We start from the raw sequence: 252,372 nt of genomic DNA on the forward strand, positions 1-252,372 counted from the left end.
ACAAATTTTCTGAAGATATTTTACGTAGCCATCAATCATGTGTATTTTATGAAAATAAGTGTGTCAGATTTTCTATTCTATGGATGATCTAGCTCAGACGCTCAACATATTTTTTCCACGAGACGGAGCGATAATTTTATAAATTTCACGAGCCGGAACGGCGCTCCGGTGCGTTCCGTTCCATTTCGAGCCCTGAGCCAGGTACTTCAGCTAGTTGTTTATAAAAATGAAGATGTATCTTTAAACAATAATAAAACTATTTTAGAAATACCTTATCATAATAAGAAAACTGTTAATTATTACAATGATGATGTAAAATTATGTAAAGAATGTATTAATCAACATAATTATTAAAAGAAATTATGTTCATGCAAAAGAAATAAAATTTATTTAGAGAGACAAAATAAATTGCTGAAAGAAAGATAAAACGAAATCCTCATGTCAATCAAAGATAAGAGTTTAAGACACTTCAACTAATGTACTTAAAAAATATTAGCTTCAGTCTTAAAGGGGGAGGTGTTATGCATAAGATCAATAAGCAGATAACAGATTCTAATCAAAGAAACCGCAACTTCCCCTTATAACCACAGCATCCTCTTTGATATCAATAATATTGTCAATTAAAATATTGATCTAATTATTTCCAGAAAACCACAAACAATAATATAATATTATTTGTGTTGATAATTAGAAGTTTCTAGAATATTAAGTCATTCAATATAATATGTACCATTGCACACGTAATTAATTCGTTAGTTCTTTGTCAACCGTCATCAATATACCACTTGTATTGTAAATTGGCTCTCTGTCAGTCGTAATACCCGTATTACTGAAATTCTTCTACGCTCAATAAATGAAAACATCCATCAAAAGTTCTTCTCTTTTAATTTGATATCTCCTGTGAAGTTTCCGCTCTCTTTTCGCTATTCGTGATAAAACAAAAGAGACTTTAACAGAGTCCTATTCAACATAGTCATCTGTATAATAATATAATAGTAAATAATACGTTCACACGTATAAAGACTATTCAAAACGTATTTACAAAACGTAACAAAACGTAAATCGTAACAGTACGTACGCCCATTGTTAACTAGAGGTCAGATGACATGGTTACACCTAATAATTACGTAATATAGACTATCGGGAGAGACCCAATAATTATGGATGTAACAGTAGGTACAAATCAAAAAAATATTTCGATTTTTTTTAACCATTTATTTCTACTGTATGGGGACTCGAAATTAGACAACGCCTGTGACGTCCGCTTCAAGCCGCGACGTTGAATATAAACAATGTTTTGCGGCACAAATCTCAATCACCCACGACACACCGGTTGGGAAGCTCTGCACTTCACAATGTCAATGTCACAATCTCCATTAAATATTCTCACTCATACATAGATAGGTAATCAGCAGTCGTATTGCGTAACCGGTTGTTGTAGGTCGTCCGTGATCTCAAAATAGCCTAAGTGCACAATTAAGAGGTACATTCATCGGTTAACTTAATTCCATGGCCATAGTTCACTAAGTGAAAATCAATTAAGTTGGTAGGTTAACAATTAATATTGTGTATTATCTAATTTCTTTATTTAATTAAAATTATAAAAAATCACACTTTATTTTAAAAAAATGTTCGTAGTAGTTGCTATTATAAGTCTGTTGCTTTGAATACAACCCAAGCACATTAATATTAAGGCTATACCTCAGTTGAGGCAAGGTCTAAAAAGATCGAGGCTAGGCGATGCGTGGATTGTGCAAATGACGCGTGCCGAACGAAATATAATTTGTCATATAAATCCAACATGCGTCCATTTAATGTTCTGTTTATTGTTCTATTAGTAACAATAATAATATATTAATTGACATGTTTTCTTTTTCAAGTAAATGGGTAACGTTTTTTAGTCATCTTTACACGATTTAAGAATTATTAATACCCCCGTCGCCATCACGAAACAAATCGAAGTGTTCACAGCTCGACGTTCGCTCTCCGATTGCCAGCGAGTCCAAAATTTCGTCGCACCTATAAATTGAAAATTATTTGCATTTTCACTGACGTACCGTCTTAATCTGACGAAACTTTTAAAGTTGTCGGGTCATTTTAGATATATTTTTTTCCTAATACCAAAAATACCGGTATATTGAATTTATAGATTGCAATATCGGTATTTAAAAACCGGTATTTTTCGATACATACCGGTTTTAAAAATCAGACAATACTGATATATTCGGTATTGACAGTAAAACAAAATTTTGTAAAACATAACATTGTAAACATATAAGGACTGTAATTTTTTATCGGATTACTGAATGTCTGGTTCACTTCCGTGACTTGATGACTAACAATGACACATGCTAAAAAAATTAATATTTTAAAGAGATTTTTACATTTATTATATTATAGAAATTATTGGTAGATACCAGTGGCGAAGACTCCATACTAGGCGATTATTTGAGGCCTACCTTCTTAAGAAAAAAAAATTAATTGCATATTGACTTATTTATATAATCACTTGATTATATTATATTCTATAAAATAATTTATTTTGCCAACGAGAGATGCCGTATGTGTAGGAATGTATTACACAGATAATTACAAAACAATCTGCAAAGTTTTTAAAAATATACCACAGCGCGCCATCTGTCTTGACGTAAATAAAGGTCGGATTATGTTTCAAATAATTTAAATTTTTTTTCATATGGACTTTACGTCACGTAGCCCCGCTCAGTCTATCAAATTGTATGAACTAGGTAAGCTCCGATCGCAGAGCCTAAAACTAAATAACTAATAATCAGATAATTTAAAAAAATAATTTCTATGGTGTTTAATCGAATATTAATAAATTATATAGACTGTTTTTAAAAATAAAAAAAAACTTTTATCTAATGTTTTTTGATATTCTGTATAAATGTTTTGAAGAAATACGTAATTTAAACTGATCGCTTAATTATTTTAATATGTTGTCAGTGAGTTTTAGAAATTTCATTAAATTAGTGTGTCGTCATTCGTGTGTTACCTCTTTTCAACTTCCTTCATTCGTCACTGGTAGATACTTCTGTTTTTTTTCAATTATTTTACGAAGACCGGTATTCAATAGGAAAAACAAAAACCGGTATTGATATTTTGATTCGGTATTGCAATCCATAATTAAATTTTTAAAAAATCGGTACGTAGATATCGATGTATACCGGAATTTCGATATTGCAACCTCTAGGAAACGCTGCTGGGGGAGCATTTATTTTGGTAGCTCTTAGCAATTGGTAGGACACCTGCCAAAGATCCTAACCTAGGAGCTCGTGTCAGAATGTGGGGGCTATGACCTATAATAGAACATTACTTCATATATTTTATATTTTGATTTCATGTTGGCCCTAATGTTTTCAGTGAGACGGAATTAGTGTCGAAGATGGTGTCAATACAGGTTTTTTTGGTGCTGTTATCAACTATACTATGCAGTCAGGTTTCCAGTTATAAGATCCTTGTTTTAGCACCACCGCCAGCTAGAAGTCACTACAACTTGGGAAAAGCCGCTGCAGATATTCTCCATGAAAGAAAACATGAAGTAAGTCAACCATTATCCTGTCAAAAAACGGTATTGGGAACAAACTACAAGCCAAAAATACCCGTCATTCGAATAGTGTTACTTCAAAAGATAAAACATTTATTTTACTATATTTGACTGAACACCATGAGCCGATTTTACATAAAACATGTGAACAGGGGTCGAAATGGACGGGAGCGCACCGGAGCGCCGTTCCAGTTCGTTGAATCTGTAAAGTTATTGCTCCGTCTCGTGGTTAAAATATTTTGACCGTCTGAGCTAGATATGCCATATAACAAAAACTCTAGCACATTTATGTTTATAAAATACTCATAAAATTTGATAACCATGTTAATATCCTCAGAAAATTTTCGAGCGCTCCGGTTCGTAAACTTTTCCATTTCGAGCGCTGCATGTGAAGCACTTGCTTTTCCCTCCACCACCCGCCACGTCTCCACACCCGTTATGCAGGTGTATACCGTGGCGTAACGAACGATAGGCGCTGTTCAAATTTGTGCCGAAAGTGTCCCAGGAGCAACTTCGTCAAGACCTTCGTTGGCGTGCACTAGAGTGTGCGTGATCCCTACTTCCATATAATGTATTGTGAAGCACTAACTTTGTCATAAGTTCTCAAGGCGGCCTTTAAACTGTGTGAATTAGTATCTATTGTTCTTAGTGGCGGGATTAGGGACGTGGAAGCCGGGCGCACTTATTGATATGGAAGTCATCCACGATGATAAATAAAGTAATAATCATAAACACTAGTCACATATTGTATGAAGCATTTTTTTATTTGTATAAAATTTGGTCCGTTCAGTCTCAGTTGCGATGCGGCGATGTATAGATATTTACGTATTTTTTATCCACTAAAAATAAATATTGTTTTTATAATAACTTTATTTGACATATTGGTTGTTATACTGTAGTACCTATACTCTGAACACGTCCTCTGGGACTACCCACTGATGGGTTCCGACCAGGGGGATGAAAGTTCCATACAGCGAACGTGACCACCTAATACTCAGTTTTCAGAATAGATGGTAGCACGGTCACACACGAAGTCGCATGATACAAGGCCATTTCAATGACCAATCAGAGCTCACCCATGGTCCAGCCAATCAACATTCGAGCTTTCGATCAGTCTTTTCAAATTTCATGTCAATTCTACATGATATTTTCAAAACAAAAGCAGTCGTCCAAGTGTCAAGTGTCAGAATAATATTGCTGTTCGGCGTTTTTAAACCATATTGATAAAAGGTTTTGCAATCCGATATCTGATAAAATAAGTTAATGGGTAAGTCTACTTTTATTATATTATGTTTATAGGTATATACAATTGTATGCCCCTTGAAATTTCTTTGCAGTCGTGGTATCGAAATAATGATAGTACCTTCCTATTGTAATTTTCACGTTTGCAAATCTACCAAGGCAAACATAAAAAATAGGTAGGTATATAAAGAAGATTATGTTTGAGTAAATTACGTACCTACCTATATAAAATGTCTATATTATATTTGCGCATTCTTACAAAAGTGTAAATGGCGACCATTGTCATTTTATATTTTGAGATTAAGTAGATTTTAAAATTATTGTTTCAGAATCTACATCAATATGTTGTTGATCGTCAAGCGATGAAAATTTATAAAGAAATCTTCAAGCTACACAATATATGAAATAATTAATGAAGTCATCAATCTGACAGGAAGTGCTGACAAATAATTTCCATGATGGGAGTGCATTACTATTATTATTATTACATAATTATGTCCTCATAAATTTATATTGTTACTCATAATTTGTCAATATGATTATCATTGCAATAAAGTGTACCTATCTAAATTGAAATATTTTTATTAATTTTTGTCACAATTTCGTTTTTATAATTATAAATACTTTTTTGGGTTCGGATCTATGGTTCTGTCACAGTCAAAACTTCGAGTCACGCCAATAGATGGTACAAATTATAAGGGGCATCTTCTTGTATGGAACTTACGAATCTATATATATATATATACGTCTGTTATCTATGGTTCCGACCGAGCGGAGCTGTTTGCCAGGGTCCGTCCACACACGGGTCCGATTAGCCACGCCGACTTGGTATCGACCGAGTCCAACTTTGAGGCATTTGAAAAATTTGCTGCGTCATATGGAGGAAGGAATAATTCCGATCCCACCTTAGATTCATCACTTTCAACTCCTGACTCCTCTGTTTCGGCAGAGTTTCAGTACATGGGTACAGAGGACATTTCATGTCATTAAAAAATAAATGACGCCAGAGCAAGTCAAGATTCTTTTTATTTTGTAAAACTCTTTCTTTAAGCACTAATGTGCATGGTATGAATTAGTCAAAAATCTCTTTACGACATTATAGAAAACTTAATAAACTAAATTTTAATAATAAATATGACCATCAAATAATATGTAATAATAAGATATTTTCTTTTTAATGTTTTCAGATACATATTTATTAATTAATACACTTTAAATTATAAATTATTTAAAAAATGTCTCAAATTGAAAGCTTCGTATTTTTCCGCTAGGTGCCTCTGGTAGATATAGACTTTGCCTAAAACACCTCATACCTACCGAACTGGTCACTATTTTTACAACTTTAAATATAAATAGATTTTATAAATAAAATAATTTTTAAAAAATATATCGGAGTCCATATAAGTAATATCATAAAATCATAGCTACAAACTTAATAAAATGAAAATATCTACATAAAAAATGATTAAAAATGTTTGATTTTTACCATTTCCTGCATCCTACAACAGTGGCGCCAAATTAACGTCGATTGTCTCTACTTATATAAACATAAACCTAAAATAATATTTTATGACGTTTTTTGAATAATTGTAAGTTTATCTTTGACTTTATTTTAGATACCTACGTGTTGATTAATTATAATACTTTAAAATGTAAATTATCAATTAATCTCCAATTCGTATTTGTCCGCTAGGTGCCTCTGGTATGCTGAGCATTTGACTTAGGTACCGAAATTGGTACCTATTTTTTGAATAGCATACCTACTTATTTATTATTTATTAGCCATATAGTTACCATTTGTAACAAAGCGCTTAAAATGTTGGGCTTCGTCATGCGTACTTCCCGGGTCTTTTCGGATGTTACGGTATTAAAACTTTTATTTAATTCTTTAGTTCGAAGCAGACTTGAGAGTGGGTCTATTGTTTGGGCACCGCATCAGTTGAAGTATAGCCTTATGGTGGAGAGGGTTCAGAAGAAATTCTTGAGACTCCTTTATTTGAGGTTGTACGGATACTATCCGTGGCTTTATCCAACTGACTTTCTCTTAGGTATGCTTACATACTGCAGTTTGCAATTTAGAAGAAACCTTTATTTAGCTACATATTTTTTTCGACTTATACGAGGTATAAATGAGAACTCTGCCATTCTGGGCATTGTTGACCTGTGTTTCCCTGATAACTATCTTAGAAATAGAGAACATCAGTTGTTTATTCTCCCAAGGTGCAGAACCAACCTGCCACTGGTAATGCCAATTGGGAGGGCGATAACTATGTTCAACGAAATTGCTTCGGGTGTTGATATATTCCACCTACGTGAGGATGAGTATAGGTGGACGTTGTTTTATAAATTCTTAAAATAGGGTCTGCTTAACTCATCCGGTGTACTTCCTTGTACCTATCGAATTAATATTTTTGTATGTACATATTTCTACTGTTTAATAACATACTGTCTATCTCTTTTTTTATGTAACACATAGGCCTACCGCGCATGGACGATTACATAACCGGCCGGTAGCATTCGGACCATCGTTGGTTTGCTCGCGCATGATTCAAATTATTACCGGCCAGTATGTTTGAGCGCGTATGGCGTGATATAGATCGGAGGCAATGCGCGCGCACTGAAGATATGCGTCCGCACCGAAAAATGGCGGACGCAATATAAGAAACGTCAAAATGGATTTTGTAGAGCTTATGTTATATAATATATAGAGGTTTTGTATAGATTATCAAACTGTTTTAAAATGTGGGTGTATATATTATTAATTTATGAAGAAAGAAACTGAAAAAATGGGACTGGTACGCGCATGCAAAGCCAATAGGTACGCATCGATGAACTGTCAAGTCAAATGTGGATCTCATAACGGTTCGATGTATGCATGCGCTCCATACGACCGCGTCACTTGTGCATGCATGTATGAGTGCACTCTCGGCCGGCCATGACTTGTCATGTGCGGGCTCTCATTTAAAAGCATTGCCAATGGGACCCCGGCCGATTCGAATCGGTGTAATATTTTGTGTCTGAACACAGATTTTCAATTCAGCCGTTCGCTCGATCGTCCATGCGCGGGGTTGCATTGCAATACGATGGTTACAACTCCTCGATTGTTGACCGTACGATAGTAAATCGTTCATGCGCGGTAGGCCTTACTGTTTTAAGTATATTTCTTTGTTTCTATATGTCATGTTGTGAACGTCTTAAATTTATAATTTGTAATGTCCACAATATGTTAAAAATAAATAAATTGAATTGAATTGAAATAATATTCTTTTTTCTTCCAGGTTACTTTTGTGAGCGCGTTTAAAAATGAGAAGCCAGTGTACAGGGAAATTTTTCTAGAGGAAATGATGTCTATAAAAAGTATAAAAATATCATAACTTATATTGTAGGTATTTAATTTTAAAGTAACTAGGTATGTAAAAAAAATAAAATTACCGTTTATAGTAACATACATTGTAGAGCATTAGGTTACATGAGACCGATCAAAATAAAAAAATATATTACACGGAGCAAATGGATCTCCAATGAATGAAGGATAACTACATTTTTTTTTTTACAAAGAATAGCTGTATTGAGGTATTATAATTGTAACAATAAGTTAGCCATCTAACCGCCTATCTCGCTCAAAAAGTTAACACAGCCAAGAGAACATAGCACTTTTTGACAGTTTAGACCAGCGGTAGTCTACCTGGTCCTTACCACCCACTAGTGGGCGTTCCAGCTTTCATGATGTTTGTCATGTGTTTTCATGCCTGTCTTATATCCAAATATGTGGAAAACGATATTCAGTTTATTAATACCTTTTCCTACCTCATATCTTGTGGAATCAGGCTTTAGTGGTGCATATTACGACCAAAGAAAGAAACCGTCTGAATTTTTCCGAAAGAGGAGACCTTCGTTTGTTCCTCACAAAAATTGAGCCAGATATCCAGTATTTAGTTTCGCAGCATCAGCCTCAGGGATCTCATTAATAATTTAATTAAATAAATGTAATTTCATCAGACTTCATGCTTCAATGTATGCAAAGTATAAATAAAAAGATAGATTTAACTACAGTAAGTTGTTTTTATAAAGATTTATTCTGCCAAACTTAGCGAAGTCTGACATTAAGTATTTGGTAAGTAATTATTATCATATGCTTTAACTTGTTGTAACTCTATTTTATAAATTATATAAAGTAAAGATACTTCCATACTTTATAAATCACCATTAATGTGGAACCGGTGGGCGGTTAGAAAATTTTACATTTTTTACTACCCCTGGTTTAGACAGTTAACTTATTGTAACAATTAGCTTCTTCATACATAAATATGATAAACTACCATCGACAACCGCCTTGTGTGTAGAATAGACCCACAGTTGTTGCAAATTGGGTTATTAATTTTTTTGTTTCCTCCCCGATGTTAGAATAATAAGGTTAATCTGAACCTAACGGTGGTCATTTTTTTTAATTTACAGATGATTCTATCATGAATTTTGATATGGTTGGCTCAAAGTCACCTATGGCTGGTTTCACCTATATAAATAATCTCGTAATGGATATGACAAGAGTTATGATGAGGGATTCCGATATGAAGACATTGTACCATAATAAGGAGGAAAAATTTGATCTAGTGGTATTAGAACACTTCCTGAATGACCTGTTAATAGGGTTAGTAATGAACATAGATGTTGATAAAACCTTTCTTCTGCCAGACACTGTGGTTTCATTATAAATAATTACAAGATAAAAAGAACTTTTTAGATACAACATTTTTAAATTTTCTGTTGAATCATACAAACTTGACTTGACTAGCTTAAACGATCAAAAAAAATTGTACTTGATAGAAATAATACTGAAATGTTATATTGATTTCCATAGTAACGCACATTTATATATTAATAATTTAGTTGCTAGAAACCACTTATCAACCAATAATAGTTTTACTTTTTACGGATTTCTTCCGAAATAACTTTTCATACAAAACAGAATTAACTGAAAATGAAATCAATTCTACTTAAATATGGCTAAAAGTATTAAAAAAAATGCATTGGCATCGTGTTCTGATATATTCTAAAAGTTTCAAATGTCTAGCTAGTCGGGAAGTTAGTTAAAAATCGATTGCAAGATTTCTACCACCGGACAAATAAGAATACGAGCTAAGAAAAACGTTGTAATAAAATATCTGAAGCAAGTTTTAGTAAATCTATTTCTAAAACCCGATACCTAAGTCTTATACAGTCAAAATTTAACAAAAAATACACCTGTACCTACATATTATTTTTGCAATTTTAGACAGTGATATCTAATTACTAATAATACACTAATTACATACAAATCAGAGACACAAATTAAAAATGTTTTCCTCACTTTTACATTAATTTTGTTCAGTCTAAAAGTATTTTAGTCTATGGTGTCACCTCTGGAATTAGCATGAAAGTTTTATGTGAATGATTTTAATGTGCCATATTAAAAAAAAGAATAATGATTAGAATCTTCAATATTATAAAATAAGATTTACCTAACATAAATTGTATTTATGTAAGCTTTGTCATATTTTGCAGTTATGGAGTGAGGTTCAATTGCCCAGTTCTTTTGATATCTCCAATCGCATTGACCGGGTCTGTAGCAAAATTCACAGGAAATCCAGTTTCTTTGGCTACCGTTCCGAGCATCCTTTTGGCGCTGCCGACTAAAATGAATCTGTTGGACAGGGTAAAGAATCTTGGAATGGATTTAGCACTAGACTTTATTGGATGGTAAGAAAGTGAATTCAGCAATTTGCGAATGAAAATGATAACGATTATTCAGTGAACATATTCTGTTAAAACTTACTGTTAGGGCCTGATCCATAAAATGACGACATCGTATAAAACTAATTAATTGAGAATGCTATGCATAGGTCAGTGGTTTACAATTTTTTTTGATTGCGTACCGCTATGCTGGAAAAAAAACAACACGTACCGGTAGCAAAGAGTGACTGTTGGATGAAGAGAAGTCTGTGGCTAACAAGAAAAAAGTGCTATTGCTGCCATATTTATGTGACTTGAATTTGAATGTTTTTTCATATTTAGTATTTTTACATTTTACTGAACATAAAAATATTATATTTTACTTTTTTATAATAGATATTTCAATAAAAAAGACAACATGCACTAAGATAAATAGTTCACTTTGAAAAAGACCATGTCTTCGTTTAAGCCGCGTTGACACGGTCCAAGTACGATCCAAGTACACTTGGACTGAGTGCCATCCAAGCGACAGCTTCATACTAATTATTCCTATCCAAGCTACTCGGACCGCGTTCTACTCATCCAAGTTAGCTTGGATAGGAGTAATTTGTATGAAGCTGTCCCATATGAGTGCGCTTGGATGGCACTCGGTCCAAGTGTACTTGTATCGTACTTGGACCGTGACAACGCGGCTTTATCCAGTTTGCTAGCCTCTGGACGCTCTCGGACGCATGTAAAATAATGACTGTGGCAAAAACAGATACAATAATTATAGCAAAGCTGCTTCCCATGATTAAAAGTTTAATGGTTGCTTTATTAGGACATAGTTAGTTGAATAAATTATTTACACACCGCAGATAAAGTATTCCTAGCATATATTTTTTATTTATTATTGAAATGGCTACATGTTCTCTGTATTCATTATTATACACAAATCTCTTCATTGACTAATTCGTGAAATCTATAGAATTTACAAAGTTTGCAATAATTTCTAATGACAATGAAACAGGGATTTGAATACCATGTTTTTCTTTCTGATTTCAACCAATATTCATTATTCATGTCAATATCCAGCTATATTTGTTATATCGATGGTTTAATGCTCAGGTAGGTATTGTATGTCCAGTTTTTTCGAAATTGAGTTAACATACACAAAATGTTCGTCTGCATCATATCTTTATACTGTAAAAATATTGTAGGCCCAAATACGTTATTTTAGAAGATACTGTTCAAATACACAATATGTACATTTCTAATGCATCTCAAATTTTAAACTTCAATTTTCTCAAAACATACTAAAATGGACATACAATATCTGTGCACTAAACCGTCGATATATACTTTTGTCTATTAAAGGTGGATGTTAAAGCCAAATCAAAAGGCACTCTATGAGGAATTATTCAAGGCAGAATCACAGAAGGTTGCATTCGATGAACTTTCGTCAAAAATATCTGCAATATTGATCAACAGTCATCCGTCAATAAGTGTCGCAAGACCTCTTCTCCCGAATGCTATCGATATTGGAGGATATCATATTGGTGAATTCGCACCATTACCTCAGGTATAAAACATATTCTTTACTGCTGACAGTTATATTTTATCTGTCTTTCTTAAATAACTTAAATGCATAGAATGCTGATACTGTAAAACAAGTACAATCCTTATGCATAGATGACATTTTACCAAAGTAGTTAATAAATAGAATGGCAACACGGCTTTCCGCGATCAAAATTGTTACCAGTTTTTTAATTAGAAATTTTCCGTTAGATTATTAAAATATTTTTAATTGACATACAAAGGTATGAAAACTACTATAAATTAACAAAATTAATATAAATATTAATTAATCAATTGTTGATTATTTTATCAGTGTGTTAATTGAATGTAATATGTGCACACAACGCTGATAAATGATTTTTTTTTCATAAATTATCTGGGTTATCAAGGTTCTACTGTATCTGTGGGACCCGAACTCATTAATTTCAAAGCATCCCCTCCTACTATAAGGCTGCTATTAATATTGAAGCATAGCTAAGTAAATAAGAAAATTGACAAAATATTATAAAAACATTAAATTCTCTGTTCCAGGATTTGCAAAAGGTTTTAGACAATGCAAAAAACGGACTAATTTACTTCAGTATGGGAAGTAATCTGAAGAGTTCTCTGATGCCTAAAGAGACTCAGCAAGGGATTCTTAAGGCTCTTTCAAAACTTAAGCAAACCGTACTGTGGAAATTCGAAGAGGAATTGCCGGGAAGACCAGACAACGTTATCATCAGGAAATGGATGCCGCAAGATGCTGTATTAGGTAGCCAAAAAGCATAAGATTTTCTATTCAAATGTTATTTGTCATCCACAGAATTATTTTCCCCCCATCACAGTGGCGCACCCAGGGGGGGGGGGCAAGGGGCCCTGCCCCCCCCCAAAGATAAAAATTATCAGAATGATTTTAAACATTGAAATTGAAAGCCAATAAACTATACCTTAAGCTTAGACAATAAAAGCACAGCAAAAAAATGATTTGTAATTCTCCAGCACCCATTTTAGAAAAATTTCTTAGATTTTAATTTCTAACAAAAAAATTTCGAAACACTAATTAATATCGGGTTTTTTTAGAAACCGAATCCCTAATGGAACTGTCAAAAAATTCTCGGTGTCCATCCGAATTCCGGAGTGGTGTAGGTCATGTCTGGGGAGGGCTGACAGGGCTCTAGCCTGGGGGCCCGGGCAGTGGGGGGCCCGGCGTGTCGGGTTGACCAGATAAGTGAGGTAAACACACATCATAAATTTTCTTTAATAGTAAAAAAAAAGGCGCTATTATACTTCATGGCCATGAACATTTTAAATTATGTAATTGTACAATATATATTCTGATTATTAGGTATGTGTCGATACTCGACAGCTCCATTATTAAAGTAGATTTATTAAAAATCGCTAATAATTCACTGTATAAGTATCCTTAATTTGAACTAAAACACAATTTGAAAAACGTTAATGTAGTGTTTCACACTGCCTTGAATCTTGGCGGTAGGTAGGGGGCCAGCCAAATATCCTAGCCTGAGGGCCCGTTTCAGGATGTGGGGGCCATGGTGTAGGTACACCGAGTGCAATAGACAAATTACCGATAAACGAGAAATTAGGCTGTGTTGTGTTGAGTAGGTTTGTGTTAAATGCAATAATACTTTTTTTTGTCCATTTTCAATTAAAATTTTGGAACCTCAATATTAAAAAAACTAAATATTGACGATAAACATTCGGCGAAAAGAACGTCTACACCCACTATCTAGTCGGTGGTGGTGTAAATCAAAAGAACATTTTACAGTAGAAGTCGGCATAAATATTGTAGCTCTCTAGACCAAGCGGGTAGCACAGCCGATATTATTTGAGTAATGTTTTAGCATATTAGGGGCACATGTCCAGCATGGTCACTGTTAGTCACTACCAATCCGCGAGTCGCTGATGACACGCTCAACGGTTACCGCCACTATGCCTCCAATTTAGTAAAAACTAAGAGAAACTGTACAAATTCGTGTATTGTGAAAATATGTAAAAATAATTATATGAAGAAGAAAAAGACCCTATGTGACTAATTTACTTTCTGCTTCTTGGGCCCCCCCCCAAAATTAAATGCTGAGTGCGCCACTGCCCCATCCTATATCCTAATCACGCGGCTGAGTTGTGATGTTTTGAGTTTCATACAATATATCCTTGCGTTCTAACAAAAACTCACCAAATAGTTTAAATAACATTGTTTCGAGACATTTGCATTCAAAGATTGTGGTAAGTCTTCCGAGATTTTAGATCTTGGTGTAAAAATGTTTTCTTTTACTCATTCAAAATCGCACTGGATAACATATTATGGCTTCAGGACTAATTATTTACATTTGACATATCTCATAAATATTTTCATTGCGCATGCGCGACTTGTCAGATATTGACACTTCCACGCTAACCGTTGGATCACTTCTTTTAAGTTTATATAATAATTCAATAATTCAATTGTCATTTCTAGCCCATCCTAATGTGAAAGTATTCATATCACACGGAGGTCTCCTCAGTTGTATAGAAGCAGTGCACCATGGCGTTGCAATGATAGCCATTCCCATATTCGGAGACCAGAAAGCCAATGCAAGGGCAATCGAGGAAAGGGGGCAAGGACTTACCTTAGACTATGCTAACTTGACTGAGACTTCTCTGAGTTGGGTGCTTAATGAGATTATCAGTAACCCAAAGTAAGTAATATAACGTATTTGTTGATGCTTGATAAACATTACGACTGCGGGTTACCTTCCACTAGAGGGGCAAAAGGCCACAAGGCAGAATATCAGTTGGAGATTGGGTTATGGCAGTGGCGCATAACCTATTTGAAAGAAGGGCCAATTGATCTATTTTCTAATTTTTCACTGGCCGCAGTGGGTAAAAGTATTGAAAAATAATGATATAATAGTATAGATACTAGATGAGATATACATTTTATTATTTTAAATTTAATAGTTACATAATTATATGCTACTCCAATCACTCTCCAATCTGCATTACGTACATATGTTTTTGCATGATAGAACTTACTTAGTATAGAATTTTGTCATATTCAATGACAAATTTGGTTATGAAGTACATACTTGTTATTTTGGGCTGCATGCGGCCCACGGGTCGCGGTTTGTGCATCACTGGGTTAGGGTATTTACAGGGAATTTACATTTAAAACAAAACAATCAATATTATGATTTTAAATGATTGGTTCTAATACTTTGAAATACAGACTAAGGGGGTAGAGGAGTCAGTCTCGATCCCTCTGTCCTAGATAACGTTCTTAACAAAACGTTATACTCCTATAATACCATATGTTTGATCAGCCATTTTGTATGCAAACAGACCTCCACTATCTTGTTTTTATTGAAATGGTGCTACCAGCATCTGTGCGAATTGAAGTGAAGCTTTTTTACTGATAGTTTTCAGCGAAAACTTAAGTGTCTTATTATATGAAATTATCTATACATAAAATATCTACATATTACTATTATTTGTTAGATTTGGACCATATAATATATGGTTCATATTATGAAGTTATCAGTCTTTTAGAAATAGACACCACATAATATAGATATATATCTTTAGGGTAATACACGGTAATATAATCCAGCGATATCTTTAGAATGAAAAAATGTAGCAGATATGTCAACTCTCAGCTGTCAAGGGTCAGTTTAAAACAAATGTTCTACTGTTGCATTGATTGAGGGATATGTCATAACAATTATTAATCAAATTATATAATTACAAAACAAAAAATACCATTCCTTTAAGAATTAAAATCCATTTTTCTTTTAAAAAGGTATGAGCAAAACGCGAAGAGGATAAACAGGCTGTTCCACGACAGACCGATGAGACCGCGGGACGTGGTTGCATTCTACGCTGAGCACGTCATCAGGTCAGGCGGCGCACCGCATCTCGCTCCACCGAGGTTATCAAGGTGCTCGGAACTGCTACTGGATGTCATCGGCCTGATAGCAATTCCTCCGTTTTTAGTCCTCGTATTCGTGGTCATGGCCTGCAGAAAATGCTTTAAGGTGAAGGATAGTGACAAGAAAGATGGAGGAAAACAGAAGAAGAACTAGTTTGTGAGAGGACTGTAATAGAATAAATATATAAATTGTATAATAATATATCTTCTTCGACCATGTCCGATCCTAATAGGATCATATGGGCCTCCACAGAGTAGATGTTTATATTGACAGATTTTGTTTTTTACGAGAAATGGATGTCAGCCACTTGCTCAACCTATTAGGGCCATACCCTGACACCCACAAATTGAAAAACAATATGTATACTTGCCAGACCCAGGATTCGAACCTGGGGCGTTATAGTCCAACGCTTAAACCGCGCGGCCACCGTGGGTGGGGTTAATATAATATAATATATAATATTCAATTATTTTGTAATGATAAAAAATAAAGGTATGTGTCAAACTAACTTATTTTTCATTTATTCCTCTCCGATGCCATATTTTTTTTGGTATGTTACTGCGGAATTTCCAAATTATGTATGTTCAATGAAGAATGTTAAATTCACAAATCTCGCGATTCGTTGAATAAAAAAATAGTTTATTAAACATACCTCAGAGCAGGGGTAGTCAACCTTTTTATATCTAAATTCCGCCCACTTTTCTATCTCTGTTAGAAGTAAAATTTTCGAACCGCCCACCGGTTCCACAGTAATGGTGATTTATAAAGTAGGGAAGTAATCTTACTTTATAAAATTTATAAAGGTAGGTTTTCATATCCACTTGAACGTGAACTAAACTTATGCGAGGGCTATACAAATAGTATATTTTCTAATTAGAATTTTATGAAAACATAATGAAAATGTTTTTAAAACCCCTACCGCCCACCATGAAAGCTGGAACGCCCACTAGCAATTTTTTAAATATTCACGTTTTTCTGTATGTAATTATTGTGATTATATATTTTAAATTGTATCCTTTTCTTATAATCATGATGGCTGATAATCAAAGTCCTAATAACCGAGGTTCTACTGTACTTACTGTGGAATACAACCTACTCCATAATCTTGTTTAACCTTAAGCCCTCGGTGATTGAAGTAAACACGAAGAGACCCTTCACGTGGCTGAGACATGTGTTCCAGATGCCATCAGAGAGTGCGACACTCCATCCTATTCCTCACCCTGCAGCGGTGCTACAAAAGCGATCTATGCGCTGCAGGACTGGCATGACGGAAGGTGCGAGAGTTGGCAATGGATGCAGGAGAGCAGGATGACGGAGGACATCCCATTTGAATGGGTCCAAAAGTGTCAAAAAGACCTAAGCGCTTTTCACACGATTTTGTTTGTGAGCTTCCGTCAACATTTTGGGCACCCAATGAGCACACCTTTGCATACCCCATTTTTCCCGTGAAAATCGTTTGTATGGTAGACTTACTGACGTCTGGGATCAAAATTGTAAGCTCACGGACTGTCACACGGCGATCGTCACAAACTTTATCATTGATTTTCTTCAACAAAACATCACCAGTTGAGGACCTCCATCCTCTCCCCTCCTTATCATGGATACTCGTTCTACCACTCGAAAACTCAGTACATCACTTCCTGACATTCAGCTGGTTCATCACATTACCATCATTGGATGTAAGATGCCGATGGAATTCAACAGGGTGGTGAGATATCCAGGGTTCCAGTGGCTAGCTCAGGTGTCGATAGAACCCCGGATTCACAAAAAAAATATTTAAACGAAAGAAATTAAATAAAACAAGATCTTTCTTGTTTGTAACGTGGTCTTATATTTTTAATATTTAGTTTTACAAGTTTATTTTTTGGTTTTTACAGTTACTGTCATCAGGTCCGTATACTTTGGACAAAGGACGCTCAATAACTTTTTTTCTCAGGGTTCTCTTTTTTGAAATTCCTCCGAACCCACGCCGACTTACCAAAGAGCTTTCGTGATTGGCCAAATCTGATCGGATGATCGAAAGATTTTAGCGTTGCGCAATGAGTGGCAAAATTTACAACATTTGAATCCTTATTTATATATTTTATTTAGTCTTAAAATTATCTCTTTCATCCATCATCATTTATACTTTAAAATTTATCTTAATTACACCTCCGCCCAGTAAGTGATTTTCACGCACCGGACGAAGGCCTTTACCTATGAATAAAATATTGACGTAGTTGAGCAGGGAACCAGATCAGGCGTTTTATTCAATTATTTATAGAGATCAGGGTAGCGGTTCGGCCCGCTTTTATTTAATATTTATAAACCTCAAGAAAAGCCTGTTGATAACAGGTATGTGTCAGTGGACTCCCTCCTGATTGAGAAACCGAATGATTGAACGCACCTCGAATTCGGCAGGATTCGACAGTGGAGTGTCCAACTCAAGCGGACGCAAAGGAGCTACCGAGCCGGCTCATCACTCGTTCTGGATCTGTGGACGTCTGGACCTGTGATCACCCATGTGTCACATTATATTTATGTGATTTTCTCAAAGCCTGGGTGTTTTTGATTGATTCACTTTCATAACTAATTACACTACTGGTTCACTATACACTATACTACTATAATTGGGCCTCATGTCCTGTTGTAGTGTTAAAAAATAAATTCAAAGAAGATGCTGGATTCCCAGGGGAGAGACTGAGTCATCGCTGGGGATAGAATTTGGGGAGGGACGGTGAGATCTGGACTACTGGAGGAAAGCAGCATAGGATCTGACCAAGTGAAAGAACTTCTTGTGGGTAGCCTTCACTGTGCTCTGGGAGAGGCAGATAACCATGAGGGATGAAGAGTCTTGGTCACTCAGAAGATGACTGCATTTTAGAGTGGTCATGATCCTCAGCTATGAGGGAACGACCGAGAATACATGAAAATTTGTGGTAAAAGAAGTACTTTTTGGCCTTATTTTCAAATGTTTAGGCTTCATCTCTATCGAACAAGGTTTTCTTTAATATCTTTGACTTGACATAATTATAGAATTGTCAAGTAACCTCTATTATCACTACAATGATTTTTTTCACATAAAAAAATTACACTTATCCATGACAGTTACAAGATTTCAATGTCGTGCTTACTACAAAGATAAGAGGATACATAAATTTCCTTTTATCAGTTCAATGAATGATACAATCTATTAATTTACAGTTTGTATATTTTTTAGACATTTAAGCTTAACTGATAAACTGATTAAGTGACATTTTTATTACTTATAGAAATATTTACTTATATAAATAATATGGTAGGTACTGTTCGGTTATACGGAATACAGCGGAAAACACATTTTGAAAATAGCCGATAAACTTGATTATTTGTTAGTTTAACCTAACCAAACCTAACCTAACCTAACCCAATCTAACCTAACCTAAACTAACCCAAACTAACAAATAATCCAGTATATCGGGTATTTTTAAAATGTGTTTTCCGCTGTATTCCGTATAACCGAACAGTACCAATAATATTAATCCATGATATAATAATAAGAGATAATGGTGTGTAAATTGCAAAAACAAACAACAATTAATTTAAAGCCTACGAGCACATAACTGGATCTCAGAGGTAAAGTATCATACATGTAAACAGTTTTAAGTGAGGTTGAATAGTTAGTCATTGAAAAATGAGTAGGTATATAATCCTGTATGCTACATGTGAAAACCACTGAACCGATTTCGGTGGTTGAGCCATGGGTCCCAAGAAGAGTGAAAAATTTACTACAACAAAAATCGGATTGGCTTTCGGCTTTTCTATTTTAAGTTAAAGTAGGTATTACTTTAATTACCAGCCGATGTCATGGATCACTCCAAGATATTTTAGTGTTGTAGCTTCCTTGAACTTTCTTATTTTTAAATCTTGTGAATTATTCGTTGAATAAAAAAAAGTGATTAATTAATAATTATTAGCATTAATTACGAGAATTCATAAATATATAATTAGTGTTAGTGTACTACGTAAGGCGCTGGCCTTTCATCCGGGAGCTCCGGGTTCGATTCCCAGTGAGGACACAATATATTTATGTGATTTTTTCAAAGTCTGGGTGTTGCGATTGTTTCACATATATCGTGGGCTGCTGCCAAAAGTTGGTAAGTCGATAATTTATGTGTCTATATATAAAATATGTATGCTGGAAAGAAAATTCAAGGTTGTATTTTAGAACATGCACATAAAGCACAAAGAAATTAGCATTATGCCTGATTTTAGACTATTTTAGAGGGTGTGTTAAACTTCATATTGCAATTACTCCATAACATGCTTTCAAATTTAACAACTTTTGGCAGTAACCCCATGATTAAAAACAAATGTAATTAATTTCTCTGTATATTTAAATTAGGAAGTGATGTGTGAAAATAATCAATCACATTAGGCATAACAATATTATTAACAATCATTTATTTTCACACTCATTCTTTATAAACAAAAATGGTTTAGTTTGTACAATTTCAAGTAACTACTTAATAATTAATGTTATCTGAATGAGTATATTTCATTTATCGTAATATTTATATTCACTTATTTTTCTTTTTCTTTCCTTCTTTGGTTTTTGTATCTTTTATCTTTGTCTCCATCTTTCCGACACCTTTAAAACACTTTCTGCAAGCGAAAACGGCAACCAAAAACAACAACAATGGCGGCACCGATATAAGAACAAATACATCCATAAGTAATTCTGAGCAGCGAGATAGTCTGGGCGGCGACAGATGAGGTGCACCTCCTGTCCTGATGACATGTTCTGCGTAGAAATTTACCATGTTCTGAGGAGTCAGCGGTCTGTCATGGTACAGCTTGTGGAGTCGTTTAGCATTTTCAGTGTATCTATAAAAGAATGTTAGATTAGACAAACATTAACAATAATTACTGTGCCCAGTTGAGAGTCTATGATTGTCGAATTAGCAAACGACAGACTCAGATTCAAATCCTAAAAGATTTAACAAGTAAGTTTGGCGACATTGCAACAACAATGATGTTGGAAGAATTACCTTCTTCTTTGTAGATAGATATTTTATAATTTCTTCTATTTTGTTAACTGTTAATTCATGGTGGAACTGCATTGTATTGTTGTTTTTATTTAATAAAACGCAATTTTTTTATAGTACTTATTCCACTTTAATTAATATATTAGGACCGGTTTCGTCCGCCTCATTGAAAATGTCCCACTGAGGCGGACGAAACCGGTCCTAATATATTAAAGTAGAATAAGTACTATAAAAAAATTGCGTTTTATTAAATAAAAACAACAAAATATTTTATATATGAATGGCAACACTCATAGTCCAGCGCATATGTAAGTCACCAGCTTCTCATCTGGGCCTCAGAGTTCAGTTCCCAGTGGTCACAATACATGTGATTTTATCAAAATTTGTGTGTTTCTGTGATTATTTCACTAGTACTACTACACTACTGTCATTGGTCCTCATGGCCTGTTGCAGTGTTACAAAAATGTAATAGCGCCTGTACACGTGCATGGATTTACTGGCAGCAATAGTGAGTATTTTAAACTATCGTGACAATAACTGTTTACATATAAAAGTGCTGACTGTCTCTCCAATTCATTATTTAAAAGTGAGCGAGACGCGATGTTGTCTTTTTATAGTACTATTTCGTACCATTTGGTAGTGAAAATCGGTCAACCTGAAAATTCATTCATAGTTCGTTTTTTTGCCGGCAGGTTCGCCACTATCGTTCAACTGCGCAGGCGCAGATCGAAAAAATCCTACTGTCACATTCAAAATCAAAACAATCCACCTTATCCACCTCTTCTTCTTCTTATTTTTCGGCCATATTCGCCTCTTAGTTGGAGCATATGGACACCACGTGGCGCCTCCAAGAATCCCTGTTGCTAGACAGTCTTCTTGCATCATTCCACGTCATACGAGAATCCTATAGCTCCGCCGTATACACTCTATAGATATTTAGCGGCCTTCGAAGACGCCGGAATCCGGTTGGCTTGAAGAACAGGCAAGCTAGGTTGAACTTCTCTTCTGGCATCCACAGCACGTGGCCAAGCTAGGTCCAACGTTGCCTCGTCATTCTCAGCATGATGAGAGGCTGCTTGGTGTGTTCTGTTATTTTCTCGTTACTCTAAAAGTCATTCGCACACCCATATCCGTCGCAAACATCTGTTCTCGAAGTTTAGTATACGATTGCTCTGAGCCTTCGTAAGGTGCCATGATTTGCTACCATAAAAGAGTATCATCAGAATGTAAGCAATTACACATCAACTGGATACATTCTACCAGCAAAATTACTGCATGTAAAAAAGTTTTACTCAAAAAGTTTATTTACCTTGGATTAGTAAGCATTTCGTTCAATGCCCATGACAATGTAGTTTCGGTAAGATTTTTGTACTCGACTGTAATGCCATGTCCTCTTTCTACGACTCCTAAGGCATTATAATTCTGGTCCCCGAATATTGGTATCACCAGGAGTGGCACTCCGTGATGCACTGCTTCTGTGCAGCTAAGGAGACCGCCGTGTGTTATGAATACTTTTACATTAGGATGAGCTAGAATGGTAAATATTTATACAATTTTCAGTCTTAAATTTAAATAAATATCTTTTCTAATTAACTATTTTTTTTATTCAACGATAGATTTAACATTCTAATTATTGAACATACATGATTTTGAAAACACTTCTGAGAAAATAATATATAACCAATAGAAAAAATTTTTTTGAAAAAAATACAACACCCAGCAGGAATCAAACCTGCATCTCTCGGGTTTCGCGCCTATACACATAGACCACTATGCTATAGGTATTATACTTAATTTCGACAAATTTTAGCTAATGGCTTTTAATACTCTCTGAAGCGCTTTCCAAATTGAGTTACTATTGGCGATAGGATTTTGTATTTTTAAATCATAGTAGGTCCGTGACTTTGGTTAGTAATTAAAGTAATATCTACTTTGATTTAAAAATACAAAAGCCGATCGCCAATAGTATCTTAACTCATTCGCTGCTGAGTAGGTAATGATTTTTTAATTGCCCCGTTTAAAATGCACGTTAATTACATTGATCGGCCACCTGGTCATTACGCGCCGGGTGCGTCTTCCGCGTCCAAAGTATTAATTTAGAAAAACGCTTCAGAAAGTATTAAAAGTCATTAGTTATAATTTGTCGCAATTAAGTATGATGCCTATAAATACAATAGTGGTCTATGTGCATGGTCGCTAAACCTGAGAGATACAGGTTCCATTACTGCTGGGTGTCGTATTTTTTTCAAGAAAGATTTTTTCTATTAGTTATATATTTTCTCAGAAGCGTTTTCAAAATTATGTATGTTAAATATCTTTTCCTTTAGTGCTATTGTATTAAATTTGAATTGAAGGAGATAAGATCAACGTTCAGATTCAGGGAATGAAGGTGACGTATTCTAGAGGCGATCATAGTCCACGTCAGGTGGTAACATAATGATACCGGCTAAACCATGGCATCCTCAGAGGATCCAAGGCCATGAGGCCTGAATCATCATTGGGCTGATTCATGCAAACATGAACAGATCGACTGCGAGGCAAATTTCTAGCCCGTAAGCTTAGATGTATGAAAATTAATTTATAGTCGCCCTTTTGCAATTTCTACAAAATTTAATGAAATCATTCTAGCCCTTAATGTATGTAAAATCCTGCATTTTCTTTATACCTACATTAATTCTAGAAGCAAGCAAAGTAAAACCTAGCGTCATTATAAATTTTATACTTATTCAATTTTAAACATACAAGCAAGCTGTAATTTAGTGCAGTAATGATAATCCCAGCAAATGCAGTCCCTTTCAAAGCATGTACCTGGAAAAGGTCTGCTTGAATATTTTTGTGGTTAGCAAAAATTCTCAGAAATATGACACCCAATGTACCTACCAGCCAGGTACATAGGGTGTAAAGGCTGTCCTTTTGTCATTTTTCAGTGACAGAATTTGTAGGTAATATTTTTAATTCTTGCCTGAGTTAACCTACTCCAAAAAGGTTGATTCATTCGGTTTTCGGACTCTCGAGGAGCGTGACGTCGGCTGTGGCGCCGCGCTCGCCGGCATCACCGCCATTTTAAATTTTTTTTTTTTTTTTTAAATATTTTGTACGCTGTACTTTACTGTATTTATATTCCGAACAATAAACGCCCTGTTTTCGCCTGTACTTCCGCGTTGTCAATCAACATAAGCATGTCCCCGAAAGAAGAAGCAGACGATACCACCATGACTTGACGATGACATTACATCATCAGGGGGGGTCCAGCGCTAATACCTACCCCCCCCCCCCCATTCGGAGGTGACAATAATATATAGAACATATTATTTTTCTACGCTTCGAAAAGTCTCTTTTAAATTTTTACCTAATATCGACGCTTGCGGCATCCATTTCCTGATGATAACGTTCTTTGGTTTACCCGGAAGATCCTCTTCGAACTTCCACAAGACGGTTTGCTTTAATTTGGAAAGCGATGTAAGAATATTAAGTCGATTCTCTTCAGACATTTCGGAACTCTTCAGATTACTTCCCATGCTGAAATAGATTACTCCATTCTTTGCTGAGTCCAAGATTTCTTGTAAATCCTACAATAATATAAGATTATTATTTCAATAACAATAATTAGATATAATTACGGTTTACTAATTCAATTACATACCTACATAGTTTAAAATTATAAATGTATAAATGTCCTGTTATTATTAATTATTCACTTCATTCTTCAGAAAACAAACAGTGACATGACAGCGATTGTCCAATGCGCCATAATATAAAGAAAATGTACAGAGCATGCAATAATTATGAATGGTAAATAAAAGAACTTTCAGTAGAAGAAAAATTGATACTGTTCGGTTATACGGAATACTGAATACGGAATACTGAAACGGAATATTATTTTTTAGGTTAACCTAACCAAACCTAACCTAATCTAACCTAACCTAACCCAACCTAACCTAAACTAACCCAAACTAACAAATAATCCAGTTTATCGGCTATTTTCAAAATACGTTTTCCGCTGTATTCCGTATAACCGAACAGTACCAAAAAATTACATAATTACTAATAGTAGTAATAACAATAAATATGCAACAATACCTACAATAGAATAGCATACAGTGAAAATGAATGAGTAAGCAACAGAATGTAAAAATAAATAGAACTATAAATTTATAACCCGTTTACACATGCATGGATTTACTGCTGACAGTACTTATAAAAATAAATTAAATGGCCATAACAAAAATATGCACGTGTAAACATGTATTATAGTGCAAGTCGCAGTAGAACGATAATGGCGAACCTGCCGGAAAAAAGACGAACTACACAGCGCAGATTCTCATTTTGACTCAAGACCAGATCAAATAGCACTATACAATGACAATATCGCGTCTCGCTTCCGCTTGATAATGAAATTGGCGAGACGGTCAGCACTTTTGCGTGTAAACAGTTATATTTAAAATACACACAATTGGTGCCAGTAAATCCATGCACGTGTACAGGCGCTATTAATCTACTTAATACACCCATAAAAATTAAATAATTTAAGAAAAATATATCAACGTTCATGATGCTATCAAAAAGGTTAACCACACGATATACATATACGGCATCATGAAACGTCAATTGGTTTATTTTAGGCAGGTTTTAATTATTGAAATTAAAAAACTAACCAATGCCATCTGTAACTTTTATTCTTAGTTTAACAGCCAATAAGTATGTTTGACCGACAAAATTTAGTGTGCACTATTTATGACGGATCTCCGTAGTCTACCCACACCCTTTACCAGTGGTATGTAGTGGTATTAAAACTTCTCCTAACTCCTTATAAATGACTCGACAAAATTACCAGGTGTCAGTGCCACCTGTCAACATTATTGGATGTGACGGTACTTCACTCTAAGCATCTGTCAAACTATTATAAAAGTAACCCATCATCTGTTTTATTTCACAACCTGATTAAAATAAACGATTCCTTTATTTGTGTCAGTTTATTTTTCAAATTTTGAATTTCCGTTTATGTGTATATTTTCTCCCCCGTTACCCGTCGCTCTCTCCTACACATTTATATGTATACGTTTTCTCTCATGCGTTGCAGACAAATAAACAAATACATACACAGATAATATATAAATCAAGACAAATATAATTATATTGTAAAATTATATCACTTAGGCATTAGTACATTAGGGATGCCATAAGAGTATTGAAACTTTTTGACCAAAGCTTCGATACTTTGGTTTAAATTAAATTACCTTCGGCAGTGGTTCTGTTTTCCCAATATGATATCCTCCGATTTCCACAACGTTTGGCAACAAAGGCCTAGCGACGCCAATTGAAGGATGAGTGTTGCTCATTACAAGCGAAATCTTGGAACCTATATTCTCAAATGGAACCTTCTTTGCTTCTTCGGGGAACAGTTCTTCGTAATTGGCTTTCTGGGCGGGGTTCAATAGCAACCTTGCAACGAGAAAAAAATTTTATCTTGTAGTTTACGAACTTGAGGCACCTTCATATATGATGTCACGCTTGGGGGGGGGGGTTTTATATAATGAGATGATTTATAACGAAGGGAATAGGAAGAGTTGTATAAAACGGTTGTATCACAAAACCAACAAAATGTCAACTCATTTTTTTCTTAGAAAAAATATTGCATGAGAACATTATACAGTACACTCTCAGTAATCCGCCGCTCGATTATCCGACAACTACTATAATCCGCCGTTATTTTTACTACTTGAAAGCACCAAAGCAAGCTCTATAATTCTGCCGGTATTCGATTATCAAATTCAGTAGTCCACCGCGTACAAGTATACAATGCAGATGAGACGGGTTTATTTTGGAAACTTCTCCTTCGTAAAACGTACGTTCATAGCGAAGAAAGTAATGTACCAGGCAGTGACGTCCCAAGACAAAATGCCGCCCCTAGGCAGCGCCAAAATGCCACCCCATATTTTATACAATATTTTTTATCATCCTTCCATGACTCCAATATCTAAGAAATGTGTTGTATGTATACATTACTAGCAAAATGTATAGGTCTAATTTAAATGCCATCTCTGACACACAAACTGAAGCTTTTGGTCATAGGGAAAGCCAGGAATCCTAAGCCATTCAAGAATATCTGCCTCACTGAACATTGGTTGTGTCTAGTGATTTACTGTTTAATAAACTTAGTTTATTAATATGTATAAATTAGTAAATATTTGATTTTGATTATAAATAAAACCGTAATTTACTAGTACAAATTTCTCAAAAAAAACTATTTTTATGAAAGACCTGTTTTAATTATTACCATATTTTGTATGTATGCACTATAATCCGCCGCTGCTTTCATTAATTGGACACTTGTCTGGTTTTTGGGGTGACAGATTACTGAGAGAGTACTGTACTGAAATTGTTATTTTCATCTAATTTGGTTTATAATGAATGTGGGGATTTAAAAAATGTGACCTAATTTAGACAGGGGAGGGGAGAATTAAAAATTTATTGTAATAAAAATACATCAGTATATTGTGTATTACAACGTCAATCGGTAAAATCACTGAAAGGACACTGAGCGAGACAAGGCAGTACAACAAGCGATATCCAAACACTATCAATGTTATCGACCATAGACAATTATTTTTTATACAGACAAATAAATTTTTTCAACACAATTTTTTCAAATAATAAAAAATAGAATTTGACAGTTTCAACCTACTAGGATAATTCTGCATTCGTCTACTGTAATGTATCTCACCAGCCAATAAAATCCTGAAAGACGAGCATTCCAGTATTGAGTGTTCTCTGCCATAGGTTCATGTGACCTGTGAACGGTAAGAAGACGTTCGGCACCGTCGCTGGGGACAGAGGATTCCCTGTGAGAGTGGTTAACCAGCTCATCATCGATATTGGTGACAGCATTATTAAAGGAGTGTTGAATTTCACCGCAAATCTGGCAAACAAATCATAATTAAATATACGTATATTACATAAATATTGTTAAGTATTAAATTTTGTAATGTGTGTTTGTTGATAAATAAATGCCATAGTCCAATTTTATTTAGATTATATTTAAGTAATGCAGTTAAAGCCAGCCACAAACGTAACTGCATACTTGATTGGTTATACTTGCGCAATATTTTTGCACAAGACATGAATGTGTGTATGCAGTGACGTCCTGTGGGGGTAGACAGGTCACGCGTTGCATAGGGGCGGCACATAATAAAGGGCGGCGAATGGAAGAACGAATACAAATATTACAACTTTCGCGAGCAGTGATACTTTTCCACCAGCCAGTTACAAAAATATCGAATTGACTCAAAATATTTATACAGTGAAACCCCGATTCTACGGTTTTCAAGGGACCCTAAAAAACGATAAATGCGGGATATATAATTTTTTTTTTTTTAAAAATTCTTTTTTCTCCTAGATTTTTTTCGACATGTTGAATTATTTTTAGTTTCTCAGCTAGAGTGATACAAGATGCGAGGCAAGCCTGGGCGGCGACTGACCTGTGCAAACAAAGCGACGCGACTGAAAGGTATATAGACCTATATGTATCATAAATATATCATAAGGTCTATATGTATCATAAACAATTCTACAAAAGCGAAGTGAAAAATATTCAACAAAAACGATCAATCGGGATAGTATTTGTGATGTGATATTTAGATGATAGATCGAAGAAAACGATAAATCGGGGAACGGTTAATGCGGGATTATTTAACATTGATCTTCTGGAAGATCTGGAAAACGATTTATGCGAGGACGGTAGATCGGGGTTCCACTGTATTATACATGTAATGTAATTTTGATCTTATTAGAATCGGACATGGTCGAAGAAAAAAAAAAGTAATTTGACATTCTCACCCGACAAATATGTCATTGAAGAAATGTTCTACGATCACCAAATCAAACGTTTCATGTTTTTCAGTCATCAATTTTTTCATTTCACTATTCTCCAGAACCACTTTTGTCAACGGTCCAGTAAGGGTACTAAGTTTAAAAATCATGCCCATTTTCGATTGTGTTACGTTGAAGCCGACCATCGGGTTATTTTTACCTTAAAAAATTCTTAATTAGTCATAGTATCAAGATTTAGTTTCAAACAAACAATTTTATTGCATATTCACATGGTGACAAAATTTAAATATTATTATTTAGTATATTAATAACAGTAATAATGTAAATTTAGTTAAAATTATATTAACTAAAAACTAAAATTATGTATAAATTAGCATAATGAAATTTTTTTTTTTTGCCGTATGTTTATTAAAAACAGAAAATATTCCCGGGGCTCGCCAAAAATTATCCATTTGACGAAAAAGTTTGTGAACCCATGATCTAAATGAAGTGATCTTCACGTTTGAGACAGTTGTCTTTAAGTCTACTTTGTGACATTCATTTGCAAGCTCCTGTACAGTAGGTATCCTGAAGGCCTTGCTCAAAGATACAACGTCCATCTGAACGTTACTCTCATAAAAGAACCCAACTCGAACAGGTTAACAACTACATTTTATCCTTCAATTACATAACGTACAATAATTATGTAATATTAAAAATTTATTCAACGTTTATCTTGACTTGTAAAAATAATTTAAGCACTCATATACCTACTGTCTACAACTACAAGATCACTATTACATAATATAGCGTGAAATTATTATCTGATTATCAGATGCCAGAAATCATAATTCTGAAAAGGTTCCTACTGAAAATTAATGCCTTGTATTCGTGTTTCCAAAATCTGGCAACTCTGTATTTATAACACATACCATTAACATGGACAGATTAAAAAGGAATATAAAATAGACTGACACCTAGATTAAATTTACTAAAACTGCTAACTAATACTTATTTAATGTTTGTTTAATTTCAATATTTTTTCAAAATAGTTTAATTTACAATTGTCTTTTTAAATATGTAGGAACTTTTGTAGAGGTTTAAGAAATAAATCAAAATCAAAAAATATTCTTTTTAACAATGACAAGCGGCGCCAAATTGACAACGATTGTCTAAAATCACTTGGTCAACAGTGGGCCGTCAAATTGGCGCCGATTGTCTCCAATGGGGGATATTAATAGAAGAATTATGAGAAATAGTTATTAGTCATTCACTCAATCTAATAGGTCGTCTATGCTCCAGATTGAAGAAATACTAAACTATCTGTGTTTTTGTCAAGCATATGGTTTGAGCAACACTTCAAGTGTGGACATTTGGCCACTCGTCTACCATATGCGCTTCATGGCATGAAATATATAAATATAATAGTTTAATGCGGTTATTAGTATTCAATAAATATCTTTATACCTTTTTTCATTTCTAATAATTCATGGATATGAATTTCACGATAAGCAGGTTTTTCAGATTTATATGCAGCCACCAAAGTAACCTAAAATTGATAAAAATCTATTAATAACGGATAAATTCCAAAAACTCCAAAAAAAATGCTTTAGTTCGGAGTAGATTGAGATCTAACAAAAATACTAACAGACAATACCTTTAAAATATCTCCCAATGAGCATTAATATAATAAAACAATATATAAAAACTAGTTTAATAATTTTATTTAATTTCACTTTCATGTACTGAACGTATGCCATAACTGTAAAGCATCTAAAAATCCGTACATGCAAGGACGGCCATATAAAATGAGCGTGTATTATACACTCTGTACTCACTACATTAGCCTCATAATAATATCGACCGTGTTTAGGAAAAAGGACGTAACCCACATAGAACAAATTTTACAGGAGAGGCAAAAAACTGTTTTTGAATGATTTTGGTTGGATAGGCACAGACATTGGGTGCATGATAATTAATGATTTGGTGTAATATCTTTTCGATCTACTAATAATAAAAGAAGTTATTACAGAAAATCATTAAAATTGAGGGTAAATGCTTTTTTCCTTAAACTAAAATTTAATTAAAGCTCAATTAAAACCTGAATTTAGATAATAAATCGGCATTTGCGGCTTACTTCCTTTTTACAGAATGTGTATTTAGTTGTATACATTGTCAAAATCTAATAAAAGCACTTTTCGAAAAATCAAGGGTTATGCCCTTTTTCCTAAACACAGTTGATATACTCCTATCTCTAGTGACCATGGTGTCATTCTTAACCGATATACAAGTCTTTATGATATACTTTTAATATATTTCTAAATAATGATGTTTCTAAGGTTTTATTTTTTTATTCATTTAAAGGGTTAAGGCTTCTTCAGATTGTGACAGACAGATGGTATGATTTTATTAATAAATTACTACAAACATTGATCATTTTAAATACGAAGAATGTGTGACTTGTACCAGAATTAAAGCATTCATATTATAATACAAATTAAGTTTATAAGTGCCAGTGAAAGCACATACCGAGTAAATTAATGTACTTACATACGGCAGTCAAATAAATCATCATTATTTAGAATATTTAAATCGGAAAAATAAAGCTATGGCAAACAATTTACCCAATGATCGAATAAAATCGGTGGATAAATACGACTTGAACTTCGCAAACCGCCCAACACCCACACTCTTAAAATAAAAAAAATATAAGAATTCATCAAGGGAAGAGACAAAATTTTATAAATAATAAATAATTTTACACCGACGTAGAGAATATTTATTTTAAAACAGTGCCAATTCAACGACAATAAAAATGTTGAGAAGTCGCCATCATGTATAGCAATAGACAAAAGGCCCCCAGTAATCCAAACTCTTTGTATAACGTTGATCATGTTCAAATATACCAACCTCATGTTTATTGTCGTGTAATATGTCTGCGATCGCTTTTCCCAAATTATAATGGCTTCTGGCAGGAAGAGGATTCAAGATGAGGATTTTGTAACTTGAAACACCAGAACAGCACAGAACTGACAGCACCAGCAATGATGATTGGAGCCACATCATAAACGATTTTTGATGACTGGAAATTTAAAATATAATATGTTAATAAAGGTACAATACAAAATGATTACTTCTTTAAAGATTGCGCTACAACTAGTAACATCCTGCACAGCTATTCTTAGCAGTTAACACTTTAGCACGTTTCCGTTATTCTCATTGGTTTAAATTTATAGAGATATAGAATTACAAATTAAATATCTATTTTCCGTAGTGTCAAATTATAGCAAACTCGGTAAGGAGCTGACCGCAATAATAAAATTCCACATATCCGTTTTTCACTTAGTCAGGTCATCCATTGACACAAACGCCAGATAATAGCTGACTCGATTATTTCAATAAAACGAATATTATTTTGTTTGTATAAATAGCGAATAATAATTCATCAAAAATGTCAGTCGAATATACGTTTCCGGTCGGTTACTATCTCAATCTCCGTATCGTCCCGCACAACATCTCATTGTACCGAGATGCAGACCTCGGATCCGTATCATAAGTTTAGTATTGTAACATACTATTGTACCGACCGTTACGCCGCAAATAAAACTCATTCCTGCATTCATTTTCGACTTATTCATCATCATCCTCAACACCATCGACCCTCACATCGACGACTCCTAGATTGGTGACCCCGACGTGGAACACAAATTAAGACGGAAGCTATTCCATACACAAGGCTGTTATCAGTGGTTATCGGCGGTTATCTACAATAATTGGGTAAAATTGTAATACGACGAAAATTTAAGTTGGTAGACATGCGTGGGAAATACGTCTCTTATTCGGTCAAATTCGGATAACTTTGTGCTGGCGTAGATATGTTTTTTTCCACCCGAACCTGGAAATGCTCATAATTTTGTTCTGGAACGTCAAACATAATATAACCTACAATTTTATTAGTCATATTACAGCATGTAGTAAAACAAATATTATGTTACTACTAGCCCCTCGTTATTTGACAGTTCGCGGGTAATAATAAATTGAGGCAGCTGATGTGACCCATGACTAAGTGCGCGCCTGCACAACGATAGTGACGAACCTGCCGGCAAAAAAACAAACTACTTACCATAAAATAGTAGGTACCAAATGACAACAACGCGTCTCGCTGTCTCTGAGGCATGGTCTAATAAGATCGTGAAAACGACGCGTGACGAACAAAACATAATTTGTCATAAAATTCAACATGCATCCATTTAATGTTATGTTTATTGTAATATATTAGTAATAATAATAATATATTTATTGACATGTTTTCTTTTTCGAGAAAATGCGTAAAGTTTTTTAGTCATCTGTACACGATTTAAGAATTTATTCCTCCGACGCCATCACTAAACAAATTGATGTGCTCACAGCTTGACTATCGCTCTCCGATCGGGAACGAGTGCGAATTTTCATCCCACCTATTGTTGAAAATTATTTGCCGTTTCACTGCTGTATGCTCTTAAAGAATGAGATTGGAGAGGCAGTCATACTATTACTTTATTACAGTTAACTATCAGTAGGGATGTCACATATAAAGAAAAAGTATCTATATCTAGTATCGGTATCGTATTGGAAGAAGAATATCAATATTTGCGCTTGCAATCATCAGTATCGAACAGTCCCTGTATAAAGTTCTGTTTATTCATGGAACCTTTTTTGACATCCCTAATTATTGCGGATTGTGACTGGACAATAATAAACAAGATATATTATGCTATTATTTATTTATTATTTCAACTATGATATTTGTACTTTGTATTATTATTGTCCAAAATGCATAATGTCTAGTGTCAATTATTATTAAAGCAAGCATCAACATGATAACATTGACATTGGGTCTTCAAGTTTCTATAGTTTGTATCTAATATAATATGCTATTCAAAACTATTATCACAAAGAATTGTATAATACAGTCGAACTTGGTTATTATGAGAAAGATGGGACCGTCTGAATTTTCTCGTTATATCGTTATATAACATTTTTCGCGCCACATTCTATTTAAGCATAGAACATAAAAAATCTGAAAACCATCGTAAAAATCCCCAAAACAAGCATGGCATCCATAACCTACAAAAGAAGTTGTTTATTGTAATGAAGTGCTGAGCCGCAGGCGCTGGTAGGTACCTACTGACTTCACAAAGCTTGGATTTTTTACATGCAATTTCAACCATATGCGTGGAGACTTTTTCAATGTTGTCGGCGAAAACACCAATTAGGTAACTACTTAGACACTTAACTAGTGTCATAAACAAAATCCGATCCCGGCGGCATCGGTCAAGTTAACTGCCCGGTCGGATTACATTGACTAGGGTCGAAAATGTCATTTTTAAACGATCGACACATTAACAGTTTTGCTCGGTATACCCGAGAAGTAGCTCGTTATAAAAGTGAATAAATGTGTGGAGAAAATCATAAACTAAAATGTCAACGAATGTTTTCTCATTACATCCGAGATCTCACTATTTCCGTGATCGTAATAACCAAATTTGACTGTATGTAAATTTAAAAGTTTGCAAACAGCGTTCTTCAGTGTGTAATTTAAATGTGTCACGGTGTGAAGAGTTGAGAACCACCGCTCTGCTAGTTTTATCATAGATGGTAGTATATATATTACAATTCCAAGAGTAAATAAAACTAAATTACCATGTTTACTCCATATGGGCAAAGGTTATATTATTAGATTTTTCATGGCTGTTCACCTATTCAATTGGGTCCTTGCTCTGGATCGAAAACATATTGAAAAACAACATGTATTTTTTTTCAGAAACGGGATCGAACTCTTTACTAACTACGTTAATGCCAATAGATATTATCATCTCTAATGTTTACAAATTTAATTGTTTTTAAGGCGTATCTCGTATTTGCCCTTAAATTATATAAAATTTTCTACAAACACGTATCTCAATTTTTGTCAGTTTTGAGTTGTTTGATGTAATAAATTCAGAATTTGAATACGCCACTAACACGTATCTCAAAACATACTTTATAACAATAATAGAATTAAGTAATGACTAAAAACTCGTATCACAATAAAAGACTTTTCTAAATATTATAAACTCGTATCTTGAGTTACGTGTTTGTAAGTGTACAGAATACTGAACTCCGACAGATGATTATACTGCAGTTCTTTCTCGTAAGTCAAGATTGTTTACTGCAGTAATATTGTGGAATGATTCACAGTAAAGTTGCAATGCATTCTCGTATCTTCGACAAAATGACTGATCGGTCGAAAGTATAGTGCGATAACTTGAAGAAACATAACATTTTTTTCATGAAAATATGTGTAACTATACTAAATGGATATTTTTCATAGAAGAAAATTTATTTCTGAATTAAAAACTGAGAAAATAAAGTAGTTATTTGCCTCTCCTGAAAAGTTGTGTTTTTTGAGATACGTGTTTGTAGAAAATTACCGACGAATTGGCCATACTTAAAAAATTTACATAAACCACGTCTCGTATGAAGGTCCAGATTTACACATTTAATTTTATATAATTTTATCGTAATTTTGTCAATTAGTTACATGTTGTCGGTCTATCTTGAATATATAATAATATGAATTCTCGTGCACATAACATGTCTAATCATTTCAAAAATCAATTCATGAAAACGTCGTACTTCAAGTTCATACAATGTAAAAATTTACAAACAAAATGATTTAGAACGAGTATTAAGACTGTTTTTACAGTCTCCTGACAAGAATTGTCTTGTTTTCATAAGGTTTACGAAATAGAAAGTCGATAAATAATTACGTAATTAATATAAGCAAAAAATATAATTTTGAGGTTACCTTTAGTTAGTCATTAGAGAATCCAAACTTATCGGTAGCTGTTACACTGTTGGAATGAATAGGAGGTACCTACAAAATAGATAAGGTCCTAAACAAATATTATATTATCATGTATCGTTTGATCAAATCTATAATTTAAGTCACAAATATAAATTATTTGATTGATTATTCATACGTGGAATACAGCATAGACCAGTGGTGGCGAACCTATGGCATGCGTGCCATCAGTGGCACGTGAGATGATTTTGCATTACACGCTTTTGAAGAGAAAAAATACCTAATAATAACGGCGACAGAGGATGCCGCACCGCGAACCTCTAATTTTGATTACAATGCTTGAGACCACTGTAGTGAGAGAATGCCTCATCTGATCGGAGCAATTCTGGGGTCAATTTGTGCGTAAAGAAGCAAACTAATCAATAATTAACAAACAATCTCATTTCTACTCACAAAAAATGACTGCACCAAATAAGAAACAAAAACTTGGTGAAGTGTAGTAATTCTGGCAGACAGTTTCAAAATTGGTGGACCGAAATGTATGGCATAATTGAAAAAAGTGATAAATCTATATGTGCGCTATGGTCAGTGAGTGTTATCTCGAACAATCATTCTTTAATAGAAATTTTACATTTATTGTATTTAACTATTTTACATTTATTATAATAAACTATTTTTCCTAATATCTTCGCCGTAGATGTCAAGGAAGCCAAGCCACAAATTTGGCGAAAATGAGTAAAGTACACAAAAGCATTTTAAAATCATCAAAGATGCAGTGGTCAATGGATTTAAGCCACAAAACTCTTTTGTCTACATTTTTTGTACTTTTCAATATTCAGTGGTCAAGAGATATAACACACATAACTTCTAAGATACTTTTAGTTATTTGTACAAAATAATAAAAAGATAACACCAAAATGTATATTCTATGTTGAAAGTTTCACCGTTATATCTTAAAAATAAAAAAGTTCAATAAAAAAATGTTACTTTTACTGTCACACAAAATCTTTGAGTGCCTGTTTCTCAGCATTATGATTTTGTGGACTGGCTCCCTTGACATCTACAGCGACGATATATGGAATACAGCTATATAATATTCTGTTGATATCTAATATTTACAATCTAATCAATTCCAGACTGCCAGCCGACAAGGCAGTTGTAATCTCCCTCGGTAATTAATTACTTACATAATCTCAACACTCATTTAACTGATGTCCACAATACATATTATTATCGCTTAAACCAGTGTTACTCAAATGCTGAGCCGCAGGTTTTTAAGACGTTAAAAACTTGCTCAAACTAGAAGTTCTTGTAAGGATAAATTGTTATGACATGTTTCACTATTTGGTTGATCACCATTTACGATGCATTATATATAACTGCGCCATCGATTTCGGCACTGGGACAACTGGACACCAGGACAAGTGGGTGCCGTACTGTCGTAAAATAAATAATGTTCCTTAATGAAATAAATAAACATTCGTTATGTTTTTATAGAGAAAGTAGACGAGGAAGTTTAATAAGTTTCTATCTACTACTTAGTAGTTTTAATTGATATTGCCCTTAACATAATGTTCTTTATTGAGGATTGAGAATTATTATGTCTGACGCTTCATATAAAAATAAAAGAACTCTCTTCTCGTTGAAACTTAAACATATACAAAATTAAATCATTATCAACATTATCGTGCATATTTAAATTCTCACCAACTATTAAATAATATATATTTTCATAATACCTATAATTCACAAACGTCTATTTATTTTCGAATTTCATTCGATAGCGTAATGTCCAGTTGTCCCGCCGATTGTAATGAGCAGTTTTTATTCGACGTATGACATAAGAACAGACCAAAACTAACACTACCTACAAGTACTTATTTCTTGATTACAGTAGATTATATAAGTTTTTATGTCACACGTCGAATTAAACATGGCGCAAAACCTGCACATCCATAATGCACCCAAATTATAAAAATCGGTAACGATTTGATCACTATTTCCAGAGAAAGAATCCATTTATATCATAGACTGATGAAATATCAGTTACCTTGTAAAATAAACTGATCTGCTAATCAAGAATTGAAAAGGCATCGCTTGCTTTCTTATGAATCAAATTGAAAATCGAATTCTTATATCTCTATGGCAGTGGTGCACAAACGCGGCCCGAAATGGCATTTGTTGCAGCCCAAAATAACAAGTATGTACTTCATCACCAAATTTTTCATTGAATATGATAAAAATCAGTAGCAACCAATCTGTAATCCAGTAGCAACTGTATATAATGTAAATCGTCACTGATAGAAAACTTAATGCTATTTTTTATTATTTAATATGATTATATTTTCACATATATTTATATATATATACGGTATATATTTGCGACCGAAATTCATCTTTTTACAATGAGTCACACCGTCTGTGGTGCAGGTGCAGTATATTTTTAGATTATTGTTTTCACAACGCGCATTTTAGTGTTAGTTCTCCAGGAATTTTGTCAGTGCACGACGTTTGCGAATCGATATTAAAAAATAGCTTGACTTAACAGAAAAAATACAGTTCGATTATGAAACATTTGTTTGTGTACATATGTACCTATGTGTAGTGCGTGTATAAAGTTCTTTATGTACTTTTATTGTTTTCTAACAAATTAATCGTGTCTGAACTAATTTTCTTCGTGCACATATTATACACGTAAAGCGGAGTGGAGAGTGATTGAAGTTGCTGATAAAATTATGTAACTATTAAATTAAAAATAAAATATCATTATTTTTCAATACTGTTACCCTTTGCAGCCCGTGAAAAATTAAAAAATGGATAAAATGAAATCAAAAAGCTTGTGCACTTTTTTTTTCATCAAATCCAAATTTTTGTATTTTTCCAATAATCTTCAGGGTATACGCTGTATATGTCTGAAATTAACTACCAAATTAAATAATCATCTCCTTCTTGGTTGTTCCCTCTTTTAAAAATTAGAATAGAAAATCTTTCATCTTTTGAGCGAACAAGACTTTCCACCCCTCTCGATCCTCTGTTTCGCCTTCCCTGGACCTAGTCTGAATGTAGCACTAGCATTTGTAACGCTGGCCGCTAATTCACACAGCTGCACAACAGTTTAATTGGTTTACTATTGCTAAACATCTTAAAAACGGACCTGCGCGGAAGCACGCTTACTTTCATGCGCATAATAGTAGGTGTTTAAACTGTCTAACTAGTCTGTGAGCGTAAACGTTGCGTCTATGTGAGGAAAGTCTGTTTTACAAGATACAATAGTATATTTACAGTTTTACAATGATCTAGATCGGGGTATTACAAAAAACTTTTACAAAGACAAGCACGAAAAATTATTGTTTTTAATGTGGTCGAATATTTAAAAGTGATGAAAAAACAGTACAATTATGATAGGTATATTATATTTTTATAGAAATGATTTTCACAGTATGCGTTTTTATAACAACTTTAATAAAAATATCAATTAAAAGACATTATTTGAATATTATAAAAAAATGTGATTGGGTCGTCGATATATTTAATATGTATACTGTTCACTTCTACTTATTAAGTCATAATTTGTGTTCTCCTAATTATTTAATTAATAAATACCTGCAGCAATATAACCAGTTAATGTGGGTTTAATAATTTATTTCCTTCCAAACTCAATAATCACCCAGTTTTAATTAACATAACTATCATAATACTAATAATAGGTGAAATTATTTTAATTTATTTTTCTATTGTTAATTATCGAATAATAATTGGGCTTCCAGTGAATAGGCGCGTACTGACTGAGCGAGCAGCCTCAGGCATTTCCTTGGCGAAAATCGCTGCGGCAGCTCGCGGGCCAGCTCGCAACAAAATTAACGTCACCGTGGATCGGTTGTGGCAATGCTCGGGCGAGGCGGCACGTGCGTTTGCCTCCGGCGAGTTGCGTACTGACTGAGCATTTTGCCTCACGAGACTTTTACGTATATTTTCTATGGCGAAGCTGCCTCGCGACCACGCGAGGCTGCTCGCTCAGTCAGTACGCACCTAATTAGGTACTGCGATTAGAATTGTTATAAATTAAAAACCTAATTTAGCCGGATTGGTTTTCTCAAAAAATGACAACATAAAAAATCTTCTACACGCGACTAAAGTGAGTTTCTGTTACCGCCGAGATCTTGTTGTGAACAGTAGTTTAATAATTTATTCATATTGAAAGTATCTTTGATGATTTTCTACACGTAATACAGAATGTTTCCTTCTTAGACACTCGTGTACTGGCTGAAAACAGCAGAACACAACCAAACATCAAATGAATACGGGTATTAATTAAGGCGCTAAGTACCAAAAAAATAAAAACTGACATTTTTATAGAAAAATGTTCTACATACCAACGCCAATAACTTAGTCTAAGTGCCTCAAGCAAGTCAAAAAAATACAGCAAAATAATTAAACCTGTCGAAGTTGTAAGTCCGTTGGCGTGTTTTATTTATAATGGTGTAAGTAGCACTGCAGTGGTCAACGGCATTCAATATAAAATAGCTGACGATGGTGTGTTGACACTTGCGAGTTCTTAATACCTAAAATTATAGAAGCTGCCGTGATTGCTTCACACTGTAAAATTATATTTTTCAAAAGGTCTGCTTCATGAAATTTTACTGTAATGACTCGGTATTTTGTAACTAAAGGCAATACTACTTTTTGGTACTTAGAGCCTTATTTAACTCTTTTACTCCCAGCTGATTTAGCCTAGCATATGCGAAAACTCCCAAGCGTTTTTTGACAACAAATCGTCGATTTAGTTTTTTTTAAATAACTAATTCTACACATGTTTTAAAAATTTGAAACTTTTTTTGTGTGTTCTCAATGGTGTATAAAGCAATAATAAGTAATAATATTGATAGTTTACATCAATAAAACAAAAGAAAAAAATAATGTATCAATATTTATTTAGAAATGAACGGATAAAACTATGTTTGAACAACAAAACAAGTGTGACAACATTTTTTTATTTATAATTGATATATCAAATTTTATAATATAATCTATCCTTATGTAGTAACAGAAAAAAAAATAAACATATTATTATTTCTCTATGAAATAGAATTTTTATAAAGTAATCAAAAAAAATCGTATAGTGTCAAGGTATTCAAGAATATTATTCAATTCACGAAATCGCAAGAGAATTCGATACAGTATCGACGACTAACTGATATGGAATGAAGTAATTTCAAAAAATAAGTCTCAAAGCACTAAATCATTTATAATAATATTTATATTCATGTATTTTTTCACCATCTTACCAAAAATACAGTGGCATCCATTGTTAGTTCAAAAATTACAAATTTCATTTTGTAATGTGATATATGAATCATAAAACAACTAAAAATATCAGAATTTAAAATGTGTCATAAAAATAATGTTTTATTATTTTTATGACCCTCTTTGGTCTCAAGTTCGACAGCAGAGCAATTATGACTTGTGAGTTATTAGGGTATGGCATAATTATAAACAATGCCAACACTAAAATAAATGTTACTCACAATCAACACACAGTGAATATAATGCTTCGTCTACATGAACGAAATATGACGGGAAAAAATTTGGAATAAATCGTAAATTTGGTTCCAAACTTTCGGCCGATGGATCGGCCCAGATGGAGTTTTCGCATAGGTATGGTGGGCCGAAATATCGGCCCCGTGGGAGTAAAAGGGTTAATACACGTATTCAAATAGTTTACTTTTACGTTGTTGGACTATAAAAGTGAATGGATGCATTTATTACTGCATTCAATATGTTTACAATGGATAGAGGTCGATGAAGGTGTCCCTGGGTATCATATCATGACTGATTTTCGTAATTTTAGAGTTGATTATAAAAAAACAGCAGACTTCAAAAGTGCAAACAAACCTTGATTCTTTTTTCAAAGCAGGATTACCAAATGCAAGCGTGTTGACATCGAACATAAATCTCACTTCAGTATATATCATCTTAAGACGAATAAACAGGATTTTGTTTGTTTTTATATAACGTACTTTCAGCTTTAACGGACACCCTCTCACCCAAATTAGTCCGTTAATAGTCCCCAACTTTCATTCTACTACTATCTTTCGTACAATTTGCTATTTCATACATTTCTTAAAATTTGGATTTTTAATAATGCAAAAACTGTACGCTTCCATGCAGTCATGCAGTGTAGTTCGCCACTATTGTTCTACTGCGCAGGCGTAGGTCGAAAAAAACTGTCGTATGAAAATTCAGAAGCTTCCAAACTTTTTTGATTCATGCAAGCAATCGTGCAACTTGCATGACAATACGTGTTTACATGTGCATTTTCTTGTTATGGCCGCAATAATACGTATCGTCAGCAGTAAATCCATGCACGTGTAAACGGGGTATTACTGTACTGCATAATTGCATGCTTGACTAAAACTGCAATGGGTGAATTTTATTGGGAAGGGGCAATGTAGGATTAGAATTAAGGAATATAATAATACGAAAATTTATATTCTATTAGATATATTTCATTTTAATATCTTCTAACATTAATATAACAACGTTTCACATTCATAATATCATCTCTTTGATTTAAAATAAGATATGGAAAAATCACAATATCAATTGATTATTGCTTTGAAGTAGAAATTTATACAAAAATAAACACACGAAGAGATATAATTGCTTTACAAACTAAGGCACTTCCAATATATTTGAAAAAAAAAAAGCACAGCAATTTTGGTATGACTTGATTATATACTTTGTGGAATTATGGAGTTATCCCAACAGACATTACGTCATGTTAACTACTGGAATGTGATTAGTCGATTCATGAGAACCATAGATATCAAAAAAAAATAATACTGCAAGGGCAATAGACAAATAATTAATCAAAACTGTCATGCTTTTGTTATTGTGTGTCCACTGGGCGTCTCGATTGTAGATTCTGTTATGATGTTTAATTATGTTTCTGGTTGTTCTTATAGAAGTAATTTAAGCCTTGCCTTCAGCTTCGAGCCTCTTCCTCATAGACTCGGGCATTTCTGGTGGAGGTGGTCTGGGCATGCGGAGATATACCTGAATAGATAAAATTTAATTAGTATTTCACACATTTATAAATTACCTGTAAATTAATCGATACTAGCCTATTTGTAGTAAAAATAAACATAGTGGATGTTCATAACCGGAATGTAAATCTGCATTATTATGGGGCTACATGGAATCTGGCCGCTAGCACTCCGTCCTCCCGGTGCAATGTGTGTCTATCCTTTCTATGTCCCACCCAGTTTTTAGATACCTTTGTCACAAAATCTTCAAATGTGTGCAGTTGCGATTTCTTAGCTAAAAGTAAGTAGGGTTAATAAGATGATTGTCGATTGTATTTAGATCGTGCTTGTTATTTCAGCTTCTCTTGGTCAATGCCTTCCATTTTTTCTTGTTTCCCACCCGAACCATAAAACCTTATGGTAATGCGTTTTGTTTATAAAAACAGTCACTGGTGGTTATGCTTTCACAAGTGATTATAACTGCACTAGACCTTACCTGTCACGCACCTGCATAAAGACTGCTTAGGGGCTTGTTGTACACAGGCTTAGCACTAATTATTTGTACTTGCTACTCGCACTAATACCGATACGTGGTAACAGGCCGAATACTAATGCTTATGACTTATGCGGCTTGCGTATGTGAGGCGGTATCAGTGCAAGTAGTGATTATTCATGATGAGCAGTAAGCCTGTGTAAACAAGCCTTTTTTTTTTTTTAAATAATTTTGGTATATTTCGGTATACACTTTTTCATTCATACTTATTTGTTTTCGTATTTTAAATTCATTAACCCCGGCCTAAACCATACTATAATAATAAATAAAGTATTATTCTATCTATAAAATATTCAAAGTTACGTATGATTTAATTGCATAATTTTAGATATTTTATAGATAGATGAGTATTTTTTTACTATTATCTATTATGGCTTGTCTTTCGCAGGGTTTAATTGAATTTTAAAAACTAACCAATACCATCTGTAAATTGTGGTCTTATTTCAATGAAAACAAATACGTATGACTGACAAAGTTTAGTGTGCATTATTTATGGCAGATATTAACAGCCTACCTACACCCTTCGCCACTATTATACACATTTACCATTATTTTCAATGCGTATGTGACTCTCATAGTCTTATTTATAAAAATTAATTTCAATTTGACACAAATTCATATAAATGAGCTGGAGAACAGTACCGATTATAAAACCTCAAGAGATACACTACAACAGTTCAGTCTACGAGAACAATGTTCAATCAGAAACATGTGTCTACACACACAAGTTGTGAATAGTGCAGGGTTGGCGAACCTTTTTACTAAATCTTAAATTAAAAATTTTCGGTACTGTTCGGTTATACGGAATACAGCGGAAAACACATTTTGAAAATAGCCGATAAACTGGATTATTAGTTAGGTTAACCTAACCAAACCTAACCTAACCTAAACTAACCCAAACTAACAAATAATCCAGTTTATCGGCTATTTTCAAAATGCGTTTTCCGCTGTATTCCGTATAACCGAACAGTACCAAATTTTCTTCTAAATCAAGCTACTTTGGCAATCGGTTTTGTTTTATTAAATCAATGTAGATACCTATTACTTTAATTACTAACCGACGTCGTGGATTTCTCCAATATTTTTTATGATGTAACTTACTTGAACTTGCTAATAATTCATAATTAACCATTTCTTTTATTCAACGAATAATTCACAAGATTTAAGAATGTACCAAAAACGCTGATGAGTGGGTATTAAAAAGACTAATAGTTAAAGTTTGTCGCAACTAGTACGTCGCCCTGTAGCATAGAGGTAAATGCAACGGACGGGGCGTAAACCCAGGAGAATGCAGGGTTCGATTCCCTGCCGGGGGCTTACTTTTTTCAAAAAGATTTTTTCTATTGGTCAGAAAGAAAAAATATATTTTTTAAATTCTATTAAAATAGTTTGAAAATTATAATTATTAGTTATTGAGATTCTATCTTTTGCCGTGTTTCTAGCCTTTCTATATCTTTTATTCTTTGAATAATTTTTTTCATCTTCAAAGAGATCGTGGAAGCATTTTAACCACACCTCCTTCATATTTTTTGTTTTTTCTTTCATTTTTAGCGATTATGTTTGAGGCAAAATAATAAGCAGTTGTTTATATTTGAATGACTGCCGATAAATTTCATCAGGTTTGTTGAATGAATATTTTTATTTTTAAATGCCTGATTTTCTCAAGCACTGTAAATCGATCAAAATCAGTGGTTGACTACGCGGCTTCTTCCGCCGCCTAGTGAGGTAATTACGATCATATCATGTGTGACGCACAAAGCTTAAGGACCGGCCTATCAAATTATATTTTTACATTAATTTATGAATTTCGTCGTTGCAGTTTCACAGCATCGATTGGTAAATGTTATTCGTAAAAATAATATTAAAAACCGAAGAAAATATGCTTGGCTATGTCGTCATTATTTTTTTAATATTATGGAGGTATTATATTTCAGTGGTTGACTTTCAAAACTGGACATGTCCCATATATGCCGATAATGTGTTATTATCATTCTATAACCTCATACACACTTTGTTGACTTTCAAAAATAGCCACAAAACATCAATTTCATATTGAAAAGAGGTTTCAAAAAGTAGGTTGACATTCAAATAGGGACACGTCCAACATTGTTGACATTCGAAATGAGACATGTCACTTTCAGCTAATGGCGGGACTGTATTGAGTCACGTGACCAAGTATGTTGTCATATTATGATCCGACAGTTTAGTTTTTGTCGCGTGCGTGTTTTCGTTCTGCATTTTTATTTGAAAAGTTCATTTATCTCTGAGGAGTAAATGGTGGACATGTCCAGTTTTGAAAAATAACTACTGATTTATTTGTAAAACTCTTTTGTATTTTTTTTAATATGTAATTTTTTTCTCTTCAAAATAAAACATTCGCGTGAAATGCAAAATCTCCCGTGCCATAGGTTCGCCATCCCTGGAATAGTGTATGTACGACTTCAACATCTACAGCATGAATAAAATCAACCAAATATTACCTTAACGCCATCATAGATGAACCACTGCAGGGCGGTCAATGTACCGATCATGACGATCCTAGCACCGAGTCCCTTCCATACTCCTGCCCATCCGAGTTTTCCCACGATACCTCCAACGGTGGCCGTACCATCCTATAAAAACAAAAGAAGAGTGTTACCAACATTGACTCTTTTTAATTGTTTTCCATTTCTTAATAATGGCAAGAAAATTTTTGGTACTTTAATAGTTTATTGACTTCAAACTGAAACTATAACTTAATCATGTTTTGGGGCATCCCTGTGGTTGTTTAGTGCCTCTTTAGTACCCCTGTATGACTGTATTTATCAAGTGGTTATCCATTCGCTAAATGAGTGGCGAAGGGTGGAGGTAGGCTGTTAAGATCCGCCATAAATAGTGCACACTAAACTTTGTCAGTCATACGTATTTGTTTTCATTGAAATAAGACTACAATTTACAGATGATGTTGGTTACTTCTTAAAATTCAATTAAACCCTGTGAAAACCAAGCCATAATAAATAATAGTCAAAAAATACTTGTCTATCTATAAAACATCGAAAATTATGAATTTAAATCAAACATTACTTTGGATATTTTATAGATAGAATAATATTATTTATCTATTATAGTTTGGTTCAGGCAGGGCTTAATGAATTTAACAACATTAACCTACAATATGTGTAATATGTATTTTTAATCCAACGAAAACAAATAAGTATGAATGAAAAAGTGTGCACAATGTTGTCGTGTCGCCCAAAGTATACTAAAACTATATGGTTTGGTTTCGGCAGGGTTTATTGATTTTAAACTAACTAACATCTGTAAATTATTGTAGTCTCAGTTCAATAAAAACAAATACGTATGACTAACAAAGTTTAAGGCTATACCTCAGTTGAGGCATGGTCTAAAAAGATCGTGGCTAGGCGATGCGCGGATTGTGCAAATGACGTGTGCCGAATGAAATATAATTTGTCATATAAATCCAACATGCGTCCATTTAATGTTCTATTAGTAACAATAATATATTCATTGACATGTTTTCTTTTTCAAGTAAATGGGTAACGTTTTTTTAGACATCTTTACACGATTTAAGAATTAATACCCCCATCGCCATCACGAAACAAATTGACGTGTTCACAGCTCGACGTTCACTCTCCGATTGCCAGCGAGTCCAAAATTTCGTTGCACCTATACTTGAAAATTATTTGCCGTTTCACTGAAGTACTGTCTTAATGTGCACTATTTATGGCGGATCTTAACAGCCTACCTCCACCCTTCGCCACTGCTATTTAATCAGTTCAGTGACGACTATAACATTGCATAATCTGCTTCTTTATCCATTGGTTTTGTTTTGTGATTTTTTCGAGTTATGCCCAATATTTACTTTTCTGTGACATGTTGCGCTACTCCCTTTTGGGTCAATAATTTATACTTTACAGCGCCTGTACACGTCAATGGATTTACTTGCAGCAATAGTGTGTATTTTAAACTAACGTGATAATAACTGTTTACACATAAAAGTGCTGGCTGTCTCGCCAATCTCATTCTTCAAGAGTAAGCGAGACGCGATGTTGTCATTTTATAGTATATAGATATAGTCTGCGTGGTGTAGTTCGTTTTTTACCGGCAGGTTCGCCACCATCGTTCTACTGCGCAGGCGCAGATATCGAACAATCCCAACTGTCACGTGAAAATTCAGATGCTTCTGAACTGTTTTGATTCATGAATGCAGTCTTGCAACTTGCATGATAATACATGTTTACACGTGCATGTTGTTATGGCCGCGATAATACGTACTGTCAGCAGTAAATCCATGCATGTGTGAATTAAGCGTGGGTATTAAGCCGGGTACTTATCAGTGAGCCGTAACTGTGACCGTTGCAGATACAGAAACTAGTATGGATGCCAAATAATTAGTTCGCATTTAGAGTAAAGTTGGTTACAGTTAGCATCAATCGCTAATGAGCACCCGGCTTAAGACTTAATGGGGTCATTTTTTTAAAATACGCTTCATGCAAGGAAAAAATCTTCCATCTGGACACATTCATCCGACAACATTTCGGAATAACATGAGACTAATTTGTCAAGATTGTAATGAATAGATAAGAGCATACCTGGTTTAGCTTGGACACAACAGTATCAGCAGGATGTGAGACGATGGCGCAGAAGACACCGGCAATGTAACCGGCGGCGAATGTCACCACCAGCTGCTCGCCTTTGGAGCAGTCGTCACGGGGCTTCGGAACCACAAACCTGCGATAATACACTCAATCATCAGGTATAGAAATCGAATAGTCTGACTTAAAATAAGTATCCCACCGACAATAATTACTATAGGAATATTAAATTGGTTTTTGATGATTTTTAATTGGCTGAGAGGGTATTGTGAAGGAAGGAAGTAACTATGTAGTTTTTTTAAACTAGAGAAGAGAGGAGTAGTCTTTGAGATTTCGAAATGAAGGGATAAAAACACCTTGCATTGGTGTTACAAAAATAAAATAAACAGATACAATTCAATCATTACATTTAGACGAACAATCACACAAATTATACATAATAGAATGTAGGTAACCGAAGCAAAAAGGACTGTGTGCAATGTTGCCAATGCAGATAATATTAATTTTTATAGTTACCAATTCTATCATATAGTAAAACCTCAGATACAAGAGACTAAATTTCCAGTTCATATTCTGCTCATAAACAAAATTCAGCGCATGATTAGCATGTGATCACACGGGATTATGCATGGTAATTGATTCTGTTGTCGCGTGACTTTCTGAAGCATTTATAACATGTATAGAAGAGTTTTTTTTGTGTTTTCATAAAATTTTAACTGTGGTTTATTTTGTTAAGTTAAATACTAATACTTGATTAAAAACAGGTAAACCAACTAATATTTTTAACATATTATATGTATTAGGAAAAGCTACTTTATTATAAATGGAAAGCATCAAAGTTTTACTTTACTACATATAAACGCTCTGTGAATCGCTTTAAAATGTTTTAATACAAAAAATTCAAATTAACATCAAGGATTAATATTCTCTTTGTTTGACATCTATGAAATAAAAAATATCTCATTTTCTCCGATTATGCTGACATGAGGAATACAAATCATTTTATTTATGCGTGATATTCTTACTTGTAGAGGAGCTCTACGGTCTTTTCAAAGCAGGCGAACTTCATCATGGTGTAAGGGATCTGCCTGAGCCAAAGGGGAACCAATCCTTTGTAGAAGGTCATCACGCCTTCTTGCTTTATCATCTTGGGAAGGGCCTCCCTCAGGTTGTTGGCAAAGCCAGGCATGGTTTGGATACGCACCTAGACAGAATACAATACAGTATAACAATGATAATCTAGTCTAAATACAAAATATATTGATAAACTTTTGCATGTTTAAAGCAAACACTTTGTCAAGTCTGTGTCTAGGCTACCCAAAATCAATCATTCTTGTTTAAAATTCTGTTACGGAAACGTTATATATTCATAGGCTCTATCTACAATCTGATGTAGATCTTTGTCACCTCACGAAGATGTTTTTTACAGATTATTTTCTTACGAAAAATGTCTGTCGGTCACTTGCTCAACCTCTAATGTAGTTTCATGATCTGGGTCCAAACACAAAATTATAAAATCATCTTTGCCCATATCCACCCCTTAGTTGGAGCATATGGACACCACGCGGCGCCTCCAAGAATCCCTGTCGCTCGCCAGTCTTCTTGCTTCGTTCCGGGTGAAACCAGCATCCCGTAGCTCCTCCGTATACACTCTATAGATAGTATTTAGCGGCCTTCCAGGACGCCGGAATCCGCCTCTTCACTCTCAGTGTAATGAGAGGCTGCTTGGTGTGTTCTTTTATCTCCTCGTTGCTCCTAAAGTCATACCCACCGCACGCCTAGTATCTGTCGCAAACATCTGTTTTCGAAACTCAGTATACGGTTGCTCTGAGCCTTCATAAGGTGCCATGATTCGCTACCGTAAAGCAGCACAATCAGAATGCAAGCGTCGAATAGGCGGCATTTGGTTTTGGCTAATTACAATCGTGAGTCCCAGACACTCCACATCAAGTTGAATGTTGCTCCAGCCATTCCCATTCCGATAGCGAGCTCTCTCTGCAACATGCCATCTCCCGTGATGTATACCACCAGGTATTTGAAGCTGTCGACGCTCTCGATGTTTTGCACGTCGAATATTACGCTCATTATGAAGTACAATATGTGAATTTACAAAACCCAAGATTCCATTCTGAGACCCACGACTTATTAAACGAACACGTTACCAATCCTTTGTATAAGCTTGTCTCACTCGTACAATAGCGTACATTTTATAGTGACAGAACCGAGTAAGATTTGATGATATCTTGACAATTGGCATGTATGCAGGATGGCTATTTAAAACATTAGTTACCTTGACGGCTTCCATGGGTGACAGAGCGATGTCGGCGAAGAACTCAGCTGATGCTGAAGCGGCCAAGTAGAGAAGCGTGCGGTTGGTGTATGCTGCCTCTTCCGAAATCATGCTGGCGTATTGTACTTTGAACAATTCGTACAGGCCAAATTTGCACATACCCTTAAAGAAAATTCAACATATTAATTTAATAGCAGGCTTCCGTTAAATGAATCATCTTTCCCATATCAAGTAATTACAAACAGGTAACCGTAATTAATAATCTTGCCTTTATCGATATATTACATATCGGCAACAACGGTTATAACAAGAGCAAATATCAACACCACTTTTGGGTCCACATTCCGTGAAGCAGTGTTTTTCAATTTGCAAACTACATACCGGGGTCTCCAAATTTTCCTAAGTTTTACCTATAAATAGCATAATCACATAAAATACTTTATTTTGTTTCAGCGCCATGTCAAAGTCTGTTTTCAAAATGGCAAATTATAATTCCATACAAATTTTACTTCTGCCAACTAATATATTTTTTGAGATACGGGACTCTTAAGGCGAAGTCTTCACTGAGCCTTTTTTAAAGAGGCACCTAGCGGAAAAATACGAAGCTTGCAATTTGAGACATTTTTTTGATAATTTACAATTTCAACTGTATTAATAAATAAAAAATTAAATAAATAAAGAGGATTTCAAGTTATACACATTTATATTTTTTATAAAAATCGATGTTTTTTAAAATAGATATAAAAAATATTAAAACTATGAATTAGTCAAAAATCTCTTAGGTGATGCTTAGAAAACTTAATAAACTAAATTTTAATAATAAATATGACTATAAAATATATGTAATAAATAGGGTGCGGTCCGATTCAACAAATTCACATTTTATTACATTTTTTACAATTGTAAGTTTATCTTTGACTTAAAATAAAAAATATTTTTCTTTTTAATGTTTTCAGACACATATTTATTCAATAATACAGTTGAAATCGTAAATTATCAAAAAAATATCTCAAATTGCAAGCTTCATATTATTCCGCTAGGTGCCTCTTTAAAAAAGGCTCAGTGAAGACTTCGCCTTAAGTACATGATATTAACTCTCTTTTTTATTTGGTTTATACGAAATGTGCATACAAATTGACTTATGGGTGTACGTTGCACTTTTTTTATGGAGTGTCATATTTAACTATTATTATTATGTCGACGCGCGGTGTGACAAGGGAATTTGGCATAGAAAAAGCCACAAGTGATTCAAAAGAGACTGTTACATGCTGCAAAAGTTACTGTTTGCGGTTTTTGGGCTGGAGGTGTCATCGAACCGTACTATTTCTTCGAAAATGATGAAAGAGCAACCATTACGGTCAATGGCGTCCGCGATAGGCAAATGATAATTGACTTTTTGTGGCCGGAACTGGAAGATTTGACAACAGGATGGGACCACATGCTTGGATAATCCCTTTACTATAACAACAGATGGTTTATACGCAAAACCATACTATCGGATGCACAATCCTAAGATGGTGTTTAATAACAACTAAAATTTACCAATTTCCAATGACGTTTCTCCAATAAGCATAGAAGAATTATCAATCAAGTGAATTAACAAAACATTTCTGTGCTTAGTAAACACATACCTGGGCAGAGTATCCAAACAAGGTCGGGGCCCATCCTTTGGCAAGACCTCGGACGCCTTCTTCCTTGACGGAAACCGAAAAGCCTTTGAGGACATTTTTGTACTTGTCAGGGTCCACTTGGAGACGGCACTTCACCAGATCCAGTGGTACCATAGCAGTGTGAGTGAGTCCTGCAAAACACATAACATTAAGCAAATATAATATACATTGGTTACAAATATTAGAATGGAACAGGCAAAATATCTTATGATCTTAAAACTCTCATAACAAAACCAAATATTTTGCTAGCTCTAGTACTGATGTTAAGAATATGCTGAATGATAGTGAGCTTTGCAATTTGCTCATACAATACACCTAAATTCTTTACCTCAGTATTATACCAGACAATGTGTACGCCCTAGATACTATTTCGCAATAGTCTATCTATTTTGAATAAAATTATTTCATTCATTCTTTCAAGGCACTCCTTATTGTTCCCATGCAGTCTAGATCAGGGATAGCCAACCTTTTTATACCTACCGCCCACTTTTGTATCTCTGTTAGTAGTAAAATTTTCTAGTTGCCCACCGGTTCCACAGTAATGGTGATTTATAAAGTAGAGAAGTAACTTTACTTTATAAAATTTATAAAGCAGAGTTACAGCTAGTTAAAGCATTTAATAATAATTACTTACCAAATACTTTCGGCTAAGTTTGGCAGAATAAATCTTTTTTAAAATTTAAATTGTCACAGGGAATTTTATGAAAACATAATGAAAATGTTTTTAAAACCCCTACCGCCCACCATGAAAGCTGGAACGCCCACTAGTGGGCGGTAGGGACCAGGTTGACTACCCCTGGTCAAGATCAACTACATCATGGCACTGCATGATGTGATTCAAAAGTTCTAAAAAGTTTAATAATATTAACATCAATTACTTTAAAGAAGTTTTACTTTAACCGTGCATGCCCCAGCACACGAACATTTTTTTACATTTCTATTTGTTTTATGATTTCTAATTGGTAATCAATTTGGCCATGAAAGAAGAGAACAAAATACCTAATTATCATTCACTACAGAACACATAATGATTTTAGTAATTGGCTCAATTTTGTAAAGAATTGAAAAATGTCATTTGAATTCAATATTGTTATCTGACCCACATCCTACACAATCAATCAACCATGAAATGCTTAATATCAAAAAAATGTTTTCTGACTGTCTTGCAAAATACACCTCACATATTATTTACTAGTAACAGCTTTCTCAAAACTTCAAGATCGGCAAAAATTGATTTGATATTAATTGATAAACAAAAGACCTACAGTAATCCTTACCAATTTTTTAATAGTTGCAAGAAATACATACTGCCTAAACTAAAATTTGATGCCTCTATTAAAATAAAAACTGTTTATTTGTCATATATCATAAAAAGGCCCTCCGTGAAGTAGATTGAGCGAAAGATGGAGCATTAGTATAAATCAGTTGTGTTACCACAAGAAAGAATTCCTCCGAGGCCGCAGAGAAGGAAATATTGGTTGGAGCCAAACTCACAGGAGTCACCCTGTGGTCCCGGTGGGGTAGAAGCCGCTGCAATGTGTCGAGCCTGTTACCAAATAAATATTATTAAAAAACGTAATCAATTATAGTGGCAACATGGTAAGAGAATTATTACCGTGCACAAGAAATGGGCGGGGCTAATTTGTATATACGACTATGGTCATTATCGGTGATAGTGTTTATTCTGTCGCACAAGTTCGTCTTGCTCTCGGCCCCTTTCCTGTTCTGATTCGTTATCCACCTGAATTATCAGACCTCACTTAGTATGATAAATTGCACAAATTTATCGGTCATACATTCATTTTGATTTCTACTTTTAAAATGTGACTTTAAACTGTTTTACAAGTTTTGTTTTTAACAATATCGAATACCGTATCTTTAGCACAGTGATGGCAGACCTTTTGAGTTCGGTGTGTAAAGATTCTAAAAAAATCTAGAACTCAGGTATCGTGTCACATCTTGAAATATCCATAATTTTGTGATATTTGCAGCCCTAGTAAAAAAAAATATTCTTTTTTGTTGCTGAATTGCATTTGGTAAATCTTCAATTAATGGTTGGTAATTCGTGCTAAGCCGCCAGGTGCGTCCGTCTGCTATGAACACACCCGATCTCTTCATTTGAGCTCTACACTTACGAGCTTACTATACGACTACACTTAGTACACCAGGAAAAATAATTCATAAACGATGCTTGTCACCTTTAACATGCATGTCATAGGTTCGCCATCACTGCTTTAGCATAAATTGTTATTACTTAATTTCATTTAGGATTGATACCCATGTATATTTTTTGAAATCTCATGACTATGTTTTCAAGTAAAATAAGCTAGCTATTATAGATTAGTCAAGTGTAATTTGATCAACCCCATCTATGAAAATTAAACAGATATATACTTACAGGAACTAAAGCCTTGGCAAGAGTATCCCTGTTGCTTTCCTGCTGCTGACAGTGTGCCGTGGAGAGAGGCCCCTTGAAGGGGGAGCCCCGAGCCAAATCGACAAATGATGAGAACATTGCTGCAGCTAATTGCTGCAAAATATGAGAGAATTAGAAACTACAGCCTGAGCAATGTCAAACTACAATTCCCTCACTCTTTTAAGTACAAATCTATGCCTTTGGCTTCAAGTTTCGTTCATTATATTTATTAAGATTCGATATAAATAGTGCACACTTAACTTTGTCAGTCATACGTATTTATTTTTATTGTTAACTTAACAGCCTACTTCCACCCTTCGCCGCTGATGTGGGGTTACATGCTATTCACTGAATTTCATTAAAAAGCAGATGGACAATCAAGTGAATGACATTACAAACACCCAAATTCAAACACGTCGAGGAAAATGTCTGAATTTCGCCATAAATAAAAAGCAGCACTATGATTTGAAATGAATGCAGTCAACGATTTCTTTTTTAATAATTTCCACAAATTTGAGCATTTACGCAGTATAAAGTTTTCAAACATCCATTTCATGATTCGTATTGTGGAAAATTGTGATCAATCATCGCAATATCAAGAGATCAAAGTGTGCAACAGACTTTTCATATGGAGTGTTTTAGGTTATATTTCGTCCATGTTCAAATAAATAGTGGTCCATGTGCACACATAATAGGTATATGTTTAAATAAAATAATAGCAAACGTTTAAATCGTGCAACTTATAACTTACATGTCCAATGCTGAGAAAACGAGATCTCAAAAGAAGGGCGCCCTCGCTATCTTTCCCTGAGTGCTAAAGTGACAGGTGTCACCAATGCTGCCAGATGAAATTGAAAAAATTCGGATTAATAATTTTTTCAATACTGTGGATTCAAAAAACGTATCAAATTTAACTATTTTTCAAGAAATACAAGCTAAGTAGTCTCTATTAAAAATTAGTATTCTAATGTTCTTATAAATAATGTAAGAAAACTACACAAAGGCATTTCTGCAATAAAAATAAATGTAAATAATTACTTCGAGTCAAATTATGGTAAAATTACGAAATTTTAAATATACATAGCAACACTATGTGTCACACGCTTGGCGTATGAGATTTCATGGTTACCACATTAACGGACATAAATATTAATAGCGCTAATTTTTACTGGTTTAAATAATATGTAATGTTATTAACACAATTAATTGTACAACTGACCAGGGCCGCCGCGAGAAGATAGCAAGCAGCCTGTGCGCTAAAAAAAATTGACTGAATTGAATATTTTTTTACCTATTTTTCACTGACACATTTTATCATGTTTCTCATAGTTAATGCTATTCTCCGTATTTTTTAAAAGCCATGTCCTAAGATCATAATTTATGGGCCTCCACAGAGTGGAGATTATTAAAACAGATTTTTGTTTTTGACAAAAAATGGATGTTATCCACTTGCTCAACCTATTAAGTCCATACTCTGGGTCAAGTACACATTGAAAAACCACATGTGAATTTACCAGACCTGAGGTGTGGAGATAGGCTCGATTCGACATAAATGTGCCCACTAAACTTTATCAGTCTAACATATTTGTTTTTATTGAATTAAGAATACAGTTTGCATATGTTGCTGGTAAGTTTTTAAATTCAATTAAACCCTGCCTAAACCAAATCATAATAATTTTGGTATGCTATGGGCGATCCGACAAAAAAGTCCACACTTTTTCAGTCATACTTATTTATTTTCATTGAATTAGGAATACATATTATTAGACTGTGTTGGTTAGTTTTTTTAAATTCATTAAACCCTGAACTAAACCATAATCAATAAAAAATATTTTATAGATAAACGAATATTTTTTGAATACTATTATCTACTATGACTTGGATTAGGCAGGGCTAAATTGAATTTTAAAAACTAACAAATACTATCTACACATTCTAGTCTTAGTTCAATGAAAACAAATACTTTTGACTGACAAAGTTTAGTGTGCACTGTGTATGTCAGATCATAAAAGCCTACCTCCATCCTTCGCCACTGTGGCAGACCCGGAACTCGCGATATTATAGGCCAGATGCGTAATCGTTAATTACTGATCACTAATATCGCATAGATGTCACTGCCTGCGTCTATTTGTTGCTAAAGTTACACAGTCATCATGATTTTTTGTTGAGTACAGGCCTGGAGTATGATACAAAGGGCATACAAACTATTTTTGATCGTATATTATGTTTCATGTGCTGACACAGTTGCCACTTTTGACACTTCTAACATCTATAACATTCAGAAATTGCAACATTCACACTGAGACACACAGACACCTCACTTGTATAGCTCTGATGTGAAGTTTGTACATTATGAAGTAGACAGGCTGACACAATTCGGTCTTATCTTATGCCTTCCTCCCCACATTTCGTGGAGTTGCTAGACCTTTAACTTTCCAACAGCATATTACTTGAATACGTGTATTAATTAAGGCGCTAAGTACCAAAAAAATAAAAACTGACATTTTTATAGAAAAATGTTCAACATACTAACGCCAATAACGTCAACTATGGTCTAAGTGCCTCAAGCAAGTCAAAAAAATACAGCAAAATATTTAAATCTAGCGACGTTGTAATTCCATTGGCGTGTTTTATTTATAATGGTGTAAGTACCACTGCAGTGATCAACGGCATTCTTAATTCCTAAAATTATGGAAGCTGCCGAGATTGCTTCACACTGTGAAAACACATTTTTCAAAATGTCTGCTTCATGCAATTTTACTGCAATGACTCAGTATTTTGTTACCACAGGCAATACTACTTTTTGGTACTTAGCGCCTTAATTAATACACGTATTCACTTGTATTACCCACTGACCAGTTGCTAAGTTAAATATTGTTGCCTACTAATTTCGTACCATTATGTATTAAGTGGACAAGGCAACTATACCTAAATCGATTAGGCGATACAATGCACTAATACCCAAATGTATTTTCAAATGACCTGAAATAATTGAAATAGTATTATTTTTTCTTTTCGTGCCGTCTTCTATCGAAGGTTTTTCACATAATATTGACATATTATGTTAAAAAAATATTATACGCGGGTCCACCATAAAATGAATTTAGTTCACATATATTTAAGTCTTATACTGGCAATTCCCTGTTATCCGTCGTATCCAGAAATTTGTACGTATGCAGTTCGCCGTATCACACTTCACCGTGAAATGTATCAGAAATATATGGTCGTATATTAAAGACTGTCCAACATCTTTGGGTCGTATAGTACTGAGATAAAATTCATGTATAAATAAAACACGGTTCTTGTCGGTTTACAGGAAGCCAGCGGCAAACAAATTTTGAAAATAGCCGATATACTGGATTATTTGTTAGGTTAGGTTAAGTTAGGTTTTTGTTCTTGAATTCATGAATTTTGCCAAAATCAGCTATGAAAATTGAATTATTGTTCATATTGAATCTAATAAAATTGGTGACCGTATAGTATACAGTCATCTCTTTCAGATAAGAAAGCTTACGGCTAACTGTGTCACGGTGAAATGTTTTATGTACAATTTACATGTAACCGTCAACAAAATCAAAAAACACTGTGCTGAGGGCAGTAAAAAAAACGTATTTTAAAACAAGCTACAGTAGAACCTCGATTATCTGGAACAGGGATGACGGTAGATCCGGATAATGAAAAATCCAGGTAATTGAGAAGAAAAAAAAATCTTATATGAATATTGACACATCTACAGAATTCCAACTCTTCGAATTCGAACAACGCGTAATTTTTTCATCTCTTTCCGATAAGAAAGCTCATAGCAAACTGTGTTACGGTGAAATGTAATACGTACAATTTACATGTAACCCAAATAAACATGCCTAAGTGTACATAGGAATAATATAGAAATAGAAAATGAACCAATATGTTTAAGGTATGTATTTTATTTTTAATACTTTCTAAAAATAATAGTTTATAACAACAGTTCCACATCAATAATATCATCTCTTTGGAATCAAATAAATAAATATGACTAAAATAAATTTAAATTGTACAGAATTCAGACACAAAAACATAAATAAATAGTAAAATTTCAACAGAAAAAAATCGCATATTGTGATACGATTATTGCATTGTAGAAGAAATTTATACAAAATAAAATGGAGAAAAATAAACAAGTCAGCCGCCGGCTGGTAAAATAAATAAAAAAATAGCCATATAAATTACAAAAAAAATATAGATACATCATGTAATAGGCCGGCGGCCACTTAATCGAATATGGCGACGCTCTCGACAGTTTTAAGCTATCAAAGAAGCGTTTCAATCTATAATTTCATAATATGGCGGGTTTACTGGAACGTGATTGGTTGATCCGTTCGGACCGTATACTTTACAAAATAATAATACCGTAAGCACAATAGACAATTTATCGAAAATCGCCACGCTTTAATGTTATTTTTCAATTTTTTTTTGGTTAATAATGGTAATTGAACTAGATTTGGTAATTTTTTTTTAAGGTGGGATCCACCGCGCATTTTGATTATCGATTTTGTTCTTATTGGCAATGATGTTAAATTATGTTTCTAATTGTTTTGGTTGGGTGACTTAGGCGGTCTTGCCTTCGGCTTCGAGCCTCTTCCTCATGGACTCGGGCATTTCTGGTGGGGGTGGTCTGGGCATGCGGAGCCATACCTGAAACAAAAAACAATCCAATAATAATAACAATTTCATAAGTATGTATTCCTAGTCTAAACTGAAGTATATTTTATACCCGGTTACACTTTTACGGTTATATATTTTATATCCGGTTACGGTTTACACTGGATTACTGTCCAACAAGAACTTCTTGTTCACATGTTAAAACTGTGAACTAACAATCCCCTCCAGTGCAGCTAATCACACGTCCGTTTTCAAATGAGGAACACCTCCAAATCTACCATTTCAATTTACGCTTCCATGATGTACGGAGGTGTCAATTTACGTAATTTAAAGTATTTTATAATAAAAATTTGTCTACAACGATCAGGAGTGATGTTAGAATTATTATTAGTAAACTTTTGGTTTATTGCGAAGAAGAAAAGGAGTAGCATCTAAAAGGAGAGACGATACATTATTTAAACAAGCCTTATGATAAGACTATTCACAGTGAGTTAATGTAAATTAAAGACTAGCCTGGATAAGACTATACTTTTTAATACAGAATTAAAGAATAATGAAAGGTCACCTTGACGGCATCATAGATGAACCACTGCAGGGCAGTCAATGTACCGATCATCACGATCCTAGGGCCAAGACCCTTCCATACTCCACCCCATCCAAGTTTGCCAACGATACCTCCAACGGTGGCTGAACTGTCCTGTAATAACATTAAAAAGTTGCATTAGCTCAATGAGAATATTATTTATGGTTGAATTGATAGCCATAGAAAAAGTGATATTCTGTAAGTTGGCACATTGAAAAATGGTAACCTTATATTTTATAACTGTCATGTCTGTGCGACCTTTTGACACTTTGTTATCACATATATTATGTAGTGATTGTTTATTTATATATTGTGGATATGAAGGTTTACAATAATTGACATAATCTGTCATTTCAGACAGTGGTTATAACCTTTGTTTGTTTTATAATGCTTTAGTTCTGGTATTCCGGTAGTGGTCAATGAATATAGTGATTAATAAAACAATACATAACAAAATGAAGTTTCAGGGTTTCGATTGGTAATATTTGCACAGTTTTTAATTTAAGGAACTGACATATCGATACTTCTTCTATTGGCAGCTCCGAAAACTGAATGGCAGCTCGTGTTCTGGTTAGCAAAGCAACATTGTTAACATAACCTACGTAAGCATTTCTTGGTGTTTTACGTGATTATTTATTTTATATATAATGGTCGATGTATTGTATATTCAACTGTCTACATACTTTGATATGACAATAATATGTGAGATGTCAAATATAATATTATACACTATCCAAATATGTACATAGTATGCAAGGCTTATTTTGACATTATCTCAACATATAATGATGTATGCAATGAACTAATCGGGTGAACCTGAAATTATAGCGGAACATCATAGAAGTGTAAAGTTCTCTTCAAATGAATCTGCAATGCAAAGTCACCTGTAGCTTACTTAATCAGTAGACCAGAGGTCCTTTTTTCACTTCAATTTCATACATTTAGGCTCCATCTCTATAAAGTTTTTTTGGCTAAAATACTAACAATTTTTGACAGAGTGGTTGATAGTAGATTGAAGTTTTCTATAAAGGAAACAGCAATGTGACAACTAATTCAATTACTAGTCTTTTTTCCACTTTACTTTGTATATATTTAGGTTCTGTCTTCTACGGTATTCTTCAACATTGTTTGTTGAGTAGTCTAATTTCATAGGGTTTCTTCGGTTTTATATTGGTGAATAGCAAGAAGCTGTAAGCGGTACTGCGTCACTTATGTTATGAATGAATGAAAGCATACCTGGTTAAGCTTGGAGACGACAGTATCAGCAGGATGTGAGACGATAGCGCAGAAGACACCGGCAATGTAACCGGCGGCGAATGTCACCACCAACTGTTCTCCTTTTGTGCACTGGTCACGTGGCTTGGGGACAACAAACCTAACAAACAGAACCAATCATTAGTCGAGGACATTGCAAAATATTTGCGTTCGTGAAATATGTGAGGGTTTTGCAAGGCATCAAAATCAATTATCATTAACCCCAATGTCCCAATGACACTGAGCCCCAATATGAGCCAAACGAATTATTAAATAAACAATGACATTTTGAATCAGTCGATTCGATTGTGAATGAATATGGAAAATGGAACATCTTTTATGAATTGTTCTGTATCTTACAGAAATGCAGAAGTTTCTAAGAAATACATATACCTACAGCGGTTTATCACTTCTCATAAGATAACACGTGTCACTACTTTGCATCGCGCTACTGAGGCAAACAAAGACACCGCATATTTATTTTGTATCTAACAATTCCCAACACATGTTGCCGGACACGGTTTATTTAATTTTTACAGTTCTGCACAATGTGGTCATACTATAAATCTGGTATTAAAATTATATGGGTGTTCTCACTTGTAGAGGAGCTCGACGGTCTTTTCAAAGCAGGCAAACTTCATCATGGTGTACGGGATCTGCCTGAGCCAGAGGGGAACCAATCCTTTGTAGAAGGTCATCACACCGTCTTGCTGCATCATCTTAGGGAGGGCCTCCCTAAGGTTGCTGGCAAAACCGGGCATGGTTTGGATACGGACCTATAACATACATTAGAATTTTATATTAATATTTCTTTGTTCTAACCAAGTTTTTCATACAAATAACACAAAACCTATCTCAAATTAATGGAATTACAAATAGTACTCATTTTTTCTGGGTATAAATAGCATATTTATCGCAATTTTTCATGATTTCAGAGTTAAGTGTTACGTTGACTTGTTTTCCAAATGTGTCTTCCATTCCAAATTATGTATTTACTATGAATAATGTCACATTCTTAAATGTTGTCTTTAGTTTTAAATGTAGGTAACTATATTTATTATTTTGTGTGCCGTTTTCATTTACTTCATTTGAGTAACAAAACGACAATCACCACAAATATATCAACAAAAAATATAATTTCAAGATGAATTTACCTTGGCAGCCTCCATGGGAGACAGGGCAATGTCGGCGAAGAACTCAGCTGACGCTGAAGCAGCCAAGTAAAGGAGTGTGCGGTAGGTGTATGCTGTTTCCTCGGAGATCATGCTACCATACTGTACTTTGAACACTTCATACAGACCGAATTTGCACATACCCTAAAAAGAGAAAAATACAATATTACTACAAAATTCAAACTATGCCAGGTATCTAATCTTATAATGGTACTTACAATTTAAAATTATGATATATGGATCCAACTTCTTCCTGTTCATTATATCGCACCGTGAGTGTAAAACCAACGTATCTGCAAATTTTTCAATTTCGAGATTAAATGCAAAACAACTGCAGAAGTCGTGAACCTGATCATGTAAAAGTGAAGTAACTGAAAGAACATGCAATATAATGTAGGTATAAACCAAATATTATGTTTTTTTTTTAGAAAATCTATTTCTCCTAACAAAACGAAGACTTCAAACCCTAATATATCCAAAATATGTCTTTTGCAGATGCGTTGGTTTTACACTCACGGTGCGATATATGGTCTCTTGTTATCAACACTGTTTAGATAACGCTTGTTGTCTCGCATGTTCCACGCGCTTTCTTGTTTCCCGTCCAAACTATAGAACCTTACTTAAAATGTAGTATGTAGATTAATAATTATAGATGCCCATTAGATTTGATCTTGAAAACCTCAATATTGTTGGTAACATATGAAATAACCAACCACAATACATAGTAGAGCCCTTGATTATCCGGATTGTACTGAACAAATAATTTCAACAGACAAAAATAGCCAGAAACAAACAAATAAATCAAAATTTTATAGATAAAAGGGGTACAGCATTGTTATTATTTACATAGCCACCCATCAATAGGATGTTTAAACCAGATTGATGAAATGTTTACGCGTATAATACAATCAATAGATCAGCGCATCTATTCTATACACAAGACTGCTATCGGTAGCTATTGAGGGTAGTTTTTCATATTGTTTGTATCGAAGTATTATAATTGTTACAATAAGTTAGCCGTGTAAACAGTCAAAACTGTCTATCTCGCTCTAAAATTTAGCACACCCAAGAGAGGTGGTGTTAAAACATAGCACTTATTGTAACATTACAACTAACTTATTGTAATTGTTACAATAAGTGCTGATACCTCGATACAAAACTCCTCAAATTCTCACATCAATATAACTTGCGAAGATTACATACCTGGGCAGAGTATCCAAAGAAGGTGGGGGCCCATCCTTTAGCGAGGCCTCGCATGCCCTCTTCCTTGACGGACACCTTGAATCCATTAACGACATTCTTGTACTTGTCAGGGTCTACTTGGAGACGGCACTTCACCAGATCGAGCGGTACCACGGCAGTGTGGGTGATTCCTGCAGTCATCAAGGAAATAGTAATTTAATGAATTCTGTTTACTTTCAAACCAAATTTGGAGTATATCTTTTACAAAGATGTTGAAGAAGCCCTTCAAGTTATGCTATTTATCTATGTAACATAAATTAACTGCTCCTCTATCTCTTCACAGTTTGTATGAAAACTGGTAAACCAAGGGTCGTAATTTTTATTTCACTTTCCAAAGGAGAAGGTTATCTTAAACATCTTGGATCCTGTATTATTAAATTATCTATAGTTTCATAGCTTTCATTTAATCGGAGATTCGACAAAGTGGATATAATATAATGAGATTTTACATAGGATTATAGTGCCTGTACACGTGCATGGATTTACTGGCACCAATAATGTGTATTTTAAATTATCACGATAACAACTATTTACACGTTAAAGTGCTGACTGTCCCGCAAATCTCATTATTCAACATGATGTTGTCATTTTATGGTTCCATAATATGATAGGTCGTGAAAATCGGTTAACCCGTCTACGCGGTGTAGTTCCATTTTTTTACAGCAGGTTCGCCACTATTGTTCTATTGCGCAGGCGCAGATATCGCACAGTCCAATTGTCACGTGAACATTCAAAAGCTTCTGAACTATTTTAATCCATTTATGAAATCTTGCAGCGTGCAATTTTGTTATGGCCGTGATAATAGGTACTGTCAGCAGTGAATCCATGCACGTGTAAACGAGGTATTACAGTATTTTATGCATCTTTAATAACATCTCGCAAACCAAATTCATGTGTTAAAACAACCTTCATAGAATGGTCTATCGATATGAAAGGTCATCTCTTATTGTAATGGAAAGCAAATACAAATAGAATGCAAGTGATTTACACCTACCAAAATTGAAAAGGTCAACTACATACATAGATAATAGAGAGAGTTGTAAGTAGTTTTTTTTTTGTATCAATACTGATTCCAGAAATTTTTTAATACCTAGGTATGGTTGAATTGGTAATTTAAAAAAATCTAATTTACCTACTAGCTTCAGAGTCGTAAAGAGCTAATTTCAAAAAAATATTCAGTTTCCATCTTTATGGAAGAAATCTTAATAATTATATATAATTATGATTATTAATTAATGAAAGTGACAAATTTTAATGTTACAAGTTGTATGTACATATTGACCATTTATGAAATTGGACAAGATCCAATGCCTTTATGTTATTACACAATACATCAAATGATCCACAACACGTTACGTGTCAGACATCATTCACACATAGTGACGACCGTCACGCGTTTTGGCAAAGTCATGTGCTGTATCTTGACCTCCGCGAATAATTCTATTTCCATCCCGGCTACAACTAGTTTACCATGTGAATTATTTGCTCTTGGTACAGTTGGCCGAGTGCCAAACAATCCGCAATGCACCCGTTTAAGAATGAACATTGGGTTCAGGGCGTGACATTGTACATACCATTACAACACATCTGACTCTGATATAAATAAATAGATCACATATGAATTCATTATTTTAATAAGTCCGTTTGACCTTTTCTATATAGATTATGATGCGATTTTAAAAGATTGAATACTATATGTCTTTAGAATTAATATAGGGTGATATTTTAATTAATATACAATATCTGTAATAAATTAATAATATAGTATTTTGCCACAGTTTTTAGATTGATACGATTAGGTATGTTTGCCTACATCAGATAATTCTAATAAGGTGTGTATATAATATGTACTAATATTATTAATATTTACAATATGAAAGTAATCTTTCCAAATATTGAATTGATAAGATAATAATGTATACATTGCGTATTATTGTCCTCGTTCAATCTGAAATGTGTAATCCAAACATTTGAATGACAGACCAGAAGTTGTCCACGGGCCAAACTCAGAACTATAATCACCACGTGATATTAAAGTAAAAATTAGAAAATTAAATTGATTTTGCGTAAAATGCACATTTTGTTTTGAAGTTTGTGAAAATATTAGAAATCATCTTGTAATGTTTTATAATTATAAGTGAAGATTACACCACATGCTCTAGAAAAATATAAATAACCAATGATCGCCCACGCCTTAAATGCGGGAAAGAAAAATAGACAGATATACACAGTGATTTTATTATTAGTCACCAATAAACGATAAACCCACAATTATTCTTGAAACTGACGATATTATGATAAAATAAATTCTATAATTAGACTTGTAAAGACTGATATGACTTAGATCGTATTAATTAAGATAATTATGCTATCGTAGTAGATTTTTGGGTTTCCACCGTGTGTCTTTTTTCCTTCTTTACTCGACGTTCCCTTTACACACGGTGAAAACCCAAAAATCTACCACGATAAAAAACAACCGTGAAAGCCTCAAACATTATATAATTATGCTTACCGCAAGACAGGATTCCTCCGAGGCCGCAGAGGAGGAAATATTTGTTTGAGCCAAACTCACAGGAGTCGCCCTGAGCTCCCGGTGGGGTGGCAGCCGCGGCAATGTGTCTGCCCTGTTGACAAATTACGACCATGAAATAACAATGTTAATGTATCTTTCTGTTAACACTGATAACTGCACATGATGAGCAAACAAGACAATAATTGTGGTAAGCATCGTTCAGATAGTAGATTACATTAATAATTGTTTTGTGAGAGTATTAGTTAAATAAATTAACCCTTCCATAAAGCTGTCAAACTATCGAATTGGCTTACACCATTCCGATGAGACCTGCTTATGTTTAAAATGAGATCCAATCAGTTGTTCTCATATCTTTTAAAGCTTACTCAATTAGCCCAAACACCTTCGATATTATACAAATTTTTAATTGGAAGCGTACAAACATAATATCTTCGTTTATCACTGTTATTTTAAACAATAATCAGGGGAGATATTGATTTGTCTTGGAAAATATGACAACTAAAACATTTATCATAACAATGTTAGATCTTCTTCCAAAAATTAAATAACCTAAATCAATTTAATTGTATTAATTATTTTTACAGCGCTTGTCTTTTGATGTGATTGGTTTGGTCAAGGTTTGTGTCTTGTATGTTGATATAATTGTTATTTGTCTAATAATTTAATAAATAAATTGTTCTGCATATTTTTGTTACCAATTGACAATGTCTGTCTGGACGAAACTGGTCTAGGCGTAAACTTATAATAATTTAGAAGTTGTTTGTTATTTCTAATAATTAAATCAATTTAATACAATATGAGTCGATTCTTAAATAATAATACCAAAAATGCAATTGGCCATCCATATTATATGTCTATTGGCAATGTATTTTTTAAATCCCATTCTAAATATTCAGGAATACATAGTAAATATTCTTGGCAACAGCATTATACTAGTGATCCAACAATGGGGATTGAATCGATCTGTGCAAAAATGAAAACAAGAGTTCTTGTTATCTCATTGACATATTATTTTAGGATCCAATTCAAGTGTATCCTTGAAATGTTATCATACAATATTAAGCCATGAATATTTTTATCAATCCATCAATATTGTAGATATTGATTGACAGCTAATGGATGTCGTAAAAGCTTTAATGAAAATTCCCATACAAATATTGGCAGTCGAAAGGTACTAAAAACAGAATCATAATTCTGTCACAATGAGTCACTGCAATTTTATGAACCTTGATTTAACGGTCTTCAGATTTAACGGTGTTAATTTCCGATCCGCACTCAGCTCGTAAACAATGTTCAACACAATGTGATCACACAGCATTGCGTACGGTGATTGGTTCTGTTGTTGTGTTGTGTTGTGTTGTTACTGCATGCTGGCCGACGTTTTAATATGCAATTAGTAATTTTATTTTTATAAAATTTAAACATTATTTATTTGTTTAGTAAAATACATATAAAGTCGATTTTCTAACGCAGTCGGAAAACAAACCTTATTATTAACGCACACCGTCTCGCCTGAATTTGTCTGTTACATTGATATGTTAATGTATTATGGATTGCTAATACATTTAGATTTGATATTATGACAGTAATGAAAATGGTCTTCATACAGAATTCAACCACCATCGATAAATAATTTCTTTTTTTATTTAAAGTATTACTATAAGCTAGCCATTCGAGCTTTGTGATCCCAATGATACGCGACAGAGATATGAAACAGAGTAATAGTCTCATAAGCACCGATCAAATGGAATTGAAATGAGACATTGGTTCTGTGAATCTGTTTTGCAATGTGTGAAGCAGTAATTTTGTCTTCGTATAATATTAGATGCCTGATGGTTGATTAGTTTTTTCAACTGAAAAGAGGATTGGACTACTCCTAATTTGATAACAGCGTTCGATAGATGAATACTTACAGGAACCAAAGCCCTGGAGAGGCTGTCCCTGTTGGCCTCCTGCTGCTGCTGGCATTGGGCAGCTGACAGAGGTCCCTTAAAGGGGGAGCCTCGGGCCAAATCCACAAATGATGAGAACATTGCCGCTCTCAAATTCTGTAAAAAGAAAAAAAATGATAAAGACAGTTGAATATAATATAATTCCCTTCAAAATCTTGCATACGAAACCACCTTTATATTTTAACACTTGGAAAAACAGGAAACACACCAATGTGAGATCATACTATCTTATTTCTTATATATCCATGGTTAAATCAGTTTTTATAAACGTGATGTAATAATTTAACAGATGTTTAGATGATGCTTCTTAATAAGTTCAATTCATTCAAAGTGGTAATGAAATATTCAAGTTGCGTAAGTAATCTCAACAAACATTTTTCTGAATATTGTTTACACTTTATTTCATCAAGAGGATTCACGAGTGAAATATAAAAAAATCCCAAGTTTTCGAGACACGTCTCGTCTTCACAACAAACATCTTATGAATAAAACAAATAATATTAGTCTTACATAAAATGGATAAAAATATATTTGTTTATTTATCCAATCTTCAGATCGCAAATACAACATCGAAAATTAATGTCAATATAAAAAAAACCAGGTACTGATATAGCTATCATAATTATTTAATCTACATCAATTATTGCATTATAGCGTCTGTACACGTCCATGGATTTACTGGCAGCAATGTTGTGTATTTTAAACTAGCATGACAATAACTCTTTACACGTAAAAGTTCTGACCGTCTCTCCAATCTCATTCTTCAAGAGTTTGTGTCAACGAGACACGATGTTGTCATCGTATGGTGCTATTTAACAGATTCCGACAGGTTCGGACACGTTCTTACATAATCGGCAGACGATAAGTTATTATACCCCGTTTACACTCGCATGGATTTACCGCTGACAGTACGTATTATCGCGGCTATAACAAAAAAAAACACGTGTAAACACGTATTATCGTGCAAATTGCAAGATTGCATGCATGGTGATATACTCCTGGACTTCCTGTCTTCAATGGGGAGCCGGAATAAAGTTTTGTAGGCCTAAGCGTGCAGCTTGGTCACATAGTCAATTAACAGAATATGAAAGACTTATGACGTATCACTTGGCTATCTGGATAAGAAGAAATGTGATAGATTTAAAATGCTAATTATAGTATGTATCTAGATATAAAATTTCAAAGTAATAGCTTTAAGTGTAATATTAAGATTTATACCATTAAAATTGTAATTAATTTAGTAATAGGAATAGTTTGTAAATCTATGTAAGATCTTGTTTTATGAGTTTGAAAGAAATACGTGTAAAAGATGTAAGAGTGGAAGAGAGTTAGCATGAAAGTTCTTTTTGTAGTGACTGGCACTCTCACGCGAGAATTTTTAAAAACATTTAATGAGGCAGTCAGAAGAAACACGTGTTGCGAGCGAACGCAAGTTGAATTCGTGCACTCCGCGCCAAAAATAAACTATTGTTTTAATTATTAGCATATAAGTGTGTAGCAAAGAAAATCACTGAAAATATAAAGCCACGTGCTTATAACCAAAAAAAAGACAAAGACTTTTCATTTAACCCAAATTTTTTTGTGAATCCTGAGTTCGACACAGTTCTGAGCTAGCCCAGAACTCGGGATATCTCAATGGATTAAATAAAATGTTTAGAAGCTTCTGAATTTTTACGCGACAATTGGACTGTATGATATCTGCACCTGCACAGTAGGACGATAGTGGCGAACCTACCAGTAAAAATACAAACTACACCGCGCAGAGCATTTTTGACAAATACTAATTTTCACAACCTGTCAAATAGTACTATAAAATGACAACATCGCGTCTCGTTTACTCTTGAAGAATGAGATCGGCAAGACAGTCAGCACTTTTACATGTAAACAGTTATTATTGTGATAGTTTGAAAATACACACTATTGGCGCAAGTAAATCCATGCACGTATACAGGCGTTATTATATCGTGCATTTGATAGCTGTTGATTTAGATGATTGTTGTTATTGACATAATAGCTATGTTATAATAGAGAAATATGAAGTCATGTAATGGCACATCTGCCTTGCTAATTTCAGAAATACCAAAGTGGAATTCCACTTATTATTTTAAATACCTAAGTATCAAGAAGACTAGCGAGAGACAGGGATACTTGGAGGCGCCGCGTGGTGTCCATATGCTCCGACTAAGGGGCGGATATGGCCGAAGAAGAAGAAGATAAGTACTGTCTTCAAAGTCAACTTTCTAGAAAATCTATTCGAAATCTATATGATTCTATGTTAGTTGGTATGTAGTGTTGACAGATAAATTCGAGTGAAAACCTTCAGAACAATCCAATCTATCACGAGTCACACATCACCAGTGCAATCAATATTATTATATAATAAACACTATATTTCAAAACATAGAATTTAATTTCATTGATTGATACAGAAGCATATTCTGCTCTATATATCAGAAATAATCACAAACATAAAATTTAAGCAAATGTCTGCCAGTAGCGAAGAGTGGAGGAAGGCTGTTAAGATCCGCCATAAATAGTGCACATTAAACTTCGTTAATCATACGTATTTGTTTTTATTGAACTAAGAATACAATATACAGATGGTGTTGGTTAGTCTTTAAAAATCAATTAAACGCTGCCTAAACCATACCATAATAGTTTTGGTATACTTTGAGCGATACGACAAAATTGTGCACACTTTTTCAATCATGCTTATTTGTTTTCGTTGGATTAAGAACACATATTACACAGATTGTTGGTTTATTTTTTTTAATTCATTAAAACCTGCCTAAACCAAACATAATGGATAAAAATATTATTCTATCTATAAAATATCTAAAGTTTAATTGAATTTTAAAAACTAACCAACACCATCTGTAAATAATTGTAGTCTTATTTCAATGAAAAAAAATATGTATGACTGACAAATTTTATGTGCATTCTTTATGGCGGATCTTAACAGCCTACCTCCACCCTTCGTCAGTGATATCTGCTGAAGGGAAAGTTATCAGGGTGAGGTTAGATTGGTTTTGTTGTTAAATCTGGGTCAATACCTGACAATAAAAAGCCAATACCAATGTAAAGCATTATAATATAAACTTGCTGTGGCTAATGTAGTGTAGATAAATCCATTCAAGGACAGTATTTTTTGCATTGATTGTTTTGCCATTTGCAAATGAGTAAGTTGCATTATAAGAAAAAATGTTTAACCAGAACTAATATTGACAACACATAAAGCAAATCTAATGTTCTCATTCAAATGTAGTTATAGACAAAACAAATTGATCGCCAGGTAATTGTACATAAGGACGAATCGCATTTCGTAAAAAACTGATCAGGTAAATGAAGAGCTGTATGACCAATTATTTGGTCAAGAATTGTGTAGTTGAAGGATTTTCAAAGACCAAAATTGAATGTCTGACTTTCAACAGATCTGGATGAATTCCAGACCATTGTTCACAGGATTGTAAAGCCAATGAGAAAATGAAGAAGAAATATAATAATAATAATAAAAATTGTGAACTATTTCACATTAATTCACTAATTCAATAGTTAGAGTGTTGTCATTATTCATTTATAGTGATATATATTATTCCCCCAATTCATTAGCATAAATCTCATAAGTTATTTTCGATCAATTTGAAGTCTTTCAACAGAATGGAGGTTATATTCAAAGGTTTTCTATACGAGGAATGATTTTCAGTGATTTGCCCAACCCATTGGATCTTTACTCTCGATCACACATGCATTGGAAAATGAAACACGTGTATGTAACGCCGGCCATAACATCTTTCAGATAGTGAGGTCAAGCATGATTTTATTATTGAGAAGATACCTACCTATAGAATATGTGAGATAAGTTAGCATAAATCTTAATTGGATAAAACAGTAATTATGTATACATACTAAACAAAATATAAAATGATTATTTTTCATATATTATAGTAGTGGCAAAGGGTGAAGGTAGGCTGTTATACTAAACTATGTCAGTCATAGTTTTTGTTTTTATTGAACTAAGACTATAACTTTACAGATGTTGTTAGTTAGTTTTTAAAAATCAATTAAATCCTTCCTAACCAAATCGTAGTAGTTTTGGTATCCTATGGGCGATCTGACATAATAGTGCACACTTTTTCATTTATACTTATTTCATTTCGTTGCATTAAGTATACATATTTACACATAATGTTGGTTGGTTTTATAAAATTAATTAAGCCCTGCCCAAACCAAACCATAATAGATAAAATATATTATTCTATCTACAAAATATTCAAAAAGATGTACGATTTAATGGCATAATTTTAGATATTTTATAGATAGACGAGCATTTTTTGACCATTCGTCGCTGTAGGATTGGTTTGTCGAATAGACCAAATGTCAAATGTTCATTCAAGTCACTTATGGGTAATGTAATCAGTAAACCAAAGATCATTCTTGCTTCAATATCATAGATTTAGGCACCACATCTATAAAAGGTTTATATATTAAATTAAAAGGTAAAAGGTTTATTTCAACATCTTTGCTAAATACACATATCACAAGAAAAACATACGCATCAGAGCATTAGTTTCTGCTCCATGGTGGCTAACTACGCTCAACATAATGATATTCACTATCAGTTACATGGATACGATGATCAGAACTCAACAAAATTAGTCTTATCAATAATTGCATTATATTGTTCAACAAAAGTTATAAATACAGTCATAAATATGTCGCTGCTAAAATGCTTCCTTGGAAATAATTTATTAGTTCACAAAAATTGATTTAATAATGAAGTTATTATTAGAGTATGTCATGTCCCTAAAGTTTGCAGATGCGTAAAAGTAGACAGTATTGAAAGGTTTCAGATTGTTTTTCATGCTACCTATATCTGTTATCAAACATGGCTTTATGACTTTGCTAATAGTGCCGCAGATGCCCGCATGAGCTTTTATAACTTTCTTTTTAGACCAAACCCAACCTAACCTAATCTTAAGCGCCGGCTAGACACTCATGCTTTATGACAATCTCACCTGCGCAAACCGGTTTGTATCAGGAAGCCCTTGCATATGGACGGGAAAACGGAAAACGTAAAGCGCTGTAAGTCTATATCACGCAGGCAAGTCGTGATATCATGAAGGCAAGTCGCTGCCGTCTTGCTGTCTTTTTAGTGTGTGATAATGATGCATCGAAATGTATGAAAATATCAAATTTTAAATTAACAACTATTGGATCGAAAATCATCTGCGCCGACATAAAAGGGTATTAAGCTCATGCTGGCATCTGTGGCACTATAACCATCATTTTTAATACGCATCATAACCTAGAAGGTAGGCATATTAAAAATTGAGTCAACGTTTGACACTTAATGCCTTCTTTCATTCAAGGATTGTCATTAAAAAAAAAATTAAAACTTACTCGACTCGACTCAGATTTAACTAAAATGTCACTACTGCAGTTTACAATGTTGACATAAATTAAATAAATTGAAAAATAATAAAGGTAGTAAGGTATAGGTAAAAGAAATAGCAGTAATAGCAAATTGAGTAATTGTTATTAGTCTATGATCTGCATTATGCATCTGTCAAAACATAATATTTGAAAATGGAATGTAGTTTAGAAGAAAATAGTAAACATTCATCGTACGCTTTGTCAGTTTCTAATCAAATAATTTACCAAAATTGTACAATCATTCTAATTTAGAGAAGTTTTGTACTTTTCTATGAGGCTCGGTTTTCCCAGCTCGGGTTTTACCTTTCGGCATCTAATAGGGTTTATGGCATGTAGGTATACAACTACAATTTAATTGATGTACTAATAGGTACTATTAGAAGGTTTAAACAAATTGACAATGGTTAGTTAAATGTGAAATCATACGGCAGGTACCTTCATACCTGTATTTTCTCAGCGAAATAATGACGTTGTTCGCTTATTATTGAGAACTAGAAATTTAAAATACTAACTGCAGTTTTGACATGGATGTCAATTTTTTTTTGTAAATCGTACTTTACGAAGATTCGTATTGATTCCTTGGTATGTCTTTAAAATTATTATTCAAACTAGAACTACCGAGAGAAAAAGAGATTAAAGTTTCGATTGACGTATGTAAAATATATCGATTTTTACTGCTTGAAGTACCTATGGCCTGTTACATGGTCACTTTACAACAAATACTACATTATATTAACGAATAATTAAGGAATAAAATACATATTTGCTGTCTTACGTATAATTAAGTCAATTGTATTGATCTTGGCAATTGCAAAAGACTGTAATAGATGATCGATCGTGACATTGGCTCATGTCACACTGTCAATCGAATAACTCAATGCAGATTTACATGATAATTATATCATTAAAATAACTGAAACCATTACAGGTTTTCTCGGCATAAGTATAACTGCATCTAATAACCCTGAATAACTATTATCATAGAAAATTACGTAATTTTACCGCACATAGAATTGTGTCAAGATTACTTAACTGGGGCACATATTACATCGTGGGAAAAACGGCGATTTCTCACACACTGATGGGAATATTAATGAAATATAAAAAAGGAAAGATTGTCGTGATTATTGAGCACATTATTAATATATTAGGATTGTACTTACTTAATTCTAAATGGGTAAAAGAAGGAGAACCCTAACGAGGGTTTGAGCCGCGGATTGGAAACTGAAATCAAAGGGAGCTTACGGCCAATCGAATCGACCGTCGGCGGAAGTTATATAACACAATGTTGCGATCCCGATTATTTAATTCCAATCTTCAAAAATAGTGGTAGAGTTTAAATTACTCAAAACTATCAATCAAGCACATAACAAAAATATCAAAAACTGGAAATCATTCATAATTTACTCTCAATTTTAATTAGGCCTTAATAAAGCGGACCAATAGTCTTTATTTATTCCATTCTTCACGACACCAAGTATATTTAAAACATTAGATTTTTTATCTTATTACGGTAAATTTATTTAACTATTTGAATATTTCCATTTTGTTACGTAAATAAACAAGATTTTTATCATTCAAAATTTTTGACATTTGAAACCTGTGAGGGGAAACTATACTTCAACTAGCAACTTTTCGTGTATGTCACGTGCTATGCAGGTTAACCAACAGATTTTTGTTTGTAACGGCGATTGCTGTCGTGCTTTATTTTATCAGCTGGTAAAAATGATAAAAAATTAATAACGCAAATGAAAAAAATATTAATGAAATCAATAAGGTTTGAGTAAAATACTATTGTACGCTAATCTAATAATTATTATTAAGTGGTTAAGGTTATTATGAGGTTGAGGCGTCGTATATTACTAGACCAACGTCATCATCATCAGCCTGAATCTATCCACTGCTGGATGAAGGCCTCTTCAAGCTGCTTCCACTTCTCTCGGTCCTTTGCGTTGCGTTGCCACGTACTTCCGCAGAAACTTATCATTTTATCGATCCAGCGGCCTCTAGATCTACCTTGCGGACGTTTCGTACTTCTTGGATACCACTGGATGACTAAATTTGTCAAACGATTGTCTCTTCTTCGAGCTATGTGTCCAGCCCATCTCTATTTGAGGCTTTTAATGAACTTATGCCCAGCATGCACCTCTCTATACCACGTTGTGCTACTCTAAGTTTCAGGATCTCTCTTTTGTATCGTTAGTGAATTGAAATACAGACCTACAAACTTATATGAAGACTTGATGGGGGAGTCACTCGCAAACTACCCAATCAAGATTCGCAACTAGACAAAATCTGACATTAGAATGTGGTATTGTATCTGACATTAGAATGTGCTATAATGGTAGTTTGTAGTTCCATTTTTCACCGTTCTTTAGATAAGTTTGTAGGACTGTATGCAGTTTTGCAACTTGTTCATTTTGATGAGTAGCATTCATGAAGTGTCGTCATTTGGAGCATAAAAACAAATCAAACCCCAATATAACCTATGAATAGGTATTCGTAAGTATATAGGTTTCTACTTAAAAGGTTATATCGACACCCACAATGAATAAATCGAACAAAGCAGTAACTCACTTGTGGTCATTTTCCAGGAAAGCGAAATGGAAGTTTGAAAATTTCTCACATCGAAATGCAATACTTTTCTAGTAACAGGGGTGTCGATATTAGGTGTTAATTTGTTTTTAGATTTCAATTAAAATGATCTTACATAATAGATCCTTAATTCAGACAATTCAAGTAACAATAATGTATATAATTCACCTTACTGTTGAGTCCGTTACATGTATTTTTACACCACGTCGCAATAGGATTGGTTTGTCGAAATCGACCATTGAATGCAGAATGATTTTTTGTATCTAAATGGACCAGAACCATCCTTTTCTTTAAATTGCTTTGTAATGAAAACAGCATTCATATGCTGTAAAACAACAATTTAAATGCCTTCATGTATTTAAATATAGGATTATCAAATTTGTTTTTCGTCTCCTGAACATTTGACATTTGGTCTATTCGACAAACCAATGCTACAGCGACGACCAGTCAAAATGTGTCAAGCTGTACCTAACTACACATCATAATGTAGTATTTGATTTGTAAAAAAACATTAATTATCATTTTTGGGAAGGGTAAATTTAAACTCATTTCTATAAAAAAATATATTTTATTCAAAAATTAATATTTTTAGTTTACAATAAATAATTTACTAACAAAATTATACAGAAAACTGTAGAATTAACTAAAACGTTTCGTTTTATAATCCAAAAAACTATTAAATTACATCATTCATATTATGAGATCCACTGCTATTGTAAAAATAACATAATGAAAAATAAGTTTGCTTTGTGAGCTGTGAATACAGCCGATAATATACAATAGGGTACATTACATACAAGTCAGTACAGTTTAAACTTTTAATAATATTGACTGTTTAATAAAACTGACTTGTGTATTCATCAGCCCCGACACAAGAATATTGTTAACATATCCTGGGGCTGGATCACATTTACATAGTATTTTTTCAGTGATCAATGGTGTTTGAATTCTGCGCATCCATTCTATATTGCCCCCATAAGCAAAAAGGCAGCTATTTGCCAAAGTCACATTTTGAGATGAGACTTTAACGGTTTTTCAACTTTTCTTAATAAATTTTTAAATAATGTGGATGAATCATAATATGGAATAAGCAAAAACCAGTATATTTTCAATCGATGCTGTGTTTTTGCTTATGAAACTCGTTATAATGTCTTTTTGTTTAGAATAACTACCGTTTTTGTGAAAAAAAAACGAAAAACAATATGTCGATTATTATGCTGAAATTAATTTTATACCGCTTTTGACTTTATGTCAAATGGTTCAATCAACTCAATTTGTGATTTTTGCCGAAAAGCTGCCTTTTTCCTTATGAGGACAGTATACACAAGACTGCTTTCGACCCGCTACGTCAGCTATCTAGGGTAGGAAAGTATCGAAATATTAACACATCGTAATAATTAGACTAAGTTAGCCGTCTAAACAGTCAAAACTGACTATCTCGCTCTGAAATTTATCATAGCCAAGAGAGGTGCTGTTAAAACATATCACTCATTGTAACAATTATTACAACTAACGTATTGTAATTGTTGCAATAAGTGCTAATATTTTGATACTTTCCTACCCTAGATAGCTGTTTTAGCGGCCGAAATCAGTCTTGTGTATAGAATAGATGCGCATAGCAAAATCCTAATGTATTAAGCAGATGGTTGATGACCATCATTTTGGGTAATTAATCTATTATTTCACTCAATTAATATTAAACATACTTATATAATTTGAAAACAGCTCTGAAACATACCTACTAGAAAAAATCGTTGAAAAAAATACGACACCGGATGGGACACAAACTCGCATTCATCAGATTCCGGTCAATATATTATATGTTTTACCAATTGAGCCACCTGCTCCTACCTAATTATCATACAAGTGATGCACTTCATAAATTGCATTAATATTGGCAATCGCCAACGTCAGGATCTCTCAAACTTTAGTCTCAACATACCAGTGGCGGAGGGTGGAGGCAGGCTCTTAAGATCCGACATAAATAGTGCACACTAAGTTTTATCAGTTACACATATTTGTTTTCATTGAGCTAACTACAAATTGCAGAGTGTTGGTCAGTTTTTAAAATTCAATTAAACCCTGCGTAAACCAAGCCATAGTAGATAATATTTCACCCTCCATCTTTAATATAATTATATTTTTAATTAAACGAAAACAAAAAAGTGTAACTGAACCAGTTTGCACTATTTTTGTCGGATCGCCGACAGCATACCCAAACTACTATGGTTTGGTTAAGACAGGATTTAATTGAATTTTAAAAATGAACCAGCACCATCTGCAATTTGTATTATTAGTTCAATGAAAACAAATAAATATGACTGACAAAGTTTAGTGTGCACTATTTGTGTCGCCTCTTGACAGCCTACCTTCATACCGGTGTCAATACTTACACTTGCTAATAATTTCATAAACTATGTTACTTTCTCAATGTTATATTCTCAAATCTTGTGAATTATTTATTGAATAAAAAAAATTGTTTACCAATTAATATTAATAGAGCTGTACCTTGGAAAATGTTCTGATAGTACAATTAAAAATATGATAATAAATATATACTCATTTATCAAGATCACATTTTATCACAGAATAATATTATTACAAAAAAATAATAAAATTACAAGATAAAAAGAACTGTTTATATACAACGTTTTTAAATTTTCTGTTGAATTATTATGCTCAATATGCTCAAACTTGTACTTGATATGAAGTAAATAAAAAACAAACAAACAAACAAATATAGAATACTGAAATGTCATTTTGACATTTCATTTTGATTTCCATAGCAACGCACGTATATATTAATAATTTAGTTGCTAGGACCACCTCCTTAGCAACCAATAATAGTCTTACTTTTCACGGATTTTTCTGAAATAACTTTCCATACGAACCAGAATTAACTGAAAATGAATTCAATTCTGCTTAAAGATGGCTAAAAGCTAATAATGCATTGTAATCGTGTTCTGATATATTCTAAAAGTTTCAAATGTCGGGAAGTTAGTTAAAAATCGATTGCAAGATTTGTACTGGACATACAACCACCGGACAAACAAGAATACAAGCTAATAAAAACGTTGTAAATGAGACTGAGCGCAGATAAATTAAAAATGTGATCTTGGCTGAACATCAACATAACTTACTCTATGTGAAAGTAGTCACTAATGATTGCAATCCCGGACAGAAATTTTGTATGCTACCGGCGAGAGGTATGGTCAATCCAAATTTAGACAAATTTAATTTTACGTCCTAGATAATGTGATAAAATCCAGCAGTAACTCCTACTGTCTTTAGTAACAAAGAAAAATCCTAAAATATCTTTATAGACAAACAAACGTAAGTGTATTGATCATAAAAAATTAAAACTAAGAAAATATTAGAAAGAATTAAAAATAAAAAAAATATAGATACTTTAAATCTTCCCATTAACAAATGAGGCGTCTAATTCCAAAAAGCGATAAGTCCACATTTGGTCAAAATCGAGAAAAAATACGCACGTATTCTTTGTATAATTTTACACAACATGTAGTGATCTATAAATTCCAAAACGCGACATAACCCTACGAAAAAAAATATTTTAAGTCTCGATTTATTACAAAAAGTGCCAAGTCCGTGTTTCATATAATTTTAAAGCTTGGTTGATTTCGCGCGTGTTTAAGTCAACCAATAAGGGAACGTTAAATATTGAAAAGGGCGTCTCCCATGCTGTAGCATCTGGTAAACTTATGACAGTGCCACAGAAATATGTGCCTTATGCGGGATAAATTAAAAAGTGAAGTACAAGTAGCGCTAAGTCCAATTTTATTTTGCCTATATTTATTACATTTAAGAGTTTATCGGCTGAAACAAATTGCCATTTGGTTCTAATTTCGACATAGAATACAACGGGAAAAAAAATCTCACGTTAAAACAAATAATTGAATCTAGAAACATAAAAACGTTGTTTCCCGATAATATTGAATTGTGGACTTGTCGCTTTTTGTAATTAGACGCCTCAAATACCAAATGTTTAAAGTATCAATTCTTCACACCTGTATAGTTGTTAAAATAGAACTATCATAGTTTACCTCTCGAATATAGATTGTAAATCCAGGGATTAATATATTTTCAATCCCGAGATCCTGGGATTAGACAAAAAAAAAGTGAACTTTAGCCAAAAAGTTTTCATAGTGTATGGTACCGACATACTTTATACTATGACGAAGAGCTTAACCAGTTCAATTTCAGTCATCGCATCCGACCAATGTGCTATAAATGAAGAGTAGCTACATTTAGTTCTGGTGTCCAGGAATTTTCGGAAATAGATGAATGTTCGGCAATCGTAGGCTTTGGTAGGTAAGCGGCCCATGAAACAATTACCCAAATCAGTTTGACTCTCCTACCCACACTATAATGTATCTTAAATTCTGATATAATCGATGATTGGTTGATGAAAGTTCCGCTGTTTCCATAATCACCAGAACGCCACCACTAATCATCCAAGCTCTTCAAATTAATATAATAATTTCCAACCTTCTTCAGAGTTCAAAGAGAAAAAGCGAATTTTATTAATAGTATTGCAAAACCTATTAAATACTTAAGGTGATTCATCAGTGAAACGGCAAATAATTTTCAACCATAGGCGCGACGAAATTTTGCACTCGCTCCCATTCGGGGAGAGAATGTAGAGCTGGAAACACGTCATTTTGCTTCGTGATGACGACGGCCGTAATAATTCTTAAATCGTGTAAAGATGACTTAAAACGTTACCCATTTACTTTAAAAAGAAAACATGTCAATGAATATATTATTATTGTTACTGATAAAACAATAAACAGAACATTAAATGGACACATGTTGGATTTATAAGACAAATTATATTTGGTTTGACATGCCTCATTTGCACCCGCGACCCGCAATCCGCGCATCGCCTAGCGACGATCCTTTTAGACCGTGGCTCAACTAAGGTATGGCCTTAACTACTGATGTATTTGACAAAATACATAGTTACTACAGTGTCCGGAAATTTGTACGTATGCAGTTCGCCGTATCACACTTCACCGTGAAATGTTGTATCGGAAATATAATATGGTCGTATATTAAAGACCGTCCACCTATTTGGGTCGTATAGTACTGAGTTAAAATTCATGTTTAAATAAAACAAGGTTCTTGTCGGTTCACAGGAAGCCAGCGGCAAACATATTTTGAAAATAGCCGAAATACTGGATTATTTGTTAGGTTAGGTTTTCATTCATCAATTCACGAATTTTGCCAAAATCGGCTATGAAAATTGAATTAATGTTGAATCTAATAAAATTGGTTTGAAATTTCTGTCTAGGGACGGCAGTTACCATAATATGGTTTGGGTGGTGCTAATTGGAGTTGTCAAAAAAAACTAAGACTTACCTCACCACTCCTGATGATGATAATGTATGATAGTTTTACCATCTAAGGCCGAGATGCATGGAATATCAACAATCACTGAATAGTCATTATTCAGGCATATAGTGTTTAATGGAGAACAAATGAGGGCATGCAAGACAACCTGCAGACTGCCAGTCTACCAGGAATTAAATAAATACCACCCTCCATCCTTCGCCATTCATGTATGCACAGCTTTGATGATTATTTATTTCGATTTAACATAACGTCGACAATCTATAGATCTCAGCCCAAATATATATATCAAAATCAATATAACTACATCCTGTATAATATTTATATTGTACTATTTATTCTCCAGTCCAACACCGGAAGAATTAATTTCAGTATAGTAAACTATACTATTCTTCTATTGGTCAAACAATTTCCACTTGGTCTCTGTGCGCACTAATCATGTGGCGTGTCAGCGTACTTTGAAAGTGATACGCGCACGGACATTTATCACATGCAAACATGGCTGAGCCCGAAGGTGCGGACGTGGTTTTCTTCCGGTTCGAAATGACATTTACAGCGCTACTTATAGCGTGTATTGTCATGTGACGGGCCAGGTTCGAAGCACGACCAAAAGTTTTCTAGAATGGAAAAAAAGATTAATTTTATATCTGTCGCAATGTTTTATAAAGAAAATAAGAAAACATGTAAAAACAGTATTTTACTTCTGTCATTTAGTCAGAGTTTTTATTATACCCTTCCTATGTATAAAGCATTGCAGTTACGGCTGGTAATGTTAATGGTGGTTAATGGTACTTCTCAGTAGTACGATTTTAATACTATTTTTCAACTATCATTTTATAAACAAAAAGTATACAGTAATCAGTACAACCCCTTTTCTAGCAACTAGTAAACAAATAAATAGGAGGGGAAAAAATTTTCTGTGAAGTGATCATTGCTAAATAAAGCAGATTAGTACGGAAGGTGTCGTGTTTTCTATCCAAACCATTATAACATGGTTAGTCTTAGCAGCGATTGTCAGAACTACATACAAACCCTTCCTACTTTTTCAGGTAGATACCTATCCCCGGCCCCGCTGTCTACATTCAACACTATGAAACCGCAGCCATGACATGCTAGCATTAGAATATTTCCCCAACAGGTCGAAGTATAACATAGTACAAATAAGATCTTTACCTTGCAGGAGGGGCATTCCAATGAATTGTTTTGCTTCCAATGATTTTTCATCGTTTCTGGCGGAATCCTTAGTGGGTCTTGTTCTCCTCCGAAAACTTTACCTATCCTGGATGACCCAGTGCTGACACTTTCAAGTTGTCTCCATTGATTTTTAGTGAGTGGTAAAATCTTCACTTCTCCAGTCTATGACAATCAATACACAGATAGATTAACACAACATACGCAGGAATGATGATGCATTCAATAATAATTTGATTGCAAGCCGTTTATAATTAATATTAATAATCAATATTATTTCAATCCTTTATGAAAAGTAATTCTTTCCAGGCAACCTTTCCATTCACTGCTAGACAGTGGCGAAGGGTGTAGGTAGGCTGTTAAGATCCGACATAAATAGTGCACATTACACTTTGTCAGTCAAACGTATTTGTTATCATTGAACTAAGATTATAACTTACGGATGGTGTTGATTAGTTTTTAAAAATCAATTAAACCTTGTCTAAACCAAACCATAGTAGTTTTGGCATGTTATGGGCAAAAAAGTATGAATGAAAATGTGTGTACTATTTTGTCGAATCTTAACAGCCTACCTCCACCCTACGCCACTGCTGCTAAACTTCGGTAACAATTTTAATAAGCAAATTTTAAATTAAACAAAAAAGAAAAAACCCAGACATTTTTACATATTTAAAAAACTCATCAGGAAAAACTTTAGGGCAACAAAAAGACGACATATTCTGGAGAAAGTGAATGTATGATTACCCTATTTTACCTAATGTTCTTTGGTTGTAACAAGGTGCAGTGTTTTTATTGCCGTAAACACTTATTGTTGTGCAAGTTGCAACACTAGTCACTCATATAATCATCAGCATTTGATGAGGCAATTGTATGGCGCCTCGTATGAGGCAATGAAACCCATCATCGTATTTTCAGCTATCAACTAACCAATAAATAAACTTACTGTTTCATCCAGTTCAACAGGTTGCCAGTCGATATTGCTTGATGAGGAAGTACTCTGGCCGGATTTTTCTGCAAAATCAAAACAAAAAAAAACCATGTAAATTATGACATGATTTGCCTGTAATTCTCATTTAATCTTAGACTTGTATCTAATCAATTACGTCTTGTACATCTCGTAAACCCAAAACAACTTTTTTTCACAAGACAGTATGACGTAAAAACTAAATAGAATTTTAAAAAATTTACAAAATTCGAGGAAGTAATTTAAAATGTTCATCATTTTAAATTGCTTAAACATCCATTAATAGTTACATAAATCAATAAAGATGGTTTTATTAATTAAATTATATAAAATTACAGGTTACCTTTTTTCTCCATAATGACAATACGCGTGGATGGCTGTGGTCCGTCTGTCGTTATAGTGAATTTAATTATCAGGAAATTCTCATCGCAAGGTAGAGACCACTTGTTCCCCAGATTCACCGGCAAATAGCCCTCCACTAAAATAAATAACCACATTACTTGATGTAACATTTCTGTAAACAATGTTTATATTATTATAGCGCCTGTACACGTGCATTGATTTACTGGCGGCAATAGTGCTTATTTTAAACTATCATGACAATAACTGTTTACACGTAAAAGTGCTGACTGCTCTCTCTCTCCAATCTTCTCCAATTCATTCTTTAAGAGTGAGCGAGACGCGATGTTGTCATTTTATGGTACTATTTCGTACTATTTGACAGCAGTTAAAATCGGTAAAACACTCTCAGTAATCCGCCGCTCGATTATCCGACAACTACTATAATACGCCGTTATTTTTACTAGTTGAAAGCACAAAATCAAGCTCTATAATTCACCGGTATTCGATTGTCAAATTCAGTAGTTCGCCGCATACAAGTATACAACGCAGATGACACGGGTTTATTTGGGAAAGTTTTCCTTTGTAAAACGTACGTTCATCGCGAAGAAGGTAATTTACCAGGGAGGAAAGTGCCCAAGGACCGCATCACAATTATGCCGTGCTCCAATGCAACCGGGATACAAAAACTGAAGCTTTTGGTAATAGGGAAAGCCAGGAATCCAAAGCCATTCAAGAATATCTGCCTCACTAAACAACTGGTTTTGTCAAGTGATTTACTGTTTAATATTAAGTTAATAAACTTAGCTTATAAATATGTATAATTTAGTAAATACTTGATTTTGATTACAAATAAAACCGTAATTTGCCAGTAGAAATTTCTCAAAAAGCTATTTTTACGAAATACCTGTTTTAATTTTGCCATATTTTGTATGTATGCAATCTAATCCGCCTCTTTCACTAATTGGACATTTGTCTGGTTTTTGAGGTGGCGGATTACTGAGAGAGTACTGTAATTGTTAAAGACATCATCTGACGTTTAGTAACGGCCAGTGTTACCGTATCGGGAAAAAACACGGAGCTCTAAAAATCACTTATATTCACTAATTGCAGAGACATGAAATTATTTTAATTTAATATTAATTGTGTGTTTATAGTTATTAAATTTATTTTGTATGGTTTTCATATTTTTGTCATCGTTTTACAATTATTACAAAATAATTTACCTAAACTATGGAAAAGAAATTTTTTAAATATTGTATTATTTTCAATTGAAAAAGCGAACTTAGCCATTTAATCATAGACAACACGTTCCTAACTAAATCGGGCTACGTTAGTGATTCTGCATAGTGTTTTGAGCTAAGGAAGTTTTAGTTATGATGGATGGTTCTGCATTGCGCTCTATGATATTATGTAGATTCTAGTTTTGAATTATTTAATTTCACTAATTAGACATTTTCAAGAAATTGGCTTACATAATGTATTACATAGATACCTGGAAAGCCTCCCTTGAGATGGGGCATGTGTTTGAACTCATAATTGTCCGCCAATACATCATCGTTTGTTATGATGACCTTGTCGTTGACCATCCGACCTGGGAAATAAGACTCTCTCCGACACGCGGGCTGCGTTGAGGTCTTTTTGTCTACTACCTGGAACATAATTACAAATTATTGTACAAGGAAATATCGGAATGATCCAACACATCACGTTTTGAAAAGTTTTCAGAATTCTACAGTGTCAACTATTGTTTTTAAAATTTCATGGTAACCACACCACATCAAAGAAAATCAGTCATAATATTGTAACGTAAAACAAACTTGCAATATCTTTGATTAGGTAGAGAAAATATCTCATGCAATAGTAAACAAATATTTTATTATATTCTAACATTATAGATCCACCAGTACACTGCCCTTCTAAGAAAGAAGGCAGTATCTTGCAAAATTTGTGAAATTCAGTGATGAATGCCAATGCAATTTTGAAAGCTATATATTCCGTTCACTTTAAAATCAGTAGGTATTATCACTAAAATACCAAACTAATAATAAAAAATGGACATCTGCTAAAATAATACACATTTCTTAGCAAAAAGGCAGTCATTGCACCTATTTATTGCAGTTACCTGCAAATTAGTTAAGTACAAGTTAGTTCCAACAAATAAAAAATATCACCGTTTTTTATTAATTCACAGTAGGTACTAAACTTTGAAAAAAAAACACATTATGTCATTTATCTCGAAAGTGTGTGAGAGTCAGTTACTGCCTTTTTCCTTGGAAGGGCAGTATAAGTTGTCTGCTAAGTGAGGGCACCACATGCTAACATTTGACATACCATACTTTTTATAGTGTGATGAGCTTAGTTCTAAATTCGAACATCGGACGATTTATGATGGTATGTCTATGATCACTATTTTAATACAGAAATAACTTTACTAGCAAATTCAAGAGAGTGTTTCAAAAGTTACCCTTTTCTTTATATAAGAATCATGTTTTACATATTATTTAATTAGGTCATATCTTGGCAATAGTAATAAATAATAATTATGAAATGATTTTAATAAGATATTTTTACGTTTTTATTAGGTCGTATTCTTATTTGTCCGGTACAAATCTTGCAATTGATTTTTAATTAACTTCCCGACTAGCTAGACATTTGAAACTTTTAGAATATATCAGAACGCGATGCCAATGCATTTTTTAAATACTTTTAGCCATCTTTAAGTAGAATTAAATTCATTTTCAGTTAATTCTGTTTTGTATGAAAAGTTATTTCGGAAGAAATCCGTAATCCAATCCACTATTATTGGTTGCTAGGAAATTATTAATATATACGTGCGTTACTAAGGAAATCAATATGAGCGTCAAAATGACATTTCAGTATTATTTCTATCAAATACAATTTTTTTTGATCGTTTAAGCTAGTCACGTCAAGTTTATATGATTCAACAGAAAATTTAAAAACGTTGTATATAAAAAGTTCTTTTTATCTCGTAATTATTTTATTTTAACACACAAAGATAATATTATATCTCTCACCTTTATTTAAACAAACATCTCAAATATCGTCGCCGTAGATGTCAAGGGAGCCAAGCCACAAATTTGGCGAAAATGAGTAAAGTACACAAAAGCACTTTAAAGTCATCAAAGATGCAGTGGTCAATGGATTTAAGCAACAAAACTCTTTTGACTACATTTTTTGTACTTTTCAATATTCAGTGGTCAAGAGATATAACACATAACTTCTAAGATACTATTTTTTTTAGTCATTTGTACAAAACAATAAAAAAATAACACCACAAAGTATATTCTATGTTCAAAGTTTCACCGTTATATCTTTAAAAACAAAAATGTTACTTTTTTTGTCACGCAAAATCTTTGCGCACTTTTCTCAGCATTATGATTTTGTGGACTGGCTCCTTTGACATCTACGGCGATGATATTTTAGTCATGATAAAACTTATAAAATCCCAACATACGCCGTACAATTCTAGAGTGCACAGAAATATGAGATAAACTTAAACATGTCATGTTATAAAATATGTTACTTTCAATATTCACTTCCATATCAGATGTGCATTAAAATTTGTCTAGTAAACGCACCACGCATTCAACATTGGTAATATCTCAGGACATTCATAGGATAAAATGGCTTTTCCCTCATTAGGTTACAAACCAAAACCGCCGTTAAAGTCTTGTCTATGGTGACTGGCTTTCACGTGTCATATTAATCTATTCTGTGACTCACCCTAATAATCATCAGGTTTCGGGTGATGAGAAGCGTTCTCAGAGATGGCATTTTTACCAGAGTTGATAGGACTTTTTTCACAGATGCCAGTTGAAATTGGATGTCGTCAGAATCTGAAGAGGAAAATAATATAAATAGTCATTCAGTGGCCGCATTGCTTCATGTGTTTTTTTGTTTATGGAATAAATAATTGTTTATGCCGCCAATAGTGTAGGTGTCATCTACATACAGGTGTCAATAGTGTACGTAAATCATGGAAGAGTGTGATTCCAATGTAGAGCGTATATCTCAAGTATGTAGACCAATTGATACAGACACAGCATGTTATAAAACTCTTTATCAAGAAAAGAAAAATAAGGGTAGTATTCAACTATCTCTTGACAAGTTTATAAAGAAAACACCTGACATTGATAAATAAATATTTTAAAGTACACTTTTTGATGTTTTTTGAAGTTATACTTCTTTTGGCGCGTTTGGGAAATCAGATCAGAGTGTATTTTTGGCGTGTGACATGTAACACATAATTTATTTTTTGACACGAATAAAAATGCACTCGAATGGATTCGAACCACCGATTGTTCGGTTATCATCTGAACGCACTACCTTTACGCCACAGTATGATACTGCAATCGTGACGATTATACAGTATAATATTATAGTTTAGAATTGTTCCGTTGCCTAGGCAGCAAATTTATTATTGTCGGCCATTTGCAATTCCTCAGGTAAACAAACGATTAAACGTCAGTTAGTAATATAAGTTAAAGTGTATAGAAATAAACCAACGGCGTTCCAATAAGCGGTCCTTTTTCTTGAGTATGTAATTTACCAAGATAATTAAGAGCTAGTCAAAGAATCTAGTTTATCACAAGTTTTGTTTTTGTTTTGTTACGCCAAAGAAGTATAACTTCTAACGCCCGTACATAAGTACACACACCGATTTTTTTTTCCATTGCTCTACTTTTGCACACATTTTCAGGAACCAATTATGTATGAAAGTCAAGGGCCGCCTGTAAATGAGATTTAAAAAGGTGTTTGGTATTTAATTGAGCTCTCGTGAAAAGTGTAGAGGTTTCGTATAACTCTACAAACTGTCATGTTGCTGTCTGTGGTCATTGATAGACTACAGATAATAATGCAACAATAATCAAACAGTTGTCTTCCTTCTGGGTTACGCCCCGCTCGTCAGCGTATCCTTCTAAATTCAAAATTCAATCCACAGTACACTCTCAGTAATTTGCCGCTCAATTATCCGACAGCTACTATAATCCGTCGTTATTTTTACTAGTTGAAAGCACAAAATCAAGCTCTATAATTCGCCGGTATTCGATTGTCAAATTCAGTAGTCCACCGCGTACAAGTATACCTACAACGCAGACGAGACAGGTTTAGTTTGGAAACTTCTCCTTCGTAAAACGTACGTTCATCGTGAAGAAAGTAATGTACCAGAGAGGAAAGTGCCCAAGGACCGCATCACAATTAAGCCATGCTACAATGCAACCGGGACACACAAAATGAAGCTTTTGGTCATAGGGAAAACCAGAAATCCTAAGCCATTCAAGAATATCTGCCTCACTGAACAACTGGTTGTGTCAAGTAATTTACTGTTTAATATTTAGTTTATAAAAATGTATAATTTAGTAAATTTAATACTTGATTTTGATTATAAATAAAACCGTAATTTGCTAGTACAAATTTCTCAAAAAGCTATTTTTACGAAATACCTGTTTTAATTTTTACCATATTTTGTATATATGCACTATAATCTGCCGCTTTCACTAATTGGACACTTGTTTGGTTTTTGGGGTGGCGGATTACTGAAAGAATACTGTACTTAAATCAACCAATATAAATGTGACAGCTATTTACTCTGTGCCGTGTTTATACTAAACTACAATATAAAACCATGAAAATACCATCTCTGTGTATTTTCATCACGTCCCGAAACACTCGCACACATCCGCAACCTTCAGAACAGATATTCATAACATCGGGAACTACCAAGCATCTTCCTATTACCCACGATAAAAGTAAGGTTGCTTATCACTGCACTAAACTTTCATCAAGAGACAATAATTATATATAACTTACCATCTAATTTATCCTTGTTCTGAACATCGTTATTTAACAATGTCTGTAGTTTTACATCGGACGACTGAAGTATAAAAGTCATATTATTTGATTTGGAATTTTCCGGCGGCGGCTGATTGATGATAGTTTTCCGACTCGATACGACGGTCTCCACAATGTCCATCTGGCGCAAAACTTCCTTTTCGTTTAATGATTTCCCCTGTTTAGTGACTCCTCCAATATCAGCTATAACTGAAGAAACAAAAACACCAACCATAATGTAATGTCTTAAATATTCAAAGTATAGATGTGTTAAAAACAGCTGAGGTTCTTACCAGTTTTTTTACTTGGCGGGTCATCTAAGTCTGCAGGGCTAGCTGTTTCTAACATTGACATGTCTTCGCTGAGGACTGTCTCATTTAGGCTTCCACTGTCAGATGCTGTCTCCGAGACTGTGGGCTGATTCATAATCTCAACCACTCTGCCATAAATCCTCCGCCCATCGGGTGTATTACCTATATACATTTTACCGTTGCGTTTAACTTGCTCCAAGCCTAAAAGATGTCAAAAATAAACAGGTTATAGTGGAACTGTTTAACAATTTTATTATTAAGGTGTGCAAGTATGATTTCTTCACTTGGATTCAGACAGGTGGCAATAGCCCCATTCTGATAAATAAATACTAAAATGACTCCACCCTGTCATTCTGTGTTTCATAGAATTATAACCAAATGTGTAAAATCGTAATTTTGATTGTTTTGTTTTAAATGTAATTTCCCATGCAAATAAACTACGTCTTCTTCTTAAGCCATATTCGTCACTTAGTTGGAGCATATGGACACTACGCGGCGCCTCCAAGAATCCCTGTCGCTCGCCAGTCTCCTTGCTTCGTTCCAGATCAAACCACCATACCGTAGCTCCGCCATATACACTCTTATGTCCTTGCTCCGTTTCTCTTCATCATCCTCTTTGACTTCATACTACGGAAGTCAATACCACCTGACCGAGGCACACCTGTTACCCCCCACGGTGAAGCTATGCGTCCTGGAATACGTCGATGACGCTGTTCTATTCGACAACTCAATCGAGGGCATTCAAGAAATTGCACGACAATTCATTTTCAAACCAACGTGAAGAAAATAAATAAACTACGTACCGCATGGTTACTTTGTGTTTTAAGCTTACAATGAGATTTTGCAATGCGGCCCTCTGCTGGTCTAGAGGAAGGTAACCAGAGGTCTGAAGCTTGCAGTGAGAATATATATATGTATGGCGTGAATATGCTGATAAGTCTAAAAACATCAATTCTCAGGGCAGCTATTTGTACGTTTGGCTTTCTGTGTTGAATCAGGAATGTTTTTAAATTTTAGTTTGTTGAGAATTTATAAACATTTCACTAAAATTTAAAAACATAGTATAATCTGATTTACCACAGAAAGCCAAGTGTACAAATAGCTGCCCTGAGAATTAATGTTTTTAGACTTATCAACGTATTCACACCATACACGAATATATTATGTTGGTTTAATAAACTATTTATTTTTTATTCAACGAATAAGACACAAGATTTGAGAATCTAACATTATATATATTGAATATACATAATTTGAAAACATCTCATGCATATACACTAGAAAAAATCATTTTGTAGAAAAAAAATTAGACACCCGACGGGACTTGAACTTGTATAACGCAATTCGATAAGCATTTCATGTAACAACTACTAGTTAAAATCGTTGTAATTAACTAAGATGCCCGTGGCTTAATTGGAAAAGCATACCGGCGTGAATCCAGCAGATACAGGTTACGAAATGATTTTTTCTTGTGTGTATATACGCACGAGATGTTTTCAAATTATGAATGTTCAATATTATGTTGGAACGGCAGAATATGAAAAGCTATTTGATAATATTCATATTTATATAACATACCGTTTCTATTGAGTTTGTTTGACTTCAGAAGATTGACAATATCCTCGCTGGTGATAGGAGTTACATTGTCTACCACCTGTAAATTTAATAACACTACATTGAATATGACATTATTTTTATGTATTTAAATATAAAAGGGTGGTCCATATCGTCGGTATAGTGGCAAAAGGCGTTAAGTCAAAAAACCTTGTTTTGAGATAATCGCCTTTTTCTAAATTCAAGAAATTGAAACCTCTCTATTTAAATAGTTTAAACATTTTTACCTAAGCTTGTTACTTTATGATATTCGGTAATCATTTACGAATTGGATTTGAGTATTGTTAAGTCTTTTTTATAGTAATAATAATTAGTTTTTTGAGTTTATTTACAAAAAGGTGAATTAACGTTTTTTGCCACAACGATTTTTGAGTTAATAGATTAGTCAAACATAAAATGTTGTAGTTGAGTAGTAATACATTGGACTCTAATAATAATAGAAACTGGCCAATTTAAAATAAAATTAAAATAAAAACAGAAATAATAATAGGTAGGTGGATACTATTAGGTAATAATATTAGGTAGGTATATAAGTAATTTAATATTTTTGTATGTAAGATTAGTAATAATCTTGTTTCAAATTATGATACTTTTCATCTTTATTAAATTATTAAACATAAATTTGTGTAGCTAAGTACTAGGTAAAAATAATAAAAAAAATACATTGTTATATAATTTATTTATCAGAACATTGGATTAAAGGTGGATAAACGGTATGGGGATGATGGTTACACAAAAATAATTTATGAAAACAATTAAAATTAACAATTACCCTATAAAATTAATTAAAAAAACTTAAAATATAATTAAGAGATCATTTCCGCTTCGAAGGGTTCGAGAACAGTATTTAATTTATTTACTAGAAACATCGGATAACAGGTGGATAAACGGTATGGAGATTAAAGAAAGAAATTGGCAAATACTTTCTTTTAAATCATTTTGATAAAATTATTATGCATATGGACACCACGCGGCGCTTCCAAGAATCCTTGTCGCTCGCCAGTCTTTTTGCTCCGTTCCAGGTTAAACCAGCATTCAGTAGCTCCGCTGTAAACACTCTATAGATAGTATTTAGCGGCCTTCCAGGACGCCGGAGTCAGGTCGGCTTGAAGAACAGGCAAGCCAAGTTGAGGTTCTCTTCTGGCATCCACAGTACGTGGCCGAGCCAGGTCCAACGTCGCCTCTTCACTCTCAGCGAGATGAGAAGCTGTTTGGTGCATTCTCTTATCTCCTCGATCCTAAAGTCATACAACCGCACACCCAGTATTCATCGCAAACATATGTTTTCGAAGCTCAGTATACGGTTGCTCTGAGCCTTCGTAAGGTGCCATGATTCGCTACCGTAAAGCAGCACCGTCAGAATGCAAGCGTCAAATAGGCGGCATTTGGTTTTGACCAAGTACAATTGTGAGTCCCAGACATTAGTAATATTGTCTCCATCCACAACATCACTTTGGTGCGCATCATCTAAAATATAAATAAAACATATGCGTTAGTAAGGATGTCTTTCCGATTACATAAAAATACGCCATAGAAACGTGATATCAGTACACAAATAATCAATAATTGTAGAGCAAACTTCATTTTGAGGTTATGTTGAATTAAGTTGCTTACCTTTTACATGCTCCCTTATTTTATTCTGTTGCCCATACAGAAACATAATATTTTCCAATCTTAAATTATACACGTCGATAAAAACGATTATACAATAGATTACAAGCACTATTGTAGAAAATATGAGATATATAAATACGCGCGAAACGTCAACATTCAGAACCAACTGTCAAATAGTTGCAAGCTGTATGTGGCATAGACAATAAGTCAATATAAATAACGGACAAGTGACTAGAAGCTTGAAGCCAAATAACGTTAAGTCATCTTATTGTTATTTGCCACTATGAAGTATGAAAGAAAGTGACTTATTACGTATTGAATTCTTTAAATTATGCCACAACTACATGGACTTTGGCGGAGCTTGTTTTTTTAGACGATAGAGCGTGTTAAACTTTATCATTCTGCATTCATAACTCAAATCAGCCAATTTTTGACTTATCGTCTTCTGCCACTATACCGACGATATAATCAATATAATACAGTAAAACCCCGATTTTATGTTTTTGAAGGGACTGACATAAAAAATATTAATGAAGACATATAAATGAGGGGGATTGAAAAATTTTTATTAAAAAATCATAGAAATTTGTGGTACCGCCATTCTAATACCTCCTAGCATTTAAAGCCATAACAGTTAACATGCTTCCGTTATTTAAATTGGTCCAAATTATCATGGAAGCAATTCCATACACAAGGCTGTTATCAGCATATCTACAATAATCGGTAAATCCGTAATACGGCAAAAATTTAAATTGGTAGACATGTCGTGTGAGATACCTCTCTTACTTGCGGACCTCGGTCAAATTCAGGTATGAACCTCGAAATGTTTGAAATTTTATATTGGAATGTTAAACAAAAATTGAACATTCGTCAACATAACCTACAATTTTATTGGTCATGTTATTGCAGTATGTATTAAAAAAAATGTGTCACTACTCGCCACTGGTTATTTGACAGCTCGCGGGGAACTATACATTGACGCCTTTACCTGTGATGTAGATTATAGAATACATAAAGTGATATGTTAGGATAGTCTCACAAACAGGAAATAAATACGTAAAACAGGGTATTACGTGTACTAAAATGAAACGGGACTGCATAAACTGGAAATTTTACGAGCACAAGAATCTCACACAGAGATAAATCTTCGACAAATTCGCAATCAACAACAATCTCAGTACTGACCATAATGGGAATTACAAGTTTTGCACTATCAACAGTTCAACACTATCATTGCCAAACACTTCATAATGCAGTAAACTATTAATGTAATTAAAAGACAAGTACAAACCTTCCGACGTTTCCTGCTTTTCTGCATTGGATATTTTAATAAAGCTTCGTGTTTTTCAATCATCTGATATTTGTTAGCGTGTTGCCGTCTTTTGCCGCCGATTCTCTTATCTGCAATGATAATTAAAGAAGGAATTCATTTTAATTAAAGGTTTACTAAAATAATACCACATAAATAATAATATCAATCAATCAATAGATCACAAAAGAAACCAATGGATAAGGAAGCAGACAAGAGTATGCGATGTGATAGAGGTCGCTATATGTCACTCGGCGAATAGACAACCGCTGGATAAATGCTGTCATACAGTGGTACCCAAGGGGCACTAAACACCCACAGGGATGCCCTAAAACTCCATGGATAGACGAGCTCATAAAGTTCGGTGGATGTACATAGCAGCCTTTATCCGGCAGTGGATCGACCCCGACTGATGATGAAATAATAATATCTGCCTTCAAGCTGGCTGCTTCTTAGACGAGGAAAAATTACCATTACTCCTCAAAAACAAAGTATATTTGGAACTCCACAATGCAGAAGTGTTTACCTTCTTTTTCTTTAATTTTTGTTAATATAGCATCCACCCTGTAGAGAGCCAGATACTTCCGATTTTCAAATGATACTTGCTTTTTATCACAGCATATGTACGAGAAAGCATCTGATTTTGTGTTTGGGTCAGCAACTGGACCAGTGATGCAAAAATATGGGCATTCAAACTAGTTATGGAAAATGAGTCACATGTCTAACTCTGATCGACTAGGTCATTTGAGTCACAAAGAACAAAATTTCTTATCTAATGCATTAATGAAGAATGCTGTGTTTTGCTCTTGCCTTCACAGCGTTCACGAAGAACCTTCTAACTCTATTACCTTCAGAGTGTTCAGATGCATGCACAGATGGTGTACGACTGATTTATGGGCAGCCACTGACTCATATGTCTCAAGTCAGTCTTACATGAATGACACATGTCTGATTTCAGTGAAAATATTGGAATATTTTGCACATTTAATGATTGTTACAACTTACCTGCACTTTCTTGAATGATTTTTCGATCCAGCAAATTAGACGTTCTAGACGTTGTTGTCTGGGAGGGAAACATTGAGTAAGTCGTGCGCTTTTCTGTTGCACTGTCGACATCTGCGAAAGTTTTAGACATATTATATTGGCGGCAATAATAAATGAGTGATGAACTATTGACGGTTAGGTTTAATGAATAGAAAACTTGTTTTAAGTTTGCAACATGAGACATTTTTATCTCAGTACAACTCTGGCAAATAAACTTCACAACACAAGACAAGACATAAAGTTAGCTCCGAATAAATCTACAATGCAGAATCCTGTAGCTAAATTATTAATCATTGACTTTAAACTTTTTGATGTATGCCAATTTTTTTTTCGGTTAATTGACAGGAGCACAATTTAATTTGAATTAATTTTGGGCTTGTTTAATTGCATCATGTCTGAATGCAATGTCTGGGTTATTTCTTCAACATCTCCGAGTCACACAGTTTAAAGCTTTTCACTCTTCTCACCTGCATGTTCGAGTTTGATGTTAGAAAGTACAGCATCTGCATTGTCTTCCTCGGCGATTACATCACAATCCATTGACACCTGATGATAAGCGAACTGTTCTAACATATGTTCGCCCTTTACATTCCGTTCTTCATCATTCAATTCTTCTTGACATTCTTGTATCTCATCCTGATCTTCTCCAGGTATCCCTTCAGGATCATCGACATTGTCTTGACTGGAAAATGATAATTTTTTTAGATCCCCTTCATAATATGAATACGTGTATTAATTAAGGCGCTAAGTACAAAAACATAAAAACTGACATTTTTATAGAAAAATGTTCTACATACCAACGCCTATAACTTCAACTATAGTCTAAGTGCCTCAAGCAAGTCAAAAAAATACAGCAAAATAATTAAACCTGTAGACGTTGTAAGTCCGTTCGCGTGTTTTATTTATAATGGTGTAAGTAGCACTGCAGTGGTCAACGGCATTCAATATAAAATAGCTGACGATGGTGTGTTGACACTTGCGAGTTCTTAATACTTAAAATTATAGAAGCTGCCGTGATTGCTTCACACTGTAAAACTACATTTTTCAAAAGGTCTGCTTCATGAAATTTTACTGCAATGACTCGGTATTTTGTAACTACAGGCAATACTACTTTTTGGTACTTAGAGCCTTATTTAATACACATATTCATATTGGTTGACCTTTAAACAGAATTTCAAAAAAAATCAAAAAAAAATTTGATCATACAACATACCCTTCAGTTGGCACTACGTATTCCACGTTTGCAATTTCGCTCTCATCTAAAAAAAACGAAAATGTGTTTTATTCCCTCAGAAATTTAACTCCGGTATTAAGAGACTGAGGTGGCATGGAAAACCATAGCTAATCAGCTAATTATTGCTAATTGAAGATATTCAGACTTATTACAGACCAGACGTGCAGACTGTCTGGACAACCTCAATAGCAGTAAAATATTTGGAGTATAATGGCACCCTAAGCCATCATTCATTACTTGGGTCAATACATATTACATTATCGTAAAACATTTGGCCTAAACAGCTCATCAACATATACAGTGGAACCTATCATAACGAGCAAAACAAATTGTAAATAATTAAATAATATATAAAATAATAAATATATACTCATTTATCAATATCACATTTTATCACAGAATTATAATATTATTACAAAAAAATAATTACAGATAAAAAGAACGTTTATAAATTTTCTGTTGAATTATTATGCTCTACCCACTTAGCAACCAATAATAGTGGATTGGATTACGGATTTCTTATGAAATAACATTTTATACAGAACAGAATTAACTGAAAATTTAAAGATGGCTAAAAGTATTAAAAGAATACATTGGCATCGTGTTCTGATATATTCTAAAAGTTTCAAATGTCTAGCTAGTCGGGAAGTAAGTTAAAAATCGATTGCAAGATTTGTACTGGATAAACAACCACCAGACAAATAAGAATACGAGCTAATAAAAACGTTGTAAAAAATGGCTCCCTTAACGAGCGACATTTCGCATAATGAGTGACGCGGAGAGGGGAAGTCCCCTTTTCACGTCACTGACTTGTGCGCCGGGATATTGCGCACAGTCCATCAGTCTGTGTTTAGCACTCGTAGCAACTGTTGTATATTGAGAAGCATCACCCTAATAAGGTGGTGGCTATGCACACTACAAATTTATGCAATGATAATGCTGTATCACATTTTCACGAAATTTTTGAAGCGTCGGCAAAAACAAATGTCTCTAGACAGCTTTTTAGTAAAACAGAATTAGTTATTGTCATAAATTCATGAATAATAATAAGTTATTTTCTTTGAATAAACGTTACAAATAAAAAAAATTGAGTGTTTTTTTCGGCATGGAATACATTTTCGTATTTTACATTAATTTATTTATATGGGAAAAATTGTTTCGCTTAACGAGTGTTTCACATTACGAGTAAGATTCTGGAATGAATTATGCTCGTTATGAGAGGTTCTACTGTACTTGGGTCGCAAAAACCAGAACTATTACCCTAATCTGATTCTCGGATTAAAAAAGTTCAAAAATACTGCCATAGTACTGCAACACAGCTGATAATGACGTTATGAATTACAACGTAGCACAACTTTGTATAATGTGTAATTGTCTGTGTTGACTATACCGAGGCCGTCTGTGGACTGCCTAAGTCAGCGTCGTCACATATTCAAGATTTCAAAATATAATATTGCTTCATCCACACTAATACACTGATGATGTCCCCGGTAACCTTTACAGACGATGGTTTACATTAAATTAACCTGTAAACTACTCCATTCTTTTTAATTGATTCTCTGTTCGTTATTTCATAATAAATTGGTGGTTACAAAGACTAGTAGAAACAAAGCCAGAAGCACCAACACAAAATAACATTGTCGAAACAGTTCACACTGTTGCTAGAGAAGCTCCAGAGGGACCTCTATACAAATATACTGATGGAAGTGGTTTTAAATATGTTGAACTGGCGTTAATTTTGACTAGTGGTTTAAGAAATGTTACATACCAAACTGACAATCAATTTCTCGCAGTCCTTCTCCATCAAGAAGATACCTTTGAGATCCCTGTTGAAAGAACACATGTCCACATCCTTGAAGCATGCGACACTGTTCTTCATTTAATACAACCTAGAAGATGCAAAGTAGATATATTAAGTCCAGTGAAATAGCAAATTAAAGGGCTATTCTTTAGCCGGCTCTAGAAAATGCATTCATTGAATATCAGAGAAAAGGGGTTTCGACAAATAAAATATGTATAAAGTGTATAGCAATGGTAAAAACTGCCTGTTGGACAGAGATAAACATTTATAACAAACGAAATGTCATATCTTCACCTCTTTAGTCAAACTGCGGCACAAAACTGTGAATTTCGATCGCAGTGCTGATAACTTATACTTCAAAATGCAATATAGTAAATGATGATTTTTCGTATTGAAAAAATTTGTTAATGAAATTTAATATGCTATCGAAAATCTTCATTTACTGCAAACGGGTTACGCATTGCACTCAGGGCTCGAAATGGACAGGAACACATTGGAGCACCGTTCTAATCTAAAAAATCCAACACTTTTTTTGGAAAATACACAATTAGATAACGATGTTAATATTTTTGTAAGACTATCGAGTGCTCCGTTACGTAAAATTTTCCATATCGAGCGCTGATTTCACTCGAAGTTAAAAAATAATTAACACTACCATCGAAACTCGCAATTTAGTGTTGTGGTCTACATAATAATAAATATAAACATAAACAACCTTGAGTAACGCTACATAATATGTGGCAATTCGACTATCGTACATGTAGGCTTAACTCAAAAATTTCAGAATTACCTGAATACATTCGGTAATATTATTTTTGTATAGAAACTGAATCTTTGTTATTTCTCCAAAGTGTGGCGCTATTATCACAGAACCACTTAAGAATCAATTTGCGTAGATACAATTTCATCCCCTATGCAGTAGGTAAGCAGGGCTGGTCTGTTTATTGTATATAATTGAACCTTACGGTAATCCGGTACATTTATATCCATGTTCATAATAATATGAGTTACAATTACAAACCCAATAATTTGATACTTAAAGCGTCACTAGTTTCTCATGTTATAAAGTCATAATATACGGATGGAATGGTAAATCAATTCATGCTATTCGTAACAAGTACTCCATATTATATTATAGCAATTGAACCAAAATAAAAATGAGAAGCATAGTCTTGCTCACCTCAGTGATGACTTCGCTGTCATCATTGGTGATGGTGAAGACTTGGTGTCCGTCCGAAGCAACCTCCTAAAAAATATGATAATAAATCAACTGCAGTAAAATTAAGACTTCAGATGTCTGCAGTAGCGGTGTAGCCAGTAGCAGCTCGTGGATATTATATCTGGGGGTGCTGCGGTTGATTAAAAAAATATTTATTTGGATTATATTTTACTATTAACATCAAAATTATTGAAATTAAAGATTATAAATGTATTTTTATTTCATTATAAAATTGATTCTTCTGTCTTTTTTCCTTGAAAAAACGTCCATCACCATTTCATTGCTCCGCTGCACCCGCACGTAACAGGAATTACTGCCGGATAGGCTGTACCAGACCAAGCTCCTAGCTACGAGCCCCCTCCCCGCGCCCCACCTTCGCCTACTTGAGCATATTCCATCGAAAATGGTACTGCACAAAATCACGCGATGCGTCACATTCTGATATTAGTACTGCAGTGTATGATAATTATTGGATGTATCAGTGAGCGGGCGAGCTTAATACACGCTTAAACAATATTGATATTTTCATATAATATACATAAATTTTTGTATATTATATTACATTTTTTCTCAATTTGCTTGGGGGTGCTGCAGTTCCGCAATGCTTATGGACGAGCCGTCACTGGGTGTGGTCTTCTTTCTGAATTTTAGGTTTTAAAACTTAGTTATCTTATTATTATTGTTCTGCCATATTGTATCTATCGTTAACAATCAGTAACAAGTTAGCTACAGGTATACTTAAACATACTGGGTCATTGCTATATCAATGCTGTCATAATATAAAGCACTAACTAACATTAAATGAGATGAATTATTTAAGGTAATACATCAGTGAAACGGCAAATAATTTTCAACTATAGGCGCGATGAAATTTTGGACTCGCTGCCAGTCGGAGAGAGAACGTCGAGCTGGAAACACGTCAATTTGTTTCGTGATGGCGACGGGCATATTAATTCTTAAATCGTGTAAAGAAGACTAAAAACGTTACCCATTTACTTTAAAAAGAAAACATATCAATGAATATATTATTATTGTTACTGATAGAACAATAAACAGAACATTAAATGGACACATGTTGGATTTATATGACAAATTATATTTGGTTTGACATGCCTCATTTGCACCCGCGACCCGCAATCCGCGCATCGCCTAGCCACGATCTTTTTAGACCGTGCCTCAACTGAAGTATAACCTTAAGTGTGTATTTCTTTCAAATAATAATTTTAGATGACATGTTTTTTGTTATACTCACATCAGCGTTATCTGCTTCTTCTGTTTCCTGTTGTATTTCAGTTTGATCAGATTCTGCAATCATTATCACCGAATATAATATTATTTGATAGTAATTTTTAATCCAGAGCTAAAGTCAGATAAAAAGAAACGAATATCACTGACCAAGAAAAATGATTGTTATGTTAAAAATAGAACTGATTATTGAGCGAATGATAATATCTATCCACACAGCCATTTAAAAAATACACAATTAATAATAGAATCATTATTTTTTTTAATCTTTCTGTGGCTATTGATTCATTTTAAATGCATCGTATTATTGTATGGGAGTAGAACGTATTTACCTTCTAACTGCTCTATTTCACTCCCTTCCATGAGATAATGTCCATCGCCCTCTTCCTGAACAAGAACACTCTCACCTTCTCCCATCTCAGAGGGTATGACATACTGGACTTCATCATTTTCGGCTAAAAGTAAATAATCATAATCATTATTCTTTTATTCAAATGAATGATTCACAAGATTTTGAGAATGTAACATTCCATATTATATTGAACATACATAACTTGAAAACACCTCAGATATATACCCACTAGAAAAAATCATAATATTCGGAAAAAAAAAATATGAAACTTTACGGCATTTGAACCCGTATAACCATTGGTGTCGTGCAAATCTGTGCATTATACAATTATGCTATGAGCCCCCTATCTAATTACGACAATTTAAACTATTAGGTCATACAATGCTTATCAAATTGCATTATTATTGACTATCGGTCAATAGATATAAATACAATAGATCAATAATCAATAATTATACGGTTCAAATCCCGTCGAGTTTCGTATTTTTTTTCAAATATGATTTTTTATAGTGGGTTCATTATTTTTACAACATTTTTCTTAGCTCGTATTCTTATTTGTCCGGTGGTTCTTTGTCCGGTACAAATCTCGCAATCGATTTTTAACTAACTTTCCGACTAGCTAGACATTTGAAACTTTTAGAATATATCAGAACACGATGCCAATACATTTTTTTAATACTTTTAGCCATCTTTAAATAGAATTGAATTCATTTTAAGTTAATTCTGTTTTGTATGAAAAGTTATTTCGACACCATTATTGGTTGCTAGGGGTCTGGGGTACTAGCAACTAAATTATTAATATATACGTGCGTTACTATGGAAATCAATGTGACATGTCAAAATGACATTTCAGTATTATTTCTATCAAGTACAAATTTTTTTGACCGCTTAAGCTAGTCAAGTCAAGTTTATATGTATCAATAGAAAATTTAAAAACTTTGTATATAAAAAGTTCTTTTTATCTTGTAATTATTTAATCTTCAATAATACAGTCACTATAATGCAGTGGCGAGTGGTGGAGGTAGGCTGTTAAGATTCTACATAAATAGCGCACATTAAACTTTGTCAGTCATACTTATTTGTTTCCATTGATCTAAGAATAGGATTTGCAAATGGTGCTGGTTAGTTTTTAAAATTCGATTAAACCCTGCCTAAACCAAACCATAATAATTAATACATAATTTGAAAATATCTCATGCGTATAAAGAAGAAGAAAAAAATAAGACACCCGACGGGACTTGAACCTGTATCCTCTGGATTCATTCTTAAATCTTTTTCGAATTAATCGTTAAAAGAAGTAGTTTATTAAAATTATCAGCAAGTTCATGTACGTTATATATAAATAAATAATTTGATTACTCCGTGACGTCGGTTAGTAATTACGGCATTTAATTGATACCTACATTGATTTAATATACAAAAACCAATAGCCAACATTATAACGCATTTCGATAAGTATTTACCGTTAGTCTTTTAAGAACGAAAACCGGAACTGAACCGATATATATTTTGAACGGGAACGAAAACCAAAACAAAAAAAATAACGGTTCAAAGCCTTGGTTGTTATTAATAATTAAGTCATTTGTAATTATTACATATTATGGCGCATTGACTAATCGCTGCAATGCCATACTACTCTTTTTTCTAAATAAATAAATAAAATAATTTGTTTAATAATATCTGAAAATTATGGTTGGATGCTCTATGATATTACGAAGGTCTGGTTCCCAGTTTACTTCATTTTGATATTTAGTTTCAATACCAGGTATCGCAGAAAATAATAACTCACACAGGTAAGTACAACTAAACGGTAAGACTGCAACGGTTGGTGTGTTTACCAAATTAACATCATAATGTGCGGAGAGTCTCGGACGATTAGACGTCCAAGGTCAATAATACGTGAAATACTTATAGACTTTTTTTTAATACTGTCAATAAAAAACTTTTAGCGTATTCCCATATATGACTTGTATACCCCACTTTGGAGACCACCGCCATAGAAACAGCTACGGCTATGTGAACTTGCAGCCCGCTTGAGTAATTTAATGATCATAGTGTGCCTTTGCATGTGATCTCAACCCAAAATTGATGAAAACAATAATCGAGTATTTACCAAGTATGACTGTGTTGTCATGAATGTAGATAACTTGATGTTCACCGATTTGTTGCATAGACAGCTCGCTTACTTCCATTTTGTGAAATTATTAGGTAGATACAGCAACAGTATTGAATTCGTTGACACCGTCCAGTGAGTGACTAAAATAAAACAGTGTAAAAAATTTAATTTCAAGTGTTTTTTATGGTAGGTAAGACAGCCCGCAAGAGCTTTGATTAATTTTTTTTTTTTTTTACAAAAACAGTTTATTCCATGTAGACAATTATATTAAATACCTTTTTCTGTCGGCGCCAATGACATATTAAATGGACAACTCACTTCATATCGGCGCGCACGAGAAATTGTACACGAAAGTCATTCACAGATGCATAGGTAGATGTCACGTGACCATATGATGTATCCATTTCCATTATGCGATACAAGCTTAGAGAATTTATAGTAATATAACCTTTATTGTAATGGCGTATTAGTGTCATTACTCATAACGTTAGAAACGGATTCTAGGTTACTTACGACTTCTCGGAGATTAGACGCATGTGAGCCCAGCGCATCACAGGCGTCTGTCCAATGGTTTCTGTCATTCAATTGCAATGAATAAACATTCATCAATATCTTAAAATGGCATTTTATCAATAATAAATAATACTAACACATGAAAAGTGATATCCCATCTTTCTTGGAGTGCTTAGTAGATTTTTTTTTACAATTTTTAACTAGGCACATTGGCATTTTGTAACACAACAATAATGGCGGAGTCGAAACCTGACAGTCAGAAATTATGTATGGGCAGACCCAGAGGTATCGCCAGACCGCTTGCAAGCAGAATGTTCATTTGAGCGTAGGATACCGATATTAAAATATGAATTTCGCCATCCGGCAGACCCGACACAAAGTGAGTGTCATTTTATTTTCCAGATGCTTCATCCATATTAATGTCATTGGTCGGCGCAGATGCTTTTCGATCCAATAATGTTAATTTAGAATTTAAAATTTTCATACATTTCGATGCATCACACACTAAGATTATATTAGGTTGCAGTAGGTTAGGTTGCGGTAGGTTAGGTTGGGTTTGGTCTAAAATGAAAGTTATAAAAACTCATGCGGGCATCTATGGCACATTTACCTTTTATGACTGATAATATTATGAATATTATATATTTAAAGTAAAGTTGAATTTACTATTTTATGATATATTTCCAATTGCTACAACTACAACTGATTAATATAACATAGCAATTCTGCCGTTGGCTTTACTCAAACTGTGTTCTGAGCCGTAACTAGTAAATGATAATATAAGTAAATAATATAATCATAGCAAACCTCACTCATATTTTAAAGTATAGGGGGACAAAAAGTTTATTAATTTTATTAGTAGATAAGTAGTTAGGTACTTAGTAATAAAATTGTCGTATAACTCGAAAAAACAGTGTTAGTTAGGTCATGATATACCTAGTATTTAAAAAAATATAATAGGTAAGTACATACCTTATTATAGTTCTGAAAAATAATAAAATCGTCTTCGCCTTCTCAAATGGTAAAAGATAATATTTTGTTGTGTAGGTACCTATTTGATTTTTTAACAACAAGACAAATATAGCGAGTGTCAATAAAATAAAATATGAAACGATTTAGCTAGAATTTTATATGCTATTGAGAAATCACAAAATAGTGCACGGCATTTAATAAAGTATTCATAATCTTTATATTTCACCAAAATTACATTCAAATATAGAACGCGTCGGTAATATAGATTTTCCAAATCATTTGACACTGACACTAACGATTTTACCATCGGCGCAAGGCAGCCATTTGGTACGTATATTATCTATGTTTGGGATCGAGGGAAAGGAAAAATGGTGCTGCCATCTCGTATTTATTTTTCCCCATTTTTCATACGTGGTATTTCATGAAGTCACCTATTCGCCTGAAAGCGCGTTGACACGGTCCAAGTAGGATCCAAGTACACTTGGACCGAGTGTCATCTAAGTGCTCGGCCGTAGTCATTTGGCGGGCGCGGCGCGGCGGCGTCTTGAGAAACTCAAACGTATAACCGTGTGTATTATGCCCCAAAAAGACACTGTCTACGAACATTTTACACACGGTTATACGTTTGAGTTACGTAAGACGTCGCCGCGCCACCCCCGCGCGATCACTACGTTCTTGCACCAAGCGACAGCTTCATTTCATACTAACTATTCCTATCCAAGCTACTCGGACCGCGTCCTACTCATCCAAGTTAGCTTGGATAGGATGACGTCTCATACGAGTGCGCTTGGATGGCACTCGGCCCAAGTGTACTTGGATCGTACTTGGACCGTGTCAACGCGGCTTTATTATTATTATTCAGAAATCCTGTTTCATTTCTGTTTATTCTGCCATACTGTTTATTTGATTTAACACCGTCAAGTATTCACCATTTTTTTTTTAAATTATTGTATTTTTAAAGCGTAGGTAGGTACTTATGTGGATATAATTATTGTAGGTATTCATACTATGTACTGCCGATACGATCATCACATTTGAGAAAAAAATAGTGAATGGATCTGAAACAGTAAAGTAGGTAGGTAGGTACCTACCCATCTACAATACGTCTTGCTTGCGGACGTAAGTAGGTACCTACTCTTAATTTTTTTCTCTGAATTGTTATGAGTATTTTTTTGAAGTCCTGATCAATTAAAAAAATATCTTTGAGAGCAAGTCAATTCAGTTGCTATCGAAGTAGGTACGGATTTGCAAATATATTTTGAAATGGTACCTACCTACCTATCTAACGAACATTGCCTGAAATAAAAAGAACCTGACCTATACAGTAAAATAACGTGTTGTCACCGTACCTACTGAGCATAGACGTGGAATCATTCGCGGGACACATTGAAATACTTAGTATATTTTTATAATACAATACTATTTTTATAGTATGTAGGTCAATCTATATATATTATAGTAATCATAGATAGCTAGTATTGGCTATACTACTACTTGCTATCGGTAATGTTATTTTATTATTATGTTTTTAGAATTTTCTATTTCGACGTCAGCGGTTTCTATTGTACCTAATTTAATCAGTGCACAAAGAGATTGGACTCTCTTTTCGTCAGTGCATCATTTTTATTGAGACTAATTTTAATGTTCATGCAATAATAAATATGTACCTACAATCTTAATATATTATAATAAAATATATTATATTTTATTTGATAACACAACCGATTGTCGGAATGATCATCAAAACAATCTGATTTTGTCGTTTTGTTTGTCCCGTCTTGCCTAGTGTCTATCTGTTCATAGACAAAAATGGCATAGAGCTTTCGGTTTGATGAAAACGAAAAGTGCAGTAGTTTTTCAACGAACTTCTAGCTCTTGTTCTATGGTGGACATCCGAAAAAAGCTGCTGGGCCTGCTGTCAAATGAAATTCACGCCATTTATGCTTAACAATTAATTATTATATTGAGCTACACGAAACATTGCCATATTTATTTTACAAGTTGATTTCTTCGACCATCAGCAAATGGAGTTGAGCACTCCCAATTAATTACATTTCGTCACAAATGTAAAGGAATAACAAGAAAAATGGCAGAACAGGTGAGTTTGAATTTGACAATTTACCGGATTTCAAACAAACATACTACAAAACTATATCATATTCATAGACCTGTCTATCGATAAAATCTTTATTGGACTACATACGAATCCCTTGAACACACCACCATTTATATTTCATTTATAATATCGAAACATGACGTTATGTTCGTGTCGACTTCATAACACCGCACAAATAACTTAATTTGATGATTTTTGTTTATGAACTCTCTGACTGTTGCTGATTATGTTAATTATAAGAATCAATGCCGGTTGGTGGTCGTAGTATTCAATTTATGCGGAGTTTTTAGCATTTACCTGGGGTCTTTTGAAATTATCGAATATTTACAATCACACTCAGGTTTGGTTAGTCTGCCGGAAATTTACTATATACTGAATAAAAATTAAATAACTAATACTACAGTCATTTGTTTAGTTTTAATTGTAGACAATTAAAACTTTTTCACATATTTTATATTATGAAATTGCCACAGTTATTAGGCTGTGATGGGACATATCAAAGCATTCATTTACTTTACCTTTTCATATAATAGGTGACGTCATAGTGTCATAGAAACTACATAATGGCTAATATATTTGAATTATGACTTGTATTTACCAAAAGAAATAAGCAAGTGTTTTTTTTTTGTTGTTGCTACATGGATTCATTTAAGTGTGAAATAGTTATGGATATAATATGTTGAAAAACATCCTCTCTATAGATGGGTATTAAATGTATGACATTGAAGCAGAAAAGGACCTCTGGTCTACTGATTCGTATTGCTGGTCCATTTGAAGAGAACTTCACATTTCTACTATTACACTCCATTATAATTTGATTTTATATACTGCTATTGCCAAATAAGCCTTGAATACTTAAAGTCATTAAATTGGAAACTCAACTTTAATTTGACATTTCACGCATCTCACATATTGCCATATCAAAACAATCATAAGTATACAGTGTATCTATGGAACGATACTCCTTTGTCAATTTTACATAGGAAACCAAAAGCAATACATCATTATTTTTAAGATGAATAATCGTACATAGGTTGTGTAAATAAAGCAACTGAATTCAAACCAGAATGCGAGCTGAAATTTTGTTTTTGGTGTTGCCAATAGAAGAAGACAATAATGAAGTTATTACCAATACAAACTACACATACAATCGTTGGATTCGAAAAAGGAACTGCTTTCAAAATTCCTAATACAGAATCCGTCTAAAACTATCTAGAGTACAAATTCTTTGTTATGTACAAAAAGTATTTTGAAGAATTAGGTACTGTGTTCAAAGGTTATAGATGTAGTGTTTTTTATAATAGCCCTAGAGCACATTTTAAAGTATTGGTAGGGCGGTGGGCACCACCTTTTTTTTCTAAGCAAATATAAAAATTATTTTTTATATTCTGTAACATGAATACACGTCGTGGTTGCCTTACACATACAAAGTAAACGTTATATAAAAATTATAATATTAATCTCAAAGTCAGTGTGATCTTGGGCATTGCATTTCATTGGTCAGTGCCCCATAATTGTAGAGAAATGAGTTTGAATTACATATTATTTATTAAATAAGTATTTATGAAACCCTTCAAAATAAAATTGAAATTTAAAAAATTCTGCTGCGGTCGAATAGCGGCGGGCGTACACAAATAGGAATCCCTGGTCTATAATCATTGTCTATGTATGCATCCCCCGGACAGCCGTGAGATGGTTGGATAGCATTATGGGGGATATAAAGATGCACAGCATTCGAAAGTGGTGGCACTACATTGTTCGGGATGGAGAAAGTTTTAGGAAGAGGCCAATGGTTGTAGTTTCAAAATTGATGATTAATAAACATGTGATTGTTTCTTTTTTAGGAGGTGCGGCAGATAGAATTGCTCTGTAAACAGCTGTACGAAGCGCAGGACGCTACGTTGAGACAGGAAGCGGAGAAGGCTTTGGTTGGATTTCAGGTAATAGCTCGTATGACGTATACCCACCCTTCACATCTTAATCGGAAGCCCTAGAAAGAGTCCTGCATTTTAGACATCCAATTTATGTGGTCATTTAATACTTTGGACGCGGAAGACGCACACGGTGCGTAATGACCAGGCGGCCGATCGATGTAATTAACGTGCATTTTAAAGGGGGCAATTAAAATCTCATTATCTATTCAGCAGCGAAAGCGTTAAAATTCAGTTCTCTTAAAACGTTTTCTATGTCACTTTAGTCATTTTGTTTTACGGTAGAAACTCGATTACCTCATCTATGACAAAATACGCCTGTTATAGTACACGTGCATGGATTTACTACAAGCATAGCTTGTAAATTAAAAATGCTAATTGTTACGCCAATTTTCATTTTTCAAGTGTCAGCAAGAGACATCGCGATAAATACATACTGCCAGCAGTAAATCCATGCACGTGTAAACGGGCTATAAAAGTAAGGTCTGATAGTTTACGCAGGAAACAAGAATGAGCAATATAGGTGAGACAAGATGATACGACAGGTGTAATCTAAAAACTGCCGACTTTGGTGACAGTAGACGATAAACACCCGCCTTCGCGGACAATAAACAGTATGATGATAATTGGGGATGATTTCTTGTGCCATTCTTTGAAAACATCACCAATATTGCGTCTCTTTCTTAAATGCTCATGCTAAGCTGATGACTATGATGAAATCTTGATAATAGGAGTTCTAGTCAAGTTTGGGATATCATTATGACCTTTTATTTATTTTCAGGAATCTTCGGATACATTGGGTCGATGTCAGGCTCTTCTGGAACGAGCTGATTCTAGTTATGCACAATTATTAGCTGCCACTACTTTAGCAAGATTGGTATCTAGGTAAGGAATTCTTCAATCGTTTTTTTTATGGGCTTTATTGATTGTCTACTGGTTAACTTCGCTATGACTTCCGACTGGTATCTTTTTGACGTTTTCAATTTTTGTCTGAGACTACACGGATACTACAGATTCTACACATTTTCAGTATTGTAAAAGATGAAAGAAAAAATGAATACTTCATTATAGATGTACATACTATCATAAATCGTCTGATGTTTGAATTTAGAACTAAGCTCATCACAGTATAAAAAGTATTGAATGATATGTCAAATATTAGCATGTGGCGCCCTCATTCAGTGGGTATGGTGAATCTACATCAATTTATATAAACGTCCTGAATAACAAAATTCCACGATACAATAGCTGGCGTAAAACTTAATAAGCTCGTAAAGTTTCGTGGATGTATATGGCAGAGTAGAACTAGGTACCGAGAAGAATGAATGGAGCTGGAGAGACCTTTATACAGCAGTATAATTTGTTAGTACAAACCTCCACTCTGTGGAGACCCATATGATCTTATTAGATCGGGCATGGTCAAAAAAATTATTTGTCATTTTATCTATAGCAGCAGTATATTTTTCAATATTCATGAACTACTACAGGTTTCATAATATCATGTATGTAGTTTAGTATTTATTCACTGCATGTATAGGTAATAACATTGTTTTATTATTGTTTCAATAGGTCCACACAAGTGCTTTCGCTACAGCAGCGGCTAGATATAAGGAACTATATTCTAAATTATTTGGCCACAACGCAAAAACTAGCTGTTTTTGTTGTACAGGTAATTGCAAAATGACATATTTTATTAGTAACCCGCAGCCATGACGTAATTATTTTTCAAAACAGTCAGGTCTTGCATCTCAATTCTCAATATGTAAAATTGACTTACTCTATCTCGCTCTAAAATTTAACAATTTTAAAAATTTAGCACTTTTGCCAGTTCAGACGGTTAACTTATTGTAATAATTAACTGCCTGAATACATGAAGTGATAAATGTGATATATTTATCACATGCAGCTCTTTTTGGATGATAAGTGATATGTTAGAATAGCCTTACAGGACGAAGCATCTATTTATTCATTATTTGTAATTGTTTGTAGGCTCTAGTATCATTATATGCAAGGATAACAAAACTAGGATGGTTCGATTCACTCAAAGACGAACATGTATTCAGAAACGTCATGGCGGATGTTACAAACTTTTTGCAGGTAAGCGGCATTTTAATTTTCCATGTTGATTGCTGCAAGTAATAAATTGAAGTTTAATTAACGAGTGTTTTAAGTGTTAGTGGCCTATGACCACTATTCAACAAGATTATTATCTGGATAAAAAGGCAGACAAGAGTACGCCATCTGATAAAGGTCGCCTAGCTGATGAAATGAGCCGGCATGTCGATCAGAGAATGGAAAAACACAGTAAATACCCTAAAAATCTCTGGATCTCAATGTTCCGGCGGATGTATGTGGCAGCATCGAAATAGGGACTGAGAAGAATGGCCTTGAAAGAAAGGGGATGCCTTGATGCAGTAGCGGATTGACCCCGGCTGATAATGATGACTATGTAGCATTCTTATTAATCACTATATGCTAATATGAATAGTTCTTTAACTAATGTTGATTTCCATACTCCGGACAACATCTTTACCATTCTTCATATCCAGTTGTACACTTAGAACCAACTGTGTAGAATTAATACGGTTATTTATTCCTTTTCTTCCTTAAGTAATAATGGCTGACGGCCGTAACTCTAATCTGTCAATCTTGTCAGTCGGATATTTTAACGTTATTTGATTTTATAGGGTCCAGTAGAACATTGTACGATTGGGGTACAGCTACTATCGCAGCTCACCCTGGAGGTGAACCAGATTTCTGACGCAGATGCCAATAGGTCAATAACTAAACACAGGAAGATTGCATCCTCATTTCGGTAAGACAGTGCTTCTCTATTGTTAGTTGTTAGTTGAAAAATAATACACCAATATGTAGTGAAGTTTTTTTATGATTTTTGTTTTAAGGCGAAGTCTTCACTGAGCCTTTTTTAAAGAGGCACCTAGCGGAAAAATACGAAGCTTGCAATTTGAGATATTTTTTTGATAATTTACAATTTCAACTGTATTAATCAATAAATATGTATCTGAAAACATTAAAAATAAAAATATTTTTTATTTTAAGTCAAAGACAAACTTACAATTGTAAAAAATGTAATAAAATGTGAATTTGTTCTATCGATCCGCACCCTATTATTACATATATTTTATGGTCATATTTATTATTAAAATTTAGTTTATTAAGTTTTCTAAGCATCACCTAAGCGATTTTTGACAAATTCATAGTTTTAATATTTTTTATGTCTATTTTAAAAAACATCGATTTTTATAAAAAATATAAATGTGTATAACTTGAAATCCTTTTTATTTATATCAAATCAATTATTTTTATAAATATACTTAAATAAAATATTTATATTAATATAAATAAAAAGGATTTCAAGTTATACACATTTATATTTTTTATAAAAATCGATGTTTTTTAAAATAGATATAAAAAATATTAAAACTATGAATTTGTCAAAAATCGCTTAGGTGATGCTTAGAAAACTTAATAAACTAAATTTTAATAATAAATATGACCATAAAATATATGTAATAATAGGGTGCGGATCGATAGAACAAATTCACATTTTATTACATTTTTTACAATTGTAAGTTTGTCTTTGACTTAAAATAAAAAATATTTTTATTTTTAATGTTTTCAGATACATATTTATTCATTAATATAGTTGAAATTGTAAATTATCAAAAAAATGTCTCAAATTGCAAGCTTCGTATTTTTCCGCTAGGTGCCTCTTTAAAAAAGGCTCAGTGAAGACTTCGCCTTAACCATGGATTGTTATAATTGTTATAATATTATATAGATTTATGGAATCATTGATTGATTCTGTAAATTTAAAATTGTGCCGCAGAAATATTTAAAGTTAGTGAATTCATAATTGGTATGATTACAGGGACACGCAGCTGTTTGAACTGTTCCGCTTGGCATGCTCTCTGCTGGGATCGGCGCGGGACGAAGCCCTCGACCTGGCGGACGAGAGACAGCGGGCCCTCGTCACACAGCTTCTTCGTTTGGCCATCAACTGCCTCACTTTTGATTTCATCGGCACCAGCTCTGATGAAAGCTCTGACGATCTTTACACAGTGCAGGTTATTACTAATTTATTTCTATGCTGTCTTATAAATCGTCACCGTCGAGTCAAGCTACAAATTTGGTGAAAATGAGTTAAGTACAGAAAAGCATTTTAAAACCATCAAAGATGCCAAAGTCAATGGATTTGGGCCACAAAACTCTTTTGACTACCACACAAGTGTGCCAACTGTACATCAATATTCAGTGGTTAAGAGATATAACACACACAACTTCTAAAATACTATTTATTTTAGTTATCCATTCAAAATAATAAAAAGATAACATCACAAAATATATGGTATGTTCAAAGTTTCACCGTTCTATCTTTGAAAACAAAAAAAGTCAATCAAGAAATGTTTTGTCACACAAAATCTTTGCGCACCGATTTCTCAGCTTTATGATTTTGTGGACTGACTCGTTTGACATTTACGGCGATGAAATTATAGTCCACATATTCCAGAGCCAACTCGGTACCAGTGTAGTTATGTGCTTATCGGCTTCATGGTGCAAGTTGAGATAAATAAATTCCTTGCATAAGTCCAGAGGTGACTTAATGAATGTAGATGTCATCCTGTTTAAGTCTGTAGAAAAAAACCCTTTTATTACCCCGAATTGATTTCACTTCACCTTTCTCTCTTTCTTGATAAATACTAAAAATAAATAAACAATATAAAACTCTCGATACGCCACTGTCATGTATAATGAGACGAAATAAATAGGTGCTGAGAACACCCCCTTCACTGTGGCACAATATTCAAACAGAGTATCAACATTCGCTTTTCAGATATTTAACTTAGGCTATAATTAGATTGTTCTGAAGATTGGGTTATAGCCCGAAACAACGGGTAATATCAATAACTCAAAAATTGTAGAATTAATAAAAACCATTGGTTTAAGAATTACTACTATGCCACTTCAATAATCTATAATTGATAATTTCAATATCCTATTACATATCTGCACTCTCATGATGGTTGAGCGACTTACGCGTCAACTTACAATGTTGTGGGTCCCAGATTCAAATCCTGGGTCTGGCAAATAGACATATTGTTTTTCAATTTGTGTTCGAGTCACGAGTACATATGGACTTAATAGGTTGAGCAATTGGCTAACATCCATTTCTCGTAAAAACAAAAAATCTGTTAATACCAACCTCCACTCCGTGGAGGCCCATATGATCTTTTTAGTGTAATTATTATCTGTATGGAAGTATATTAGAAAAGATGATCGATTGGTGTATTAACACAGTCTATAATCACTGTCCGTCCACAGATTCCTACAAGCTGGCGACCCGCCTTCCTAGATTCCACCACCCTGAAATTGTTCTTTGAGTTATATCACTCGCTACCGCCGTCTTTATCGTCACTGGCGCTGGCCTGCTTAGTCCAGGTGGCTTCGGTGAGGCGCTCACTCTTCAGCAATGCAGAGAGAGCTAAGTTTCTGACGCACCTCGTGTCGGGAGTCAAGAATATACTGGAGAACCCGCAGGTGAGATTTAACTACAGACAATAATTGCGACATCTGTGATTTCTTTAAGTGATGTTTGTTAATGATATTTTATGAATACAATGGCAAAGTGATTACTTAATTCAATTTGCCGATAATTGACGAACCTACAACAATGTATTTTTCTTTATTCCATAAGTATCAATAAAATTCTGTAAGTTAACGGAAAGGTGCGATAAGTCTTAAAAAGCGAAAAATGAGTTCAACATGCTAAATGAACCATAATATATATAATTTATACCATAATATACATATTATGCACAAATGAGCAAAAGGATGTGTTAAATCAATGCCTCTGAATTACTAAATTTCACACAGAAACATTCAAATACAGTATAACCTCGATAATTCGAAGGGAATGTTAAAGGTACATTATAACTTCTAGGCCACATAAAACCTACGATTCATCTAACACTGTTATCCAAGCTATGTGGATAACAGGCACCGCTAGCTCAGGGTACTGGGTTTTCGCACTATCTCTCTGACGAATTCCAATCCTGTTACGGAAAGGATCATCGGAATCAATTGGTATCCGATGGACATTTCTACCATACCGTTGCAGCGGTTAATTGCGAGCATTGAAAACTAAACTCGAATTGGACGCCAAAGCCTTTTCTGTGAAAGAAAAGAACATAATATTATAGGATACAATTAAATTAAATGAAACACCGTGATAATTTAACCTCACTGTATTTAATGACATTGTAATTAAAAGTCAATGGTACTAAATCGTAATAACAATTAATTATGAAGGTATAAAAATGGCGACATAACGTCAAAGTCAAACCACCATCGTTTATAAACAACGGTAATATTATACATAAACGAATATTTACGTTACACAAAAGAAATATTATCGTCTGCAAACTAAAATATTAATACAATAAGTTCTCAGCAACTTAACCTAGCTTAAACCAAAATATCCACATGTGAGTGAGGTTATAATTAAAACAAATACTTAAAATTAATTAACAATAAAAAATGAAATTGAAATGTATTTACAGCCGCTTGGCGATCCCGCCAAGCGGGACTCGCTCCTCCCCCGTCCTCTCGTACCCAAGGGTCAACCAGAAAAGGAATGGATCCGAACAAAATTCGATCGCCTGACATCGATTCCCCCCACCACTTATCAAACCCGGAAGCTTGAAGTGCCAACCGCAGGATTTTTGTATTGCCCGCGAGAGAAAAACCTCTCCACTAATTACAATTGTTAATTAGCCCGTTGGTGACGTCTGCAACGTTACAGGACCCTGAAAATTTGATTTCGAATTAGCGAAAACCGCTATAAATCGAATTTTCCGGAAAAAAAATTTTTCGTCAATTTGAATGGAGACGATGCAGTATTGAAAAATAGTGTTACGTGGTATTTACCAGTGAAAAAAGTAATTCAATGGTGAACTAGTTCGAAATATGTGTTTTTTACATATGTAATTAGGCACTAATTACTGAGTATTCAGACATCCAGTTAGATAGGTACCTACCAAGAATACAAATTCTTAAATAAGAATGTTGTTCCTTTCGAAAATCTAATCTAGATTCATACAAATTCACAGTAAAAACGGGTACTTATGTAGGTGTGTATTGTATTTAAAATAAAACTCTTTAATATTCTATAAACAATAATAAAAATGTCATGTGAATTCATTAAGGCGAATTCTTTGCCTCAATTTACGATCAAATGTGACTTCAACGCCATCTAAAGGCATCTACAGGCATCTACCATGAATTTCTAAAAATGTATTACTAAAAACTTTCGTCGATCGCAACCAGATGGCAATAAAATATAAAATAAAATATTGTGTGTCGCCACATATTAAAAATCATAAGTTTGATAAAAATGCATTTAAATTTATTATATATTTACTTACCTATGTAAAAATATTTACAATTAATATTTCCCCATAAAATATTTACAATTCTAACATGTCGATTTGATTTAAAGTGTTTATGATTTTTACATTTTGTTTACCGTAGTTATTTTTACAGTGGCAATACAAGGTATCCTGTCCAGCCAATGAACCAGATTTTTTTACGTTGTCAATACGAATTAATATAAATATTTTTCTACAGTAAAATTCATTTATAGTAGTAAATGAACATTTAAGTACAAATGTTTATAAGATTGAGTTTAATCTTGTACAATTGACAATTACATCGAATTTCTAGTATAGGTGGAATAAAAGAATGATATGAAATGAATAGCAAAACAAATGCCATTCGAATTATTATTAAACAAAATAAGGAATATACAGTTGTACTTGGTTATTACTAGGAAGGTTGGACCGGCTGAATTTGCTCGTTATAAGCGGTACTCGTTATATCAGAGAATAGGTATTTTTATTGTCGGCGAAAACAACAATTAGACACTTAACTAGTGTCATAAACGTAATCTGTCCCCGGCGGCATCCTGTCCGATCGGATTTTATTGCTTAGGGTCGAAATGTCTTTAAACGATCAACACATTACCAGTATTTTAGCTCGGTATATCCGATAAGTATCTCGTTATAACAGTGAATAAAAATGTATGGAGAAAATCATATACAAAATGTCAACGACTGTTTCCTCATTACATCCGAGATCTCGCTATGTCCGAGATTGTAATAACCGAGTTCGACTGTAGTTATAATTATGACAATGTCGATATTATATAGACATCCCAATTCATTTCGTTTCAACCATGTCCGATCCTAATGTACTATATATGCTACCAGGTCACACTGCAGATGAATATTACCTACTCTATAAACTTAGGGAAGGTAAAGAAAACAACTTGTCATAGGAATGGTCAATTTTAATAGAACATTACACAATAAAAACAATACAAAAACATTATAAATAGGATAATTAAATATATTTACACTTAAAATTAGTTAAAATTATGAAATAAAACCCTAAATATCTACTTTAAAATTGCTTTGAACTGCATCCTATACTGTGTGATACAGCTCAAAGCAAAATTTTGTGCACACGTATATATTGCATTTTATGCAAATATACCTGGTGCGGGACTTGCATCCAGGGTATCTGCACACGGATGCTGAATGGTGGCCAACGCTGTCCAAACGTACCTCAGCGATCGGTTGGGGGAAAACCGTTCTCCTGCGAGCTGGTGGCTCTGTGTCTACCTGCGATGTCGACATGTTTCTTGGCCGACCTCGTGCTGGCAGTGTTAAAATGTTGGCTACCCGATCTTCATACCGAATCATAGCTTTCGCTAATCTGATTCAGTACGACAACAGTCCCATAATATCCTTTCGGGGTACATTTTCTAGTTTACAATTCCGCATATACATTAGCCAACAGTTTACTACCGCCAAGTCCACAAAGTGGTTAAAAACCCTCACAGGCCATTTGCATGTCTTCATCGCAGTCCTGTAATAAGCAATTACCCGATCGCAAAGATCAATGCCACCCATCGACATATTGTAGTGCTTTACAATGGCCGGCTGAGTGGCACTGATCTTCCTCATTACTTCCTTCGATCATCGCATGCAGGTACCAACAGGAGTACTGCCGACAGCAGTGTAAAATAATAACACGGATTTATTATCTTTCCACTTGACTACACAGACTTTGTCATCCTACCGAACCTTCTCATCCCAATCTCCCCTCTGCATTGCCTTATCGTTTTTTTAATTTCTTAATCACATCGCCGATTCTATTACTTCTGACAGTTCCAGTTAAGAATATTTTGTCTTGAAGTAACGAATCGGCGAGCTTCAAACTAGTGAAAAACGATCAGTATAGACAATGCAGGAGGATTGGGGAGAGTCCGGCAGAGTAACTTGACCACACTTGCGCCCAGACCGAACTGCTTCATATCTCCATCTGATACCGTTCCCTTCCCTACATATATGTGAAAATCTATCACTAATCCATCTCTGGCCGCGAGAACAAAATTTTTAAGGCCTACAGGATTTGGCTTGTTAAGTACAAATTGCCTGTGTCTACAGCGGCCAGTGAACGGCATCATTTGCTCGTCGATGGAGTTATGAGCAGGTCTGGGCAAAGTATGGCATTTTTTTAGAACCTCACTTAAAAAGGGACTAATCTTCCAAAGTTTATCTGTGCAGCCCATGCGGTCAGCAGTGTTATCTGCAAAATGAAAGTGATTCCGCAGTTCGAAGTACCCGTCTCTGGGCATTGCTTGATTAATGATTGGAATGCTTAGATCATAAACACCAGTACATTCGAGTCTGCGGAAACCTTAATGTACCCATCATAATTTGGATGACGGTGAATACGAATTTCGAATTCGTATTCACCGACCACAAGTCCCTTTTTTGTGCTGAATATAAATTTGTCTGCTCAGCTATTTTTTCGAAGAGAGCGAGGTTGAAGTATTCGAAAAAGGAGCTGCGTACATTGTCAGCAACATGCCCTCTCGCCAACAAATCTTCCTCCAATTCCGGACCAGCATTCGGCATACTGAAACAATAGGAAAAAATATTATTACATAATCCATATTTCCTCATTAATTCAAGTATTTAGCAGTAAAAATACAAATAATGATGGGCAATAATATGTTTTGATTGAAGTTTACTATTCAAACCATCAACTCCTCATTCGAGACAATCGCTACATCATGTGTACAAGATGTAATGAATTCTTGTTTTTATGCCAAAGCATGAATGAATCTAATGTATGACTGGATGGTATATAAAACCAATAAATATATTATTAAGAAAATTGTAAACCTACCATTTTGTGAGCCAGGGAAGAACCCTGGATTGTGATGTCGAAGGTTGTAAATGTCGAATGTAAATGTCGTCGCTGTTGTCGGACTCGTAACCGTCGCCGACTTCGCAGTCACTGTCGTCCAATATTTCGTCGAGTTCATCAGTATTAAAAGATTTATCTATATGTAAACAAAAAAACATATCCTCATTATATTCATATACTCGTGTTAAACTTATCACTGTAGATAACGTTTTCAATTTACGATTATGTTGTATTAAAAACACGGACACGTGTTTGAAAGCACATAAAATATTTGATTTTCTACAATCATATTATGCGAATGAAAGAAATTCACTATCTATTAGATAATTTACAAAACGTACAAGATAGGCTCGATGACATTTGTCATAAACATAACCTCAAACTGACGTAAAGTATTTATAATTTTACGAAAACGATGAGTATACGCCTAAAATAATATATATTGATGATAAATGCATGATGGTGATTGAAAATACAGTATATGTAACTCTTTTAAATAATTTTTGAATGTTTGTTTGACAATCAAAACTGCGTGACATAGTTTGTCATTTTGATGTACGATAATAATATTATTTATTATACACTGAAAAGTTTACTTACTTGACAAAAATGTTACTGATGAGAAGTATCTTATCTATGCTGATGAGTCGATTCCTTCCTGTTTTCAAACAATATAATAATGGCAAAAAAATAAAGAAGAATTGTTATAAACCCGATATTCGATGTCTGTGTATTCGATCGAGAGCACGAATGCTACCATATGTTAAAATGCGAGATTTGTTTATTTTGTTGATTATTTTTATCATAAATAATGATAAAAAACAGTTTTAATTTAAGCAAATACTAATTGCAAATAATTCGCAGTTTCAAATTTTGAATATAGGCAGGTTCCTACGTATATTAAGTAAATATTGTAATTTTAATTATTAAGTTATTTTTATTCATATGGCAATTTCGCGTCGAAGTTTTACCACAAACTGATCCTAGCGAAAATGAAGCAGAAAAATGTTATTTTGTCTTGTCTATGTGTGAGTTTCATTTTCAATGTCATGTTGTTGCATGTGTGTGTATTTTGTATATGTGTATTGTTTCGAAATAGTTCCACGGTGGCAGCACCGGACAGCTAAACATCGGTTGAATTTGGGCAATTATTATTGTTTCGATTTCTATCGATTCGTTAATATACAAAAATACAAGATTAAATTCAAATTACTGCCGTAAAAATTAATAAATAGTATTTTTAATAGAAACGCTAAGCGTTTTTCGCGATAAAATGCGTCTAAGCCGAGGTTTTTCGATTTTAATTGCGTGCTTTCTAACCTCTAAATCGATGTTTTTTAAATTTGAAAAACAAGATATAAGGATATAATAAATTCCAATTTTCGTTTAGCGTTTCCCTGGGTAATAGATTTACGTACATTTTTATCGTAATTTTGATAATAAATCTTATGTCATTCATTCTTACCACCCAATAGAAATGTACCGAATTTGACACGTATTTTTGGTATATAGAACTCCATGATACTTCTTAATTTTTTATTTTATTTTTCTCATTACTTTTGAATATATATTTACCGATTAATAAACTTTTCTAGCTATTTTTCGATAACAACTTTACCTAGAGACATCACCTTAAGTCAATTAGTGAATTAGTCCTATCAAACAATGGGTCACTGTGTAATTATTATTGCCAGTTTAATCTAAACATTCAGTTGTTATCAACTTACATTTTAAAAGATAAGAAACCCATTGTTTATTAAAATACATATTAAAAACGTAATTGTGTCAGTTATAAAAAAAATGACAAGTTAGTTACTTAATAATTACGAAATTTCGTAAATAAATGTTTTTTTTCACTGAAAACCATTTAGTGGCTATGTGCTAAGATTACCTTGTAAAACAACATTTTTTTCACATTAATAAAATAATGGATTCTGAATTTACATGAATGACAAGTAAATGTACCTTGATTGACATCCCCTGCAATAATAATATTGATGCTTGGATAAGTCATTTGTGTCATAGTACATTAGGAGTTTTTGGGTTTTTCCACAACTTAAACTTTGGGATTTGCCTCCCATCAGTAAATTTGCAGGTGTTTGCCTACTTAATTGCAGTTTAAATTTATTACTTTCCAAGAAAATAAGTATTTTACTATTATTTATTTCGTTTTATATGGATAAAAATGGCCTTTGGGACCAAATTCCATTTCGAATTACGAAATAACGAAAATTTCGGTTTATAACGAACTTTTTGTATGAAAAATGATTCTTGGGGTTAAAATTTACGAAAAATTCGAAAAACGGCGAAATTCGAATTATCGTTTTTCGAATTATCGTTTTTCGAATTATCGAGGTTCTACACAGTATCCATACAAAATGCTTCAAAAATCAACCTTCTTTTGTCTCTCCCGAAAAGTAGCAATTTTAGACATAATGCCTTCTTCCTTTCGCACACAGATAACCGAAGACCAAATCTATCCCGAAAATACGTACGGTTACTGCTGCTATGTAGCGCAGATAAGGGAATAATCTCTCTAAAATGATGGTTGTTGGCACTTTATTTGCTGAGAAGTAAAATAAAGAGCTCTCTATTCAAGCATTCCTATATTACTAACACTGAATGGGAATATATTTTTTTACAGGGGTTATCAGATCCAGCAAATTACCATGAGTTCTGTAGGCTATTGGCTAGACTCAAGTCCAACTATCAGCTGGGAGAACTGGTGATGGTGGACAATTACCAGCAGGCCATTCAGCTCATCGCCAAATTCACTGTGCAGAGTTTGCAGGTGAGCTCTATTAATTGTACCTTCGTTTTCATTTATAAAAAGTAAATTACCATGTTTGCTAGTTCAGCGTGGATGTTGTATCAACAAATATTTTTTACAAGGAATGCGTAACCAATTGCCCACCCCACATTGAAAAAACAACATGTTATATCACAATTGCTTGATTCGAATTTGCGAGCCACGGTTTTAATGACAGACGCTCTGCCACTACTCCAAAGTGGGTGCATTGTTAAACAATTGTTTTTTATCAAAATAATAAAAGTATACTTTTATACGAGGAATGGTTATTACACCCTATTCATTCACCCTACTCATTGCTTCCCTGCACTTGGATTAAACAACATCCATTTTTGCGTGTCGTGGGATGATCCATAGCAACAGAGACGGTGCGGAACTGTTTGCATAATAAAGCTTCAACATAAAGACAAGAAAGAAATGTGTGTAAAATTGAATAGATACGAGTTCATATTGATGCAAAGTATGTTTACTTAATCTTTTCAACGCGTAATGGTTGCCCCAGCTTATGACATTTATCAGCATCATAAATCTTTCCAAAACTCCTTAAAAATGGTGTAAAAATCTAGACATGGCCCAAAGGATCACTATTCCTCATAGTTCTACGATATGTAAAAATAAACAAATACAACTAAAATGAGGGGACAGAGCTTGAACAACTTGTCCCATACTAAATAAACCATGCGTACATACTTACCGGGCAGCCATAGTACTACTTCATGTGGTTAGGACACTTGCACCGATGATAGTTATATGGCACTATGTAGTGATACAATTACCTACACGAACTTAGCGTCAGTATGTATTACAAATATGAAGAATCTGTTGAAATTTAAAATTCTTCTTAATTACATTTTACCTTAAGTTTTATGGGTACAATGGGCACAATATGAATAAAATCTCAAATATTATTGATATACTAAAATAATTACACTTTATCATGGAATCGCGTATTCAAAGTAATTTTATAAAAGCCAAATGATAACTGAATGGTATCGATAACCGTACGAAACCAGACACTCTTGAAATATTATCACTGTACTATTCCAGACTGACTTGAAATCATTTATGACATGGTGCGCATGTTGCGCAAACAACTGGTGGGAAATTTGAGTTGAAAAACTTACTGTCACCTCTGCATGACGCTCGCGAGCTACGTACATGCCCATCACTGTTGTCTCTAGATGGCGCTCGCGTGGAAGAGGTTAAATGATGAAAGTAATTGTGTCTTGTTTTCAGATGTGGCAATTTGCACCAAACTCTGTCCACTACCTCCTGTCGCTATGGCAGCGGATGGTGGCTTCTGTTCCTTACGTGAAGGCGACAGAGCCCCATCTATTGGAGACTTACACTCCTGAGGTGACCAGCACTTACGTCACCTCCAGACTGGATTCAGTCACTGTTGTTATTAGGTACGTAACACATTGTTTTTAATAATTTTTACTTCATTAAAATGTATCTTTGGAACAAAGTGAGTGACAATCAAAAATCTTTGTATAACAACACTTGATAGTGATTCCAGAAGATTTTTAGTATAGTTGAATATGTCTGAATACATTGTTTGAATACAATGGAAAAACGGCTACCCGCTATTGATTCTTTTGCATTGGTTACGTACATACTGTTATTTGTGATTGTTCACCTAATAATGATAGGGTCATTGTGTAAAAAAAAATTAGGCTTATAATCTCGAGTGTATATGGAGCTGGCAAATAACCTTCATAGTACACGTGTGAATTTTGCTACAAATGAACCTGCAATGTGACATGACTCGCAGCTAATCATTATGCCTTATAGTGGAAAGTTTTTACTTTGAACATGCACAGATGAGCGTGACAGATATGATTATTGTGACAATTGTTACTCTTGACTAGCATTTACATCTAGCCTATTGCATCGCTTTCTCTCACTCAGCGCCATTCTGGGTATGTCTTGTTTACTGTCAAAACTATCAAACCTCATGCTAATGCCTTATTGCCAGCATCACTTTCATATATAAAGGCTTCATCACTGTATGAAAATGGTTTACATGAGGGAGTCAAACCAGCCTCTCGGCTAACATAAAAGGAGTCTGTTGGAATTGACAATAAGTATTTATGTTAATCTATTGTGTGGTTGGATACAAAGCTTACTTTATAAAAGTCAGATTTCAAAATCAAAGGACGTTGCATTACAGAATATGGGATAAATAATAATAATTCAAAACGAAAAACAGTCAAAACCACATGTTTCTGGAGAAAATATCCACAAGAGATTACAATGATGTTCGCTGATGGCGTTTATTGATATCGATGAATAGTTAAAATGTTATGATTTGTGCAGAGAAGGCTTGGAGGATCCACTGGACGAGACGGGAATGGTGGCGCAGCAGCTGGAGCAGGTGTCAGTGATAGCGCGCTGCGAATACGCCAAGACATGCTCCCTCCTCGTGGCACTCTTTGACTCGGCCGCCGGCGGCTACCAGGACCTACCCCCCAATAGTCCTGACCCCCAGCGCTTCATCTATCAAGGTTACACATACTACTACACTTTCTTCAAATCTTTTTTATAATATGTAATGCCTGTCTTTCCGCTTATGAAATATCTGTTCTGACAAATTTTCAGTATTTATTAGTCTAAAAGAATACCTAACACCTTTTTACCCACCTCTCATTACTAATATGGGTCGATTATCTGGTGTCCTTATGAGGTTTCCTATAAGCTTATTTTAGAATGCGTCCAGAAGAAATTTTTTCAGTGTCTTTATTTTAAGACATAATTATTTTCCTTTCGATAATTTGTCAAATGATTATTATCCGACTGCCTTTCTGCAAGGAATGCTTACTTTTCACTCTCTTGAATCTCGTAGGTTACTTCTTCTCTTGAGACTTTTTGCCTATTATCGCGAGGGATGGTTTCGAACCGTGGTGTCCTAAAGAATTTGGATTTACATGCGCCTGTCAATTACCTACGTGGTCGCAGCCTTGATCTATTCTGGGTCGGAACTGTTTCCCCGTGTCAAGGCACCATTAGCGAGGGGTGTTTGTGTTTTCGAAATTTTATTTTTCTGTATAAAATTGTACTTATGTTTTTTTTTATTATATATATTTTCTTTTGTCTTGTGAGGGTAATATTTAATGTTACATTGTAAATCTCATGTTGTGAACGTCTTGAACTTAAATTTGTTATGTCCACAATGTTTTGTTCTCTTAAAATTTAAGACTTCTGTTGTACAGTAAAACCTCGTTAATATGAATCCCATGGGACCGAAAATCGAAAAAAAATTCGAATTACGAATTACGAAATGTATGGGGGAAAAATATAAAAATTTTGAAAAAAAAAATTTTTGATTTTCATTAATTTCGTTTCTGAACTTAGATGTGCCTACCGATTTGGGTCATAAAATGTCAGAATTATTTTTATTACCATCATAAAATAAGTATTTTTTGATGTTTTAAGGAAAGTCTGTCACAATTTTCAATGACTGGCCCATGAAATAGTGTACTTTATTATGATTTATTGAATATTTTTATATGCCAGGGACTCTGAATTCATTTCGAATTAAAGGTATGGTTTTATATGAAAATAATGTTCAAGGGACTTTTTTTTCAGGAAAATTTCGAATTACGGCGAATTTCGAATTATCAGTGTTCTTACTAACGAGGTTTTACTGTATTCTCCTATGTAATGCATTTGTCCATTAAATGCACTTAACCCATTAGGTCCATGAGACTACACAAGTAATGCAGGTATGACTAGGCAGGCTCAAGGAATACAATGAATTTAGGAAACTAAAATTAAATGTAGTCTAATTCCAAGTTTGTCTGTTGACAGGTCAACTGACGTGGCTAGTGTATATAATAGGCGCAGCGATAGGAGGCCGGATTTCCTTTAATGCCAATGAAGACCACGACGCCATGGATGGAGAGCTGGTCTGCCGAGTTCTTCAGCTCATGAACATCACCGACTCCAGACTGGCCAGGGTAAGTGGACTGTGTGGACGGACTCATTCTTTTAAGTCATTATTCAAATGTCCATATTACCTGTGAACATGTAACAAGTTTTATAAATTTTATCAGATGCCTGCTATTAGTGTAAATACATATGGAATCCAGTGGCGGCTGCTCTAATACAAAGCAAGTGCACTGCACTCCGTATAATTTTCTAAAGCATAACTTGCTCACTATCACAACATAAAATAAATGTGCAATTCTATCTATTTTTTCATTGACATCATAGAAATGTCTGGCTTCAAATAACATTTGGCTCAGAGTGCCCTTACACATAATAATAATGTATAATTTACATTATTAATTTCATTTATAAGACAAAAATGTATTTTACCTTTACTTACCTCCTTTTTTCAAATAATATATTTTTATACCGATGGACATTGCTCTTCCATCAGCTTGCTCACCATTAGAGAGATTGTCATCCCTGTTAATTTCGTTCCGTTGCCGTGCTTTTGATTTATGGTGTTGTTGGTGGTCACTTTGTGTGTGGTGTTCGATGCGTAGGTAGAGGATGATGATAATGACAAAGTCTATGATGTAGCAGGGTGAGATTTATTAGCAGCGTATCGGTACAATAGTATATTATATATGATAGTTACTAGCTAAGTCCTCTGATTCGAGTGACATTGAGATAAATTGCTCTTCGTTATTTATACAATAAAAGTTAGTACATTAGCATTAAATTCTGTTACATAATCATATTAAACTAAATATAAAATCAGCGTTTTAAATTGAATAGCGAAAAGAAATATTATTTATTATTATAGTCATACAAAAATATAATACATGAAAAGTGATTAATCAGCTCATACCCGTAATACTAATAAAGTATTGTTATATGTAATACTACACCGTCTCTGATTTCGCCGACCGATTTGCTCAGTTGTTTACTAGAAAATGGATTCGCTTGGGAATGTATACAGTGTTATTATTATTTGAATTAGATAACCACATAGTTGACTTGTTTGTTTTTCTATCATTGTTTCGAGGAAAGACTATAATATTTTATACTCTATATATTCTATACATATTTTCATTTATTATCCTTTCAGCAACAAGGTGGCTGTGAAAAACTGGAATTAGCTATGATGTCGTTCTTTGAGCAGTTCCGAAAGATCTATGTGAGCGATCAGGTGCAGAAGAACTCGAAACTCTATCGGAGACTCAGCGAAGTTCTAGGGATCAACGACGAACCCATGCTGCTGAGTGTCTTCATTAGGAAAATGTGAGTAACAACTAATGCTCTTGTAGTTGTAATTAGTCATTATTATGCCGAACTTTTTTGAACAATCTTGATTACCTGTCATAAAATAGATTATGTTTTAAAAGCTGACTGTCACAATGGCTATCGCTTGTGTGAGATAATGTGAATTATTTCAATTTAATGAATATTTTTAGTATGACGAATTTATTGAATATTTTAGCAGTTTATTTCCATGATACCGCCAATAACTGGTGTGGCCCAATTTCATTAGGTAATGAAGATTTCTTATACTGGTGCTCCATTAGTTGCTTTGACATGGAAAACATACTGTCGTTAATGATATTTAAACCTTACAAACCTTGAAAATATGTCGCAAACGTGTATTGGAAACATGGGAACCCAATTGAATTTTTTATGAATTTTATTTGAACTAATGACATTTGATATTGTCAAAATTAGTTACATTAAGGCCTGAACCAAAACTAACCATAAGTGTGAATGACAAAGTATTTGGCATGCGTATAATCACCGCAATGACTTATATATTATGGGGAAAATTTGGAGTATGCGTTGCTGAGTATAAGTATGTGCTGAAATATATAGTATTTTTATGCGAAATATGAAGTTACTGGTCAATATTTTTTAGTTAATTTAGTAGAAAACATACCGATGGCTCAGTTTCATAGTGCTACAACTAGGAATTAGTAGTTAATGGCTAATCAAAGTTTTGACCCAACTATACTGACTTGTAGAAAAGTGACAAAAACATCGGCCCTACGAGGACAACTAGTAATTTTTTCGAGTTGTAATTTTGTGGAACTGAAGAGGAGCTATGGAATATATGAATATAATAGCCAACATAACTCAAAATTTTTGACTTATCGTGCTATGGAACTAAGCCATCGATACTTAACTGTGTTGTGTTCAAATTTAGTAGCCGTACTGAGAAGCATAATGATCGTATAACATTTCATAGGTAAGTTAATATTAATAAAATCGAGATTCTATTGTGCATCATATATATGCAAAGAAAATGCCTTCATATAACCGGACAATACCCTCCCCCTTCTTTAATATTATTTCTCTACATAAATGCATTTTGTTTCTGCCTTTCCAGAATCACAAACCTGAAATATTGGGGCCGTTCAGAAGCTATCACGGGGAAGACGCTGGGCTTGCTGAGTGACCTCAGTGTCGGTTACTCGTGCGTCAGGAAACTCGTCAAATTGGATGAAGTCCAGTTTATGTTAACGCATCACACGGTAAGTTTTATATTATACTTCAATGACTTGTTCTTATTTTTTTGAATTTCCTGCTCTTCCAAGAATTATCCAGCTATACTCACTATTATATTACACTATTTCACATACATAGATATTATCTAAGGTCCTGATCACCACTTCAGTACTTTACATTCAACTATGAAATCGCACCCACGTCATTTTGGTTGTAGAAATAATATTGAATATCTTGATGAAATTATTTGTTTATTTTCAGTCGGAGCATTTTCCATTCCTTGGGTGCGGAGCCAGTGTTGGTGAAATGAGGTGTCGGAGTATGCTTTATACGGCACTCGGCAGACTGTTGATGGTGGACCTGGGAGAAGATGAAGACCGATTTCACACCTTCATGATGCCCCTCACAGGTCAGTCGATAACTTAATGATGCATCTGTATATTTCATTATCACCAAGAGCATGAAAACCCGGGATGGGTCCTGGATTCACCCTGCAACTCTCCATCTGTCAGTGTATTTGGCCACTTTTCAATTCGATACCCGAATATGGAAAACATCGGTAGTTTCATCGAATTTTTGGCTTGTCTTCTGCGTCCTATTAGATTTCTCTACATTTATCTCTTTGTCAGTTAATAATTATCGGGTTACATGTAAATTGTACGGAAAACATTTCACTGTAGCACAGTTCGCCGTGAGCTTTCTATCGGAAAGAGATGACCGTATACTATACGGTCTCCAATTTTATTAGATTCAATATAGACATTAATTCTAAACCTAGATAATCCAGTATATCGGCTATTTTCATAATTTGTTTACCGCTGGGTTCCTGTAAACCGACAAGAACCGTGTTTTATTTAGACATGAATTTTATGTCAGTACTATACGACCCAAAGAAGTTGGACGGTCTTTAATATATGACCATATATTTTACAGCACACGTCACCTAGTATTTCAATTGCCACAGAGCTCGTTGAATCATTGAAAATAATAGTGTAGTAAATTATAATTTTTTTTTAAATCAGGCTTTATTTTTTACAGCTGCTTTTGAAAGTATATCGGGTCTACTGAACCCAGCCGAGTCATCGCTATTCAACTCGGAAGATGCCAAGAAAGTTCTCATCGGTCTGGCGAGAGACTTACGAGGTCTGGCCTTCGCGTTCAATACCAAAACCACTTACATGATGCTCTTCGATTGGATGTAAGTATATTCATAATGACATTGCTAAATTATTTAAAAGTAATGATAAAATTTGATCTTATTGAGGCGTTAAAGTAGTACATCTGTGCATAAAAAGATAATATTAATTGCCTCCTAAGATAACTCTAAGAAAGAATAACTAACAAAAGAGCTGTTCGCCCTTGTAACATGATTGGAAGGTGTGATTGTTGCTTTTAGTTATACATAGTTAAAATGGTTACTGCCGAAGATCCATTTAAACGCTTCTTCGGCTGTAGTTCAGACATTGTCCGTCGCTGCATCGATAAATGTCACATAAATGATAATGGCCGGTAAGCGTAATAACATTTTCTTCCATACAATAGGTTGAGAAATATTCTTCCAACAATTAAAACACTTGATTTAATTAATGGATTGCGGATGGACCCAGTCTTTTATGGAGATTAATAGATATCGTAATCTAATATAATGTAAAATATATTATACAATAACTCATTTTAATTCGCAGCTATCCATCGTACCTGAGCATACTTGTCCGAGGGTTGGAAGCATGGTGCACGGAGCCATCAGTGTCGACGCCCATCCTGAAGCTAGCCGCAGAACTGCTGCAGAACAGGAGTCAGCGACTTCAGTTTGATGTCTCATCCCCAAGTGGGATTTTACTGTTTAGGGAAGCCAGTAATATTGTATGCGCGTACGGTGAGCTAATATTTCAGTAACCTTTATAATATTATTTTGCTTATTATGGTACATAATGGTGACTGATTCCTTCATTACCAGTGAAACAAGCGTATTTTATAGGTGAAGGTAAAACTAGTATTATTCTATGGATAAAATTTGTGTTGCATAGGTATAATTCTGGAGTGTGGAGAAATATGGGATAAATTTAAACATGTGTTATAGAATAATGGTAATTTCTATATTTACATCTGTATCACGTAAACAAAACGCACATTCAATATTGGTAATTTTTGAGGACCTTTGTATTTCTTGTGTCTTATGACCTGACCGTCATTACCACACCAAATCTGGCTTTAAAGTCTTGGTGTATGGCGACTGGGTTTCGCAGTTGCAATAGCGTGGTGTGGTTATGTCAGTGAATTGAAATAAACACTTTCAAGTTTTGAACTGTTAAGAAACATTGCCATATAGACTTTATTGCTGTCTTGTAGTGTTCTCTAATACATGTTCTCGTCTTATTCATTTCAGGTAGCAGAATATTAACATTAGAAGTGACTAAGGATTTAATTTACCCAATGAAATTGAAAGGTATATCGATATGCTTCTCGATGCTCAGGGCCGCGCTGTGTGGAAACTATGTCAATTTTGGAGTATTCAGGTATGCATTGATATCATAAAACACATATATAATGCATTATATAAAAAATAGAGACCGTGGCGGCATGATTATTTACATTGTGTGCCGCCGCAGGGTGCCTCTTGAGTTTGTCTCTGCGCTGGCTGCCCCTTGTTTTAGCAGCATTCATAAATTATACATACGTTAACATTAATTTCAGATAAGTTCACAATCTAGAAGTATCGATACAAAAGTAAACGCAGTCTTAAAATATATTTTTATTTAAAGATAAGCTTTATCTAGCGTATTATACAGAGGTGATTTAGGCATGTTTAAATTTAATAAACCATTTTTTTATTCAACGAATATGGCAAGATTTGAGAATGTAACATTCTTTTTATATTGAATATACATAATTTGAAAACATTTCATGCATATACACACTAGAAAAAATCATTTTGTAGAAAAAATATGACACCCGACGAGACTCTCCTGGCTTTGCGCCAGTATGCTTTTCCAATTAAACTACGGGCATCATAGTTAATTATGACAAATGTAACTAGTAGTTGTTAAATGAAACGCTATGAAATATGGTTATACATTCATAAATTGTGATACATAACACTAGTTTGTATACAGACAAAATTTCAATTATTGAAGTATGAGACGATAACGATTGGTAATTTACGATTGTTACTTTGCTATCTGCTTAATGATAAATGGCTGATGTGGCTGTCCCCTAGAGATGGCCGTGTGTATAACGGTGGCAGATTTATAATCTTACTTTGATATGTTTGCAGGTTATACGGTGACGAAGCCCTGGAAGGTGCCTTGAATATGTTTGTTAAACTCTTGCTCAGCATTCCGCAGACTGATCTATTGGTAAACATCTTCAATTTGACAACTTTGTACTCAATTATGTACACACAATTTTAATGCAAGATGAATAGAGGCATCGTCTTAACTCATTTTATGTTTATTGTTATCCTTCAGGACTACCCGAAGCTGTCACAAACGTATTACCTTTTACTAGAATGCCTAGCGCAGGACCATATGACCTTCCTCGCGTCACTTGAGCCAGCGGCTTTCCTCTATATCCTGGCCACCATTTCGGAAGGCCTCACCGCCATAGGTAAAAGCAATCTTTAATCAAATTATTAGAATGATAAAAAAATTGTTAAGATGAATTATTGGGGTGTCGATTTCCAATTGTGTATCTGTATGCACTATTTTTGTTGAATCTGCATAGCCTACATCCTCCCTTTGCGACTGCCTAACAATAGACTTTATTTCATCGCCTATTCACCTCGAAATGTCAAGAAAGGACGGGGAAAGAACACATGTGATTTGTTTGAATGATATTGATTAATTGACATTTTTTCTCGTATACTTTTGACATGTTATAGTAGTATCGATCATAGCATACTGTGTAAAATGATGTACAGAATATGTATGTAGGTAATTTTTTGTTTTATTTTAAACACGCATGGTCATATCGGTTTTTAGAAATAGGCACCTAATATCTTTTCAAAATTGGTACTAAATTCAATTAAATCACATTGTATGGTGTAGATACTAAGTTATGATTAGTACATTGTCAATTTGTTTTTCAGACACAATGGTATGCACGGGTTGCTGTGCGACGTTGGACCACATTGTCACTTATCTTTTTAAGCAGCTATCACAGAAATGTAAGTATTCTTTAAGATAACATTGCAGATATTTTAGTACCGACATTAAGAGGGAATATGCCATTCTTTAACTTGAAATTTAAACTAAACAAAGTGCAGGTACAAGGTGAACCTGGTACCATAATATGAAGATAGCTTAATGTCAAAACATTGTGAATTGATTACAATTATTGGTCTAGTGGAGAATATTTATTATGTAATAAATACATTGATTGCGTTGATGGTATGTTTGCAGCTAGCGCATTCCCCGTTAAGAAATCCCTTGCTCGGGTGGGGCAGGGAAGGTCGGAGCACAACGCTATGTTCTTAGAAGTGATGCAGCGACGGCCTGAGATTATGCAACAGCTCCTAGCGACGGTGAGACCTTTTCCAATTCGATCAACTTAAAACCATGCACCTATTTTTTTTGTACACTGTAAAAGCTTATTGACATCGATATAGAAATGGGTCCTGCAGGGCTATTCTAACATATCACTTAATACCAAAATCAATAAAAGAAGTGATAAATACTGTCCTGCGTCATACTATGGAAGTTTTGGACATATTTGCCATGGCCAAAAAAAAGCACAAAGCCTCAGTGGCAGCGTTTTGTAGTGAGGAGCGTGAAGCGTGCATATTTTGGCCCCTTGTTTAACATGCATGCCCCGCTCCGCAAAATGCTGCCACTGAGGTCTTCACTCAGTGATCACTTATTATGAGTAGAAACCCAATAGCATCTACCATAAGGCTTATAGAGGATAGAATGAATTGAAGAAGACTTATCCAGAGATCCTGAATGATCGCGCTCCTCAGTCGTGAGGATACGACGATGGAGAAGATTAAAATATATTTATTTAATTATCTCGGAATAGGGATGTATGAAAAAGTATCAATACTGGTATCGATATTTACAAGTACATATCGGTATCAAATGATTGATGCTGCAAGAGCTTTTTCTTTGAAGATTAGATAAATAATGAAAATATTTACTTATTATTCATATTTTTTTTTAATCATGCGATGTTTGTTATAAAAAATAGTGTCGAAACCCTGCAATTTTTTGTGTCTCACTCATGATCCCTCTTACAATAAAAGGAGTTAGGTAATTTTCTCCTATAAACAAATATATATCTTTATGATAAAATGATTTCAATTTATCAAAAATTTTCCACTGTGCTGAGCTAGGTGCTATGCTTGTCTACTAAAAACACTACTGCCACATGCCACGCTACGTGCTTAGGTACAAATTCATTTGAGATTTGGGAGCGCTCAAGTCAACAACGATATGTCACTCTCAAAACTAACCAGAAAGCTACTTCTCACAGATAATTTAAGTTTAAAACTTCGGAAGTCTCAAATTCGAACTTGTTGGGTGCATAATGTCAATTCATCCCATGCGTCATTATTCATAACCTCAAAATATAGGTACGGTGTTTGGTGTTTGATGTTTGTCATACTTATGAAACATCCGCCATCTTGCAAAATCCATAGATACTGGCAAAATCACTAGGTGACACAATAAAAATAACCAACACGTTTGTTCGCCAGGAGACTCACGAGGTGACTCATAATCACATAGCGAGGCGTGCAGTGTGGCCATTGCGTTAGTATAGTGTGCGTCCGTTCGCTAGGATATGTCACCTAGCACGTAGCCACCAAGCAAGACACCTGCCTATGTGGCCTTAGCCTTAACGATTGAGATTGTTGTGATTTTGCACGATGGTGGCTGAGTCTTGGTCGACGGATCTACATCCCATTACCAGTGGCTTATTTATTACGCCCATAGAAATTGTGGAGTGATAATAAAACAGAATACAATTGAAAAATTCTATATTGCAATAATGATATTAATTTTAATCAACGTTTTCAGGTATTGAACGTGATAATGTTTGAAGACTGTCGCAACCAATGGTCCATGTCGAGGCCTCTATTGGGCCTTATCCTGCTGAATGAGGAACACTTCCGAAGGTTGCGTAGCGGTGTGGTGGGTGCGCAGCCCCGGGAGCGACAAGACGCGATGGCACAGTGGTTCCACTCGCTCATGGACGGAGTCGAGAGAAATCTGCTTACCAAAAATAGAGACAAGTGAGTGTAGATTTATTTATATCCTCATAGCGAACTGTGTTTATAAATCGATCATTAAATAATATATTTTTATTTCTATTTGTATGATCACCATTAGATAAATCAAACATTGATAAAGTGCTAGTAAAACTTATGCTTTTACGTTCCAGTTTATTCTTTCTCACTCTAACTCACTATGTGCTTCCGAGAACTTTCTCTGTCAAACTCACGTACTAGGTTTAACCAAGTCTTGATCGGAACTATTATTCAAAGCTGCAGGGCAGGTACTGCCAATTTTTTATAAGTGTTGACTTATCACAATCAAAATGAATGCGTACATTCAAATGGCATACTCGTTACATATTGTCCATTTTACTATTTGGCTGGATTATCGCAGTGGTCGATTTTGCTTTGTTTATGTGATGATATACATGCATTGTAATTCTCATCGAGTAATTTCGATTTTGTAACAATTATTTTTCTATCATTATTATACATTTATTTTAATTCAAATACATAATCGCATTGAACAAAATTCGATACCCAATTTCTTCTATAGAGAAGCAGCTCAAAATACCTTGTTCCAAGATAATGAATAGTGTTATAAAATTTTGCACAAATTCTCATTTCCTTGATTTTTGAAGTAAATATGTATAACAAATAATCAACCCAGACATTTTCCCGTTCATACTTATAGAATTAATAATTATTAATCCCAGAAAGGCTTATTCAATTTTATGACCAGTTGGAGAAATTATAAATTTTTTTTGTTGAATTATAAAGAAAAGACATTTCTACATCGAACGGCATTCATTATTAACTCAAAACCTTAAAATTTTGAGTTTCCCTATTGAAATTGGGTATCGAAATAACAAAACACAAAAATGGTAGTTTCCAATCTCGTAAAATATTGGCAATAAAAATCTCTTATTTCTTATAGGCGTAACTTCTGTAAAAAAAATTCAAAATTTTTAATTTTTGTTGGTACATGCGGCCCGGCCCTTAACTTTTGCACGCAATTGGTTCCTGAAAATGTGTTCAAATGTTCAATGTTCGAAGTTAGAGGGATGTAAAAAAAACATCAAAAAGTCTACTTTAAAATATTTATTTATCAAGCATAATTATATTGGCATATTAGCTATCAGGTGTTTTCTTTATAAACTTGTCAAGAGATAGTCGAATATCACCCTTTTACGTATTTGAGAAGGTGGCAGAGAGAGGAACGACTGAATGGAACCGCACAGTATTTGCATTATCAACAAAAATTTAAATTTTAAGAAATGTACGAAATAGCGAAAGTTGAAGGCCGCCTGTATACATAAAACACTTATGTGATGTGAGTTCAGAAGGACGTTGATTTATAAGCTTTTAAGATAGAGTAGTCACTCGTTGTGGTTTTCCATGTACTTCATATTAACCTGTATTTTTAATTAATTATAATAATGTAATTTGTAATGTTCATTATAATATGTGAAATAAATATCATTGCATCAGCGAAAACACCATTGCGAATCATAAGTAAAATCACAGTGTTTAGTTGTGAGACTGGATGTGAAAATATCTCAATTTATTACATGTGTCCAATTCGCTATTTTATTGACTTTATTGATTATGTTGTTTTTAACTTTTCCACAGATTCACACAGAACCTTTCAACGTTCAGACGAGACATAAATGACTCACTCCGCGGGCCAAATACGACGGCCTCCTCCGTCAACGACATGATGACCTCATAACCCTCCTCCAGGCACACCCATCGCTCCATCTTCTTTCATCACACTGTCTATGACTCTGCAGCATTCGGATTGAGATGTTACTCGTGACGGACTCTCGGTTATCACTTCACTTCATGGCTCATCTTCATTGCGAATTGAATTTGAACTGTGACAATGTGCAACTCGGCACCAATATGTTATTACACGATGATAGCTTTTTTGTGCGAACATTCTTCAGTCCAGCGCTACATCCCGTGCCTCTTGCCATGTTAGTTCTGCAGCGCTTAGATTCTCGAGTAGTATCTCTGCAGCATGAGGGAAGGTCGGCTACTACAACAGATTCCGTGCGCCAAGTATTGCACTCTCGGATAGCATCTGAAACACCAGCCATGGGAAGTGCCTCTTCTGATCACATTCGTTACCAAGAACTGACACGTCTACATATAATTTCTGGATAATTTACTAAGACGTTAATAATGCGTATTACGATGAATATAACTGAAGTGATAAGGATTCAAGGAGTACAAGTGTATGTAAAAAAAGACCAATTTTCGCTGTGACTAACCAATTTGTTTTGTATGAAAAGTTATAAGCATTGTATTGCTAACTTTGGATTATATCATGTGGATGTCATGTACAATGTTATTATTTGAATGTTTTGGCCTGACTTGCCCCCGTTCCCCCCCAACCGCGTACGATGGCTAACCTTTAATGTGTGTGCTTATAAAGTCATAGGTCTTGTTTTTGCGAACTCCGTGTCTGGCAAATTCACATGTTTTTTTCATGTGTGTTTTTTGCCCAGAGTATGGATCTGATAGGTTGAGCAAGTGGCTAACATCCATTCCTCGTAAAAACAAAAATCTGTCAGGACAATTTCCACTCTGTGAAGGCACAAACATGGATCAAAGTAATTTACTTTAGTTTTTATCCCTATTCAATAAATATAAATCAATTTCAAGGTTTGTTGTGGCATGGTAATGATGGATAATTTTAGAACAATGTTAAAAAAACGGTAATGTTGAATGTACAGTCACATATTTAAACTTTTGATTTGATTTACTCAATTTGGTCACTGGTGCACTTGTACTTGTTCAATCCTCACCATCTCAAAAATTCCTATAATAGATTTGTAGCACTATTGATACATATAAATGAAACGACAATTTTGTACAGTAATTTGAGCGTGGATGACATGACATGTAAACATTCATTCCCTTCTCGTGCTGTATTAAAATCCACAGCTGAAAGCGCTGGCTTCTGATGAAACGTTGCATTTCGAGTTAGCTCCTCACCATTAAAACATTACGCTTATTTGCAGTGACAGCATAAGAGGTTGTTTCGCCGAAAGTCAGAAATCAAGATTTGTTAGAATCATAGAGTATTATTATAATTAGATGTGATTACTTTTTGTATGATGCTATAGTTTCTATCGTCAGTGCATATTCTCGGAGCAGATCAAGGTTAGATGACAAGCTATATGGGCATTATCTTGCTTGCTGCGTAAAACAATCCAACCAACACGTTTGCAAATAGGAGAGCATTATCAGTAGCGCAATAATCTAGTATGGGACTTGACTATCACCAACAAGTCTCTGTTGATATCCATAGTGACCGATTTACTAGCCTAAGTATATGACAGTCATTGATACCTCTGTCTAGCCTCTTCTGTGCCGAAATGGATTGCTCGACAATACTCTCTTTCAAAGTTCATTATCGTTCATACTGTGTACATGACCCAACCAATGCAGCTCCCCAATTTTGTTTAATTGAACTGCGCTGAACAATGTATCTTCTCCTTCAAATGGTGCCGTCCCAGAAAATACGAAGGAGACTGGTTTCTGAGGTATGGGTGAGCACAGGCTTTATAACTGTCTTGTAAAGCATGCTTTTAGTTTGGTGAAATAGTACGGCGCGAATTGTCTGTAAATAGGAAAACTTTAGCAAAAAATTACTGTCTTGTGTTTTTATGAAATTGAAGGAAGCCGACCGCTGTTGTGATCGATCGATCGGTGAAAAAAACAATTGTGAAACATATGCGTCCCTACAATAATGCAATACATCTAAGTTGGAGACTCAATAATAAATTGTTTGTCGGCTGTGCATAAAATATAATACTATGTGTCTACTTGAGTGAATTTGAATGTTCGTGTAACAATATCTGCGTAGAGATGATCGTCCAACTTCAGTGAAGTTGACGCCGGAAGAAGAAGGAATGCCTTTAGAATATTATTTTTAACAATTTCGCAATATACCTATATTTTGTACAGTACATTTAGTGAATTAAACAGATGATAGACTTCATCAGTAGATTAGTAAATTGATCTAGATTTCACGAATCGGCGGATTGACTCGGTTCAGTGTAGAGATGATAATTTTATTAGTGACTTTTTCAGGATAAACTATAAGTTTTTCAGTTTTATAATTGATCTCAATTATTGTACGTGTCCTTGAAACCAATATGTATGGCTTGAAACATGCTTTATTCTGCATCTCTTTAAAATAATTTCTTTTAAATTTCTCGGTTCCTCCTTGTTATTATAATTATAACCTTTTGGGTAATGAATATTTCCAAAAATACGAATTCTGTGGTTTCAGGGTAAAAGTGTTTAGTCAGTTTGGTTGCAGTTGAGATAATCGGTTTTGAAATCACAGTTTTCAAAATTCTCTTGCTTAGAAGTTAATTGATATATCTTTTTTTATTTCTTTTACATTATATAATTAAGTTTTTGGTATTGTATTATGTTCAATATTTTGAATAAGTAATTTTACTAATCACTTAGATTACGGTGAGTGGCTTAAGCGTCGGTCTATAACGTCGTGGGTCCCAGATTCGAATTCTGGGTCTGGAAAATACACTTATCGTTTTTCAATTTGTGTCTGAGTTAGGGGGTATGGACCTAATAGGTTGGGCAAGTGGCTAATGTCCATTTCTTGTAAAAGTGAGCCTCTGTCGTGGCATATATTATCTTATTTTTACTAAAGTGATTTTCTTAATTTATTTCTACAAATTAAAATATCAATTTATATTGCTTACACACAATGGCATTAAAATTTTTATTTTGTAAAAACGCGACTTAAGAACTTTTACCCTGCGACCACAGAATTTATTTATATAACTTTCCAGATAGTTTGACCATAATAATAAAATGACTAATTAAGTTAATTGACTAGTACAGTTTGAAATAATTAAGATTTGTTGCTGTATAATGAATGACTTTTTTCATGTGAAAATAATGAATTGTCTCATTTTATATTTACATACCGTGTTTATTTGATTTCAATACTCAATTCCATACTTACCATATTACATACTAACAAATGATTATTCAACATGAAAACAAATTATTTTAGATATAACAGAACTGAATGTACCGGCAGAAAGCGCGATGTTACATCTGTGAGGAATGGAATGGGCATTTAAATTGAACCGTTCCCGCCACGCGGATACTCTTGATGATATTGACACATCATTTTGCTCATATCCATCCACGCCATGTATAATTAATTGTAAAAAAGAGAAAGTAATTAATATTTTCAAATTTGATCGTTCTTGTTATTATTTTAGAAATTACAGTTGATTATTTACTGACAAATTTTGATTTCAAAACATTAAAATGTGTGTAAGACAGGCAATATTTAAGGAGAAATAGGAATAGAATCTATTTCCTGCATACTGACACGACACAATGATTTCTACACAATTTCCACCGTCTTGTCTTGGAGGCAGTCTAGGAAACATTACATTTTTTAATATCAATACTATCGGAATTTGAATTTAAATTCTAAAGAATTTAAGTTTTGTACTATTCCATTTGAGTTGTTTTTTTGCAACTCGGGTTTCATCTTTCGGGATCTTCAGGCACTATGCGCACTCACCAATGGTAAACGCACACTGACAACAAAAAAATACAGTTAATTCTTGTTTATATGGCTATTTACTTAGGTAAAAAGGCTTCTCATTTTATTGTATTATTTTATTATATAAGCGAGAATTAACCGTATTCATTGTCAGTCTGTATTTACCGTTGGTGAGTGCATATAGTGTCTGACGATGCTGAAAGTCAAAACCCGGGGGACGCAAAAAATTACACAAATGGAATAATACACAACTTAAATCCATTTGAAACACATTTTTTTTTTGTAATTTCCTATTGACTAGGTGTTCACTGTTCCATTGTCTAAGATCGTCATATTTAACGTGTTTAGCTTTCCATAACAAAAGCAATTTTATAACGGATGGTCAACCTCTATTCGCTGCAGTTTTAGAATAAAATACAATCTACCCTCGCTACTCTTGGTTTCTGAAAATGGGCTCGGTTAAACTGAATAATCTCACCCTTTGGCCGCCGAGAAATTCTTTTATCCAGTAAATGCAAACACGCATTTTTAATAAATCGCATATAAGAGAAAACACAAAACCGACATTGCCAAAAAATATCTCTAAATTAACTGAAAATATTTATTATATTGTTAAATGTAAATCTTAGAGCTTGTTTTGAACTCAGTATACTAGCGTCCATGGTCGTAGTAGTGAAGAAAGTGAAAAGATTGCCAAAGTCATCACCATGACATCTCTCAGGAGAATACATGCTGAGAATAGCGAGGGTCTACTTTTTGATGAATTAGTCTTAGGTTAGGAAGCATCCAAAGTTTTTATATGGTGAAAGAACTATATTCGAATGCTTATATTGATAGTGTTTCGTGCTTTAATTGAAGACTTGTAAATATAAACACGACGGCCAGAATTTCAGTACGAGGAAGACGGAAGTCTTGTAAAAATTGTTTTTTTATATGCTTGTAAAATAATAATTGAAAACGTAACGTTGATATAAAATAACGCATGCAGCATGTATAAAGAACATAATGAATGTTAGGAAATGGGAGTTTTTCGTATTGTAACTATATTTTTATCGTTAACAGCATCGGGGAGAGCCGGATATATCGAGCGATGCGTCATGCCATCTTGGATATTGATTGTCCGGCGCTCTCTGCTCTTGTTGCCTCTTTATTTTCTGTTGTGTTTGTTTAGATCGATTTCAATTTGTAATGTTTTTTTTTGTTGTTGGATGACGATATGATGATAAATAAATTTTATTGTTGTAAGAAGTTTTTTTTACAAAATATAATGTCAAGACAGCTGTAAGATCCTATGGTGAAATTTTTAGTTTTTGTAAAATATATGAATAAAAAATCAATAAAAAAGCAATTCTTAAATAAAGATGAAAAATATTGTATAATCTTGTTACTTTTATTTTACACATTTACATCCGGATACAGTGAACACCCGATTTTACTCTTGAAGGGAAAACACAAAATTAGGTTATTAAAAAGTCGTGCACATATCAACATGTTCTTTCACCTTTTTAAGAATTTTCCTTTTATTTTATCAGTCAAGACATAATTTGAATGCTTGTAAACGTACAAATCGACCGTATTTAGGAAAAAGGGCGTAATCCTCAGAACAAATTTTACAGGGGGGGCAAAAAATGTTTTTTTGAATGATTTTAGTTTAATATTTTTTTTTTAAATAGGCACAGACATTGGGTACATGATGATTGATGATTTGGTGTAATATCTTTTCGATCTAATAATAATTAAAGAAGTTATTACAGAAAAATCATTAAAATTGAGCGTAAATGCTTTTTTCCTTAAATTAAAACTTAATTAATCTCAATTAAAACCTGAATTAATTATAATAATTCGGCATTTGCGACTTACTTCCTTTTTATAGAACTTGTATTTAGTTGAATACATTTTTAATATCTAATAAAAGCACTTTTCGAAAAATCAAGGGTTACACCCTTTTTCCTAAACACAGTCAAAATTATTTAGCTAAAATACAAAGCGATACACAATAAAACCACCCCTGAATGGCTAAAATTAAAAATTGCTCACCAATCGGATTGTGTAACCTTAGCCTTGACACCACAAATGTCTATATAAACAGAAACACACATTGTGCATCTGCAGTAACTCATTTCATTGCATTGAATTAAATGTGTTAAAATGGTTTGGATTAGGCAGGGTTTCACTGGATTTTAAAAACGAACCAACACTGAAGTTAGGCTGTGGAGATCCGACATAAATAGTGCAAACTAAACGTCAGTCATACTTATCCATTTTCATTGGATTAAGAATACAAATTGCAAATGGTGTTGACCAAAATGGATTAGTTAAAAAATATTCTTGTCTACAATTTTGCCATTAAAACATACATAGTTTTAGATATATTATAGACAGAAGAATATCTATTATGGTTAGGCACGGTTAAATCAAATTTTAAAAACCATCTGCAATTTATATTCTTAGTTCAATAAAATAATGACAGAAATTTTATCGTTCACTATTACCTAGCCTACCTCCACCCTTCGCACATTGCTCCGCAATGTGGGTGCTTTTTGTCATCAGGAAATAAAACCATTTTGCAGAACAAAGATGTTTCAATTCGCAATCATTGGTTTGATAAGGCAAATTTCATTTAGTCAACTATGAAATACGTGAACAATCAAAGCACGTACTTCGAAACAAATGAAAAAAAATCACTACCGAAAAACTGATTGGTAAGCAGTTTCTGGGAACAATGATATTCAATGACACGGTAAATGAATTTGAGAACATTGCACGGTATCATGTACTCAGCAGAGGCGGGTGTGGATTATTTACTAACCGCAGACCCAAATGTAGGAGTGATATTATTTTTTTATCTGTCAATGCTGCCAATCAATGACAATAATTACTAAACTTTTTCTAATGTCTCGCTGAGGGTGAAGATCTCTCTTACCTTAGTAGCAATTAACCTCCAGAGAGTGAGCGGTATACCCCATTTACACGTGCATGGATTTACTGCTGACAGTACATATCGCAGCAATAACAAGAAAATGCACGTGTAAACATGTATTATCGTGCAAGATTGCATGTATGAATCAAAAAAGTTCGGAAGCTTCTGAATTTTCAGGCGACAGTTTTGATTCGTAAGATATTTGCGCCTGCGCAGTAGAACGATAGTGGCGAACCTGCTGGAAAAAAACCAACCACACCGCGCCGAGACTCACTTTGAGGTTAACCGATTTTCACAACCTGTCAAATAGTACCATAAAATGACAACATCACGTCTTGCTTACTCTTGAAAAATGAGATTGGCGAGACAGTCAGCACTTTTACATTATCGTGATAGTTTAAATTACACACTATTGGTGCAAGTAAATCCATGCACATGTAAAGGCGCTAGTATACCCAGTGCCTTTTTATGAGAAATGATTGTTAGCCATTCGCCTAAATCATTTGGTGATTGCTCTGAATCATTGCATTCCAGAATTCTGGTGTGAAGATTTTGCTCTACTAAGGGCTAAGACGCCATTGCATCAACGCATGTCTTACTTGAATCGAAATGTATTCAATTGGAATCAAGCAACACCTGTTTTGACACAATGGCGTCTCCGTTGTCGTGTATCTTAGCCCTAAGCCGACTCGCACATCTAAACTCGTCTCATCTACGACACACCCATAAATCAAACTTTGTAAGAATGTGGCATTCATGTTGCATAGCTGGCTGCGCACATACGACCCGAGCGAAAGTGACAATCCCAACCTATCGGAACATCAGTCGTCAAAAAAAATGCAATCAGATGCCAAAACAGCGATGGTCTTTCCTTGCATAATTATATGTACGGATGTTTTTCAATCTTCCGGACAAAGTAAATATTAGTGCGCATTTTGTAGGAGATACGGCGACCGGTGATTTGGCTTGATGTTTGAATTAAAATGGCTGACTCGTATCGGTTTGCACATGCGTAATTCCAACTCGGACGGCGAGCGACATGCAGCGCGAGTTGCGTGAAATTTGTTGCTAATGACTACGTCACATCGATGTATTCGACATGTTGCAGACAAGACGAGTTTAGATGTGCGAGCCGGCTTAGGAGCAGTAATGGAACGAGAAGAATAAGATAATCGGGTAAAAGTAAAGCAGGGGAGTATTATCCACTCCATCACACCATCTTAGCCACTTTAGAAGACACATATCGACTGCTTAATCTACAAACTAGCCATCTGCACTTTTGACCAAAAATGAGATTTTGATGGCATTTTGTTATAAAGCATTTTTTCTATGCTCACAAAATTTCAAACTCCTAAATAAATAAATATGTTATGGTTCTTCAGACAAAACAGCCAACTGCAGGTGCCAAATTTCCAATATAGTAAATGGAACAACTCCGTCCTTTATAAAAGGGAAGCTAAAATAGCATATTAATTTTATTCATAGTGCAGCTTGTATTTATAAAAAAAAAAATACCAAGTGTATTTTTGCAATTGTTTTGCAACAAGTTTTTTCTCCTTTCTGAACAATTTGCCCACATAAGAGTTAGCCAGTTTGCAGATTAAACAGTCGATATATATTATATTTTTGTAAATCGAGAGTAGGATTATCAGAATTTTCAGAAGTCAAAAATGAAATGTGAAACAGTGTTTTGTGATTTTGTTGCTTTATCTAAATAAATTTAAATTCTGAAAAACATTTTATATCTCCACCACTGGTTTTCCGTAGACGTCATTAAATTTTCTTTATAAATATGCCGTGGAAAATCAGCCTATATTAGTTATTTTTTTATATTTGTTGCACAAGCGCATTTTTCAGTATCGAATTTCTTTCAAACGATCGTCGATTTAAAACATTGTGAGTAATTTTTTTTTAATCAATGATATTATCAAACAAAAAATTGTAATTATTGATTATTATATTTCTATATGCCCACGGTGGCCGCGCGGCTTAAGCGTTGGACTATAACGCCGTGGGTCCCAGGTTCGAATCCTGGGTCTGGCAACACATATCTGGTGTCAGGGTATGGACCTAATAGGTTGAGCAAGTAGCTGACATCCATTTCTCGTAAAAAACAAAATCTGTCAATACAAACCTCTACTCTGTGGAGGCCCATATGGTCCTATTAGGATCGGACATGGTCGAAAGAAAAAAAGAAGAATATTTTACAAAGTTGTGCTGATTTTCGTAATAGATTTTTGGTTTGTTACTGCGTGTTCTTCCTCCTTTCCTCGACGTTTCAAGCTCGTTGCATAGGCCGTTCGCAAAAGATAATGTATTGAAGTGTATGAATGCAAACGCCGCTCTAAGTGTCTCGAAAATGGATCCATCTAGCTGGGAGCAAAAAAGGGTGATAGTGTACTGTCAGTGTAACCAGAGAGCACATGGTGATATCCCGAAAATCTATTATGATAATAAACAAGCGTGAAAGTCTCAAACATTATATTGTGCTGATTTTAATCATGTTTATTTACTTATATCCATATAGCCATTGCATGAGGGTTCTGAAAGAATGCCACTTGCTAGTCAACTTACGTCTGCCACGGTCTTGCTGTCATTGTGCAACTCTGTCGTCCACGGTGTCAAATGGTGTTTAGCAGTGGTGCATAGTTTACATATGAGACATGCAAAGTTCAGATTCACCTGAAATATCCGCAACATATTGTCTGTTGAAGAAAAAAGGGCTTAACCCTAAGTTTTTTCAAAATAGATTTTATTGCATAATAACGTTGTACACAACTAAATACATGTTGTGCCCAAAGGATATAAGTTGCAAATGCCGATTTATTATCTAAATTTAGCTAGCAATTAAAAAAAAGAAGGGAGTGACCTGGAAAAATGTCATTTTTGTTGGTTTTTTTTAATTAACTCAATAATTAATATCAGTTAGGGATATAAAAACAAAATCAGGTTGAGGTTAAGCCTATTTTGTAAACTTTGACCGAAAACTATAGCAAAAACAATTTTGTGCCTCCTGTAAAATTTGATTTGTGTGGATTGCGCCCTTTTTCGTCTCCACAGTCGAATTATGATTTGAATTGTCATCTTCAGTGACTTAACAATGCAGGATGCGTCTTAACCTCCTCCAAGAAATTCACCAAAGGTCGGGCATGCCAGTCAATCTCCGACTGTCCAGTCAGCTATTCAGGATGCCCCCCGCAATGCACAGATATATTCTTCTCGGAAGAGGCTCTATAGCTCCAGATTGTCGAGGCTATGATTATGAGGATACTAGACTTTGGACGATTTCGTAAACCAAAATAGTATTTGTTAATATTATTGACCATATACATACTATATCAGGAATGGTAAACCTACGATATGCGTGTCACTAAATGACACGTGAATAATTTATGCATGACACGCAGTCAAAGTTAAAATTTTGTATGCAATCGTTTGGTAGTATTTTACCACGTTTTTATTAGCTCGTTTTCTTGTTTGTCCAGTATAAATCTTGCAAACGATTTTTAACTAACTTCCCGACTAGCTAGACATTTGAAACTTTTAGAATATATCAGAACACTATGACAATGCATTCTTTTAATACTTTAAGCAGAATTGAATTCATTTTCAGTTAATTCTGTTTTGTATGGAAAGTTAGTTCGGAAAAAAACCCGCAAGGTGGCGCTTCGATCGAATTCAATGCTTGCACTTTTGCCTAACGACGTTCGACGATTTTGAAAAAAGAATTAACTCGCTTTCTTGTTTTTTGTTTGTTTTTTACTTCATATCAAGTACAAGTTTTAAAAATCTCATATATATGTTATTCAATTAATAAATATTTGAAAAATTCTTATAATTGCTCTCTTTATTACGCATTTGATCATTTTCTTTCAAATTGATGGGATAATTCATCAAAAAAAATTTTTAAAAGTATTTATTAATACATAGAATTGTCAAGTTTATATGATTCAACAGAATTTAAAAACGTGGTACCTATATAAAAAGTTCTTTTTATCTTGTAATTATTTATATTGAAGCTATATAAAATCTGATTTAAAAAAATACTTCATTTGACTATATCGGCTTATTTTATCTATATTCAAATAGATTTGACAATTTGAATACATAATGTTTTTATTGTTATACTTTTACCAATATGTTTATGAATAAAATAGTAATAGTATGTATTGCAAAATTTCAATGGAACTCATTAACCGATATGTTTAATTCAATAAAAAGAGTAGCTATTTAGGTATAATACTACGGACATCTATTTTCGTTGATGAATTATTTGAAATCGAAATTAAAAAGTCACCCTGGTAATGGTTAGACTGAAACATATGTAGCATTCTCTTTTAAGCCGCATTCTCAATTATAAACTCAAATACACAAATCACATCACACAAATAATAAATATCTCACTAAATTGTAAAAAAAATATTTTTTGTAATAAGTGTGTATGTATTTAGAAAATATATTATGGTAGATACTTACTTAACTTTGTGTAAAAACAATTTATTTTGGTATTTCGGTTTCCAAAACATAAAATTTGACCCTCTTATAGAAAAAGGTTGACCATCCCTATACTGTATAATACTTCCATGCTTCTACTGAAAATTATTTAATATTTTTCTTTATTTTAGTAAATCAACTGCTGAGGCCAAGTCGAAATTAAATGAGGAATGTAAACTGGAAGAGGATATCAAACATGTAAAATAAAAATGATAATAAAGATATTTTCATCATACTGTTATTTGAGGTAAACCATTTATAATATACTAGCTGACCCGGCAAACGTTGTTCTGCCATATAAATTATTTCTAGTGAATATTTTGGTTGTTAAATAAAAAAATAATGAATGTATCGTAAGTGTGTGAGGATGGGATCTATGACAGAAAGAGGAATGGAGCGCTGTAGACGATGACCGCCGATAAAAACAAAAAAACACCAACCATTCATTTTCTCAATTCAAAATGAGTAATGATGTTGATCTCGTTGTTTGATGTTTATGCAATATCCGTCTTGTCCCTTCCAGAAAATTAGCGGATATTGAAGAGCGTCGTATGAACGGTGTGTGTCAGCGATGAACTCCAGATTATTGTTTCTTCTTCGAATCACGATTTCTCGCATCGATGTGTGGTCGCCAACCATGATTCCAGCAAAGTCGTCAACCACAGGTGCATTGAATCGATGCACGTGCTCTCCAGCTGGTGTTTTATCGGGATTAATGACAATAACGTGATTGTCACTTTGCAATTCGTGCTTTGAAGAATTTCAAAAATTTATTGTGCTCATTCAATAGGGCGTCCAGTTCGCCGACGATGCGCCTGGCATTAGGCGAATTGAGGTTATTGTAGCCGCAACGTGCATCTACACGATTGATGTCCTCACCGCTCTTGAAGTAGATTTGTAAAAATGTATGTGGTTCGTTTGGCATTGGCAGCAATAAGCCTACTTTGTGGTCTGGCCTTTGGCCTTTGATTTTGAAAGTAGAATGGAATTGTTGACCATTTGCCGCAGTATTGTAAACTATTTCTATTGCTCCAAACTAAGTCATTTGGAAGCATGAATTGAATGTGCGAATGGACTTCAGGAACAGGTTTGAATCTGGAACCGTGCCGATGAGCAAGCCATTCAATGGTTCTGGTGGTATCTCAATTTCTGGTAGTTGCACTTTTTCTGATGCGCAACACATCCCGGCTGACTCATGTTTGAATTTGAGCGAATGACAATGGGGACATTCTTTGTCCATAGCACTAATCAGCACTTTCGGATGAGTGGAATATTCAATATCTGGCTCGTACTCGAATGCGAGACGAAGGAACGAAGCGGATGTAAATGTTCGATGTGCTTGTTGGTGTTGTCGGGCATTTGCTCTGCGTGTGTTAATTACGAATCGGCGCGCTTGACTCCGTTCCAATTTTCGTTGTTGATTTCGTTCAGCTCGTGCCTCTTGTGATTGAGATGCACGCAATTGCGACATGCTCACACGCACGTTTTTGTTAACTTGTTGGATTTGTTTGTCTGTTCTTTCTGCTCTACTATTTCGCATGTTTGTTACTTTTTCGACGGCCCAAATGGCCCCCCTTGCGTCTTGCTGGCATTGTGCACTGTAATACACGCACACAAAAATAGATAAATTAAAATAAATCGTACAAAATTTTGCACGCACTGCGTTATGATATGCCGAATGAAATGTCAAAATGTCAAAATGAGCGATGCTTCTCTTGAATTCTTCTTGGACGTAGCGCCATCTGTCATTCAACAACATAAGTAATTTAGTTTTGTTTGAAATACGAACGACGGTTAAATTTGTTCATACAAAAATAATAAAATCGCGATTAAAAAAATGGGAGGGTGGGGGTAGGAGAGTGAAAATTTGGGATTATAGGTATTTTTTGATGCCAAATAATAAAAAAAATATAAAAAAAAATAGTTAAAAAAATAAAAGAAAATTTTTTCTGGATAGAGATACCTTAATCACCTAGCGGTATGAAATATACTTGTTGACCTATTCTCATACCTAACAAATATACATAAAGAAATTCATAAAAATCGGTCGAGTCATTTCGGAGGAGTGCGACCACAAACATCGTGACACGAGATTTTTATATATATAGAGATATACTTATAATTTTGACTATTGGTTTAACTTTGGCTCATATTTATTTTTATTTAAAAACGTAAAGTATAATATTTATTTTCACTGTCGCATGTAGCATATAAACCCCACGACGCAGACCTAGCAATATTAAGTGGTCGGTTGTTGGGTATTCATGCAACTCTTATTCAGAAAAAGGAAAGCCGACAGCCGACTAATAAATATGTTTTTAATTCCAGCCAATCTTAGTGAGCTGTCACAAAGTTCCAGACCTCATTTATTCAAGGCACGCAAGAGAAATACAAAATGGAGACAATACTAAAACAAGCCATGGCTTGGTGGAGTCTGGCAATTTTACAAGAAAATCAAATAACGACACTACAAAACTGCCAGATGAAAAAGAAGGAGCAACAGTAGCCGTACTTTATCCAGTGTTCAATAGTACAGAAAATAACACGAATGGTGTAGGACGAAATACTAAGTCTGAAGACGAATATTTCATTGAAAATGAGCATACAATAGCCACAAGTGATGGGAAAGAAGACAGTATCGATTTGGAAACAGAAAATAATGACAGCTATTATACACCAAATAATGAAAAAAAAAATTATAATCCATATGATAATGATGATGACGCTGTTGATGATGATGCTGATGATAATAGAACAGAGAGTGATGATGATGATAAAATAGGAAGTGATGATGATGTAGCTGAATATACTGATGAAACAGATGATGAATACCCAAGTAATGAACAGCCAACAGTTTCTAATAATTACGGTGAGGAAACCAACACAAACAGTACAGATGGTGAATATTTGAAAGAAAATCAGCCAATTATTAAAACAATTGACAGTGATGGAGCTGTGTTCTATCCAAAACTCAATGATACTGATAATACAACAGGTATTTACGATGTAGATGAGGAAACAGAAAATGACGACGGCTATACTAAATATCATATTGATGATAATGATGATGATGTTGATGGTGATGAAACAGGGAACGATGATGATGTAGCTGAATATAATGATGAATACCCAAGTAATGAACAGCCAACAGTTTATAATTATTATGGTGAGGAAACCAACACAAACAGTACAGATGGTGAATATTTGTATGAAAATCAGCCGACAAATAAAACAACTGACAGTGAAGGAACTGCGTTTTATCCAAAATTCAATGACACTGATGACACAACAGATATTGACGATGAAGATGATGAACATCCAACAAATGTGAAGGAATCCGATACGGACAAACCAGATGATGGACATTTAAATGAGAATCAGCCGACGAATAAAACAACTGACAGTGAAGGAACTGTGTTTTATCCAAAATTCAATGACACTGATGACACAACAGATATTGACGATGAAGATGTTGAACATCCAACAAATGTGAAGGAATCCGATACGGACAAACCAGATGATGGACATTTAAATGAGAAACAGCCGACAAATAAAACAACTGACATTGAAGGAACTGTGTTTTATCCAAAATTCAATGACACCGATGACACAACAGATATTGACGATGAAGATGATGAACATCCAATAAATGTGAAGGAATCCGATACGGACAAACCAGATGATGGACATTTAAATGAGAATCAGCCGACAAATAAAACAACTGACAGTGAAGGAACTGTGTTTTATCCAAAATTCAATGACACCGATGACACAACAGATATTGACGATGAAGATGATGAACATCCAATAAATGTGAAGGAATCCGATACGGACAAACCAGATGATGGACATTTAAATGAGAATCAGCCGACGAATAAAACAACTGACAGTGATGGAGGTGTGTTTTATCCAAAATTCAATGACACTGATGATACAACAGATATTGACGATGAAGATGATGAACATCCAACGAATGTGAAGGAATCCAATACGGACAAACCAGATGATGGACATTTAAATGAGAATCAGCCGAAAAATAAAACAACTGACAGTGAAGGAACTGTGTTTTATCCAAAATTCAATGACACCGATGACACAACAGATATTGACGATGAAGATGATGAACATCCAACGAATGTGAAGGAATCCGATACGGACAAACCAGATGATGGACATTTAAATGAGAATCAGCCGACAAATAAAACAACTGACAGTGAAGGAACTGTGTTTTATCCAAAATTCAATGACACCGATGACACAACAGATATTGACGATAAAGATGATGAACATCCAATAAATGTGAAGGAATCCGATACGGACAAACCAGATGATGGACATTTAAATGAGAATCAGCCGAAAAATAAAACAACTGACAGTGAAGGAACTGTGTTTTATCCAAAATTCAATGACACCGATGACACAACAGATATTGACGATGAAGATGATGAACATCCAACGAATGTGAAGGAATCCGATACGGGCAAACCAGATGATGGACATTTAAATGAGAATCAGCCGACAAATAAAACAACTGACAGTGATGGAGGTGTGTTTTATCCAAAATTCAATGACACCGATGACACAACAGATATTGACGATGAAGATGATGAACATCCAATAAATGTGAAGGAATCCGATACAGACAAACCAGATGATGGATATTTAAATGAGAATCAGCCGAAAAATAAAACAACTGACAGTGAAGGAACTGTGTTTTATCCAAAATTCAATGACACAATAGATATTGACGATGTAGATGATGAACAACAGTTTCATTTGGAAGAAACAACTTCGACCACTGAAGCAACAGAATGTGTCGAGAGCGTCACAGAATATAATTCATGTCCTGGAATGGTACTGACCACAACTCCGCCTTCTGTGGAATGCCATACCCAAGTGAACAATTACAATTATTATTGGTATCCATTCTATTATTATGCACCGACAGATTGTTACAGCTGGTGGCCGTATTATGGATAAAATTGGTTAAATAATGTTTTGAAACAACGTGAAGGTGGAGTCGTACTGTTAACACGCCATGCCACACCACACGTTGTGAACTGTACACATCATACACAAAACAGAAAACAAAACATTAGCAGGTAATCATATATTTAAACAATAATTATGGACATACTCTTCCATAACGAATCAGACGACAATTTACAAGAAGATTTGATGCAAATGTTTTGTTTTTATCTTGTACAAAAAAGCGTAGAACGAACCAAGAAAAACAAAGAATCTATGATATTGTATTCTTAAAATAGATCATCAAAGTTATAATATGTTCTAAATTTCATGTTCTTTTTAAAGATTTACCAAAGAGCATTTTCAGATGTATTTTCGAATTAATAAATAGATCACAGTTTGTGGATATACATGAATATATTATTAAAGATGACATTGACAACTGATGCGTGGGATCGCAAGTTGAAGGGAAACACATTGCCCACGAGCCATCGGGTAGAGTGTTTTCCACACCACCGTCAATACTCAAAACTGGATTTATCGAATCACGTGGAGTGTGAGCGGATTGTATCGCGTCAGGTGTTGATAATGTTTCTGTATGTTCCCACCTTAACCGTTTAGTTGCTTTACAAGTGTTTTGAGTTTAAACTTATCAATTTGCCACTAACAAGGTTGTCAAATGATAAATTCTGTGTGCGGAAAGAAAAAGGTGGTAAGCACTACTTTTCAGGAGAGCCAAAAGAAAATTGATTTTTGGACACTTTGTATAGGCACTCCAATTTTTCTGTGTAGGATTTAGTAATTCAGAGACGGTGATTCGATTCATCCTTTTTCTTGTTTATGCATATTATATTATAATATCTATGTATTCTGGTTCATTTTTCAAGTTTTAAGACTTATCTCCCTTTTCCTTACGCACACAGAATTATTCTGATATTTGGTGTGTAGCACAACCTGGGAGGTACATTCATATACGATAAATAAAATTATAGCGTACAACTATAGTACATATTGATATATTGTATAATTTAAAAAAATATACAAATAAAACATTAAAAATATTTTTTTATGATATAATATTGTTTTCTTAATTTAAACATAGAGGAGATTTGGTTTTATTCATCTTACAAAATATTTCCTCGGGACATCTTCAAAGAGGATGGATTACGGAAATGTTACGTAATGTATATATTGTTGTACTATTAATTATTATCTGTCAGGTGACACCATTTTGTATTTTGTACATTTGAAGTATCTATGTTGAGTCGCTTCCATTCCAAGGTCCAGCGATAAGACAGTACTACATAACCCAAATGCAGTCTCTGCTTAAGTCAATGTTTTTCAACCTTAGACATAATGCTCCCTACAAACAAAGTGCTACACACACCAAGTTAATTTGATCGCACGTTTCGTGTAGGCCAAACAAAAAAGTGAGCTGATATCAAGTCCCTAATTAAATTATTCATTTTTAGAGTTCCATATCTCAAAAAATAGAATTTGCAGAAAGTAAAATTAAACAATAAATACTTGAATTAAAAAACCAGATAAATAAATATAATTATGTACACAATGTTTTAATGTTGTTTATTTAATAAGTTGTGGGTTTTTAGAAGATTTGATGTGGTTATTACTTAATGTTCTTTATAGTTAAAACTTGGAGGCACAGCGGTTGAAAAACACTGCTCTAAGTAAACAGCTAAATGGTGTATACATAAATAATTGAGTAAATAGATAGAGGGCATATGGCAATGTTTTAGAATCCTTAATTTCTTCTTTACCATGTTACACAAATCTGCTAACTGCATTTTTCGCAAAACTATTACTATGCACTTACGCTCCTCTACTACTCAGTTCCTCAATTATTTTCCAGAGATGTCCTTTTTTCACGCTTGCAATGTTGTAAATTTCTTCTTGTTCAAAGCGTCAGTCAGAAGTTTCAATCCGGACGATTTTGCTCCAAGATCTTCCAAAATGGATGTCAGGTATGCTAGGGTACCATAGAATTAAAAAAAAAAATACAAATTAGTTTTTAAATAATAGTTCATGTATGTCAATAATACAAGAGTTATGTTCTCAGCTTGCCGCAGTTTGAAACGGACCGATGCAACATTTTCCATGATAGCGGCTAACATTGCAAAAATACCGTTATAAACGCAGAAAAAAAATTTATCCAAAGAATTTCAAAATAATTGCCACCAAAATTGTTTCGATTGACGATTTTCAAAACACGAAGCATCAATAAAGAGACAGTACCACAAACTCAAAACAAAGCAACAGCTTTCGACATTAAAATTATTTCTAAGATGCATTCTGCAAGACAATGTTGAAAAATTAAGAATACGTTCTATAATTTTCCAAAACAGCATTTTAATCCTACGACAATGAAAAGACAAACAATTAAAAATAAAACTTCATGGATCCACGCTTAAAAAAACCCAGAAGGTGCTGTTCGTATAGTTAAATGCTTATTATTATGTAAACTGGTACTGTACTGGTCATAGAACTTTGGAAAAGAGGTGGAGCGATATCACTCGGGGACACGAACACATCTCTCTTGGTTTTAACCGCATTATACTAGCCACAGTCAGTGTTATCATAACACTTGAGTTTGCCTGCCTCAATACTGAAGCACGTGGCAATATCGCCTCGCGACTAAACTGGGAAACACCGTATTTCGCACTTCCATTAGGTATGTTAATACAGTCCAAAATATTAAAAAATCGGTGTGTGTACTTATGTACGCGCATTAGAAGTTATATTTCTTTGGTGTAACAAAACAAAAACAAAACTTGTGATAACATAGATTCTTCGACTAGCTCTTAATTATCTTGTTAAATTACACTCAAGAAAAAGGACCGCTTATTGGAACGCCGTTGGTTTATTTCTATACACTTAAACTTATATTACTAAATTATATAATTATTTATTGTTGTTTTTATTTTTAAAGTAACAACTACCACTATGACGTTTAATCGTTTGTTTACGTAAGGAATTGCAAATGGCCGACAATAATAAATTCGCTGCCTAGGCAAGGGAACAATTCTAAACTATAATATTATATATCGAGGGTTTACTGACAGAAAGCATTAATTCATTAAAACAAGTTCTGAGATAATCGCAAAAAGGACTTTAATTTTTTTTTCAAAGCGTTCTCCCACATAGATTTTTTTAAGATTTAAAAACATTTTTTCTACATTATAAAGACTAACCTTTATGGTAAACACAATATACGACATGGTACAAGTCCTGTATTTTGTATACGCAGAACGCATTAGGTCATTATCATGCTTTCTATCAGAATAAAATAATAACAATATGATTTAATAATGTTTCTATTTTCTCACCATTATATCCTATGCCTTTGTGCGTTTTACCAGGACGTAGAGCGTAAAATTGTATACATTTTAGCATTTAAAACAGAAAAACAGCAAAAACTGAAATAATGCGTTCTGTCAGTATACCCTCGATATACTGTATAATCGTCACGATTACTGTGGCGTAAAGGTAGTGCGTTCGGCTGATAACCGAACATTCGGTGGTTCGAATCCAATCGAGTGCGTTTTTTTTCATGTGAAAAAATAAATTATGTGTTACATGTCACACGCCAAAAATACACTCTGATCTGATTTCCTAAACGCGCCAAAAGAAGTATAACTTCAAAAAAAATTGGGAATTTGCATTAAATATAAGCCGCATAATTTCAAAACCATATAAAAAGAGACCTGAGAGTATTACTCATTGTGAACTTTGGGAAACTGGAGGATTTGGGACAATGGAATTGCAGATGACAGATGATTTACTATGGTGATATTATGGGTTAAATGTAAATTGTACGTAAATCATTTCACCGTAGAACTGTTCGCCGTGATCTTTCTATCGGAAAGAGATGACTGTAAACTATATGGTCTCCAATGTTATTAGATTCAATATGAACATTAATTCAATTTTCATAACCGATTTTGGCAAAATTCATGAATTCAAGAATGAAAACCTAACATAACCTAACCTAACAAATAATCCAGTAAATTTGTTATTTTCAAAATTTGTTTGCCGCTGGCTTACAGTAAACCGACAAGAACCGTGTTTTATTTAGACATGAATTTTATCTCAGTACTATATGACCCAAAGAGGATGGACGGTCTTTAATATACGAAAATATGAGGCGTCTAATTACAAAAAGCGACAAGTCCACAATTCAATATTTTCGGGAAACAAAATGTGGACTTTTGGAATTAGACGCCTCATATTTCTGATACAACATTTCAGGGTGAAGTGCAGTCTTGCCATGTCCACTGAAATTTCAGTAGATCTACTGATATTTTTTGCCAATATACTGAATTTTTTATTTTTTTTCGAAATTCAAGAAATCTACTGATATTTGTGTTTCTCCATAATTGCAAATTAACTGATGATTCTTTTAATAATAAACTTGAAATGATTTACGCACAACCTTTTTTGATATGTTCTAAATTGACGTAAGAAGCATTGTAACTCTACCCAAGAGCGCCATTTTATACATGAATATCATCATTGTTTACAATATATTAATATTATTAATTATTGTTATTCTTATTAGTTTTAAATCATATTATCTAATATACTACATTTTCTAAAATCTACCGATAGTTTATGAAATCTACTGAATTTTTTGTCAAAATCTACTGAAATTTTAAATTTTGACTTGGCAACACTGGTGAAGTGTGATATGGCGAACTGCTTTAGTACAAATTTCCGGACACGGATATTATGTTCACGGTCCTAGGGATATGAACAGCAAGTATGTAGCAAAACAGATGCTTCACCTGTACATCATAATGCCTTACAATTATTTTAATATGTACATTATCATATTAGGAAAACACATCAACTAACCGATATCAACTGTGCACTTCCTAATACCCAGTCTGTCCAATTTTTTGATGGAGACAATCTTCGCGGCAAACATTTCACACGCAGAGTCGCAAACCTGCGAACAAAATAAATGAAAACTTTTAGTATTTGACATGATCAGTAATTGACTGCTAGATATTTCACGGTGGTTCCAGATGGTTATACCATAAATTGCCTTTCTTGGTCTGCGGATAGCTGCACATTTCGTCATTGAAACTAGAAAAATCTGTAACTCCGTTTTAATCGAAAATTGACTTTGAATGCAATCTAGTGGCCGTTGTTAATATCTACCCGTCTTGCAAACGATGTAATTCCAAAGAAAATTGTAACATTGTTAAATGATGGATGATTTAACTCCAAAACCATATAATTGTATATGTTACTCCGAATGTGCGAAATTGACTATTACATGAAATGGGCAAAATTTTGCCTAAATCATGAAAAATGCAAGCCCGTTGCCTTATTCATGAATTAGACAAAATATCTGCCAAGTGCGTGCATTCGGCAGTAATTTTTCTGCCTAGTTCATGCATTGGACAAATTAGATAGTAGCGCTACGGTGGTGTTTTTTGCAACTAAACTAAATGTGTCAAATGCTCATGCATTGGTCAAAATTTACGTATAATATTATCTATTGTCAAAATAGATGGTCGCGCTCTGGTGGTGTTTTTTGCAACTAATCAAACTAACTAAATGTGTCAAATGTCATTGATTATAATATAAAAATATACCAATCAATAACTACAATGACGTTCATATCCATTTACTATGCCCAAAAAAAATCTAGAACTATAATATGATAACGGAAGAATTTTATTATAAGGTATTTTCGCGATTTGATTTGTGCTTGGGTATCAATCGTGCAATGGTCGATTGTATGTTTGTGATAGTTTGTTGACACTTGTTAGCTAACCTCAAAATGGACATTCCGTTGAATTCAGAATTACAAAACCTAACCAAACCTAACCTAATAATAATAATATTATATTATGTCCAATTATAACTAATAAAACTATCCGTATTAAATTTACTTTTTCTACTGTCATGTTGACAGTTTAAGAATTCCATACCCTGGCGAATTCACGTACTCGGCAGATAATTTACCTAATTCATGAATAAGGCAACGGGCTTAACTATTACATGAATTAGCCAAAATTTTGCCCATTTCATGTAATAGTCAATTTCGCACATTCGGCGTAACATATACGAAACCATAATGTTTTTTGTCTCTCCTGCAAAGTAGTGTTTTTGGAGTTACACAATTTTCTAGTTTCAATGACGGTATGTGGTATATTTTACATTATCTTCATTAGTTTGGCTATTGTGCATCTTAAAGTACACTAGCATGGATTTACTGGCACCATTGTAAATTAAACTATCGCAATAATAACTATCTACACGTAACAGTACTGACTGTCTTACCAATCTCATTGATTGGCAGACGCGTCGTTGAAATTTTATAGTGCTATTTAACTGGTTGTGAAAAATTGTAAACGTCAAAATGGAACTTTTTACTTTTCTTTTACCATATAGAATTAATACATGTGCGCCTGGGCCTGTATCGATATAATTATGCAATGAAAATTCTATCTGTACAAAAAATTTGTTGTGTTTACTAGCCTCATTAAGAAAATGATAAGCAGGGTCGTCGTCAGTGGGCGAAAGCTCTCCCCGGTCCAACAGCGGCTCCAGGTGCTGCGGCAGAGTGAGCAGGTACTGCCCCACCTGGGTTACGTACTCCTGCGGTGACAGACTGAAATCAGGGAGATCAACCGCGTACTGTTCATTGCCTGACCAGCTGCGCAAATCCTCCACTCCGTCTAAACAAAAAACACACTATTATTGTCAACAAACATTAAAAAACACTTTAAAATCACATCCACTAGTAATAAATAAAGAGCTTGGACTGATACAAGACCCAATCGGATTCTATGTATTAAAATAATATGTTTTAGTAGGGTTGAATTGGTAACTATAGAAAATTAATATTAGCAGTATTATTTTGTATTATTATATAGACTATTGACATTAAATGCGTGCGAGTGAGATAGAATAATACACGTATGTCGAGCCGTGATATACTCAACTCTCATTGGCGTCATTGCTCTCCCTTTCTCCCCAGTTGTAAAGTTAGTATAGTGAAGGACAGATATGGTGACAAGTTCGTTTTATAGTAATAATATGGAGTTAGTTTTAGTTCCAGTTGAGTATGAGACTGATAAGTATTTACGCGTCTATCTGGTTTCGTCATGGCGAGTTTCTTGATTTTTTAGTGTTATAATTGGAACTTGTAAACTGAAATTGAATGAAACTGAATTCAAATTTTATGCGTGACTGTGTAAATGGATAATAATTATATAAACAATTTGTGTAAAAATGGCTTCTAAAAAGCACTGACACAGCTTTGCACGCAAAATGCTCTATATAATATCCCAAATAAGTATTGTAAGTATTTTGGAACAAGTTTCGATACTAAATATTTTTTTATACTGGTAGTCTTCAAAATTGAGCAGTTTTCCCAACTCTAGTTTGAACCTAATAGGTTGAGTAAGTGGCTACCATCTATATGTTCTTACCTAGATGCGTGGCGATGGGTGATAACACCAATTTGAGTGCCGTGTTTCTAAGTTTGGAAGCCAATTTCTCCGGAGCCGCTGCCAAACTTTCCGCCACTTGATCCGTGACAATACTCCCAGGCATCGGCTGCTCGGCGGAGAGTAAACTTTGCCAATCTTTCAAGGGGGCCGGAATGGCCGCCCATTTTTGGACGGTCGCTTCATCTTCTGTAATGAAAAAATACATAACGGTGTTGAGGGCTGCTGACAAAGGGAGACTGGTATAAATTGAGAGTTAATCGTAACACAAATAAACCTACCTTCAATTTTAGATTCCAGAATTTGTGTAGCGCTAGTGGCAAGCGATTGTAATTGGCCGACCACTTTCAACAATGACAAACATGACGGCAGATCGGATACACTGCCCCACCCACTGCACAATTCTTCAATGAGCCACTACAAAAGAAAACAATTCATAATGTTATCATTTCAATTCAGAAGGAAATAATAATAGAGGACCATAAAAATAAACAACTGACATTCAACCTTGCAATTAACGTAACCGATATCTGGGTGGAACTAACCTGTGCAGCGTAAACAAGATGCTGCTGTGAAGATCCCCTGAGGAGTGCTTTACCCTGTGTCAGTCTCACTGTCAGAGCACGAGCACCACGGGCGGTCCTCAGTAGAAGCGTTGTGCCAGCCTCGGTGGTGCCACTCTAAAAAATAATATATCCTATAGAGAGTGTTGTACCTCTTATATAGGCATGTAAGATATGTCTACTCGCTGCTTTAAGGGAAAAGACAGCGTGTAAAGTCATGTATACAATCAGGTACATAAAACACTCCATCACACACTGATTCAAATATACCTGTATCACATATAAACACCGGACATATTATTTTAACTTATTAATGAGGTGCTGACAATTAAATGAATACAACTGACATATAATTGAAAAATTAGTTAGAAGCAGTTTTCACAATACATAATTATTATACACATTTATGGGTGAATCAGGACTCTATAAATGAACATATTGTAACTGTTTTGTATGAAATGATTATATACCTAATATTAGTATATCCCATGGATATAGTGTATAAAAATGCATGGATTTACTGCCAGCAATAGCGTGTAAATGTTTTTTCTCGTTGCATGCAAAATTTTGCGTAGTGCGTGTTATATTTCATATATTTTCCGTCACGTTTACCACCATCGTTCTAATACGCATGCGGATGCACGTATGTCGTGTGACAATTAAAAACCACTAAACTTTTTTGATCGATGGATGCAGTGTTACAATTTTGCACAAGAAAACCTGTCATATTAAATTTGTCTTTTAATTTTATGGTCGCGACAATACGTACTGCCAGCAATAAATCTACGTATGTATGAATGGGCTAATATTTTCATCGAAAACAGATATAATTAGAATATTTTGGCTTGACTTATCTATCTTTAAACACTAAAAACATCCATAATAGCGCAATGTAATAACTATTTACACGTAAAAGTGCCGACAGTCTCTCCAATCTCATTCTTCATGCATAAGCGAGACCCGATGTTGTCATTGTATGGTGCTATTTAACAAGTTCAGACGGGTTCGGATAGGTTCGTAGATAATCGGTAAACGTCAAAGTATTCTGTGCGGTGTAGTTCGTATTTCTTATGGCAGGTTCGCCACTATCGTTCTTCTACGCATGCGCACCGTCATGCAAGTACCAATTATTGTGAGAAAATTCAGAAGCTTCCGAACTTTTTTCATCCATGCATGCAATCCTGCAACTTGCACGATAATACATGTTTACACATTCATTTTCTTGTTATGGTCACGATAATGCGTACTATTAGCAGTAAATCCATGCATGTGTAAACGGGATATAAACACAAATAAACAACAACATATTTTCTTGGAATTATAATAAAGGATTATTTATGTATTTGAGAACAAAACCGACAAGAGACAAGATTTACAGAATTCTGTGAACAGTCTGATAGAACTTATAATCAGATACCTATTTAACTTTGAAGTCGATTTACTCAACATAGTCAACAATGCATTTGCATTCATTCAATCCCCAACATATCAAATAATCATTGCATGAAATGTGGATTTATCCAGTTACCAAGAGACATGCTTGTATGACAACTGTCAAATATTTTTATCGTCTTTTACTCACTGAAAAATGTTAATCGCCTGATGACGGTATAAATATTGTAGTAGACTAACCTCAATTGCAGGTACGGGTCCGATGTCTTCCGCCATGGCCTCTGCCAAAGTTCGTCCGAGTGTCGCAAAGTCTTCTCTGACAGGAGAGTAAATCGCGCGGCCTAATTCTTTCAACTCATCATCGCTTACAGTACCTAATTACGAAATAATACGATTAATAATTATTTATATGGCTCTGGATTAGATGAACTATATTAAAAAACTAACCAACATTATCTACACATTGTAGTCGTAGTTCAATGAAAACAAATACGATTGACAAAGTTTAGTGTGCACAATTTATGTTAGATCTTAGCAGCCTACCTCCATCTTCGCCACTGATTTTTATAGTACGAATTCCTAACCTGTTTCGAGATCGCTACCTCCCTATAAAATATTCATTAATCATGTTTGTATAAAACAGTATTTTAACACCATCTGTAATATGTATTTTTAATTCAACGAAAATAAATAAATATGACTGAAAAGGTGTGCACTATTCAGTCAGATTGCCCATGTTTAGGCATGGTTTAATTGAATTTTAAAAACTAACCAGCGCCACCTGCAAATTGTGTTCTTAGTTCATTGAAAACAAATAAGTATGACTGACAAAGTTTGTTTGCACTATTTATATCAAATCTTAACAGCCTACGTTTACCACTCACAACTGATAAGAAAATAGATTTTCTGGAACGTCTTTATAAAAAAAATTTCCTACTACATAATTATATTATCTGACCACAGAAGACTGTTAATAATTTGAAGTTTTGTTTGAATTTGAATCCATTCTTCCTTGAATTTACTTTACAGTAAAATGGATGAATAATAAACCGTGTCACCTCTCTTGCCCTGTTCCCGTTGCACGATTGTGGACATGGTGGCTGAGAAATGGTCACACGCTGCAAGCAGATCAGCCAAGCCATCCAAATCACTCGACGGACTGTCAGCAGATATCCTCTGGTCGGTTTGCAAGGCGCCGTTTAGTACGGAAGCCTGCAGTCTCAGAAGCCAAGGCATTGTCTCTTCTCCAGGGCATGCCAAAGGAGACCATTCCAGCTGTAAAAGATCAGTAAATGAGAGAGAGACGAGTGATGGAAATGATGTAAACACTATCGACAATTGTGACTAAAAACAATGTAAAAATGAATCCCATCAATTGAATTAAAAAATCGATAAAGCAAAATCTCTAATTCACCAGAATGTTAGAATAATACCTGCTGTTCAGCGTGTCTCAGTAGCAGTGCATGCAGATCTCTGGCGACAGATGCTTTCGTTCCTTGCGCACCCAGAGCATTGATGTTGGGCATGGCGCTTCGAAGAGATTGAGCTTCACAACGCAGACGGTAAGCCACCAGAGCACTGGTGCGGCCCATAGCTGAGAATGCCGACCATAGAAGACGACATTTATCTGCAAATTCAAAGGTTATTGAAACAAAAAAATGGTAGGAAGACAGTGACGTTGTCAACTCCGAAAGGAGTGGGGGGGGGCGTAAGACACGCTGGACCCCCCTGAGATGATGTAATGTCTAGGTTATGTCTGCTGGCTTCTCCTTTCGGGGACATGCGGGTTTAATTGACAACACGGATTTTCGGCGGAAACAGGGCTTTTTATTTATGAAATATATTTACAGTAACCAATACAGCGTCTAAAACATGATATTTAAAAAAAAAAAATTCACGGAGGTGCGTCGGTTCCGAACGGCCGACGCGAGGCGAGAGGAAACAACAAAACAATCTTCCTCGCAATCTCGCTCGAAGCGACCCGGCGGTCTCTTGCGCATGCGGCGGCGCGTGCTGGCCGAAACATCTGTCATTGCGCACTCCAGAATTAGATTCGACTGCGCAGGTGACGCCATATTGAGTCGATGCCTGATTTGAGATATTTTTTTACAAATAACGATATTGCTTACGGGCTAGAATTTCTGTATCGTAGTCGATCTGATCATGTCTGCATGAATCCGCCCAATGACGATTCAGGCCTCTTGGCCTTGGATCCTCTGAGGATGCCATGGTTTAGGCGGTATCAACGTGACGCATGGGAGAGGTAAAAGTGTCACAGATAGTTATTCTTTATAACTGGTACAATTTCAACCCATTTCACGATGTATAAAAAGCATATTACGCATAATGGGTAGATACTTAATATAACATTTTAGCTTCAACCATGTGGTATTATTATTCAAACTTGATGTTACATTCTCTCAGAAACATTTGGATACAAAAAAACGCTTTGATGTTTGGCTGAGCTATAAACATCTCAAGATTAAGTGATAATTGTAATTTTGACTTCATAAATTTTCATGAACCTACGTCTTGGATCAGAATAAAGCAGACATTGCCAAATAACTTAATTTGTATTTTTTTTAAATATATTCTAATGCATGGTAATCCCAATCAGCATTTTAATATCATGGAAATACATCTAGGAGAAAAGTATCGAATGATCCGATATTAATAAAATGTATTGACACCGGACCGGTATCATATCGGATGGAAAGTATCAATGCCAAAGTATAAAAGTATTAGTAAAAAAGCATTGATACTTTTTTGACGATTTTGTGAGAAGGAATTTAATTTACCTGTATGATGTCCGGTGAATGCTTCCACAACTGCTGGACTCAAGACGGCCTCGAGTCGATTTTTCAAGCCTTCCAATTGCATTCTCTTGTCTTCGTGGTCTGATGAACCGGACAATACCTACAGAGCCGAATAATAGATATACTGATAAGACCATGGCCCCTACAAAGGGGGGGCTGACAGAGCTGTAGCCTGGGGGCCCGGGCTCAGGAGAGGTCCGGCGAGGCCAGTCGACCAGATAAGTGAGATAAACACACATCACAAATTTGCCTTAATAAAAAAAAAATCAAACACAAATTTGCTTTAATAGTAAAAAAGGCGCAGCGCTATTTTCCTTCAATAATGTTATTACATAAAATTATATGGTTGTATGATAAAATTTTTAATTGTGTATCGACACTCGACAACTCCTTAATTCAAATGGATGTATTAAAATATACAACAAAAAACACTAAATATACACATTAATTTTACCGCGTTCACCTTTTGGAAAACGCTACTGTAGAGCATCACACTGCCTTTATCCGTAGAGATAGGTAGGGGGGCCCGCCAAAGATCCTAGCATGGGGGCCCGGTTCAGAATGTGGGGGCCATGGTTAAGACACAACACTTCTTGCAGTTAAGTCTAGGTCACACGTTTTAATTTCAATTATTGTGCTTGAATCCAAAGCATGGTTGGCCAACAAATGGGTTCCAAATAATTATGTAATTAAAAAAGTTATAGAAAGAAACAGCATTCTTACCTCCAAGCACTCATTCATATCTTCAATGAGTTTCGTCAGATTCGGAAGGTCGATAGGCTCTGTCGACTCCAGGGCTGCCTCCAGTTTACCGGCCAAAGCCGCCCATTTGTCTGCTTCTCGTAGACCCTGTCTTGCATACTGGTAAACAGAAATGACAATATTTCAGATAATGCATATTATAACGGGTGAGGCAAGACAAGTCTCACACTACCATTCTTTAATAATGACGTTTCCATCAGTTTGATTTTGACTGTTAAAATTCGGAAAGGAAAAACACATGCCAAAAGAACACGCTAAAATCATTATAATTTTTATTAAAGCTGACCGGGAATTCATAGAAAAATATCATAATCGTCCAGCACCAGTTCAATAGCAATGGTTCAAACCAGTCGTGTTTGGGTAAGGGAGAATCCTCGACATATTCACCAAAAATTGATACACATGTATGGTGTGGTTTTCACGGTGAAATCATTGGACCCTTTTTTTGAGAACAAGACATGTGAAGCGGTTGATGTAAATGCGTAAGCGCAATAGAAAGGTTAATTCAAAACTTCCTGGTGATAAAAATTAAAGAACAAGGACTGGAAAAGTATATGGATTTAGCACAACGGTGCTACACCATACTATGAAACAAAATTTTGAAAGAATCCACACATATTTATGTAAAATAAAATCAGTGAAAATATTGAAACCGGTCCTCAAAAATTTTTATGACAAATTATGTTTTGTTCGGCACGCGTCATTTGCACAATCCGCATGTCGCATGATCACGATCTTTTTAGACCATGCCTCAGCTGAAGTATAGCCTTAAATCAATGTTATTAGTTTTACTTCACATCTGAATAAGCAACATAAATAATGGAATAATAATACTACTAATACCCCATTTACATGTGCATGAATTTACTGCTGACAGTAAGTATGATTGTGGCCATAACAAAAAACACGTATTATCGTGCAAATTGCAAATTTGCACGCATGAATCAAAAAAGTTCAGAACCTCTTTTATTTTCACGCGACAATTGAACCGTGCAATATCTGCACCTGTGCAGTAGAACAATAGTGGCGAACCTGGCAAAAAATCGAACTACACCGCGCATAGACTCATTTTGAGGTTAACCGATTTTCATGACTTGTCAAATATTACCATACAATGACAATATCGCGTCTCGTTTATTCTTGAAGAATGAGATTGGCGAGACAGTCGGCACTTTTACGTGTAAACAGTTATTATCGCGATAGTTTAAAATACACACAAGTGGTGGAAGTAAATCCATGCACGTGTACAGATGCTAGAATGCTACACATATTTCAATCAAATCATTACTAACGTGACGTTTTAATTTCAATTTGAAATAATTCATCGACGAAAATAGATGCCCATAGTCATCATCATCATCAGGGGCGCGACAACCCGGTGTGGGTCCTGGCCTCTTCCAACAGTTCCCTCCACCTGTCCTTATCCAGTGTGGCTGCTTTCCAATTTGGTACCCCCAGAATCAGCAGTCACTGGCAGCTCCATCCAACCAGCGAATCTTTGGCCTCCCTCTTCTTCTACGTCCTATTGGATTGCTGGACATCACTCTCTTTGCCGGTTCATTGTCAATCATACGGTGCACATGACCTAGCCATCGCAGTCTCCCAATCTTAATTGATTGAACTGCGCTGCAATCTTCGTACAGCCCGTAGAGCTCAGCATTATATCTTCTCCTCCAATTGGTGCCATCCCTGATCGGTCCATATATATACGGCGGAGAATTTTTCTTTCAAAGATGTTCAGGGCTCGTTCATTTCGCAGAGTTAATGTCCAGGTTTCCGATGCGTAGGTGAGCACTGGCTTTACAAGTAATACAATAACACTTTGCCCATAGTTATGGGTTACCTAAATAGCGGTGTGTTACTTTTTTCATTGAATTGAACATATTGGTAAATAAGTTTTATTCAAATTCTGCAATATACACTATTACTATTTTATTCATAAACATATTTGTAAAAGTATAACGATAAAACAATTATGTATTCAAATTGTCAAATCTGTTTGAATATCGATAAAATAAGCCGGTGTCGTCAAATGAAGAATTTTTTTTTAAATCAGTAGATTTTAGATAAATTAAATATAAATAATTACAAGATAAAAAGAACGTTTTATATACTACGTTTTTCAATTTCCTGTTGAATCATGTAAACTTGATAACTCTATGTATTAATAAAAGCTTTTTATTGTACTTGATAGAAATAACGAATAAATATAGAATACTGAAATGTCATTTGACATTTCATATTGATTTCCATAGAAACGCACGTATATATTAATAATTTGGTTGCTAGGACCCCCTTAGCAACCAACAATAATAACTTTCCATACAAAACAGAATTAACTGAAAATGAATTCAAAATGGCTAAAAGTATTAAAAGAATGCATTGTTGTCGTGTTCTGATATATTCTAAAAGTGTCAAATGTCTAGCTAGTCGGGAAGTTAAAAATCTTCAATCGTCTAATACAAATCTTGGACAAACAAGAAAAATACTGGACACACAAGAAAAAATCTGTAGCGGACAAACAAGAATACGAGCTAATAAAATCGTGGTTTTTAAATTTTAACTTTGCCTGCGTATCACACATAAATTATTCACGTGTCATTTAGTGACACGCACGCCATATGTAAATCCATGCACGTATACAGGCGTTATAAGTAGGTACATGGCAAATCTATTGAAAAGAATTTTAGATAATATGTTTTGAGAAATTTATTATTTTTAATTCTTTTATCAATAATTAACTGACCTCTAGCCTGCTTTTGAGTCTATCGGTTCTTTGAAGGGCTAACAACGGATGGCCTGCAGCCTGATGCGCTGCCCCCAGAGCCGTTTGAAGGGCCTCTGCTCTCGCCCGAAGGCCTCGTGCTCCGGCTTCCGTTGAACTAGCTTCTCGGCATAATCTCGGCAGTCCAGATACAACCTGAGCATGGAAATAAATATTCAATTTATGGCAATTTGAAAGGTTCGAATTCTGCAAAATTTTATATTGAAATGGCACGTTCACCAATGTTACTGCAACGTGATGGCCATGCAGAAAGTAAACTACATACTCATTATACCTTAACTATCATCACATTTTTGATTTGTCGGTTACGTATGATGAAACTCCATTCTGACAAATGCTTTCATTACAAACGAGACAGTGTCAAAGGGTGGAGGTAGGCTGTGGAGTTCTGACAAAAATGGTGCCCACTAAATTTAATTAAACCCTGCCAAAACTAAATCATAATAGATAATTCAATGAAAACAATTAAGCATGACTGACAAAGTTTAGTGTGCACTATTTATGTCGGTGACACCATGGTGATTATTAAATTTTTGGACAAGAAGGGCATGGACCCTCCAAACTAACCCGCCCCGCACCACACTTGGTCTGAAACGAGCGTATTACGAGGCCCTCCGGTTGGATGTGAAGCATCAGCAGTTGTGTACGCCTGGGAAATTCTCAGGAGCCACGCTCTCAAATGAGCTTTGACTGAGTTTACTGAAAGTCATAATTTAAGAAAAAGTGCCATGGGAGAGAAAGGCACGGAGACTTAACAAAAATAAATGAATTTAATGTTATATCAAATAAAAAGAAACTATGAGAAGTCACGTCCGCAATAAGACGCCGCCATTTTTTGAAATGCAATATAATTGGCCTTTGTGGCGACCAGGTCGGATGGGCCCAACAGCTGGTTAGACGGACTTAGGCATCTATTTCCTCTGGGAGAACATTCTTGGACATTCCTCGAGGACGTGGTTAGCATCCTGTAGTTCTCCGCCACATGAACACGTTGGCCGGGTATAGGGGCTCATAGAGCTTGGCAGCGAATCTACCATGGCTAATTTTTGGACAATAGCAACGGTATTCTTAATTACAATCTAGCGTCATGTTTATCAATTTAGTTTTTGAATAGCGGTGATTTTAGTTTCAAATTTCGCCAGTTATAATTTTTATACGTATATATAATTAAAGTCATCTATATACATGCGTAGTAAAAATGAAAGGCTAAAAAATTTTAATAACCAACAATTTGATATCATGTTTATTTTCTCGAAGAAATGCTTGCATGCATGATCTCACCTGAGCCGTGGTCTCCTCTAGAGCATGGTTTAACTGCTGCATATATAACTGCAGTGTTGAAAGCGTGTTGTTAACAAAAACCTGTTTAAAACAAAAACAGTTTAGCTTAAAATAAATTACTATAGTATAGGACAGGGATTGCGAACCTTTTTACGTACGCGTGCCAAAATTTCCCAAATAATATTTTTCGACTGTTTGACGTGCTAAGCAGTTTTTTATGATGAAAAAAAAGTTGTTTTTTTTTAAGTTTTCTAAAAAAATAGTTTTTAAGTAAGAATTCTATTAAAATGGTATCAAAATTACAATACAGTTATTGATATTCTATCTTTCGTATTTCTAGCCGAAGGCATATCTTTTATTCTTTGAATATTTTTTTCCTTGTTTTCAAATTACTCAAGAGATCATGGAATCATTTAAACCTTTCTTTCATATTATATTCTCCATCACTGAGCGGTTTTCCATTTTCAGAGATTATGTTTGAGGTAAAAATAACAAGCAGTTAATATATTTGAATGACGGCCGATAATAATTACTTTCATAAGGTTTGTTGATTGAATATTTTTCTCTAGATCCTAAGGACCGACCTATGCAATCGTATATTTACATTAAACGTAATGATTATTCTTGAAAATGATTTGCCTGCAATTTTTCATACAATGTGATTTTTCATTATATTTATGCATGCATTTCGTCATTTCCGTGTGCGCATCGATTGGTACCTAAACATAATATGAAAAACCGAAAAAAATATGCAAGGCTGTCGTCATTATTTTATAATATTACTTATATATAAGTGTATATATATGTATATAAGTAGGTAAGTATATATTTATTTGTAAAACTCTTTTACAAAAAAAACATTTTTTAAATATATTAAAACAGTAATTTCTTTTCGCTTCAAAATGAAACATTCGCGTGCCATAGGTTCGCATCCCTGGTATAGGACTACATGTATCTATAGTACGGCCAATTCTGATATGTGACCAAATATCATATGAATATTTTTTTTAAAACTTACTTCTTTAGGATCACTTTTATTCGAAATTTTGTAAGCATTATTGATCCACTCCTTGGCATTGAAGCCATCTTCGGCAAATGATTTCAAATCCTGAAATATAATGAAAAACAATGGTAAATACACAATGTACCATATTATCGTTTTTGTGGCCGTTTGAGATCTAAAAACAAAACCTATTACAACCATCCTTATTTTGAATTTGAAAAAACATAACGGTACGCTACATATTTCCGAAAATATTAAATGTATAACATACGTATTACATTCTTGCTAGTTATATCATTAGTTTGTGTTAATAAACTTGTGCAAATAATTTCATTCGATCTGTCAGTGATGTTTTCACCATTATAACATTGTGATTGGCATATAACCAAAATGCAACAGAATCTTATAAGAATAAATTGGTCAAAAACATCAAATAATTAAAAATAAAATAGATATAATATACCATTTCAGATTTCTTAATAAACCTCGTCTTAAACCAACATTATATTTTGACACATCAACCGACCGTGTTGTTTTGACAGTTCTCTTTGAAGTTACCATACGAAATACAATAATTTTCCCAGTAAATTCTTTAAATTTAATAAAGGAAAAATATGTGAATGAATTACATTTTTCATGTCACCAAAAATTTTAAAAATATATGATTACTGTGTACCGTATTACTTTTCCACTCTATTCTACATAATATTCCAGTAAATATATTTTTATGCCTGCGTTTACACAATTCTTCCTTTTATGAAACGTGCTTGAACTTCCGGATCCGTTTAAATTTTGGCGGGAAAATATCAAGGATTGACCGCTCGGACGAGATAATAATATTTTAATTGTTTTTTTTTACTATTTATTTGTTTAATTTACAGTTGTTGCAATATTCTAAAATGGATATTCGAAAATACAAAAATTATGAAGCAGCGACTGCATTCGTATTAATAAACAATATTGTGTGGTAACGCATCGTGTGAATGCACCATTCATTATATTTGCCGTAGTGATCATTTCTAATATTCTTCAATACGACAGTGAGAAGCAATAGTTTTCTTCAATAAGCTTGTCAATCTATCCGCGCTTCAATTATCTCGTCTTATTCATTACGGAACGTAATATGTATAGAAAATTGAACATGCATTACGATTACATTATTACACATTAGGTACCTACATCCAATGACATTAATAATAAGTAAATGGAAAATAATATATATAGTATTCCAGAATAAATCCCACAAGCTTTATATACCTAAAACAATATACAAATACAAATACAAATACAGTCGAACTTGGTTATTACGAGTAAGATGGAACCGACTGAATTTGCTCGTTATAAGCATTACTCGTTATACCTATCTATGTTTATATATTTTTCGCGCCACGTTCTATTTAAGCATAGAACATAAAAAAATTGAAAACCATCGTAAAAATTTCCGAAACATGCATGGCATTCATAACTACAAAAGAAGTTGTTTATTGTAAAGAACGCTGGTAGGTACCTACTGACTTGACAAAGCTTCGATTTTTTACATAGGTACAATTTCAACCATATGCGTGGATACTTTTTCAATGTTGTCGGCGAAACCATCAATTAGGTACCTACTTAGACACTTAACTAGTGTCATAAACATAATCCGATCCCGGCGGCATCCTTCCCAGTCGGATTTTATTGGTTATGGTCGAAAATATTCTTAAACGAACGACACATTTACATACAACAGTTTTACGAAAAATTTTGACGATATTTTTGCTCGGTATATCCGATAAGTAGCTCGTTATAAAAGTGAATAAATGTATGAAGAAAATCATAAACTAAAATGTTAAAGAATGTTTCCTCATTACATCCGAGATCTCGCTATTTCCGTGATCATAATAACCGAGTTCAACTGTATTTAAGTAGTTAAGTAATAAAATAATGTAAGTAAAATGTGAGACACGTATTTGACATATTATTATAGAACACTTCTCCTAGCCCTCTTGCGACATCTAGTATAACCAAGACAGAAGCTGCCATAGACTAATATACTTTTAAGCTGCATTACCCATTCAATCCCTATGCTAGTCCGCTACCTCAAATACTCACCCGAACAACACTCCCCAGTTCCTCCACCCCTGCCCCGCTAAGTGGTGCCCAATTTCCGTTACTATTTTTAGTGAATTATGTTGATTTTGAATATAATTTCAATAATATAATAGTACCTATTGCTTATTATTTACCTACCTATATTTTATTGAATAGTTAGGTACACAATTTGTGTAGATAGCTGTAGAGTGTAGGCCCTTGTATGAAAAATGCATTTTTTTCAACCATGTCCGATCCTTATGGGCCTCCACAGAGTGGAAGTTTGTATTAGGTAACAGATTTTGTTTTTACGAGCCATCGATGTCAGTCACTTGCTCAACCTATTAGGTCCATACTCTGGACTCATACACAAATTGAAAAACAATAGGTATGTGTACTTGCCAGACCGAGGATTCGAACCTGGGACCCACGACGTCATAGGCCGACGCAGTGACGTCCCGTGGGGGTAGGCAGATTTACCGTCGCTTGGGGGCGGCAGTTTCTCAAAGGGCGGCAAATCGAAGAGAATCATTTAGAATATACTCGTATAGAAATAGCTACATAAACTTAGTAGGTACCTAATAACGAAAATATATTTCCATTAAAAAAATCAGCTCACTGGTTTTGTCGGGTTCGCGATATCTAGTTTACTTTGGTTGCCCTTCGACTTCCTTGGTGACTAGAAACGACACGTGCAGATTTGCGAATAATTAGTCTGATATTTTGTTAGTAATGTATCCATAATAAGACATATCTTAGATATTGTACCCATGAAAGGATGATATAAAAATACTAATAAAAATAATGGGGCGGCATTTTATATAGGGACGTCACTGGGCCGACGGTAAAGCCGCATGGCCATCGTGGGTGTATTAAAATGCATTATTTACGTATTTACGATTATCGAATTAATTTATATTTAAATTCGGATCTGTCTGTACAAAAAAAAATATTATAGTGTACCTACACGTAGGTACATAATCACACCGCTAAGCTAATGCTGACAGACTGCCACTAAGTAGAAGTTTTGCAAAAAAAAACTAAAATAATATTAATTAATGCGAGTTTTATTTCGCACGGTACCTATTCACAATAATTAATATTCGCCGTTACTTTCTGACGAACGCATTTTTTTGTAATTTTATTATTTGTAATTCTATCTCTGGTTAAGCGTGCAGTAACCGACATACTTATATCTTTCTGTATAAAACCGTTTGTATATTTTTTCCGCTAGACAAATGCACGTGCACAAACATTTGTTTGAAACTCAACGCATGTCCACACCTGCAAACATTCTAATGAATTAAAATCCAGTTTGTGTAAGTCCACGTGGTAAAATTTTCAGGGAATTCCACGAGAAATTAGTGTCGCTACCTCCGATGAAAGAGTACTTACCAAAACAATTTCCACCAAACACAGTCACACATGCTTGTTTGGCAATCCATCTTCACTTGTTTTCCATCGGCGACAACAAAGTACAAACACAAAAAACATGGACATGCAAAATGTTTATAATTTTTATATACTTACAGTTTTTTATTCAGTGTTTATTATTTGTTTGTGGGAAGATGTAGGTATGTTGATCTATATGAGGCTTCAGATAGTAAGGGGTGTGTTTCTAAACTAAATTGTTTTTATCAAGGTGACCGCTGGGAGTATAGGTATACAGCTCCAAAATTTATGTTATAAAAATTAAATTACCTTTAAATACGTAGTGCACTCACCACATTAGCACATGAAAGAATGAAAACATGTCTAGCAAAAATAATAGGTACCGCAGGCGAAAATTCTCAATTTACCTTTGTAGGTCTCAATTCCTCTGAAATAGCCTGACGTGCTGTGGAAAATCAAAACTCAACTCAAATCTACAAACTTCAGTGAAACAAAATTTTCTTTTTCACTCGCCAGGCTCTCGAGGACGCGCTTGTTGCGCCTCAAGGAGCTTGTGATGTCGACCACGTTTTTTCTGCACATTCAAAAATGAATTACCTACGTTACCTAGCTTGTACACTGACAGGAATATACCCTTCCAGTATATCGCGACCTATTAAATCTCAAAGGACCCGAATGTCATGATTGAGTTGTCAGTATTTCAACTCGCACTCTGGCTTTATGATTCACAGCATATGGGTACAGCACATAAATTGGTATTTGCGCGTACAGCGCGGTGAGACACGCCGCGAGTGCATGTGGACAGCTCAATAAGGTCACCTGTACCTCGACCGCGCGCGAGAGGTGACACGCGGCGAATACAGTCATGTGGACGGCTCAATTCAAATTCAAATTTATTTAATTTTACATACAGTGAACATTCCAAATTATAAATCGCCTGGCTTCCAATAAACAGATCTGAACCTTTTTTCTTCAAGTCAAATTATTTTTTTAAATTTGAATGGAGGGATATGTTATTGTGATGTTCTTTCTTTACTCATCTCTCTTCCCGCTACTTAAATAGGTACTGACTCAAAAGGTAGGTAAATAGCGAATAAAGACATACCTAGTACCTAGATGAGTAGATTACCTACTTTATCTAGGTATATTGGAGCTCTTTGTTAGAACACAATAAGATCATAATACCATCGGAATTAAGTTGATAATTATAATAATATAGTGATTCTAATAAGTTTGTGTGTATCAGTTTATCAAAATTATTAAAAATAAGTTGATCCGGAAATAGGTATGTATGTTTGTAAGTATTAATTTAAATATGTACGTACTCATAGATATGTGTATTTTCTAAGTAATGATAATTTAAAATGACAATCTAACAATTCACTCATTTTTAATATTTACTCAAAGAATGACATATTGTAGGTAGGTACCTACATTGGTGATTCATAGCCTCATAGGAAAGCATAATATTATCGACGGAATATTATCAATGTACCGATTTTAATATTGGACTGTTCCACTTTTCAAAAAATTCGGACTGTTCCATTTGAGTAAGCCCGAGGGAGGTCATCCATCCATTTGGAAAATTCCAAATACAAAAAATATGACAGGCATTCCCTTCGACCAATAGCGCAGCTCGAAATTTCATAAGCGACGACTTTACACTGCCGTAAGTATGACGTTTTTTGAAATATCCCTCCCTTACGCCGTCAGCATATTATAAAACAAAGCGCAGTCCAAACTCTGCCACATCGGTGCAATATGTTGCTCTGCGTCAATAGTTTATTATTTACTTAACAAATATTCAAATATATAACAAAAATAGGTACTGTTCGGTTATACCGGAGGCAGCGGAAAACGCATTTTGAAAATAGTCGATAAACTGGATTATTTGTTAGTTTGGGTTAGTTTAGGTTCGGTTAGGTTGGGTTAGGTTAGGTTAGGTTAGGTTAGGTTTGGTTAGGTTAACCTAACAAATAATCCAGTTTATCGGCTATTTTCAAAATGCGTTTTCCGCTGCCTCCGGTATAACCGAACAGTACCCAAAAATATTGTATTTATTTGAAAAATATAAAAGTTAACATTGCATATTATTATTATAAAACAATAATACTTTGAATATATATATATATATATATATATATATATATATATATATATATATAATGAATACAATAATAATTGTAAATATATACTTACTTAACTTATTACTTTTAATGTAACCTCACATTATGCCTAAAGCCCAAAGTAATCAAGCAATGTGAGCTGTATGCGTGTAAAACATTAAGACCAAAAATACCGTTGAATGAACGAACTATTGATATAAGTATCACAGTCTCTATTAGACATGTCTATTCATTATTTCGATAAGTTAGTTTGATCATTGTTGGACCAGAGTAACCATATTATATACACGAGATGTCTATCTTTATCTATTTCACCAGTAGACTGGGGTGCGATATAGTAGTATCTATTAAGATTTCTGAACATTAGGTTTAACTAACCGCTCTAATATTGAAATAAATGTTAGCTTTGCCATGCAGTTGCTTTGCAATGACAGCGTGGCGCGGATGATGCAAACATAGATTACGGTCCTAACTATTGGGCCACGGGCACACGATAACCATTTCTGAATATGACAGGTCGGAGCGTCTTTGTTTTATAAATAAATTCTTAAAATAGGGCCCACTTAGCTCATTCGGTGTGCTTCCATGCTTTATAATATTGTTGTACCTATTTACTTTTTATACTGTTTTTGTGATACTGCATATTGTATTCTTTCTTCTTTACACTTTTTAATACCATTTCTACCTTTTAAATGTCATGTTGTGAACTCGAATTTGTAGCATTCATTGAATGTAAAAATAAATAAATTTGAAAATTGACATGCTGGGTTTTCATTTGTTTAGACACTATTTCAAATATTTTATTTATATTACATATTGTTATATTTATATTACACATATATTTATAAATTAAATAGTTGTCAATTAATAACAAATAGTATTTCTTAATAATATAAAAAATGTATATAATTTTAAAATATTTTTAAAAATAGGTGGGTACACAGAAAAATAATGTTTCATGCAATCGTGTATCCTAACCATTATAAAATTACGCTCGTTGCAAGTTGCCGCGTATCGTTTCAAAGTTTTTTGCTTGCGATCTGGCAACGTTGTTTTTTGACTCGCACACCAAAATCAATAATCCAAAAATTTTAGTTTATTTTAATTCTTGCATCGTCATCGCTGTAGCTTTTTATTTCAGCTAGATAAGAATAGAAATATTATATTTTGAGGAAGGGACGTTTGCACACTTTTATGACAATGCTTCAGCTAATACAAAGAAACTTTTTCAGCTATTTAGACATTTTATTGTTTTAATTTCGAATATGAATAATAATTAATTAATTGATTTACAGTTCATTAAATAAAGAGGCACATTGTTATTATAACTTTAATCTTATGCGATCCCATAAATAGTAAATATAAAAGTAATAAAGTTTTAAGTAAGTAGGTAGGTATAATCATTTTCGTTAGGTAATGATTAGTAGGTAGGTACCTACATGTTTTCGATATTCTTATGAGAATCCAATTAGATACCCATAGGTATCTCTTAGCTAGGTAGTTACATAATAATATGTTCAATTTTAATATAAGTATAGATAACAATATAAATAGTATTTCTAAGGATACCTACTTAATAGGTCCTTCCCACAGAACAGATGAGTTCCCTGGTCCTTCCAAATAATGAATGGTAGGTACATGGTCTCTTGTTTGTTTTTAGATTTCTTATGAGGTAGGTACTTAGGCATTTATAGTAGGAAGCCAAAGTAAATATGTAAGTTGGTGTACATACCTATTATACCTAGGTAGGTATATGACAATTTCTTGGCCGATATTTTGGGAGAATGGGTGCCCATTCTCTTCAACCATAAAATTTTTATAGGTGCCTAAGTATATAATTATATTCACTGGTGATTGATATTCTCCCATAGAATATTTAGGAGATAACTACACCACGCTGCCCATGCAAGTTACGGTGACCATCCGTCCACTGTTTATCTTAAAACAGTTTTTTTTTAATTCTTTTTACCTAGTGTGTCATTTACAATTATTTTTCTTTTAAAACCGTAGGTACCTTACCCACTTTTGTTACCTATTTAATATTTCGAATAATTTAAAGTACCTACCCAATTTATTTGTACGAACTACAGTACAGGCGCATACACCGCGTACAGGTGGCATCGATAAATTGGTGCAACTACCTATATGGGGAATCCAATGTTTGCTTTAATATTCAAGACACAAACTAATCACCTGTGCACCCTTTGTTATACATGCAGGCCAGGTGTTTATAGCTAGAATCAAAGTGCGGACGGAGTGTCTCGGTATGGGGAAAGTGTCTGGAAAGTGCGCTGTTGAAGCGACGAGAGGCTATAAGTAGGTATTAGACGAAGTAAATGTAGAAGTCAGTGGCACCTGCTAGATTTTATTAAGCCCACCTCCTCCCGCTACCTTAAAAATTATTTCAAAATGGACCCTCCCCCAAAGCATTTTTCTATGTGCGCACCTGTAGGAGAGAGTGTAATAACGCATGTTGATTAACGGTTTACGCGAAGAAAAAACCTCGTACATCTGATCTGTTAGATAGAACCTGTTACGCAGGATAGAAATTTAAAAAAAAAGCGTTTACTAACGCACACAGATGAACCTGAAAGGGAAAACCTCAATTGACAGATCTGGTAAAGCTAAACAACACAATATCATTTACGATTGACTTGTTCAATACATTAAACAAACACACAGGGAAAACTAGAGAAAAATATGGTCACAAGTAGGGGTAGTGTTTTTTTTATGATTATGACTGACGATAAGGTTAATATTTTTTTTGTAAATACCAATTGAAAACAAGTCAACGCACTAAATAAAACACAACGTGAGAAATTCAGAGAACTAGGTACGCAACGGTCTCAAACGGGTAAATTGAAAAAAGTACCCTCATTTCTTATCGATCGTTTATGCATATTATAGCTATTTATAGCAAAAACATTATGATTTAAACCGGTAATTCCCAAAGTGCAGGCAATAGAAGCAGTGTTGCCAACCGTACTATAATTATAGTACTTGTACTATAACTTTGGTCCGCGTACTATACACGATATAAAACAGGTATAGTACGCCCAAAATACTATAATTTTGAATATCGGAAAAAATATGTAAAAAGTACTTACTAAAATTTCGATATTTTCGTTCGATAAATTGGTGCAAAGTATTATAATTTCGCAATATAAGAAGATTTGGAGAACTTGGAAAAAATCAATGACATTAATATATGGCGCCATTAATATACCGCCCACGGTGGCCGCGCGGCATAAGCGTTGGACTATAAAGCCGTGGGTCCCAGGTTCGAATCCTGGGTCTGGCAAGTACACATATTGTTTTTCAATTTGTGTGTCAGGGTATGGACCTAATAGGTTGAGCAAGTGGCTGACATCCATTTCTCGTAAAAAACAAAATCTGTCAATACAAACCTCCACTCTGTGGAGGCCCATATGATCCTATCAGGATCGGACATGGTCAAAAAAATATATGGACGAAGCATTTGGAAAAAAAATGACACTCACTTTTTTGTCTGGTCTGCCGAATGGCATAATCTGTTCTAACGCCATTACAATAAAGGTGATATTGCTATAAATTCCCGTTGCTTTTTGTCGGTCTGCCGAGTGGTTCGGTTCGAACGGGTTCGCTCAAATGAACATTGACACTAGAAACACTGTTCTAACGCCATTACAATAAAGGTCATATTGCTATAATTTCTTTTATTTTGTTAACTGTCAATTCATGATGGAACTGCATTGTATTGTTGTTTTTATTTAATAAAACGCATTTTTTTTGTAGTACTTACTTTTAATCAATAGATTAGGACCGGTTTCGTCCGCCTCAGAGGGACATTTTCAGTTGAAGGACATTTTTAGTTGAAAATGTCCCTCTGAGGCGGACGAAACCGGTCCTAATCTATTGATTAAAAGTGGAATAAGTACTACAAAAAAAAATTGCGTTTTATTAAATAAAAACAACAATATCGCTATAAATTCCCGATGCGTGATATCACATCGCAATTGCGTGACGTCTACATGTGCGAATGTCGCTATGCGCGAATTTACTTGCTAGATACTGTATTGAGTGCGCTGTGCATTAATTAATGTCATTGGAAAAAATACTCGAAAAACGTAAAAAAAATCCGTTGACATTGGGATTTTTTCTACGTTTTTCGAGCAATTTTTTTCCAAGTTCTCCAAATCTTCTCATTTCTTGAATTCTTCGGTACGTATTTCTGGTCGGAAGAGGTACCTAAATAAAAAGGGGTCTCGGATAAAAATTTTACTCAAATTCTCCGTTATTTTTTTTTTCTGAGAAACAAAAAACCTATATATTTTCAACAGAAAGTGTCGCACCATTTCAAAATCAGCCAAGTCCACCTTTAGGTATTTTTAACTTTTTTGTGAATTGCTGAAGAACTAGTGCTTTCTAACATTTCTGCATTATCAAAATGTGGAATTTATTAATTTAAATGTTCTATACTCGAAATAATAATATAAACTTTCGCCCTTGTGACTGTGTTTTTGAGAAAACAAAAGCTGTTTTTTCTCCTATTCATCTATTATTTATGGACTTGGCTGATTTTGAAATTTAGCGACCATAGAGGTCAGTGGCGCACCCAGGAATTATTATTGGGGGGGGCCAAGAAGGAGAATGTAAATTAGTCCCATAGGCTCTTTTTCTTCTTCATATAAATATTTTTACATATTTTCACAATACATGGCGATATACATAGGGACATTTTCAACTAGTTGAAAATGTCCCTCTGAGGTGGACGAAACCGGTCCTAATCTATTTAATAAAAGTGGAATAAGTACTAAAAAAAAATTACGTTTTATTAAATTAAAACAACAATACAATATTTATTCCGAATTCCACCGAAAAAAATGTTCTTTTGGTTTACACCACCACCGTAGTGGGTGTAGTCGTTCTTTTCGCAGAATGTTGCAGATTTTTGGTATTTTAATATTTAGGTTCCAACATATTATTGTTGTTTTTATTTAATAAAACGCAATTTTTTATAGTACTTATTCCACTTTTAATTAATATATTAGGACCGGTTTCGTCCGCCTCAGTGGGACATTTTCAACTGAATACATTTTTTTTTTATTTTAAAACAATATTTATCAAACAAAATTCAAAGCGGTAGAAATAATATAACAATAGGTACATAATAATTATCCGTCCAATAATACCTTCCCAATAACAGACTAATTTAAAACTAATGAGGTTGGACATTAATATTTCATACTACGTCAGAGTCATTAAACAAATTATTTAAAATATTAACAAACCACAAAATATGAAACAATCTACACTTACAATAACATTAATATCAACAAATAATTCTAATTAGTCAAAATTAACAATAATTTTTTATTTTTTTTATAAAAAATAAAATAAAATTATCAATTGAAGTGAGATGAAATAAAAAACAAATACAACCAAAATATGAGTCAGAATTCAATAAAAATAATAAATAATGTACAATATATAAAGTTATCTTATGACAATCCCAAATATTAAATAGGGTACAATAATGGAGAAGACACAAAATATAATTGATCATTTAACAAATTAGAATTTGGCAAAAATTTATACCTATTAATTTCTAGGATTTCCTGTTTATCCAATTTTATAGATTTCTCATTCAAATGCAGGATTTTAAAATTTTTACTGATATTAAAAGAGTGATTATTTAAACTTAAATGATTTCCAAAAGCTGAAGATTCATTACCATTTTTGGCACAGGCTAAATGTTCTTTGATCCTAGTATTAAAGGATCGTCCCGTTTGTCCAACATATTTGGCATCACAAGAGTCACAACTTAATAGATAAATTCCACTTTGGTTAAGTTTATCTAATCTATCTTTAGTATTCACCAGTATATCCAACATATTAATTGAAAATGGACAAAAAAAGTATTATTGCCTTTAAATTATACACAACCTACTCAATACAACACAGCCTTATATCTCGTTTATCGGTCTTTTGTCTATTGCACTCGGTGTACCTACACCATGGCCCCCACATCCTGAAACGGGCCCTCAGGCTAGGGCAGTGGTCGGCAAACTGCGGCTCTTTGGCCCTTTGAGTGCGGCTCTGCCACAGATGCTCTCTGTCATATTTGACATGACTACAAAGAAGAAGCAAAGAAAATGGAAGAGGATAACCGTAAATGTAATGTTGAGTAGACCGAGACTTCGCGTTTATTCAAAACTTAAATGGCTTCCCGACCTGTATTTATGTGTCGGGAAAAATTGACGCATTCAAATTTAGAGAGATACTACAACTAAAAACTAGTAATTTTGCGCTAAATATTCTGTCGATGATGCAAGGAAGAAAGCAGCTGAGGAGAAGAGTCAAGAAAAATAAAGTTCTGTATTTAATTAGGTACTGAATAAAATCTTTCAACAATGTTAATATTGCAAGTTTTGTGGTTAGTAAAAAGATTTCCAAGAGAGGAAATCAAGAGTTGAGAAATCGATTTATTGATGAGAACCTGGAATCGTGCTTAAAATTAAATCAACAACATACGAACCTGACTTACCCAAACTTTACAAGGAGATGCAAGGCCATTATTCACATTGAAATTGTCAGTCATTGTCATGATCAATTGTATGGATACCTTACTTACAATTTAATTTTTATTAATAAATAAGATCATTATTACGTATGATATTCAGTTTTATTCAGTGTACCTACCTATAATTTAATTAGGACTTTAACTAAACTACCTACGTATATAATTTAAGTTTAAGAAATTTGGCTCTCAAAAGAAATCTCAATCGTTGTACTGTTGATATTTGGCTCTATTGACTAATGAGTTTGCCGACCACTGGGCTAGGGTATTTGACGGGCCCCCTATCCACCGCTTGGATTAAAGGCAGTGTGAAACACTACATTAACGTTTTTCAAATTGTGTTTTAGTTCAAATTGAGGGTACTTATACAGTGAATTATTGGCAATTTTCAGTACGTCATATACTTTAATAATGGAGCTATCGACACATAATAATCAGAAAATATATTGGACATTTATATAAATTAAAATGTTGATAGTCATGAAGTATAATAGCGCCGCAGGCGACTTTTTTTACTATTAAAGCTAATTTATGATATGTGTTTATCTCACTTATCTGGTCAACCCTACACGCCGGGCCCCCCACAGCCCGGGCACCCAGGCTAGACCTGTCAACCCTCCCCAGTCATGACCTATACCACTCCGGAATTCGGGTGGACACCGAGAATTTCATTAGGGAACGGGTTTCTAAAAAAACCTGACATTAGTGTTTCGAAATTTTTGTATTAGAAATTAAAATCTAAGAAATATTACTAAAAAGGGTACTGGAGAATTACAAATCATTTTTTGCCGTGTTGTTTGTCTAAGCCCAAGGTATAGTTTATTGGTTTTCGATTTCAATATGTAAAATCATTTTGATGATTTTCATATTTTGGGGGGGGCCAAAGCCCCCTGCCCCCCCCCCCCTGGGTGCGCTACTGATAGAGGTATTAAATAAAAAGAGGGGAAAGTAATCGGTTTTCTCATACAACTGAATGAAGCAGGCCAACAATAGCTGACAACTTACGAGAAATAGCGACGCGATAAAAAAAAAACAGGGTATCGCGGAGGATTTACTTTGGTCATTATAACGTACCCATATAATATAATGTTAACGTGGAAATTTTGCCACAAATTGATTACCAGCCCGCCTCACCATACTTTTTCACCATACTAGCCTGCTTCACCATACTTTCATATAACCTGCCGCCCCTAGGTAGCGACACAATTTATTGATGACAACGCGTACTATATTTTCCCCCCAAATACTATAATTTTGGAGGCTCTGTACTATAATTCCACTTTGAAAAGATGGCAACACTGACACAAAGTGAGCTTAGTCTTCTATTGCTCGGGCATGAGCTGGGTCCTGGGTCAAGGAGCGCTGAGAAAACAATGCTAATATTATATCTACCTATATGGGTAGGTATTCTAAACGAGGCGGTAAGTTGAAAAGGTGAAAGCCTGATTTAAACCAAGTATCATAAATCATGATTTTATAGTAAATAATACATTTATGTAATAACATTAAAACCATGGAACTGAAATACCTAACGGGTAAGGAGTGGCAGGTAACCGATCTCGAGTAAGGAAGAACCCGGGATAAACTTAAACACGTGTCAAGAATACGTCATAATATGTCGAATACTAACAACTCTGCTCTCGGTTTATGCATTGACGCTCATTTAATGTTGGTGTATTACACATACTATTGCACGTGTATAGTGTGTGTTTCATTTGCGTAGGACACTCACACATTTAAAACCCTGCATCAAAATGTAGCGTATTGAATACCCATAGCCTATCGCAATTCTATTTATTTTATTATATTATTTTCTGTGATTTAAGCTAATGCAATCGGTACCTAACACAATATAAACTATTTCCTAAGCATAAGTTAGCACGCTGCGCGCTCGATTGATGGCTCATGGGTTCGAATTCCACGGTTTCGGTTGGTTAAAATAAATGACACATCGCTCTCATTCGATGAAGGCACATGTATGTTATAGCTATATTTGGATATAGGGCATGTTTCCATGAAGCTTAACGAATGCTCAAATGGAGAACTACAAGGTTCTAAGACATCTAAGTGTTTGTCCTTGACGAAATAAAAGTAAGGATGAGGCAGCTTAGGAGACTACTTTATTTTTGGGTTTGTTTTTTTCAAGGATGAACACTTTGAACCTTGTAGTATTATGCTCGCGAATGGTTAACAACAAACTCTCGTGTCTGCATACACGGCATCCATCAACACCCGCACTGCGTATATCCATAAATAATGGTCTTCGGACGTGATCATTAATTAAGTTAAAGATGTTTTAAGAAACCTTTTTAGTTAACATTCTTTGAATTACTTAGGTGTCGCTATTTCATACGTAAGTTAGTGTTTTGGTAACATTGTAATGAATAATGTTTGATGGTTTCGCATAATTTATAGGAAATGTTATAAAAATAATAATTTACCTACTAGGTACTCCTTTGCTCATGCATTTCTGGAAAAATATACTACGCCACTGGACATTTCCGAACTTTCTTTTGAAGTTCATTCGAAGCTATAAATGCCTTAAAAAATAAAAATATTTTTTTTCAAATTCATTGTTTTTACTTGTACGTAGATACGAAATAGATGTGTATTTTAAATGAACACTGACAACAATATCTACATTTACATATTTACCTACTTAGCATGAGTTTTACTATGTACTACAATTTTAAATCGGTATATACTAATATGTATATTAGGTACCTAGGTATACCTATATTTAATTAAAATTTACTTGTCTTAATTGAATTACTTTATATAAAGAACTGCCAGGTTGTACATGGTATCCATCTACGTGTCCGGAAACTTGTACGTATGCAGTTCGCCGTAACACACTGCACCGTGAAATGTTTATCGGAAAATATATGACCGTATATTAAAGACCGTCGATCTCCTGTGGGTCATAATATAGTACTGACATAAAATTCACGTCAAACAAATAAAACACGGTTCTTGTCGGTTTACACTTCACACTTACAGGAAGCCAGCAGCAAACAAATTTTGAAAATAGCCGATATACTGGATTATTTTTGTTAGGTTAGGTCTGGTTATGTCAGGTGAGGTTAGGTTAGGTTATGTTTTTATTCTTGAATTCATGAATTTTGCCAAAAACAATTTAATTAATGTTATATTGAATCTAATGAAATTGGAGACCGATTAGTATACGGTCATCTCTTTCCGATAGAAAGCTCACGGCAAACTGTGCCACGGTGAAATGTTTTACGTACAATTTACATGTAACCATCCATCTAAGATTCTAAGGTATCTTAAGTTATCTTAATAAAAAATATGACAAACTTAATTTTAATTTTATGATAGGTAGGTAGGTAGTAAGGTCATAAAGGCTTTCATTAAATTTAATACCTATACCTACCTACCTACTGACAATACAGATTTCCAGAAAAGTGTTTAAAATTCATGAAAGTTGTATTAGGCTTTTCTTGAAAAATCTATTCCTTTTATTAGTGAAAATGTTAAATAACTAATTTAATTACAAATCGAATTACGGCGATGTTTAGAGCGAGAATTAAAAATAATTGAACGGCAAACTACAGCGAAGTAGTGATGGGCAAGCGTTTACATAATAATTTACTTTTAATATCAATACTGGATGAGTATTAAGTAAACACGATAAGTACATCCAATATTATAAAACGTTTATGTAATATTTTCTGTACGTAAAATAAAACGTCAACTCAATGGATTTTCACACAAAGAAACGAATAATCGAGAACACGTCTCGAAAAGCGTCCCCATCAGAAACAAAAGATATTTTGGTTGTATTTTAATTGTTTTCAGTCAGTTTTTTAAACCATTCATATACCAAAATAGTTACTATATTTATGTGAATCGTCCATCTAACCCACAGATTCTCAAACCTATTTCGCCCACCGCCCACTTTGAGATTTTAAAAAAATCTAGTGTCCCATATTTTTTAACTTACCTTTTTACATTACTATCTGTTGCGTATCTTAAAAAAAGTTATTGCAAATATAATTTTTAAACATGCATTATTATATGGATAGGATAAATAGGGTGTGACCCATATCCTATTCATGAGATCAAAGAATGTTTCAACGAGAAGAAATAAAACTCATACATAATCATATTTAGAAGTATTTTTATTACCATTAATAGAAGGCGTGAGTAAAATGTTTTACAGCCTCTTGTTAAACCGCGTTGACACGGTCCAAGTACGATCCAAGTACACTTGGACCGAGTGCCATCCAAGTGCACTCGTATGAGACATCTTCATACTAAGTATTCCTATCCAAGCTACTCGGACCGCGTCCTACTCATCCAAGTTAACTTGGATAGGAATAAATAGTATGAAGCAGTCACTTGGATGGCACTCGATCCAAGTGTACTTGGATCGTACTTGGACCGTGTCAACGCGGCTTTAGCTGGAAAAACAATTAAATAATATTAATCTAAAATAGCGCACTGCTTGCCGCCCATACACATATTTCACGTAATTCACGACATCGAGTTTGACAGATCGAAACGCCATTTTGGTCAACTTCCGGAGATGTCAGATTTATGAAATAAAAAGCGGGATCGAGACTAGTGCATGCCCTTATAGATTTCCTTAACGCCCCCTAATTTTCTTTGGGCTTCCTTCTGCCCCCCTGAAAGCATTCAGCGCCCACAAGGGGGCGTTATCGTCCACTTTGAGAAAGACTTCTTCTTGTTGCGCCATCCCCTAGCGGAGGTCAGCCACCATCAAGGCGATACTAGCTTTGTCGCTGTTCCGGGTAGCAGACGACAAAGCTGAGAAAGACTGATCTAACCCTAACTGAACGATTATATAGATATATTTATTAGTATAGTGTATTTATCTCACAAAGATTTTCGTCGCTGGGGAATGTTTAACTAAGAAAGTACCTAGTCTACGTACACTCTTCATGTGGTAGATACGTGACGGCGCAATACATTCACTTTATTTGGATATTATATTAAATGCTACAGGAATGTTTTTATATGTTTACGAGAAGTGACATTGGATAATAAGATGTGTTGAGAAGTCGAAACTTTTGTTTTAAGGCCGAAGACACGTCACGACGCTGCAGTTGGCGTGCGTCAATGCAGGTTTCACTTGATTACAAATGCATCCGATTAGAATTCAGTTGCCGACAAATGCAGTGTCATGTGTTTGCGTTCTAAGGCGGAAATTTCTTGATTATATGGAATATAAAACTATAGATTTCCAATAGAAATGCTTATAATATAGATATATTATGCATATTATAAGTTTTACGTACGTATATGCCCGAGGCGTTGACTAGTTTGGGGGACCTCCTTATGAAAATTATACTTACCTATGCGATAAACCGCCAATGAGTGTAACAAATACAGAGGTATTAAGTAATACAAAATGCTTTTACGCGTTAATGAAAAATTAGTATTTTTATAAGATTTCTATATTTTCTGACGAAGCGCCTCATTTGCTTCACGGAAAACCACTACTGTAAACAAGTAGTGTCTATGATGGTCATGTTTTTTTTTTAATTGATGTTTTATTGTAAAAAAAAATATACTTAATGACATTACCGATGAATGTGTACTTTTATTATAGGTACCTTTTGTCTTTGTTAATCTCAAAGACAAAAGTGATGAGGAACTGTTTTTCGGACCCTGCGATTATCTGTATTTCTGGCACCCAACTCGAGCAAGTCAGCAGCTACGTCTATCTCGGACAGCAGGTGTCCATAGACGGAAGCATGCACGATGAAATTGCTCGAAGAACACAGCTGGGATGGAGTGCTTTCGGACGTCTGAATATTATCTTCAAGAGTGACCTACCATTATGTCTTAAGCGTAGGGTGTTCAACCAATGTGTGCTACCCGTGCTCACGAAACGGCCACAGGGTCACCCTAAAAGCCGCTGGATTGACGAACTGGTAAAGTTCGGCGGAAATACGTGGCAGCGAACGACACAGGACCGAGAGAGTTGGAGAAAGCTTGGGGAGGCCTTCATCCAGCAGTGGATTGACCCCGGCTGATGATGATGATTGTAGGTACCAACTATAGTTTTGGTTCGTATATACAGGCTTTAAAAATTCAGATACCATTTTGGAAATTAATGCGCAGTTGACCCACAATAATTATTGTGGGTGGTGTCGTTGATGATGATGAATATTGTCAGTAAAAAAATATTGACGTTTATTATAAGCACATCACTAATACGTTCCGTTAGTAGCTTTAGCTTTGAGTCTTTTGACATTTCATAGCGAGAGCGCGCGCGGCTCCGTATTCTGTACTACAAAAATTTATGTCTTGTTTTTATTACATTTTTTTATGAAAAAAATAATAAAAAAAACACCAATTTACAATTACGGCTCTCGCTCGAAACCTGCCTATCGATTTTTGGTGAATATTAAACAAATCAAGGCGATTTAAAGTTCTTTTCCCACTGTTTATGTGTTGTTTAGTGTCATAATTACAAAAATTATTTACAAAACGGTCTTTTGAGTAGACATTTGAGTTAATTTTAATAGCAGTTTTCTTAATTGACGGGCAGTGTCTAGCTTTGTTAGTCTGTGACGACTTTTTGTTATTTCAAACAGGAAATGTAAAATGTTGAGTAAAATACAGTGATACGGCGATGTTTCAAATAAAATTATACCATTTCCTGGATTACAGAATGTAGAAGTGTCAGATTTTTGAAAATGTCTACATTGTCATTTCATATGCATTTTGAGTTTTAAAGGTGAGTCACATTTGGATAATTCTCTCATGACACCTTTCTTTTGATAAACTCGGTCCAAATTATTACTCACAATGATGTTTGTTTATTTTTTATGTTGACATTTCACGATTTTTTTGAAATATTTGTTTAAAGTAGGCACAGCAACCATCTGGATTTAGTTTCTATACTTCCTGCTTTTGTGAGAAATCGTTTCTCATGGCTCATTTTGAAAATACTACAAAAAGTTAACAAGGAAGTTTTTTTTCCAACTTTGTGTCAAATTTGTTAACACGATGTCTTTTGATAGGATGACCATAAAGAATGAAACAGGATTCATGGAATATTATGAATAAAATAAATCAAAAAATCCTGACTGCACAAAATCAAGACATACCTATCTATGATCAACCCTCGAAATTTCCACTTTCCACTTGCTGTTTGTGAGTATCAAAAGTTCCTTGGCGAGTGAATTACACCACAATTAAAGCCGCGTTGACATGGTCCAAGTACCATCCAAGTACACTTGGATCGAGTGCCATCCAAGTGACAGCTTCATACTATTTATTCCTATCCAAGTGTACTCGTATGAGACATCTTCATACTAATCATTCCTATCCAAGCTACTTGGACCGCGTCCTACTCATCCAAGTTAACTTGGATATGAATAAATAGTATGAACCTGTCACTTGGATGAGACATCTTCATACTAATTATTCCTGTCTAAGATACTTGGACCGCGTCCTACGCATCCAAGTTAACTTGGATAGGCATAAATAGTATGGAGCTGTCACTTGGATGAGACATCTTCATACTAATTATTCCTATCCATGTCTACTTGGATCGTACTTGGACCGTGTCAACGCGGCTTAAATCATTGGTACATGTGTACATTAAAACAGTGTATGCCTCAAAGAATTTTGAATAGAAGAAGGTTTGGTACAAGTTGGTCATCCTGGATACAGCGGCAAACACATTTTGAAAATAGCCGATATACTAGATTATTTGTTAGGATAACCTAACCTAAACTAACAAATAATCCAGTATACTTATCGGCTATTTTCAAAATGTGTTTGCCGCTGTATTCAGGATAGACGTATAGAATCGAAGGTTTTTCTTCTTCTTCTTCTTTGGTAGGTATGTCTCATATTTTGGTTGGTGTATTGGCCTGCCCGCTAACCGACAAAGAAAATACGCCGTATCTTTGCTGCTATGGAGACTATAGTTCCATAATTGGTTCCTCATAATTGACTTCTAGAAAATAGTGAGTTTACATTGGTTAATTTCACCCTTTCGAGAGATTCACATTGAATTACATTTTAGGCCATTAACCTTAATATGCTTAAAATGTTGCTTCCTCGTTGAAATAACCTCCCGCAAGTGGAAATTTACCCCAAACTCATCCTATGCCTGTAATTGTAGTGATGAGTGCAAAATCAATATGGCTAGTGTATGGGTTAATATAGTAATGGTTTTTCCAAAGATATTGTAGGTTATTATAAACAAAACGCCCATATGCATTGTACCTTAATAGCGCCTGTACATGTGCCTGAATTTACTGGCACCAATAGTGTGTGAATTAAACTATCGCGATTATAACTGTTACGCAAAAGTGCTGACTGTCTCGTCAATCTCATTCTTGAGGTGTAAGCGAGACCCGTTGTTGTGATTGTATGGTGATATTTGATAGGTTGTGAAAATTGGTAAATGTCAAAATGCATTGCGCGGTGTAGTTCGTATTTTGGTTATAGTGCCGCAGATGACCGCATGACTATTTATCATTTTTTTTGGCGGAAACAGTTTATCCCATGTAGTCAATTATATTGAATACCCTTTTCTGTCTGGGGAGATGCTTTCCAGTTCAATAATTTAATGTTTGATATTTTCACACATTTCGATTGGTTAGGTTAGGTTATAAAAAGTGATGCGGTCATCTGCGGCACCATTACCCGTATTTTTTCCGACAAGTTTGTCACTATCGTTATACTGCGTAGGCGCAGATATCGCTATAATGTTAATAATTAAGAAAAAAACAAAGTTATTAAGTTTAGTGGATTTATTCACAGTTAATCTGTGTGATTAACTTGCAAGCGAGAAGATTGCTCTGCCCGCTATCCAAATCATACATAGGTACGCAAGATGAACAATGTTACATACGTCAAAAGACAGAGACAACATGTCCGGTTTATCTAACTAACTTCCTATAGCAGATTGTTATGTTATCTATCTATAGACATCTACTACTCATTTTTTTGCGAGGTATAGAGGCACATAATGGAAGTTACAAGCGCTGAGTGTTGATTAATTTCAGAGTAGCCGGGTCAGACAGCGAGTCTGGCCCCGTTGAGTCACGGAGATGTGGATAGCAGCAGCAGCGTGACCCGCGAGCCCGTGAGATGGGGGACAACGACAACATGCTGCCGCACCAGTACTGCCTGCGCTGGAAGTTCCATAACGCCAACATACAGAGCACCTTCTCCAAGTTGCTCGAAAAAGGTAAATAGTCTAGAAAATTCATTACATCTTTCCTGAAGAGTTTGTAACAAGAGGGAGCGGAGTGCTTTATGAAATTTTTGTATTAAAACACTTGATGGAATTAAGAAGATTGATTTATTGGCCAGAGCGAGATTTATATTTTGTAAATTCGTGGATTGGCGTTAAAAAATAGTGTCATATTTATGTTCGCCGTCTTTGTTTTCACCTTTCTTTACAAATCGCATACACGTTTAACATGGTTGTGATTGTTTCATGTAAATATTAAATAATTACGATTTAATTCTGTATGATGAGTGAAAATGCAACACAGACTGTTCTGAAATGAAATGATAGGTAATAGATGTACATATTATCAAATGGCTTCCTAATTTGGAATTGAATCCTAATTATTCATAGGTTCGGCAGAATGAACAGATATTCACACGATATGTATTTAGGTGAACAATCAGAAAGTCACAACATCTGACAAAGAAAAGATGACAGCTATGAATAAGTCTCCATGATTTAAAGTTGGCTCATATTATTTACACGCGAACAAGCTACACAGAGCTTTCTACTGTTTCTAAAGTGTCTATAGTTCGACCCATCTGCAGGAGCTAGAACCAATGTTGAATAATTGCTTGGTATTGAGTCATCACCACCGGTTAATAATAATTCTTGTTGTTAAATTTTCAGACAGCTTCTGCGATGTGACACTGTGGTGTTGCGGGTCGGCGATCCGCGCCCACCGTGCCGTCCTTGCCTCCTGCTCCGCCCTCCTCTGCGGTCTGTTGGCCAGCCACGATGCTTCTCTAGGTGAACCGGCTTTCCTGCTCGACGGCGTGGAGCTGAAGCATCTCAAGTATCTCCTGGCATTTATGTACACCGGGGAAGTTAGCGTACATCACGTGAGTAAATGAGTTTTTTTTTATACCAGTCGGGGCCAATCGCAAGACTATCTTATTTCCCCATGAAGCTTTATCTACTGGATAAAAAACGAGCTTTGTAGGACTTACAACATCATATCTTAACGAAAGTCTTTTATACTACGTAGCAGTCTGTCTCCTTCATAATTACAATGTGGACATTGTTAATTATTAGTTCTTCAAATTACATACATGGCATGCAGATACGTATCTTATACGTGCATTTCCATGCGAAGACACAGTAAACTCAAACGTATACAATTACGTATTCAACAACGTATTCGTATACAACTATATGGTTATGAAGTTAAATCATCCATGATTTAACAATGTTATAATATTTTTGGAATTACATCATTTACAAGACGGGTAGATATTAACAACGGCTACTCAAAGTCGATTTTTAATTAAAATGGATTTTTCTAGTTTCAACGACGATATGTGAATCCTCCGCGTGAAACCTCTTTTAGTATCTTTGTTTTCATATATTTAGGCTTCATTACGATATAAGTTTTTCTAACACTTTTGGTACTTATCTTATAATCTTTTAGGTATAAACGCTAATCATATTTTGTTCCTTTATCAGACTGAGCTTGCGGTGCTGCTGAAGACAGCGGAAGATCTTAGGGTGAAGGGTCTGGCGGACATATCATGGAGAGACAAGACGGCTAGTGCGGAAGGCGGAGTGGGGGCGGCGGCTCAGGTCGCCCCATGTTCGCAGATTGCCCCTCTCAATAACAATTGGACAAATAGTGCCAGGACCGCTGTCACAGATACGGTCGGGACACATCATGGAATGGTTAACGGTGAATAATTTGATACATTACAGAAAAAGAAGAATAGTAACATCATTATTTGTGGTTGTATCGTGTACACCACACTACATCTTAATTTTTGGCTCCAAATATTAGCACACAGTAATTGTTTGATTTTTTCTTATGACCGAACATTCGCATTTATGTGTGAAGATTAACTTCGGTCACTGATGTATTAAAATTAAATGGTCGAATTGTTCATTTTTATTCTACTTTAATTCGCTCGTATAATATTTTTTTTTGTAAGCAGATAAATATGGACGAAAGTGATTGTAAAATGTACTATACCTGCATTGTAATATGGATCAATTTGCAAACTGCGTTAAATTGTGTTGTTATTGTTTAATTCTGCTAATACATCTAACGGGGCTATACTGCCAAGTTGTTTATTATAAAAATTAAAAATGAACTTTACCTACGGTTCAATAACCAGTGGCGAAGGGTGGAGGTAGGCTGTTAAGATCCGCCATAAATAGTGCACATTAAACTTTTTCAGACATACATATTTGTTTTCATTGAAATAAGACTACAATTTACAGATAGTGTAGGTTAGATTTTAAAATTCAATTAAACCCTGAGAAACCAAGCCATAATAGATATTAGTCAAAAAATACATGTCTATCTATAAAATATCTAAAATTATGCAATTAAATCATACATAACTTTGAGTATTTTATAGATAGAATAATATTTATTAATAAATAAATTTATTTATTATAGTTTGGTTTACGCAGGGCTTAATGAATCAAAAAAATGAACCAAAAATATGTGTAATATGTAGTTTTAATCCAACGAAAACAAATAACTATGAATGAAAAATTGTACACAATTTTGTCGTATTGCCCAAATTAGACCAAATCTATTATGGTTTCGTTTAGGCAGGGTTTAATTGATTTTTAAAAACTAACTAATACCATCTGTAAATTGAAGTCTTAGTTCAATAAAAACAAATACATATGACTAACAAAGTTTAGTGTGCACTATTTATAGCGAATCTTAACAGCCTACCTCCACCCTTCGCCACTGTCAATAACAGTGATTTCTATGCAGGCGCATTAGCGAGCAAGTCATACGACTTAGAGCCAATACCGATCTAAGTAAAAGGCCTTCACGGCAAAACAACATGGCAGCCAGATAGAAACCTTTTCCACACAGAGATCACACAATACAACCTCTGCTCTGCAGTATGATTACATGATTGTCTAGTTTGATATCTGTGTCGTTTTTTTTGCCGTGAAGTTTTATTTTGATTTCCTCAATGGAATACCAGTAGTACCTACCACAATTTTTTGTCAAATTATTCTGGAAAATGACGTGTTCACTTTGGTACTGAGATATTGTATGGAATGGTTTATCCTGTATGTCAATTGCCTCAGCGGCGCTTTGTATATCTGTATTTCCATTTTCCGAGATAGCAATTTGGATATCAGATAGTAATATAAAAGTAGAGTAATAAATTTGCGGTGACAATTAAAAAAAGTTTTATCCTTAATTGTGTATCATTGCAGGATCTGCTGACTTTTCATCGATGACCCCTCGTCCTCTACCCACATTGCAAATTGAACCAATCAAAAGAAAGAGAGGACGACCGCCATTGGAACCGAGGTTGCCTCAGCACGAAAAGTAAGCACTGTTAAGTTTCCCCAGAATTATTCGTTGTCAAATAGGCATTATCATAATATGACAATGAAATGTGATATTGCAGGTGTCTGGTGGTCACAAAATGATCCATAAAACTGTTTTCTACCTATATTTTCATGCAGGGATAAAAATTTTCATTGGAATGTTTACTTTTTCAAATGCAGACATGAAGTTTTTAAGGTGATACATCAGTGAAACGGCAAATAATTTTCAACTATATGCGTGACGAAATTTCGGACTCGCTGCCATTCGGAGAGAGAACATCGAGCTGGAAACACGTCAATTTGTTTCGTGATGGCGACGGGCGTATTAATTCTTAAATCGTGTAAAGATGACTAAAAACGTTACCCATTTACTTTAAAAAGAAAACATGTCAATGAATATATTATTATTGTTACTGATAGAACAATAAACAGAACATTAAATGGACACATGTTGGATTTATATGACAAATTATATTTCGTTTGACATGCGTCATTTGCACCCGCGACCCGCAATCCGCGGATCGCCTAGCCACGATCTTTTTAGACCGTGCCTCAACTGAGGTATAGCCTTAGGTCATGTTTTAGTAATTTTGTAGTTTCCTGTTGAATGTGAAATAATTTAAAAACATATTTTAGTAGCCTCGCTGTAATGCAGTATATTAAATCAAAAAATTATATAGGTAGGTAGGTAATAGTTATATTTTATTATGATATATTGCACCATCGCAACTAAACTGCCACAATCCAAAAAACGTCAAACAGAAAATCAGTTTTGAAGTTTTTACCTTTCGCATTTTTGTACTGTGTTTTTGAAATATGTTTAGATATTGAATGAAGTTTTGACTTGAATTTGATGACTTAGAGATATGAAATTTTCGGTACATATACTATGAACAATAGACAATAAAATGTAGTAATTAACTCAAAACACGTAAATTTGAACTTATGGCGGTTTAGTTGCGAGGGTGCGATATATACAGTCGAGCTCGGTTATTACGATCATGGATATAACGAGATCTCGGATGTAACGAGGAAACATTTGTTCACATTTTAGTTTATGATTTTCTCCATACATTTATTCACTTTTATAACGAGCTCCTTATCGGATATACCGAGCTAAAATATCGTCAAAAATTTTCTTTAAACTGTTAATGTGTCAATTGTTTAAAAACATTTTGACCCTAAGCAATAAAATCCGACTGGACAGGATGCCGCCAGGGTCGGATTACGTTTATGACACTAGTTAAGTGTCTTAAGTACCTACCTAATTGTTTGTTTCACCGACAATATTGAAAAAGTATCCACGCATATGGTTGAAATTCCATGTAAAAAATCCAAGGTTTGTGAAGTCAGTAGGTACCTACCAGCGTTCATTACAATAAACAACTTCTTTTGTAGTTTATGAATGCCATGCTTGTTTCGGGGAAAAATTCTAAATGTGTATTTTTGTTTGAATTGCGATTTTTTGTGCTATGTGACCGCTCATTTAAAAATACCTATTCTCTGATATAACGAGTAACGCTTATAACGAGCAAATTCAGTCGGTTCCATTTTCCTCGTAATATAATCAAGTTCAACTGTATATATATTTACTAGTATGAAAAAAATATGATTACCACTCTTATTGTGTCAATATTGAGATGCAAACTTTTGATATTTCGTTTAACATGGTTTTTAAATAACCTCTGAATATTTGGTAACTATACGAATCTCGCCTGCTGGTTCGTAGACAATGAAAAGACATTTGACAGCACTCACCGTGACACTCTATGGCAAATTCTGCTGGGCTATGGTGTCCCACGGAAATTGATCGCCGTGATAAGTGCTCTCTACACCAATACCTAGTGTCGCGTGAGAGTAGCTGGAACATCAGCAGTGGTGGATTCAGCCAGTTTCTTAATAAAATTGTCGGAATTCTGAGGAAATCAAAAAAAGTAAATGGCAATTAATGGGAGAATCCCACCACTGATTTTAAGTTAGACGTTATTTGAATTGTGATGGCAGTTACATGAGTGACATGGCATAATTTGTTTTTTTTTTATTTGCAGTGAACCGATTTTAGGAAGATTGAGTCCGAAGCGCGTGAAGATGATATCTTCCATACCAAATATTCTAAGAAAGCATACAATTAGCGACGCCATAAATGAAGACAGGTAAACGACTTTGGACTATCATAATTGACACTGTCTTGCCGAATTGCATACTCATTAAACATAATTAACTATTACGCATAACGATTCAGGTACCAATCGGATAAGTTATGTTGCTAGCAACCTTTCCTCTAATTTTTCTATTGTGTGTGCGTAACTAGGGTTGGTGTCACCCGCCAGTGACCGGATATTACCCGGTGCGGTAAATTTAACCCCCCCCCCCCTCCCCACAAACACAAACACACACATACAATTTTTCATTAAAACTTATATTTTTAAAGTATTTATTAATTTCAGTGATTTTATGTAATAACAACACTAACAATGATAATTTTTGCTGTAAATATTGTAAGAACTGTGATGTTTTCACAATAAGTACTACTATGAGACTGTACTGACAATGTTTCTTGCATGTTGAAACATGTCAAAGACTAAGAAATGTAGAGGACCCGGCACATAGGTGGTCATTGATAAACACTAAAATACGTATCTTCTTTTCGTATACTTTGGCACGCGATAGAACAGGACGGATATAGTGATCCCGCTCGATATAAAATTTCACTTGCGTGCTCTGACCTTCGCCTTCCGAGAAATGAGTCGAAGAATTGTGCATGTGATGGTTTCATGCATTTAAGCAAAACTAAAGTCTGGCAAAGGACTTTCTTTTACAATATTTTTGTGTGAGGACTGTGCGGGGGGTGAAAACATGTGTGCGGACACATTTTGGTCGCGTTTGCGCGCGCACACCTTACATGGAACATTGGTTGCTAGTGTTAAAAATTACAAGTATCCCAAAAAATATTAATTCGGTGCCTATACACTGAATGGTCTCCCCCTGTATTTTTATACTTCAAATATTTAGGGTTGATATTACTATATTTGAATGATTGGAACCCACTTTTACACAAATCACCGTTGTTCTGATGCAAGTCCGTATACCTTTTGTCACTTATGTGTGATTATTTATTTTTCAGCACGGTTGCAGAGTCAAACAACTGTGCCCGGACATTGGAGACTCCTGTGAAAAATGAGCAGGTAAATAAAAGTTTATTATATAACCTTCACTATGTGTTATACTCAAGTCTTTGCAAAGTTCATTCATTACCGTAAAGCAGCACCGTCAGAAGCGTTAAACAGGACAATAATTGGTACTGACCGACATTGGAAGTCTGAATCATACAGATAGCGAGAGCTCTTTTTCCGAAGTGCCGTTTCTCGTGATGTACACCTAAATGTACTAGATGCTGTCAACACTCGATGTTTTGTCCGTCGCTGATCAATTGTTATGCAGTTTGTCAATAGTCTCTTAATGTCTCTGAATCGTTGAATAAAACAGTGGATTTCGGCATATTCCAGATCGTACTCTCACAATGGGGGATGAATGCTATGTTATTCAGTGAACTATTATGAATTATGATGCTGTATTCCAACTGTCTGGAATGTTTTAAACCGTCATATCGAACCATATGTTTGAGCCAGGTCCAACATCGTAACTTATCTTGCAATTGTATTGATGATAAAGTCAACCCATTGAACCTCCCCCACAGGTGTACAGATTTTGAGTCTTCGTTAAGCGATAACGAAAATATATGATTTTGTTTTTAGACTATAGTGGCCGAAGAACTGTCATCGGAATATTCTGAGGGTTCTCTGGACGGACGAGACATTTCTCAATTCCTCGATACCACCATGGAGGAGGAGGAAACGGAGGCGGTCGCTCCGGAGGTCACCTCTCACACGATTGATCCAGCAAATGATACGGCCGTTGAAGAGGACAAAGGTCTGATTCATACTAAGTGTTTCCATTTTGTAAATGTTCATTGGGATTGATTTGTTAGCCTGATCACTGCCAGTGCCGAGTTATCTCATCAAAGCATGTATGCAGCGTCACGCCATGGACGAGTTAACTCGTGCGTTCTTGAAACGTCATAACTTCTGAATGAACTGTTTGTTTATATTTTCTAAACAATATTTATCATTTTAGTGTAAAAATATTCACGATAAACTCAAGAAACATTTTCAGAAGTTTTCACAAATATTTATCATTTAGGGATTGCAATACTGAATGAATATATCAATACCAGTATTTCGGTATTTCTTATTGAATACCGGTATTAATACTGGTATTAGTCAAAAAAAATATAGAAACAAAGAAGTACACTTATCAATAAATATAAGTATTAATATCTATTTAAAACACCATTATATAGCAACTGGAATTACCCTACCTACATTTATTTTATTAACCTTTGTAAATATGTATAAATCATAATATTTTAGAACTGCTAAATTTTACAAAAGTCCGCTTACAGAAACATCTCTCTGAAATTCAACGTCTGTTGGTTGTACTATCAACGTTGGATCAATGGTTATAGAATAATTGAAAATATTTGCCATGAATGTTTTTTTTTTCGAAATATGTTAATTCTATAAGTATATTTGAGGGATTTTGTTTTAATGTTATTTAACTTTTGTTGGTTTCAGTCAATATATGTATTTGCAATTTGGCAGCATAAAACTTATACACTAAATTTAATATACAATTTAAATTCATTTTTGAAAAAAATACATGTAAATATGCTTTGTTAATACCGAAAATACCGGTATTTTGGATTTTTGAAACCGGTATTTCGGTATCAATAGATAATTGAATACCGGTATTGCAATCCCTATTATCATTCTGTGCCTATTTCATATTTTTAAGGGATTTATTTTATTCCAAAAATAGCTGGCCTACAAGTGTCCACCTAGTAAAAATTGGCTAGCAGTGATAAGGTACATATAGACTTGAGGTGTATAAAAAAAAATCCCCAAATCACTGCTGCAATCGGCTATTCGAAAATTTTAATAATTGGACAACTATAATTTTATAAATTCATATTTTAATTATATCATAATGGTAAATTGTTATATTTTGTCATTTTAATAAAGAGCTTTTGTTTTCGCGGACATTACACAGATAAAATCGGATGACTTCACTTCTTTTCTATTTGTCTGCCTAATGGCCAATCACCCATCAACACTTTTAACCATGCCAACTGAGAAAACAATGAACTTTTTAAATAGTACATACTACTGTGTCACGTGCATCATGTCACCATCGCACATCATTTATTTTATCTTTGCTTATCGTTCTTAGACTATCCCTAATGGTGTCTATATTAGGGTAACTGTTTGGTAAACGCCAGGTTCGCCCATCCCACTACATAATTGGTATTTTTATAGTACCTACATACTACACTGAAAAAATCTTTATAAACCTTTTTTGGAATGTTCATTCTATTGAATATAAATGTTTCAATATTGTATTTTACTTCTTCATTTTCGTATCTCTCACTATTGATATTCTCCTATCTAAACTCCTTTCAAATATCTTAATTATATCTCTTCAGCGATCCCTGTATTCTGCAGAAGATATTGTGAAACCTGTAGCATCCTTCGTTTGATTGGGGGCCATCGTGTAGACGACTTTTCTCTTCCGCATCGAAAAATCCCGCTGTCCGCTGTGTCCGCTATTATTTATTTTTATTTGGTGTATTAACTATGTTATTTGATGGCAGATCCTATAGACTCGGAGGACACGCCTCGCAGCGAGAGTCCGGAATCGGCGGCAGTGAATCCGTTGACTGCTAAGGCGGCCGTGTCGAAGCAGTTTGCGGCGGACTTGGAGCAGATGCACAAGGCGCAGTTGCTGCCTAACCGTCAGCAAACTCAGCAGCAGGTCTTGCAGCAGTTCAGCGACGTGGTGAAGCTCAACGACTACCTAGTCCGGGGGCGGCGGCCGCAGTTCTGGGCGGAGGACTATGTCAAAAGGGTGAGTTTGCATTTGCATTGTCAAATTAATTTTGGCCAGTAAGCTACGTAAACTCAGTCAAAGCACACTTGAGTGCGTGATAACTTCAATCTTGACTAACTGCTCCTGAGACATTCTCAGTCCTAAAAAATTGTTGATGCGTCATCAAACGTAGTGTCTCGTGTTATGCCCCATTAAAACCAGGTGTGGTGCTGGGTGGTAGATTTGGTGATGTCATTAACTTTAATAATAGAGAGGGTCATAGTCAAAACAGAGAATACGAATTTTTATATAGTGACCAATTCAACCATTTGATGGGTTTGGTGGGTTTTATTAGGCCATTAGAAATAATTTCGATACATACAAGATGTCGTTAATGTTTTATGATATTTTTATTCACAAAAGGTTATTTCAGTTTTTTATCGTTAATTAACTCATTTAGTGCTAACACCATGGCTGGCGCGTTTGGAGTCGTTCGCCATTAGATATAATTAACGTGTTATTTAAATGTGGTAATTAAAAAGGTAATTAAAAGGTTAGCAGTGATTGTGTTAAATGACTGAATTTAAAATTATACATATACACTTATGTCATATGTTTATTCTTTATATTATCTTTATGTCATAGAGAATATTTGTTGTCCGGCAGGTGATGGAAGCGGTGTTTTGCAAGGAGTTAGAAATGAAGCAGGCCGCAGAGATGCTGGGAGTGTCTTATGGCACCCTCTACGGAAGGTACCGAGACTGCTTTGGATGCATCAACAGGCCTCACAGGTAATACAGAATTTACATTATACGATATGTCAGCACATACTCATACGCCCGACTCCCGATTATCCGGGCTAATGGTGGGGAGAGGCGACACGGATTAACGGAAAACACGGATAATCCGAACTGTGGTTTTTTCTTTTTAGAATACTAGATAATATACATTTGTAAAGCAGACAATTATTTTAACACGTTTAATACTCATTATTTAGAAAATCTGTGATTTTGGTTTGTTTGCAGGAATCTTTTAATGATCGTCTAATATCAGTTGGAATTTTCCTAAGAGCTATTATATCGTTGTATACACCGTATCGTGCATGGATAATTGGGAGTTTACTGTGTTTGTGTCAGATTTGCTTGATTTTCAGTTTAGACTTGTATTTTACGGCGCTGAATATAAATTCGTTGAACTTAATATTTTGTAATTGGATGTTTAAAATACCAAGATAGCTGGCAATATGCGAATGTTCTATAAAAGATGCCTGATTTATTTTCCAAACAGGCCTTCCAATTTTATTGTTAGTATAGATTACTTGTACATCTCCTTGGATAGGTTTTCCACCTAGTACAATATATTACCAGAGATCAAGAGATGTGATACCTTTTTATGAACTTAATGACTGCTTTAAATAAAAATATTTAATCTCAGTAGTGTCCTACCAAAATCTTATCCTAGTGTCTCAAGAGTGTTTACTGTTCACGCAAAATATAGCTCATGCACTCTCACTCAAAAAGTGCAAGGCCATTGTTTATTAGTATGGTAATATTATATGCCGAATTTGCTAGATTATGATCACTGGAATGGTATGTCGGTTAATCGAATATCACTTGGTTCATTTGATGTTTTTCTGTTCACTCAAGCAGGGTCCGGGACTTTTGGAACGAACAAGGACCTTCAGAAATCCTGATGCGCTTGCGCCGCAAGGACATATCGCTCTTCAAAGCAGCGGAGATACTCAACGTGACCCCGCAGACGTTGAGTGTCCACCTCGCCTCTGTCGGAGACCAGATCTCTCTGCCGTTTGGATCTATTAAACTTGACCACGATGAAGAAGAAGATCTAGACCTTGACAATGAAGATTATGATGATAATGGTGGCCAAGACGCTTTAGATTATGCGGAGATGGATGAAAATGACACTATCGATGTGCGAGGGCAAAACGTTAATGAGGGTTCCGAAGAGCGTTCTCGAAATATTAGTGGTGATTGTGAGGTATTAAGTGATGGGAATAAAGATGATGATGGCAGTGTCGGTATAGCTGATACAAGTGAAGTAGCAATAGAACAGTCAGCCGACAATGAAACTGATGAAGAATTGAACGTAGAAGATAAATTAGAAACTCATAAAGTTGTCATAACGAAAGATCGCATTTTGAATGAAATAACTGGTAAATTAGACATTGATACTGAAGTATCCAAAGATACACCGATTAAACCTGTTACGGCGGTACCAAAGGAATTGCCAAGAATACGTGTCGCCAATTTGCGTTTTTTGCGCGGCGATTTTCCATTAGGAGGTGCTACGCCTGACTTGATATCGAATAGAAGTAATGTGACCGCTCTGTCGCTGAAAAAGAAGGTCACGTTTGAAGACGTCACCACGACAATGAGCAAAAATGACAGCGGTGATAATGATGTCGCCGACGATAGTGAAGCAAATGTCTCCGATCCGTTGGCAGGGTCTGACTGCGTGAGTAAAGGCGGCTCGATTGCGTGACCTTTGTCTCGCTTCGATTTTGGTGACACTGCATTATTTTGATACAGATTGTAGAGGATCGTTGCATCGTACGATCCTGACTAACCATAAACATTCAAAGGCAGCTCATTGTATTCGTTTCGTGATCGACAGCTTTCAGGGTCTTTTGCAGACCTCAACAGCAGCCTCATATTTTATGGTCTTCGTTGCTTTTGACGTTAATTTACTCACTTTTTACAAGGTTGCCGAATATGTCGCAATGACCAACAGGTAATTAATTGCTTGTATTTCTATTATCAAATTTGTTGGTCAATTCAACAATTTCATTGGCAGTTACCATTCATTGATAACTCCACCATCATTATCATTATCCACCGGTCTTACGTTGTATTATAAATCCGTTTTCAATGAAAGCCATTCTTGCTAAATCAATTCAAACATCTTTTATACCATATAATCCTATGAATTTTTGTTGTCAGATTTCCGTAGATAGTACACGATCCATTATTTACATTTATATATAGTTCAATAAACATTTATTTATTAATCCGATGATTTTTTTCCCCACTAGTAATGTGAAAGTTTTGATACATTACTTATTTTGTAGAGATCATTGTGGTTTTTCAAGAAAGAAATTAATTGTGTTTTTAGTTTGAGTTACTTATTACTTCAGATGTGACAAAATTTTTCTTAAATTCTCGACCCCAAAAACTTTAAGTGATACTGGGTCGTTTAACTCTTATTGCAGCGGCTATCAAAATAAACTGTGGTGCAATGCAACCTAGACGGATCCCAAAGTTTTCAACCACAAATTAAATCTGTACGAGTTACCTATAATATGAATCTTTTAATCATTTTTTTCGAGTATGCTTTCTTCAAACTATAATTAATACTAATTAAATTATTTTTTATTTATTCAAGACTCAAGATTTAAGAATGTAACATTCTTCATTGGAAATACATAATAATGCAGCTTAAAACAGCATCAGAAATAAAGTTATTAGAAAAATCTTCGACCTAGTGATATTCGAATCCATATCTATCACATGTTGTGCAAATGCTCTACTAATTAAGCTACTGACTCAAGTACAATAATTATTCATGCTGATATTTTCTAACATCTACGTATCTGAGGTGAAAATTTCGTCACTAATGACACGCATATTCTCTAATTTTAGATCAAAGTAAAACACATTATTTCAATTCATCAGATGGCACTAGGATTTCTCCAAATCTTAGTTTTGACGTCCTCCGATGCGTTCTACCACTCCACCTGATATGTGATAGATGTGGGTTCAAATCATTTTTTCTCGGATTTCTATAAGTATATTTTTGAGGCTGTTCGAAGTAACACAAACATAAATCGTGGGGTTGCTAACAAAAGTTGGTAAGACTTTGTCCACATGGTGCGTGTCCTTTCGCGAGTGAATGTGGACACCTCGATGAGGTCACCTGTATCTCGACCGCGCGCGACATTTGTTACGGCGCGAGTGCTTGTGGACGGTTCAATGAGGTCACATATACCTGGAATGTGCGCGAGTCAAAACATGCCATGTGGGCAAGGCCTAAGTCGATAATTTAAGTACATATTTAGAGTTGACAATGGTAAATGTTTATGTAATATAAATATGTATACTTACTAGAAAAAAAATCAAGGTCGTCCGATATAGAACATGCACATAAAGTACAAAGAAATTAGCACTATACCTGATTTTGGCATGTCAAACTTCAAATTGCAATTACTCCATAACAATGATTTCGAGACTTACCAACTTTTGGCAGTAACCCCACAATATATATCGTGGGTATTCTGCGAAAAAGCACTAAGTCAAAATTTTGCTGTTTTGACTTAATGATGAGGTAATCTTATTAAGAGTACGTTCTATAGTATACAAAAACACACACAGTCATATCTATAAAACTGGCGAAGATAATTTATGTTATAAGTCAAAAAGACATACATCTATTCAGAGAAAAAGCACTAAATGGACTTAGTGCATTTGCTTCTCCCATTCTCAGGCTATATTCACAAAATTCTGCGTGCGAAACTGCACTAAGTCATACTCAAAGCAATATCGCAGAAAGGAATTTGCCTTTTATATATATAAAAAAAGTTTAAGACCTTCCAAACTTTCAAACTCGATTATCTCAAAACTAGTATTTTTGAGTTAATGCTTATTCGCAGAATACCCACGATATATAACTACAATATTGTGGTAGTATTTTGGCTCTAATCATTCAGCTATAAGAATTATTTGAGGCAAGAAGAAGAAGAAAGAGTATCATTAACAGTTGAATTTGTTCCATTAAGAATTTCAACTGTTATGCCGGGTCCAGATGCGTGTAATGTAACGCAAATTTGTATGGACGGCACACGATCCCCATGCGAATCCTGTTGTTCGAGTTTTCGAGCACCGCTAGCGCCTTTGTGTTTGTGTTAAAAACCGATAGTCGATGGATCATCGCGAACATCGCTATGAGCATTACATGTAAGAATCGTAGCTACGTCCATACGACAAATTCACGTTTCATTACACGCATCTCATTACGCGACTTTATACTACCTTCAGACCTATATAAGTATGTATATAGGACAATTTTAGTGATATATTGCTTATTCAATATTACAAGGATGTATTTAACGTTTTTCAAATTATTATTGACATATTATGTACTGTAGTGTTATAAAAAAAATGATTGGAAGTCTGCAGTACTAGAGTCTTGTTGATAATTTCGAAAGTCACTTTTTCGGTGAAACACAGCCTTGTAATTTGAAGCGGCTGAATTTTGTACGACATCCCTATGAGTGACGTAGGTCACCGTTGATTTGAATCCAAAGAAATTTAAGACATATTATTATAATATAATATACGTATGTACTTACACGATGGACAAAAATAATAATATTTAAAATTTATTATAGTGAGCAAAGAGACAGTATTTGATTGGAACTGGTAACCCAAAGAAATTTCAAAAGAATTATATTTTTATTATTTAGGAACTTTTTTCTTTCCGTTTTCGAATGGCGGCCAAAGTTGTAAAGAGGCAAATTGATGACTTTATCGTTTAGGTATTTTGACTGGATTTATTTTAATAATATGTAATATAATTAAATTGTAGTTTTTTTATTCAAAGTATTAATATTATATTTTTTATTTACATTGGTGATGAATTTCAATAGTTTTAATGACATATTATAATGTATTTAGTTAAATCCGTAAATGTACTAATAAAAATACTTATATCCTTATACATTAGATGTAAATTCACATGTTTATTTTTTACAAAATACAAAATCGTAAAATTCACAGTAATTAAGTACTTAATAATATCAGAAGTTGTATAATTCGAATTTTTCATGTTGGAAGGTTGTAACTAGCGCCGGCATATCCAAAGAAAATGTATCCCCGCTATCGGTGTCGTGTTGGTACTAAAGTATCCTAGCATCAATAATTTTTTGACAGCCCTAGTTGTAACTATAAAAAAATCAATTTTGATTACGTTGTAATTAAAATTTGTAATTCCGTATTGCACACTACTGATTGCTATCCTCATTACATTAATTACTATGCAATTCGTAAGAAGGCGAACTGTAACAATAATTGCTCTTTATGACAAAATAACAATCGAATATCCTAGCTCTATACCGAATCAACTCAAAAAATCTTGCTAAAATTTTCAGGTCAATTTAAAACCGTTGATTTTGTTGAAATGAAAATATTTTTTTTTGTGATAGCCCGCCCGCCCTATAGAATTTAGCAATGTATTATGAATAAGAAATCAACTCAGACATTTCTGTATAGCAGTAGCGAAGGAGGTAGGCTGTTGTAATCAGACATAAATAGTCCACGCTAAACTTTGTCAGTCGTATGTATTTTTTTATATTGAACTTATAGCGCCTGTATGCATGGTTTTTTTTTTTTTTTAAATTCTACTGCGCAGGTGCAGATCAAAAAAATCCCAACTTTCGCATGAAAATTCAGAAGCTTCCGAAATTTTTTGATTCATGCATGCAATCTTGCAACGTGCATGCCATTATACACGGTAATACGTACTGTCAGCAGTAAATCCATGTGTAAACGGGGTATAAGACTACAAATTGTAGATAGTGTTGGTTAGTTTTTAAAATTCAATTGAACCTTGCGTAAACTAAAGTTTAGTGTGCACTATTTATGTCAGATCTTAAAAGCTCACCTTCACCCTTCGCCACTGCTGTTTTGAATATAAATCTGTATTGCAGAGACAGTGTGCCTCTAGTCCAATTTTGCCAAAAATAAGTTGAATACTAATTCATACCTTAAATATCATATCTTTCAGGGCTTATTTACCTTTTGAGTATTCATTGCAGAAACCTGATATTCTTAAAACTAAAAATCTTTAATTGCATTTACCCGAAAGTGTGTTCTTTTTGGACTCAGGAACAGACCAAATTATTATTACCACCGAAAATATTTATTTGATTTTATGACACTCGTCATTATGTCAAAACCTTGAAATTTTGAGTTGTTTCCGTATAACTTTGGAGGTAGTTCGGATCAATGAAATATTTATATTTTTGCAAGTTAAAATAGGGGTGCACATGCAGATTCTTGTTTAACGATTTTACCATTATCAGTGATATTTTTTAGCTCAACACTTCTTTAACGTCAGCCTGCATACAGTACTAATGGGGCATGGATTTACTGTCAACAAAACAAATTTTCACAACAGTAAAATGGCCATGCGGTAACTTGGCTTATAATTTCGTAGGTCCCAGGTTCGGCAAATTCACATGGCTGTTGTTTTTTCAATCTTAGGATCGAACATGGTAAAAAGAACAAGTGTTTACTTTTTTATTTTTTACTTACACGCTAGTGAATTGTGATACAACTTCATGATGGTTCCGGATGGTCTTTTTTAGTCACGAATTAAAATACTTAGTTACTGTGAGATTACGATCAATTTAATAATATCTGTTTATTACTGAAATTAAATAAATCTAATAATACTATCTATAGCTTTATAGATTGCATGACAAACCCAAGTGTTTTTTTTTTTTAATTAGTGACAAACATGAAATAATATGTGTACATAAAAGAAATACTTCAAAACATACAATAGTGTCTGACAATAATATTCAGAATAAGAAGAAAATGTGCCCCAGTGGTTTATAAATTGATGCCTTACCCCCAAAACAATGCGTGGATATGTATCCCGGTTTTTTATAATACATAATATTCCATACATGAAAATATCTAGTACCTAATGGCGAATGTGAATTTCCTTTTTGTGTCTAACATACTTTATTGTGTAATGTATATAATATATTATGAAATATATTCAATGTTTCATTCATTAATGTATAGAAGTTATTTGTACTATAATTATATACATAATCAGTTGTTTTATTGTATCTAAGTATGTTACTTCAAAGGTTTTATTATTGCATTGTTATAAATATAATTAATTATATTATTTTTGAAGAAGGTGAATAATGTTGTATGACTACGTATAATTATTTTACTGTACTTGAAAGAAGTTTTGATATTTTGAAGATGAGTCATTTGAGGCTTTTTAAATAAACATACTATTAGATTGTTTAATTTCAATTGTAAGATATTTTAACAATTCTGCACTGCAATTGTTAATTTCTGTCTACGCAGAAAGTTTTTTTTTTAATGAAGACACGAATTTTGAGTGATATCGAAATATACGTCATGGTAAAGTTTTCTTGTATGAGATTCAGGATTATTTTTGTATATCAATTGACTCATGTGAAACACTTTGTGATGTAATACTTTTGTTTCTCTATATATATATATATATGAGTTGCCTTGAATCATTACTCACATTCTCTAAAAATCAAGTTTTTAGAAATTCACAAAAAATCACAAGAGTACTATTTTTTGTAAATGTAATAGTAATGAACTATCATGCATATTTAATGAGTTACATTGTCGATTTGCATTATTTTTAAATATATATATATAATCCATTTTGTCTCCTTCCTGCGAAATTCGCCATGACAGTATAAGAATTACGGTTTCCTGATTGGTTAGAAAGGCCAAAAGTGATCTTTTGAAATGAATTTTTACATGGATAAAAGTGATTTTTGATACCCAACTATTTTTATTTATATAGTCACTTGGCATTATTAACTCAAAAATGACAAAATTATAAAGTGTGAGTTTTGACTCCAGGCAACTTATATTAGCAGTGGCGAAGACTTTTTACTAGGCGATTATTTAGTACTTACTTTAAAAAATACCAGAGACTCAATATAAAATGATTATTTCACATTTAACGTCCACCTTGACTTACAGAAATGTGCGATTATTAATATGATAACACAAAAATTACATTATTTTTTTTCATTGTAATTTTTAATTATGGACAGTGAGTGACATCTGTCTATCTCCACTGAATCAATTATTGCATCCTATAGACATAATATAAGCGCACATAGACATCATAGAAGGCATAAAAAGCTCCATAGAAGAAAAATTGCGACCATATCGGTACCTAGTTTAATTTGGTTGTGTTTATCTTATCGTCAGCTGAATGCCTATTCTAACTCACATTTGAAGTATTTATTACAGAAGCTTACTTTGAAACATCCTATTTAAGTTACTTATTATTTATATAAACACATTTATGCATCATTTTTTTCATCAATATTCCTAATAAATAATTTAAATAGGTTGTTTCAAAGAACTCCCTACTAAAATATTTAAAATTTGAGTTAAAATAGTTTTGCATTCAGCCTTTTGTATTATGTACTTTTTATGGTACTCTTAGGGGCAAGTTGGTACTGCAGTCGTCTATGAAACGGTGGCTCACGGGACTGATCCCACGGCTACGTAAACATAAGTACATCCTGTCACTATATTGAAGATAAAACAAAATTCATCTAGTACTTTTTTTTAGCCATCGTCTACCTCCTTCAAATAGAAAGTCTTCGCCACTGATGTATAGTAATTATGATTTGTCCCAAAAACAGGCTCATCGACAAAATGATAATTGTGCAGGAGAGCAAAAAGAAGAATAAAATCATTATTGGTTGGAAAATGGTTTTATATATTGATTGCTAATTTTTTTTGAATTACTACGGTGGCCGCGCGGCATAAGCGTTGGACTATAAAGCCGTGGGTCCCAGGTTCGAATCCTGGGTCTGGCAAGTACACATATTGTTTTTCAATTTGTGTGTGTCAGGGTATGGACCTAATAGGTTGAGCAAGTGGCTGACATCCATTTCTCGTAAAAAAAACAAAATCTGTCAATACAAACCTCCACTCTGTGGAGGCCCATATGATCCTATCAGGATCGGACATGGTCGAAAAAAAAAATAAAAAAAATAAAATATGGCTGATTTTTGCCTAGACTGCACTTTCTTCTCCCTTCATTTATGAAGCAATGATATAGATTTTGGTAGTTTTAATGATACCATTTAGAGCACTTCTTTTGTTGAACAAATTGGCATTTAAATCTCAAAAATGGAAAAAATGCGATAAGCCTGTTTTTGCCGTGTAGCCTACATATATGAGAGGAAATTCAAAAGATCAATAAATATGATTGATCTGAATTGCATGATTAATTTCAATTTAAAGAAACGTAAAACTATTGGGTACTTAACAGTTATATAATATTAACATTATCGACGGATCACTATGATTATTTTAGATGTATTTTTTTATATATGAATTTCGTAATTTAGTTTTTATTAATATTGGCTATTTTTTTTTTTTGAATAACTGTCCCAAAGAAATTTTTTTTACGTACTATTTATGATAAATTAATATCCTAAGAATGTTAAATTATTATTTATATGAGAGACCAAAAGGCTATTTGAAGAAAGAAATATAAGAGAAGGAAAAGATAATATGATTTTTCAATGTCAGTATTCTTTAGTATTGTATTATCCAAAGAGAAACAGCATATTTTTTTTAACCTAACATCGAATACTGATTTAACTTTTTTAAATAAATAATTTATTATTGTTATATATTATTGTTTAATGTTGTAATTTGTCAGCTAGACCAATGTTTTTCATAAATAATTATTATTGAACGCTGTTCGGTTGAAATAGGAGCTGAGGATTAAAGGGATCCAACTGGATAAGTAACCGAGTTGAGTAAATCGACTAGTCGCGGGTCAATTTCATTATCAAGTTGTCTACACAGAGTTGAGAGAGTCCTTCGCTCTTTTTCTAGTATTGGGCAGTTGTTGATGACATGCCACACATTTAGCCATATATTGAACTATTAAAAATGAATTGATTAGTAACAGGAATGAGAAATTTTACTAGGTAAAGTAAAATCAACAATCAAATTCTATAGTACAATTTTCATATCAAATCTTCTAAGTCACCACGGTCGTCGCTTCGACTAAAACCCACACCCCGCTGTTTCTTGCACCCATAATTCAGTGTGTGTTCGATATCGTGTGAAGTTTTATTAACCATTTCTATGCCTCACAATATTATTACTATGACAATATCTGACAGGCCGTAGATTTTTAACGACATACGTTGAATGTAGAGCGAAGCTCTTACTAAAATCACTGTAATACCGATAATTTGTGACTTAGTATTTTATAATTATTCAAAAAGATGTTACTGTGTGTTTAATTTTTTAGATTATGCAAATCAATCGACAGCGGGTAGTAATTTGAGTTTACAGTCGGACGAGATAACTCGCGAAATTTGTATGTGCGGCCTGGCCTCTTGATCATGCCCTCATAGAGCGAGAATAATCGCTGAAGGCATAGAACCGGTTAACCGGTTAACCTTTGCGGAAGCAGACAAAGAGTGTTATTTCAAATGTAGAAGTATTGTGAGGAGGAGAAACAGAAAAGAAATCTTTTAATTCTAGTATCTAGTACTATCGAGTATCTGCTGACAAGTCGACAGATAAAGAGCATGTGACGTATTAGTATCAGTGCATAGCAACTGTGACATAGAAGATTTGATATAAAAGTCGCACTTTACATAACAGTTCTTTTCTGTTAATGATATCTGGTTCGAAAATGATACATTATTGCTATACCATAAATGAATATTGATATTTCTTTTTGCTTTTCCGTCTTTGAAGGTGATCCGTGCAAAACATTCAAATTTAATACATTGCTATGCAAATAATGACATGTTGATGGAATAAAATGTGTATAACTTGTCATGCAAAGCAGTTACACAGTTAAATAATTTTTCACCCATAAATATATGTGGTGATACGAAAACTATTCTTAATTCATTTTATTAATTGCTGTTGTATCACTTTAATCCTCGGCCCCTCAACTATACTTTTATTGCAACCTCCTACTAATTTAAAAAAAAATGACAAAACCAATTATTGAAAAATCGAATTGACCAGAAAATAAATTTTAATTTCATATTTTATTTTGATTTCTACTATTGTTTTAAAAAAAATATGCATTAATTTATTAAATATTTTTCTAAAATACTTAGCTATAGTTTGTAACAATTAGCGAATAGTAAATATTGTATATTGCTAATATATTTATATCTAATAAAAAACGTTTAGTATTTTATGTTAAAATTTAAAAATATTTTCATTGAATTTTTAAGAATTTCATTTTAATTTACGAAATCAAATTTATGTCTACCGATTTCACAGTGAATTAATTTTTATTTTTGCAAAGATTTAGACAGACGATATTTGTTGATTTATTTTGAATAATCCAAAAAAAAAGTTGTATAATATGACATAATGCTGGACATTTTCATTATGAATTTGAGTACCTATCTATAAGTACCTATTTGAAAATATTTTTGAATTTTTTCGATACGTCTGTTTTAATCCTGATAGTTATAATAAATGATCATAATATAATAATTGATTTCGAATATTTTCATTTATTTTCGTCTATGGATTGTTTAATTTTTAATTTATAAAGTTTTATTGGAAAATGTGTGAATATGTTTGTTTCCCATTTTGTAACAATGATCTTACATAGATGAATAATATATTGCATTACAAATAAATACAATTGATGTTTTATTACCAAGATGTTTAGAGGCAGATTTTACAAGAACTACTCGTAGCACCAATTACCCCCCCCAAATAACAAACAACATACATAAATTAAACAAAATTTTACCAAAGTGCCTAATGACATGAAAAAATGCACTTCATATAGAAAATTATGAGTCAATTGCCAACTTCAATGGAAAGTTTACCGAATATGTAACAGAACACAGAACAGATAACAAATAGAATTCCGATAGGCTATATTCAATACACTACATTTTGATGCAGGGTTTTGAATGTGAGTGTCTTACGAAAATGAAACACGCATTATGCACGTGCAATAGTGTGTGTAATACACCAATATTAAATGAGCGTCAATGTATTAACCGAAAGCAGTTGTCAGTATTCGACGTATGACATTCTGGACACTTGTTTAAGTTTATTCCGGATTCTTCCTTACTCGAGATCGGTTACCTGCTACTTACTCCTTACCCGTTAGGTATTTCAGTTCCCTGGTTTTAATGTTGTTACAATACATGTCTATTTAGTGCATAAACCGAAAGCAGTTGTCAGTATTTGACGTATGACGTATTCTTTACATATGTTTAAGTTTTTTTTTTTTTTTTTTTTTTGTGATTTTACCGAGGCTTTGACTGCGACTCGCTGTCATATCGCCTCTTCTCTTCTAGAAGGGGATCTTTCGATCAGGTCCTCACTCCTATTCTGTTAAATGGCTTTATAATTATTTTGTCTAGCTCTTCCGTCTTTCTTTCTTTCTTCTTTAGACGCCAGTGTTTTATGCACCAGAATCGCTCTCCTCCGTATCCATCCCTTCTGTATTTTCGATACATCGTGTAATCATTGAATTTCAGATAGTCTAATTCAGACCTCAGCCAAGTCTCTGAGATTAATGCTATTGAAATTTTTTGTCTTATTAAGTAGAGTTCTATATCATCCTTTTTTTGCTTCATACTTCTGGCATTCCATTGTAAAATCCTAATTTGTTTTTTATTATCCATTTTGCTCCAGAACCTCCCCTAGAATTTCCTTTAAGTGTCCTTCTTTGAATTGTTTGCATACCCAGTCCACTGCTTTAATTATTAGTTGTTTAATGATCTGCTGCCAGTCTCCCCCTTTCAGCAAGACTTTCATAATTTCTCCCATCGCGTTAACCTCTGTCTTCCCCTTTGAATTTTTCTTATTTTTTGTAGGCTTTACGCTACTACCTGTAGATATTATTGTTGAGCCTGAAGCTTCTACCACCGCTTCTTCTTTCTTTTTGTTTTCCTTAGTTTTTTGAATTGTTTCGCTTTCATCTCTTCCTACGATTTTTTTTTGTTTTAATATGTCAGCATAGCTATTATTTAACATATTTTTTTTTGCTTCCTTGAAAGGTATGTTCATTTTTTTCATTGCTTCTTTGCAATTCTTTTCCTCTTGCCACTTTGGGCATTTTTGGCTGTTTGCCGCGTGGTTACCTTTGCAATTGATGCACGTAATTTCCTCATTTTTTTCGCAGGTTTTGTGGTTTTCACCACACTTAGGGCACGTTTCTACTGTACGTCCGCAATTGTTCGCGATATGCCCATATCGCCAGCATTTGTAGCATTGCATAACCCTGAATACATACGGTTCTACAGCAAAAGAGACTCCATATATGTAAATTGTTCTCGGCAATATTTTCTCCCCAAATTTAATACTGACTGACGAGGTCTTTGTCAGCTCTCCTGTATCACCTTTTCTTGTCAACCTCTTAAGGTTGATTACTTTTGCATCACTTTTGATTTCCATTTGCAGTTCTTGGAGGTCCATATCAATATCGACTTTTCTTATTACTCCATAAGAGCAGGAGTCATTCTCTTTGGTCACAAAACCGAGATCTTTGAGTTCTCCAGCTTGTTTCACTTTATCTGCTTCTTTTTCGTCTTCTACTTGGATGTACGTCTTTAAATTTTTATTGTAAATTTTCTGTACTTTTACTCCTGCCTTATGCAGCATCTGCGCTATTTTCAATTTTAATGGAATTTTACTTCCCGTCGCTATCATGACGATGTTTTGGTTTCCCTTTGGAGTGACCCCAGAGTCTCTTCTGGGTTTTTTTCCAGAGGTCACCGTCTGCCATTCTTCTTCTTTTTCTCCAACAACCACTTCCTCTTCATCATCGTTTCTTTTCTTCTTCGTTTTTTTGGTTTCATTCACTTCCATCGTGGTGTTTTCCATTTTATTGCTTTTGCCGTTCACGCGGTCTTGGAATTCGCGCAACAGTGTGAACAAAAAACAGTGTGGACAACCCCTCGCTTCACAGCGTTTGACGCACTCCCCGCACAAAGTGCACTATCCGTGCAACAATAAATATTTTTCACTTTTTCTCAAGCACTGGCACTGATTGTCAAAATCACATGGGACCACACATGTTGAGTTTATTGTCAAATTCATTTACAAACAATATTATTTTTGTTGTAACCCGTATTTATAACCGTTCGCGAGTCCCGGCGAATAGCGTCCCGAATACGTAAGCGAAGTTGTACAACCTCACTCCACCGCTGTTGGCTTCCGACTGTCTATATGTTTAAGTTTATTCTGGATTCTTCCATACTCGAGATTGGTTACCTGCTATTCCTTACCCGGTAGGTATTTTATTTCCCATTATTTCTGAGATCCCTGAGTGTAGGTATTGCCAAAAAAAATATTTGAAGAAATGCTTATAAGCAAAAATATGGCTTTTTTCTCAATTTTTAAATGACTACAATAATATTCTTATAATTATGTAGTACCTATTCATATATTTTATACAATCATGAAATGTTGATTTTTAGGATGATAAGTAACATGCCATTACAATGACAATTATACTTTTTTTTCTACGTAGCACCTTGAGTTCTCAATATTTGAATATGGCACGTATATTTTGAAATTGGGATTCCCTTATCAGTGTAGGACTTTGATGTTATAATATGCACTCAGAGAACTGGTGAATCCACCTCTGCAGGGCTATACCAAGTCGTTTCCGTTATTTTTAGTGCTCCAAAATAACACAGATATCACTCGGAGCAATTCCATAAACAAGGCGCACTGCGTCTTACTTGATTTCAAATGCATCCAATTAGAATCAAGTAAGACGTGTTAACTGTGTTACTCAATGACATTCGACAGCTCGCAGTTAACGAGGTCATGGGCGGCCTTGTTAAAAAATATCATGACCGACAGTTAACTTCCCCGGATAATAAATTGCCTGAATATAACATATCATATTTATCACTTTATTTATTGATTTTGGAGTTGAGTGATGTTAGAATACTGCTATGTTTTGTTCAAAGAATCATAGATGTCGTTTATTTATGGATCAATCATTATTTTTGCCAAACTAATATTATGAGCTTTCAATCTAATCATTTCTCATAAGATAATATCGCACGCTCAATAATAAAGTGACCTAACTCAAAATTAACTCAAAACACCTATTGGGCTAAAATGTTAAAACATGTATCAATAAATAGTATGGCAGTGGACCACTTGTTGCTTGCGCAAATAGTTATGCTCAGGCTTTACTAATCTAAAGATGGCGGTGGCTGTCCTGAATCGCAAAAAAATCGCATTTTTTGGATTAGGTCGCTTTATTATTAAGCGTGCGATATGTATGCAACCAAGCGCATTGGGGCTCAATTGAAAACTCTCTGAAGGTAACATGGTTTACCATTTTTGCCTTTTTATGTTTATCATGTATTATTAGTAGACTTGTTAATGCATCTCTATGAATCTGTATTTTAAATAGCCTTTATCAGTGATTCCCAACCGGTATACAGCGAGTGAAAACAAATTACAGAAATTTTTCAATCTTGGTATATATTTATATTAAATTCTGAATGTTTCATAAGTAGGTAGGCAAGTAGAAAATCGTAAGTATCAAGTCTTACCTATCAAATTAATGTTCTCATTGAATCTAATAAGAATAAATGTTATACAAACAATTTACATATAACTCTACCAACTAGGCTACCGTGGGTTATGTGCATGGGATCGTCGAAAACATATTTGACCATCTGAGCTAAATAAGCCATATTACAAAAAATCTACCTAACACACTTATTTTTATAAAATACATGTAACATTATTTTAATATTTTCGTAAAATTATCAAGCGCTCCGGTTCGTAAAATTTTCCATTTCGAGCGCTGCTGCTCTCATATATTTTTTATCTTCTACTAACCCATATAGAGCTTGTGATTCCTCTACCTTTTTCATATCTCGAGAATCCGAGATTAGTTTGTTATTTCTCGAGAAAGCAACATTATAATCAAATTACCACCTTTCGCCGTAAAAGCCCTTTCGGTCAAAAAGAATTTTCATCGGGAAATTCTGTTCAGAATCAAAGTCGAGAGTTTTTTTTTTAACTTTTTAGGTAAATTTTTTTTTACCGATCATTAATATAGGTAAGTAATCAAAATCAAATGATTATTTTTAGTTATGCCTCAAATTTTTTTTAAATTTCGATTGCGATCGGCAGCTTTCTTTTTCAGTTTCAATTTTTCCTTATAGAAAGTGGAACAACTTAACCTTGAAATTGCGCAGATTGCTATTTCTTCTACTGCGCATGAATTGCATAAAGAATTGAAATTAGTGTTACTGTTTCGCCTTCCGACCGATTTCCGACTGTTCTTACATGTATAGGTCTCTCAGCCAGAGTTGTTGCGACACAGATACGAAAGATTGTGTGCATTGGTGAATTTCTGAAGAATACAGTATTCTTTTACGGGCTGTTCCTTTTTTGAATGTGTCTGTGTGAGTATTTGGCCGCCACAACTCTGGTTGCGCGATCTGTACCCTATTACATCTCCTTATCTTTCGCTCTAACTACGTCATATTATTTGATAATATGAACACTATCAAACTTCACGCATATGTGGTAGGTATATTTATAGTAACAATTTAGCGAATTATCGAGAACCTCATTGATGAATTCCCGAGAAATGAGAATTCTCGAATTTTCAGGAAATTCATTTCTTGAGATTCGAGATTGACATTCTCTAAATGGCGGAGATAGGTTTTATAAATTTCAATGTTAAACACGAGTAAGGCTATAAATAAGTTTAGTGTAAAAAAATTTAAAGTTGTCCGAATTATTATTATTGAGAAATGTTAAATTATATAATAAGTAAAATTCACAAACAACGTGCATACTATTATAATATCTATGATTGTTTCGAATTAAGTTAATGCTTATTTTAGGTACTCACTATTATACATGCATGTTTCTTCTACTTACATAACCAGTTTGCTATAAAAAAAAGGTTTTCAGTTCAGATGAAAAACATAATATTTTCTAAAATTCCAAAATTTAAAATATCAAAATTATCGCTGCACCTCTTATGTATGTTAATCTATATTTTTATATAAATCATTAATCATCATTGCTAGGGTAGGTAATGCTTTGGTTAGTACGCGATGATGTGCTGGTCACCTAGTTTGAGATTATTTTATCCTGAGTGCTTATTTTTTGTATATTGGTGTACTTTTATTCTTCCTTGCTTTCAGGCGCGCAAACGGCGGACGTTTTTGGGTCAGGACCAGGGCTCGAAATGGACTGGAACGCACCGGAACGCCGTTCCTGTTCGTGAAATCGGTAAAATTATCTCTCCGCCTCGTGGAATAAATAATTTAACTGTCTGATTGTTGTTTTTATTTAATAAAACGCAATTTTTTTCTATAGTACTTATTTCACTTTAATTAATATATTAGGACCGGTAATTAAAGTGGAATAAGTACTATAGAAAAAAATTGCGTTTTATTAAATAATAACATCAATACAATGCAGTTCCACCATGAATTGACAGTTAACAAAATAAAAGAAATTAACTGTCTGAGCTGGATAGGCCATATCATAGAAAATCTAACACACTTATTTTTATGAAAAAAAAGACATAAGCTTTGATAACTTTACTATGTAAAAATCTTCAGAAAACTGTCGAGCGCTCCGGTTCGTAAATTTTTCTATTTCTAGCGCTGGTCAGGACCCCCCCAGAAAATCTAGCCACATCTGACAGCGGAAGTTGACAATAATCATCACTACAATATGTATGCACTTGTTCTGAAGAGTTATTGAAGTGAACCAATCTCGCAAATTTTTCTACGACTCCCATCACATTAAGCGTCTTTTTTTCCGTTTTATAAAGGAGTTACTATCGTTTTGCTGTGTGCCCGATCAAGATGACACAAACCATCGATCGCTAAAGTTGTGTAACCCCATTAGTTTCTGGTTTTGTGGATTTTATTCATAAATTGAATAAATTATAATTATTTACATTTACATACAAAAATATAATTTCGATTTCATCAGAGGTCTGTCACGACGCTGCACACTTTGTAATAGCGACATATTAATAGTCGACGGTGTTTAGACACAAGTAAAACTGATTATGTAGGTATCTATACCTACAAGAGTTAGATCAACTGATTTTTTTATATAAGGAACTTAAAATTTTATGCAAGGAACATATTATTATTATTACCAATGAAAATGAATCAGTCGAGATTTTAATGAAATAATTATTTTGTTAAATAAATCCTATTAGTCTAACTGTTTATAGAGCCACTTTAGAATAATAGCGCCTGTACACGTGCATGAATTAACTGGCAGCAATAGTGTGTATTTTCAACTATCGTCACAATAACTGTTTACATGTAAAAGTGTTAACTGTCTCTCTAATCTCATTCTTCAAGAGTAAGCGAGACGCGATGTTATAATTTTATTGTACTGTTTGACAGGTCGTAAAAATCGGTTAACCTCAAAATGAGTCTCTCCGCGGTGTAGTTCGTTTTTTTGCCAGCAGGTTCGCCACTATCGTTCTACTGTCGCATGAAAATTCAGAAGCTTCCGAACTCTTGATTCATGCATGCAATCTTGAAACTGCAGGATAATTAATACATGTTAACATGTATCTACATTTTCTTGTTATGGCCGCGATAATACGTACCGTCAGCCGTAAATCCATACACGTGTAAAGGGGCATAAGTAGCTCATGTATAGGAAAACTAATCTAAAGTTATAGATAGGTACACAAGTCTAACAGGCTCATGTTGACGTATGATTCGGAATGCTGGATCTGAAGGAGATGGGACGATACTGAACATCATTTTGGTAGGAAGAAAGCTTTGTGGAGTCGTATGCGAGGAAAATAGCATGTGGCGAGGAAGAGAGTTGCTGACTGCAACGGAATTTAGATAAATATCCGTAAAAAGCTCTCGATTTTGATTCTAAACCTTCCTGGTGAATTTATTTTGTGTTTGAAAGATTCTCGAGAAATTAATTATTCTCGAATTAGAGAATTCTCGAATCTTGAGAAATCACAAACTCTAGTACCAACATAATAAGTAAAAAAAAAGCAAATCACAATGTTCGCTCTAAGCGGATCATATTATACAGCAATATTAAATACCTACACAGAGTTCAGATTTTAACCGACCTTTATAGAGGGATAGTACCTAAGTTATCAAATACGCAATCTCATTGCAAAAACAACATTATTCTTTTTTTGCGTCCAGCCGTGGGATCGAACCTGCGATTCACAGATTCAGAGAAGGAAAATGAATAAAATGAATCAGTGCATCATGAGAAGATAGTTAGTGACGTCCCGTAGGGGTAAGCAGATTAGCGTCGCTTGGGGGCTGCAGTTACCCAAAGGGCGGCAAATCGAGGAGAATCATTAGGTATACATAGAAATAGCTTCCTAAACTTAGTAATAACGGAAATATCTTTCCATTAAAAAATTCAGCTCACTGGTAGGAAACAAAATGTATTAATTAGGTAGGTACTTACTATAAAAGTTTTAACAGGACTTTATTTTTTTGTCGGATTCACGATGTCTAGCTTAATTCCGTTTTCCTTGGAGGGCACGTTCTTGGTGAACAGCAATGACACGATGTGCATACCTAATTTAAAAGTTGTCAAGTGTATTTTTAAATGTACCTATCTGAAACTGTAGACTCGCAATATTGTCTATTGAACCAGAGATGGCATTTAAATCAGATTCAGTGGTATATATCTTGTTAGTAATGTATCCATATAACAAATTTCTTAGATATTTGAGTCATGAAAGGATGATAAAAAGTACTGTGGGTATAAAAAAATGTGGCGGCATTTTATCTAGGGACGTCACTGAAGATAGTCCACATAGAGTAGACAGTGGAGGCGCCAACAGGCTTGGGGCCCCTTGCGCAAATTTTATTCGATAAACCGTCAATAATTAGTGTTAAAAATACTGTAATAGTAGGTACGCGATGTGATACTGATCTAGCTTGACGAAAATACGTAGCAGAGAATAGCTAGGGACCGACAAGAGTGGAAGGAGGTAGGGAAGCCTGAAAGTACTGTTCAAACACTTTCAAACAATTTATAATGTACCTATGGTTAAATGTTAACAACAATACAAGATTTACTGACTTGAAGAAAAGCAAATACCTACACCCAGGGCTTTAAAAAAAAAAAAAAGGTACCGGAACGCCATTCCACCGCGTTACGTGACAAAAAAGCCCTGCCTACACCGTATTACACAATGGTATCGGTGACTTGACACACTCCATGATACACAATCTTTATGGCCCCCACAAAGGGGGGGGGGCTGACAGGGCTCTAGCCTGGGGGCTCGGGATCAGAAAGGGCCCGGCGTGTCGAGTCGACCAGATAAGTGAGATAAACCCAGATCACAAATTTGCTCTAATAGTAAAAAAGCGCTATTTTGCTTCAATAATATTAATAATTTAAAAAAAATTGGTTTTACGATGCAATTTTTAACTGTATGCCGATACTCGACAACTCCATAATTTTGATAGATGTATATTAAAACTACAAAAAATCGCTAAAAATACACTTTAATTTTACCGCGTACGCCATTTGGAAAACGCTACTGCAGTGCATAGTGCATCACACTGCCTTTACCCTTAGCAATAGGTAGGGGGCCCGCCAAACATCCTAGCCTGGGGGCCCGCTTCAGGATGTGGGGTCCATGACAATCTTACACTAATTTAACTAATAGTTTTTCGATTTCCTGCTGAATTCCAGTAATCTGGGGCTTTAATTAAGATACTTCATTCGCTGTTTATTCATATATAGTAATGGATTAACTCTAGTTGATGATGATTTTGAACTTTAATTTTAGATGTGTTTTCTTGTCCCTATACCTACCAGACACATTAGGTAGGTATTATAGAAGGTATTCAGTTATAAATTGTATGTAAGCAGTTTCACTATTATACACTTTGACACACGATGAGATTAACATCTACAAGTGATTCTCAACATGCTCTTTAAACTATAGCTCTATAACTATCACTCTGTATAACGCGGTGCGGCAACACACACCCGTTCGTTCTCTTGAGTGACTGAATGTTCTTCGCAATTACGGTCGATTCATGACCAATGTTCCCTTTTTTTAATTGTGTGTGCGGATCATCAACGCATCTAAGCAGTGTCACTCGTCACCCTGTGCGGTAAATTTACACCCCCCCCCCCCCACAAACACACATACAATTTTTCATTAAAACTTATATTTTTAAGGTATTTATTAATGTCGTAATTAACGTACAAAATTAGCATTTTTTGCACAGATCAATAATTAATGTATGAAACCGAGACTTCCGTATAATTTTTACTTCGCCAGCTTCCAGGAATATATGTGTAATTAGATACATAATTATGAATATATTGTACAGAAAGCATAGAAGCATTTATTTTTATAGCCAATAAATAGTAGGTACCTACATTATCAATAATTAACACTTTGACTAGATCGCAACCAGATTTTTTGCGAACAGCGATCTCAATCTCGATTCTGTTTCGACGATTTCAGAGAGCCATTCTTAACGGCCCACATGCTCGTCGTAGGTCAAAATTGAGTTTTTATTGTATTTTCAAACCATGATCCTGGACACTCCTTAAACGTTGTAGATAATCTATTTATATAATTTTGAAGCCTTATTATCATTTATATTTATTTGAAACATTTGATGACTGCATAAAGTATTTTTGTTACATAAAATAGTATTCTTTTAAACCTTTCGCTCTAACGTTTTAGAATATAGTCATATTTCGGTACATGAATGTGCAGTGATGATAAGATTTTTTACATTTATTAATTTTTTAATCGCATTTATAAAACCATTAGTATAATTTATGACAAGATAATTTTAGTAAAATATTTACGATAAAAAATTATATTGATAATCTCTGTGATCCCAAATTTGACAAGAATTAGGCATTTTATTATTCAAAAAATCGGCAAGATTGAAGATAATTCTAAAGATACTCATTATAAGCTATGTCTTTGACCATTCAAGTTAATAAAAGTTTATAAGTTTATAAATGCGTTTAAAAATTAATAAATGTAAAAAATCGTAACACCACTGCACATTTATGTACTGAAATATGACTATATTCTAAAACATTAGAGCGAGAGGTTTAAAAGAATACTATTTTATGTAACAAAAATACTTTATGCAGTCATCAAATGTTTAAAATAAATATAAAGGATAATAAGGCTTCAAAATTATATAAATAGATTATCTACAACGTTTAAGAAGTGTCCAGGATCATGGATTGAAAATACAATAAAAACTCAATTTTGACCTACGACGAGCATGTCCCCCCTTAATGATAATGCATTTGAAATATCATATCGACTCCTTTCTGACATTTTTAGGGGATAAGTTTTCTATAAGTAATTAATAAGTATAATTATTGTACTACACAATGTAACTGTGCAAGCAATCGTGTTATTCACTTGAATAATTGTTTGTTACGTACACTGAACACACCTGTAGGTATTACTAAAACCTGGCAAAGGAAACTTTCTTTTACAATATTTTTGTGTGAGGACTGTGCGGGGGATGAAAACATGTGTGCGGAAACATTTTGGTAGGTGTGCGCCCGCACACGCGCACACCTTACAGGGTACATTGTTCATGATCAGTGACTGTCGGTCACTTGGTCTTGTGACAATAATACATATGGATGTGAGGTAGGTGGTGGAATAAGGAATGACCACCAAGTAAACATGTAGGAATCTCGTTGGTATTTTTATCCTGGAATAAAACATAGATATATTCATACTCAGTAAATTGACCGAAAAAAACGATAAGTCAGTCCAATTCTGAAGTTATTATGAGTAAATGCATTGGATGTTTCAGATAGCAAGGTTTTGTTGTTGATAACGTCATTGCTGTTATATAATTTTAGATACATCTACATTCTACATCCTAAGCCGAAATATTGAAAAACTGTGTTATAGAAAGATTGGGGTTTTGAAAAACCACGATTCAGCACTGTTTTATATTATGTCATATTTTATATTCCACTGATCATCATAATTCATTTCAATTAATGAGAACACGAAATAAATATTAACATTATCATTAATTTAAATTTTAAATATATGCCGTCTACTTTCGCTGGAATAAAATGATTGCTTTTTTACGTAAAAAATGAGAAATTGCACAAAATAAAACATAATCAGGAGGTGTTTTATTATGTACGAGGTGTCTTCGTCATTTTAGATTAACATAAATGCAGTTATTTTTCATTAGGTGTAATAACAAGTCTTTAAAAAAAATATTTATTTTGATTTCTACGAATTGTTTTGAATTAATAAAACGCATTTAATATTTTACAACGTTTTTATTAGGTCGTATTCTTACTTCTCCGGTGGTTGTTTGTCCAGTACAAATCTTGCAATCGATTTTTAACTAACTTCCCGACTAGCTAGACATTTTAAACTTTTAGAATATATCAGAACACGATGCCAATGCATTTTTTTTAATACTTTTAGCCATCTTTAAGTAGAATTGAATGCATTTTCAGTTAATTCTGTTTTGTATGAAAAGTTATTTCGGAAGAAATCCTTAATCCAATCCACTATTATTGGTTGCTAGGGTTCTGGGGTCCTAGCAACTAAATTATTAATATATACGTGCGTTACTATGGAAATCAATATGAAATGTCAAAATGACATTTCAGTATTATTTCTATCAAGTACAAATGTTTTTGATCGTTTAAGCTAGTCAAGTCAAGTTTGTATGATTCAACAGAAAATTTTAAAAAGTTGTAAGTAGATTATATAAAAAGTTCTTTTTATCTTGTAATTATTTACTCTTAATGATAGGTAACGGTTTTCATAATATTATTATGTATCTTACCTAGTTTTTGGTAGGTACAATTATTGGTTATTTCAGGATCCATTTAATCATTACCGTCTCAAGTAGAAAGCCAATACATTATGCTCAGGCCTTATTAATCTAAAGATGGCGGTGATTTAATATAATATAATATTATGACATCACGCCTTTAGGGGCGGAGGGGGTATGATTATAACAATATGATTTATGATGAAGGGGCTGGGCTAAGAGGAAATTTAAATGTGTCATAAAACTTAGAAAAATAAACTCATTTTTTGTTAACTTTATATCGGAATCCATAATTACTATTTTCAACAAATTTGTTTTTATAACGATTGGGGCGTGTGACATTTCTGGAGAGGGGTCAAAATATACCAAACATCATGTGACGTCAATTATGGACATAGCCCATTGCCGACTCAAGTAGAAAGCCGATGTATTCACAACGACTGGTCCTAATTTTTCCGCCCCTCCCGTTGTTGTCTATGGATGACCTGTCATTGCCTGTCATTGTTCTATAGTATAGAGTGCTCATAATAACGCGTCTGTCGTGTTCACCCAGGGAATGGTTTGATTCGGATAGATGAGCTAAAGTTACATGATAAATAATACACTAGCATTATTCTACAAATGTAATGCATGGATCAATGCTACATATTTCTTGGAAATCGATATTACCACCGGTTTTTGTGTGAAGGACTAGTCTGACTTTGACAGCTGATGAATAACAGGAATGTATAGTATTTATAAATAATACTGATAGTCAATATATTTGATTTGAGAATTTTTTATATTTCAATTTGAAACGAGAAAGGGTGAATCAATATGTCAAGCAATCTGGAATCTGATTTTGACAGCTGAATAGTGGACCACTCGTTGCTTGTGTAAAAAGATATGCTCAGGCTTTATTAATCTAAAGATGGCGTTGCATAATAGAACAATTAACTAGTTATCCCTGTTTTCTCTGGCCATGGCTCCAACAAGGGGTGGGGACTGACAGGGCTCTAACCTGGGGGCCTGGAATGGCGGGTCAACCAGCTAAATGAGATTAGCGCACAACTCTAATAGTAAAAATACTTCAGGGCTATTAAATATTTTAAATATGTGGTTTTGCGTTGCAATTTAATGTGATTCGATGATTGATATAGTTAAATGATAAATACTACTTTAGAGCATCACACTGCCCTTAACCTCAGCGATAGGTTCATGGGGCCGCTTCAGGATGTGCGGGCCATGGGTCTGGCTAACCCAATCTAACATAATATTCTTATTAAGATTGCTGGGGCGCTCAAAAGGCAATTGGCTCATTGGCTCAAAGATATAGCTTATAATAAGTATCTTTAGAATCATCTTCAAATGTGTTAATCTTGCCGATTTTTTGAATAATAAAATGCCTAATTCTTGTCAAATTTGGGATCACAGAGATTATCAATATAATTTTTATCGTGAATATTTTACAAAAATTATCTCGTAATAAATTATACTATTGGTTTCATAAATGCGTTTAAAAATTAATAAACGTAAAAAATCTTAACACCACTGCACAGTTATGTACCGAAATATGACTATATTCTAAAACATTAGAGCGAGAGGTTTAAAAGAATACTATTTTATGTAACAAAAATACTTTATGCAGTCATCAAATGTTTAAAATAACTATAAAGGATAATAAGGCTTCAAAATTATATAAATAGATTATCTACAACGTTTAAGGAGTGTCCAGGATCATGGTTTGAAAATACAATAAAAACTCAATTTTGACCTTCGACGAGTATGTCCCCCCTGCAAAATTAAATGTTAGAAGTGTTTTTCAATTAATTTTGCATACCTACCTAAACATTCGAAATTTGAAATTTAAAATTTAAAATAAAAAAACTGAAAATTCCACCCTCCACTATATTATATCAACATTAAATTTGATTTAAATTCATTAGAAAGTAATTGCACTGTATTATTTTCTCCTCGTCTATATTAAGTAGAAATTTAGTACCTAGTAGTAATGGAAATCCTAAATGATACACGTGTACAGATATTTTATATCTAGTTAACGCCACAGACGAAAAAATTTCATCTTGAATTTTCCAATTTGGACATATTGTCTTTTCTTCCGTAATTTGGTACCCCTAAGCAGCGTATGGCCTGCATTAAGCCCATGGTACTTGACTGCTTATATACCTAGATACCTTATTGTTGAAAAGCTTGTCTGTATAGTTGTTATTTGATTTACTGTAGTTGTAAAAACACGACGAACATAACCTTTCAAATTTAGGTTTACTCAAAACGCTAGTAGGTATTGACCTTCACCTAGAGTTTCTTTTGAGCCCCTCGTTAGTGCGTTATTGAATTGGATTTGATGTGTAGTAAAAAGAATAGTCATTATAAGAAACGTTGTGGAGCCAATGTTGTAGAACCATTGAAGGAAGAGACAAATCTATTCAAATATACGAACACCTTGGCAAAATCTTCACTTCAATGCAAGGTCGGATATGGAGAATTTGGGACCCGAAGCACGACATTAAATCTGGCCTCTCAAACAATGATTCTTCAATAATGATTGGGACTTTTTCCTATGTTATGAATCTTTTTCTTGGACGGCCAATTGCAATTTTTAAGGATGCTTTTTTATATTATTATTTTGACAAACGACAAAAATATAGTATGTGATTCTAAGCCAGAGGAATACTCTCTTTTCAAAAATTAAAAGTGTAGGTACGTATGACAAACTTTTCCTTCAAAGGGACAATTTCGAAATAATTAATGAAAAACATAAGGCAAAAAAATAAAACATATATTTCATTGTGTACTTATATTTTTAACTAAATACACATTATTATTACTCTTATTAATATACTACAAAATAATATAGGTACACCTTTTTTCACCATTTGATTTATGCAATTGTTTGTTTGCAATCCTGCAGTCCTGCAATCTAGGCAGTGGATATGCGTGATAGGCGTGATAGGTGTGGATAGGCGTGAATTCGCAAAACAGATGCGATATCGTTGTCTGTTAATTTTGATCTTAAGTTTGATTTATTAATGCTCATTGTAGAAAATATTTTTTCATAAATATAGGTACTTCCAAATAAAGAAACCATTAATATTTTAATGACCATGTTTAACTATATTTGGAGATTGGATATTTTTTAGTGAAAGTCCTTTATAGAATTAAATTAAATTCTTATCACGATATGATGCTTTTGCTTGCAAACCAAGCTTCAATATTGGGACCATACCTAATATAAAATTTGATATAAATAAAAAGGATTTCAAGTTATACACATTTATATTTTTATAAAAATCGATATTTTTTAAAATAAATAAAAACAATATTAAAACGATGAATTAGTCAAAAATCTAAACATCAAAAAATTTAAAACTTAATAAAACTAAATTTTAATAATAAATATGACCATAAAATATAATGTAATAATAAGATGTGACCCTGCAACGAATTCACATTTTATTACATGTTTTTTACAATTGTAAGTTTATCTTTGAATTAAAATAAAAATAAATCTTTTTAATGTTTTCAGATACATATTTATTAATTAATACAGTTGAAATTGTAAATTATCAAAAAAAAATCTCAAATTGCAAGCTTCGTATTTTTCTGCTACGTTCTCTGTTGGCATATAGGATCCTCCTTAATAATTTTCAATGAAAAGATCGCCGCAGGCAATTTTTTTAAAGACTAATAGAGCAAATTTGTGGTGTGTGTTCTCGAAGTTGGACATACCTGATCAGCTATAAAATACCTTACATAATCCGGCCCTGCTTCGATGTGCCTGCCAGAGAATTGCTATTAGCACCTATGTGCATAATTATTTAAAATACATAGGTAGTAAATAATCTTTTGATTATAATCATTAATCAACTTGGTATTTATTATTGATTGATGACAGATTTGCAGCTGCATATTAAGTAATACATAATATTTTTATCAAATTTCACCTACCCATAAACAAAAAGGCGTGCTGTCAGGCCTTCAAAATATAACCAATAATAATTTAACCTTTTGCATACATAAAAGATAAATTGATGGCAACCTAATCAATAATTTAAATTTAATATGCGATACAAGCACGGGTTTCCGGATTTAAGTCAGAAAGCGAAATGTAGGTAAGTACCTACTTATTAATTATATTGATTTAAAATAATAATGTTATCAATTTATTTTGGCATTATAATGGAAAACAATTAAACGATTGGTCTGGTCCAATCTCTTGATTACAACTATTTTGAAATACAGACGATTCCGATTAATTGGGGCAGCCGCTTATTTGTGCCAAATCTCAAGGAACGGAAACCAAACCGATAGACGAACACACAGAACGGAATGATAATAAACAGAATTCCAATAGGCAATATTCAATACACTACATTTTGATGCATGGTTTTGAATGTGTGAGTATCCTACGAAAATGAAACACACATTATGCACGTGCAACAGTGTGTGTAATACATTAATTTAATACTAAATGAGCGTCAATGCATATACCGAGAACAGTTGTCAGTATTCAATGTATGACGTATTCTTGACACGTGTTTAAGTTTAACCCGGGTTATTCCTTACTCGAGATCGGTTACCTGCTACTCCTTACCCGTTAGGTATTTCAGTTCCCATTATTTTTGAGTTCCCTGGGTTAACAGTAATTTACATCGTTTAATTGGAACAAAATTCCGATAAATTGGGACTAAACAGTGTAAAAAAACGAAAATTCCTACCCTTTTTAGAGAATTTTTGTGCAGATGACGTTTACAATGCTGATAAAATCGGCCTCTATGAGGAAAATCAGAACATGACACAAGTTCCTATTGTTAATAATTGTCGATAATTTTCAATAATACACATAAGTATAACAATTTAACATGTTAAGATGAAAATGAAGATTGTGAATTGTATGTACCAACTTATTATTTTATTATATAATTATTTATTCTCCAGGCGTAGGTATATAAATAAATCATTATTTTAAGAAAAAAATACTTTATTTAATTTTATGGGCAGCCGCTTATTGGGGGAAGATGGCCTAGTCTCGATGTGTCCCAAATAAGCTGAATCTGTAATATGTAATAATATAATAATTAGTGTCTTCACTGCCGGCCGTGTAACTTGGATAAAAGGGTGTCACTAGTGGCAGTGACGTCCCTAGACAAAATGCCAAAAATACCAAAATGCCGCCACATTTTTTAAACAGTAGGTACTTTTTATCATCTTTTCATGACCCCAATATCTAAGAATTGTGTTGTATGTATACATTACTAACAAGATATATAGGTACCAATAAATCTAATTTAAATGCCATCTCTGCTTCAAAAGACAATATTGCGAGTCATTTGAACACACACCTGACAACTTCCTAAACTCGCGAGTGGCATATTTGGATAAATTTTAAATTAGGTATGCACGTGTCATTGCTGTTCACGAAGAACGTGACGTCAAATCACAGCGGAAGTAAACTAAACATCACGAACCCGACAAAAAATAAAGTCCTGGTAAAACTTTTACCGTTCTTTCCAACCAGTGAGCGTAGTTTTTTTAATGTAAAGATATTTCCGTTATTATTATTACTAAGTTTAGGTAGACATTTCTATATACCTAATGATTCTCCTCGATTTGCCGCCCTTTGGGTAACTGCTGCCCGTGCCCTGTGCCCGTGCCCGTCCCGTGGGGGTAGGCAGATTGAGCGTCGCTTGGGGGCGGCAGCTACCCAAAGGGCGGCAAATCGAGGAGAATAACTAGGTATATAAAAAATAGAAAAAGTCATTCAAAAATTCACCTCACTCGTTGGAAACAAAATGTATTAATTAGGTACTATAAAAGTTTTAACAGGATTTTTTGTCGGGTTCGTGATGTCTAGTTTACTTCCGTTGTCCTTGGACATCACGTTCTTGGTGAACAGCAATGACAAGTGTATACCTAATTCAAAATGTATCCAAATATGTTTGCCAGTCACTCGCGAGTTTTGGAAGTTGTCAAGTGTATGTTTAAATGTACCTACCTATCTGAAACCGTAGACACGCAATATTGTCTATTGAAGCAGAAATGGCATTTAAATTAGATTCAGTGCAAGATATATTGTTAGTAATGTATCCATACAATACATTTCTTAGATATTGGAGTCATGAATGGATGATAAAGTATCTACTGTATAAAAAAAAATGTGGCGGCATTCCTGTCAGCCACCCTTGTGGGGGCCATGGGATATACATCCTCAATGATGGTTTTCAGATAATAATGCATAAAAGCATGAACTACTTTTCGAGATGATGTAACTTAAATAATGTGCGCGTCAGCGTTTTTACTGCGTACCGAGGGGTTAATCCGTTTGAGGTAGCCAGAGGAGCGATGCCCCACTACTATACACATAAAATCCGTATGAAGAAATTGAGTTATTAGCATTTAGTGTAATATTTCGTATCTACTATAATCGATATAACAAGCTTAATAGCATTATCTATTAATAATAATGAAAAAACTCTTAAACATTTTAAACCCCGTTAACAAAAAACAAAAACTTTAAATATTTTAAAACTAGAAAGAACACAAAACAAAAAAAATATGTACATTTTCACAGGCGAATAATTACTAATTGGTCTCTCCTGTAAAGTTGTCCATATGAACTTACCATAGTGTTTACCTCTAGTAAAGGGGTAGCGAACCTATGGCACGCGTGCCACTGAAGAAGAGAAAAAAATACCTATAATAATTGATGACAGATCGTATTCTATAAAAAATAGCAGGCAAATACTCTTCACGAATAAGCATTACGTATAATATAAATATATAATTACATAGGTCGGTCCTTAGACTTGCGTTATATATAATATTATCGCACTAACCTCATCAGGCGGCGGAGAATGCCGCACCGCGAACCTCTAATTGTGATCGATTTACAATGCTTGCGACCACTGTAGCGAGAGAAAGCCTCATCTGATCGGAGCAATTCTGGTGTCAATTTGTGCGTAAATAACCAAACTAATTAACAAACAATTTCATTGCTACCCATAAAAAATGACTGCACCAAATAAGAAATATAAACTTCGTGAAGCTAGCAATAGTATTTCTGGCAGACAGTTTCAAAATTGGTGGACCGGAATGTATGGCGTAATTGACAAAAGTGATAAATCTCAGGGCTCGAAATGGACCGGAACGCACCTGAGCGCCGTTCCTGTTCATAAAATCCTTAAAAATTACGCTCTGTCTCGTGGGAAAATAATTTGACTGTCTGAGCGAGATTGGCCATATCCAAAATCTAACACACTTATTTTTATAAAATACCTACTCATAAAGTTAGATAAGTATGTATATATTTTCGTAAAATTATCTAGCGCTCCAGTTCGTAAAATTTTCCATTTCGAGCGCTGATAAATTTGTATGTGTGCTATGTTCTGTGAGTGGTATCTAGAACATCGTCATTTTGTTAATAACATTTAAAAAAAAAACTATTTTTTCGTTATAACTGCTCGGCACGCCAGACAGTTGAAAAATAATATTTGGGAAACTTTGGCACGCGTACGTAAAAAGGTTCGCTAACCCTGCTCTAGTATATCTACATAATATAATATTATTATTATTCAGAAATAAGTAGGTAGTAAATACCTGCCTGACAAGTGAAAAAAGTTTTCAATTATTAATGAATTTAATAATAAAACTACAAAAAAATGTCGGCAATTAATTAAACCATGTCACGATTGAGTGACTTCTTTTGTAAACATCCCCGGGCAGTTGGCATTGAAGAAAAATCGCGTCGAAAGGTAAAATTTTGCATTAATTTAGCTCTAGGTACCTACCTACATAAAAAAACTTTTTATTGGCAACACCGCGTATCCCATAGTAATAAATAATAATATACGCTTGCATAATAATAAATTTCTTTATCGCGTACTTGTAAGGAGAAAGTGACATATTGAATAGGTAGGTACCTGCTATTTTTTTTTACTGTTGACACTAATTGAAAAATGCATTGTATTTTGTATTGCGTTTAATATTTGGATAAATATTTACCTAATATTGCTGTTTATATATCTATGATGTATTTTTTATTTATATATAGTATTAATAATATGCTACCTCATAGCAACAGTGAGTTAAAGTAAAAATGTCGATTTTGAGATAAGTATGCCAATCGATTGCGGAAAGCTATACCTACATAATACATCACTGGAATTAAAAAAAAAATATATAGATACTTACTTATGTAATAGGTACCCCATTTAAAAGAAATAATACAAGATGAAAAGAACTTTTTATATACAACGTTTTTAAATTTTCTGTTGAATCGTATAAGCTTGACTTGACTAGCTTAAACGATGAAAAAAATTTGTAATTGATAGAAATAATACTGAAATGTTATAATGATTTCCATAGTAACGCACGTATACATTAATAATATTAATAATTTAGTTGCTAGGACCCACTTAGCAACCAATAATAGTTTTACTTTTTTACGGATTTCTTCCGAAATAACTTTTCATACAAAACAGAATTAACTGAAAAATCAATTCTACTTAAAGATGCATTGGGATCGTGTTCTGATATATTATAAAAGTTTCAAATGTCTAGCTGGAATGTCGGGAAGTTAATTAAAAATCGATTGCAAGATTTGTACCGGACAAATAAGAATACGAGTTAAGAAAAACGCTGTAAATAAATAAATAAATAAAAAATACTAATGTTGCATTTATTAAAAAAATGTCCTGTAACTTCAATGCAACAGTGAGATAACTAAAATAACCCTCTGTTAATAATGTTATAAAAAAAATCGGTACTAGTCGGTTATCCTGGATACAGCGGCAAACACATTTTGAAAATAGCCGATATACTGGATTATTTGTTAGGATAACCTAACCTAAAACCTAAACTAACCCAAACTAACAATTAATCCAGTATATCGGCTATTTTAAAAAATGTGTTTGCCGCTGTATCCGGGATAAACGTATAGAACCAAAAAATCTTACAATTCGTCAGCTGAATGCAGAACTAAAAGTAGTGTTCTTTGAAGCAGCCGGCGTAAGTTATTTATTATTTATATAAACACATTTATGCATGACCTTTTTCAACAATAGTCCCACTAAAATAATATGATACATCCATTTATCTATACAAATAACAAATACGTTAAGGAAGTTGTTTCAAAGAACTCCCTTCCAAAATATTTCAAATGTGAGTTAGTACCTAATAGTTCTGCATTCAGCTAAAGCATGTATCAGATTATACAGGGTTGAAAATAGACAGGAGCGCACCGGAGCGCCGTTCCTGTTCGTGAAATCGGTAAAATTATCGCTCCGTCTCGTGGAAAAAATAATTTGACCATTTGAACCAGATAGGCCAAAAATAGAAAATCTAACACACTTATTTTTATGAAATACCCATAAAATTTGATAACTATGGAAATATTTTCAGAAAACTGTCGAGCGCTCCGGTTCGTAAACTTTTCCATTTCGAGCGCTGAGATTGTATTAAAAACCGCAGAATAGAAAAATAACTGGCATAGGTATAGTTAACAAATTGATTTGTATTAAACATACATTAAAGTTAAATTATCTCCATACTGGTATTTGTGACTTAGCGATATATTTGTCTTGAATTATCTGTAACGCATGAGAGAAAACCTATGAATATATGTAAGAGAAAGCGAGACAGGGGAGACGTATTAAACATACACGTATAAACGCAAATTCTAAATTTAAAAAATCGTGATACTCTCATAATAGTTTGACAGATGCTTACAGTGCTGCAATAGCATATCGGATATCGTATAAGTACGTACGTGTTGCTATCCATTCGCTCGATTCGATTAACAAAAAATGTATCTATTATTAAGATGGGGGATAAAATAATGTCGTATAATATGCGATCTGACACTACGATGTCATGCTTATTGGAAAGCTTAAAAGCAATCACCATTGTCCTATTATTTCTTTACGTAGGCTTACCATACGTCCCGGTTTCACACATTGGTCCCGGCGTCCCGGCTGGCTTGGTATTTTGTCCTGGCTGTTGTTCCGCGTATGAATGATTGTAAATAATAAATTGTCATAATTGGCCGTAGTAGCGTATATGTGATGAGATAGCGGGGCAGGGTGCAAAAAAGTTCAGCTGCAATAAGTAAATAAAATAATTTTAATTTCTGCTGCAGCAGACCTTCTGCATTTTCCGTTTGTACATACTTTTAATAGGTAATAAAACCAGAGCGTTGGAGCAGGAGCACGGAGCAGTGAAGCAATGGGGTTTTACCCGGAGCAGAAGTACCGAAAATTTGTAGTGCTCCACTGCTCCGTATGTATTTTTATTATTATTAAATTTTCGTCCTAAAATCCAATGAAAATATTATATTTGACACTAATTTGCAACACTGCTGAATGATAAATAACCTCACTTTTTTGACAGAAGAGGGAGGTGATGAAAGACGATTTGCTGTCGTTTTTTTTTAAAGAATTAATAATGATAAGGACGAATAATAAACCTTATTTCAAATTACTTATTATTTTATTTTTTAACATTTGTATGCATATATTTGTATGCTTATAAAATATTTTACCCGGAGTGGAGCACACCCTGGAGCGGAGCTGGAGCAAGTTTTAGGTCCCGGAGCGGAGCAAACTCAAAAAATGGTCCGCTCCAACACTCTGAATAAAAAAATTTTTGGTGGTTAAATTTGTTTCTTTGCCGTATACCCCGTCCTGTCTCGGTTTAGAGTTTCATAATTATGGTATACCTTTTTTCCGACCATATAGGATCATATGGGCCTCCACAGAGTAGAGGTTTGTATTAACAGATTTTGTTTTTTAAGAGAAATGGATGTCAGCCACTTGCTTAACCTATTAGGTCCATACCGTGGCTCACACACATATTGAAAAACAATATGTGTACTTGCCAGACCCAGGATTCGAACCTGAGACCCACGGCGTGATAGTCCAACGCTTAAGCCGCGCGGCCACCGTGGATGTAATGGTATACCTACCTTTACATATTATTATGTTTTTTTCATGTTGATCAAAGTTTTAGACTTTCTCAGAATTCTTTTCGTACACAGATAGGTCACGAAAATGTGAATTTTTGATACAGCCAGATCACCAGAATTCAGGACTTTCCTGCCAGGCGCTTCTATAACGAGTTAGCTACAAAACTAGACATTTTAATTCATTAGGTAGGTCTACAAAATGTCGATATTCTGTTATGTTGTGAAAGTATAAGATTGTGTGAAGGTCGCACGAAAATTCGAATTAAAATACAATTAATAGCATTGTAATACATAAACTGGTTATTTTCATCTAAAAACTGTACAAAAAGAGTTTGAAAAAAACTGTTCTGTTAGGACCTGCCAACAATTATAATTATATACTTACTACAATTAATTAGTATTCTAATGATTACAACTTTCGTGTTATTCTAAAGGAATCGGTTTTAACGACCTGTTGTTCGCATTTTGGCATTTTCAGACTATATAGGTATAGTACCTATATCCAGGGGCGTAGCAATGTATTGTAGCGTACAGGTCAGTAACAAAAAAGACGCCTCTTACGTAGTACAAGTAATACTTGTCCTTATGCACATTTACGTATAGTAGAAAATATTTAGGTTACCTGCGACGTTACCTCTAATTTTTCTATTGTGTGTGCGGATCATCAACTCATCTGAGCAGTTGCGTAACTCGGGTTGATATCACCCGGTGCGGTAAATTTACACCCCCCCCCCTCCCTCTTGTAAACACACACATAAAATTTTTCATTGAAACTTATATTTTTAAGGTATTTATTAATGTCAGTGATTTTATATAATAATAACACTAACAACGATAATTTTTGAAGTAAATGAAAAAAATAACGACCTTCGCCTTTCGAAAAATGAGTCGAAGAATTTGTACATGTGATGGTTTCGTGCATTCGAGCAAAACTGAAAACTGGCAAAGGAAACTTTCTTTTACGATATTTTGTGTGGCGACTGTGCGGGGGATGAGAACATGTGTGCGGACACATTTTGGTAGGTGTGCGCGCGCACACGCGCACACCTAATGCCAGCGCTCCATTGGCGAGCCAAAAGTCCGAACACAATAAATCGTCCGATTTGTCTATGCTCTGCTACTGATCAACGAACGAATAAAAAAGTCGTGCTGTCAAAAGTTGCGATTATCGTACTGTCTTCCGATAATCCTATAATTTTGTGTTATTTATATGTAGACTTGCATAAAATAATATAACAGTGATAGCAGTATAGCATTCTGTATAGCTTCGTGCTGCCTTTAACTCTAGCGATGGGTAGGAGGGGCGCCAAATATCCTTGCCTGGGGGTCCGCTTCAGGATGTGGGGGCCATGACTGACAGGTTGGCGTACCGTACGTATCTGTTTAATGTATTTTTTTCATATTATATGACACATTATTATCTTATCCGTTAATAAGACAGTAGTGAATACAAACTAATAGAAATGGAAAAGTTTACGAACCGGAGCGCTCAACAGTTTTCTGAAGAACAATATATAGTTAGCATAGTTAGAAGACATAGATATCAAATTTTATGTGTATTTCACAAAAAAAATAAGTGTGTTAAATTTTCTATTATATGTCCTATCTAGCTCAGACGGTCAAATTATTTTTTCCACGAGACGGAGCGATAATTTTACCGATTTCACGAACAGGAAAGTCGCTCCGGTGCGCTCTGGTCCACTTCGGGCCCTGCTTAAAACTACAGATTGTAAAAATATCCATCTATTCTGCAAAGTAAACCGTCGTTGGCTGCAGTTTTCGTTTCTTACGGAAGTGCGGATCTGGTGATGAGTCACATTTTTATACCATATCTCCCGGTAAGTTTTATACCAGTCCACACCTGGTCGACTCTCGGCGCTAATACGCCGCGAAAGATGTTATATGTTACATCTCACAAGATAATAATTATTCTTTACGAAATGGTTATAAAATCGATCGACGCAACTATCTCGTCACCATTTCACTAAAAGTCACCAAAGTTCACACACGCTCCGATCCATTACGAAACGGCACTCATCATTCACAATGAAGTCATTTGTGAGTACAATTTAGTGATTCAATTCCAATAATACCCTCATATTTTATATCGCTAATGTTATTATTTTAATACAACCCCCGATGCATTATTTTTTTATTTCATCTTTTCATGCTACCTATTCTTTCAAAAATTAATATCAACCCCTTTAGGACACCAACGCATCTATTCTATACACAAGACTGCTTTCGGCCGCTATCTAGGGTAGGAAAGTATCCAAGTATTAGCACTTATTGTAACAATTACAACAAGTTTGTTGTACTTGTTACAATAAGTGCTATGTTTTAACAGCCTGTTGGCTGTGATACATTTTAGAGTGAGATATACAGTTTTGACAGTTCAGAACGGCTAACTTATTGTAATCGTTACAACAAGTGTTAATATTTCGATACTTTCATACCTTATTTAGGTACCGTAAAGGCCGAAAGAGGTCTTGTGTATAGAAGAGCTTCGCAAAGAAACACAAATGCTAAAGATATACGTATCTAGTAGATACTATCTACCTATATAAATATTATATTTTTTAAACTTTCTTTTTAATAATAATATCATATGGGCCTCTACATACTAGTGGATGTTTGTATTAACAGATTTTTATTTTTACGAGAACTGGATATTATTTGCCACACTCTCAACATATTAGGTACATATTCGGACTCCAAACATACATTGAAAAACAATATGTGTATTTGCCAGATCTAACTCACGACATTATAAGTGTGACGCGTAGCCGCGAATAGATGTACATACATTTTTTTACCATGCTCGATCCTAATAAGATCATATGGGTTTTGTATTAAGATATTTTTGTTTTTCTCTATTCGGTCCATACTCTGACTTCATACACACATTGAAAAACAATATGTGTATTTGCCAGATCCAGAATTCGAACCTGGGACTAACAATATTATAAGCCGACACGTTAGCTGGTCGACCATCGTGGATGTAATAAAAATAACGACAACAAAATATAAAATGATTGATAGATATAATGTCTTAATCAGTGATGTCCAACATTTCTTTTCATGATGTCAAAATAAACTCATTGGTAGCCGGATTTATATACATAAATATTTCTCGCACAATTACTACCTATTCAAACCGATTATTTTAAAAAACAATAAAAAATATTTATTCTTTGACATTTTTTTATTTATTGACAATAAAACAATTTTTTGGTGGAGTCGTAGGAAATTATGTTGAGAAAATCGATCTGTGACATTCATGCGTATCACTGGGTCAGATAATAATAATAAAAAAAATAAAAGTGGTTTTGCAGTGTGAAGAATAATCTACTAACTACCCGTTCGCATTTCCAAATCCCGAGATTAAAAGTGATGTAATCGTGATTAAAAAATACATGTTTTCATCAGCTAAGTGCGAAATTGTTATTTAAAGAAAACAGTTCGTTTGTTGGTAATTAAGATTATTATTATGATATTACAGAATCAGAAAAAAATATATAGGTGGAAAATTACGTAATCCTGAATTATCGATCAAGAAAGAGTTACTTTCTGTGGGACTTCTTTTTTTGTTGCCATAAATTAATTAGATTTGTCGGAAGGTACTTGACCGTAAAAATATTTTTGACAAAATTATACATATAGTTTTTTTTTCTAAATGCCGGTATCTCGGAAATTAAAAGAATACCTAACAATAATTCCGTAATTCAAGCATATTTTTTTTAATTCTAAGGCAAGCCTGTATTCTAATTAATTTTAGTTATAATGATGTTTACCATAAAGGTCCATAAAATGGCGTCATATCATTTAAGTACGTTATTTTTAACATTCTTCCCACCATCGTTACAAACTATTTTCTCCCCCTGTCATTAACATCATTCACTTTTAACACACCCCATTCGAATTAGTTGACAATGGTCGATTTAAGCATTATGTTCTGACGAAATATTTTATTCACGGAAATAAAATTCTATAACCTCCCCATCTCATTCGTTACAAATCATCATATCATATTATCAGACCCTCCCCAATGCTCGAAATTGAAAATTTTACGAACTGGAGCGCTTGATAATTTTTCCGAAAATATTGACTTACGATAGTTATCTAATTAATTATATGTATATTTTATAAAAAATAAGTGTATTCGATTTTTTATTACAACGTTTTTATTAGCTCGTATTCTTGTTTGTCCAGTACAAATCTTGCAATCGATTTTTAACTAACTTCCCAACTAGCTAGACATTTGAAACTTTTAGAATATATCAGAACACGATGCCAATGCATTCTTTTCGCCATCTTTAAGCAGAATTGAATTCATTTTCAGTTAATTCTGTTTTGTATGGAAAGTTATTTCAGAAAAATCCGTAAGAAGTGAAAGACTATTATTGGTTGTTAAGATGATGGTCCTAGCAACAAAATTATTAATATATACGTGCATTACTATGGAAATCAAAATGAAATGTCAAAATGACATTTCAGTATTCTATATTTCTTTGTTTTATTATTTAAGTACTTCATATCAAGTACAAGTTTGAGCATATTAAGCATAATAATTCAATAGAAAATTTATAAACGTTGTATATAAAAAGTTCTTTTTATCTTGTAATTATTGTTATTTTATCCTATGTAGTTCAAACGGTCAAAATATTTTTTCCACGTGACGCAGCGATAATTTTGGGGATTTTAATTCATCATTTCCGGTGCATTTCGACCCCTGGATCCCTCCTCAGGGTCTGACGTCATATACCTCGATCATTTTCTCATCGCAATATGAATATGGTAATTGAAAATATGGATTGAAATCAATATCATGACATTTTAGCATCACCCAGCATGAAATGCAAAATGTCTTATTATTAAGAAAGAGATTAAGAGACTCACACCGTCGTCGTATATTTGCAATAATTGGTAATAATCATAAATTAAAAATGAATTCAAATTCACTTTAATAAATCTAAATTCAATTTGACCGGCGTCAACAAACCTTTTCCATTCACGGCGGTCTTGTTGCATCAGGATTTTTCACGGCGCCTGAAGCCGGATTAGTTTTTCAAACGTTTTCAACAAAATAATATTTTACCCATCTAAAACCGAAGTGACTCGTTCTTTCAGAAATTATACGCGAATTTACTAGCGTTTGATAAGTGATAATAATAATATGCTTTGATAATAATTAATTGTTGCATTTCCTTGTGGATTCATTTTGTTCTGATATCAATTCTGATAGTGTCCAATCCATGGCCCCCACAAAGGGGGGGGGCTGGCAGGGCTCTAGTCTGGGGGCCCGGGCTCAGGAAGGGCCCGGCGTGGCGAGTCGACCAGATAAGTGATATAAACACACATCACAAATTCTCTCTAATAGTAAAAAAAGTCGCCTGCGGTGCTTATGTAAGTGTTTCAAATTATGTGGTTATACGATTTAATTTTTAACTGTGTCAATACTTGACAACTCCAAAATTCAAATGGACATATTAAAATATACAGAAAAAACGCTAAATATACACATTAATTTTATCGCGTACACAATTCGGTACACCTACTGTAGAGCATCAAACTGCCTTTATCTTTAGCGATAGGTATGGAGGCCCGCCAAAGATCATAGCCTGGGAGCCCGCTTCAGGATGTGGGGGCCATGGTCCAATCCTTCGACCATTTCTCATTTATCCATACGAGATAAGAATACAATATAATACATGCCATTATCTATTTATTGACTCTTTGAATATGTCTGCTCGATTTATTTATTTTAAGGTTATTGCTAATATATTTATATGACTTCAGACCTGAGAATAGTTTATTGAGAAATGATATTGGAATTTTGCGAGTTATCCATGTTTGCGTAAAGCATTTCACGGTATATTATTCAAGTTTTCACAACATTCACAGCTACAGTGACAACATTACTTACATCTTGATTATTTTTAGTTTCGTCAATCATCAATAGTTTAAATAATTAATAAAATATTGGCAAATTTCGCGTTGCATACTTTGAAAACCACTGCACTTTGGTATTCGTACGTACTAAGTGATGACACAATTAATTATTATGCAAGTGACTTTTCTTAATATTTCGGCAATATTGTGAAAAGGTTATTAAACAGTGTTTCTACATCTGCTGTTACAGGAAGATTGGTACATCGCAATCGTTATTAATAAACTTATAATCTATATAATTTAAATTTATAATCTATACGCCGGCCAACTTATTGTAACAATTATAATACCTCAATGCATAAATATGATAAATTACCGCCGATAGCCGCCTTGTGTATATAATAGACCCACTTATGTTCGTCTAGAGCAGTGGATCCCAAAGTTGACTGGGCTCCGACCCATCCAACAAAAATTTCCAATCTTGGGACCCACCTCTTGGCTGTCTTAGAGAAAAGAGGGCATAAATATTGGTAATGCTCAGATTCCCTAGTGGCAAGTCGTGGAACTACTTAATGCTGTCTTATTTGTTCTAATTGAAAAAAAAATAATTTATAAGTGTTACTAATATGAATGAAAGACTGTTGAAATAAGAAACACAACTTAAACTAAAAATATTACTTAAATACCTACACCTGCAAGGTTTTTTTACGAAGTTATTTCAATGGAAGGATGTATTTGTTTCTTATTTTTCTTCATTACAGTTTTAGCATCAACTTCAACTTTAGTTACTTTTAATCGCAGTGAGTTTGATATATCCAATTTATTTCGGTATTTAGTTTTAATGTTAACCATAGCCGAAAATCTGACCTCACATAGATATGAGGTAGTAAAGAGGAGGAGGACTTTCATAGCTTCATCGAACAGGCAAGGATAATAATTATCAGCAACTGAGAGCCAGAATTTTGTTAACTGTTTACGATTGAAACTATTTTTCAGTGACGTATCTTCTGATAAATCAATGAGTTCTTCACTTGCTTTTGTTGACATACTAGTTGGTAAGTCGTCTTGAAATGGGTTACAAATCCAACGCAACGAATCAAACTTTTTCATCTCTTCCCCAAAATAGTCGTCAAAGTTATTTATTAACAGTGATAAATTACTGGAAATTTCAGACAGTATGTTCATCTTAGGCTGCACTTGGTTTTCAATAATGTTTAAGTAATTAATAATATAAATATATAAGTGTTTCAAAACAATCATACTGAATGAAATATCAAATTTATCACTTCCTATTTTTTTAAATTCATGTATACAGTGGCGAGGGCCCACTCAACATTCGCTCGCGACCCATAGTTTGGGAAACCATGGTCTAGAGTCTTTAAAAGTTTAATATATTAATTATTTAAGCACAGTTACTTTATAGACCAATCGCCATGTACGGAATGTGTATTTTTGTAAGGCTTTATTTATGAATTAGAGTCTAAGTGTTTCCCAACCTTTTTAAACCTGCGGACCGGTAAAAATAGGAGTAATATTTCGAGGACCGTTAACGCAAAAAAACTATTTTTTCAGAATGTTACATTCTCAGATCTTGTGAATTATTCGTTGAATAAAAAGAAATGGTTTATTAAATTATTAGCAAGTTCAAGTACGTTATAACTAAATATTTGGCGAGAGCCGGGCGTCGGTTAGTAATTAGGGCAATTAATGATAGGTACCTAGGCCTTAATTTAAAACACAGACACCGATATTAAAAAATAACGCAAATTGATAAACATTTCATGTAAGAACTACTAGTAGTAATTAAATGTTATTTATATAGTATCATAGTTATTACTGTGCGATAAGAAGATCTAGGCAATAACCGGAAGTCGATGGAGTCGAAGTGCGATTAACTAAATAGGAGGGGCTTGTTGGTCCATAGTTTTAACACGTGGACAACTCGTGGATAACCGAACTCGTTGCAGTAGAAGTACGGTTAAAAACAGGAGGGGCTTATTAGTTCACAGTTTACCACGTTGACAAGAAGATCTTGTTCGACAGTAGTTTTAAATCTTATATAATAACAGATAAATAAAAGTTTGATAGCGAATAAAAAAAATATATTACGAAAATTATGTATTGTTACTAAAATTGAAATAATCAAAAACCGATCAGTCAGTGAAATCTGCTGCTGCATCTTTGCAAGAATACTTAAACCTTTTCCAGTCGTCTTAAAAAAATATGTACGATACCATGCTGTAGATTCTGTCTACATTTTTAGAAATTTGGCATTATAAGGCATTTTATAAGCGAAATGATCGCTTTAAAAAGTTAAATATGTTTTTAAAACGATTTAGTCATCGTTTTACATTATATTTTGTGTATATATAATGCAATTAATAACCATGGCTTCAGTGTTTCGGAGTGATGAAGTACTTACCTACCTACTGTATTGTCATCCATTCGGTTTCTCTGTTTCGTTTTCATTACTGACATGAAAAAGTCTTATCATACGAATAGGCATGGCCCCCACATCCTGAAACGGGCCCCCAGGCTAGGATCTTTGACGGCCCCCCTACCTATCGCTTAAGATAAAGGCAGTGTGACGCTCTACAGTAGCGTTTTCAAAAAATGGTGTACGCCGTAAAATTAAAGTGTTTTAGTGTTTTTTGTATATTTGAATTATGGAGTTGTCGAGTATCGATACACAATTAAAAATTGTATCGTACAACCATATAATTTTAAATAATTAACATTGAAGATAAATAGCACCATAGGCGACTTTTTTTCTAAATTCGAGAGAATTTGTGATGTGTGTTTAAATCACTTATCTGGTCGATTCGCCACGCCGGGCCCTTCCTGAGCCCGGGCCCCCAGACTAGAGCCCTGTCAGCCCCCCCTTTGTGGGGGCCATGCGAATAGGTAGTCGAAAATATGGACGAAAAATTAATGTCTTTGTAATTAACAATGTCTGTGTTTTTTCTCAAGCAATCCTTCAATTAGAAGGATTGACGTCTTCCATGAATGTGTTACATTTTTTTAATGAAGATTTGGTTGGAATGTTTGGCTTAATATGCATTTTACAATGGAGGACAACCAGTACACCTTATTGCGGACCGGGGGTTGGTAAGCACTGATCTATACCAGTCTTTCACAACATTTTATAGTAGCTAAGTAGTAGCCTGCGACCTCTCGCTGTATTTAATAGTGAGACAACACATTGAAACTGATCGTAAAATAAAACAATACAAGTCTGTTTACTGGAAGCCAGGTGGGAGCAGCGGCGATTTCAGCAAGATTAATGAATTTAAGAATGATAACCTAACCTAACCTAACAAATTGTGGCTGGCTTCCACTAAACCAGTTTTTTTTTTAAATTTTTTGAACCATTTGAATGTTTTGTGGGGCAATGTGCAAATCATTAATATTTGGTACATTTTTTTTGTTAAAAAACGCATTTTCGAAAACATTTTTTTGATATTGCAACCACGACTTTCTGAGAAAATTACTCTTGCCATTCCCATCATAACCTCTTGCGTCCTGAGGTACACATATGTGGACGTTATTTAAATATTTTTTAGTAATGATTTGAATGGATACTTGAACCGCATTTGACTACAGTGGTATAGATAGTATATTTTTCTACCACTAGAGCAAAACACTAGCCTATGTAGTTTTAAAATAAATTGTTATTTTGACTTTGAAGTTATGGATATTTGCACAAGACAAAAATGGCGGCTAAAAAGTCAACTCTGACAAGTAAGTGCTTTTAATTAAATATTAATATTTATTTATATTAAAAACCAATGATGTATTTAGTTTCACAATGAATCATAGTAATATTCCGTATACTTTAAATTATCTTTACACTTTTGTAAAATATTATAATCATAGTTTCAAAATTCGGTACACACATGAGTAACTCAGGTCTAGAGTGATATATTTTGACATTAGTATATCTGATTTATTGAGGTTATGTTTTTTGTTTACATTTAGACGAATCCTTGAATAGCCAGCATATTGGTGATATTTTGAATGATAATGATGTCGAAGTTGGTGGAGGATATAACCCTGACGACAGTAATGATGTTCACATTCATCTCCTGGGCCCAGATGATGACTTTATTCTGGAGAACCAGTGAACTTTACTCACTGCTAGAGGCTGAGATACATCCTTCAAAATCACAATCCAGGGTCCTATCCTGGCTTATGAAACCATAAGGTATCAATGCTCATATTATATTACTTTATCATTTAGTCATAAATATCAAACTTATCATTTTATTAGGCAAGTGCATGCACTGCTAAAAAATCAATTAAGTACCAATTAAATTGATACAGTTTGTGATGAAAGGGCTTTGTGATCTCCATATTGAGGATTCGATGGACAGAATAATTAATATACTTAATATACCTAGTGATTAATACTATTGGCCATTAGTATTTATATTCCTGGTGTTGAATACTTAATAAATAGGAATAAATGTATCGATTAATTCATAGTATTGTATTTTCTATTGTTTCAGTACGCTGAGCCTAATAAGACGAATGATGCTGAGCTGAAGAGTTCAGTTCATGGCCATATATGGTTTATTGGGTGCTGGACTCCAATTGCTCTATAAATTATTCTCCATGTGGGGAAGTGAATCCTACCTATCTGATGAAGATACGATACAATCTCAATGCAACGCTGTGATGTTACTTTGGCTTCACAACAACTGCCCTTGTACGTCTACACATATGACTTTTTTACCAGCTTCAACCTCACCGATTCGTTATTTCAGGCCAATACGTGTTATGATTCAAAGAAGACGAAGAACGATATGCATCACTCAGTCAGCTGTTGTAAAATACTGATTACAAGTCGATGAGCCGCATTAATCTTCACAGTGGTGTGTTTGCTTTCACAGGACATCAAGCATGTAAACTGTGAGGATCTTTGACCACTGTGGACATGGACTTGTTGGACATGGACATGAAATAGTTTGCTCATTGTACATGCAAACTTATAGGCAAGAAAATATTCACTGTGATTGGAATACTTCATAGTCATGGAAAATCAGACTTGCAAACCCTACGATTTGGTATGAAAGTCATTTAGCCATCATTATCATCATCGATACAAGGTCATCCAAGAAACTCTTCACCATTAGCTTCCATAACACACCGAGTAAACACAGATCTACTTCTAAAGCAAAGAATGGTTGTCCCTAAACCTATTCCCTGAAGTGCGCGTTAATTAATGTGTAGTATTTTAGGGTTTTGACCGTTATTGTACTATATTTTTAATCTAAATAAATATAATTATCCAATCACCATTATATTATTATGATTATTGTATTATTTTTCTAATAAAATTGTATCATTATATGGATATCACATTGTTTTTCTTTCATTTCATTGTTTGTACTGTATCCAATATTGTACTCTATTGTGACCTGAGATGCACTCACGTGCACGTAGTGGATTTTAGTTAATATATAGTAAAAAAAATATTTTAATTTTTTTTTGTGATCTTAATAATATTTATTGAACAGAAAAATGCACAAATATTTTTTCTCATGACTGGTTCTATCTCGGGTCTCAAGAGGATATTATTTAGTTGAATGCGATGATTTCTTATTGAAAAAAAGAAATCGTTTTGATATCACAAACTGTGGAGATTTAAGATCAAAATTGACCAAATTAGTACCTCACATAAAAACTCTTTGTAACTCGCATCAAGCACAAGGATCGCACTAATTTTCTTCCGAGTTGTACCTACATCTAATATAATATACATAGATAGATACTTACTTACGAAAGTTACATTAAAAATAGTAGGTATTGCCTATGTGCATATTTTATTTGAAGCAATTCATTTTTTTTCAGAAATTGTTAGTTACTATGAAATTTTGATAGGGGGGATTTTTGAAGCGTTAAAGTGGGGCATGGCCCGCATGGCACAAATAAGGTTGGAAAACACTGCACTAAACAGCAAGAACCAATAACACTTTATATATGGATTATCATTTAATTATATTTTTTCGAAATGTCGAGGTCTCGAAAATTGAATGAACGTTAATCCTGTAATCCTGGTATTGTCTGAATCTGTCATAATATCATATATTTTTAGTTTTAATTCTTTTTCCTTCAGGAGGAATTTCAGGAGGAATGTTTATTTTTTCATTTGAAGACAAATATTATCTACGTGTTTTTCTAATTAATTTTAGTTATAATGATGTTTACTATAAAATTATTGTCCATAAATGACGGCACACAATTTATTATATTTTTAATACCCTTTCCCCTAGCATCATACATCTTCTCTTTCTATTAGGCCATGGTGATAGAGATTGTCGGTGGCAATTATATACATATTATACCTACCTATAAATGTTGTTTTTCGTCTATTCTAGTGTTTGCAACTAGGCTTTTTAGCCCTCTGGAGTGCGTATGCCATCGCAGAAAACGTCGCCATTATTAGGAAAGAGCAGAAAGTTGTCGGAGAAGAAGCAGACAAGAACTATCGCTATGTCATAGAAACAGGTTCGTTAAAACTATTATATTATATTATCATAGTGGATGTACATATTATCTAAACATGTAAAGCCCTATTAATTCTTAAGGGGGAGGCTTCTACATACCAGAGTCACCTAGCGGAAAAATACGAAGCTTGGAATTTGACACATTTTTCTCGTAGTTTACAATTTCAACTATATTAATTAATAAATATGTATCTGAAAACATTAAAAAGAAAAATAGTTTTTATTTTAAGTCAAAGATAAACTATTTACGTACACAGTTACGCTATTCATTATATTTTATGGCCATATTTATTATTAAAATTCCCACGCTTGGCGGAAATAAGGTTGGGAAACACTGCTTTAAATTTCTAATTTAAATTAGAATTATTGTCCAGGTTTCTGAGGCATAGACGATCACAGAATTTATAGGTATCTTGTAGTGTACTTTTGGTTTGCCAAGATAGGGGTTCTTTTAGATCCGCACTTTATAAGGTTAAATTCTAATTCTAGCCAACGGAATATACCAAGAGGAGCAAGGCCTCATCAAGAATGCCGATGAGCCAGGATATGAGACACAGGTTCAGCAAGGACAAGTCCAGTACGTGTCTCCGGAAGGCCAAGTCATTCAGCTCCAATACACCGCTGACGAGAGAGGGTTCGTCCCCACAGGAGATCACCTACCGACTCCTCCTCCCATCCCCAAAGAGATCCAAAAGTTGCTGGACTTCCTCGCCACCAAGAAACCAGACCCTGCTGATAACCAGCAAGAACAAGCACTATTGTCATCCGTACCTGATGAGTCATTCCTCGGTTTGCCTAAGTAGGAATAATATATAAGTATATTGTAACTCGGCCGCTACACTTGGTGTTTTTGAGTCACTAAAACGATTCACAGGATATATATTATAATTACTGTGAATTTCTCTCAAAATCATCAGTTTTAGTGCCCCTATTATGCTCTGATTTATGTATAGTGATGATATAGTGAGCAGATGTATATAATTGTAGAACCTCTATAATGTAATGTAATTAGTAAATATGTAAATATTTAACACCAAAATAGATATACAGGTAATTACAATTCTACATATTTACTTGAAATACTAATCAATAGTCTAATTAGTTCAAAAAAGCACAATCGGCCCACAAAAAAATGAGCTATAAATAATGCCTATTAATTAAATCTATAAATGGAATAATAAAAATTCAAACATATAGATCCATATTCTTCTGTCAATTGAATGCGTAAGGAGATAAGATTTTTAGATCTAACTGAAATACATTAAAAACCTCACAAACGCGTCAAAAAATAATACCTATGGGTGGCGCTGTCATATTGAAAGAAAAAGTGTGTCTCAGATTTCAAACTCAACCAAATCCACATTTTGGATTTTTTGAGTTATTTGTCAGTTCTTGTAGAACTTCATTTCTTCATTTTAGAAATTGTCCAAATCCTATTATTTATAATAAGTAAATCAAAGTTAAAGTTTGGCATTTTTTTCAACTTCAGTCATACAATTTCTCATAACAAGCCCAACCATGTCCATTTGGGCCAATCACTGACTATTATAAAAAAATGGCCGACATTTCTATGCAAATTACATAGATAATATTAACAAATAATGTGGAACTATTAAGATTATATATTTATGTTAAATTTAGAATGCAATATAATCAAAAAAGCTGTTTTTCTACAGTTCTATCTATTTTTTACTTGTCTGAATTAGAAATCTAACGACACAAGTATCGTATCGGAAGAAAAGTATCAATGGTTGTTCGTGAGGGATATTTTTCAAAAAAATCGCAAAATATTAATATCGGAATTGAAAGAAAGTATTGATACTTTTTTAATGGCCCAACTTACCCTATGCGTCATCTGCCAGTTTTTTCTATCTTGCGGCGAGTCCTTTTTTTATCTGTTTGAAAGTGAAGTCATATTTGTAATGTCTGCGATAACCTTGGGGAATTGTTCACACTTTGGTGTGGCAAAACCAACCCTTGATACATGCCATTACGTGCTCCAATTATATCATCTGTCCACTGTGCCATCAACTAATAGAATTTAAATTACGATTTCTCAATTCTATTTGGTACCTTTGTGATAACTAAAATCTGGTTTAATATTGTAAATAATAATTGTAATATCAATGTGTACATATTATATTGTTTTCTTGCGTTGTACTTTTTTATATGAAAATAATTTACAAAGCAAAGATGTTGTGTTTTATTTTCAAACACGTTAATGAAGATTTTATAAATTAAACATTGCAAACTTCACATTTCTCAACGGCAAATGGAATTATGATGCGAAACATGTCATGTCTAGTGACAAAGAATGCCGGCGTCGGCTAATTGGTACAGTAAAACCTCGTTAATACGAATTCCATGGCACCGAAAATCGAAAAAAATTCGAATTATGAAATGTATGGGGGAAAATATTAAAATTAAAAAAAAAAAAAATGATTTTCATCAATATCGTTTACGATCATAGATGTGCCTACCAAACTTCCGGTGCCGTGTGTGTTAACGGGTCATTAAATGTGAGGATTATATTTATCACCTTCTTAAAATAAGTAATTTACTAATGAGGTTTTACTGTACGGAGTAGTTTTCAGCCAATGAAATGTTATATTGCTATGGCACAGTCCAAACTGAACATGAGCGAAAAGCCATCATCAAGCCTCATTGACAGTATCACTAATGTGTTGTTACCTCAGTGAGGCAATGGTCGATAAATCTCAGAGCAAAAAGAGCTGCAATGCGAAATGACTAGTAGTTAATACCATTATATGGTCGTCGTCTTACTAACAGTTTTCAAGTGTCACTTTTATATAACTATATAATTATATAAGCTATATCTGTATCGAATATATTATATATTAATATAACTCTATAATCTCAGAGTAATAATATAAAGAGAGTGGGCATTGTTTGGCAAAATGGAGCCGTGTTTCTTGGGTATAATGCACAGTAGAGCCTCAATTTTATTATTATTAATTTAACTATGAAGCGTTACAACATCATGTTGCTTCACAGTAAGGCTACCAAGTTTAAACACAACCATATTTTCCACTAAATTAACCAAAAATAATTACCACAAAAACAATAAATTTCAGCAACACATGCTCGCAGTTTTTAAATGACTGTAGTCATCCAAATCAATATTTACCGGCAACGTGTACAAAAAATATTTAATTCCGCCGTAGAAATTGTATCTTACTCTAATGCATATTGCGAAGATATATGCGTGCCGAATGCGTTCTCGCTCGCACTTATGGTTCGTTTTCGTTCAGGTCTTGGGTACAATAGGAAAGTGCTACAGTAG

General features: G+C 34.2%; 9 protein-coding genes and 1 long non-coding RNA gene across 12 annotated transcripts; 4 read left to right on the forward strand and 6 right to left on the reverse strand.

Annotated features, from left to right (window-relative positions):
- Positions 1–1,413: 1,413 nt before the first annotated feature.
- On the forward strand, positions 1,414–16,270 carry LOC147066861 (UDP-glucosyltransferase 2-like). Its single transcript, XM_085954049.1, has 9 exons — positions 1,414–1,546; positions 3,382–3,559; positions 8,086–8,164; positions 9,263–9,455; positions 10,349–10,543; positions 11,873–12,077; positions 12,605–12,824; positions 14,529–14,748; positions 15,849–16,270. The coding sequence occupies exons 2-9, from the start codon at positions 3,404–3,406 to the stop codon at positions 16,129–16,131; spliced, it is 1,551 nt and encodes a 516-aa protein (XP_085810175.1). The 5' UTR covers positions 1,414–1,546; positions 3,382–3,403; the 3' UTR covers positions 16,132–16,270.
- A 4,103-nt stretch (positions 16,271–20,373) lies between these two features.
- LOC147066862 (UDP-glycosyltransferase UGT5-like) lies at positions 20,374–35,691 on the reverse strand. The gene is made up of 9 exons (XM_085954041.1): positions 35,623–35,691; positions 31,704–31,875; positions 30,261–30,342; positions 28,821–29,013; positions 27,709–27,903; positions 26,222–26,426; positions 24,334–24,553; positions 22,294–22,513; positions 20,374–20,823 (listed from the first exon to the last, which is right to left on the reverse strand). Exons 2-9 carry the CDS (start codon positions 31,857–31,859, stop codon positions 20,517–20,519), a joined length of 1,578 nt encoding a protein of 525 aa, XP_085810167.1. The 5' UTR covers positions 31,860–31,875; positions 35,623–35,691; the 3' UTR covers positions 20,374–20,516.
- Positions 35,692–42,103: 6,412 nt separating this feature from the next.
- Positions 42,104–54,989, reverse strand: LOC147066863 (phosphate carrier protein, mitochondrial-like). Its single transcript, XM_085954061.1, has 9 exons — positions 54,920–54,989; positions 54,151–54,282; positions 53,187–53,298; positions 51,714–51,883; positions 50,083–50,244; positions 48,818–48,996; positions 47,790–47,928; positions 45,678–45,809; positions 42,104–42,675 (listed from the first exon to the last, which is right to left on the reverse strand). The coding sequence occupies exons 2-9, from the start codon at positions 54,265–54,267 to the stop codon at positions 42,592–42,594; spliced, it is 1,095 nt and encodes a 364-aa protein (XP_085810187.1). The 5' UTR covers positions 54,268–54,282; positions 54,920–54,989; the 3' UTR covers positions 42,104–42,591.
- A 3,085-nt stretch (positions 54,990–58,074) lies between these two features.
- LOC147066864 (phosphate carrier protein, mitochondrial-like) lies at positions 58,075–74,204 on the reverse strand. The gene is made up of 9 exons (XM_085954852.1): positions 74,142–74,204; positions 67,507–67,641; positions 65,573–65,684; positions 63,022–63,191; positions 61,801–61,962; positions 61,244–61,422; positions 60,629–60,767; positions 59,375–59,506; positions 58,075–58,842 (listed from the first exon to the last, which is right to left on the reverse strand). Exons 2-9 carry the CDS (start codon positions 67,624–67,626, stop codon positions 58,756–58,758), a joined length of 1,101 nt encoding a protein of 366 aa, XP_085810978.1. The 5' UTR covers positions 67,627–67,641; positions 74,142–74,204; the 3' UTR covers positions 58,075–58,755.
- Positions 74,205–79,391: 5,187 nt separating this feature from the next.
- On the reverse strand, positions 79,392–104,973 carry LOC147066865 (uncharacterized). Its single transcript, XM_085954489.1, has 19 exons — positions 104,641–104,973; positions 103,153–103,295; positions 101,020–101,142; positions 100,695–100,747; positions 99,404–99,469; positions 98,191–98,311; positions 96,402–96,447; positions 95,656–95,870; positions 95,150–95,260; positions 94,127–94,236; positions 91,186–91,261; positions 89,590–89,808; positions 89,276–89,506; positions 87,188–87,300; positions 84,936–85,092; positions 83,445–83,579; positions 83,081–83,148; positions 82,120–82,302; positions 79,392–81,563 (listed from the first exon to the last, which is right to left on the reverse strand). Exons 2-19 carry the CDS (start codon positions 103,229–103,231, stop codon positions 81,348–81,350), a joined length of 2,322 nt encoding a protein of 773 aa, XP_085810615.1. The 5' UTR covers positions 103,232–103,295; positions 104,641–104,973; the 3' UTR covers positions 79,392–81,347.
- Positions 104,974–106,459: 1,486 nt separating this feature from the next.
- On the forward strand, positions 106,460–150,104 carry Ranbp16 (Ran-binding protein 16). 2 transcript variants are annotated; one of them, XR_015071476.1, is made up of 26 exons: positions 106,460–106,738; positions 108,601–108,696; positions 109,469–109,572; positions 110,257–110,356; positions 110,677–110,784; positions 111,375–111,502; positions 112,580–112,775; positions 114,031–114,246; positions 121,631–121,777; positions 123,032–123,204; positions 124,115–124,302; positions 125,606–125,754; positions 126,837–127,009; positions 128,106–128,250; positions 128,486–128,633; positions 129,263–129,422; positions 129,910–130,100; positions 130,611–130,740; positions 131,499–131,580; positions 131,692–131,830; positions 132,312–132,389; positions 132,625–132,746; positions 134,239–134,453; positions 136,068–136,675; positions 147,550–147,665; positions 149,747–150,104. XR_015071476.1 is itself a non-coding variant. In XM_085954014.1 (24 exons), exons 1-24 carry the CDS (start codon positions 106,727–106,729, stop codon positions 136,165–136,167), a joined length of 3,300 nt encoding a protein of 1,099 aa, XP_085810140.1. In that variant the 5' UTR covers positions 106,480–106,726; the 3' UTR covers positions 136,168–138,088. The 2 variants fall into 2 exon arrangements, 1 of the variants encoding a protein (XP_085810140.1); XM_085954014.1 differs by lacking the exons at positions 147,550–147,665; positions 149,747–150,104 and having other exon boundaries at positions 106,480–106,738; positions 136,068–138,088.
- LOC147066867 (uncharacterized) lies at positions 117,039–119,723 on the reverse strand. The gene is made up of 3 exons (XR_015071478.1): positions 119,587–119,723; positions 118,966–119,122; positions 117,039–118,692 (listed from the first exon to the last, which is right to left on the reverse strand). It is a non-coding gene; the product is annotated as an uncharacterized LOC147066867 (long non-coding RNA).
- Positions 150,105–153,386: 3,282 nt separating the features above from the next.
- Cog7 (conserved oligomeric Golgi complex subunit 7) lies at positions 153,387–171,004 on the reverse strand. The gene is made up of 15 exons (XM_085954021.1): positions 170,936–171,004; positions 170,488–170,577; positions 169,470–169,550; positions 168,150–168,323; positions 165,365–165,502; positions 164,624–164,741; positions 163,259–163,452; positions 162,884–163,100; positions 162,066–162,199; positions 160,416–160,550; positions 160,152–160,287; positions 159,853–160,059; positions 158,897–159,096; positions 157,259–157,352; positions 153,387–154,373 (listed from the first exon to the last, which is right to left on the reverse strand). The coding sequence occupies exons 1-15, from the start codon at positions 170,936–170,938 to the stop codon at positions 154,270–154,272; spliced, it is 2,025 nt and encodes a 674-aa protein (XP_085810147.1). The 5' UTR covers positions 170,939–171,004; the 3' UTR covers positions 153,387–154,269.
- An 18,209-nt stretch (positions 171,005–189,213) lies between these two features.
- LOC147066869 (uncharacterized) lies at positions 189,214–204,191 on the forward strand. 2 transcript variants are annotated; one of them, XM_085954017.1, is made up of 11 exons: positions 189,214–189,349; positions 191,637–191,821; positions 192,497–192,708; positions 193,313–193,532; positions 195,050–195,164; positions 197,215–197,319; positions 198,291–198,351; positions 198,922–199,096; positions 200,877–201,130; positions 201,758–201,882; positions 202,738–204,191. In XM_085954017.1, exons 2-11 carry the CDS (start codon positions 191,722–191,724, stop codon positions 203,591–203,593), a joined length of 2,223 nt encoding a protein of 740 aa, XP_085810143.1. In that variant the 5' UTR covers positions 189,214–189,349; positions 191,637–191,721; the 3' UTR covers positions 203,594–204,191. The 2 variants fall into 2 exon arrangements, with proteins under 2 accessions (XP_085810143.1, XP_085810144.1); XM_085954018.1 differs by having other exon boundaries at positions 202,741–204,191.
- A 34,451-nt stretch (positions 204,192–238,642) lies between these two features.
- LOC147066870 (pupal cuticle protein Edg-78E-like) lies at positions 238,643–251,487 on the forward strand. The gene is made up of 3 exons (XM_085954323.1): positions 238,643–238,725; positions 248,940–249,069; positions 249,558–251,487. The coding sequence occupies exons 1-3, from the start codon at positions 238,714–238,716 to the stop codon at positions 249,869–249,871; spliced, it is 456 nt and encodes a 151-aa protein (XP_085810449.1). The 5' UTR covers positions 238,643–238,713; the 3' UTR covers positions 249,872–251,487.
- Positions 251,488–252,372: the final 885 nt, after the last annotated feature.

This window comes from Rhyacophila brunnea, unplaced genomic scaffold (genome assembly GCF_057557595.1).
Source record: "Rhyacophila brunnea isolate RB1 unplaced genomic scaffold, BYU_Rbru_1.0 scaffold_4, whole genome shotgun sequence".
Taxonomy (NCBI): domain Eukaryota; kingdom Metazoa; phylum Arthropoda; class Insecta; order Trichoptera; family Rhyacophilidae; genus Rhyacophila; species Rhyacophila brunnea.

Bases quoted from the DNA above. Each gene is read 5' to 3' on its own strand.
- LOC147066861 (XM_085954049.1), top strand. From the start codon at position 3,404: ATGGTGTCAATACAGGTTTTTTTGGTGCTGTTATCAACTATACTATGC. The intron at 9,456-10,348 runs GTTAGTAATGAA...CATATTTTGCAG, and splicing joins CTGAATGACCTGTTAATAGG to TTATGGAGTGAGGTTCAATT. The intron at 10,544-11,872 runs GTAAGAAAGTGA...TGTCTATTAAAG, and splicing joins GCACTAGACTTTATTGGATG to GTGGATGTTAAAGCCAAATC.
- LOC147066864 (XM_085954852.1), bottom strand. From the start codon at position 67,626: ATGTTCTCATCATTTGTGGATTTGGCCCGAGGCTCCCCCTTTAAGGGA. The intron at 60,768-61,243 runs GTGAGAACACCC...TCTGTTTGTTAG, and splicing joins ACCGTCGAGCTCCTCTACAA to GTTTGTTGTCCCCAAGCCAC. The intron at 58,843-59,374 runs GTGACCTTTCAT...TTTTTGTTTCAG, and splicing joins TCATCTATGATGCCGTCAAG to GTATGGCTCCGCATGCCCAG.
- Ranbp16 (XM_085954014.1), top strand. The intron at 111,503-112,579 runs GTAAGACAGTGC...GTATGATTACAG, and splicing joins AAGATTGCATCCTCATTTCG to GGACACGCAGCTGTTTGAAC. The intron at 132,747-134,238 runs GTGAGACCTTTT...CAACGTTTTCAG, and splicing joins TGCAACAGCTCCTAGCGACG to GTATTGAACGTGATAATGTT.
- LOC147066865 (XM_085954489.1), bottom strand. From the start codon at position 103,231: ATGGAAGTAAGCGAGCTGTCTATGCAACAAATCGGTGAACATCAAGTT. The intron at 89,809-91,185 runs GTATGTTATATA...GACATCTTTTAG, and splicing joins AAACAAACTCAATAGAAACG to GCTTGGAGCAAGTTAAACGC. The intron at 83,580-84,935 runs GTATCTATGTAA...TATTTATTTTAG, and splicing joins TCTCAAGGGAGGCTTTCCAG to TGGAGGGCTATTTGCCGGTG.
- LOC147066862 (XM_085954041.1), bottom strand. From the start codon at position 31,859: ATGATGTGGCTCCAATCATCATTGCTGGTGCTGTCAGTTCTGTGCTGT. The intron at 24,554-26,221 runs GTAATTTAATTT...ATATTATTGTAG, and splicing joins AAACAGAACCACTGCCGAAG to GATTTACAAGAAATCTTGGA. The intron at 22,514-24,333 runs GTAAAAATTTAA...TTACCATTCTAG, and splicing joins GCCGCAAGCGTCGATATTAG to CTCATCCTAATGTAAAAGTA.
- Cog7 (XM_085954021.1), bottom strand. The intron at 164,742-165,364 runs GTAAGAATGCTG...TCGGCTCTGTAG, and splicing joins ATATGAATGAGTGCTTGGAG to GTATTGTCCGGTTCATCAGA. The intron at 160,288-160,415 runs GTTAGTTCCACC...TTTCTTTTGTAG, and splicing joins ATCTTGTTTACGCTGCACAG to TGGCTCATTGAAGAATTGTG.
- LOC147066869 (XM_085954017.1), top strand. From the start codon at position 191,722: ATGGGGGACAACGACAACATGCTGCCGCACCAGTACTGCCTGCGCTGG. The intron at 195,165-197,214 runs GTAAGCACTGTT...TTTTATTTGCAG, and splicing joins AGGTTGCCTCAGCACGAAAA to TGAACCGATTTTAGGAAGAT. The intron at 199,097-200,876 runs GTCTGATTCATA...ATTTGATGGCAG, and splicing joins GGCCGTTGAAGAGGACAAAG to ATCCTATAGACTCGGAGGAC.
- LOC147066863 (XM_085954061.1), bottom strand. From the start codon at position 54,267: ATGTTCTCATCATTTGTCGATTTGGCTCGGGGCTCCCCCTTCAAGGGG. The intron at 47,929-48,817 runs GTAAGAATATCA...GTATTATCGCAG, and splicing joins ACCGTAGAGCTCCTCTACAA to GTTTGTGGTTCCGAAGCCCC. The intron at 45,810-47,789 runs GTATGCTCTTAT...TTGTTTTTATAG, and splicing joins TTGTGTCCAAGCTAAACCAG to GATGGTACGGCCACCGTTGG.
- LOC147066870 (XM_085954323.1), top strand. The intron at 249,070-249,557 runs GTTCGTTAAAAC...TTCTAATTCTAG, and splicing joins TCGCTATGTCATAGAAACAG to CCAACGGAATATACCAAGAG.